The sequence below is a fragment of the Puma concolor genome, chromosome B4 (assembly GCF_028749965.1).
Source record: "Puma concolor isolate L17-30 chromosome B4, mPumCon1.1.hap2, whole genome shotgun sequence".
Taxonomy (NCBI): Eukaryota; Metazoa; Chordata; class Mammalia; order Carnivora; family Felidae; genus Puma; species Puma concolor.
The window spans coordinates 58584589-58827390 of record NC_141673.1 but is presented as its reverse complement, the minus strand read 5'-3'; the positions used below and the strand labels follow the sequence as shown (position 1 = coordinate 58827390).

The following is a 242802-nucleotide window of genomic DNA, read 5'->3' as shown; positions in this document are numbered from 1 at the left end:
TCAAGATAGAGTTCTTTTCCTCAAGAGTCATTTGAAGTTGCAACCTCCCCCATTCTGTCTGTTCTAGGCAAATCAATTTAGTTATTGATTAGATGTATTTGGATCATTTACTGACCAATTCCCTCCGAGAAGCATTGTAGTCTTACGGTGATAGAATTCGACCATTAAATATTTACTATGTCACAAGAACTCCAGTAGGCAAAAAGAATAATAATCAAATAATTATAGTACCATGTATGTGCTATAGAGATAGGTTCAATGTACTATGGAGGCGCCAGAAGGAGCAATTAGCTCTTAGAGGTGAGGGAGATTGAGTAAACTACAGAGAAGTTATATGCTGTGTGCCTTAAACATATACAGTGATGCGTAGCAATTATCTCTCAATAAAACTTGGGGGGAGGGAATTTCCACACCTTTAAACACCTACATCATAGATCAGGCACTATGTGCAATGCTAGTAATATAATGGTAAGCAACAGATACGACTTGAAAAGTTACTGCACTGCAGATGGTGATTGGGGGCATGGCTTCTAGGAAAGAAGAGTCCAGAAGGGCTAATAGTGGCGGAATTTCTTCAGCACATCTAGAGGTACAGGTTACTCTGGTCCACAAACAAACCTACATAGCAGAAATAATAAACTTTTATTAAGCACTTGCTATGTGACAGCCAGTGTAAGTGTTTTTACAAAATTATTTAAATCTCAAGGCTCTGAGATAATCATTACAGATCTATAATCCTGTATTCAAAATCTATTGGGCCAGACATGTTTCAGAATTCAGAAAATTTCAAGTTTTAAAAGGGTAAAATGATACATATGCTATATATTACACAACACCCCTAGGAGTAGGATCCCAGAATCAATATTTTTGGAGTAAAAATGTATAGTCTCAGTACACTTTTTAAAAAAATCATAGATAACCTCCCCTGTGTTCAGGTCAGACTTAGTCACCATATGAGTTATCAAAAAAAAAAAAAAAAGGATTATGGGTTTTTTTTGGATTTTGGTATCATGGGTAACCATTTTTCCCACTTCTGCAATGAAAAAACTAAAGCAAGAGAAGTCAAGAAACTTGCCCAAAGTCACGCCACTAATAAAAGGAAGAGACAGAATTTTGACCAAGGTCATCTAGTTTTTAAAAAAATCTATCTTCCTAACTCTACCCACCATTCCTGCCAGGTAAATCCCTACTGTGGGGACACAGGCCCTTCCCTGGAGAGCCACTGGTCAGGACCTTTGGAGGACCAGGGATTCTGAGAAATCTCAAAATTTCTCTTCCCAAACAGACAAATCCCCAAAAGGTGAGTAAATCTAGCACTCAAGCCCCATTCCCACCTTCAGACTTCCCACTGAGGACACAGAAGACCTGGCTGGAACACTTCCCCTCCTTTGCCTTAACCTTCATACTGGCTAATCTGGATCCCAGCTGGGTAAAACCTAACGGGATAGGGGTGGGAAGGAATAACAAAGGATTCTGCATTATGAACCTCAGGGAGGGAGAAAAGGGGCATGGGGCTTTGAGAAGGACCAGGCAAAGGAAAATATAACTCTCAATTATCCCCACGACAGTGACAGGAAGTGTCATGCCAATGACCCCTCTTGTTTGAGAGTCAGTCACCCTTTAACACTCAGCCTAAAAACCTCTCATCTCTCCCTTTTCCTCCAGGCTTCCCAGCAAGGCTATTGATCTGAAGAGGAATTTCATCTCTAACCTTTGTCCCCAGGCCTGGCAGCTTACTTGGGTAACCCACTGCCTCCCAACATTGGCCCGGGGACATTTCTTTCCCCAAACAAACCAACCTCCCCTCACATCCCCCACTCTGTACTTTCACTGACTATGTGTTCGAGGCTCCTGCCAAGTTCTACCTGTAACTGGCTTCATCTCCCAAGTCAGATGTTTGGCTGCTGTATCCCCTGCAACAAGGAGTCATGCCAGCTGGACACACTCTCCTTCCAGGGCCCCCGGTGGCCAGGTTGGAGTTGAGACCACAGCTGTTGAGACCCTGAGCCCCAGTTTTACAGCTCTGCCTCAGCTGTATCACTCAAAGAGGCCCTCCCCCAGCAATGATCTCCTCATTGCTCCTGGCCTTCCTCCTCCTGGGTCTGGCTCCAGCGGCCATTCCCAGAGCTGACAGTCAGTGTCTGGCATGTGGAGGACCTGCCTTGGACTTGGATCGCCAGCGGGAGCTGCTACTTGACCTGGCCAAGAGAAGCATCTTGGACAAGCTACGCCTCAGCCAGCGCCCAACACTGAGCCGGCCTGTGTCCAGAGCTGCTCTGAAGACTGTGCTACAGCACCTCCATGGGCCCCCCCAGGGGACACTTCTGGAGGCTGACAGGGAACAGGAATATGAGATCATCAGCTTTGCCGACACAGGTGGGTTCCTATGCTATAGATCTTCCCCAAACCACCTGACCTCTCTGGGAAAGGAAACGTCTCCTCCCAGCCTAACCCCTGTCCCCCTCCCCCAAACCATCCTACTCTTGCTTCCCATGGCCTATAATCTCCTAATCCCAGGCTGTCACCCCTCCCCACCCTACCTCCTGCTCTCTCTTATTTATTTTTTTTTTAATTTTTTTTCAACGTTTTTATTTATTTTTGGGACAGAGAGAGACGGAGCATGAACGGGGGAGGGGCAGAGAGAGAGGGAGACACAGAATCGGAAACAGGCTCCAGGCTCTGAGCCATCCGCCCAGAGCCCGACGCGGGGCTCGAACTCACGGACCGCGAGATCGTGACCTGGCTGAAGTCGGACGCTTAACCGACTACGCCACCCAGGCGCCCCTGCTCTCTCTTATTTAGACTTCACCAATGGGCAGCTGGGAAGTGGGTCGAATTCACTTCTTTGGGGACCGCCTGTCTGCATGTCCTCTGGCTCCCACAAACTTCCACAGGCTGTGGTGTGAGCTAATCTACTTCCTCGGCCTGGCCCCTGAGGCTGGGATCTGGGGAGTCTGTCCTTTCTCTGTTCTCCTCATCCCCCAGATGCCTCATTTTAGTAAAAAGGGAAACAGTAGAACACTGGGACTACAGTACCCCTCCAACCTACCCCTGTTCTCTCGTCTTAATACCTTGGGTCCTCACATCAGAACAGGGTCAAAATGGGATTCAGAAAGGTGGGTAAAAGATAGAGGAGAAAAGAGGGTTACCCCCAGAGAGGGAAGAGGAGTTGGAGAATTTAGTGCGTAGAGAGAAGGTCGAGAAATTGGAGACAGGACCCTAGAAACAGAACACAAAGTGATGTCTTTGGCCTCTGAGCCTCTTGCAAGCTCTTTCTGAGGTCTGGAAGATCCTGCCCACTCCTGGCCCCTTTCCCCTGGTCAGCACCTACTCCCCTGTCCCTTCAAGACCCAGTGCTCCCACCCTCAAAAACCCACCCTGACCTGAAGGTGATGGGCTCCCTCTCCCGTGGTTCCCATACCCTCACCCTGAACCTGAACTCTGTGTGGAATTGCCTGTTTCCAGGTTTTCTGTGAAGTCTGTCTTCCCATAAATGTCAATCCCTTGAGATCAAGAACTGTCATTTATTCTTCGCGTTATCACCAGAAGGTAGCATATAGTAGAAATAACACTTGTATGATGTTTACTTGATTCTAAGCCTTTTACACACGCTGACTCCTTAAGATCCGCACAACAACCCAGTGAGGCAAGTACTACTGTTATCCTCATTTTAAAGATACTGAAACTGAAGCACAAAGATGTTGAGTAATTGGGGCACCTGGCTGGCTCAGTCCGTAGAACATGCGACTCTTGATCTCAGGGTCATGAGTTTGAGCCCCACGTTGAGTGTAGAGCTTACTTAAAAAAAAAAAAAAAAAAAAAAGAGGTTGAGTAACTTCTCAAGGTCCTATGACTGGTAAGTGGTGGAGCCAGACAGCCTAGCTCTGGAACCCATGACCTTGACCACCACACTACTCTGCCTCTCATGAACACAGTAGATGACCAATAAACATTGGTTGCGTTAAACAACCAAACCATGCTATAAGTCAGCTTGACCACAGTGTAGAATCATCAGTGATGCATAAGACCCTATTCTAATTCAAAAGGGGATTTCTGCCTGTGATTAAGAACACAAACTGGAGCCAGATAAACCTGGGTTCAAATCCCTGCTCTGCTGCTTATTACTCTGTGACCTCGGTTGTTAATAGTTTTCTCACGTATAAAATGGGGATAATGAGAGGATAGTTGAGAGAATTAAATGAAGTAACACAGGTAATGTTCTTAGAAGGTTAAGGTGGGAAAGAGCAAGAAATCGAAAACTCAGCTCCTGTGCATGAGGGGTTTAGTTGCTGCTGGGAATAAATTAATTAGAAAGTAAGGCAGAATGAAATAATGCTAGAGGAGGGCACAGAGCTTGCTGGGGCAGGGGTTATTCATTGGGTCCTAGCGAGAGAGGAAAGGCTTTCAAAAGAAGATTGCAAATGGACTGGCATTGTAGAATAAGTTTGACTTCAATGGGTAGAGAATGGTAAACACAGTAAATGGAGAGTAAAAGTCTGAAGGAGTAAACTGCATTTGGAGTTGAAAAGTAGCTCGGAGTGGATGAGCACAAGGGTAGACAGATAACAACGAACCATGGCTCCCTTGAACACCAAGATCCTGTTTGGTGTTTTGTTTTGTTTTGTTTGTTTGTTTGTTTGTTTGTTTGTTTTACCTCTGTATCCCTGACACCAGTTCCTGGCAACATTGTGATAATAATGTCAGCTACCAGGTATTTAGTGTGCCTGCCTCATCTCATTTAAAGTAGACTTTATTATTTCCATCTTCTGAAAGCAGAACTGACACTCAAAGAAGATCATTTACATGGCCAAGGTCATACAGTTGCAAGGGGCAGAATTCAAACACTGTTCTCTCTGACTTCAAAGTCTATATACTTTCCACATATTTGCTAATCAATGAATGAGTACAACATTCAGGCCCAAGGGGGCCTGATCTGAGATGACATTTGGAAGTGAGAATAACTGATACCTGGGTTCTACCTTTTTCATTTCAATATGTTAGCTTGAAGTTTTTATTCCAATTTAAGCTATCATCTACACTACAGTATGAAAGCAAGATCTGAGTGTTGCTCTTGGTGGAGATAGGAAGAGAGAGCTTGGGGCTCTGGAGAAACTGGAGTAGGGGCGTTCAGTGATGTCCTGGAACTGCCTCCTACTGGCTCGTGAGAACAAATTACAAACATCTCCCAACTCCGCATCTAGGGTTGTCATGTTAATAGTTTGAAATCAGTCGTGGTGGGAGAATTTATACCACAGAAATTGGCAAACATTACAAATCAGGGTTTAGTTGCCTCCGGAATCCAGTTGTTAAACATTTACCAGCACACCACTGCCTGTGACCTAAAATACAGGTTATCTGCCTGCCACACACCTAACATGCAATGCTGACACAGGGACAGGATAACCATAATAGATACTCCTCTTCAATATGGGAGACAGGGGAGTGGGGGACACAGAACAGTCACTGATCCATGAACGTTCTGATATCCAGCCAGGCACATATCTCGGTCTACCCCAAATCCAGAATTCTCTTGGTTAGGACTGGGTCTTGCTCCTTGCTAAGAATTTCCTCTCCTCTTAAGGAGAGCCCATCAGTGCTCTCCTTGGCTTCTAGATCTACTGTCTCAGCCCTTGGCTCCACCCTCTGAGATGTCTTTCCTTTTACATAGGAAATGACCTGTGTCTGCAGCTGAGAAGTTTTCTCAGCCTGCTTTCTGCCCAAAGAAGTAGGGGGCCCAGAGACATCTTTCCATTTTGAATCATCTCTGTCCCTTTTAGTCCAAACTGGTGCTGCTTTCACTACTAAAATTATCTGTAAAACCCTGTGAGTCTTCTAAATAATGAATTGTAGTCTACTCGATTAGACAAAAGACACTCAGCTTTATCAAGACAGACACCTCTTTAGGTTACAAGGCGGGATATTGTGGGTCAACACTCAAGATCCTTCGAAGCCCTTTTGTCTAGTTGAGAGGATCTACAGAACATCATCTTAAATTTTAGATTTTAACAAGGGTGTTAGATCTTAACAAAGGCTCTTACAGCTGACCCTTTTTTAAATGTTTTGATCTTCACTCAGAGACCATGTTTTGCTGGCAATGCCCTGGATTTGATTTTTACCCTGAGACCATTTCTTACTTTGAGAACCTTTTGCCAGACAGAGAGGTGAGGAATGGAAAAATATCTTATTGTTCAATCTAGCAAGTCCTGTTGGAAATATTTTCTCTAAATTCTGCTTGAAAATTGAACAGTTCCTTTTTTAGTTCATGTCACTCCTGAAATGCCTTCTCATAGGCAGCTAAAATAAGCCAATTGGCACTTCCAGCATTCTGCCTGGAAATATCTTTAGCTAAATTCACAACTTTGTTAGATACCATTTCTAGCTTCCAAGTTACCACAGATGATAGCCAATACATAACACAGGTTCCCCTTTCTCCAGCTTCCAGTGGCAATTTCCTTACTGTTCTTCCTACCTTTGCTAACAGTCTCCTCACCATCCTCCCAACGTCTCCCTGCCACCCGGTCCCAAAGCCAACGCTACATATTTTGGGTCTTTGTCATGGAGCACCCTACTTCTGTAACAAATTTCTGTTTCAGTTATCTCTTAATACAACTAATCAGCCCAAACATAGAGGCTTAAACCAAAAAAGTCAACATTGCTGATGATCGTGTGGTTTGACTGGGCTTATCTGGACAGCTCTTCATCTCCATTTGAGGAGTAGGTAAGGTCACTGAAGCAACTGCATTCAGTCAGGAGCTCGGATGGGACAGGAACATCTAAGATGGTGTCTGATCCTCAAAGTCTCTCATTATTCAGTAGTCTAGCCCAAGTTTCTTTAAAGCCTGGTGGCTGGCCTCCAAAAGGGCAAAACATCATTGTGTAAGCACTTACCAAATTTCTGCTTGAACTGTGTGCTTGCCTATGTCTCACTGGCCAAATCAGGTCACACAGCCATGCCCAGACTTAATGTGGAAAGGAACTGCACCAAGCCATGAATTTTGGGAAGTGTTGTTCATTGGGGGCCAACTGTAATAGCCTACCATAGCCCCTACTTGTTATGTGTCTGCCTGCTTTAACTAGGGTAAATTAAGAGATTTTAATGGGAGGGTGCTTAGTGACATAGCAAGATTAGTTGAGCCCCTCAGACTCTTCATCTAGGATTTGGGAATTGGGGCACACTAGAAGATCATGTCTCTTAGCTAAGAGGAGCTGAGTAAAAGATTCTGTAGACTCGGGAGCTGGGGCCACCATTTTAGGACCTGAGGAAACTGACAAAGGAGAAGTAGATCCACAGGGAGAGAGGAATGGAGTAGTCTTACTTAGAGAGATGGAGATGAGAGATGTCATGTTGGCTTTGAGAGCTGTCGAGAACAACCTTATTCCTGACTTTCCAATTCACACGAAGCCTAGTTGAACTTTATTTTCATTTAACAATCATGTTTTGAGTGCCTATTATGTACTAGACACTACAGAGAATGGTGAACCGTACAGGCACAATCTCCACCTTCATGGAGTTTACATTCTAGATGGTGGGGCAGGGAGGAGGAGAGAAGAGGAGGAGAAGTACATAGTAAACATATGAACAAAAAACAAAAATGACTACAGAGAGTGGTAGTAGCTATAAAGACAGTTAAGCAGGACGATGTATTAGAGAAATGGTCATATTGTTGAAGGCTGCTTTAGATATGTTAGTCAGAAAAGCCTCTCTGAGAAGGAGACATTTGAGTTAAATGCCAAAAAGAAGCCAGTCCTTCAGAGATCTTGGAAAGACATTCCAGACAGAGGAAACAGCACGTGCTGAGACCATGAGGTGAATCCATGTTTGGTGAGTTCATGGAACAGAAAAGAGACAGTATAGGTAGAATATAGTCGTTAAATGGCAGAGTGCCTAATCGTACAAGTTTTTTTGTGCTAAGAGGTTTAGTTTATTCAAATAGCAATGGGAAGCCTTTGAAGGGTCCTTAAGCTAAGGAGATCATCCCATTTATGTAATAAAATGCACGCTGGCTGATATATGGAGAATGATTTGGGGGACAAGAGTGGACCATCTGGGAAGCTATTGCCATAATTCAAGAGAAAAATGATGGTGGGTTGAACTAATATGTAGTAGAGGAGATGGGGATGAGTGCAATTATATTATGAATTGGAGGTGGAGCTGTCAGATATTGCAGATAGTTTTAAAGTAGGGGATGAGGGCAATCAAGGTTTTGCCTCAAGCAATGCATGTATAGGGAATAAGATTGGAGAAGGAATAGGTTTGGGTTGGGGTGGGATAAATCTAGAGTTTATCTTTGAACATGAAGAGTTTAAGATATCATTGGATATCCAAATAGAATATCAGATCAGCAGCTGGATATACAAACCTGAGGATCAGGGAGAGGTCAGGGCCAGGGATATATATTTGGGAGTCATCAGCATACAGATGGAATAGAAAGCCATGGGAATTGATGAGATCATTCTGGGAAAGAATATAGATAGAGAAGAGAGCTCAGGACCTTCAACACTGAGAGGTCAGGGAGAGGAAGAGGAGCTGTCAGTAAGAGACCAAGATAGAGTGGCCAGAGTCGCAAAAACCAAGAGAAGGAAATATTTCAAGAGGGAGGGAATGATTAAGTGTGTCAAACACTGCTTAAAGGTCAAATAAGATGAATATAAAGAGATGAAACCATTGGATTTGGCAGTGTAGAAAGTGTTGGTGATCCTGACAAGAGCAGTTTCAGTGGAGTGGAGGGAATAGAAACCCAATTAAGGTGTTCCAGGAGGTCAGGTAAGGGATGAAGAGAGAAAATTGGACAAGAGTAATAGCGATAGGAAGAAATACATAGAATCATTGTGGTGAGGGACTGGATATGGTTTCTAGAGGTGATAAGGAGGGTAGTGGTGCCACCAATTCTAAGACAGAAAGAGGGGTATATAGGAAGGAAAAGAGTGATTTCCATTTGGGAAAATTTTTATTTTAATGTGCTGGCAGGACATTCATGTGGCAAAATTAAGCGGTTAGAAGTGTAAACCTGAAGGTTGTTGATTCCCAAATCTTTTTTTTTTTTTGAGAGAGAGCTCTAGAGAGAGAAAGTGGGGAGGGGGAGAGAGAGAGGGAGACAGAGGATCCAAAGCAGGCTCCACACTGACAGCAGAGAGCCCGATGCGGGGCTCAAACCCATGAACCATTAGATCATGACCTGAGCCAAGTTGGACACTCAATCGACTGAGCCATCCAGGCACCCCGTTGATTCCCAAGTCCATATTTCTAGTCCAGAGGTGCAAAATGGTCTAGACTAGACGTCCAGATATGAGACTCACCAGCATAAAAATTGTGTTGGCTGACCATGAATGTGGGTAAGAACTCTCTTCAGTGTAGAGTAAAAGGAAGTGAAGGTCAAAGACAAACTATGGAGAACTCTTGCATTGAACAGATGGTCAGAGAAAAAAAAAGCCAGCAAAGAAAATCAAGGAAGACTCATAAGAGTTGTGTCATAGAAGCCAAGAGAGAAAAGATTTTCAATAAAGAAGGGGTGGTCAACAATGCCAAGTGCTGCAGGGAGTTCAAGCATGCTGAGAGTAAAGAGGTAGCACTGACACTCAGAAGACCATAGTGACTAGGGGTTCTTGTGTCCGCAGGCTTTTCCAACATCAACCAGACTCGTCTTGACTTCCACTTCTCCTCTGATAGAACTGCTAGTGCCATGGAGATCCAGCAGGCCAGCGTCATGTTCTTTGTACAGCTCCCTCCCGATACCATCACCTTACCTTTGAAGCTGAGGATCCTTGTGCCAGGCTCACATGACACCAACCTCACCTGGGCCACTCAGCAACTGCTGGAGGTGGATGCCAGTGGCTGGCACCAGCTCTTCTTGGGGCCTGAAGCTCAGGCTGCCTTCAGCCAAGGGCACTTGACCCTGGAGCTGGTACCTGAAGGCCAAGGAGCCCAGAGCTCGGTCATACTGGGTGGGGCTGCCCACAGACCTTTTGTGGCAGCCAAGGTGAAAGTTGGGGGCAAGCACCGGCTTCACCGGCGAGGCATCAACTGCCAGGGTGGGTCAAGGATGTGCTGCCGACGAGAGTTCTTTGTGGACTTCCGTGAGATTGGCTGGCACGACTGGATCATCCAGCCTGAGGGCTATGCAATGAACTTCTGCACAGGGCAGTGCCCACTGCATGTGGCAGGCATGCCTGGCATTGCTGCCTCCTTTCACACTGCGGTGCTCAATCTTCTCAAGGCCAACACAGCGGCAGGCACCGCTGGAGGGGGTTCATGCTGTGTGCCCACGGCCCGGCGCCCCCTATCTCTGCTCTACTATGACAGGGACAGCAACATTGTCAAGACTGACATACCTGACATGGTGGTAGAGGCCTGTGGGTGCAGTTAGTCCGTGTGTGGTATGGACAGCCCAAGGTGGGGTAGGCAAGCATGCCCTCCCGGAAGTACCCTTCCTTGAGAGGAAGAGATGGCCCCATTACTGTCTCTGTCCAGAAGGAGGGCTCCCTCTTCCTGAGCAACTGATGGAAATTATGCCAACTGTGACTTGAGGAGATCTTCATCCAAAGAGAGTCACTGTACATCTTCATGACCACCAGTCTCTCTCCTCAAGCTTAGTCTATCCAGCAAGCCCCACAGGCTCAACTGCCACCCCAGGGACTCTGATCCACCTGCAGCCATTGGCAGTGACATCTAGTTCCTAGGCAGAGATATCCGTAGCCTACCCTTAATCCATCCCATAATCCACAATACTTCCCCCTCTTCCCGCTTGATGGCTGTCACTCCAGGATGAGCTGACCAAGCCCCTTCCCCGATTTTCTGGATTACCAGAGAGCCCCTTCCTTGGATTCACTGGGGATTAGATCACTGTTTTCCAAAGTGAGGTTTACTCTTCTCTGTATCTTGAGCCCCTTTCTTATTTGCCTTGCTGGGCTGCTAAGGCTCTCTTGGCACATCCTTATCCATTCTTTTCCCTGTTCTATGACCTTAGGGGCTGACTCACCTGAGCTCCTTTGGCCTCTGGCTTCCTGCTGAATTTGACTAAGGGGAGACACAAGCAGGAGATCAAAGGATAGGAGGTGATAGAGGCCAGGGTATTTCTTACTCCTGTTCCCTCTTTCTAGTTGCCATGGATCTGTGTGACTGTGGCTGCGGCCTGTCCCTACAACTCCTGTCTGGCTCGCCACTGGCCCCAGCTCTGCCTAGGTTCTGATATCACTGCTTCTGCACTAGGGGCTTGCTAGTCCCGGGGAGTTTCAACATCCCTCCTTGGTTCCCTTAACCCTGCCTCTGTAAATAAGTTCTTTATTAAGTCTCCTTCGTGATACAAACGCAGACAGCTTAATAGTTCTTTTGTCTCCTGCTGAGACCCTGGCTGACACCAAGGATGACACAGAGTTTGCCTGCCTTGTGCACTTCTACTCTCTCTCACACACAGGCTCCTCAGGGCTGAGCTGTTGTGTCTATCCCATACTTCATGCCTCTTCCTTCCCCAGGCTGCCTTGTCTTCTTTCTTAGGCCCCCTCCTCCCCCCCTCCCAGAACCACCTTTGCTGGTCTCAGTGCCGATAAAGACTTAGGTTTTACCTGCTCTTCTCCTCTCTCTATCCTCACTCCGAGAGATGAGACAGATCACTGCTCACTCAGCAACCAGGCTGACAACCTGTGAGCCCTTCTGTGGTGGGAGGCAGAGGCACGGCTCAGAGCTGGCTGCCCTCCCTCACTGAACCCAAGGGCTCCATCCAGGAGACGTGCTTGGAAGCTGAACTGGCCAAGGGCCACTCGCATGGGACAGGGAGAGTAAAAGGAAGGCACGGAATGAGGACAGGGAGGTATTTGCTCTGAGACGGGGTCCTCTCTAGACCTTTGCCCTTCTTTCCTCATCATCCCCTCCCTTTGGCTGGACAGCCCTGAACCATGGGGTCGATATTGTCTGCAGCCCAAGGCCGAGTTTGCGCAAAACCCATGTGTCCTTTGGGTAATGTGATGTCTGTGTTTGCTCAGCTTATAACCCCCTCCTCCCAGGGTCTGAGGTCCCTGGAATAGGAAGCCTAGAAGAGACAGCCTGAAAGGGACGTCCTTAGGGCCCTGCAAATCTGAGCCTTGGGGCTTCCTGAGCAACCCATGGAAGCTCTGCCACCTTTGCCTTGAGGAGATCTTCATCTAAGGACAACATCTAAGGAAGTCTTCTGTGCCTCTTTCCCCCCCTTCCACAGTGTGTCCCCTCCCTACAAGCCACTGTGATCTAACCTCTCTCCCTCCAACTACACCTTCAGTCTCCAGGGGCAAGACAAAGGTGAGATGAAGCAAGGCACTCACTTGGGGGGGCAAAATTGTAAGGGGATGTCAAGAAATTCATCAATTAAGATAAATAATATCTTAATGGAATATTTTTAAAACACCAAAATGAATGCCCCCAAACCCATGATGAACAACATAACAAATTTTAAAATAAACACGGCATCAGTATTACTCTCTTTCTTTTTGGCTCTGCCTTTTGGGAAAAGGGAAAAGGGTGGGTCTGTTTTCTTCCGAACCTTTTCTTCCGGAGCCTCTTGGCCCCTAACTCCAGACTGAGTTGGGTTTTTCTCATGTGGGCAAGATAATCACTCCGGCTTCTACTTCCTTACCCACCCCCAAGCCTGTCCCTCCCCAGCACCCAACCAGGTTGGTGGTAGGGCGGGCCTGTGAGGCAGATGGCTGGGGTATTTATAACCTGGGAGCACTTCTTGGGGAAAGTGACTAAGATGCTAAGAGCATATTTATAGCTGGGTTCTGACGTAAGTGTCAGTGGGGAGGTAGGGCCAGGCCAGGCACAGCAGCAAGAGGATAGGAAGAGCTGAAAATTGGGGGCACCTGATAGAGAGGGTCGGGGAGAAATAGGGTCGGCTGCCACTTTGTTCTGCTTCCCTTGACTCTGTCTCCTGGCACCCACAGGTAAGCCCTCTGAGACACCAAGCGTAGGCTGAATCTTCTTTGCAGTTCCATGTTCCAGACCCTAGGAGCAGAGGGCTGTCACTCTCATCATCCTCAACCAACAGAGAAGTTGCTGAGAGCCGGGGAGAGAACTGGACAGAGGGGTTTGAATATGTTTTGACCCGGGGAGACACGTAGGGAGGAGAGGAGAGCCTCAGAGTCTCATCTCACTGTCCCCTCTCCCCCTTCCCACCACACAGTGCCCCGGGTTTCTAGGAAGAGCCTGGCACCCGTCGCCAAGCTCCATTGCCACGTGTCAATATGACGAGGTCTAAAACCAAAGGTAGCGGCGACGTGGGGCCTGACGACAGCTTCTGCTCTCTGGCAGTGGAGAGAGGGGAGAGCACCGGACCAGCCTCTCTGTCTGCTGTAGGAGAGACAGAGTCCCCAGAATGAGAGGTTGGGAAGCGTCTGCATCTCCCCACTTCTGAGAACAGCCCATTCCCTGGGAAGTTGGTCAACGCTAAGCCAGCTGCGGTCCAGTGGCGCCACACTGCCACATGGTGGACACCGGCGGTACTGAGGCCCAGCCCCCAAAGCACCACTTTTCTTCCCCTGGTGCCAGGTCTAATAGTCCCTTGACAGCCCCCACTGGCTAAAGAGAGGGGAGATTAATCAAATGGAGTAGGGGCACATTTCCCAATCACACTTCTTGCTTTCTAGCTTCTTGAAAAAACCAGGGACACGGAGAGAAAGGCTAGCATGAAGTCAACCCTAAGTTGAAGGTGGAGGGGCCATGGCCCTTCCACTCAGTGAGGAAGCATGGTAAGGAGGGCTGGGATTGGAACTGAGGTTGCTGCAATCATCTTGCTTTGCTCTTAAAAGTCCTTAAAGCTCCCACTTCCTGTCCCCGCTCACAGAGGCCTGGCACCACTTCCAGGATGTCCTAAATTTAGGCAACTCTCACAGTCCCCTTAAAGAGAACCAGCAGCTGGGTATGGGCCCTCCCAAGTCCCATGCCCTTCTGCCAGCCTTGATGGACTCTGCCCTGCTCTAAGATTGCATCACCACCACCCGTACCTCTCTGGTTCCTCAGACATCGTAGCGACATGCCCTCCCCCCCAACCCCCCTCCGTGCTCCAGCCCTCCTCCACGTTGTGCTCCAGTCCAACTGGACTCTGGGCGGCCAGCACAGGCAGGGTCAGGAGGTGACTTCCGTGCCCCGTGGCACTGCCACCTTGGCCTGGGCAGGAGGACTCCGCTCCTCTCCCACCCACAACCTCTCCTTGCTGTCCCAACCCCGTTGCTAGAAATAGAGACCAGAGTTCTCCTTCTGGCCCAGAGATCCTGGAGAAATGACCATCAGAACTCACAGCTGTCTGATGAAAACTGTTGCAGCAGAGGTGGCCGGGCAAGCTAGAAAGACTAGAGGTATGGGGAAAATCGCCCTCCCCACCTAGCTCGTATGGAGTCCCTCCCCTGAGCCCCAGACCTTGGGGACTGAGCATGTGAAATCATTCTCTTTCTTGCATCATGCGTGTCCACATTGCCCCCCCACCCCCCTACCCCACCTCAAACTCAGTGACCAGGGCCAGATGGTGAAACCTGAGCTGGGGCGGGGTGGGGGGGACCTCCACCCCCTCCCCTGCAAGGACCTGATGGGCAGCACAGCTGGCCAATCCTGGGGCTCAGAGGGTAGGTCTGCTGGCTGACCACTAGGTGAGGGAACCCCAGGTTGCGGCTCTAAAGAGGCCCCAGTCAGTAACCAGCCATGAGCTGTGAGGGTCAAACCTGCAGACTACGCTAAACTCAGCTACCCATAGGACCATCCACCTACTGCCTTCCTGAGTCCCAGGAAAGAGAAGACAGGTGGCTCTACCCTTGGCCAAGGGTAGGTGTGGCACCGCTGTCTGCCTCTGCTGTGCCCTCATTGGCCTCCACGCAATCAGATCAACAGAAGGAGCAACTGCCATCCAAGGCTCCTGACCCAACCCAGGGCCATTCACCAGGAGCATGGGGCTCCCTGATGGCCAGCGCCAGCTGGTGCTGCTGTGGGCACTGGTGTGGGCACAGGGGGCAGGGTCTGTCTGTCCCTCCTGCGGAGGTCCCACACTGGAGCCCCAAGCAGAACGTGCTCTGGTCCTGGAGCTAGCCAAGCAGCAGATCTTGGAGGGGCTGCACCTGACCAGTCGTCCCAGAATAACTCACCCTCCACCCCAGGCAGCGCTGACCAGAGCCCTCCGGAGACTGCAGCCAGGAAGTGTGGCTCCAGTGAATGGGGAGGAGGTCATCAGCTTTGCTACCATCACAGGTGGGTGAGGGAGAGAGTGAGGCAGAGAGCAGACCGGGAGAGGGAGGCGGACGGGGAGACTGATGGAAAAGGCAGACGGCGCAGGGTGTGGGAGGAGAAGTTGGGGCGGGGACTGGCTGCGGAGGACGGGGGACCCAAGGCAGCCCCAGTTTCTTCTAAGGGTGGGTGCTAGGGAGCGCCGTGGGTAGGGCTTGCGGGGGTCTCCGAGGAGAGCTTTAGCTCTGCTCACATTCCTCCGTCCCTTCTCCATCTCCCTGGCAGAGCCTTCCACTTCCGCCTGCAGCTCCGTGCTCACCTTCCACCTGTCCACAGCTCAGTCCCGGCACCTGTACCACGCCCGCCTCTGGCTGCATGTGCTCCCCACCTTTCCCGGCACTCTTTCCTTGAGGACCTTCAGGTGGAACCCAGGCAGGAGGCGCCGAGAGTCGCGCACCCTCCTGGCGGAGCACCAGATGACAACCCCAGGCTGGCACGCCCTGACTCTGCCCTCTAGTGGCTTGAGGGGTGAGGCGTCCGCTGTCCTGAAACTCCAGCTGGACTGCAGACTCCCAGGAGGCAACGCCACGGCTGCCCCACAGTGGCTCGTGGACACGGCGGGAGATGAGCGGCCCTTCCTGGAGCTTAAGATCTGGCCCAAGGGGCCTGGAGCAGGCCGCACCAGGAGGAGGACCCCTACCTGTGAGCCCGAGACCCCCTTATGTTGCAGGCGAGACCATTATGTAGACTTCCGGGAACTGGGATGGCGGGACTGGATCCTGCAGCCGGAGGGGTACCAGCTCAATTACTGCAGTGGACAGTGCCCCCCTCACCTGGCAGGCAGCCCGGGCATTGCTGCCTCCTTCCATTCTGCTGTCTTCAGCCTCCTCAAGGCCAACAACCCTTGGCCCTTGGGTACTTCCTGCTGTGTTCCTACTGCCCGAAGGCCCCTCTCTCTCCTCTACCTCGACCGTGACGGCAATGTGGTCAAGACAGATGTGCCAGATATGGTGGTGGAGGCCTGCGGCTGCAGCTAGCAAGAGGACCTGGGGATTTGGAGTAAAGAGATCAGTTGGGGGTTCCCAGGCAAAGGGCATCTGTGGCTGGAGACATTAGATTCCTGATCCACAGCCCCACCCAATGGGTGGGGTGGCAGTATGACTGGGTTGACCCCTAGGGGACCTGAATGGGCATGTACTCGTCCAGACTCTTGCCTATTCCAGGTTGATGTGTGGGGAGATGGGGAAGGTGTGTCCTCTAAAGGAATCTACCCAGAAAGCATGATTGCTTACTCTAACCCCTATGAAAAGATGGCAGAGGTGAGGGAGGGACAGAGGGAGGGAAGGAGAAGGCAGAGAAAAATTACTTCGTCTTTCTCAAGAAGAGAAAGTCCTCAAGTGAGGGGAGGAAGAAGCAGACCAAGATCCCAGCAGGCTTGGGACAGGGGAAACAGGCTGGCCAAGGGTAGGAACTTTGGAAGAGCTCTAAGGGAGCGTCAAGAAAGAGATAGGCAAGGGGCTAAGAGGAGGTGTGTGGGAGAGCCCCAGAACTGGGAGTCAGGAGAGAGGGGTGCTGAGCCCAAGAAGTTCCCTGTTTTTTTTTTTTCCCAGCGGGGGACAGGACGCACTGGGGAGACAAATGTTTATACTTTCCTAATAAAAATGAGGGGAAAACCCAACAAGTATGAGTCATAAAGAAGGGCTGGGGTGATAGTCTAAAGGGATAGGTTTTCAAGGTAAGGTCTAGGGACCCCTGAAAGGTCCCTTGAGACCCTTTCAGGGGTGTTCACAAGGTCAAAACTACTTTTATAATAACACTAAGATGTTATTTGCCTTTTTTATTTTCATTTTCTTAAAAGTATACGGTGGAGTTTTCCAGAGGCTATGTGGCATGTGATTACATCATCTTTCTGACATCATTGTTAATGGGATGTGTGCTTGTGTACTCTTGTGTTACAAACTTTTTTTTTCAGTTTAATTTCTAATATAGTACATTGATATGAACCACACAAACAAAAATTCAATAAATGTTAAGAGTGTAATGGGGGGTGCCTGGCTCTCAGTGGGTACAGCATGTGACTCTTAATCTCTGGGTCATGAGTTCAAGCCCCACATTGGGCATGGAACCTAATTAAAAAAAAAAAAAGAGTGTATCGAGGTCTTGAAATCAAAATGTTTGAGAATCACTGATCTAGAGACCTGGGTGAAGAGGAAAAAGCAGTGTGCTCTAAAAAAGCTTCCCTGAAAGAAAAGGCAGATGGCTGGGACAGGAGCATATGTAGGGTGACCAATGATTTTACCTTCTTCTCCAGTGACCATTGGTGTTGCCTGACCCTCTGTGTATAACTGATGTCTGGGCCAAATTCATATGGGGGAGGGAGGGTCAGACAGGACTCATGCTATGCTCCCCCACAGTTCCTACCTATATTTGTAGGGCCTCAGTCCTCTCCCTAGTTTTACCTTTTCCCCTTGACCCTCAGTCTGAACAGTTAACCTACTAAGTCTCCAGGCCCCAGGAGGTGGTTCTTGGAAGCAGAGCTAGGATGTGGGAGGTCTGTCTGAGGGGTGACAGGAAAGGAAGAGACTCCTTTTCCTCACCATGTTCTCTTCCCTTTCTCATAAAGAAAGGTCATAGAGACTAAAATAGCTGCCCCTTCCCCTGCATCCAGTCACCATGGCAACACAATCCAAAGGGACGGGGCACTCCCCTATCAGACACTACCGTTCTGTACAAGCAGCCTCTTCTAGTGTGCCTTTGCATTTCTTAGGGCTCGTACAATCCCCTCCCTGGGCTCCTAACACGGCTTTGCTGGGGGGACTTGTTAAGCCTCCTACTTCTTCAGCTCCCCCAGTCTACTCCGCTTCCAGACTCTGAGAGAGTGTCATGTGCCAGAAAAGCCAGCAGAGGGCGCAGACAGCCTGGAAGCGCAGGAAGCCGGCAGCACGGAGGTGCGGAGGTGCCCGCAGTCTCCAAAACTTCGAGACGAGGGAGAGCGGGGGTTCTCAGAGGAACAGTGCTTCCATCCCAGGGTTCCTCAGTAGCCTTGTGAACCGCATACTCTGCGCCCAGATCCTCAGCCACTGCTTCTCTTTTTTATGCTCTATAGACCCCTCACTAACAAGCCAACTCTGTTTCAGTGCCATTTGCACCAAACCCCAAATCTGTCCCAACCCCTTCATATGTTCCATTGAAAGAGTGAGGCGGGCAGATTAACTACAGGATGGCATAATGCTCAGTTTAGCACCAAAGTCGACGACACTACCTCCAATATTATCTTTCTCGCATGGACTCTTTCGTCGCTTCTGCCCCCACCCCCCCTCCCGCCACTCCCTAATACATTTCTTAGTTTTTTCAGGCTCTGGTTGGGGGCCTCTTCGTGGGCTGCCGTTCCAAGGATCCATGCCGGGATTTATTGCCCACCACCAGCAGCGTGTTCAGCGGGGGGGGGGGGGGGGGGGGGGTAGGCAGTATAGGGTCCCTCAAGGGAGGGGGAGGATCCTGGGGGTCCTGGGGGTGCAATAAGCCCGGCACCCCCTCTCTTGCTTTTAGCTACCCCGCCTCATCTTCCAGAACTGCAAGAGGGAGGGAAGTAGAAGGGAGGTGAGAGGCGAGCGGGAAGAGCGGCGGCGCGCCAGCTGCTTGAGCGAGAAAAAGTTTTTGCAAAAGGGAAAAAAAAAGTTTGCGCTTCTCGCGGGTGGTCCCGGCTCGCGGCCCGGCGGGCTGGGCCGGCGGGAGGGCTGGCGGCCAGGTTAGGGGGGGTGGGGGTGGCACTGAGGCTGCGCTGCCGTGGCCCTGTCCGCCCCCCCTCCCCACCGCACACCCCCCAGCCCAGACTCTAGCCCTGGACCGCGCATCCCGAGCCCAGCGCCCAGAAGGAGGTGAGAAGGGGGGCAGGCGGGGGACCACCTGGGAGCAGTGGGGGAGGGGGCCCGAGGGGATGCCCTGCTTGCGAGGGACTCTGCCCAGCGAAGAGGGAAACCTGGGGGACAGAGGCAAAAAGGGGGTGGGAGAGCCTGGGGTGAGGAATAGAAAGTTTGAAGAATTTTTTCATTTGTATCTCCTTTCTCTGTATCTTTTTTTTCTTCTGACAGTCTCTGTGTCTCTGTCTCAGGCAACCGTGGATCTCTTTGTCTGTCTCCGCCTCTCCCATATATTAGAAACATCTCACTTTCATGAGGTTGGGATGAAGAGGCTGGAGGGACGGCTAGCTGGAGGTCTGCGTGGTAGACAGGCAGCTCCAGGTGTGTCCTGAGCGCCGGCAGGAGGACGTCAGTGTTTCTGAAAGGAGGGAACAGCTAAGGAGAGAGCCCTAGGTGGGGTGGGGATGGGTGTGTGTAAGGCGACAAAACCAATGGGGGACGGCTAGGCTTGAACCCTGACCTGTCTTGTGACAGATGTGCTTGCTGGTGCATGTGTTCTGAGGAAAAGGAGTGTCTTCTCGACTAGGAAGGGGGCTGGAGGGGCCAGTGTCCAGTTTAGGCCCTAGAAAGACTCCTCAAGGAATTCGGACTCCCGAGTCCCAAGGGCTGTGGACGGGGTGCTAAGGAGGAGCTGAGGAGACCTTGTCTTGACCCTCTGACCTCAGGACCACCAGGACGGCTGGGGCCAGCCGCAGGGAGACCCCTACTGGGACTGGGCGGGACCACTGGCCACTGCCTGCCTATGTTTCCCGTTGGACACCCCCCCCCCCTCCCGAACGGGAGCCGGGGGCCGAGGCCCCTCCTCTGGCTCAGACCACCCTGCCTGCCCTTGCTCCCCGCTCTGAAGCCTCTTTCAGGCCCGGTGACCCCGAAACAATCCGCCCTGGGCAGCTAGCTTTGGGGATAGGATTAGGGAAAGGGGATCCCATAGTGACTGGGGAGTTAAGGTTTTGGGGGCTGGCGACCTGGGGTCTTCATAAAACAGGTCTTTACCGTCTAGTGGAAGGAGAAGGCGGGGCAATTTCCCGGGGGAGTTGTAAAGGGCCGGAATTAAGGTGGTTTTCCCTATGGGGGCGGGGCCCAGAGACCCCCCCCCCCATTAGCTCCCCGGCTTCCCCAGCCAGGCGGTACAGACCCGCCCTTGACGTCACTCAGGGGTTCCCGGGGGTCTGGAGGGGTTAACCCTTGGGAAGCCAGATGTGATAATCAGGAACCCAAGGTGTCCTGAACCCTCCCTTTCCCCAGACACACCTTATTTTATTTACCCAGTCACTTTCTGTCCCTATAGTTTGTGGATTCTTCTTTCTTTTCCACCCACTGGGACACCCACTCTCCAGCAGTGCCCCCCACCCTGGGCGCCACCACCAGCCTTCTGGATGCACTAGGGGGAGGAGGGAAGAATGTGTCCCGCCTCTCAACTCCCCCCGCCCTCCCTCCACCGCGGCTCGCTCGACTGGGCTCCCGGGGCGGGCGGGGGAAGCCGAGCTGTCTGCAGCCAGAGCCTGCGGCGGCGACTTGGGTGGGCCGAGGAGGCACGGGGGCGGGGAAGGCGGGACCGGGAGGAGGGGGGCGGGGCCTACTCCTGGGAGTTGGGGAGCGGGGGTGCGAGGGGGACTCTGAAAAATAGGGAGACACAGAAGATGATTCAGGGCTCCAGCAGGGGAACCCTAGAGCTCCCTGCCCCATCCTGCGCTTTCATCCACACCCCAGAAAAACTTGACTGAAGCTGGAAAAGTTGGCGAAATTTTCCTGTCACTAGTGTGAAGGGGAGACGTGGGTGGGCTGCGGCATGCGTGGGCGAAGAGGGATGTTGCCCCATTTACATCGCGACTCCCCTGCGGCTGGGCAGTGGCACTGAAAGGTGACTGAGTAGGCACGTTTGGGGGAGTCTCTTTAGTGTTTGGGGGTCGTTTGCAAGCCCCCGCCTCCTTCCCCTGGGTGAGTCATAGAGGAAGGAGGCGGGAGAAGTGTCCCCCCATCCAGCTGCCAGCCAGCTGTGCCCCCCCCCCCCCCCACACACACACATAGTGCCAAGGTCGAGTTGGGAGGTCTTGGATGCGGGATCCAGCTCTCCGCAGGGAAAGGAGGAGTTAGGAAGCATACAACCCAGGCTGTGGAGCTTGGGCTGGGTCCTGGGGTCCGGGTTCCGCTCCCCATCTTACCCCGCCCTCACCCTAAATCCCAGCATCCCGGGATCACCCACCGCGCCGGCCGGCCCGCTCCCGGTCGTTCTCCACCCTACCCCGCCCCACCCCACCCTCAGTCCCGGGAGACCAGAAAACCCGGGGTGGAACAAAAACTGGAGTTTGAGGAGAAGAGCGGACAGCAGCACCCTCTCCTCCCTCACAACTCTTCTCTAATGGATGGTGACTTTGTTTTTTCATTCTTCCAAAGCCTTCTCTTACAGTCCCTTTCCTGTTTCCCCCAAATAGACCAAAAGAATTAGATGGGTGCCCAGATTCAAACCACCCCAGAATAACACCAGTTTCCACTCTTTGTACTCAACAGACCCGGGAGGCTTCCCTCAGAAACCTTATCCCCTTCTATACACAGTTTCTGCCTTGGAGAGAAAAAGGCAGATCTTCCTTGCTCCCTCCGGGCCCCAATCAGCTGCTCAGTCTGGGCTGTGGAGAGAGCTCCCTCTGCTGGATACTGGAGAAATTGTGGACGGGTTGTCCCCGGGCTGGAACAAATGAAGGAAAGGAAAAGGGGCTTCCAGCGCTTGAAGTTAGATGCTCAGCATGAGTTCCCCCATCCCACCCCTCAAAGCTGGCCCATTGTCACAGCAAGAAGAAATAGAGGCCCCATGGTATAAAATCGCTTGAGGCTCATATAGGCTCAATGAGTCCATGACATTCCCCCACCACCCCAAACACACACTCGCACTCGCATAGACCACCCAGGCAAAGATCCCACTCAGTTCCCACAAAGATCCCCAAGAGTGCCTCTGCCTCTTTGGGACTTCTTTTCTTACCCTCACCCTGTCTGTGTGATGCTCGATTCAATTTGATTTCCTGTGGCAGTTGTCTTAGAGGGACTCTGCCTGGGGTTCTATACCTGACTTAGTTATCTGACCTTCCCTGTTTCCTTCCCGCCTTTATAACTTGCAGGTCTCCCTTCCCCTCCTGCAGTGTCCCCACACTCGTCTCTGAGACACCATGTTCAACTCGATGACCCCACCGCCAGTCAGTAGCTATGGCGAGCCCTGCTGTCTCCGGCCCCTCCCCAGTCAGGCCCCCAGCATGGGGACAGAAGGTCAGTGCAAATACCAATCTCTGGGTCTTGAGGACTGGCAGCTCTCTCAGTCAGCCTCAGGGGTCCCTCTTCCATTTCCTACCCCATGCCAGTTTCCAATCCATAAGAAGATTTGAGGCTTCCTGTCGTAGAGGCTTGGAATATGAGCTCAGGCTTCTTCCTGGGGTTTCAACGTGAGGCCTTACGTGTCCCCCATTCCTATTACTCATTCTGGCCGTCTCTCTTTTCTAGGACTGCCCGGTCTGCCCTTCTGCCATCAGGCCAACCTCATGTCTGGCCCCCACAGTTATGGGCCAGCCAGGGAGACCAACAGCTGCACTGAGGGTGAGGCCTCAAGCAATATCTCTTCCCTTTCTGCCCCTCTGGGACTTGTCCCAAATAAAAGAGTGGGTGGGGGGTGGGCAGGGGCTCTAACTTGGAAGAGGAAATGCTTGGAGATCGGAGCAAGGGGTCAGAGCATGATCAAGAAGTCACAGATGGCATCAGTAGGGCAAAGCAGAGTCAAGTGTCATTTTTTGTTTGAATCAGGACCCATGGGTTGGGTGTATGGAGACACACGCCCCATTTACTATAGCTGTCTTCCCTGTTTCCTGCCCCAGCCACACTCTTTCCTCCTCCCCGAAGTGCAGTCAAGTTGACCAAGAAGCGGGCACTCTCCATCTCACCTCTGTCCGACGCCAGCCTGGACCTGCAGACAGTTATCCGCACCTCCCCCAGCTCCCTTGTGGCCTTCATCAACTCACGCTGTGCATCTCCCGGGGGCTCCTATGGTCACCTCTCCATCAGCACCATGAGGTGCAGATAGCCTTGGGCTAAGAGGCCCCCCTAAAGACCCTACCAAACCCTACTAAAAGCCTCAAGCCCTCCAAAGCGCTTCCCTGGAACTGCCTCAGCCACTTCCCATACCATCTTTCCAAAACACTCCAAATAGCCCAAGAACTCCTGCAACTTTCTGAGCTGACAGTCCTAAGTAACTCCGTCTCCTCCTCCTCCTCCTCCTCAGCCCATCTCTGGGATTCCCACCCCAGATGAATCACCAAAAAGGGACCTCGCCTTCCTTCGGGGTCCAGCCCTGTGGTCCCCATGACCCCACCCAGGGTGGGATGATGCCGCATCCTCAGTCCCGGGGACCCCTCCCAACTTGCCAGGTGAGAGTCCTCATGTCGCCACTCAGTTTCCCTCAGCTCAGAGCGGGTGGTGGTGGACTTTATGGGGCAAGGTGAAGGAAGGACAGGGGATATAAAAGTTTTCAGCAGCAGAGAAATAAAGGGGTATTGTTGCCGGGGTTCACATGTTGGGGCTGAATCCTACTCTTCCAAATGAGATCCCCCACCTTTTGCCCATCCCAGTGCAGTCTGAGGAGGAAGTCTCTTCTAAACCCAGGGGTTCCAGCTGCTTGGGTGGGGGCACTCAGGGCAGGAAGACCTGGCTGGGCTCCCTCTTCCTTCTGCCCACTTCTACCTTCATCACCCTCACCTCTTCCCTTGGGGAAGCTGAAGTCTGAGCTGGACCTGATGGTTAGCAAGTGCCCAGAGGAGCCCTTGGAGGGTGATATGTCCAGCCCCAACTCCACAGGCACACAGGTAAGAGGGGCTTACTTTGCCTCTGAAGCCTGAGCTAAACAAAAGCCGTCACCCGAGTGACCCTAAGTGACCCTAGGATCATATCTTCTGCCCTAGGATCCCCTGCTGGGGATGCTGGATGGGCGGGAGGACCTGGAGAGAGAGGAAAAGCCTGAGCCTGAATCCGTGTATGAGACTGACTGCCGCTGGGATGGCTGCAGCCAGGAATTTGATTCCCAGGAGCAGCTGGTGCACGTGAGCCCCAGGGGGTAACAGGAATGCTGGCTGGATCTTGTAGGACATTCTGGTGGGACCTTGTGGAATCAGGCTAAGGGCAGGAGGTCAGGATCCTGAGGTCAGAGGTTGAGTGCCTGGTGCAGCAGGCAGAAATTCAGGAGCTATAGCTTTGTTTTAGAAACTCTGGAAGAACTGAGAGGCGGGCTCTGATGTTCTCTCTGCCCCTTCCCCCTGGGAAGTGAAGACTTGGGGGAATATGGTGGGATGGGGAGGTCAAGGGAAGGTCTGTTTTGCATCTTGATGGCATAAGGGAACCTCAGAGAGCCTCTGTGTCTCCTCCTTCAGCACATCAACAGTGAGCACATCCATGGGGAGCGGAAAGAGTTCGTGTGCCACTGGGGGGGCTGCTCCAGGGAGCTGAGGCCCTTCAAAGCCCAGTATATGCTGGTGGTCCACATGCGCAGACACACGGGCGAGAAGCCACACAAATGCACGGTGAGGCACCCACTTTCCAAGCTCAGGGTCCCTCCCTAAACTGGGGCTCCCCACCAAGGCAGAGCTCATAGGACTCTCATGGATCCTAGGCACTTTTGCCTTCATTGGCCACTTCCTCCATAAACAAGTATTTAAAAACTGTATATTATGACTGTGTTAGTATAAAAACAAACATATTGATATTGCATATTAGGACATTCCCTGGACCTAAAAGTTATTCTTCCCTTGCTTTTAAAAGAAATTAGAGGGGCTCCTGGGGGGCTCAGTTGGTTAAACGTCCGACTGCGGCTCAGATCTAGCGGTCCGTGAGTCCGAGCCCTCCATCGGGCTCTGTGCTGACAGCTCGGAGTCTGGAGCCTGCTTCAGATCCTGTGTCTCCCTATCTCTCTGCCCCTCTCTAACTTGTGCCCTTTCTCTCTCTCTCAAAAATAAATAAACCTTAAAAAAATTTTTTTTTAATTAAAAGAAATCAGAGGCGCCTGGGTGGCTTAGCTGGTTGAGCATCCAACTCTTGATTTCAGCTCAGATCATGGTCTCATGGTTGTGGGATCGAACCCCACTGGGCATGGAGCCTGCTTGAGTCTCTCTCTCTCTCTCTCTCTCTCTCTCTCTCTTTCTCTCTCTCTCGTCTCTACCCCTTCCCCCCAAGTGTGCATACTCTCTTTCTTTCTCGAATAAAGAAATAAAAATAAAAGAGGTTAAAACATTTTTGTGGGCCCCTGAAAGTACTCTGGGCCCTCAGCACTGTGCCTACCACTCTACCTAACGGAGAAGGGAGAAGCTCTGTGTCAAGGACGTAATACACTCCCCGAATAACCCCATCCTAAGGCAGTCTCAGATCCTTGTACAGGGAGATCTGCTCCGGCTTGACCAGGAGATGCTCATGGCCTCATCTCCGTGTCCCTGCAGCCAGGGTGTCCCTAGCTTCTTGTTTCTCCAGCTCTTGCCTGCCCTTGTCCCTGAATTTTGGGAACTGCTCTCCCATCTTGAGTTATATTCTCTAATGCACATCCCTTTTGAGGTTTACAGTTCTTCTAATCTCCATGTCCTTCTGTCTGAGAGCTATCTTTTGACCCCAACATCCCCTAGTTTGAGGGGTGCCGGAAGTCATACTCACGCCTTGAAAATCTGAAGACACACCTGCGATCACACACGGGTGAGAAGCCATACATGTGTGAGCACGAGGGCTGCAGTAAAGCCTTCAGCAATGCCAGTGATCGAGCCAAGCACCAGAATCGGACCCACTCCAATGAGGTGAATGCCCCACCTAAAAGACCCTCCCCACTTGAGAAGCCAGCTACTGGGGAGATTCCCCCGTAAGAAATCCCTTAGCCCAGCACCCGTTCCACAGAGGTGAGTCCCCACCCCACCCCTGCCCCCTACAACTTAATTCACCTGGATAAGGCCTTTCTGAAACCAAGAATTTCCACTTACCATCCCCACCCCCCTACCTCTAACCAGCCAAAGGGCCAACCTAAATAGACCCGTTCTAACTGGAGGAGACACCTGGTCCCTTCAACTCCTGACTTTATGAGGCCTCACGGATCTGGGCTGTCAGTTTTCCTAATCTTCCCCTTGACCCTCTTGTTTCTCACTCCAAGGGTCCCGCTCTCCTTAGTTCCTCGGGCGTTGTGCATTTCTCCCTGATCCCCTCGTCCCTACTCGATGCCACCTCTGCTTCCCGTTCCTTCTGCACTCTCCCGCTTTGATTTCTTTGCCTGCTGTCTTCACTGTCCACTCAACAGAAGCCGTATGTGTGTAAGCTCCCCGGCTGCACCAAACGCTACACAGATCCCAGCTCACTTCGGAAACATGTCAAGACAGTGCACGGTCCTGATGCCCATGTGACCAAGCGGCACCGAGGAGACGGCCCCCTGCCCAGGGCATCATCCCTTTCCACAGTGGAGCCCAAGAGGGAGCGGGATGGAGGCCCCATCAGGGAAGAGAGCAGACTGACCGTGCCGGAGGGCACCGTGGTGAGCCGGCCTGGGTGACCCCTGCCTCCACGCCCCACCTGCCCGGCCCACGTTCTTCTAGTCCCTTCCAACTCTTCCATGTCTTCTGTAAATCACTCTTCTGTGCACAGTCCTCTAGTCTCTTGTGCCAGTGGTGCTCCTTGGGCTACCCCAAATTGAGAGATTTTAGTGTAATTAATTAATCGGTTTAACAAACTCTTATATGGGGCTTGGTATATTACTCTAATTTATGTATGGTTTACATGCATGATTCACATGTAATATGTTTATAATTTCATATACGCACAACAACTTCATGACAAAGGGGCTTATTTTCCACATTTTCAGATGATGAAACTCAGGCATAGACAAATTGTCCAAGGTCACAGAACTAAGTGCGAATTTGAACCCAGGCAGTCTGTGCTCCAGTCTAGGCTCTTCTTAGGGAACTGGGGGGAAGTGGAGAGGGGCCACCCTCAGACCTCATTTTCCCCACAGAAGCCACAGCCCAGCCCTGGAGCCCAGTCGTCCTGCAGCAGCGACCACTCCCCAGCAGGCAGTGCAGCTAATACAGATAGTGGTGTGGAAATGACTGGAAATGCGGGGGGTAGCACTGAGGACCTGTCCAGCTTGGATGAGGGGCCTTGCATTGCTGGCACCGGTCTGTCCACTCTCCGCCGCCTTGAGAACCTCAGACTGGACCAGCTACATCAGCTTCGACCAGTAGGACCCCGGGGCCTCAAACTGCCCAGCCTGACCCATACTGGTGAGACCTGGGTGTGGGAATAGTTGCTGGGCTGAGGTCTGGACCTCCTCTGAAGTCAGGAGGACTTCACCCTTCAGGGCTGCCCTATATACCTTTGTACAATTAGGAAAAGTTCCCCTTTCCTCAAGACGCTTCCTTCCATCTATCAGGTAATTGCGATATACAAAGTCTATAATGTGAATGCCTAGGTCCCCTAGGGCTGTGCAGTGTGCAACCTATACAACTGTTCATGGTGGTTCTGAATCCCTGGTGACCCAGATGTAGAAAGGGCATGGGAGGAGACAGAACTGATTGGTCAGCATTAAGGAGCCTGTCGCTGGGATTCCGGGACAAGGCTGTCCCCATGAGGGAGGCAGGGTGAGATGCAGACGGCTCCCTGACCATCCCGTCTTTTCTCCTTATCACTTGTAGGCACCCCTGTGTCCCGCCGTCTGGGGCCCCCACTTTCTCTTGACCGCCGCAGCAGCAGCTCCAGCAGTGTCAGTTCAGCTTATACTGTCAGCCGCCGTTCCTCCTTGGCCTCCCCTTTCCCCCCTGGCTCCCCACCAGAGAATGGGGCATCTTCTTTGCCCGGCCTCACGCCTGCCCAGCACTACCTGCTCCGGGCAAGATATGCTTCAGCCAGGGGAGGTGGTACCCCACCCACGGCAGCAGCCAGCCTGGATCAGATGGGGAATCTTCCCGCACCTTCCTGGAGAAGCCGAGCTGAGTATCCAGGATACAACCCCAATGTAGGGGTCACCCGGAGGGCCAGTGACCCAGCCCGGGCTGTTGACCGTCCTGCCCCAGCCAGAGTCCAGCGGTTCAAGAGCTTGGGTTGTGTCCACACACCCCCCACGGTGGCAGGGGGAGGACGGAACTTTGATCCCCAACTCCCAACCACTGTCTACTCACCACAGCCCCCCAGCATCACTGAGAATGTTGCCATGGACACCAGAGGGCTACGGGAGGAGCCAGAAGGTGGGACCTCCATGATAGGCAGTGGTCTAACCCCCTATATGGACTTCCCACCTACTGATACTTTGGGATATGGGGGACCTGAGGGGGCAGTGGCTGAGCCTTATGGAGCTAGGGGTCCAGGCTCCCTGCCTCTTGGGCCTGGTCCACCCACCAACTATGGGCCAAACCCCTGTCCCCAGCAGGTCTCCTATCCTGAACCCACCCCTGAACCATGGAGTGAGTTCCCTTCCCACTCTGGGCTGTACCCAAGCCCCAAGGCTCCAGCTGGAGTCTACAGCCAGTGTCCTCGTCTTGAACATTATGGACAAGTGCAGGTCAAGCCAGAACAGGGGTGTCCAGTGGGTTCTGATTCCACAGGACTGGCACCCTGCCTCAATGCCCACCCCAGTGAGGGGCCTCCTCGCCCACAGCCTCTGTTCTCCCACTACCCCCAGCCTCCCCCTCCCCAGTATCCCCAGTCAGGTGCCTATACCCAGCCACCCTCTGATTATCTTTCTTCAGAACCCAGGTCTGGCCTGGATTTTGATTCCCCCACTCACTCCACAGGACAACTCAAGGCTCAGCTTGTGTGTAATTATGTTCAGTCTCAACAGGAACTGCTATGGGAGGGTGGGGGCAGGGGAGATCTCCCAGTCCAGGAACCTCTCTACCAGAGTCCCAAGTTTCTGGGGGGTTCCCAGGTTAGCGCAAGTCCTGCCAAGGCCCCATTGGCCACATATGGACCTGGCTTTGCACCTAACTTGCCCAGTCACAAGTCAGGTTCCTATCCCACCCCTCCACCGTGCCATGAAAATTTTGCAGTGGGGGCAAACAAGGCTTCCCATAGGGCAGCAGCACCACCCCGACTTCTGCCCCCACTGACTACTTGCTATGGGACCCTCAAGGCAGGGGGCACGAACCCCAGCTGTGGTCATCCCGAGGTGGGCAGGCTGGGAGGGGGTCCTGCCTTGTACGCTCCTCCTGAAGGGCAGGTGTGCAACCCTCTGGACTCTCTTGACCTTGACAACACTCAGCTGGACTTTGTGGCTATTCTGGATGAGGCCCAGGGGCTGAGTCCTCCTCCTTCACATGACCAAGGGGACAGCTCTGAACATACCCCACCTCCCTCTGGGCCCGCCAACATGGCTGTGGGCAACATGAGTATCTTACTGGGATCCCTGCCTGGGGAGACACAATTCCTCAACTCTAGTGCCTAAAGAGTGGGGAATCCCAGTAATCACAGATCCATTTCCTAAAGGGTTTCCATCCCCACAGAGAAGTAGGGAGGAGGAGCCATAGCCCCTGGGATGCCCCAGGGATGGGGGGTATGGGTGGGGGCTGTACATCTTCTGTATGTGTTTGGGGGAGGAATTTGATAATGACACTGTTTCTGGATAATAAAGGAACTGCATCAGAAAGAGCCCTGCTTTACAAGTTACTCTCTTAGGGGAGGGGTGATGACAGGGAAAGAAGAGAAGCAGGGCTTAATCCACCCACTTCCCTCTTTAGAGAGGCTCCCTCGCCCCATCCCAAATCCCTCAGGTCAGACTCACAAAGACACTCATATGGGAGACACAGGGTTTAATGGGATGTCCTCAAAACAGAACACCCACTATCCCCACCCCCACCAAAGGGCACCCAACAGAGATCAGGAGGAACACCTTTTCTCTTCTTCCTTGCACCAGTCAACGGAAAAGCCTGGTGAAATCAGTGAGCATGAGCTGGACTAGCTGCCCAGGGTAGAGAGCATGGGCTGCTGGGTCAGATGTCTCCTGCTCTGGGCGAAACAGGGTTGGCCCAAACACGATTCCCAGGTTGTGCGGGGTCATGCGGTTCTTATCTGAGTGTGCTATCACCCTGTGGGCAAAGGTGAAGAGAAGGGGCTATAAGGCAGCAGCTTCATCACTTCAAATAAATCTAACCCTTCAATGGTGTGAGCAGGAAAGAGTTCGCCTTGGGACCTCTCTCTGTGGTGGCTGAAGGAAACCAAGTGGGGAGCCTCAAGGGCAAAGGAGACAGGACCAGTAGAGAAAGCTTCAGGACACAACTTGAAGATACAACCTAGGAACCGTTTGCCTCTTCCCAGCTTCAGAGACTGCCTCTACAGTCCTCTTTGCTCACAGATTGGGAGACTCTAATTCAAATGGCTATCCTCTTTCAGAAGTCACCACCCAGGCCCAGGTCAGCCACATAAGCCATGACCACTGTCCCAACAGGAGACAAAGAGGCAGAGGGAAGGGAGAGGTTAAATCTCCCTCATTTCTCTCAAAGCATCCCTGGGCTTCTCTTGATCCCCACTCGACGTTGCCTGTTTCCTCCATCTGCCCACTAAACAGGTGAGGAAGGGAGGTGTTTCCTACCTTTACTGCATCTGAACAGGGTCCCTGCTGCTTGCCCCACTCCACCCTCCCTCAGCATGCACAAAGACATTCGGTTTTCCTGACCTGCATAAATGCTCCAGGAGGTACCGCAGGGTGTCACGGTTCGGCGTGGGCATTGAGCCTATTAATTCTCGTATTTGAGAGAGGCGCTGTTCTGATTCAGAGAGTGCTAGAGAGAAAGAATGAAGGGAAGGGCATAGGGGTGGGGCCAAGGAAGATCCTTAGGCAGGGGGGTAAACTCGCTACTCTTTCCCATGCCCATGGAAGACACGATTAATCTACCACTGCTTTCTTTTTTACTGAGCCCAGCTGCAACTTTAATTTTTTTCAAGATTTTATTTTTAAGAAATCTCTACACCTAACATGAGGCTCGAGCTCACAACCTGAGATCAAGAGTCGCAAGCTCTACTGACGACTGAGCCAGCCAGACAGCCCCCTCAACTGCAGCTTTAGCATTCTTTTTAACTTAGCCCTCTAACCATTCACAAAAAAACAACTGGAGTTGGCACGGGAATTGAAAGCTATCGGGGCACCTGGGTGGCTCAGTCGGTTAAGCGTCTGACTTCAACTCAGGTTATGATCTCACAGTTCACGAGTTCAAGCCCCACTTCGGGCTCTGTGCTGGCAGCTCAGAGCCTGGAGCCTGCTTCAGTTTCTGTGTCTCCCTCTCCTTCTGCCCCTCCCCCACTCATACTCTCTCTCAAAAATAAATAAAACATTAAAAAAATTTTTAAGTTATTTTCCATCTTTGTACTCAGGATGAAATAGAAGAATGTAAGGGAATCTCTATTTTTTACCTTTCATGCCCCACCCTCGTACCAAGGGTATTACCCAAAGCTCTCATCCCTTACCAAGGGCAGCACGAAAATGTGGCAGCAGCTGTGGGGGCACCAGAGGCTGGGGTAGCTCCCTGAGAAAAAGCTTCAGTGCTCCAGTGACCACGTGAATATCATCCCATTCGGCACTGTCCAAATCTAATCGGCCCTCTGGGAGGAGAAGGATGTGCAGAAGGGCTCAGGGCTTATGAAGGTCCAGAGAGAGCCAAAGACAGAGAGGTCAGGAGTTTGGGAGAAGATCCAGGTAAGGAAGACCACAGGAATACTTAGGAGGTTCACAGAGGGTCAAGGCAGCAGAGGTGGGCTTGGGGACAACCCTCCCAGGAGCAAGACATGGGGAGATCCACAGGGAGCAGGGAAGATGTCGGATGTTTTAAGGGTCTAAGGAGCCTCCCACGTAAGTACCTTGTCCTGGCTGTTCTGGGAACACATACCTCCCATCGGAGGTGACCGCCCGCTCTGCAACATGGATGAGACGAGATCAAGAGCTAAGTCATGCAGTTCTAGCCAGATCTCCCTGCTCTGTCAGCTCCCTCATTCAGAACTGCCTGTGGTTCCGAGGCATGAAATTCTTAGTACCACCACTCGCCCGTAAGTCTTCTCACCTCTGTCCACCAGGAAGCGAAGTTTCTGGACCACCGCCAAGTTCCCACTCACTCGGTAAATGCCATCTACATCTAGACCTAGGAGATGAGGCAGGGAGCAGATAAGGATTCCTGCTCTAAGTTGTATGTGGTGAGGACTGGTGAGAGACCCAAGGGTGGAGAGAAATAATGCAGGAGGGAGACTAAGGTGGGGGAGGTGGGGAATTCCAGGCCTTGGCCTGTTGGAAGGGGTGGATTGTGCGGTCTCTGGAAAGTGACCTCTCTTATCCACAGCAGCAATGCAGAGCCGCACAAAGCTGGGCACGGTGTCCCCTTCCCGCTGGCACAGTGATTCCAACTGGCAGCCGAACACCTGGTCTGGAGAAGCAAAGAGGCGAGTTGGGAAGCAGTGGCAGCATCGCCCACGGAAGCTCTTCTCAGCACAGGTTTTCACCCTAAAGTTGGGCTGGCCCTCCTGGCTGCCTTTTCTAGGCCTGTACTCTAGGAGGTACACTCCTTCCCCCCAAAAAATAACAGGTGTAGGGGACAGTAGTGGTCTCTGAAGACCACTGACCTAGTTCTGGGAAGCTCTGCTCACTGAAATTTTCTCATCCCCAAAGTGGGCGGATGCCCAGATCAGGACTATAAAAGTGCCTGCAAATATATTACAGCAAGTACGAAGGAGAAGGGTGATGGCCGGCTCAGCCCACCTCACCTCGGAGCAGACCACGCTCCTGCAGGCTTTGCAAGGACGGTCTCTTTGCGATAAGGCGCTTTAGTTTGTTCCGCACGCGGTTCTGTTCGTTTCCTTCAGGACACCGACCTGCAGGAGGCAGGTGGAATCAGGGCGTGAGAGCCGACGCCCGGACGGAGCCCGGAGACGCGTTCCCGGGCCCCGCCCACCCTAGGACCTCCCGGGCCGCTCACGAGAGCTCCCGCGGCCGCCGATCCGCAGCAGTGGCCTGGACACCGGCTCCGACTCCTCTTCGTCTTCCTCTCCGCCGCTCAGCTCCTCCAGCTCTGCGGGTCCCGAACCTGACAGACGCAGCTCCAGGGGGTTCTCTCGATCCTACACACCGAACGGCGGGGGGGGGGGGGGGGGGGGGGCGAGTAGGAGGTTGGGAAAGAGAAGAGTGAAATCTGCACCCTCAGCTCGACGCAGGGAGACCTTAACCGGCTGCCGGGGTTCCGCGTTCCCCCCACCACACTCCAGGGCACTACACCGAGACCACCCAGCCTCCTACCAGCCTAGAATCCTACTGTTTCTTCCCCACTCCCTGTGCCCCGGGCTCCGTCCCGCCACCTCCCATCCAGCTCACCAGGCGTTCGATGACCGCCCGCAGCGCGCGGTGCCAGGCTCGCAACTCGGTCTCGTGGTCTGACTGCAGCAGGAACTCGTGGCCGGGGACCGTGCGGATCTGAGCCGCCAGCGGAGAAAGGGCTTCAGCCAGAGGGAAGGGGCATAAAAAGCAGGGAGGCCGAGCAGGACACCCGCGCGGGAAACTGGGAGCGCATTTTCGGGTCGCGTGGAGCTTTGGGGACGTGCGGAGGGGCACTCACGTGCAGGACGTTGCGGCGGCTGGACAGGTGGCGGCCGTGGGCCAGGGCTGCCCCGCGCAGGTCCACGCTGCTTTCGGGTCGGCTACCCGCTGGTCCCTGGCAATTGGGAGAAACTGAGGCCAACGGCGCTGTTCCCCTCATTGCCTCCCTCCCACCCCGGGGACTGCGAGGACGTGGGAGGCTGTGCTCTTTCCTTTACTTCCCCCTCCCCACCTCCTCCCCACAGTTCGCGGGAGTAGAAGTGCCCAAACGCCTCCTGCACGCCCCCTCCTCCCCTCCCTCACACTCACCCAGATTGAGGAGGGCGCGGCGGGCGGCGGCTCCCGGTAGAACACCAAGCTGTTACCCGCTAACACCACCCAAGATGAGCTCCAGTTCTTCCTACAGGGGAGGGGGGCGGCAGTGGTAGTAGTGCAAAAGTCATTTAGAATCACGTGGGGAGGGCGCTCTCCCCGCACTCCGCTCCACAATACAGAATCTAGACGCCCAAGCCCCAGCTGTATTCCCGGTTCTCGTCACCTGAGCTTGCGCCCCCCCTGGGCGATCTTGGTCACGTTGAGCAGACCCGACTTTTCCACCTCCTGAGAAGTGGAGCGAGGGGTGTCAATAAGGCACCCAGCGCCCCTCCCCCCCCCCCCCAGCGGCCACAGCGTTCCCAAGGAGGTGTCCCAGGAGTGAGGTCCTTTACGGTTGGGGGATGGGGGAGACTGGGTAAGAGAGGATACCCAGCCAACACGCAGAAAGAGGAAGATGTATCTAGAGGAGCAGGAATTGGGGGGTAGGGCAGTGAGGATCTTGGCCTGCACAAGGAAATGGGACACTTACATGCGGGTCGTCCAAGACCTGCGGCAGAGGTCGAGTGGGCTGCAAGGCTGCTGGCTGGTCTGAGGGGTGGAGCTGGGAGGTGTGCTGGCAGTGGGAGAGTGAACCCTGGGGGAGGGGATTGGAGGAACAAGTGGAGGAAACTTGAACTTCGGAGTTCCTGGCTATAGGGGGAAGAAGCCTGCGGATGTGGGTGAGAGGCTGGGGGTGTGATGGGTAAGGAAGAAGAATGTCTTGCATAAAAGAGAGTAGTAAAAAGATGACTTTTCCTGCATGCGATCAGGAAGGGGGGAGGTCTCACCTGGGGGCCAAGCAGTTCTGGGTTCCCTGTTTCAGATTCTGAGCCCTTTGTCTGAGGTTGCAGGACACCGTTGCCCCTATTCCGGGTCTGCGTCCCCTCCATGGAGCCAAGGTTCTGGTGTTGGGGGATGGGGGGAGTAAAGCTACGACCAGATGCCATCTCAACCCGGTCTCAACACCCTTCTTACAATTTTCTTATGGGGCCCAAGAGAGAAAACACACTACTTTGGGGTTCAGTAGGGAAAAGAAGGAGATTGAGGGGACAAAGGAACAAGCTGGAGGGAAAGTCTCACCATCTCTCGCACGCGAGTGCGGCGCGGGGGCTTCCAGGACTTGGAGCCAGTCAGCGAATTTATGTAGAAGCAGCGCCCAGAGTTAGGGTCCAAGTGCTGCTCCCAGGCGTCCAGTCTCTGCAGCGGGGGGCACGCAGGGCTTGGGGGAGGAGACTTGGGACAGCGGCGAAGGTCCACTAGGTTGCAGTACACAGGGTGCTCTGACATGAGGGGCTGGGGTCTTGCCTGTCAGCAAAGGGGGAAGAAAAAGGTAGTTATTCTGCCTGTGCTCGTCCCCAATCTTCTCTCCACCTAACCATCTCCTCCTCTCTCCCCCACTGTTTTCTTACCCCCAGCTCCTGGCTGGGGTGACCCAAGTACTGGGGAAGAAACCCCAGTCCCCAGCTGGTTGGTTTTTTTTTTTTTTTTTTTACTCCCTCCCTTAGTCTTTGCTTTTCTCCTCACTTCCTGTTGCCAACTTCCCTCCTCCCCTACCCCGCCCCTACCCCAGGGCCTCAGGAAAGGGGAACCGGCTTTTTCTGGGGGGGGGGGGGGGAGGAGGGTTGAGGGGAGTGCCCCACCCTCACATCCTCCGGATTGATGGGGGAGAGAGGGAGAGGTGTCAGAGACCCCTGCTAGGGGAGTATGAGAGAGGGGGCCATTTTTCATCCACTAGCAAGTAAGAGAGAGGGGAGGAGCTGAGTCTCCGGGAAGAGCAAGGGAGTTACAGCTCTAAATGGGACTTGTTGGTGACCTGAGCTGGCAAGATGGGACACAGGAAAAATGCTGCCCTGGGCCAGGAATCTGGAGGAAGAGAGAACAACATAGCTTGTTGGCTTTCTAACTGTCCCTCTATCACATGCCAGGTTCCGTGTATCCTCAGGATCTTTGCTACTTGCTATCCCTCAGCTAGAACTCCTTCTCATTTCCTAGTTTGGTTCATGGCAGTCTCTTCCTCCTCATTCAGATTCAGCTACATGTCATTTCCTCAGAGATGCCTTCCCAGATCCCCTCCATCACTCCCTACCATATTTATGCTTCTTGGTGGCACTTATCAATACCAACCGTTATTGGTTTATGTGTTTGTCACCTCCATGGAAATCCCTTGAGGGCAAAGATTCTGTCTGCCTTGTTTGCCATTGTGCCTAGAACAAGGCCCAGCAGTAAATAACTGCTGACTGCACTCAGAAGAGCTGTGACTCACCGGGTTAGCATCGGCCTCTGTCAGCAAGTTTTCCTGAGAGAGGGATCTTCCACTTGCTCCTTCCTGAAAGGGCTTCAGAAGGGTAGGCCTCAAATTGGTAACACTGACACTTCTACACATTTTGGGGGGCAGAGGAGGAGGCTGCTTAGAGGTGGCCTGGGCTCTGCCTGGGGGTTCCTGAGACAGGTGCAGCTCCTCCAGGGAGCCAGGAAACAACTTTGGCCCTAGAAACAGAGAAATGGGAAGAGTGGGGGGGGGGCAGGTGATCAGAGAGGTGATATTGGCTGCATCAGTCATCCCAGGGGTTCACGGGGAAGACAAGAGTGGGGGAGGCTGTGAAAAAGTACATGAGACCTAGAAAGCTTGAGACTAGGAGGAGGGGCAATGGGGGCCACCGTGATGGGAATGAAAAGTAGGCTGACCAGAGGTAAATAGGAGAAGGGGGTCAGCTTTGAGGGAGGGAGATCCTTCCAGTAATTCCTAGAAGCTGGCGAGGTAGGAAAGTGAAAGAGGTACTTACCAGGAATCCAGAGGGATTGGCTGGAGGTGATGGTGGTTGGTCTCTGGGAAGAGATAGATTCCTCTGCCATGTAGGCAGCTGGGACAAAGATGGGTCGGGAAGTAGAGGGTGCTCCCAGGCGCCTTGCCAACCACCAGTCTGAGTTGGTCTTTCGAAGCAGTAGGAACCTGTCCCCCTCAGCCAGGGACACTTGTCGGCCATCTGCCCCAGTGTAAGTGAAGGCATAGAGGGCGCAGAGCTGGGATCCCTGAGAAGGGTTTCGGGATCCCAGCCCGAGGCTCCCCCAGGTACTTGGCCACCACCGGCCTGACAGCATTGTGGTCAGTACTGTCACCTGTAGGAAAAAGAGCTGTTGGAGATCCAGAAAAGGACACAACTGGCTGCTTCCAAGCAGAGGGACATGGTTCCAAGAACAGTGTTGGGGGAAAGGTAAGGTCAGGGAGCTCAGAATGAGAGCAGAGAGTAAAGCAGAGAGCCTGGGTGGGTGTCAGTGACAGGTTTGGGGGGCTGAGAACACCTGGGGGATGTGACTGGTGAGGAACTATATAAGTAAGGTGAGAGAGGATGTGGTCAGCAGAGCTATGAGGCCAGCAAGGCAGGAAATCAGAGGAGAGGGGCTAGCTTTGTGATTTTCCTCCAAGTACCTTCTGAGGCCCATCAGCAAATCCACAGGCAGCAGGAGCTGGTCCTGGGTGGTGGTGGCAGGACTTTTGAGCTGGACCCAAGAAGATGAGAAAGAATCAGGTCTGAGACAGAACACAGGCAAAGAGACAGGAATGAACGACAAAGATAAAAAAAGTTTGTGACCTTTATGAAATTTACACAGGCACCAATGTTTCCGTTACCAATAGCCTCAGACCTAAAGCGGCGTGCTTCCTGTGCAGACTCTGAGACAGAGAGACAGAGAAACAGAGCCAGAGCAATAACAATACGACGAAAGTAGAGAGGAAGAGAAAGTGGCTGGGAGAAACACAGAGGGGTTCCAAGTTAGAGGAAAAGGTGCAAATACCACCATCCTCTCAATCCAGGATGTGTTTTGGGAGCTGAGAGGCCTGAAACAACCCTCTGTAGGAAAGCCCTTTGGGCAGAGTCCTTCTTCAGTGTGTGGGTTCATTCACTCATGCTGTGACTAAGGATTGGCTGAGCACCTCCTGTGTGAAAGGAACAGTGTCAGGCACTGGAGATAAGAGAGAGGAAGACAGGCACAGCCCTGGCCCTCTTGGAGCTTACAGACAGATCTTAACTAATGACAATAAATTTGCTACAGTTGAATCAAGGCCTGTGGACAAGGTCACAGGGTGCTACGATAGCATTTGGGGGGAGGGAGGAAGGGGGCACTGCTGTCGGCTTTTCCTCGGTGGAAGGTGGGAGTGGACTTCTGTCAGTTGCCAGAGCTTTAAAACACATGCTGAGGCTTTCTCCTTACCTAACCACTCTTATTTTCCCGTTCTTTCAGTTTCCCCACTGCACAATGTGAGGCTGTTTGGCTTTGGAGAGGTAGGTAGGGAGTGCACCTCCCCCTTGGTGACATCAGAGAGCCAACTCTCCTCCCCTGACACGCGATCTGAGGGCTGGTTCCCAGGACTGGGATTGGGCCTCAGTGATATCTTCCTCCTTAGTTCGCTCCACTTTCAAAATGCGGAGAACCCTACCCCTCAACTATTCCTTCCCACCTCCAAAATAGTGATCAACTTCATCCCATTTATTCATCATTCATTCATCCGGTGTTTTCTAAGTGTTCCAGTCTCATCCTCTTCTATCTTTTCTTCCATCTTTCCTGCACTTTATCCTCTCCCTCTTTATTGACTCTTTCCCCTTAGCTTTTAAACATATTCAAGTCTCAGCCATCTTTAGATGGCCTCCTTCAGATGGAGGTTTAGATGAATCTCTCTTTACTGTACTCTTCAGTTACCACCCTCTTTACAAACTTTTTTTTTAAATTATTTCATTTTTTTTTATTTTTGAGAGAAAGAGAGAGAAAGTTCAAGTGGAGGAAGGGCAGAGAGAGAGAGGGAGAGAGAATCCCAAGTAGGTTCCACATTGTCAGTGTGGAGCCTGATATGGGCTTGAACCCACGAACTGTGAGATCATGACCAGAGCCAAAGTCGGACGCTTAACCGACTGAGCCATCCAGGCGCCTTGACAGTCAAATTTCTTGGAAGAATTACCTACATATGGGGTCACCATTTCTCTCCTCTCACTCCCTCACCTCTGCAAGGTTCTTCCTCACTAGGGTCCCCCCTGACTTTACAGGGACGCTGCGGTCCTTATGTTGCTTGACATCTTAGTAGCAGCCAACACAATCGACTATTTTCTCCTACAAACACTTCTGGTGTCCTTACCTTCTTAGCAGTTCCTTCTCTGTTGCATAAGGAAGGACTTTTGTTGTTCCTTAAACCCCAGAGTTCTGCCTAAGATCTTATGTCCTTTGCACTCTCTACACAATCTATGTGGTCTTATTCTCTCCCCAGCTTCAATGACCTCCATGTGCCGGTGAGCACCCTATCTCCAGTCCGGATCTTTCTGTGGAACTCCAGTTTAATCCATGGTCCACTGAAAAACTCCATTTGGATATTTCACAATGCTCAAAGTAGTACAAACATAGTATGTTCTTTTTTTTTTTTAATTTTTTTTAATGTTTATTTGTTTTTGAGACAGAGAGAGACAGAGCATGAATGGGGGAGGGCAGAGAGAGAGGGAGACACAGAATCGGAAGCAGGCTCCGGGCTCTGAGCCATCAGCCCAGAGCCCGACGTGGGGCTTGAACTCAGGGACCGCGAGATCGTGACCTCGAACTCACGGACTGCGAGATCGTGACCTGAGCTGAAGTCGGACGCTTAACCGACTGAGACACGCAGGCGCCCCCAAACATAGTATGTTCTAAATTGAACTTGTCAGCTCCCCTCCCCACCCCCACCCCCACCCCCACCCCGGCCCCGGCCAAACCTGTTTCTCCTCCAGCACCACTATTCAGTTAAATTTAAGTTCAATAAATATTGGATGCTTACTGCCACCCGTGCTAGGCAGGAACTGTGTGCTAGGCATTGTCATTTAAGATGACCAATATGGCTCCTGCCTTCTCATAACAAAATACAGTATGATAATCACTATGATAAGAAAAATACTATCAGCTGTGGCAGCACATACAGGTTGTACCCAATTGATCCATGCCAGAAACCTGGCAGCCAACCTTCATTTCTCTCTTTTCTCACTACTCATATTTAACTGATTACTAAATCTTTTCAATCTACCTACTTCCTTTAACCTCTACAACTATCATCCTCTTTCGCCTGGATAATAGAACCTCCTAACGGTCTCTTTGCATATAGTCCTGCCCACCTCCAGTCCATTCCTGGTCCAGCAGCCAGAGTGACCTTTCTAAAGCACAAAAATGCCCTGCTACTCCCGACTTAACCTTTTGAAGGCTTCTCATTGTCCTCAGAGTAAGGTCCAGATGTTACAGTATGGTTTACAGAGACTTTCTCCCTTGAGCCCAACCTTTTCATGCTCCCTACCACAAACTCTAAACTCTCGCCATACACTAATTCCTCACATTCCTGAAGTGCACTGAGGTCTCTGGTCCTGTGCATATATTTTTTTTTCCCTCTGCCTGAAACACTTCCTCTCCAATCCCACCAATCTTTACTGGCTAACTTTTACTTATCATTCTGATCTCAGCTGAAAGGTCACTTGCACAAGAAGCCCTCTCTCAACCACTTAGAATTGGGTAGAGGCCCTAACTAGGAGCTCCCACAGCAAGTTTTACATGCCCCCTTATGATTTTCATGAAACTTTAATTTTTTTTTAAGTTCACTTATTTATTTATGTAAGTAATCGCTGCACTCAATGTGGGGCTTGAACCCATGACCCTGAGATCAACAGTTGCCTGCTCTTGCAACTGAGTCAGCCAGGCGCCCTGACTTTCATGAAACTTTAAAGATACTTTTCTGACTTCCGAGGAAGTCTGTGAGCTCTGCTAAGGCAGAAGCCTGTATCTGTTTTATTGATAATTGTATCTTCAATGCCTTGTATAGTGCCTGGCATAAAGTAACTTCTCTGTGCCTCGGTTTTCCCATCTGTAAAACAAGAATGAGAGAACCGAGCTCATTGTTTGTATTTTGTTAAGTAACCACTTTCTTATAGCTCACATTTTATGGGAAAGAAATTTGGACAGGGCTCAGCTGGGCAGCTATTCTATCCCATGTGGCATTAGCTAAGGTCATTTAGTGATATTCAGCAGGCAGGTGGATTGGTCTGGAGAGCTTCTCTTGCATATCTTACACCTTGATGGGGATGACGGGAAAGCTGGAACTGTCAGCCAGAGTGTCAACATGAAACTTCTTCAGCATGGCGAGGTGGTGAGACTTCTTATGTGGCTGCTCTGAGCTACCAGAGCGTTCCAAGAAGCCTGAGGAGAAGCTGCAGGGCCTAGCTTCAAAATGTCTAGAACCTCCGTAGGAGTTTTAAGAATTTATATATATATATATATATATATATATATATATATATATATATATGCACATAAAGTTGTTAGAACAGTGCCTAACTCACAAGTGCCATTAGGTATTAATTATTCTTTTTTTAAGTTTATTTAAGTAATCTCTACACCCAAGGTGGGGCTGGACCTCATGACCTCGAGATCAACAGTCACATGCTCTTCGATTGAGCCAGCCAGGCACCCCAGGTAGTAATAATTCTTAAAGGGATGGAGAAACAAGTAAGAAGTATCCCTTTCTCAATTACTGATATGCACTTCCTCCTAAAGCATATACTTATTGCCAAACTCTTAGCCTTCTTACTTCCCTTCAATCTGACCTTTTCCCTACATATGCTCCCTCACCTTCAGTGAAACTGTCTACCTGTAAATTAGCTGCAGACCGGTAGTAAATCACTGTTTAATAGTCACGTTCTCTTTTGTTAATAGGATATCTACATTCATTTCCATTGGGTCACTAAAGTAAGTTCATCCTCTCATCTGGATAACTCCGTTTCTTGCGAACCCAAATCGAGAGTCGGCCTTTGCTGGTGGCCGCTGTCACGACGCCACTTCAGCAAGACTAGAAGCGGCCTTGGCTTCCGTCACCGCCTTCCGGCTGCCGTAGAGGAGCAAAGCACATTGGACTCCACTCGTAAACTACCCCTCCCGCTCTCGCACCAAAAAAGTGCCACTCTAGCACAGCCTCTGCGGCCTCCCCATCTCTCTGATATTGTTTTCCTGTTTCCTGGTGTGGCATGATGGGAGAAGTAGTTTACTTTCTGTGAGCGGCGTGCAGGGAATGCCTCGGTTCAGAACTTCATTTCCCGGCGTGCGTCGCGGTGGACGCTCAACCCGCAGGCCGGAGGCCGGTTCCGGTTGCATCAGCGTGGGATTCACGGCGAAATGAGACTGTTCGTGAGCGAGGGCGCCCCGGGGAGCTTACCCGTGCTGGCCGCCGCGGGCAGGGCCCAGGGCAGAGAGGAGCTGCTTATCAGCACCGTAGGCCCCGAAGGTAGTCGGACTGGCTGGTGCTGGTGGGCGGTGGATGAGGGGGGCGGAACCGAAACACACCCAACACCCATCCAGCAGTTGTCTTCCCCAAACCTCCACCCCCCACCACGCACTCCCGTCAACCTCCTCCCCCATTATCCTCGGTCAGCCCACTCCTCTTCTCAGCCCACTCCTCTTCTCCCAGTCACGTCTTTCGTTAGTCGCTTCCCTCGATTACTTTCAGTATACCCCTTTCCTCACCTCTACTCTCCCCCCTTCATCTCCCTGTACCCAGCGTCACTCAAGTGAACCTCTACCCCATTCCAACTTTCTCCCGCACCTATCAGACATCTCCCATCCCCCACATCCTCTCTAGTTATTCATCACAACCCCCCAGGCACCCCTTTGTCATTTTTAGGAGACCTTGCTCTCCTCTCCTAAAATACGCAGACGACAAACACATGGACTCCTTCGGTTTACCTCTTCCCAGCCATCTGTTTGGGCGACTCTTAATAGCGGTTCTCTTGTTAGTTTTCCCAGTTCTCTTAATTTTGTTCTCCCACTCTTCTCTTAGATCATTCTCAGTTACTGTCCGTTGTTCCAGTGTTTGGCTGCAGCACTGTCTCAATACCACCACCCCTCTGCAATGCCCATCTGTTGCCTCCAGCTGGCGGTCCCAGCTGAACACCTGCTAGTCTGTCCAGCTCATTCAGGACCCACCCCCTTTCAGTGGTCCTATCCAGAAAACTTTCCAGTGTCTTTTCCCCCCTTTTCCCTGAACAATGCGAAGTTGTCCATCTAAGTTGACGGAGTTTTTTTTTTTTTTTCTTTTCCTTGTTTTTTTCACTCATTTTTCTCTTCTGCATCAGAGTGTGTGGTCCCGTTCCTGACCCGGCCTAAGGTCCCTGTTTTACAACTGGATAGTGGCAACTACCTCTTCTCCACTAGTGCAATCTGCCGGTCAGTATCGGTCCTTAAGGCAGGAAGGTGGCTGAATAAAGTCAGGGCTTACTGTCCCCTGTGTGACTTTATTTGCCACCACTGTTTCACTATGGGGTGAGAAATGGGCTGGACAGATGGGCCTTTCTAGTTCTACCTTCTGTCGCTCTCTCTGAGCAGATACTTCTTTTTGTTATCTGGCTGGGAGCAAGATGACCTCACCAACCAGTGGCTGGAGTGGGAAGCTACGGAACTGCAGGTGGGACTGAGATATGGGGGGTGGCAGGCAGGCCCTTGCTCTGCATAGCCATCCTGACCTGCGTCTCCCACATTTTAGCCAGCCTTGTCTGCTGCCCTGTACTATTTAGTGGTCCAAGGCAAGAAGGGGGAGGATGTTCTTGGCCCAGTCCGGAGAGCCCTGACACACATTGACCACAGCTTGAGTCGTCGGAGCTGTCCTTTCCTGGCTGGGGTGAGTTGGGCTTTGAGACAGGGATCAGGGAAAGCTGTATGATAAAAGAATTAAGAAGGAAGGCTATATCCAGAGTGCAAAACCCAGCACTGCCCCTTGTTAGCAGTGTAACCTTGAAAAATCACCAGACTTTCTAATCCTCAGTTTTTCCTCATCTTTGAAATGGGGTAATGTTAGTAGCCACCTCATTGGATTATTGTGAGGATTAAGTGAAGTAACTTAAAGTGCTTAACAGAGTGCTTGATGCGTAGTCACAAAGTGCTTAGGGAATGTTAGACGTTATTGTATACATTGGGAAGAAACTGAGTATTTTACCTGTGGACCTTTTTCTTTTCTCGACAAAGGAGACGGAATCTCTAGCTGACATTGTTTTGTGGGGAACGCTATACCCATTACTTCAAGACCCAGCCTACCTCCCTGGTGAGAACTGTGCATATCACTTCACGCCCAGCCCCAACCCAGGAGGTTGGTGTAGGGAGTACAGAATGGGCAATAAAATATTGAGGATCCGCTTTGAGGCATAGCTTGACGGGGCAGCCATAGCAGAAAGATGGCTGAGGGAACTGGGGAAGATAACTGGAGAAACTTCCTGAAGAGAGGGAGGAGGTCCACTCTTGCCTCTCCATTCCGGGTCTTGCTGATTGATTCCCTTTTTTTCTCCCTTCTCCACAGAAGAGTTGGGTGCCCTGCACAGCTGGTTCCAGACACTGAGTTCTCAGGAGCCATGTCAGAGAGCTGCAGAGACTGTGCTGAAGCAGCAGGGTGTCCTGGCCCTCCGGCCCTACCTCCAAAAGCAGCCCCTCCCTAGCTCCTTTGAGGGGAGGGCTGTCAGCAATGAGCCTGAGGTTTGGAACAGAGCAGCGGGGTCCCCACAGAGCTTCAGTACTTGGGGGTGGAGGTGGCTTGGAGAGGGACTTTGAGCGTGGCCATTATTAACTCTTTCCTTTGTTGGAGAGCAAGGAAGGAGTTTCTTTAGTCTTTGGGCCCCCTCACCTGGTGAGGGATTGTATCCACTCTTTACAGGAGGAAGAACTGGCTACTCTGTCTGAGGAGGAGATTGCCATGGCTGTAACTGCTTGGGAGAAGGGCCTGGGAAGCTTACCCCCACTTCGGCCACAGCAGAATCCTGTGTGAGTAGGCACAGATGAGTGGGGCTTGGTTTCTTTCTTACTTTTTTTTTTTTTTTTTTATGTTTATTTTGGAGAGAGAGGGAGAGACAGAGCATGAGTGGGAGAGGGGTAGAGAGAGAGGGAGACACAGAATCTGAAGCAGGCTCCAGGCTCCAAGCTGTCAGCACAGAGCCCGATGCGGAGCTTGAACTCACGGACCACAAGATCGTGACCTGAGCTGAAGTCGGATGCTTAACCGGCAGAGCCACCTAGGCACCCCGAGTGGGGCTTGGTTTCTTAAAGGGAGATTACTGATAGAGCCAATATCTATTTGCCAGGTCCCCTTTGCTGGCCTCTTTAATGTTCATCTTTTCCTTTGGCACTTTGTACCTCTCGCTGCACTGATCCAGTTACCAGTTACATAAGAGAATGTAACCAGTCACCAGTTACATAATAGAATGCAACCCCCCTGAGGGTAGAGCCCCAGACATACTCACCTTTATGTTTGCTACAGTAGTAAGCACACTCATAATGAGAGAGAAGTCACACTGACACAATGAGGAGCAGCATACAGTGTGTTTATAGTGCTTAGGGGCTTGGGATACAAGGATGACTGGGCGGCAGGTGGTTGTCTTGAAGGAAGGCTTCCCCGAAGGAGTTGATTTCTAAGTGGGATTTCAGAGACAATTATGGTATGCAGTTACAGGGAGCAAAGTCAATGACTGCAAGAGAAATCAGGGTTTTTTTTTTTTTTTTTTTTTAAGGAAATGAGCTATAAAACTTTCTGGCAAGTAGTTGCAACATCTAACTGGATGTGTATATCAGCTGGGAAGAAAGGGTGAGGTTAACCAGAGGAATCATTTGAGTCTTTGTTAATAGTGGAAACCATGGGAATCCAAGGGGCGCCTGGCTGGCTCAGTCAGAGCGTTCAGTGCTCAGTAGAGTGTTCAACTCTTGATCTCGGGGTCGTGAGTTCAAGCCCCATGTTGGACATGGAGCCTACTTAAAAAAAAAAAAAAAAAAAAAAGGAAAGAAACCGTGGGAATCCTGAGTTCTCAGGATGCCCAAAATTGAAGGACATGGTAAAAGTGGGAGCCAAGGAGTATAGGTTGAGAATGGTTGGAAAGGTGAAAGGAGCCCTGGTGAGGGGTCAGTGCCAAGGAGGAGGGGTGGGTACCGAATGTGTGCAGCTGAGCTATCAGGTGATGAAGCATAGAGAGGAGTGGATTGAATGACTTCAGACAGCAGATTACGTGCCATGACTAAGCATGCACCTGAAATAGTGTAGGGGGAGGGTGGCTATGAAGGCAGTAGCTGATGCCTGCTGATTTGAGTAGGGCCGCAAGGAAATAACTGACATGAGTTAGGGACGGGAGAGTAGGGGGTATGGGAGAACTTGGGAAGACATGAAGATGGGGTGGCAGGCTGTGAGCATTTCAGACAGTGACTGGAGGTAATGCTTCCATGACACCTGGGTAGGAGAGGACAGGACAGTGCTGAGAAGGGATGCTTGGGTAGCGTCGAAGTCTGGGGGGTGTAGTGGTTGACAGAGCCAGAGAAAGTTTTGTCGATACCCCGGAAGTTGGAGCCTGAGAATGAGCGGCTGGAAAAGAAGCAGTTATGATAGTAAAGGCGGACAGAGGTCAGTGAGGAATGCAGCTCCTTAAGAGCAGTACCTGGGCTTGCTCACTGTGGCAGGGCCCTACACTTGCAACTGTAGGGGGTCTTGTGGCTTTTGGGGGAATTCATGATGCTGTGGGTTCGTGTGGGGAAGACTTCAGATGTACCTGAGTCTGTGACAATAGAACAGATCCGTGTGGGTGTTCTGTGCCCTGTAGGTCCCTCTTGACCCTTGCTTCTCCCCCATGAACTGTTCTTTTCCTCCTTCCCTACTAGGTTGCCTGTGGCTGGGGAAAGGAATGTGCTCATCACCAGTGCCCTCCCTTACGTCAACAATGTCCCCCACCTTGGAAACATCATTGGTTGCGTGCTCAGTGCTGATGTCTTTGCCAGGTGGAGCCAGCTGCAGGGGAAGGGACCTCCTAAGGGAGCAGTGGCCCCAAGCGAATAGAATGCCTCAAGAGTAGAGAGGATCCTGGGGACATGGGAGGGTCTGGGATGGGGCCCCTGTAATCCCCATATCCTCTTCCAGGTACTCCCGCCTCCGCCAGTGGAACACCCTCTATCTGTGTGGGACAGATGAGTACGGTACAGCGACAGAGACCAAGGCTATGGAGGAGGGCCTGACCCCCCAGGAGATCTGTGACAAGTACCACGCCATCCATGCCAATATCTATCGCTGGTTTAATATCTCATTTGATATTTTTGGTCGTACCACCACTCCACAGCAGACCAAGTAGGTTTCCTCTAATCAGGCAGAAATAGAAGGTGGATACTGGGGCTGGGGGCAATGAAAATACCCTGGAGACTGAAGGAACCGGAAGTGCTGTTTAGGCATCCCTCTCGAACTTAGGATCTGAATATTGCCCTGAAATGTATCCCAAGCCTGGGGATTCAGTGGTTGAAGAGGCCTGACCAGGGGCTGAAGAAGCAGCCAAGGATGGGAAGAAATAGGACTTAGGCTTAAAGGAAGTTTCTGCCTTGCCTCTGCCGCCTCTCTGCTCTTCCCTGGCTGCTGTTGAGTTTTAGGACCTTCCCTTCCACTCCTCTGTTGGTTTATAGCAAATATACTCATTCTTCCTCTGCCTGACACGCATCCTTACAAAAACTGTATAGTAGACGGGTCGGTAGCTTAATAGTGTTCAGCAGTTTAGCAGTTAGACTGATTAATTTTCACTTCAGGACATATTGAAAAAGAGTATAGTCCTATCCTTTTAGAGATTTTTGTTAGCAAAGAGCACAAAACTGTTAAGTTTATATTTGACAAACATAAGTTCTGAAGTGTTGAGGGAAGGGACTGTGTGGGGAGTAAGGGATATATGAGGGGTCTGGGCTCATCCGGTAAAACTCCCTGAAATTGACTAGATGGCCTTGGCCTTGAGGGGCCTTCTGCCTGATTTCTTCGGCACTGGGACTGATTTGGGGCCTGGGTGCAGTGACAGGAGGGAGGGGTGCACCAGTTCCTCTGACTTCCTCTGATCCGGCCCTCCCCTGTCCCTGATTCACTTTGCCAGAATCACTCAGGACATCTTCCAGCGGTTGTTGACCCGAGGTTTTGTGTTCCAAGATACTGTGGAGCAGCTGCGGTGTGAGCACTGTGCCCGCTTCCTGGCTGACCGCTTTGTGGAAGGTGTGTGTCCCTTCTGTGGCTACGAAGAGGCCCGAGGTGACCAGTGTGACAAGTGTGGCAAGCTCATCAATGCCATTGAGCTCAAGGTGAGAGGAGGGTCTCATGGAAGCCCAGAAAGGGAGACAGTCTTTGTTATTCAGGGACTCCCAGGCTTGTCCCATTCAGGATTTTTATTTTAGCATTCAGGACCTTTCGTCGGTGTCTCTTTATGCCCCAACTCATTGTTTGGTTCATTGGACGTTTACTGAGCATTTACTACATGCTGAGCATTGTGCTAGGGAAGGGACAGGATGAGTGTATGCTTCCCTACCTTTGTTCCTGCTTCAGATCACCTGATCTGCATGTGTTTAGTTCTTTCTCTCTTCTGTAAACACGTGTTCTTTTCTCCACGTTTACTCATGTGTTAGTTTATTCATTTATTTATACAACCCCTGTGTTTTGAGCTCTTGTGATAGGGTGGTCGCTGGGAACTGCTGGGGATGTAGCACTGAGTAAGACAGATCTTTGTGTAGTGCAGGGAGGAGACCAGCCCTAAGGACAAGAATGTATGTCCACGATAAACTGCCAGGAGGATGTGACAGTGGCCTCTGGGTAAAGATTTTAGCCAGGTGATCGGGGAAGACCTCTCAGAGGAGGTAACCCTCCTGAACTGAGAGTTTAACCGAAGAATGAGAAGGAGCAAGCTGGGCGATGAGGGATTGAGAGTGTTCCAGGCAAAACGAGCAGGAAATGCAAAGGCACAAGGCAGCAAGCAGCTGAAAAGGCAGAATGGAGAAGGCCAGTGTAGCTGTAGCACAGTGACGGGGATTAAGGGGGGGGTCAGAGAGGTCAGTGGTGACCAGATTACCAGGGCCTGGTAAGCCATGTGGGAGCTAAATGGTAGGCTGCTCCGTGGAAAATGGATGGGAGAGAAGCAAGAGAGAAAGTGGGGAGGCCGGTTTGGAGGCCAGAATGGTAACTCAGAAATGGGATGCTGGTAGGTTGGTTTAGGTTAGTAACAGCAGAAATGGGGAGAAGAAAAGGATTCGAGATAGGTTTTGGAGGTAGACCGTACTGGATAGATGAATTCTGGGTGAGGGGAAGTCAAGGAAACGATGACTTGGAAGTTTTGGCTTGAGCAGCTTGGGTAGACAGTAGTGCCATCTACAAACGTGGGCAGGCTTGGTTGAAGGGCAGGAGTTCCGATGGAGGGCAGTGAGACTGTTGGGTTTGTTCAGTTTGTGGTGCCTGTTAGACACCAATGTAGAAGTGGTAGGTAGGCGGCTGCAGATAGGCGTGTAGAGCTCAGGACAGAGGTCCTGAGAGACTTCTAATGGCTCACCTTTAGAAGCCCAGATCGGGACGCCTAGCTGGCTCAGTTGGTAGAGCATGCAAAGTCTCAGGGTCACGAGTTCAGGCCCCACGTTGGGCGTGGAGTGTACTCAGACAAGAAAAGAGTCGAAAGCTCAGTTCTAACCTCACTAGGAAGCTTTCATTGATTAGCCCCACCTGACTGTTTAGTCCTCTAATCATCACTCACCAGTGTTTGCATGGTTAGTTTGTGCCACGAAAGTATTTCTTGACATTTTGCTTTGGAAAGGTCCGCACTCCCTAACTTGATTGTAACTTCCTCAGGGAGAGGAACTGTGTATCTGTGCCCCTTCTTTCCCTCGCAAGCTGCATACAGTGCAGTGCTCTCTACCTAGCCTGTGCTCAGAGAATGCTTTTTCCTTATTTATTTATTTATTAAAGATTTTATTGATTGGTTGATTTTTAATTTTTTTTTAATCTTTATTTATTTTTGAGAGAGAGACAGAGTGTGAGCAGGGGAGGGGCAGACACAGACTCTGAAGCAGGCTCCAGGCCCCGAGCTGTCAGCACAGAGCCCGACACGGGTCTCAAACTCACGAACCGTGAGATCACGACCTGAGCCAAAGTCGGACGCTCAACCGACTGAGCCACCCAGGCACCCCTAGATTTTATTTTTAAGTAATCGCTACACCCACCGTGGGGCTTGAATTCACAACCTTGAGATCAAGAGTTGTGTGCTCTGCTGACCGAGCCAGGCAGTCGCCCCTGTTTTTTCCTGTTCTTTGGAGTGATAGGACAGAGTCGTGAAACTCTCAGTAACCAATGTTATGCTGTGTAGACTTGAGTCTTCAATTTCTCAGAAGGCCAAGTAAGCATGGAGCTAAGTGAGATGGCAGACTGGGGAGCTCATCCCTTTGTGCCTCACGCCTTGCCTGCACAGCTCCCCCTGGCCTGTGGTCCGGATCCTGATTATCCCACCTTGCGTCACGCCTTCCCTTCAATTTCCCTTCACAGAAGCCTCAGTGTAAAGTCTGCCGGTCGTGCCCTGTGGTGAAATCCTCTCAGCACCTGTTCCTGGACCTGCCTAAGGTAAGTGGGCCTTTCCCTCAAGCTATGGATCTCCCATCCATATTTCAGTTTTGTCAGTTTTCCCAATAATATCTTTTACAGCATAATTTTTTCTTTAGTATGGAATCTAGTTCAGGATCATGTATTCCATTTAGTTTTTCTCTCTCTTTGGTTTCCTTTTATCTGAAACAGTTCCTCAGCCTTTGTCTTTTATGACATTAACAGTTTTTAAGACTGCAGTCTCTGATCACCTCCCTACCCCAAGTAGACTGTTCCTCATTTTGGATTTGGCTATTTTGCCAGGATGAAATAAATTCAGGTTCTGCGTCCTCAGTTCTAATACTATACAAATGATATCGTGTCCTTTCCGGAGGCACCTGATAGCCATCTCCCCCTCATTGGTGATGTTGATTTTGTCTGGTCAAGGTGTTATTCAGTGTCTCCATTGTACAATTAACATTTCCCCCTTGCAGCTTATAAGCAGTCTGTGGGAGTATACACAAAATCGTTCCATTCTGCCTTCCTGCCAGCAAAGTGTGTGCCTATTTCCCCATAGCCTCACCAATAGACTGTGTCGTCAGGCTTCAGAAGCTATGGTATTTATGTGGGTAAATCACATAAACCATCCCTTCCAACAGATTTATCTGTTTTTCTGCTTACAAAAGTGAAATAAGCTTATTTCTAAAATTTCAGGTAGAAATACGGTACAAAACCAGATGTGTTCTCCATAATTCCATCTGAGAATAAAGCACTGATACATATTTTCCTTCAAAATTTTGTCTGAGCTTCTGTGTGTTGTTACTTATTTTTATTATGATAGGATTGTATATTGTTGTTTTGCAGTTTGCTTCATTTAATATATCTCAGAGATCTTTACACGTCAGTACATGCGGATCTAACTCCCTCTTTAATGGCCTTGCAAGTATTTCATTGTATTGATGTATCATATTTCCATAACTCTACTGAACTGTGGGAGTTAGTTTCAATTTTTTTGCTATGATGAACAGTGTACTTCTTTATATACGTATCCATACGCTTATGTGTATTTCTATTGAAATAATTCCTAGCAGTGGAATTGCTGTGTCACAGTCACGAGTCTTTTTAATTGTATATTGCCAGACTACTCCAGAGAGGTCGTACCTGTTTATCTTCATGCGAACCATGTATGAGAGTGTCCTAAATCAGCCCTCTGACTTTCTCTGCCATCTCAGCTGGAAAAACGACTGGAGGAATGGTTGGGGAAGACATTGCCTGGCAGTGACTGGACACCCAATGCCCGGTTCATCATTCGTTCTTGGCTTCGAGATGGCCTCAAGCCCCGCTGCATAACCCGAGACCTCAAATGGGGAACCCCTGTACCCTTAGAAGGTTTTGAGGACAAGGTAAAAACCCTATGCTTTGTTCATATGTCATATTATTCTGCCTTGGGGTTGAGACCCTGGACTAGCAGAATAGACTGTTGATTATGTCTTGCTTCAGTCAGAGACTGGGTTAGTGAAGTTTTCCAGTGTTTGTTCATCCTATTGTATCTCTCTCCTCCTGGCCCTTCAGGTATTCTATGTCTGGTTTGATGCCACTATTGGCTATGTGTCCATCACAGCCAATTATACAGACCAGTGGGAGAGATGGTGGAAGAACCCAGAACAAGTGAGCAGCTCTTGGTTAGCCTGTCTATGGGGAGGGTGTGTGCATATGTGTGTTGAGGTGGTTAGAATTGGGTACCTGGTCTTTCTTGGGCCTCTGAAGACGGTCTCAGGAGCTTTGTCTCCCAACTGTATTTTGTAGGTGAACCTTTATCAGTTCATGGCCAAAGACAATGTTCCCTTCCACGGCTTAGTCTTTCCTTGTTCGGCCTTAGGAGCTGAGGACAACTATACCTTGGTCAACCACCTCATTGCTACAGGTACCCTGGAAAACTGAAGATGGGGATGTTGCTAGGGAATGAGGGCTGAGGCAGTATTTGGAAGAAGATCTTGGAGAGGTTCTAGATCTTGAGTTAGGAGTTGAGATGAAATAGGAATAATTAGAACATGAGAACTCAACCCAGAAGAAAGCAGAAGTCTGAAGCTAAAATTTTGTAATGGGTAGAAGCGAAGGGGAAAAAGTAGAATGGAGAGGAAGAGATCTCCAAGTCCTGTGCAGGCCAGCTACTCAAGGAGAAGTGTTACTAGTCATTCACAATTGAGGTTGAGGGAGAGGAGAGAAGAGTTAGTGGGTCAGAGAGGGAAAGGTGCGATTTGAACAGATGGTTCTCATTCTCCTCTGTCCAGAGTACCTGAATTACGAGGATGGGAAATTCTCCAAGAGCCGAGGTGTAGGAGTGTTTGGTGACATGGCCCAGGACACAGGGATCCCTGCTGACATCTGGCGCTTCTATCTGCTATACATTCGGCCTGAGGGCCAGGACAGTGCCTTCTCATGGACAGACATGTTGCTCAAGAATAATTCTGAACTGCTTAACAACCTGGGCAATTTCATCAACAGGTGGGACTCAGTGTCGGGGGGGGGGCGGTCAGAGTCAGCAGATGAGCTGGGGGTGGGGTGGGGCGCTGGCTAGCTCTGCTGCACTCGGTAGGAGACATTGGAAATGTGTTTTCTCCCATCAAAAAAGCATACTTACAGACCATTGGAAAAATTTGGCTAAAGAAGGGGGTTATCTTAGGGTAGGGGTAGGAGATGTTTGCCATACTTTTTGGGGTTTTTCTTACTTTAGGCTCACATTCCATGATTGGTCTCTGTCTCAGCTATTCCGCAATCTAAAGAAGTATACTCTGTGGCTACCCATCCTTTCAGATTTGGTTGTTAACTGCACTTCACAGATAGTCTCTACTAGAGTATTGGATAGCAAGTAACAGATTTCAACTTGGTTATTCTGAGTATTGATTTCTTAGAAATAAAATGAGGTTGCTTGACTTTATCAGGTTCTTATACTTAGGGGAGAGAGAGAACAAGAAAATTTTTTTTTTTTTGAGGGGGGCGAGGGGCAGAAGGAGAGAGAGAATCTTAAGCAGGTTCCACAGTGAGCTCAGAGCCCCAAGCGGGGCTTAGTCTCCAAACTGTGAGATCATGGTCCGAGCCGAAATCAAGAGATGGACGCCTAACCTACTGAGCCACCCAGATGCCCCAAGGAATGAATTTTTAAGCTTTGCCTTGAGGGCTGCCAGGAGGTGTCAATTCTGAGAGAATGGAGAATTATGAAAATCAGGTCAAATTTCTATAAGGACATTGGGCAGTAATTCCTTTTCTCTTCCTTCTCCTTCCTTACTCCCATGAAGAGCTGGAATGTTTGTGTCTAAGTTTTTTGGGGGCTGTGTCCCCGAGATGGTGCTTACTCCTGATGATCGGCGCCTGCTGGCCCATGTCACTCTGGAGCTCCAGCACTATCACCAGCTGCTAGAGAAGGTTCGGTAAGTAACCTGCACCTCTGCCTCATCTCAGTAATCTGCTGGCATGTTGAGAGCCCCATACTGGCCCCTCTGGGACTTTCCACTTCAGTTTGCCTCCTCCCTTCCCAGGATCCGGGAGGCCTTACGCAGTATCCTCACCATCTCTCGCCATGGCAACCAGTACATTCAGGTGAATGAGCCTTGGAAGCGGATTAAAGGCAGCGAGGCTGACAAGTAAGTTTGTGGAATAACGTGGGGGGTAGGCTGGGTCCTTCTGGAAATTCTGACTAATATCTCTCCCCCAGGCAGCGGGCAGGGACAGTGACAGGCTTGGCGGTGAATATAGCTGCCTTGCTGTCCGTCATGCTCCAGCCTTACATGCCCACGGTTAGTGCCACCATCCAGGCCCAGCTGCAGCTTCCAGCTCCAGCTTGCAGCATCCTCCTCACAAACTTCCTATGTACCTTACCAGCAGGACACCAGATTGGCACGGTAGGTCCCTCAGGGCTGGAGAAGCCAGCCTCTTAAAACCCCTACCTTTGCTGTGCAGCCTTTGGGGAGGGGTCAGAGAACTTTAGACATAGGCCTCTTACAGCTGTTCTCTGAACCCCCTCCCCACTCCTCCCCACTCTGCACTCAGGCTTGTTTCTGATATAAAGTATCAGCTCATGAGCTCCATGTTATCTGTAGCCCACATATCATCATTGTTCTTCGTGCCAGAACCCAGTACCTGGCATGTAAAACTAATTGGTATACAGCCCACGTAGAGTAGATGTTTGAAGAAACACCATGGTCACCTGGTCTCCATAATGCTAACAGGAGGGATAAAGTAAGTTCATCCGTACACCCTTGTGTCAATCTGGCATCCTTAAAGAGTTTAAATAGTCTTGGACTTTATTAATATTTTGGGCTTTCCTAGTGAATGGCAGTGCTTTTTCTGGATTCTTTATTGAAATCAGCAGGCATATGCTCATTTGTTTCTTCTGTAACATTTAGAGCTCCTGAGTATCAGTGACGGATTAGAGAGGCCCTCTCTGTAATCTGGTAGCGTTTATACGTAATCAGTGAATGATTATGTACCTCTCTTCACAGGTCAGTCCCTTATTCCAAAAATTGGAAAATGACCAGATTGAAAGTTTGAGGCAGCGCTTTGGCGGGGGCCAGGTGAGAAAGCTAAAGACTGTGCTGTCACCCAGCAAGAGCCACGGTGTCCTCTCCTTGTCCCCGAGTAGTCCTCACTCATTACTCTTTCCACCTTTTGACCCTGCTGCTTCCTTACTTATAGTTTTTCTTTCCTGTCTTAGCTGGAAGAGTCCTTGGAGTTAAAGGTAATCCCATTCCTCTGAGATGTTCTGTAAAGCTTGAGGTCGAGGGGTATTTATTGAGCAGGCGATAACTTTGTTGTTGTTCTCTAGGCAAAAGCACCTCCCAAGCCAGCAGTTGTAGAGGCTATGGCAACAGCTGGACCACAGCAGATACAAGTGCTGACAGATGAAGTGACCAAACAGGTACGCAGCCTAAACCCTGTGGGAGACTGGACAAGCTGAATCCTAAATAGGTTCCTTCTGGTCTCACTGTTGTTCTTTCCCCACCTGCTCTCCTTTTAGGGCAACATTGTGCGAGAACTAAAAGCACAAAAAGCAGACAAGAACCAGGTTGCCGCAGAGGTGGCTAAACTCTTGGATCTGAAGAAACAGTTGGCTCTAGCTGAGGGGAAACCCCTCGAAACCCCTAAAGGCAAGAAGAAAAAGTGAAAGTGAGAGCATGGCTCATAGGAAGTCACTTTAATGGATATGGACAGTAATAAATAAATGTACAATCTCTATATACATGCTGAGACCCTTTCCTGTTGTCTACCCCAAGCTTTCCCCCTACTGAATAGATGGGGTCGAGGGTCACATCATTTGGCACTGATGAGAAGATGGTCAGCAGCCACTTCCACGAAAGGTAGGTAATAGCCTGAGGGGGGAAGTGATGGTTCCAACCGTTCACGTTTTGTGCAGGTTAACCATTCGGTCAATCAGAGCTCGGCGAGTCGCCTCCACTTCCCTGGTCAGGCGCTCGATTTCCTGCTTGAGCCGTTCATTCTCTTCAGCTAGCTGTGCCACTTTTCTCTCATTCTCTTGTTCTTTCTCCTTCATGCGTTGCTTTCCAGCTCCAGCTAGGGACTGGCCACTCTGTTTCCGCTTCCTGGGTCTTTCTTGGTCTTCCTCTTCTTCCTCCTGAGCCAGGGAGCTCTGAATGGAATCAGGAGAGCAAGGGCTCTGGGAGGTGTTCGTGACCTCTGCTGGTCCTGGCTCCTCAGTTAGCCAAGCCAGAGACGCAGGGTCAAGAGTGGTAAAAGTTTTTGATTCTTCCTTCAAGGGAATGAGGAAAAGTAGAATAGATATTAGTTAAGAAGGGAAGGGCAAGACCCTCCCACCACCCTCCAGCTTCAGGCCTAGCATTCTCACCTCGTTTCCAGGGGGTGAAACATAGGTAGCCCCATTTTCATCTGAGGACAGCACCTCCTGCAGGTCCTCATACCAGGCTTCCAGCTCCCAGCTGGACAGTGTCCCGAAGGAAAAAGGCAATGACTCGGCTGCCATCTCTGCAGTTTGATCAGGCTCTGGAAAAGTACATACTCAGGATGTGGAGGTCAGGGGTAGGAGTGGAATAAGCTCCACAAAGCAGTTAAACAGTCTATACCCCAGGATGGCAAACTGGCCTGCTACCTGTTTGCAGATAAAGATTTATTGGAACATAACTACATCCATTTATTTACATATTGCTTACGGCTACTTTCATGTTACGACAGTGGAGACCTCGACATTCAAAATATTTACTGTTTGGCCCTTTAAAAAGTTTTCCAATTGGTCTATACTAACGTTCCTTCCTTGCTTTTGCCCAGCATATGAAGAAGCAAGGGTCTGGAATATACATTCTTAGGCGATCCTAGTAAAAGTCGTCCGCCTCCCTGGGGGAACTTGTTGGTAGTTTCCAGGGGCAATTATCAGACCATCTGTGTTCCTTTCTCCTCCTGTGTGAGGAGTCCTTTGGGTGAGTCTAACCTTGATGGGAACTGAGGTTTGGTAAGACAAACCAATTATCTTTGTTGGGACTGACTGCTCACTCAGCCAGCTTTCAATTAGGACATGCTCTAAGAATAGTGATTTGGTCACCTAGTTAGGGGAAGGCCAGGAGGATGGATTTAGCCTGTCAGCAAAAGTTTGCTCAGATTCAAACCCTCCTCTCCTGTCTTCTTTAGGTGCTTTCATAACTTGTTAGGACTCCCAGTACAGTGACCCTAAGCAGCACCTCTTAGGAATTGGTTTTGGGAAAGGTTGGTTAAGTTTACCTGCTCTCAGGTATGGTGATGTATGAAGATACACTTCCTTCTGGAACACTGTAGGGATCAAAGACAGATGTTAGTCATTTTTTGGAAGGGAGACAGGTAGCTTCTTTTGTCTCCAGCCTCCTATTGGTGTTTCCTCATTTCCTGTCTTACAGGGTACAGTCAATGGTCCCTGCAGCCATTTCCAAGGGCAGAAGACAGCCTTTATTTTTAGTTGCTGACATTAGTAGTCCTGATTACATAATAGATAAGTCACGGCCAACTCTACTTTCTCTAAATTCAAACCTGCCAGGGTAAGGAACAAATCAAGTGGTATTCTCCTAATTCCATTCCCACACTGACATCCTCCAAATGCACATTTCCAGTCTGGACCTCTAATGAGATCTCCAACTGTGCTATTTAACTGCTTATCTGAATCTCCTTTTGGATGTCTAAAAGGCATCTCAGACTTTTATATGTCCAAAGACAAATCCCTGCTCACCTTTCCCTTCCATGGTCTTCCCCATCTCAGTAAATGGCATCTCTACTTGCTTAAACCAAAAACCTCAGAATCGTCCTTGATTCCTTTCTCACACCCCACAATTCAAACCACCAGCAAAAATTTTTAGCTCATTCTTCAAAATCCCGGAATCTAAATATTTCTCACCAATTCCATTGTTTCCAATCCAGACCAAGTTACTGTCATCTCTGTTGGATTACTGCAGGTCTCCCAGTTTCTATCCTTGCTACCCCTCCCCAAGTCTGTTCACTATAGGCAGCCAGAGTGAGCCCTTTAAAACTTAAACCAGGTGCTGTCATCCTGCTCAAAACCCTCCAATGACTTCCAATTTCATGAATATGAAAGGTGAAGGTCTTTAAAATGGCTAAAAAGGCCCCCATACCATCTGTTCCTTCCCTGCCCTGGATTTCTCATTGGCCACTCTCCCTCTTGCTCACTCTAGTCCAGCCAAACTGGCTTCCTGTCCCACAAAGAGACTGCATGCTCCCACCTTAGGACCTCTGTTCTTGCTGTTCTTCTGGAAAGCTCTTCCTTCCACATATTTGCCTGGCTTACTGCCTTGCCTCTTTTTAGATCTTACATTTAGAAGTCACTTCAGTGAGAGAATCCCTAACCACCCAATGTAAAACTAACCCCCCCACCCTGAGCATTCTCTACTTTTCCATGCTTTAGTTTTCTCCATGGCACTTAACATATGTTTGTGGTATGCCTTTTCCCACTGAAATATCAGCTCTGTGAGAGCAGAGATTTTTTTTTTCTTGTTCACGGATATATCTGGGCCCCAAAATGCACGGCATGTAGCAGGTATGTGTTAAATATTTGTTAGGAATGAATGGATAAATTCTTTCCAGTCTCTCACAGGGAAGGGAGGAGGAAGCCCAGAGGCAGAGCAGTAGCTGCCTGTCCCTGGGGACTGGAGGTGCAATATCACCCAGAGTGTTTCTCTTCAGGGCTGTCCTCCCTGGGGAACCCTCCTTGCCTTCCAGTGTGTGGGCTGCAGCTTTCATCAGCAGTGGAGCCCCAGGCCAGAGGGCTGCAGAGCCAAACGGGGCTGGCCTGATGCAATGGTTACACAGAGATTAGTATGGAGACAGGACAGAGGGAAAGAGGCAGGGACCAATCTCAGGGGAAAGATAGTATACTGGAGAGGTCCCAAATGGCTTCCCACACTTAAGAGGTCCAGGATGCTCTCTTGTGCGGGAGGCCCAGAGACTTCTGGGGGAATGTGAAAACCTATCTCCAATCCCTGTTGTCCACCGGTACCCCTCCTCCCAAAAGCCTTGAGTCAGTTTCCTTAAGGTTCAATTTTCTGTTAGGGCGCGGAATGGCTATCCTGTGGAGGATCCAGGAGCGCCGGCTACCGACGTGGCCACTCTGGCCCTGAGACGCTGGGGCTGAGAAGGATTGGGGGTGGGGTAGGGGTAGTGCCGCTGACCGTAAGGCGGTGGCAGAGGCGTGAGCCATGGTCACCCAGGCGTCTTAGCGTGGGGGAGTGTCCTGCTGCCTCGCCTCTCACCGTACAGGCCTAAAGAGGCCGGGGGTCAGCAACATAAAATAAATCTCCCGAGGGCATCCAGACCCCTTCGACCAGGAGCACAGAGCAGGACCCACGCTCCGGGCAGGGGTAGGGTGACGCTATCATCCGAAGGAAGAGAGGTCTGCAAGCACCACTCCGAATAAAGGATTCTCCCCATCCCTCCCTCGGACTGTCACTAATTTCATCGAGGAGGGGGTGGGGCCACATCCTAAAAACAAATGCCTGACTCGGAGGGGACAACTGGTGTTCCCGAATTTCGGAAGGTAAAGGGTAGATAAGGGATCAGTACTCGCCTCTCTCCTCAGGTTCCGGCTCTGATTTTGGCTTTGCTGCTGCCACCCGCTCATCTTCAACATGATATGCTCTAAGCCTTAGACTCAAGCCTCTGACCTCGGTAGCTGGGAGCGCCGATCTTTTAATAAGGCCTTGCCCTCCTCTCAGGGGCGGATCCAGAAGCTTACCAATCAGGGCGCGGCACGCCGGCGTCGACCCCGCCTCATCCCTTACATCCGCCACTCAGAAGCTCCCGCGGCCCCGCCCCCATGGCTCCCTCCGGCTTGGGGGTAGACGTTGTGTTGGACCCGGAAGTGGCTTTGGGTCACGAGGCTTCGCGGAGGAGGTGAGTGAGTCATGCGCGCGCGCGGAGGGGAGAGCTGGAGGGGGAGGGGAGGAAAGGGGGGCGGGGATGATGCAATGTTTGGCAACCGGTGTCTTCGCGCGCACGCGCAGGGGACTACAAGGGTGGTGGGAGGTGCAGGGTAGGGGGGTGGTGTAGGGGAGAAGAGAGGGCGGGGCGCCAGGGCCCGGCTCCCAACGGCCCCAACGGCTATCAACCGTGGCTGCCCCCAGGCTGCCTGAGAAGCCTCACTGCAGCTTGTCTCCCTCAAGAGCTTTGATTCCGCCCACCTGGCATTAGCCCCCGTTTCACCTTCTCCATAAGAGACTCCCATTTTGCTTGGTCCCCTCCCAGTTAATGGACACAAGGCCTTTTAAACCAACCGCTTTTGAAAGTTTGCATCCAGCCTACAGGACTGCCTAACGTCTTCTTAAAAAGGTCTTCTCTTTTAGCCCCCAACTCCCCCAGAAGAGGCCGAGGAACTTGAATACTTTTGCTTGTCATTTTCAGCTCCTTTCAGAACAGCACCCTTAACTTTTATCTTTGTAGTTTCTGATGGGCCCCCAGCATGCCAGGATTCGTGTCCTTTGACCAGTCGAGCCGATTCTGTTTTCCCCACTTATCATTCCCCCACGGTGCCCTGGCGCTCTTCACGAAAGCTCAAGACCCGCCCTTTTCACTGTACCAGATGCCCAAGTCCTGTGACTCCCTGGTGTGAGGAGCCTTGCACTAGCCTCCTGCCGCGGAGGTGCCTTGGGCTGCGTTAGAGCCTTTCGCGTAGGACATTGCATGCACTTGAGCGCACAACTGCTTTCGACTGGGTTGTCAGCAGCCCAGATTCTAGCCTCAGCTGCTCCTCACTTGCCCAGGGATCCCAGGCCAGTCACCTAAGTGTGTGCCTCAACCGTTCTTATTTGTAAATAAAAGATAATGAGTTGTGAAGGTAAAATGAGAGAACCATGAACTTGGAGGCAGCCTGAACAAAAGTGAAAAGCACCATTTAAAATGCGAAGTATTTTTCTTGTGCCATTAGGTAGAAAAAAGATGCCATGTGGCGTCCGGTTACATATACTGTCATACCCTCGTGGGGGCAGCCAGGGTTCAGTAGAATCTGTCACAAGGTCGGTTGTGGCTGGAAGACAGGTATCGGTGGTGGTGTGACAGTGACAGGTCCTTGGCCAGGCCTGCGCTGCGTTGCTCCAGACCTCCATTTCCCCTTCTGTAAATGGGAGTGGGGGGTGGTTTAGACCAGATGGTCTCTCCTGGCCCAAAGACATGACCAGGTTGTCAGTGACAGGCAAAGGTCATGTGACTTGACAGGCTCGAGGTCGTGTTGTGACATGTTGACCTGGGGAGGCGGGTCAAGTCCCAGCACACTACCCGGGAAGCCTTTGGGGCGGGGCAGGGCAAGTCGCGACTTTCATCTTTTGGGGCTGGCCCCTCCCGGACCTGGCATTCCTGGCTCCCCCAACAGATTGTGGCTTTAGAAGGGGCCCCTCCCGGGGAGGGCTGGGATTGGCCACCAGTGGCCTGGGAAGAGGCTCAGATCCTTCCGCGGAGGGCGGGGGGGCCGCGTGGGGTGTTTGTTCTCTTGGGGATTAATGGGGGGTTGTGGGGGAGGGGTAGGCGCGCTCCCGCATGCGCACTGCGGCCCCTCCTGTTGGCTCGTCGTTGTCCGCTGGGCGGGGGCCCGGCCCCGCCCCTCTCCCGTCCGGGCAGCGGCGGCGGCGGCGGCTGCGGCGGTGGCGGCGGCAGCGACGGCGGCGGCGGCACCAGCCTGCGCGGTGCCTTCTGGGAACGGAATCCCCAGGGCTGCCCCTGGCCCCCATGGCGCATGCGCGGGAGGCCGCTCGGTGATCCGCGGCGGCGGCGGCGGCGCTTCCTGCTAGGACCGGCCGGGGCCGTACCGGAGGCTCGGGCTCCACCGACCCTCCTCCCACTCCCTCCCACTCACCCTCTGGGCCGCGACTGCGCAGGGCGGGGCCGGCCGAACCATGGGCCGCGGTGAGTGCAGGGCCCGGCCCCCCCATCCCGCCCCTCCCCCTCCCCTCCCCTCCAGTCCCTACCCTCTGCCCCCTCCGCGTCCTCTCGGCCCCTTTCCTTGGCCTCATCCCCACTTCCCTACCCTCACCTGCCCCCGCCGTTTCTCCCTCTCACTGCTTGACTTTTTGCCTTCTTCACCTCCCTCCCCTCAGTGCTTCGCCCACCCTCCGCCCGCCCTCTCCCCAAGTTCCTTCCTACTTCGTGCGCCTTCCCCTCCTCCCCAAGCTGAGGGAAGCAGGCTGGGTGACAGGGCGCCTTGTTATGAGAGGGAAAGTTTAGAAGCCGCCAGTGTGGGGTGGGAGCGATGGTGAGTTTGGAGAGGATACTTGCAAGGGTTTTTTTTTGGGGGGGGGCGTCCCCACATATCAGAAGAGAATCCTTCTTAGAGCCAATTTGAAGCCAGTGGGGTAGGAGGTGCTGAAGCCCCTTGCCTTAGGCTTGGGGGGAAATCAGGAGCTTTTCAGTATCTTGGGAGAAGACAGAGCTACGGATCCAACCTTTCTTCAGAAGACCCAAATGAACTAGATCAGTGATTGTCTAATGAAACAGGCATGGAGGGGATCTGTTGGTACCACCCCAGCGGGCAGTTGGGCAATTGCCTGATGACCTGTGGGGCAATCTGCACTTTTTATGTGATCTTCCTGGGGAGTAGGGAACAGCAGGGGGCCAGACTCTCTGGGAAACTTCCTAGTGGCCTGGCATGGGAATTTGCCCATATTCCAGGATGAAGTCTTCTGTCTCTGATGGGACAAAGGGGGCTTGCCCTTTATGTCTAGGAATTGGGTTCTGATTTCTTGGTCCCTGGTAGTGGAGGCTTTGATCCTCTGGTTCCTCAGTCCTGTAAACGGAAAGGATGGTTGTGGACTCAGCCAAGAGAACCCTGAGATATGTGTGGGCACCTACCTCATGTGGTTAAGGATCTTTCCCTTGAGAGTATCCTGAGCTTTGGTGCTCTTCTGAGTTGGGCAGATTCCCGACAGTCCTTTCTCTCTCCTGTGTTGCAGGTGTGGGCTAAGCCGGAGGCCCCGGCTTTAGACTGGACCCCACAATGTTTGCAGAGATGTTCAGGTAGCCATGGTGGGATGGCAGAGAGTTCTTCTTCATTTTCTCTCTCAGCTCTCTGAGGGTTTCTCCATACTCCTGAGTTCTCGGGTCTCCCCAGAATCTTTGCCTTCCTGGAGTACTCCCTCAGGTACCCAGCACAGTTTAATCCTCCTAATGCCCACATGGATGTCTGTTATCAGGCACGTGGGAGCTGATTACACACAATGAATGGGGGCAATGAGAGCAGTGGAGCAGACAGAGCTGGGGGCCCTGTGGCCACATCTGTCCCCATCGGCTGGCAGCGCTGTGTTCGAGAGGGTGCTGTGCTCTATATCAGGTATGGCTCCTCAGAGTTCCCACAGTTCTGTCCTCAGGCTGTTCAGTGCCTGACTTTTCTTTCCCACCCCTCCTCTCAAAGCTCGCATCTCTGGTACCTACCCTATTGCTCTCTGTTCTTCTTTCCTCAGCCTTTTTGCTGTCTGTATCTGGCCCTTTAAATCTGTTTCTTTCTCTTTCCACATCCCTTATCCTCTGTCCTTCCCAGGAAGGTCTTTGATTCAAGAACTGTCCTTTTAGGCACGTTTCCTGATATGGTGTCAACTAACTTTATATCTCTGACCCTGTCGTCTGCCAGCCCAAGTGGCACAGAGCTGTCTTCCTTGGAGCAAACCCGGAGCTACCTCCTCAGCGATGGGACCTGCAAGTGCGGTCTGGAGTGTCCACTCAATGTCCCCAAGGTCAGAGTGGTGAGGGGTGCCAGAGAATACAGGGATAAGCCAAGTGACCTACTGCAAATGACTGATCATGGTAGCTCTTCTCACAGATCTCACCCTCTCAGAGTCCCTGTCCGTGACTCCTGCCTTACAGGTTTTCAACTTTGACCCTTTGGCCCCGGTGACCCCGGGTGGGGCTGGGGTGGGGCCCGCATCAGAGGAGGACATGACCAAGCTGTGCAACCACCGGCGGAAAGCCGTTGCCATGGCAACTCTGTACCGAAGCATGGAGACCACCTGCTCACACTCTTCTCCTGGTGAGTTTTCTCCACTTTCCCGACAACTGAGGAAAACTTAAGGGCCTGGAGGAGGGATGGTGGGAGGAGCTCTATGAGGGGGGGCAAGGAGAAGGGTGGCGCGGGGAGCTGCTTGTTGAGAGGAAGGTACAGGGAGGTTGGGGATCTATGGGAGATGGGATGGAGAAGATGAAAGAAAGTTGTTGGAAGGGGAGCCACAGGCTGACCCTTCATTTCTCATTCATTGCAGGAGAGGGAGCGAGCCCCCAAATGTTCCACACTGTGTCCCCAGGGCCCCCCGCTGCCCGTCCTCCCTGTCGAGTCCCTCCTACAACTCCACTTAATGGGGGTCCTGGCTCCCTTCCCCCAGAACCACCCTCCGTTCCACAGGCCTTCCCTCCTCTAGCAGGCCCTGGGGGGCTCTTCCCACCACCAAGGCTTCCTGACCCAGTCCCTTCTGGAGGCAGCAGCAGCCCCTGTTTCCTTCCAAGGGGCAATGCCCCCTCTCCAGCCCCACCGCCTCCACCTGCTATCAGCCTCAATGCTCCCTCCTACAACTGGGGAGCTGCCCTCCGATCCAGCCTGGTGCCCCCTGACCTGGGCTCATCTCCAGCCCCCCATGCCTCCTCCTCACCACCTTCAGACCCTTCTCTTTTCCACTGTAGTGATGCCTTAACGCCCCCTCCTCTGCCCCCAAGCAATAATCTCCCTGGTCCCCCTGGCCCCCCTGGTCCTGCCACTCAGCCACCAGTGTCTTCAGCCACTATGCACCTGCCCCTGGTCTTGGGACCCCTGGGAGGGGCCCCCACGGTGGAGGGGCCCGGGGCACCCCCCTTCCTTGCTAGCAGCCTACTCTCTGCAGCGGCCAAGGCACAGCATCCCCCGCTCCCCCCTCCCAGCACTTTACAGGGCCGAAGGCCCCGTGCCCAGACACCCTCAGCTTCCCACTCCTCATCACCCCGTCCCTCTCAGCGTCGTCCCCGCAGACCCCCAACGGTATTGCGATTGCTAGAAGGGGGAGGCCCTCAAGCCCCTAGACGGAGCCGTCCTCGGGCCCCTGCTCCTGCCCCTCAACCCTTTCCTCTCCCTGAGCCATCCCAACCTATTCTCCCTTCTGTGCTGTCCCTGCTGGGACTCCCCACCCCTGGCCCTTCCCATTCTGATGGAAGCTTTAACCTTTTGGGGTCAGATGCACACCTTCCTCCTCCCCCAACCCTCTCCTCAGGGAGCCCTCCCCAGCCCAGGCACCCTATCCCACCCTCCCTGCCTGGGACCACCAGTGGCAGCCTCAGCAGTGTGCCAGGTACGTGAGTGTGGTAGAGCCTTCCTCTTCTCTGGTGGATAAAGGCAGCCAAGGTATTTAGGGGAGCTTAGAGAGGTCTTGGGTGGTTTTCTGGGTCGGAGGCATGAGGGTTGGGTTCTTTGGACACTGGGAGAAAGAAACACTCCTGTCTTGAGCTGAATTTTTCTTTTCCTTTGCAGGTGCCCCTGCCCCACCAGCTGCCTCCAAAGCCCCCCTAGTCCCCAGCCCTGTGCTTCAAAGCCCATCTGAAGGGCTTGGGATGGGGGCGGGCCCAGCCTGTCCTCTGCCTCCCCTGGCTGGTGGGGAGGCTTTCCCTTTCCCTAGTCCTGAGCAGGGCCTGGCGCTGAGTGGAGCCGGCTTCCCAGGGATGCTAGGGGCCTTGCCTCTCCCTCTGAGTCTGGGGCAACCTCCACCTTCTCCATTGCTCAGCCACAGTTTATTTGGCGTGCTGGCTGGGGGAGGGGGACAACCTCCCCCTGAGCCCTTGCTACCCCCACCCGGGGGACCTGGCCCTCCCCTAGCCCCAGGCGAACCTGAAGGGCCTTCGCTTCTGGTGGCTTCCCTGCTTCCACCACCCCCCTCAGACCTTCTTCCACCCCCTTCTGCACCTCCTAGCAACCTCCTTGCCTCTTTCCTGCCCCTCTTGGCCCTGGGCCCCACAGCTGGGGATGGGGAGGGATCTGCAGAAGGAGCTGGGGGTCCAAGTGGGGAGACATTTTCAGGTTTGGGAGACCTGCCCCCCCTACTATTCCCCCCACTTTCAGCCCCCCCTACCCTCATAGCTTTAAATTCTGCGCTGCTGGCTGCCAGCCTGGATCCCCCCTCGGGGACACCCCCCCAGGTGAGGATAGGGGAGGAGTGGATGGGACAGAACAAGAGGTAGAATCAGAGATGGGAGCTGGGAATCAAAGGCTTTTAGTTTCATGCCTGAGCTCTTCCTCAGGGCCTTTGGGGAGGGCTTAGTTCTTGGCTGGGGGTAGGATGGCTGCAAGAACTGGGTCTGTATTTAATAAGCGTGGCCTACTTCACGTGAGACTTCAGTGAGATCGTATACGTGAAAGTACTGTACGTTTGTTAAATACTTTACGCATATGGTGTTGTCATTCTTCTTTTTAGCCCTGTGTCCTGAGTGCCCCCCAACCTGGACCACCTACCTCCAGTGTCACCACGGCAACTACTGACCCGGGGGCCTCCTCTCTGGGCAAGGCCCCCTCCAACTCAGGGAGACCCCCCCAACTCCTTAGCCCTCTGCTGAGTGCCAGCCTGCTGGGTGAGCCTGAGGGAAAACTCTGGTGTGAAAGAGAAGAAAGGAACCAGTAAAAATTGGGAGTAGAGGCTGGATGAGTTGGGGAAGAGTTTTTGACCCTGGGGTTAAGCCTAAGATTAATAGGGTCTGTTCAGCCTAACTGGTTTGCCAAGGGAGACTCCTGACCTAACTCCTCAACAGGTGATCTGTCTTCGCTGACCAGCAGCCCTGGAACCCTCCCCAGCCTGTTGCAGCCTCCTGGCCCTCTTCTCTCTGGCCAGTTGGGGCTGCAGCTCCTCCCTGGGGGGGGAGCTCCTCCACCCCTCTCAGAGGCTTCTAGTCCCCTAGCCTGCCTGCTACAGAGTCTCCAGGTGAGCCTGTGGGCATGTGTGTATCAGGGACAGAATTTTTTCCCAAACTGGATGTACGACTTTCTGAGTTACAGTAGCAGAGTAACCATATCTGGGACTAAGATTTTATTTTTTCGCCTGCAGATTCCTCCAGAGCAGCCAGAAGCCCCTTGTCTGCCCCCTCAGAGCCCCACCTCAGCCCTGGAACCGGAGCCTGCCCGGCCTCCCCTCAGTGCCTTAGCCCCACCCCACGGTTCTCCCGACCCCCCAGTCCCTGAGCTGCTCGCTGGGAGGGGGTCAGGGAAACGGGGCCGGAGGGGAGGAGGGGGACTTAGGGGCATTAATGGTGAGGCCAGGCCAGGCCGGGGCCGAAAGCCTGGTAGCCGGCGGGAGCCTGGCCGACTGGCCCTCAAGTGGGGGGCACGTGGTGGCTTCAATGGACAAATGGAACGGTCCCCAAGAAGGACCCATCACTGGCAGCATAATGGGGAGCTGGCTGAAGGGGGTGTTGAACCCAAGGATCCATCCCCTCCTGGACCCCATTCTGAGGACCTTAAGGTGAGTGCAGGGTGATGGAGGTCTGGGCTGAAGGGCTCTGAGGAAAGACTGGGAACTTGGTTCCTTTTCCTAACTTTTCCTACACATACAGTCCGTGTTTTCCCAGGTGCCCCCAGGGGTAGTCAGAAAGTCTCGTCGTGGCCGGAGGAGAAAATACAAGTGAGTGCTGGGCCTGCCACAGTCCTGGCCTTCTCCCACTTCTTGATGGGTTTATAGAAATGTCTAGAGTGGCTTGGCTTTCAATAAGGCTCATGTTTAAATATGAACAGGATATTATGCCTTTATTATCCAAAAGTAGAAAGCTTCCCACCCAAACTCTGAGCTTCACCTGGTGCTTGGGGAGGTATTCCTGATCATCTGTGCCCTTATTGCAGCCCTGCTCGGAACAGCAATAGCTCCCGCCAGGACGTTACCTTGGACCCCAGCCCCACAACCCGCGTAAGTGTGTGTCAGGGTTGCGGGGTGGGGGGAATGGGGGGAGGTTGTAAGGGACGAGGCAAGAGAAGAGGATTAGAGGGCATGGGGAGAAAATAAAAGACTTCCCAATACCTAGCTGTTTGATCACTTCTTTCAACTTCCCCTCTTGTATAGGCGGCTGTCCCTCTGCCTCCCCGGGCCCGCCCTGGCCGTCCTGCCAAAAACAAGAGGAGGAAACTGGCCCCTTAGCAGCCATACCTGGAGCTGGATCTGACCCTGACTGGGGAGAGCTGAGTGCTGAGCCTTGGGAGCCCCTGCCAGCCACCTGCACCTGTGGACAGTGGGTGGGGGCACTACTCCCCACTCAGAGCACAAATGCAACCCCTTCCCCTACAATCCCATCCTGAGCCATTGCAGGGGGTAGGGAAGCTCACCCCCTCCCCCCCAAAGCCATGTCACTGAAAAGGCCTGGGGGGGGGTGGTATATGGCCCTCTCCCCACCAGGCTAAGGGGAACACCCCCTTCCCCAGGTCTTTTATTTGTTTAAGTTATTTTTGCACAAATGACTCTTTTATATTTAATTCGACTTCATTGCCTCCCTTCTTGAAGCCAGCAGGCTCAGTTTACAAACCTGTGAGCTACTGTTGGCTGCTGCCCTCCTTCCCAGTGAAAGGTACAAAGCAATAAGCATCATGCATTCCCCCCTCACCCCTCCAACACCCCTCTGCGTCTGGCTCAGGTTGCTCAAAGCACAGATCCCCTCTTACCCCTGTCCCCAGGTTTGAAACACATAGCCTCATTTCAAGGTGTAGCCAGCTTCCCTCTACTTTCCTCTGGGATATAAAAGGGGGTAAGGGGGCACAGAGAGCCCTCTGGGCCTCTCCTCCCACACACACTACACTGCCCCTTCTCCCCCCATCGAAACGCTCAGAGACGTTGTGATGATGCGACTGAGGATTATGCACCGTGGTCCAACCGGAGCGGCCAGCACGACCCGCTGTCCAGGGGCTGCCTCCTGCCTTTTCTTTTGTAAAGACAAGACCCTTGGGAGTTTTAATTCTGTTTTGTACTTGCCCTGTGGGGCCTCCACTGCTTTTCTATGGGAGACACTCTTAATTTAACAGATGAGAATATTTTGAAACTCTGGCTCTGACTCTGTACTCATTTTTTCCTTAATTTAAGAACACGTTACAATTTAAATTCTCTACTAGTGGAGAGTGGCTTAAACTGCCTGTTACACTGTGAAGGTCTGTCTCAGTGCCGCCTCTTCCCCAGGAAACACAGCAGGGGTCACGCAGAGTACAACGGCATTTAATGGTCAGAAACAGTTGTACAGTATTACAACCAGCCACAGGAGCTGTGCTGGAGGACCGGGCCCAATCCTTCCCCACCCCAGGCAAAGCAGTACTGGACAGGAGCTGGCATGTGGCTGGGCCCGTGTCCCCGAGGCCTGAGGGGAGACCACAGTGTCATGTCCCTCCCCCCCCACTACCAGTCTGTATTCATCAGAGGAGGGGTGTAAACCCCACATGCAAGAAGAACCCCTTGCCCCCAGTGTCAAATGGGATGGGGATGTGAGAGTTATAATGAAGGAGAAACCCTATATAAGCTGTTAACAGAGTTCAAAGGGGTAGGGATTACCCCTGTTCCGCATCTTTTAAAGGTGCTCACTTTCCCAGTTTCTTCATCCGTTCATCAATGTTGGCAAAATTCCCCTCAACCGTGGACAGGTTTTCACGCATGGTGGTCTGCACCTAGAAAATAACGAGACGTTTTACTCTTTGTCAGGTCCAGGTGCTCACCTGGATGAGGACCTGGAGAAGTTCTCTTAGAGAAGACAAAAGAGACATGAAAGCCTAGCTGACGGGCCCTGGAGCAGGGAGGTTAGAGCAGCAGTTTTTAAATACCGCTGGAGTCCGATGGACCCAGCTTAGGATCTGCCACGCAGGCAGGACTCAGGCAGTACCATTCTTTGATCTGTTTCACGTGATGAGGGACATGTAAGATTTTGTTGAAGTGAGGGTTTTTATGGACTCAAAACTTAAGGAAACTGCCGTGTACAGGAAGGACATACTGTACTTGATATATTTTTTCATTTATCTTGACGGTCCTATCGTGTTGGGCTTCTCAGCTTTAACTCTGCCCTCAGCACTGAAAACAGTGCCTTCCAAAGAAACTGAGGACTATGTGCTGGGCACTGGTAAGAATGAAGAACGTGAGGCTCTGCCCAGTGTCAGAGAAGAGGTGGCAGAACTAGGCTGGAGCCTGGCTGTTGACTTCAAAGTCCATGTTCCTCCCGGTGTGCCGTGTTCTGGATACAGGAGCATTTGGATGAGGACGGGGTAGGTGTTACAGGAAAAACTGAAGTTCACTGGACTCCTAACAATTCACCCGTTGGTGTTTCACCTAATCCGCACAACCCTGAGGTAGGTATAGTTTTCCCGATGGTGAGATGGAAGATCCCAGGTGAAGCAGTTGTCAAAGGTCCCATGACCACTGAAACACAGTAGACAGAGCAAACCCCTGCCACAATAACGTGCTACGATATGGGCCAAGGCAGAACCCACTAGTCTGTGCTAGCGAAGGGAGGCTACAGACTAATAGAGGGGCACACACCTGGGTCAAGAGGGTGGTGTTGTCCTTGAGGGAACTAGCAATCATCTGCTGTGTGGTGTCCAAGTGTGTTAGCAGCTGACCAAACTGCATGGCTGCAAGAGAAGGTAAGAAAGAGACGGGTGAGGTTAGAATCCAAGACAAGAGGGAAGGAAACAAAGACTGCCCACTTTCCACTTCTTAGTTCCCCTGGCCGCCGGCCTCCCACCTTGCTCATGCAGCTGCTTGATGGTGACAAGTCTCTGCACCAGCTCTGGAAGGGTGGAGGCGATGGGGCTCCAGCGCTGTATGGTTTCATATAGCTGATGCACCTGGGGGTGGGGGGGGGACATGACAGGGCCCAGAGGGGGTGGCTGAGTGAAGTACACACGGGTCATTTCAGTAGGGTGGGACAGGACTGAAACACTGCCCTGACTTTCTCAGCTGATCAGAGCTTATGAAGACAGCACCTGGGATTCAATGCTCCCACGCTCTGGCAGGACCACCAGAAGGACTCCGAGAACACGAGGGAACAGGAAAGGGTATAAAAATGAGGGAAAGGGCTCTTCCTGACCTTGCTTTGTGTATCTGCATCCTCTACAGAAGCTTTATGCTTGGCAATCTCATTCACCTTTCCCAGGACACTCTGAAAACACAGACTTAAGGTTGACAGGGCACCCAGGGCTTCCAAAGTCCAAGATACCTGTAATCCAGTTTGCCCTCCACTTAGTACCTGTAGCCGAGCCTCCACTTGGTCCAAAACTGCAAGGTCCAGGGCGTTCACCTTTGCTTGCAACAGCTCTACAGTCTCCTGGGGGTGGGGGTTGGGACAAACTTCACGAGAGAGAAAGGATCAGACTAGAAGAGCCCACCCCCTATTCCACTGAAGGGAATTAAGTATAGAGCTACACACCCAAACACAGTTCTCCAAGCAAACCCGATCCCAGTATCACCTCTGTAATCCTAACACTGGTTCCTTTTACACTCACCATAAGAGAGGCTCCCTGTAGACCTGCTGAAAGGGGATTCTAGTTGGGAAAAGGAGGAAAGAAATCAGTGGTTCTTGTATCTCCACATGATTATTACCTTCTCCCATCCTTTCTGGTTCTAGCTGGCAACCCACTGGCTGGTCCGATAACTGAAGCCCTTCCCACTCTTTCCAGGGTTCTGTGGAATGCTGTGGACATTAGGAAGAAGGGTGCGGGATCCAAGGGTCAGACTAAGTAGAGGAGAGCACCTGACCTGAGCATCCTGGTCACAGCGGACGGTCGCTTCCAGCTCTGTCAGGCGCTTCTCAAGTTCTGCAACCTAGAGAGGAGAAAGGAGGTGCGATTCGCCACCCGCCTCCCTGCTGCTGCAGCGGGCGCTAAGATCCTGCTCTTCTCTGCTTGTCCACTTGCCATTCCCCTCTCTCCTCCTCTCTACTCTGCCCAGGGACTCCTTTCTCTGGAACACATCCCTAGTCACAATCTTAAAATCTTAACTGAAAGCAGATGGGTGAGGGAAACCTGGAACAAGACATCAAGAGGAATCAGAAGCATTCCCGGCACCCTCTCCTCAGATCTGATCCCTTGGAGGGAGGCAGGAAAGTCTTTAGGGCCACCTCACCCTGGCCCCCCAACCACCTTACGCCCATACTTACTTTGGCAGCTTGAGAGAATTTGTCCTGTTCGGGCCGAGAATGTAGTTCGTAAGTGACAAGGCTACTATCTGCAGGGGTCCCACTGGTGGTCTTTCCCCCTGAACCAGCTCCTTTGCTGTTTTTTGTTGCTTCCAGCTGCAGCAGTAGGCGCCTGGGCCAGGAGACCAAGTAATAAGATCAAGTCTTGAAGCATGTGGGCCAGCCCCGTCACTGTCATTTCTGCCTCATGTTCAGCATTAAGGAAAAACTGAGCTACCTCTCCCCTTAGTATCCTGGCCAGCACCTGGCTGAGTCCCCCTGTGCCCCAATCAGCAATGATTTCCCAACCACGTAGGGCACCCACTTAGCCAGAGCTCCATCGGGGTCAGTGAGGTTGATCGCCGCATCTGGTCCCAGCAGCTTCTCTAGGTGGGAAGCAACGAGCTGCTGCTTCAGGGCTGCTAGCTGTTTAGCCAGTACCACGGGGGTCAGCTTCTCTTCAGTGGCCGCCTCCTTCACCGTTGTCTGGTGTGAAGTAGACAATGAGGGGTGGCAAGTGTGAATCAAGACCAAAAAAAAGAGGATCAAGACCCTTAAAAATCGCTGTGGCTAGGGGCACCTGGGTGGCTCAGTCGGTTAAGCGTCCGATTGTTGATTTCGGCTCAGGTGGTGATCTCACAGTTTCATGAGTTTGAGCCCCACATCAGGCTCTGTGCTGACCTTGGAAGCATGCTTGGGATTCTCCCTCTCTCTCTGTCCCTCCCCCATTCATTCTCTCTCCCTCTCTCTCTCTCAAAATAAATAAACTTAAAAAAACAGCAGTGGCTGGAAGTCACTGGATGGTTCTCACCCATCTGTGGCATTGAATGTAGATTTATGTATATTCCTAAATCTAGGAACCTCAGCTCCCTTAGCCAGTTGCTTAGGGAATGTTTCTCCTCCTGCTGTGAGGTCCTCCTCTGTGACATAAGTCAGAGCAGAGAGGGGAGAAGAGAGTTTAGTTACCTTGATTTTCTCAACTTCAGTTGTCAGCTCTTGGACCTCATGCAGTAGTCGCTGGTACTTTTGCTGTGGGGTCTCCTTCACTCCCAGACCCTCTCCAAGCTAGAGAGCAAGCACAGACAGGGAAGTTACACCTCTTAATACAGGGAGCTTCAAGAATTTATCCAAGGGGTGCCTGGGTGGCTCAGTCGGTTGAGCGTCCGACTTCAGCTCAGGTCATGATCTCGCGGCCCGTGGGTTCAAGCCCCGCATTGGGCTCTGTGCTGGCAGCTCAGAGCCTGGAGCCTGCTTCAGATTCTGTCTCTCTCTCTCTCTCTGACCCTCCCCAGCTCATGCTGTCTCTCTCTATCTCTCAAAAATAAATAAATATTAAAATTAAAAAAGAAAAAAAAAAAAGAGAAAAGAATTTATCCAAACCCTGGGCCCAAGTTATAAGGGTATCCTATCCACCTCAGAATTCACAACAGCCTAGTACAGAAAAACTGGAGGTAGCTAGAGGCCTGGAGACTCTCCAGAGCAAACAGCAGGGGGACTAAGCATCCCGACTGTATCCTGCTGGGTTCCTCAGGACCCCTAATGAGAGAAAAACTCAGAAGCCTGACTGTATCCTTTGGTTTCTCTCCTAAACAGGATCACTGTACCATCCCCACCAACACACACACAACAAACCATCTCATATTCTCCAGATTCATATCCTGTTCTCTTGGTTTTTCCAATACGATCTGAGAAATCTGCCAAGAAAAGAAGATAGAATTGAGGGCCTGATCTAGGCCCAAGGCAGTCATGGGCTCAAGTGACTTTGACTGTCAGGGCTACCATGAGAGATCTCCATGAACGACCCTTTCCCCAAAGCAAAAGTCACCACCGCCTGAGGATAGGCCTCCCCCCAACCAATTTCCAGCCTGGTCTCACCAAGTCCCTTTGTCCCCACTCTCTTGTCTTTGAACTTGTCATAGGCAGCATTGGGATTGACAATGATGTGCTCCACACTTGTGCTCGTCAGCTCCTCCTGCAGGAATAGGTAGTTTAGGCCAAGGGCAGATTCATTCTCCCCCCAGACTTCCCTGACCCCACAAAATCCCCAAACCATTAGAGGAGACTGGGCCCTACTTTCCCAAGGGAAGAGAAGGGCAGTTCCACTCCAAGCTGCTGAGCTAGGCTCAGCCTAGGAAACGGAAGCTTCCCGGTAAATTTAGTCTCAGTTGTATAAATATTAACACCCTGATTCAAGTGGGAACAGAGGTAGCATAACCTCCCCACCCACTCTGTACATAAGCCTCCCATCCCCCGACCCCATCCAACTGGGCCCTCCCGCTTATCTGGCACACACCATGCACTCAGGGCAAGAAACCAACCTGACCTCTTTTAACCTCCCCCTCCCGAAAGTAAATTTCCTTGCTGCTGAGGAAGGCCATTTCAAGCTAACCTTCCATCCTCCTGGGGGTTGGGGAGAGGAAGGATGGCAGACAAGCAAGCTGCTAACTCCCAGGGTGAATACGCTGCTGAAGGGAAGACACCAACTCTTAGACACAAGAGGAAGGTTGGCAGAGGGCCTGACCAGCAGCCCTGTTTCCAGGCTGCCATGAGGGTGGGGAGTTCAGGGCACACAGAAAACAGGCAAGAGAGTAATGTATTCTCTAAGGGACATCTTAGAAGCGATAAGCGTATGTGCCATCTGCTTGCCACGAGGACCTGTGGGTAAGGGCCACGCCTAGGTCCTGACATGGAGGTGGCCCAGCATCTTTTCGAAGAGAAGCTGCAGCACCTAACTGTTCTCCCTGAGTCCTTGGCCGTGTCTCAAGCACTAGCTCTTCCATAAATAGGGCGCGTGGTGAAGAGAAGGATAAAGACAATTTACCCTAGGGACCGAAGCAGAGAGGTTCCCTCCTTACTAGTTATCGACTGGCTGTTCAGATTCCAGTAACTACACCAAGCCGGGGCACTCCAAACTACCCAACCCCGTCACTTGTCAGCAGTCCGACAGCTCTCTCTACATTACTGAAGGAGCAGGGAGGAGACCAGAAGTTCTTTTGTGCTGAGGATGCCATCTCCATCTTCTACAGGAGGCAAAGTGAGTCTTTCCTTTCACTACAACAATGGTTCTCACCCCTGCCTGCACAGTTGCATCACTTAGAAAATGTAAAAACAAATCAAAAGACAATTAAAATTTAAAAAAAGAGGCTTGGGCTCGCCTCTGTAGATTCTGATTTAATTGTTCTGGGGTAGGGTTGGGATAGCAGGCCTGTTGAAAAGCTACCCAGATGATTCTAATGTGCAGCCGGGACTGGACAGAGTCTCTGCCTGTGTGTGGGTATTGGGGGTGGGGTGGAGGATGATGATGGAGAGACATCATGAAGAGCAGCAGCATCTCCGGTCTGCTACTGGAGAAGGAATCAGTGTGAGTGGCAGCTTTAAAAATAAGGGAAAGGATGGAGTAAGGAGAAAACATCAACTTTGATCTTTACCTCTTCTTCAGGGAAGTGCTGAGCAGAGGGGCAAGAGCTAAAGATTAAGGGAAAACAAAAGGGTTCGATGTCCCATAATGCAAGGGTAAAGAGACAACTGGGCTCCAAATTATCAGCTCTTTAACCTTCTCTGAAATGTTCGGCTAGAACACCCACAGGCCAAATAACTGAGTAGTCTCTGGCCTCTCTTGTCTGAGAAGGACTCCTGATCAGGAGTGGCAACAACCTTCTCTTAAGTTCATAATCAAGAGTATGCCACTCCTCCCTGTGAGTGCTCCAGTCAAGGCCAATGAAGTAGAAATCCATTAAAAAAAAAAAAAAAAAAATCCTCCTAAAAAGAGAAATGGGAAGCACAGACTATAGACCAAGGAATGAAATTAATCATAGATACCATTTGTTAAGCCCTTATTTTGGGCCAGGCACTATGTTGATGAGAACCTACTTTCTTACATGCTTCCTAAATCGGGAAGGAGACGAGCAGAAAAGGATCAACACACAGACCGTGAGTCTCAGAGGTCCTGGACGGTGACAAGAAGGAACAGTGCTTTCATGTCACTATTCCCACTTAGGACCATGTCCTGGATCAGGAGAGGAGCTGCCCGACGCGGGCATCGTCTCAGAGCCTCTCCAAGGATGTGGCCCCAGAGACTCAGGTGGCCGACACTGTTCAGTCCTCCAGTGGCACCCACTCCACCAGTGTCTCAGAGATCTGGGGGCATGGGCTAGGGGCAGTATCATTACAGTGACTTGGAAGATGGGAAAAGGCTGTCAGCTGGGGAGGGGCTGGATAGAGGGATTAAAGATTTAGCAGAGACAAAAGGACAGAGGAACAACTGCCCATCACAGCACACCCCATTAAAAAGCAGATGAAAGGTCAGGCTTCTTACCAGCTCCTTGTGGTTTCCCCAGAGGTGAGAAAATCAAAAGAGTTAAAAGGAAAGGGAGTGGGGAAATGGGGGTGAGGGAGGGAAAAAAAAGACAAAATTGTTATTAGCAAATTGTCACATGCACTATATGATAGCTTCAAACACACTGCACCATAGGGCCCAGGGGAGCCTAGCAAAATTTGGGGGCCAAGAAGTTTCAGCTGGAGTCACCACATACCCCAAGAGAAAGAAGAGCCTGGGACCCTTTCCTCTCTGGTGGGGAGACTGTCATGAAGCTTTGCCATTGGCAGCAATTTAAGATCATCTGGGAACTAGTGAGATGTTGCAAGCTAGTGGCATGGAACAGGAAAGTGGGGGGAGACAAGGCTGAGGTGGACAAGGCAGAATGCGAAGCAGAGGCTATGGAGATTCTGAGGACATGTAGCTGATTGAGGGCTCACAATTCTCAAGGTGGGAGCTCATGGTTCAAGTCTCGCTGTCTCTTGGTTTCTCTAGTCTTGAAGAATTAGACATTTGGATGGCAGAATTGGTGACAATGAGGGTGCCCATGTGGATGATTTGATATGACTTTAGGTTAGGCAGAACAAAATATGTCAGGAGATGGTGAGTTTCAGGAAATATGAAGTCCCTAATTGCAGCTCCGTTCTCATTCTCTGCTGTCAGAGTAGAGACAGGGCAAGTCCTGGTCCCTTGGATAGTCCAGTGTGTTTGTATCCATCTTGATTAGTTGGTAACTCGCCCTGCAGCACTGAGGGAACCAGAGCAACTGGGCCACGATGTGCTAGCACAAAAAGTGTAGAGGACACCAAGATTCACGGGCTACCAGCACATGTGCAGAAAATGTTTCTTCAACCCTCTGTTCTCAAGGTTCACAGAAGTTAGCGGGTGGACAAGAGGGAAAGGTGAGAATATTTTAAAGAGGCCTTCCTTGAGTCCAGCCACATAGATAAAGTTCTCGCTTCTAAGCAAGATTGGTGAAGAAGTGCCAGGAGGGGAAATCTAGCTGTATGCCCTGCCTCTCCAGGAGCTCTACTGATGGGCACACAGAATGGTGGAGGATTGAAGATGGCTGTGTATATGAAAATGCATGCTGGGACAAAGACAAGTGCTTCCTGCCCCAGAGATTTCAGCTAGGTACACCTGAGCCTCAACCTCTCCGTCCTGTCTGATGCCAGGGTCCAGCTAATCCAAGACTCCTGTTTCAGCTCAGGGTCGAGGCGGATCCAGGCCCTGTGGTCTACACTGGGATGTCTCTGCGCAGAGTGAGCAGAAGCACTCACAGGTGCACGCATGCAAACATACGAGGGGAGGCACACACACACACTACCTTTCTCTTACTTGCCCCACCAAGCTAAAACCAGCTTGGGAGAAACTCAAAGAAGGAGAGAACATTGAGCCGTAAACTCAAGTTCAAATCATGAGGAACAAGCAGAATGGGGGAGGACAGAAAATCAAAGAAAAGGAAAAGTGGTATATTAGTTTGTAAACAGTATATACCATCTCCAGGGCTGTCCCACAGGTGCATTGTGGGATGATGAGTTTTTCCTCATCATCATTCTTATAACCTAGAGTAGTGACAGTCACCATGGAAACAGTACACCCAGCCACCTCGATTGGAAAATTCGAAGTGCCCTGAACTCAGGTACCAGCTTACCTGGTACATGACTTCCAGTCCCTCTCACTAATGGACCCCCTGACTCCCCAGGACTGTTTGGCTTAATGGCTGTGCCTCAGAGGGCAAGACCTGAGGTTCTAGATCAGACAGGGAAAGAGGCCACTGCTGCTCTCTGAGCTCTATGCCAACACTGCAACCAGGAGAACTTCAGAACCACGATGACAAGGAAGTTGGAGAGTGCTGTAGAATAAAACTGTCCAGGATGGATCAACACAATGCTGACCATTCATCCATGGTCAGGAGGGGTACAGAAACAGAGACTCATGAAAGCACAAATAACCCAAGCTATTACTTTAAAATTGCACGTAACACTCCTTTTCCATCCCATTTACCTCTGTCTAAAGGCTTAGCACAGGAACATTAAAACGAGTTTTTCCAAGGGGTAATCTACATACAGCTAGGAAGTGAGGACTGTGATTGTCCTCCTTGTTCTTCACCCTTGTCCAGAATGGCTAACAGTCCTTTTCTCCTAACTTCATTTCACTCTGAGGAGAAAAAAGCCAACCCCCTTCTAACTCCAGCCTCTAAAATGCCTCATATCCAAAAGCATTCCTAGCCTCCATGTTTCTATTCCATCCTCCACTGGACAGTTTTATTTTGCAGACCCCATAAGGGAAAGAGACAATGATTCATGGACCATAGTTGTACTTCTAAACCTGGATTAATGATTTTTAAACACAAGGCCAGCAGGCCCCTTAGTGACTCCGCTAGGGACTCAATAGAATGTAAAACGATTAGCTACACCAATAGCACAGTGACAGCGCATTGCATGCAAGATGGCAGATGAAAAAAAAAACATGCAGAGAAGAAGCATCGAATGGTCTTACTTGTGCAAACTAGTGTCCAGGCAAGGTGGTGAGGAGGGAGGATGGGGGAAGCATTAGGAAAAACTCAGGTAAGTTCAAGAGTGCCAACAGTCAATGAACACAATCAAGCAAACTCTATGATATCTCAAACCATAAGGAAGACAACGTACTGTTTCTCATCTCGGGCCGGGGAAGGGTTCCGCAGTATCTGCCCTTTGAAGAACAGCCTCTGCCAGGGCCCCATTGAACTATGGCTAGGTCACGTCTCCCCTTTCACATGGCATTAGAGATGGATAAGGCATAAAGGGAGAAACTATACCCTGTTTCTAGGGAGGTTTTCTAAGTTTACTTTCCTTGCTCCAGCAGTTCAAAAGCCATGAGCAGAATGCCTTACCGACCCAAAGCAGGCTGTGGGCCCAGCAGGGAGGGAATTCCAGTTGGGAATTAACTTTCCTTATAAGACATTTTTAAAGAAGTCTCCAAACAGCCCCGCACCCAGATCGACCTAGGAGTGTCTGAGATACAGAGATGAGATTCTCCCAGATTGAAGAGGAAAGGGCTAGCCTGTGCATCTGCCTGGCCCATTCATTTTAGAATATTTTACTTCCTGCTAAAATTGTTTTAAAGGGATAACAGGAAAATCAGGATCATCTTTAGCAAAACTTAAACCTTTTACACTACTTTCCTCCCTCATCCTCCCCACTATGAGAACTGTAATACCTTTACGTTTAGGTTAAACTAGCAATTACAATCTTTAAGGGATGTTAGAGGACATTATCTCCTCCAGCACCTCATTTTTTTTTTTTTTCCACAGTGGGAAAATCGGAGGAAGGAGGTTAAAAGATAGTGAGGGTCAACACTTTGGTTATTTCTTTAAATAAAAATCTGGAGATCCCCCAAAAGGTTCCATAAGGATTTGGTCATATTGGTTGTCTTCAGGGAAGGGAACGGAGTGGTGGCAGGCAGGGCTAGGAAGACCCTTTAGCTCTATGTGCCTATATTGTCTATTTTAAAAACTGATAAAATTAAAGTTGAAAATAATCTGGAGACTAAGGCAGAACATTCCGTTGCTGGGAGTTAGGAAGGTGACTGAAAACCTCGTGGTTCAGCCACAATACTGGTGATGTGCACTGTCATCTGTGCTAGGTCTTGGGAAGGCAGGTGAAAAAGCTATAGGCTGCTAGTGACAATCCAGACCTCACCAACACGAGGTTTCTGGACTAAGTACAACTCACATCTCTTCAAGTTGCACATTTACATCAATATTAAGAGCAGGAACAGAACCATTACTCAGCTGACTTCCCGAAAGCTGTCCTCCTAAGGCCCACAGGGACACCCAGAGGCCAGAGAAATTAGCTGACATCAGTAAACATCTCAGCTCCCTGCCCCCACCTGGGCTCCTGAAGCAGCTGAAGGTCTCCCCACCTCACCCACTCCTGCCTAGTGATGAAGAGTCATTTAGTTGAGCCTTAGGTGACACAGGCAACTCGACTCTTCCTGCATGTACCATCCAGCTCCCATCACTCCTATTCTGTCATCCTAGGCAGTATGCTGCAGGACATGAACACTTTGGGTATCCTCTCCCTATCAGCCACCCCACTTACTACTGAAATAAGCTTTTCAACGGGGAGAAACAGCCAATCACGGCTGCACATTCAGGGGCGTCCACGCTTGTCATCTTATTAAGAAATATTCCAGTACTTTCAAAAGGAAAACTACAATGTATGTTTTGGTTTGGAAAGGGGATTGCTGTGATACTGCCAGTCTGTATGCTAGTCAGTGACAAATGGACAAACTTCCATTGATCATCTCACCATGAAGGCTTGATACTTTATAGGCAGAGGCCTAGGCCAAAGTTGAACCGTCTCTGAAACAGGGCAGAGGACTGAAGTCCTCAGCTTATACACGCCTGCTCTGTGAGGTCAAAGGCAGCTTCCTAATAAGATACATCTGGAGTGACAGGTGCACACCCAGGTCTTTCAGCAATGACAACATCTGCATTATCTCCAGATACTCAAGCTTGGGGGACAGACTGACATGCCAGAAAGTACAGAAGCCACAAGGAACACACCACTGAGAGGAGACAGGGAAGGTGTTCCCACAAAGTAGGAACCACTTCCACACAGGGGAAACCAAGTAAGGAATAAGAGAGTACGCCAAGCCATACATTATAAGCCAGCAGCCAGCATTCTCCAGGATTAACCAGCCCCACAGACAGAGCCACAGGACTTACAGACACACATACTGAGCCTGCTTTATCATCCATGTGACCTCAGCCCAGTTCTCTTTGGAATAGAACCTAAAACACATCTTGTAAGACATGCTTTACTAGTAGACCTTTGTTCTCCTTGGCCCTTAACATACAAGTTTTTACTGTGTTGGTTTCCATTCACTTAATTTTGTTTACTACATGTTTCCTATATGTATCCTAACTCCCTCACTCGTCTGGGGGATCCTTGAGGGTAGGGACATTTATTCCTCTGCATTGCACAAAAACCGACACAGAATGAACACATTCAATAAACAATGCTAAGTGGTTCCCCTCATGGTTAAAATGTGTCCACAGCTAATTCCTTCCTCAGAGTTCATCTTAGATCTGAAAGTGCTAAGACACTCTCCTTTGCTGATATGAAATATTTATGTTCTTTCTCAATTTTTTTTTTCTCTGACCATATTCCTTATCTTTCTACAATCTCCACATCATTTTCTCACTCCTTGCTCAAAGGATACTGGGTATTCATATAAAAGTGTATTCCTCTACACTTCAAAATCTAGCTCTTCGTAGGATACACTAATGGACATGTATTGAGTGAAATATTTTATGAAATCAAAGGCCTAGTTCCTAACCTCAAGTAGTCTGTAAGTGCTCAGACTCCATGATTCATTACCATGGATTAGCATCCAGAGGTCTACCTAAATCACTAGCCCCAAACTAAACTGTTTTGAGAGATATTTCGACTTTGTTTAAAAAACCCAAGGATCAGGACTTGTTGGCTATAATTCCACTGACTTCAATCTCCTTCCTGGCATGATTCATTGCAACCTACATACCTCCCAGGCTGGGTTGGCATACCCGCTTATTGTTGTGGCTCACCAGAAAAGGGAAAGGGTCTGCCTAGGGGAGAGAGGTTAGGGTCCAGAGGAGTCCTGAAGCAGCACATGGTCTTACCGCATCAAACTCCGCTTGATCATCCTCAGGTAGGTCGCTGGTTTCATAAACATCTGGTTCGTTCCTGGCCTGCAGACAGAAGCAGTGACCACCCTACCTCATTACCCAGCATCCACCAATATCCCTAAACCACTCCATTTGAATAAGCTAACAGGGAAGGCAGGCTGTGAGGCCAAGATTCTGTTCCTTCTCTTCCACCTGCCCAGGGAACTGTATGTCAGTTCCCAGTCTTGAAGGCATTGGGATGACAGCAGGGACAACTGGGACCTCATGGTAGATGGCGAGTGCAAGTGATGACAAAGATGTTATCCTGAATCAGAATGGGGGCGGGCCCTTGGCAATCATTATATCAGAAGTAGGAGAGGGCTATCTTCAAATTAGGCCACAGCCTATACACCACTACCCTAGCACACTGGCACAAAGGTTTAGAGTGACTCAGGACCTTAGTACTCAAAAGTACTGTAACCCAACCCCCACCCTTGAGAATGCAGGCAGGGCAACACAAAAGGAGGGTACAGGCCGGCATATGTGGGGGTGGGCCACGGGGGTGGTCGGGTTTCTTGGAGGGCAGAATTTTCTATCTGGCACAAGAAGGGTTCTGCCAGGTTAACCTCTTCTTTGGCGGGTTGTAGGCCATCACCAAGTGGCCTGGTATGTCTGTTTGGAGTGGGGACGGGGGGGGGGGGGGGATAATGGGGAGATTTGGGGAGACACGGGTGGTGCTGACACGGCTGGAAGAAACACTAGGGCACAAGCGATAAGCGCCCAGAGACGATGTCTGGGCGGAGAAACCGGCGACTGCCGGAAAAGGGGCCTGGTAAGCCATTCCGCGGCAGGGCCAAGTCGGGTCAGAAGACTCCGGAGGGTGCTGCGGACCGTCGGGGAGCCAGGGGCTGGAACCCTGGGGCGGAGGAGGGGCTGCAGGCGGGAGGGGTCACGGGTTAGTGTCTGTTGGGGGTCCTTAGTAGGTCGGGGGTGCGGTCCTGGGAGCCGGGGCTGGCCCTGTACTCACAATGCCGGGAAGATCGGCGTACTTAGGGTCCGCCATGGCGGCGGCGAGGCGGGGTTGGGGGACCGGGGCCTCGGCGGAGCCGGGGCCGGTGTTCGGGTAGGGGAGAGGCTGGGTCCGGGTCCCGGGCTAAGGCGGCGGCAAAGGGAGCGGCGGAGGAGGTGGAGAGCAGGAAGTCTCGCGACAGGAATCGCACAGGAGAGAGAAGGGCAAGGCAAGAGTCGCGAGAACAACCCGCTACCACACCCCTGGAGAAGCCGGGATTGGCGAAAATGCGGCCAGGGAATGAAGTAATGGCGAGGGACGCAGCCTGGGATTATGGGACATGTAGTCTTGGCCGATAGGGGCTTGGACGGAGAACGACAATAACGCGCCTTGGGAGTTATTTCACACAACTTCTTTTCTTTCATTTTTACATCAGGTCTATGATAAATGTTTTATAATTCCTGTTTTTCAGAAGAATTCGTTTGGGCTTCCAGAAATTAAATGACTAGATAAAAATCACACATCCTGTCATGCTGTGGCACAGAAAGGGCTTCAAAAACAATAATAGCAGGTAAAATTTAGTAAAGGCTTAGTCATGTTAGGAATGAAAATAATCTTCTCAAGTTAGAGATATCAGAAAAAATACAGGACGCCTAGGCAAATTTGAACTTCAGATAAATAATAGTTTTTGTAGTATAAGTATGCCCCACATCATTTTTGGGATATACTAACACACACACACACACACACACACACACACACACACACACACACACACACTCACACACACACTAATAGTTTTTAATCTGAAATTCAAATTTAACTGGGCATCCTGTTTTGTTTTTCAAATCTGGCAATCCCATCTCAAGTTCATAAATAGGTAAGTGGTAGCTGTATGTCTGAACACACTCTGCACTTTTTTTTAAAATGGTTTTTTTTTTTTTTTTTTGAGAGAAAGACACACACACACACACACACACACACACACACACACACACACACAATCTGAACCAGGATCCAGGCTCCCAGCTCAAAGCTGTCAGCATAGAGCCCAAGGCGGGGTGCCAACTTGGGAACTGGGAGATCGTGACCTGAGCCGGAGTCCAAAGCTCAACCTATTGAGGCACCCTCTGTGGGTGAGAGGCGCCCCATGAACACCCTCTGTGCTCTTAACTGCTTCACTAATAGTTTTCAGACTTCTGAATTTTCACAGTTCAGTAAAATTAAAATTAATTCTGCCATTACTGCACTAGAAAAAGAAAACACTGTTTACTATAACCATCATTTCTTAGTAGAAAAGTAGGAAGGACATACTCTCAGAATGAAAGGCCATCCTTTGAAACTTAATAAATCTAGCTTTATGTAAAACTTACTGCATCATGTGTGGATGGTTTTTTTGGGGGAGGGAGGGGCATATACCCAGTACATTTTTGTCCCTGACCCTCCATAGACAAGCTTTTTTTTTTTTTTTTTTAAGATAAGCATTTTTTGCAACTCCACTAAGGCTGCCACCCTGGAGTCCCTGGGGACCTGAGTTTGGGATGTTTTCCAGAAGGCTTCCTGAGCTTTCAGGATGCTGCAACACTTAGAAATAGTGCCAGACCAAGTGACTGGAGAGATGCTGATGTTCCTGAGTTTGGAACTCATTGTCATTCTATGCATACTCTCCTGGCTTTTTCCCCAAACCTCTACCCCTCTTCCATCCATCTATCCGGTTTCTTATGCTGGACCCTTTTTCTTTAGTTTCCTTAAGATTCAAGGTGGGTTAGAGGTATAGGCCCAACAAGGGGAAGCCCTCAGCTGAGTTCTGTGCAGTTAGTTCTTGTCTGGCCAGGCCACCATTCTCTCACTTTTGCCTCATAATGTCCAAGTGACCTTAGACAATTGCTAGGCAAAACTTCCATCCCCTCCTCCCTTCTCCCATCACCCCACTCCTCCCCTTGGCCTAGAGCCTCAACTCCTGCAGTCCAACTCTCTGTTGGCTAGCAAGGCCTGTGACGTGAAGAAAAATCAATTTGGCCAGCTTCTAGGTGGTTCTGCCCAGGGGCTGCAGCAGGAGTCTGACCTGAGGGGAGGAAGGACAAAGAATCTCTAAGGCTTTTTTTTTGTTTTGTTTTCTTTTTTCATTTTGCTAGGGAAGGGGGAGAAACAGAACAAGGCCTGAGAAAGGGGCTGGGGTGTTGGGACTCTGACCAATGGTAACTTGGACAGGAAACACATAGGTGCCAAAACCTGCCTGAAACCTAAAGGCGAAGGTCTGCCCTATAGGTTCTCAAAGCCCTTGTGGCCTTCCCCACCCTCATCATTACCCCTCCTTCATTGTTTTCTGACTCCCTTTCTCTTGCAAAAGCTTCTCCTGCCCACCTTATGCCCAGCCCCAGCCTAGGAGGCAAAAATGAGAATTTTATCTGCTTTTGAATTCTAATAGCCCAGAACCAGAGTTTGTTTTCCTTCCCACCGGGGACCTGGTGTGTATAGTGGGGAACGAGTGCACCTTTGGAGGTAGAAGGGGTTGGGACTAGCCTCTCCCCTGACACTCCTGTCTGAAAAATGAGACCTGGACACCCTCCTCCACAGGGGTATAGGCAGCTGCCCTTGAAAGTTGAGTGGGTTGGGAATCTTGTGTGAGGGGGTTGGGGATGGAGAATGAGAAGAAGGCTCTCAATATGGAGAGAGGACAGTGACAGGGGCGGGGCGGGGGTGGGGGAGGAGGATGTCCCGGAATAAAAAGGGTGCAAGCGCCGTTGACTCTCTTCCCTACCCAGGCGACAAGCCCACCTCAGCCCCCTTACCCCTTCCAGAGGGGTGGAGTCCGAGGGAGGGACAGGCAGGCCAGGGAGGTGGGGAGCTGGGATGCAGCGAGTGACTTGGGTGGGGAAGGGGTGAGGGCGAGGTTACCTAGGAGCTTCGGGGGTGGGGGAGGAGGCGAGAGGAGAGAACCGGCTCCCCTTCGGGTAGACGCCGAACGGGAGGCCCCCCGCGAAGGAAGCCCCGCCCGCCGCCGCCCCGCCCAGGCCCGCAGCGCGGCGCTGCAGCGCGAGGGGCGGAGAGGCAGAGAGCCGAGAGAGGAGGACCAGACGCCCAGGTCGCCTGCATCCCTGTGCCGCAGGAGCGAGCAAGCGCGCCCCGGCCCTGCTCCCCAGCCTTCGCCCGGGCGCCCCACCTGCTTCCTCGGTCCCAGAGACCGAGCACCTGTCCTCCGCCTCGGCTTCAGCTGAGCCCCCCTCCTCCGGAGCGCGCACAGCCCTGCTGCCCGAGAAGTGCCCCAGCCTGTCGCCGGCGACCACCATGGCGGAGACCAACAACGAATGCAGCATCAAGGTGCTCTGCCGATTTCGGCCCCTGAACCAGGCCGAGATTCTGCGGGGAGACAAGTTCATCCCAATTTTCCAAGGGGACGACAGCGTCGTTATTGGGGTGAGTGTCGCCCCGGGAGGGAATTTGGGAAGATTCTACCCCGCCCCCGCCGAGTCTTAGCCCCTGGCTGTCACTGCACCCCCTCCCCGCCGCTCAGCCTCCATCCTCCGCCGCAGCCCCTCCTCTCCCCTGCATCAGGATGACTGGGTGTGGCCTGGCCAGGCTGGTGGCCAAGTCTCCGCAGAGTGGGAGGGGGCTACTTCCTCGCAGTCGGGGGACCCAACTCCCCTTTGCTGCTCGCTGCAGCGTCCGCACCCCTCAGAGCCGGTCCCATGTTTTTCTGATGTTTTCCCTCTCCCCTAGAGAAAGCGCATCTTCCCTTTGTTATTGGCTCGGATCTCTACCCCCACCTCCCAGGAAGGGAGGGGGTAGACCAGTGGATGGGCTAGATGACAGGTGGGCAGTCCAGGGCTTCTGCGGGTGGAGGTATAAAATGAGAGTGGGCTCTAGGACCAAGCCCTCCGTCAGCCCCTGAAGTAGTTGCAGCCTAGACTGGGGCGGAGGGCACAGATCTGATGAAGGGTTTTCTGAGGAATACATTGATGCCACACCCAGTCGGGGAAGGGGGCTCTGGGGTCCTAAGGAAATGTCTGCCTTTCCCTCCCAGGTACAGTAGGAAGAGGATTTCAGACACCCCAATCCCCCCTAACAAATAAAAATAACCAAATCCTGAGGTCTTGATAGGTACTTGCTTATTCATCCTTTCTCTTGATGATCCAGTAAAAAAAGTAGCAAGTCGCTTCTACCTCATCATGACAGCCCTATCCGTGGAGGAGATCTTGTTAAGGAGGACTGATGTTTCCTGTGGGTTTGTTACTTGACGTGTATTATTTAATCCTCAAAACAACACTCTGAAGTAGGTATTAATGTTTCCATTTTACAGATGAGGAAATTGAGGCCCAAAGAAGTTGAATGACTTTCTCAAGGTCACACTGTTAACTCATGGATCTGAACCTTAATCTGTAACTCCAAAGCTCATAGATTTTCCTATCACACTGCCTCTGCAGATTTCTCTTCTGGACCTTTATCTGTGATGGCCTAAAGGGAATTCCTAGGGAATTCTTCACCCAACCCTCCTTTCCGAGGTTGGTAGGGATGTCAGGCTATGGGGTGAAAGGATCTGGGTGTCGAGTCCTGTAAGGCTTTGAGGGGTGCTGGGCCAGGAAATTGCAGCCAATTGGAGAAGGGAGGGGCACATATGAGGACTGCTGTCAAGGTCAGGAGCACTGTTTATATATCTTTGGTCCACAGTGCTTGGCACAAGGCATGCTTATTAAAGGAATTAAGGAAACATGGGGAGGGAGCATGAGCCTTTTGAATCAGTGAGAATGGGACTTTGAATAAACATGTTTTAAGAAGAGCCTGCTTGTATGTCCCGTCCCCAAGGACCCCAGTCTGTCACCATGCTGAGCTGTCACCAACTGAACTCAAATGGGTGCCTCTGCCTTGTGTGTGTGCTTACATATGTGTGTGTTCACCACATACAGAGGGCTCTTGTCTTTCTTTGCCTCAAGGGCCTTAGGCTTTACAGTCTGGTCTGTCTGGCCAGGCTAACATGATCAGCCTGGGGGCTCCTCTCCAAGTAGTCTGGACAGCAAGCATTAGCTGTGAGAGTTAGAGCTTGATGGTCCCCTGAGGTATGAAGGCTGAGAAACAGGAGGGAGGTGGTCATGGGAGAGCCCATCCACAAAAGGCTTCTACTGTGAAGCCTAGTTTCCTTGCTTTATTTTTTTCAGGTAAGTCTGAAAAACTCCTTTAGGCTCTCAGGCCATCCTGGTGTGGCGGGCATGGGGCATGGGGTGATGTTGGGAGAAGGAGTGGTGGTATTGATCTGTCCAATTTGCTAAACAGGAAAGACACGGTAGAAGGTGGAGAAGGGGGAGAGATGAAGAGAGGCCCAGGGCCCCCTGCCAATTCAGATTCTATCTTAGTTCCACAGCTGGTCCTTCCCTGTCTGTTTTGCCTGATATTTGCAGGGCTGCACCTTTGTCTCACTGTGTATATTCCGTTGCCCAAGCCCTTCCTGTCAATCTCTCTGGCCGAGATAGATGCTGCTGGGGGGCCATTTTGTCTCAGGCAGCGTCCTTGGAGCTTGCCTTTCCAAGCTGACTGTTCCTTGCTCATTTGGGAGGAGGAGGGCTATAGGAGAAGGGATTCTGAGGCGACCCTTGAGTCCCACCAAGGGGAGGAAATCCCCTACCCACTTTCCTCTTTCCTCCTCGGTCTCCCTTTGGGGCCCAGCATCTGAGGAATTAATGGAGGAAGCTGCTTCAGGAAGGTGAGGGAAGAGTGAAGGGGAGACAATAATCTCTTCAAACCCAGTCCCTGCTCCTTTCTCTAATGGCTCTCCTCTCTGCCTCTGCGGCACTGCGGCTAGCTCTGGGCTTCAGAGTCCCTGGTGTTTGTGGGCTTTTTCTGCTTGGCAAATAAGCTAGAAAGATAGCTCTTTCAGCCCTATCCCTCCCCCATTCCCCTGACTTCTCCTAGCAATCTGGGGGATGGGACTTAGCCAAAGTTAATGGCCTGAGTCATAGTAGAAGGGTGTCTGGGTCACTGTCTGTGTGCTGTGTACCTTGTTTTGCTCTCTGTGTCACTCAGAACCCAGTGTGACTTTTTCACTGGACCCATTTAAGTGTTTCTCTGCTTTGGTCTTGGTGGGCAAAGTGTCCTGGTGCCTGCTGTCTGGGCTGTTGTTGCCTCTATACCAGACACGGGAGGGATGACAGTAAGAGAAGACAATGCACTCTCCCTCCCTCCCCCTGTTGCTCTCTCCCTCATTCATTCAAGTGTCCACAATATTTCCTCCCTCTGGTCTCCTAATGGGTTAGTAGGCAGGCAAAATCCAGAACTGTCAAGTACTTCATTTAGAAAAGCAGGCAAAAATCCAGGACCATCAAGTACCTTATTTGGAAAGGCTAGGTTGGGACCTGATGGGTTATTGGATAAGAGTCAGTATTGTTTGGGGTGGCCTAGGATTCCTTTGATATCTGAAGAGGGGGAGCAGGTCTCCCTTTAGCTTTGGGGGAGTCTCATAAAGGAAAATAGAGAGGAGAGGTAATGTTCACCATGGCCAGTGTCTCTCCAGCATTACCATGGCAACAATCCCCAGGGGTGTCACCATGGAAATCAGGCCTGGTGCTCAGAAGTTCAGCCTTTACCAAGTGCTTTACTGAGGGTTGAAAAGGTTGGTCATCTTGGGACCCCTGATCTTAGGCCCTCCCATTAACTTTAGTCAGCTCACATAATGGAAAACTACTGAAAGGTGCCAGGAGACACAAATGGAGTAGGCAACAACAAGGAGGTGTGGGGTGGGGAGAACAGAGCCCTGGGCTGAGGGACTCTGAAGGTGGGCTCTCTGGAGAAGGCTGTGAGGAGTGCTTAGATTGCTGTGGGTAGGGGAGTGGATCTCAGGGGCATTCCTCAAAGGTGGAGAGTCTCCCTGAGTGTTTCTAATGAAATAAATCTTCCAGTCTCTGATGCTGTCATAGTGAGGGAGGGTTCCTGAGAGAGGATGGGTGAGAGAATCACATATTTCTGAAGATGGGGTTGAGGTTGGAAAAAAGGAGTGATGAAACATCTAGAGTCTGGAAACATTTGGAGAAATGTCCAAATGGGGAGGGGGGTGTGTGGCATGTGGCGAAGGGGAAAGAAAAGCCATGATAAGGATCTGATGCAGTGCTCAGTGTTCAGGCACTTCAGTTTTTGAAATTTTGAGAAAGAGAGGGAGAGAGAGAGAGAGAGAGAGAGAGAGAGAGAGAGAGAGAGGAAGAGAACACAAGCCAAGGAAGGGCACAAGAGAGAGGGAGACACAGAATCCAAAGCAAGCTCCAGGCTCTGAGCTGTCCAGCACAGAGCCTGACTCTGGGCTCAAACTCAAACTCACCAACTGTGAGATCATGACCTGAGCCCAAGTTGGATGCTTAACCGACTGAGCCACCCAGGCGCCCCAAGTTTTTGGATCACTATGGCACTGGGGGTCTGGATTCAGATTGCTTGGGTTTGAGACCATGCCCTACCATTTCTCAGTTGTGTGACTGTAGGCAAGCTACCTTACTTCTCTGAAACTCAGTTCCCACATCTATAAAATGGAATAATAACAGTACATATCTTTTAGGATTGCTGTGAACATTAAATGAGGTAATGCATATTGCTTAGCACAGTGACAGACACATAATAAACTCCTGATAAGAGTTAGATGTTGTTATAATTTTATACATGTTGTCTCCCCACAAGCTAGCCTTTGACACATTGGGAAGTAGTTAACATTTCCGCTTCTTACTAGTTGTTTTATCCAAACATCCAGGTCTCTAGTATCTTTTTACACTCTTACTCCATCAATATCTGTATTTACTTGACAAATATTTATGAAGAACATCCTGTGGGCCAAGGACTGGGCTTGATGTTGGGGCTTTACAGCGAATCCCTGCCTTCAAGAAACTCTTGGTCTATGTGGTGATCCAGGCTGTGGAGTGGTCTGGGCAGAAGCCTGAGAGGGGGCATCAGAAATGGCTAAAAAAGAAAGGAAGGAAGGAAGGGAGGGAGGAAGGAAGGAAGGAAGGGAAGGAGGGAGGGAGGGAGGAAGGAAGGAAGGAAGAAAGAAATGGCTTTTGCTAACTATACTCACTCCCCCAGATTCTGATAAGAAACTTCCCACAACATACTATAGTCCGACTCAAAGTAATTTTGTGTCATGAAAAGACATAAATAATGGTGATGTTTCCCACGTGAGTAGTCTAGAGGCAAAATAAGTAGAAAACCACTGGTCTAGTTATTCGCGTAAAAATAGCTGACAAACAAATTCATCTTGAGTTTAATCAATAGAAAATTTAAAACAAATCAACAATTTAACAGAAATAAAAATCTTAAGGTAAAATAATGAACTAAACTTGGAATTTAAGGGTCTAGCCAAGAGTAAGGAAGAGATAGCAGGCCTTTCCAGAAACCCTGAAATTATAATCTGTGTCTATGGCTTTCCCTGCTTATGAGTTTCCTAAGTGGACCTATTTTTAGTTCTTGGATATCTTTTAGCCTCACAGTACGGAGAACACCACCCTTTTTACTCTCTGTGGTCTCTTCCTTCTTCTTGGCCTAGGCTAAGAAAAGGGGTTCTCAGGCAATAATTGCCTTCAGCACTTGGAGAGCGCCCTCCATTTTAATGCATGCATAGCCTCCTGTAGAATCCTTTAAGTGAGAGGATGAGACAAAGGGAAGGGAGAGAAAGAGTTGGTACCCATTTTCCCAGAAGGGAAGAAGGGAGGGGCAAAGTTGGCTCCAGAGTTCTACTTAACCCCCTTTGGCTGCATTCCTGGTTTCAAGAAGCATAGATAGCCATCACTGGTGGAGAAGAGGCAACAGTCATTGGCTTGAGATAGACGTGTTTGTCTCTGTTTCTCGGCTGCTGGATGGGAGAAACACTGAGTTAGAGTACAATTCAAGAATCAATTTTCAACGCAAAAAATTTTTTAATTTAATTTAAAAAGAAAGGTATTACTGAGGGGGACAAGTATCAATGCCACTTTAAATCTGTTTAACACTGTATGATTTTCTTATATGTAATAAGGATTTTATTCTTTGTAAGGAAGTGTAATGATGAACCATTTGGATAAAAAGGATGAAAAATTCACAAAAGTCCTATGAATAATCCATAAACTCACTCAAACCTTAAAAAAAAAGAATTAAGGTAGATCTTTCTCGAATAATATTAAACATAGTCTGATTGCAACACTAACATATTTTAATTGTTGACAAAATTAAAAACAAAGAGAAACACATGCAAGAAGCTCAAAATCACTCAAAATCCCACCACCCCAAGAAAAACACTGTTAACAATTTAATGTATTTATTTCCAGTGAGTTTTTGCTGCATATATGCATATATTAATTTTAATAAAAGTGTATCATAAACTATATATTCTTTTGCAACCTAGTTTTTTCGCTAATATAATACTATGGTTACTACTTTACTATCATTAAATACTTTGCATAATTTTATTTATTTTTTTAAATGTTTAATTTTTTGCATATGTCTTAACATGCACAAGTGATAAAATTCAAATGATATAAAGAAGTATACAATGGAAAGTAAGTCTCCTTCCCACCTCTGTCTTCTAGCCACCCTGTTCCCCTTTCAAGAGACAACCAGTTTGCCTTTGATTACCAGTTTCTTATGGATCCTTCTAAAAACATACTATACATTTATAAGCAAAAGCATATATACGTGCATATACTTTAAAAATTTTTTTTTATTTACGTAATCTCACACCCAATATGGGGCTCAAACTCACAACCCTGAGATCAAAAGTCACATGCTGTACTGACTGAGCCAGCCAGGTGCCCGTGCATGTACTTTTTCTTTTTTAACAAGAATGGAAGCATAGTATACCTACTGTTCTGTACCTTACTTTTTTTTTTTTTTCCCACTTAACAACGAGTCTAGGAGTCTTCCTTATCAGCACACAAAGATACATCTCATTCTTTTTAACAACTTTATAATTTGTTGTAGGGATATGCCATAATTTACTTAACCAGGTCCTTATTGGTAGACTTTTAGGGTTATCCTATTAAGTTGCTACTGCAAACAATTAAATGACCGTGTGTGTGTGTGTGTGTGTGTGTGTGTGTGTGTGTGTGTGTATACATATTGCATATATGCAGTATGTCTATATAGGATAAATTTTTGGAAGTTGAGGTCTTAAAGTATATATATGCACTTAAAAATTTAAGAACTGGTTCTAAATTGCCTCTTACAGAGTCGGCTCCAGCTTATATATGCCTTCTCCAGTGCAATGCATTGGCCACTTTGATAGGTTAAAGTGGTATTTCATAGTCTTAATATGCATTTATCTTAATAATGAGGTTGTGTATCAACTCATTTTTTTTTTTCAACGTTTATTTATTTTTGGGACAGAGAGAGACAGAGCATGAACGGGGGAGGGGCAGAGAGAGAGGGAGACACAGAATCGGAAACAGGCTCCAGGCTCTGAGCCATCAGCCCAGAGCCCGACGCGGGGCTCGAACTCACGGACCGTGAGATCGTGACCTGGCTGAAGTCGGACGCTTAACCGACTGCGCCACCCAGGCGCCCCTCAATTCATTTTTAAGAATCACTATAATAACATCATTTTATGATGTCGTATTTTATAAGAGGTATATAATTTACATTCAGTGAGTGCACAAATCTTATGCGGTTTGATGAATTTTATAACATATTTTGACACCCATGTAACCACTACCCAGATTGAAAACTAGAGTATTTCTATCACCCCTCAAAGCTCTCTCTAGCCCCCTCCTGTCAATATCACCCCCAGGCATCTGCTATTTTGACTTCTATCACTAGCTAAGTTTTGTCCTTTCTTGAACATCATACAAAGGGAATAATACAGTATGTGCTGTTTTGTTCTTTTACTAACACATTTTTGAAATTTATTGATGTTCTATTATGACATCATTTTAAATAGCAGCAAAGGATAAAAATATGCACATGCCATAATTTAATCAACCAAGTCCCCTAAAATGTTATTCCCCTTTAGTTGTTTTCAATTTCTTGTTATTATAAACAGTGTGATAATAAACATTCTTCTTAAAAAAACTTATTCTTTTCTTTTCATTTTTTTAACATTTTATTTATTTTTGAGAGAGAAAGAGAGAGAGAGAGCGAGCACGGGGGGAGGAGCAGAGAGAGAGGGAGACACAATCCAAAGCAGGTTCCAGGCTCTGAGCTGTCAGCACAGAGACCCATGCAGGGCTGAAACCCACGAACTGTGAGATCATGATGCCAGCCAAATTTGAACACTTAACCAACTGAGCCACCCCCAGGCACCCGATGATAATAAACATTCTTGTAGCTACATATTTGCTACAAATATTTTCATAGCATGAATTCTTAGAAGTAGAACATCTGAGTCAATGGATATGCATAATTCAAGGATTTTGATTATGTATTTCTGAATTGCCCCATAAAAATTGAATGGACATACTGTCTTACCAGAAAAGGATAAAGGTACCCATTGTGTGGAAATGATACTTCCTTGAACCCTCACCTACACTGGGTATTATAATTAAGTTTGTGTTTTTCAATTTGATAAGTGAGTAACGATGTTACTGTTTTAGTTTGAAAACAGTGAACATTTGGATTGCCTGGGTAGCTCAGTCAGTTAAGCCTCTGACTTTGGCTCAGGTCATGATCTCATGGTTTGCGAGTTTGAGCCTGGGGTTGGGCTGTGTGCTGACAGCTCAGAGCCTGGACCCTGCTTCAGATTCTGTGTCTCCCTCTCTCTCTGCCCCTCCCATAGTCATGCGCATGCTCTCTCTCTCTCTCTCTCTCCCAAAAATAAATAAACATTAAAAGAAGAAGAAGAAGGGGCGCCTGGGTGGCGCAGTCGGTTAAGCGTCCGACTTCAGCCAGGTCACGATCTCGCGGTCCGTGAGTTCGAGCCCCGCGTCGGGCTCTGGGCTGATGGCTCAGAGCCTGGAGCCTGTTTCCGATTCTGTGTCTCCCTCTCTCTCTGCACCTCCCCCGTTCATGCTCTGTCTCTCTCTGTCCCAAAAATAAATAAACGTTGAAAACAAAAAGAAGAAGAAGAAGAAAATATTGAACATTTGTATATATTTTTCTGTTGTTAGTACATAGCGCTTGTCCATTTTTTCTGTGGAGTTTTATCTTTTTGTTACTGATTTATGAGAGTTCTTTATGTAGTAAGAATATTAATATCTTTGTTTGAAAAACTTAAGATTTTCTTATTTAAAAATTATGTATCTTGGGGGCACCCAGGTGGCTCATGCGGTTAAGCTAACGTCTCTTGGGATTCTCTCTCTTCTCTCTTTCTGCCCCTCTCCCGCTCATGCTTTCTCTCTTTCTTTCTCAAAACAAAGAAAATAAACTTTTAAAAGTTATGTATTTTCATTTTAGAAAGCAATGTTTACAGGGACACCTGGATGACTCAGTCAGTTAAGCGGCCGACTTTGGCTCAAGTCATGATCTCAGTTTGTGAATTCAAGCCCCACGTCAGGCTCTGTGCTGACAGCTCAGAGCCTGGAGCCTGCTTTGGATTCTGTGTCTCCCTCTCTCTCTCTGCCCCTCCCCCATTCACGCTCTGTCCTCTCCCTCTCTGTCTCAAAAATAAACATTAAAAAATTTTTTTTTGTAAAAGAATGTAATGTTTGCACCCAAAGTGAGGCTCGAACTCACGACCCTGAGATCAAGAGTTGCATGCTCTCCCAACTGAGCTGGACAGGTGCCCTTCATTTTAGGAAGGAAGTGGAAACTCCTAAAATTCCACTGTCCAAGAATAACCACTATTAACATGCTTTTCTAAGCAAGGTATACATACATACATATACATTTTTTTTTTTTACAGAAAGGGAATCATCCTTTACATACTTTTCTTTTTGCTTTTAATACTGCATACTATTTAAAAAAATTTTTTAGTTAATGTTTTGGGTTTTTTTTTTTTAATGTATTTTTGAGACAGAGAGAGACAGAGTGTGAGGGGGGAAAGCCAGAGAGAGAGGGAGACACAGAATCCGAAGCAGGCTCCAGGCTCCGAGCTGACAGCACAGGGCCTGACGCGGGGCTCGAACTCACAAACCGTGAGATCATGACCCGAGCCGAAGTCGATACTTAACTGACTGAGCCACCCAGGCGCCCCTATACTGCATACTATTTTAAAAACTACTTTCGGGGCGCCTGGGTGGCGCAGTCGGTTAAGCGTCCGACTTCAGCCAGGTCACGATCTCGCGGTCCATGAGTTCGAGCCCCGCGTCAGGCTCTGGGCTGATGGCTCAGAGCCTGGAGCCTGTTTCCTATTCTGTGTCTCCCTCTCTCTCTGCCCCTCGCCCGTTCATGCTCTGTCTCTCTCTGTCCCAAAAATAAATAAACGTTGAAAAAAAAAATTAAAAAAAAAAAAAAACTACTTTCTTGGTTAACAGTACTTTGTGTAGTCTTGTCATTACACATTTTCTCTACCATCTTCTGTAATATTTTACAAAAATTTTTGTTAGTGTTTATTTTTGAGAGAGAGAGAGAGAAGAGAGAAGAGAGATAGACCATGAGCAGGGAAAGGGCAGAGAGAGAGAGAGAGAGAGAGAGAGAGAGAGAGAGAATCCCAAGCAAGCTCCAGGCTCCGAGCTGTCAGCACAGACTAACCAATGGACCAGGTGCCCTGTAATATTTTACATTTTTAGTTTAAAAGCAATATGTTGTCACTGTAAAACATTTAAATATCACAGAAAAAATGTTGAAAGCATAAGTTCCTGTTATTCTGCTCTCCAGTGATACCCACCATTAGCAGTTCTGTATATAGTCCCTCCATGTCTTTTTTCTAAGACAGTTGTGTCCATATGCTTTTTAAAAAGTATAATCAGGGGCGCCTGGGTGGCGCAGTCGGTTAAGCGTCCGACTTCAGCCAGGTCACGATCTCGCGGTCCGTGAGTTCGAGCCCCGCGTCAGGCTCTGGGCTGATGGCTCGGAGCCTGGAGCCTGTTTCCGATTCTGTGTCTCCTTCTCTCTCTGCCCCTCCCCCGTTCATGCTCTGTCTCTCTCTGTCCCAAAAATAAATAAAAAACGTTGATAAAAAGTATAATCACATTACACATACTGTTTTTATTTTTCACTTTATCGAGCTTGGACATGTCAATATATGTAAACCAACCTCAGTCATTTTAATGGGGGTGGAATATGGAGTTACCATAGCCAACATCTTGTTGATGGATGTTTGAATTGTTTCTAGTTTTACTTTAATACAAACTGCTGCACTGAACATCCTTCTACATAAATCTTTAAGTGCTTAAGTAAGTGTTGTAAGATGAGTTCCTAGCACTGGAATCACTGATACAGAGTACAAACAGTATGAACATTTAAATATTTAACAGAATTTGGGGCACCTGGGTGGCTCAGTGGATTAAGCATCTGACTCTTGAATTTGGCTTAGGTCATGATCTTGCTCTTTGGGGGTTTGAGCCTCACGTCAGGCTCTGTGCTGATGGGGCAGAGCCTGCCTGAGATCCTCTCTCTCCCTCTCTCTCTGCCCAAGATACAAAATGAAAAATAAAAGACTTGTCTCTCTCCATAGTAACCACGGCCAATATTTTTGTATAATTCCTTCTAGAAAACAATTCTACATATAGATGGAATAGTGTGAATATTCCCAGCACCACCATATCCAGCTCTGGCCAAGTTTTATGACTTTTCCTTAATTAGTTAAGACATGTCTCCCAAACTCTGGTGACCGTAGACCTAGAGTTCTACATTTCAGTTGGATAAAGATGGGCTCTGTAGTAAAACAATTTGACAACTAAGTCATAGTCTCTATCTTTTTTTTTTAATGCTTTATTTTTGAGAGAGAGACTGAGTGCAAGTGGGGGAGGGGCAGAATCTGAAGCAGGCTCAGGGCTCTGAGCTGTCAGCACAGAGTCCAACACAAGGCTCAAACCCACAAACAGTAAGATCATGACCTGAGCCGAAGTTGGACGCTTAACTGAGCCACCCAGGTGCCCCAGTCATAGTCTCTCTCTCTCTCTCTTTTTTTCCGATTTTTATTTATTTTTGAGACAGAGAGACAGAGAGCACACGTTGGGGAGGGGCAGAGAGAGGGAGACATAGAATCTGAAGCAGGCTCCAGGCTCTGAGCTGTCAGCACAGAACCCGACGTGGGGCTCGAACTCACGAACTGCGAGATCATGACCTGAGCCGATGTCGGACGCTTTACTGACTGAATCATGCAAGTGCCTCAGTCATAGTTTCTTTAAACTGAATGGCAGGGAAACATGACAGAAATTTGTCACTTGTGGTAGAGAACAAACATTGTCTCATTTAATATTACCAGAGATCTTTAGTATGATTGGATAGTGAATACATACTTGGTTTGGCTCCCCAGGTTTAAATATTTTGTATCTTTAGCATTCTTTTTCTTTTTTTTTTTTTTTTAGAAAAAGAGAGAGAGTGTGAGCATGAGTTGGGGAGAGGGTCAGAGGACGAGAGAATCTCAAGCAGGCTCATACTCTGTATAGAGGCCAATGTGGGGCTTGATCCCATGACCATGAGATCATGACCCAAAACAAAACCAAGAGTCAGACATTCAACTGACTGAGCCACCCAGGCACCCCTGTGTCTTTAGCATTCTTATCAGCACACATGATTTGTAACATATAAACTGAATTAAGTACTTGCAAGTCAGTGAATTGCTTCATAGTTTCTCTTTACTTAAAGTTGATTCCTTAAAAGGAGACCCATGTTTCTGATTTCATATATTTCTTTCACCGAGAGAGAGAGAGAGAGAGAGAGAGAGAGAGAGAGAGAGAGAGGGCTTGCATTAGTGTTTGCACAACAGCTCAGTAGCTGTGGTATATGTATATTTTATTTACACAATAAGAAACATACTATACATATGTCCCTAACTTTCCATGTTTCACTTAACGCATCTCAAAGATCCTTCCATATCAGGACATGTGGATCTATTGAGGAAGATATTTTTAAAGCTAGAGGTAGATTTTTAGTGTTAATGAACTGTTCTTCACTCTCCACAGCCTGTGGCCCTATTGTCTTTTCCCATTTGGTTTCCCAGGGAGGGGCCTGGAGTGGTAGAGTACTAAATCGTCACATGAAAACTAAGATCCCCTCACACGAACTCATGGTATGACACTTCTCAATGACACTCAGTAGCGCATGGGCACAACTCCTGGTGTCAGTACTAACTTTTGCTCCTCTTTCTCTAGTTTCCCTCATCCCCCCAAATCATCCATGGATATGGATGGTTGAAAGACAGGTGCCTTTGCAGGCTAATGAAAGGGGGCTGCAGTATTTCTTCTCCCTCACACCCTGCCTGCTGATGTCTGCCATGTTTTATTTCCTTTCTAGGGGAAGCCATATGTCTTTGACCGGGTGTTCCCTCCAAACACGACCCAGGAGCAAGTTTATCATGCATGCGCCATGCAGATTGTTAAAGGTAATGGATATATTTTTAGAACGTATGTTTTCAGGTTCCCATTCCCTACCCCACTTCTTTCCACCAGTGCTCTTTCTCTGCCATTTCTTCCAGATGTCCTTGCTGGCTACAATGGCACCATTTTTGCTTATGGACAGACATCCTCAGGGAAAACACATACCATGGAGGTGAGGGTTCTGACTTTCATGAGAGGTGAAGAGCGGGGAGTGATAATGAGAAGCCAAGGAATCTCAGTGTGGGGCAAGATCTTGGAATCAAGCTTGCTTGATCTGGCGGACGAAGTGAGGAGCATTACTGTTGTGGAAGTTTAGTGAAATCCCTCCAGCCTGCTGCGGTTTTCTATCCTTTCCACTATTCCAGTTTTTTTCCTTTTCATCTGGAAAAGCAGCTACAATAAGAGTTAAAAGGGCTACTCGGTTCTCTCCTTGTTCCACTAAAAAGGTAGACATGGCAGTGACTGCCTCCTACCTTAAGATGGTCTTCTTATCAGCTATTACCTTTGTGTTCATCTGCATTCTTGAGTTGTCTCATTCTTTCTGAGTCCCAACCTCATTCTGGAATACGCTTCCTCCCCCAGGGAAAGCTGCATGACCCTCAGCTGATGGGAATCATTCCTCGAATTGCCCGAGACATCTTTAACCACATTTACTCCATGGATGAAAACCTTGAGTTCCACATCAAGGTGATCACAGCATGACAGTTGGGCATCCTCAGATGGGGCCTGGGAGGGGAAGATGTAGCATGAACCCACTGAGAACCTGGGAACCCCAACTTATTTTCCTGCTCTAGTCACCTCAGCTCTTCTTCTCTGCTAAGATATTCTCTTCTGCCCTTTCGCTCCTACTACCACCGTTTGAGTGAGTCACATTCACTTGAGATTCTTGTATCGGATTTAAGATAGGCCCTCTTCACTTTCTCCCTAACTAGGTTTCTTACTTTGAGATTTACCTGGACAAAATTCGTGACCTTCTGGATGGTGAGTGGTGTTTAATCCCGTTGGGTGGGTGGGGGTGTGAGGAGGGCAAAGAAAAGAAAGGTCACATTGCTCTTGGGATTGCGTGCTGTTTGGCAAGAGATGCAGAGGGCACACACACTCATACCCATGTTCCTTGCCTCCACTAACCAGAATTTCCAAAAACAAAGGGTCAGAAGATGAGCTTAGACACGCAAGGTGAGCCTGCTCACCCAGAGCATAGTAACAGCCTGAGACCAGCTGGAACCCTGAGGCTAGAATCCTGGAGGAGGAGAAACTGAGTTTTCAGTGTATGCAGGGACGTTAAGCTTCATGGGGAAGTCTTTCTCCTCTTTTGCACATAGAAGAAACCACTGTGTCAGCAGACTACAGGGTGTGGGGTTGGGGATGGAAGTGCTAACCTTGCCTACCCCGCATTGTCTTGATTCAGTGACCAAGACAAATCTATCTGTGCATGAGGACAAGAATCGGGTGCCATTTGTCAAGGTGAGAGTGGGGACAGGGGCACCTGGGTGGGTGTATTGACAGTGGGCTTGTGGGAAGAAGATAGACCAGAGACCCAGAAGTTGGAGGGCGGATAGCTCGGAGGAGTGAGATGTGCTCAGGGACCAGGGAGAGTCCGAGGGCTTGGAAGACAGTCTTGAAAGGTCACGTGGGCAGTGTGCAGGTAATTTAATTTGCAGATCAACGTTCACAGGTCGCTGTCCATTTGCCCCCCCGCCCCCGCAGGGTTGTACTGAACGCTTTGTGTCCAGCCCAGAGGAGATTTTAGATGTGATTGATGAGGGGAAATCAAATCGTCACGTGGCTGTCACCAGTGAGTGGGGATATAAGGGGCTCTCGAGTCTGGGATTCTGCTGCTTGTCTGCGTCCTCTGGGGCTGAGGGACTGGAAGTAAGCGAGGGAAGACTGTGTCCTCTGCAAGAAGAGGCTGCCCTTGTGTGTGCAAGCCAGCTGCCTGGGAGACGCTGGGGCAGGGCTAGTCCTGACCGGCTCCCTCTCTCTCTGGGTGGGCCAGCGGTCAGTGGAAGCTGGGGGCTGAGGGCTTCGGCTCCACAGGCATTAGTACAGGGACTGCTCCTCCCTTGGTCCTGCAGACATGAACGAACACAGCTCTCGGAGCCACAGCATCTTCCTCATCAACATCAAGCAGGAGAACATGGAGACCGAGCAGAAGCTCAGTGGGAAGCTGTATCTAGTGGACCTGGCAGGGAGCGAGAAGGTTGGGGGCCTGGGGGTGGGGTGGGTAGGCAGGGAGGTCGGGGGGGAGCTTTTTTTTTCAATCAAAATAACTTTTTAGTTGAGATATAATGTGCATACCACAAAGTTTACCATTTTGAAGTATACAGTTCAGTGGGTTTTAGGATATTTGGAAGGTTGTGCACCCATCGCCATTAGTTCTAGACCATTTCCATCACCTGTTAGCCGCCACTCCTTATGCTCCCTTCCCCCAACCCCTAGCAACCACTAATCTACTTTTTTTTTCTGTGCATTTGCCTTTTCTGGACATTTCGTTTAATATGTGGGTAGCTTTTGGCAAGAGAGTTTAGGGTAACAGAGGAAGGGCCTTTTCTGTTCTCTTTCCCTGCCCTGCCCCGGCCCCTCTTGGACTGAATCTCCCTACATGGAGAAGAGGCCATGAGAGCCCTCTCCCTCTGCAGTGCTTATGACATACTCATCCCTTAATTTTCTGGTAGGTCAGCAAGACCGGAGCAGAGGGAGCCGTGTTGGACGAAGCAAAAAATATCAACAAGTCACTGTCGGCCCTCGGGAATGTCATCTCCGCGCTGGCTGAGGGCACAGTGAGTGTTCCTCAGGCCCCCTTGTTCTGGAGGCTGCACCCTGTCTTCCAGCTTCTCCTCCTGCTGCCGCTGCTATCTCATCACGCCCAGTTCATGGGGTGTGCGATCCTTAGTCAGCACCACTGTCCTTTCTGATTCCCTTGTTGAGTATTGTCCTGATTCATAATCTCCCCCCTTCCCCCAGAAAAGCTACGTTCCCTATCGTGACAGCAAAATGACACGGATCCTCCAGGACTCTCTGGGAGGAAACTGCCGGACAACTATGTTCATCTGCTGCTCACCGTCCAGCTACAACGATGCGGAGACCAAGTCCACCCTGATGTTTGGGCAGCGGTCAGTGGCAGAGTCCCTCGTCCCTATGCCAGCCCCTGCTGCACTCACCCCTCAGGGTCATGGAAGCCTTTGTGGAGGTCTCATCTCCTTGTTCTCCTCACCCAGGGCAAAGACCATTAAGAACACTGCCTCGGTGAATCTGGAGTTGACTGCTGAGCAGTGGAAGAAGAAATATGAGAAGGAGAAAGAGAAGACAAAAGCTCAGAAAGAGACGATCGCAAAGCTGGAGGCTGAGCTGAGCCGGTGGCGCAGCGGTTAGAGAGGGTTCCAGTGGGCACGAGAGACTGTGGGAGGAGGAGGCTTGGAGGACCAGAGGGGCCCTGTCTGGGGTGGTGCTTAAGGACAGGCGAACCTCCCAGGAGGGTTGTGTTTCTGGAGGCGTGCAGTAGAGTGGTCATGAGGGAAGGGGAGAGGGGGCTGACCACCCTTGTCCCACCCCCCAGCAAAGGTTGAAGGTGCACTTGGCAACAGAGTTGGAGATCTGCCCGGAGGTCTTGGCGTTGAGGAGCGAGGGAGGAAGGACTCCTGGATACAGCTCTGTCTCCTCCTGTCCCTCACCTCGTTCTGCCCCTTGGCCAGGAGAGAACGTGCCTGAGACAGAGCGCCTGGCTGGGGATGACGCAGCCCTGGGAGCGGAGCTCTGTGAGGAGACCCCTGTGAATGACAACTCGTCCATCGTGGTGCGCATCGCTCCTGAGGAGAGGCAGAAATACGAGGAGGAGATCCGCCGCCTCTATAAGCAGCTCGATGACAAGGTGAGGACATCCAAGGCACAGAGGGGAGGCCAGGGGGATGAAAAGTGAGGGATTAAGGAATTAGCTTCTACTGCCTTTTAAAAAATTTTTTTATTAATTTTTTTTAATGTTTACTTTTGAGAGAAAGGGTACGGAGTGTGAGTGGGGGAGGGGCAGAGAGAGAGGGAGACACAGAATCCGAAGCAGGCTCCAGGCTCTGAGCTGTCAGCACAGAGTCTGACACGGGGCTCGAACCCACGAACCATGAGATCATGGCCTGAGCCGAAGTCGGACGCTTAACTGATTGAGCGACCCAGGTGCCCCATATATATATATTTTTATTTTAAAAGGGACAAATGCTCACTCATTACTGCAAATGTGGAAGATAGCACTGACTAACATTTAGAATTGTTGAATTGCTGTATCATATATCTGAAACTAACATAACACTGTATGTTACCCATATTATTAAAAAAATTAGGGGTGCCTGGGTGGCTCAGTCAGTTGAGCATCCAACTTGGCTCAGGTCGTGATCTCACGGTTCGTGGGTTCGAGTATCGGGCTCTGTGCTGACAGCTCAGAGCCTGGAGTCTGCTTCGGATTCTGTGTCTCCCTCTCTCTCTGCCCCCACCCCTCTCTCTCTCTCTCTCAAAAATAATTAAACGTTAAAAAAATTTGGAAGATAAATAAAAATAAATAGAAGATTTAAGTCTCCCATCATCACACCATTCAGAAATAACACTACCAACATTTTGCTTTTCTTCATACATAGAGCATGCAGTTGAGATGCACTGTGTGTGTAACTTTGCATCTGATTTCCTCATTCCATATTCTATAAGGAGCAATTTCCTACTTTGTTAACAATTCTTCATAAAAGTATTTTTTCATTAAAAATCTTTTTCATAAAAGCATTTTAAAAGCATTTTAAAAGTCCATTTATCAAAACATATTTATTTATTTATTTATTTATTTATTTATTTATTTATTCAAAACCTATTTAACCACTTGCTTACTGCAAGGCCTCTAGTTTTCTTTGTTTTGGGTAGTTTGTTTTTGCTCTTATAAGTAACCCTGAAAGGTCTATCTTTGCCTCTGATGCATAAGACTTTGCTTTTGAATGATTTGATTAGAATGGAGGACCAAAGTGGGAGTTCTTGGTTAGAGGCCATGTCCTTTAATCTAAAGGCTTTTGCTGGGTATTGGCAGGGTTAGATCATCTTCTAGAAGAAAGGAATTTGAAAGTGAGGGTAGGAGTGAGGTGAGAGGCTGAGGGGAAAACCTTGTTTTAGGTTTTGGGGTTTCTAACTCAAAGCCTGACTGGTCTGGATTTTTGTCAGGATCCAACCTCTGGCCCCAACCCCATCCATCTAGACTGGAAGGGGCTGCCTTTCTTCACTCCCTCTTCCCCCCTTGCCTCCAACAGGATGATGAGATCAACCAGCAGAGCCAGCTCATAGAGAAGCTTAAGCAGCAGATGCTGGACCAGGAAGAGGTAATGGGAAGGAGGACAAGACATGAGAGGAGAGCGGTGTGTTCCCGAAGAAGGGCTTAGTCTTCTGCTTAGGATTTAGTCACCCCCCAAAACTATAGAAGTCTGGGGACTTAACTGGGGCTTTTTGTAAACCACGGATTTTGGAGTCTGGGTGCTTCTTCCTTCTGTTGTCCTGCTTCTAAGAAGCCTACACCCCCCTTCCTCCTGACTTTCACTTTGGCCCTTGCTCCTCTCCTAGAGCTGTGCGCTCCAGGCTTCAGGTGCCAGAGGGACCCTGTCTGGGGTAGTGCTCTGAGCTTCCCCAGACCAGGGGACCATAGCGGTGGTCCCTCACGTGCCTTACCTCTTTCTTGAAGCTGTTGGTGTCCACCCGAGGAGACAATGAAAAAGTCCAGCGGGAGCTGAGCCACCTGCAGTCAGAGAATGACGCTGCTAAGGATGAGGTGAAGGAAGTGCTACAGGCCCTGGAAGAGCTGGCCGTGAACTATGACCAGAAGTCCCAGGAAGTGGAGGAGAAGAGCCAGCAGAACCAGCTTCTGGTGGATGAGCTATCTCAGAAGGTGGTGAGTGGCTGACTGGGGTGCAAGAGCTCCCTGGCCTCCAGAACGTCCCCCACATCCAAAGGGACCCCTGCGTCACGTTTGTACCCTTGCACTGCTGTGTGGTGTGTTGCGGGAACCTTTCCCACCTGTCACCACACTGCCCTCCTGACTCCTGTCTCTTCCAAACCCTTTTGCAGGGCCCATGTTCCCTTTGTAGCAGCCCTCAGGGTCATGTATGAGGGGGAGGCCCCTGCCTGGGCTAGGCAGGGGGGTAGGAAGATGGCAGTGGGATGACCTAAGGGGCTGTCCCCAGGCCACCATGCTGTCCCTGGAGTCTGAGTTGCAGCGGCTACAGGAGGTCAGTGGACACCAGCGAAAACGCATTGCTGAGGTGCTGAATGGGCTGATGAAGGACCTGAGTGAGTTCAGTGTCATCGTGGGCAACGGGGAGATTAAGCTGGTGAGTGGAGACAGAGGCAGGAATCTTGTTCAGGTCATTCTTGTTCTGGGCACTGGCGGGAGATGCAGGGTGGACAGTCCAGGCCCTCAGGGATGCTGAGGAAGGTGGGCCAGAGATCTGGGAAACATGCCTTTAGCATGGGGTGCTTGGATGGCTCAGTTGGTTGAGCATCCGACTTCGGCTCAGGCCATGATCTCCTGGTTTGTGAGTTCAAACCCCACCTCGGCCTCTCTGCTATCAGCACAGAGTCTGCATCCGATCCTCTGTTCCTCTCTCTCTCTGCCCCTCCCCCGCTCATGCTCTTTTTCTTTCTCTCTCAAAAACTAAACAAAAATTAAAAAAAATAAACTAGATACAGGAAAACAAGTAGAATTTTGCACAGACTCAACTGTAAATACACCTTCTACAGGGTGCTGAATAAAGAAGGAATGGAGATGTGCCTATAGCAGGCTTTAGAGATGAGGCACAGATGTGAGAATGATATATGCAAATCTGTGGCAGTGAAAATGACCCATCTGGGCGATCAGGCAGAACAGTTTGACTGCAAAAGAAAATCATATTGTTTTATAAGATGGAAGAGGGCGACTGTGGGAACTGGATCTTTAAGTACAGGTAGAAGGATTTAATACGAAATGCCAGGTGATGGCAGGTAAAAGTTGTTTGGAAAATTCTTCTCCCACCCGAATCCCTGTGTGTGTGGGTGTACACGGGGATCGGCAGGGTAGAAGGGAATGGGCAAAAGCTTCCCTGCAGCAGAGAAGTACCTCTTCCTGCCTTCCCCCACCCCACAGCCGGTGGAGATCAGCGGAGCCATCGAGGAGGAATTCACGGTGGCCCGACTCTATATCAGCAAAATCAAATCAGAAGTCAAGTCTGTGGTCAAGCGCTGCCGGCAGCTAGAGAACCTGCAGGTCGAATGTCATCGCAAAATGGAAGTGACTGGGCGGGAACTCTCCTCCTGTCAGCTCCTCATCTCCCAGGTGAGCGCGGGGCATTGAAGGCCTTTGCGTGCAATGGGAAGGAGGGTGATTCTGTAGCTTGTGGGATAAAACTCCTAGCACCCACTTTCATGTCAAGGACCTAGGGTCAACCAAAGTCAAGGATAGAAGAGCCTGGGGTGGCAGGGAAGGGTCCAGGCCAGGGAAGTGAAGGGTCAGAGGAGTTGGCACCCTCTGAGCTGATGGGGTCTAAAGGAAGGGTCCAAAGAAATGGCCTCTGGCCCTGTGTCTTCAGGCAGGCGCAGCAGGAGGGGAGGGCCTGGGAGAGCTGCAGAGGTCTGTGCTGCCTGGAGTTGTGTCCTTGACTCCACCCTTCTTCTTCCTCTCACCAACCCTTCCCCCATTAGCACGAGGCGAAGATCCGCTCGCTTACAGAGTATATGCAGAGCGTGGAGCTAAAGAAGCGGCATCTGGAAGAGTCCTATGACTCCCTGAGTGACGAGCTGGCCAAGCTCCAGGCCCAGGGTGAGGCCTTCTTAAACCTCCAAACCACTTATCCTGGGATCTGAGATCCCAGAGGGGGCAGGGAGGAAAAGTGGCAGACATCAGAAGAAACCACCTGACAGCACACTCATCCAATGCATTAGACTGACATCACGGAGGCCAACTCGTACGCTACTTAGCATGCTTTTGCACAGAGCTTATTGTACACGAACCATAAACCCTCCGTTGATCTCTTTCCCTGCTGTGTCCAATTGGACTGTCCTAACCCAGAAGAACATCACGGAGGTCCATACTGGGTAGATGTCGCCTGCCCGACCTGGAGCTCTGGTCACAAAGTGGAAGTTCTTTCCGGAGGAGGTAGGTGTGAGGTAAGCTGTCTTTCCTTCTTTCCCTCAGAAACTGTGCATGAAGTGGCCCTGAAGGACAAGGAGCCAGACACACAGGACACAGATGAAGTGAAGGTGAGAGGGGAAGCTGTAGGGGACCACTGGGGCTTGGCAGGGCTGAGCCGGCCCGCTCCAAGCTGGTGTCAGGGAGTCCGGCTTTGAGTGTGGGGTGGGGTTGTTTGCAGAAGGCCCTGGAGGTGCAGATGGAGAGTCATCGGGAGGCCCATCACCGGCAGCTGGCCCGGCTCCGGGACGAGATCAATGAGAAGCAGAAGACTATCGATGAGCTCAAAGAGTAAGAGTCCCCCTGGGCAGCCCCGGCCTCCCCGGGTCCTTTTGCCTTGCTGTGCCCACACGCGTGCTCCCTCTTGGCCCAAGGTCTGCTTTGCTCATTTCCAAGCGCCCCTCCCCCAGCGATGCCACAGCTTTATCACCCAACCCCGGGAGACACGGGAGTGAGGACTAGTCCCTCTCCTTGAGCTCTTGTGATTGGATAGCTCAGGGTTCCTCACTCTGTCAGCGGCCTGCGTCTGCCTCTGATATCCAAAGGTAGACGCATCAGTCCCGACTTGGCCCGGCTGTACCGGAAGGAAAATGTTTGCAGCGCCGGTCTTCCCCTTCCCGGTCCCTGACATCGTTCTGTTCTCTCCGACACCTCCTTGCCCTGTGCAGCCTGAATCAGAAGCTCCAGTTAGAGCTAGAGAAGCTTCAGGCTGACTACGAGAAGCTGAAGAATGAAGAGCATGAGAAGAGCAGCAAACTCCAGGAGCTGACGTGAGTGATGGGTATCTGCCCGCAAACCCGCCGCCGGGCAGGCGCAGACTGCTACTCACTCACACCGGCAGAGGCAGGGCGCGATGCAGATGTGCACATGGCAACCTCAGAGTCATGTGATGGGGCGGGGAAGGGAAACAAAGAGAGACTTTCAGAAAGGACCTCTACTGACTGTTAGTTGCCACGGAAAGATGTTTGTGATGTTCTCTTAAGTGTGAAAGGCAGGTTACAAAACAGTATGAATGGTAGGATCCCATAAAGTTTTTGGGGGCTCTACACGCGTAGAAGTAAGAGTCTGGAGGGGGTGGGGCCCCCTGGGTGGCTCAGTGGGTTGCATGTCACGCTCTTGATTTTGGCTCGGGTCATGACCTCACGGTTTGGGAGTTCAAGCCCCGTGTCGGGCTCCATGCTGAGAGGGTGGAGCCTGCTTGGGATTCTGTCTCCTTCCCCACCCCCAGCTGGTGCTCTCTCCCTTTCAAAATAAATAAATAAACAAAAACAAAAAGAAAAAAAGAGGAAGAAGGAGAAGTAAGAGTTGGGAAAGATGGACACCAGAATGTTAATGGTGGTTTGATCTGTGAGTAGTAGAATTATGGGCTTTTTATGAAATTCATCTTTTTTTCTTTTCTAATTTCTACACAGTGAACAGGGTAATTTGCATAATAAATAATAATAAAGTATAGATCAAAGGAATGGAGAGGGAGGAGAAAGGGAGGAGGGACTGTCCTGAGGGACTCTTGTGTTTCCTTCTTCTCCCCAGATTTCTGTATGAGCGACATGAACAGTCCAAGCAGGACCTCAAGGGTCTGGAGGAGACAGTTGTGAGTGGTTTCTCTGTACCAAGTTAACAGGGTGAGGTGGGGACTTCATTTCTTCCCCCTGATTTCTTCATAACCCCATTCCTTATGCAGAGTCAGTCTGTGGCATAATCAGGACACATCTTTTCCTAAAGGATGAGTGATTCACCTGACTAGGCAGACTGAAGGTTCCAATAATTTTGAAGTGAAAAAGTTGACCTGGTAATTTGGCCATCCCCAATTTTTCACCATTCTTTCCAGGCCCGGGAACTCCAGACCCTCCACAACCTTCGCAAACTGTTCGTTCAAGACGTCACGACTCGAGTCAAGAAAGTGAGTGCCTTCCTAGGATTTTTCACAGCCCCCATATTTTCCTCCCGTCCTCAAGTTTCTCTAACCCCTCCGTCTTTAATCAGAGTGCAGAAATGGAGCCCGAGGACAGTGGGGGGATTCACTCCCAAAAGCAGAAGATTTCCTTTCTTGAGAACAACCTGGAACAGCTTACAAAGGTTCACAAACAGGTAAGCAAAGGGGGCAGGGGTGAAGAGAACTCTTGAGGCCAGGTGCCGAGGAGACCCAAGTCCTCTGAGGCCCCTTGGATTTAGGAAAACCTACTTGCATGTCTTCCTTACTTTTCCCTTTGACTTTTCCTCCGAATCCCTTCTTTATCCATATTTGGTCCCACTTTTCCCTTGTTCTTTGTTCCATGCCTGTTCTGCCCTCTCAAAGCTCCCTGCCTGCCTCTGCTCAAAGTGAAATTCCCCAGGCCTATGGATGTGGAGGGAGAGGTTGAAACTGATAGAGGTTTCAGAGGCATGGGGCTGTGGCGCCACATGAGGGATACTGGTCAGAGACAGGAAACGATGGGACAAGACAGAAGCCGGGGAAGTTGGGCTTTCTGTCATGGAGAGAACTCCATCTGCCTAGGCCTGGGGCAGGCATGCAGGGTAATTAAAGGATGTCCTCCAGATGGCCCAACCACCCCCTGATCGGGGCCGGTTGAAACTCCTGTGTATTAAGTTGCTGCCTCTCTGTCCCCCTCCTTGCTGCTGCGGTTCCTTAGGTGGATGACTGGGTTTCAAAGGTATGGGGTGGGGAGACAGAAGGGGCAGTCCAGAGGAGTCAGGACAGGAAATGTTTGGCGAGGACAGAGCAGGAGCACCCTCCCTAGTGCCAAATATCTGAGCCTTGAAGACAGTTGTGGCAGTGTATCAACTGGCTCTTCTGATTCATAAAATAAACCCTAATCTATCCTTCATTCCCTTCTTTCAATCCACCTTAACATTGGATTTAAACTCATGCTCTCAGGGCACCTGCCTGGGTGGCTCCGTCGGTTAAGCACCCGATTTCTGCTCAGGTCATGATCTCACAGTTCGTGAGTTCCAGCCCCGCATCGGGCTCTGTGCTGTCAGTGCAGAGCCTGCTTCAGATCCTCTGTCCCCCTCTCTCTCTCTCTGCCCCTCCCGACTTGCACTCTCTCTCTCAAAATTAATAAAAACAAAACAAAACTCATGTTCTCACTAAATCGGAGCTTAACTTTCTCAGTGCAATGCCCAGCATATTTAGCAAATATTTGGTACACCTTTTCTTTTTTTCACAAATATAATAAAAGGAAAAGTCCCAGAACTGTGGCCCAGTGATAATCTGCAGGTTTATGTATTTTATTTGGGCCTGCAGAGGGCTACACTATCATTTCCCCCCCTTTGTTTATTATAAAGCAGTATAACAATGTAACAACATTACAGAAAAGTTGAAAGTCAAGGGAAGAAACATTTGTAATCAGTTCCACCTTCCTATTTTCATTTCTCTGTGTTCACTTTCCTTCTCCGTCCAAATGGATGTCATGTTGCTTATTTTTTCCCCAGTGTTTTTGTTGTGGTAACACACACATAAAATTTACCGTCATAATTACTTTAGGGTCAGTGGTACTAAGTGCATTTGTATTCGTACTGTTGTGCAACGTCACCACTATCATCTCGCAAAACTGCACCTCTACACCTATTAACAACAGTAACTCCCCATTTCCCCTGCCTCCCAGGCCCTGGCCACCATCATCATTCTTCTTTCTGTCTCCATGATTTTGTCCCCTTTCAGTACCTCCCATAAGTGGAATCATACAGGATTTGTGCTTTGTGACTGGCTTGTTACCCTTAGCATAATGTCCTCCAGGCTTATCCACATTGTAGCATGTATCAGGACACAGGCTGTGTCCTTTTTCCTCATGGAAGCATCTGCCTCTGCTCTAAGTCCCAAAGATCAAAAACTACTCACCTGTAGAATGGAGGACTCCTCATAATGTCCTACTTCAGCAGAGACAAGACTAGAAAGGAAAATGAGAGAGATGCAGAAACTTCCTCAGCGAATAAATAGAATCTTAAATGGGCAGGACTGCAGCCCTATTATTAATTAAGCCAAACTATCCCCACAGCAAAGCATTGTTTATAATCTTGAAATTGTCCAGAGGGAAAGAGGCACAGAAGTGTTCCCAGCTCTGCCCTTTCTCCCGAGGTCCCCACTATACTCATTTACCTGGTATCTTCCAAGGCTGGCTCTGACAGTCTGTAGGGCCCCCAGTTATTGTATGAAACCCTATAAAAAGGTCAGGAAGTCTTTTCTGGCTGCCAAGTGGTTGCTACCACTCTCTAGCTTAATTTAAATGCGGGAGGGGCAGCCCAGGAACCCCTTGTATGTGAAGGTAATGAGCACAAATGTTTGTGAGACCTCAAACATTTTCTTTCCCTCCTATGGGGTGCTGTGCGTATGTGTGTGGGTCGGGGGTGAGGTGGGGCTCCCGTATTCCAGCTTCTGCTCCTGCTCTGCACCGCACCTAACCTGCACTCAATGCCATATCCACCTTCCAGACTGCTACCATGCTCTTGCTGGCCCGCCCCCCCCCCCCCCCCCCCGCATGCCTACAAAGCCATCTCTGGGAGAAGGGTGCCTCATCCCCATGGTTGCCCTGGGGCTGTTGGTCTGGCACAAGCTGTGAGATATTAGGGGGCGGATATTTAGGCCAGGAAAAGACGAGGACAGGGCATTGTCACAAGAGTTCTGGGCTACGGTGGAGTTGGCATGTTTCGCTGTTCAGAAAATGATGTAACTTTTTAATGCCTGACCACTGTTTGCTTAGGGAGAAGGAAAGAAGTGGCCAGAAGAGCAGTTAGGTAAAGGGAACGAGGACTTGAGGAAACTACACGGTCTCTGTCTTCTCTGACTTGATTTTTCTGTATTCTCTCTCCCTGCCCTGCACTCCCACACTCCACTGCCGGCTCTCTTGGGTCCCTGGCTTTGCCTCTGGCCCCTTCCCTTGGTCTTACCCCACAGCTGGTACGTGACAATGCAGATCTGCGTTGTGAGCTTCCTAAACTGGAAAAACGACTTAGGGCTACGGCTGAGAGAGTTAAGGCCCTGGAGGGTGCACTGAAGGAGGCCAAGGAGGGCGCCATGAAGGACAAGCGCCGGTACCAGCAAGAAGTGGACCGCATCAAGGAGGCCGTTCGGTATAAGAGCTCCGGCAAGCGGGGCCATTCTGCTCAGATTGGTGAGTGCAAGTGGGTGGCAGCCGACAGGGTGGGATTACCACTGGGGGAGATCAGCAGATTCCTAAGCATCGAGCAACTAGATTGTTGCTTTTTACCCTACCCCGACCCCGGGATCACCGCCCCCCCCATACCATCCCCCAAACGTGTAACAGTGAATGATCTTATAAACACCTCGGTTCAGCTGCAGCAAAATGACTTTAGGGACCAGGGCAGCTGCAGGGTGACGGCCTCCTCATGGTCATTTTCTTTTCTTTACCACAGCCAAACCTGTCCGGCCCGGCCACTACCCAGCATCTTCACCCACCAACCCCTATGGCACCCGGAGCCCTGAGTGCATCAGTTACACCAACAGCCTCTTCCAGAACTACCAGAATTTGTACCTGCAGGCTGCACCTAGCTCCACCTCCGACATGTAGTGAGTGGCCACTGGCGTGGGTTGCAGTCCCAACCCAAGGCTCTCGGCCCTCTATAAGGCATAAGATTGAGTCCGTTATTGGGTGACACTTCCTTCTTTTCCTAAGTAGCTCCATTTGTGACCCTTTTGCGATTTCACACCTATGGTTAGAAGGTGGGCCTTGCCTTCCCAGCCAGTGGCTATGCAGTTGTCCTCTGTTCTCTGGGGATGGGAGGCTCCATCACTGAGGGGATTACTGGTCCTCCAAGTAGTGGAGGACGGGTGCCAGAGGCTGCGTGTCTCTCCTCTGCTCCATCCAGCTTTGCAAACTCCTGTACCAGCAGTGGGGCCACGTCTTCCGGAGGTCCCTTGGCTTCCTACCAGAAGGCCAACATGGACAATGGTGAGTGAAAAAGATGGGTGACCAAGTGGCCTTTGGGATTCCCAGGGCAAGTTGAAAAGAATAAGAGAAGTAAGTGACCCTGTGCCTACAGCTGGAACACTGCCCATCACTTCAGGGTCTTGGATTCTTAGAGGCGGATTCCTCCCCTTGCCGTGCCTGTCCTCACCCTCCCCTGCCTTTCTGCTACTCTTCTTCAGGGGGCATCAGGGAGACCTTTCTCAAACAAAACAATCATGCAGCTTAGGGCAGTCGAGAATAGCGACCCAGGTGGCAGCTATATTCCAAAGAGTCTTACCTTTTTCTCTAAGGGGTTAGGATGCGGGAGGGTTTGGGGAAACTGCTTCTAACAGTCTCTTTTCTTCTCCTAATCCTGTGTTCTCAATGATGATCTCTTCAGGAAATGCCACAGATATCAATGACAACAGGTACACCAGTCCCCATTGCTCCTGGGTTCTCTAGGTGGGACCAGAAGAAATGGTTCAGTTTCGCTTGGGCCCTACTCGGAGGTTCCTTGGAGCCTTCGGGGAAAGGAGGAGGAACTGAGAACCGTTCTTGCCATCACCATGTTGTCCAGAAGATCTACTCATCCCCTGCCTCTTGGGGCAGAGAGCACGTCCCCCCCCCCCCACCATCCCATCGGCGGCTCCCCCCCCCCCCCCACTCCATTACGAGGGCCGGGGAAGTACCAGGGCCACCCGATGACATGGGTTTCTCTGCTTCCTCTGGGAACTCTGTGACCTTGCGCAAGTCAGCTCCATCTCTCTAGCTTTGATTTTCCTTGTATTCCTGTAAACCCTGAATAGTCCCTGCCTTTTGTTATCTCGTAGGGATGCCAGGAGAGCAAAGTGACAGGAATGTTTTCCTTTACATGGAGCTGACAGTGCTGGGTCTCTTCTTCCAGGAGTGACCTGCCATGCGGCTATGAGGCTGAGGACCAGGCCAAGCTGTTCCCTCTCCACCAAGAGACGGCAGCCAGCTAATCTCCCTCACGGGCTGCCGCATACCTGCCGCACTTTCAGGTAGCTCCAGGCTGCTTTCTCTGACCAGCCTCAGGGTGCCTCCTGTCTTGCCCTCAACCTCTTCGTTTCTCCTGCTTTTTTTATCGTCTCAAAACTTTTAATATGTAGTTGTCCCTCAGCTCCTGCCTTCCCTTCCTAGGGGCTACTTCGGTGCTGGCCCACGGGCTGTGGACACTGACCTCCCCATCTCCCTGAAGCTTTCCTTTTGGCTAGAGTAATGACCACAGTACTGCGTTGCTGCCACTAGGGGTTGCTGCCACATGTCAAAAAGAGTGAGCGGGGATGGTGCCCATCTAGAGTCCCGCCCAGGTCAGGGAATGAAGTAGATGTAAGGAGACTTGAGAGATCATCCCAACCCTCTCTCTGCCTCCACCCTGAAATAATTTTGGATGGATAGGTATTTTCGGAACTAAGACACCTCCAGTAAAGGAGATGTTTGCTTTATCCCTACACCTGTGTCCCATACACCTCGTATCTGTGTATGTTACCAGTAAGCTCCAGGAAATGCCCCAGGAAGGCTAACTTTTTGTCTCTATACTTCAGTGTCAGCACTCCCCTCCCACCTTGCTCAGTGGAGGTGGAAAATAGCCGTGTTCCCTCCCTGAGCCCCCTTCTTCTGCCTCCGCCCCCAAGTCCTCTTTTCCAGCAGCGATGGCACCTTCCTGGGTCTTGTGTGTCACCAGTCTTCTCACTTGCTCTAGGGCCCAGAACTGGACACTAGGAGTCTGTTTATTTCCCTCTTTGGAGAACCAGAAACGAGAGGATATGGTCAGTCTCTTACTGGGCTGCATCCAAGCCAAGCCCACTCCAGGGGCTTTCCGGGATAGTAAGCCGGACACAGTCAGGCAGAAAGACACGAGGGGCAGAGAAGTAGGAATGGGGAAGCAAGGTGAAGGTCTGGGGTAGAGGAGCAGGGGCTGGGAGAATAGTGTCTGGTTGTTGGTATTCAAGGAAGAAGACTATCAATCAAATTTGTACAAATGCCACTCTGTTTCCTGTTGAGCGGTTGGGCTACAAGGTGGTTCCTCATGACCTCTTTCTCTTTCTTCCCCAGTTTCTAAGAGGGACTGAGGCCTCTTCTCTCAGCATGCTGCAAACCTGTGGTCTCTGATACTAACAACTCCCTCCCCAGCCCTTGTTGTTTGACTGTACCGTTTGATGTCTACTCTTACTCTGTATCTCTTTGTACTCTGTATCTATATATCAAAAGCTGCTGCTATGTCTCTCCCTTCTGTCTTACTCTCTAAGTATCTAATGATGTATTTAGCAATTTCTAAGCATAGTATACCCTCCTCATTTGGGGTAATAGGGAGGAGGGTGAATGTTTCTTCTTTCAAACACGCGTCTCTCACACTGAGTGGTGTTAGTCACGGAGATGGTAAAAGGAAAAATGGGAGCTAGAGGGCTGTGATCCTTCTCTCTCTCTCTCTCTCTCTCTCTCTCTCTCACTCACACACACACACACGCACACATGCACACACGCACACACACGCACACAAAGCCTTAAGCAGAAGAATGTCTTAGCATCATAAGAAGATACAGAAATAGACTCTTCCTCCCTCCTCTTTCACATATAGCATAGGGGAGGGTAAAATGGAAGGACTGCTAAATTACATGTAGAATTTTATTCATATACCCCTCATCTGAACCGAGGGAGTCCGGGTGTGCAACTCTACCCTCCAAAGTGTACCTTGGGCCTCCCTCTTCCTGTCCCCTGACCCCCCTGTCCCAATGACCGAGGACATGGATTGTTCAAGGGACTATTTCCCTTTCTCCTCAAAACTCCTTTTGATATTCTCTGCCCCAGAACTCATGAACAGAACCTAGAGTTAACTTAAAATATTTTGGGAATTTGAGGAGGCAGACTCTTCACAACAGTCTATCAAATGGTTGCTCATCTGTCAGGTGATAGTTATAGGCAAGCATAGCCAATGATTGCTTCTTTGGGTTTGGGGGGGGGTGTGAACACACTGGGAAATTCCAAGTGTTTTTTGCCACGGTGAGGAGCTGGATTCTTTTCTCTGTCCCATATTGGGCTGCATGTTCTTCCCATCTCCACCTTTTGGTTTGGGACCTTCCAGTTCATTGACAAAATATCTATCTCAAGATGCTTTCCTTTCAGGCAAGAGCCTCACTTTACCCCATGATATGTCAAAAAATTTCTCTTGACACAAATCCTTTGATAATATGTCCCCATCTGGTACTAAGTGCACTTTAAAGAAAGGGGCAGAGCAGACTGGGGGGAGGATGGTTAGAGGGGAGTGCTCTTTCCCCAGCACCACCCCATGTAATTGATAGGACTGTTATTTTAGTGTCCTTCCACATGGTGCTAGGGTGGTTTATCTAGGTAACTGCAGGGATGGAGAGTGGAGGTCATAAGTCGCTCCAAATCAAGAAACAAAGCCTGATGTCCAAATACCCAGTCTTACGTAGGGTGGAAGAACAGGATCCCCCAGCAGGGCAACCATCACCTAGTTTCGAAGTCAGGAAAGAAAGCTTGGTGTGAGTACCAGCTGGCAAATATAGGTTGTATCGGCCTGTGACTCCTTCAGGGGAAAAGGTTCCTTCCTCTGTTACCTGTTGGGCCCCTTTTTAGCAATTAGGGAGACATGCAGGGAAAAATATACCAGAAGGGTGTAGAGTAAATCCAAAGCAGTGATATTCAAACATTTTTCAAAACAACTCTTTTATGGAACCCCGATATAAAAAAATCACTAAAAGTGAGGCAGATCTGGGCAGTTTCCATTTTCTTTATTTGGTGGAAAATGCTTCCTTGGTGGAGAAGCTCTTAAATAGTCTTAAGAGTTTAGAACCTGAGGGTTCTATAAAGTAGTTTGAAAACCACTGCTCTGAAGGAAAGGGGTTCCAATCTGCCTCCCCTGCCCCAAGCCCATAACCTAGAGCAAAGAGGGAAAGTCCCAATGGGAGAAGAAGGAAGCTACCTATGCCCCTGTAGACTTGAGCTAAGATTTGCCAACAGGGCACCTCAGAATCACTTGGGCTTTATTTAATCTTGCCACCAAATGATTCTTTTAAAACACTTAAGAAACTGTGAAGGTGTAGGGCAGATGAGGAGAGAGATGTAAGGGAAATATAATTCACTTACATAAATAAGAACACACACACAAGGCCTTCACCAGAAGCTTCACTCTACATCCCCCCACCCCTTCCCACCACCACAGCATCCCTTTCGGAGAGCTAGGGTCACCACAAAGGGGCACCTGGCCTGCCCACTCACATCTGCCAAAATGTTGCATGCCAGCGTGGAAGACAAACCAAACCGCACAAACCCCAGTGTGTATTTACTTGATGTACATAGATACCTTGAAAATAAAATAAATTCAATGATGACTCTGTGGTGTTGTAAATCTTTATCCCTCCCCGGTCTCACTCCCTTACTTGCTTGTAATGGCATTTGACAGTGTGGTGGATATCCTTCCAGATGTTTCTCTATAGATTTACACACATTTTTTTTTTCCCCACTTGACAACATTCTGGAGATCTCTTCGTGTCATCATGTGTAGATTTGCCTCATTAACATATAGATATAATTTTTCAAAAAATGTATTCTATAATTTATTCAACCATTCCGGTACTGGTGGACGCCTATCTAGGTTGTTTATAATTTTTAACAAAAAATGGTATCCCATTCTCTTCATTTTTTCCCACAGACCATCACCTCAGTCCCAGTATCAATTCTGTCCCTCTCCAGTGGTGCCTGGGTGGCTCAGTCTGTTGAGCATCTGAATTTGGCTCAGGTCATGATCTCACGGTTCATGGGTTCAAGCCCCACATTGGGCTTGCTGCTGTCAGTGTGCGGAGCCTGCTACAGATCGTCTGTTCCCTTCTCTCTCTGTCCCTCCCTGGCTCATTCTCTCTGTCTCTCTCTCAGTCATTCATTCATTCATAAGGTAAGCGCTACACCCAACATAGGGCTTGAACTCACAGCCCAGAGATCAAGAGGCACGTGCTCTACCGACTGAGCCACTCAGGTGTCCCCTACCTCCATTTTAGAGCTTACCCCTACATGTCCTCTCTGCTCATGCCTTGGAGCTTCTGAGATGAGTGGAGAAAACTGCAAGACCAAAACACCGGGGCAACTGAAAGCCTAGGAAGCAAACTGGCTCTTGGGTGTTGCTTACCACTTCTGTGTATCCCTACTCAGTTTCCTCCCCTGCCTCCCAGAGCAGGTGGTTAAAACTCCTCACCATCCTTTCTCACCTCCTCTCTTAGGCAAAAATTAAGGCAACTGAGCATGAAATTCTTCATCTCCTCTCCATACCTACACACATACCTATATCTGCACTAATCCTTTCCTTTCTTCCTTCTAACAAGTGGTGCCTGGGTGGCTCAGTCTGTTGAGCATCTAACAAGTGATAAATCTTCTCTGGACTAAAGCAAATCTCTTCTATATCCTTCATTCTTGAGATACTTACATAGACCCAATATATACAATACCCAAAAGTGATGCAGATGGGCGGTTTGCATCTTCTTTGTGATTTCTCCACTTCTTGTAAGGTCTCCCTGAAAAGTGTGTTTCTTTTATTTTTTTAACCTACTCTCTATGCCCAGCGCCCAATGTGGGGTCCAAACTCATAATGCTGAGATCAAGAGTCACATGCTCTATTGACTGAGCCAGCCAGGCGCCCCGAAAAGTGTTCTTTTACTGTGTTTCTCCATACATGACTCCCCATCTTGTTTTCTTACAGCCAGATTTCCTGACAAAGTCTCAAGCTTCCCCTCCCCACTTCTTTGCCTCCCATTCATTCCTCAGCTCACCTTGAACTGGCTCTTGTTCTGCTGACACAGCTTCTCAAAGGTCACTGGTTGCCAAATACAATGGGCACTTCTCCATCCTTGTCTGCTTCACCCCTCCATGACATGTGACACAACTCTTGACTCCTTCCTTTTGGAAACTCTACTCTCTGGTTTCTGTGACCCTGCTCTCCTGGCTCCTTTCATTTAGTCTTATTAGTCTTCTCCCACTGGCATCTTAAATGCTGATCTATACCACGCTTTCTCTCTTAAATGCTGGTCTATACCATGCTTTCTCTGGGAGATGTCCTCCACACCCACAGGTTCTCAATTACTCAATCTGTATCCCCAGCCCAGACTATTCTGCTGAGCCCTGGGCTCATATGTTCAATTGCCCTCAGGTACCTCAAACACACTCCAAACTGAACTTGTCACCAAACTGCCCCCTTTCAGGTCACCACCACCAGGTCAGCCTGGGATTCATTCTCAAGGTCTCCCTTTTCCTCAAGCCCCACATCCACTCAGAATTTTTCAAATTGACATCAAACTGTATCTTATTTTTTTTTAATTTTTTAAATGTTTTATTTATTTTTGAGACAGAGAGAGACAGAGCATCAGCAGGGGAGGGGCAGAGAGAGAGGGAGACACAGAATTGGAACCAGGCTCCAGGCTCTGAGCTGTCAGCACAGAGCCCGACACGGGGCTCGAACCCACAAACTGTGAGATCATGACCTGAGCCGAAGTCGGACACTTAACCAACTGAGCCATCCAGGCGCCCCAAACTGTATCTCTTTTAAAAATGTTTATTTATCTTGAAAGAGAGAGAGAGAGGCAGAGACAGTGGGAGAGAGTATCCCAAGCAGGCTCCATGCTGTCAGTGCTCTGAGCACCAAGCCTGAAGTGGGGCTCAATCCCCCAAACTGAGATCATGACCTGAGCAGAAATCAAGAGTCCCATGCTCAACTGACTGAGCCGCCCAGGCGCCCCTCAAACTATACCATACCTTTATTTATTTATTTTTAAGTTTATTTATTTTGAGAGAGAATGCATGAGTGGGGTAGGGACAGAGAGAAAGGGAGAGAGAATCCCAAGCAGTCTCCTCACTGTCGGTGCAGAGCCCGATGTGGGACACGAACCCACGAAGTGGGTTGTGAGATCATGACCCGAGACAAAGTCAGACGGCGTAACCAACTGAACCCCGCGCCCCTCAAACTATATGCCTTTACATGCCATTCCCTCGTTTCCATCCCAACAGCCACTGTTTTAGTTCGCCATCTTCTGTCTAGACTTTTAGAATACTCCTCCAGTCACCCTCCAGAATGATGCTTGAGTGGTCCTTGTAAAAGCACATTTAATCCATCGAAACCACTTAAGGAATCTCCTACTTCGTAAAGCAGCGCTTTGGGGAGGGAGGTTACTCCTAGAAACTGGGCAAAATCGGCAGGCGGCGACTTTGCAGCAACCGAGCCCCACCCACTCCATCCCTGGAGTGAATCAGGCCTGCCCAGGTCGCGTCCCCATCGCCTCGGAGGCAGGTCCGGGCCTGGCTGACAGCCGACCGCCCGCAGGGAACACGGCTTCCGAGCGCCCGCCCCCAGCGCCAGGTGAACCCACCCACCGCGCGGACGTTGGGGCCGGGCTGGCGCCAGGGGGCGGAGCCAGTCCCGCACCGCCCTGCTGCGCGCCTGCGGGGCAGCCTCCGGTCACGTGACGTCGGCCCAGGTGAGCACCGCTTCCGGGGTCGGGAGCCTGCTTCGCCGCCGCTTCGGGTTTTCCACTCAGTCGGGTGCACCCAACGGAGAGGGAGGCTATGGCGTCCTCCTCTGTCCCGCCGGCTACCGTATCGGCGGCGACAGCGGCCCCGGGCCCGGGTTTCGGCTTCGCCTCCAAAACCAAGAAGAAGCATTTCGTGCAGCAGAAGGTGAAGGTGTTCCGGGCGGCCGACCCGCTGGTGGGCGTGTTCCTGTGGGGCGTAGCCCACTCGGTGAGACCTGGCCTTAGCCCCCCGTGAGCCCCGTCCAAACCCAGCTGCTCGTGCTCCTCCGGGCGTCCCTGTTTCCACGCTCCCGCCTGCGGAGCCCCTCGCGCTGCCACTTTTCCCCGCGGCTGTCCTGGTCCCTGCCCACCAAACCTCAGGTGTTCCCCGGCGTATCTTGTTTTAGACGTTGTTGCTTGGTTGGTTGCTTTTTGAAATGTAGGCTTTTGGTTCCCCCTCCGCCCTACGTTCCACCACCCTAGTTCCGCCTTCTCCACCTGAAATCCAACTTTCTCCCTTCTTCCTGCCGGGTCCAGCCTCAGCCCCAGGCCACAGAGACTGGCCCGGACCCGGCATCAGCTGTAAGGACATTAGGGGGAGTGGTTTTTCAGGGTTGGTGGTAGAGAGGTCTCCGGTGAGAGTGTGCGTGTGGAAGGGGAGCAGGGAAGGTAGCTGGATGAGGGGGATCGTTCGCTTTCCTTTCCAGCTGCTGTCCTTGATTTTGGAACCTTGGCTTTGAGGGAAGTTCCAGGCTTTCCTGGACTTTCTGATCCTACTTGTCCTTTCCTTTCCCTTCCAGAGGTACAACATTTCAGAGAAGCTACCCACCCTCAGCCTCATTAGGACTTATGTATGGTATATTTCTTTGGTCTTAATTGCATCCCTGTTGCTGGCTGGAGTGATGGCGTTTGGTGTAATTGGGGGACATCTCTGACCAAACAGATGGCTGAGGAGCTCTGGTCCTGGGGACACTATGATGGCGAACTTTAGAAACAGGTAGAGGCTATGACCTGGGAATGAGGAGGAGGCCAAAGAGGCCAGTGAATCTCTTTTTCTTTACTCAGGTGCAGGATGCACAACTGTTGCCCCTTTTCCCTCAGATCTGGAGTGGGAGGGATGCGGTGACTTTGAATGTAACAGGCAATATTTTATGAATGCATTTCCTTGAATTGTTACACTCATGGCAGGAGGTGAAGAGAATACAGTTTTTGTCCCCTCCTTAATTTGGGGTTTAAAATGTCGTTGGGGGTCTGCCAGCTCCCTTTTGCATTTGTGGTTCTGTGGACTGCTCCCAACTCCTGGGTGGTAATATCTTTAATTAGAGAGTATCCAGGCTAAGGCACTTGGGATGGGCAAAGCAGATGGAGGTAGGGCTGCCTCTCATACGTACCTTCCAGGTGACCCATCCATCCCTTTGGGAAGCTTAACAAGGAGGATTTTCCTTTGCTAAGGATAGAGGGCGTTACATGAGACCTGCCTCAGCTTCCCCAGGTATATATACTTTAGCTCCAACACCCCACCCTCCAGCCAACACACATTTACTTCAAGTGTCTAGAATGGAGAATTCCTTGAACATATGTCTTAGTGATGATTCAGCCTGCTTAACAGCAGGTGGCGAGGAGGGGCATGAAGAACTGTAGCTGAATTTTAGGCTGGGAATCTCAAGTGGCTTTTTTCCCCCACCCTGGAGGAATATGTTCTGCCCTCCTTTTCTACTGAGAACGAGAGGAGCACGGTTTCACTGAAATCTGTGGGATTTAGGTTAGACTGCACTTCATAACCTGTGTTGAATGATCAAGTAAAGTTAGGCAAGGCATTCATTTATTCACTTAATAAACACTTCAGGACCCCTTGTGCCAAACATTATGCTAGCAAGGCACCCGAGAGATGCAGACAATTACAGCTGGTCCTTGCCCTTGAAGAGCTCATGATTTAGGTGGGGAATTTACATAAACTAGCCATTAGAGTCATATGATAAGTGCACTATTAAAGGTGGGTGAGCAGTACCATGGCAACGCTGGGGGGAAAACACATCTCCTTGGGATTTCTTAGTACAGGAACTCCCTTTCCACCCAAAATTAGCAGATGGTTGGCTCTGGGTGCCAGGGAGGGCATGTGTTGCTCGCCTCCTTTGGGCCGTGGGTTGGCTTGACTTTAGGAACAGATACCTTAATGAACTCTTATCTTCCGCCCACCTGCATTCCCCTTTAGAATCAGCTGCTCTTCTTTACCTTACACCCAGGCAGGTGGGGACCTACTAGAGAGACCTGGGTCAGGGTGGTCTGGAAGGACTGGTCCTGTTTGTAAGGAGATGCCTCCTGCAGGATGTGGACATCTCATTCTTGTTGCTGTTGACTCCCCGGAGTCCCATTAACGCTCTTGTGTACTTTAAGGAATGCCTTTTGTTTTGTTTTTAATGGAGCATGGAACTGTTTGTCTTGAGTCTGCTGAGGGTATTTTTTTTTTTTCTTTAGAACTTCTCACAGCTTTAAAAATAGTCCTGAGCTGCTTACAGGGTTTGCCTAATATAAAATGACTGCTGTGAGCATGAAGTTCCACGGGGGTGGAGTGTGAGGGGCTGTGTGTGGGGGTTGCTCACTGCAGTCCTTGCTGGGCAGCAGAAGAGGTCAACGCACTCTCTCACCTCTGGCAAGTAGTTGCATAACCAGTGTTTTTAAAGGAATGAGGTTTGAGTTGCCCTTTTGTGACTCTTGCCCAGACACAGTGTAGAAGTAGCTCTCCATACCCCTACTCACTGGCTCCCTATTCTTGTTTTGGCTTATCAGATCAATGAGCTCAGCCAGGTGCCTCCCCCAGTGATGCTGCTGCCAGATGACTTTAAGGCTAGCTCCAAGATCAAGGTCAACAATCACCTTTTCCACAGGTACGTGGAGATCCTTGCTCTTCTCACGTCAGCCTTCCCAGAAGAGAGTATTACGTAAGTTTAAGAGTTAAGATGCCATGAGTTGAAGGTTTTAGATGTGGAAGGCAACTTACAAATTCCATGTTCTAACCTCCTTCCCAGTGCCGAAATTCAGTATCGTGCAAAGAAACCATTGTAATGACTACCAGTGTAGAGAACGCTGGAATAGTTATACTAGTTTGCTTTTCATCTGAGCTGGTGATACCATAGAGTAAATATATTTGGATGCCCTTACCATTAGCCTTCTGATAGAGACTGCTTGAAAGAAATATCTGAGTCTCCTAAGTGCTCCCGGTATCAAAAGATGCCATTCAAAACTGTGGCACCTATTGCCAATTTTAGGATGTCTCGAACTTGCATGAGATTTGGGAAACACTACTGTTTGGCTGGGCATTAGATCCTGGTTTGTTTAAGCTGCTTACCAGCCATGTGTTTGAAGCAGGCCCCTCAACCACCCTGTGCTACAGACTCTCCTTCTATAAAATACCCCTTTAAATATAGGGAATAAAATAAAGGAAAAATATACCCCTTTAAAGGACTTCACAAGAGTTTTATGAGACTCAAATAAGGTAATGTGTATGAAGGTGCTCTCTAAACTGTCAAGCCCTGTATAAATGTAATATTGTTAACTTTGTTTTCTTACCTTGAAAACCCTTATTTCAGGGAAAATCTGCCTAGTCATTTCAAGTTCAAGGAGTATTGCCCCCAGGTCTTCAGGAACCTCCGTGATCGATTTGGCATTGATGACCAAGATTACTTGGTGAGATTACTCGGGTTTTCGGGTGAGGGGAGTCATTTCTCCCTAACAAATGGGGAACTCCTTGGGCCAGTCATGTTTGGAGATATGAGAGCCTTGACAAGTCTGATTCTTTACCTATTTGTGGTCACAGGCATCTCAAAAATCTGATGAAAGCCACTTACCCTTTCCTTGGGGGAAAATGTGGCCACATTAAAAATTTTGCTTTCACTATCATTCAGTCCATAGTAGGGTCATCAGATTAAGATACCCAGCTCAACCTTTTATGCAAGGGTTTTATCCACTTTCAGGCACATTCACTTGACCATTATCCTATGACTTGCATCTCCATGCAAAGAGGAAAAGAGCCTCTGGCCTATTTGTGTCCCCAGGTATCCCTTACCCGAAGTCCCCCAAGTGAAAGTGAAGGCAGTGATGGTCGCTTCCTTATCTCCTATGATCGAACTCTGGTCATCAAAGAAGTATCCAGTGAGGACATTGCTGACATGCATAGCAACCTCTCCAACTACCACCAGGTCAGGCCTCTTTCCAGCTTCATTCTTTCCCCTTCCTCTCTATTCATAGTTCGGCTGCTAGAGCACATTGGGAGACTTCCTATCCCTTCTCCTCCCTGCAACCTATTTTGCTTCCCAAGAAGCACTTGACATCATGTATTTGAAAACGAGGAATTTCAGAAAAAGCCTCTGAATACCTCGTTGTGTTCTTTTCTAAATAGGAGAAGTTAGACGTGTTCCTTCTCCTTTGGCATTTATAATCGAAAAGCACTGTGGATTGATGTGTAAAGGGCACACATACAGCAAAGTATAAACTGTAGACTAAGCCAGAATTAGGTGAAGTGTTAATGCCAAATATACTGTCAGGAATAAATGCGGTTTTGAAGAGAAAATCAGGATAAGCACACAATTGGGGATAAACTGGAGGAGAGAAGCCATGATCACATCCAGTCCTAAGTGGGATTAGGGAGGCTATTCTGTCTGATTAGATTAACTTGGAATGTGGAGTTTCTGGAATATTTTGGTGATAAAAACACTGAATATCTTCCTACTGAAGAAATATATCCCCAAAGTCAACGAGCAAGGAATAAATGAAAGACTCGAAAAATGTTTGGTTTATTCAAAAAACCAAATGACGAATGACGAAGGCTGGAGGAGGGATGGCAGCGGACACACAGAGGAAGACCTGTGAGAGACTCATGGGAATTCAGGCAGAGGTGCCTCCAGATTCCTGGTTAGGGATGACTGGGTGTCCACTCATTAACAGTTGGGAAGCAGAAAAAGAAACCGGTTTTGGGGAGAAGACAGCTTTGATTTAGATGTGTTGAATGCAGGGTTTCTACAGTTCTTCCAGATACAGATGTCCCGTAAGTGGTTGGGGAGTGGAGTTCAGGAAAGTAGAAGTGTAGATTTGAGAGTTACAGGTGAGTAGATGGTAATGAAAGCCGTAAATATGGATGAGGTTATTGATGGGGAAATGTGTGGAGAAGACCTGAAAAGAAGGCTGAGGATAGAACCTTGAGGAGCAAGTAGAGAGAGGAGCCCATGAAGGAGACTCTGAATCGCCGGATGCCCTGGTTTGTTCTGTGTGGGATTCGAGGAGAGACAGGAGGAGAATTGGAAGAGTGGCAGAGTGGGGCTCAGGGTGAAGAGAGTTCTGGCGAGAGACTGGTCAGTGGGATCCGGTGCCACCTACTTGAAATACAATGACTAGAATCCCTGTTGGATTTGGCAACTGAGGGATCTGAAGAAGGGAGGAGTAGAGAGATTTCAGAGGAAAACCGAGGGTATGATCTGATTTTACTGGCTTGAGGTGTAAACGAGAGGAAGTAGGTTGATTGCGGACTACTTTTCCGAGAAGGCTGGCTCTGAAGAGAAGTAGGCAGCAATACTGAGAGATGGTTAGCCCTGAAAGAGGGCACCATGCAAACATTTTTACTACAGGAATCTAGCCCACCAGGAAATGTTAATCTAGGTAAAATCACTTCATCGGTAAGCAGATGTCGTTTCTAATCCTGGTTCTGTGACCCCTTGTACTTAAAGAGGGTCTAAAATAAGGATCGTCTTACCTTCCTCATCTCAAAGAGTGATGAAGAGGAAATGAGAGAAGGCACTGTCAGATTAAGAGACATTCCACAGATGGACTACATCAGAGGAGACGAGGAGCCCCGAGCGGCGTGGATAACCGCAGGCCTCTGTAACAGTCCCCACCACTTTTGGCCTCGTAATCTCGCTACTTGAAGTTGTCTGCCCTACCCTGGAACGGTGGTATTTGAACTCCCGTCCCTGGGCTGTTTATGCATTTACTGCTCAGCTTCTCCCCATTCCTTCCTCCCTTCTACCCCAGTACATCGTGAAGTGCCACGGCAACACACTGCTGCCCCAGTTCCTGGGGATGTACCGAGTCAGCGTGGACAGCGAAGACAGCTACATGCTTGTGATGCGCAACATGTTTAGCCACCGTCTTCCCGTGCACAGGAAGTATGACCTCAAGGTAAGAAGAGGATAGCTAGGGCTGAGGGAGAGGCTCCTGATGGCCTGAGAATGGGGAAGGGCCTGGGAGGGCACTTCGATGGTTCGTTTCAAAGGAAAGAAGACTGTGGGGTTTGAGTACTTGTCTTAGGAGCTGGATCCTGACTATTCTTTTAGCCACTTCTGCTGACTTGATCTTTGGGTCTCTCCACAGGGCTCCCTAGTGTCCCGAGAAGCCAGCGATAAGGAAAAGGTGATACTAATATTAGATGATAGGGTGAGGGATGAGGGAGGGCAGATAAAGGGATCTCTTTAGGATAGAGGTAGGGATCGTCAGCTACTTATTCTTATCTTAAACCGCCAAAAAGAAGAGAGATGTAAACCTGTGCTGATCCAGGGATTAAATGTTTGGAATGCGCAGTGGAAAAAGGTGCTTTCTCACTGGCATAGGTTATTTCCTGTGGAAGGTTTGGGGATGGATGAAGATGACAAACTTTAAGAGTAAAATGCTTACCCTCTACCCCCCACTCTGGGTTCTTTGTATCAAGCAGCTATTTTTGCTTAAGAAGAAGAAAGAAAAGTCAGAATGAGGGGTCTTGACTGAAAGCCATAAGCAGAAGGTAATGGGATGTGATTTGGGGTACCGCTGCAGTGACTGAGTCTGGAGAAGCCACTAGAGCTGAGAACAGCCTCTGGGGCAGCATTGCAGTGTGGAGTCAGAGAGGGGCTGTAAGATCTCTCTCCCCTCAAAGCCACTGAGTTGGACGTAGAGCCCCAGGTAGAGCATGGTTCTCTGAGACCTTGGGGAGAGGGATATATTCCCAAGGTGTCCCTTTACTTATTTTCAGGTTAAAGAATTGCCCACCCTTAAGGATATGGATTTTCTCAACAAGAACCAGAAAGTTTATATTGGTGAAGAGGAGAAGAAAGTATTTCTAGAGAAGCTAAAGAGAGACGTGGAGGTGATGATTGGGGTGCTTTGGGAAGTAGCTGCTTCCTTTAGCTCCCCACAGGGCGGTTGTTTCTCCCATTCACCATCTGAGGGAACTGCTCCCCTTCCTTTTATTCTTTGGGTTCTCTGCATGTAGGGGAGTTGGGTTTGAGACATGAAAAACTCCTGGAGGTGACCCATGGATGGGGTGGCTAGAATCAGTTAAAAGGATGACCTCAGATACCAGGACATTTATGTACTAAAGGGCAATGATATACTCCCTCAATCTGCATCCTTCCTTCCACCAAGAGGGCCTCAGAAGCTCAGGAGTGGAGGTATAAGGGTGGTATGTGGGAGTGGGGAAGGAGATCTGAGGTATCTGACTTTTCAGTGGGGTCTCAGTTCCTAGTGCAGCTGAAGATCATGGACTACAGCCTTCTGCTGGGCATCCATGACATCATTCGGGGCTCGGACCCAGAGGAGGAGGGACCTGTGCGGGAGGAGGAGTCAGAGGGGGATGGGGACTGTAGCCTGACGGGACCACCTGCGCTCGTGGGCTCCTATGGCACCTCCCCTGAGGGTATTGGCGGCTACATCCATTCTCATCGGCCCCTGGGCCCTGGAGAGTTTGAGTCCTTCATTGATGTCTACGCCATCCGGAGTGCTGAGGGTGAGAAAGGTTCTGGGACTATTAAGGGTGTGGGGCGGGGGTGGGGGGGTGGAGGGCTTGGCCTTGTAGAACAGAGACCAGGGTGGTGGGTGGAAAGGCTGCTTAGCTTTTCAAAACAGATCTGATTGCTTCTTTGGGAGAGAGAATTGGGACAACACATGCTCTTCATTGCTGGTTTCTTTCCCCAGGGGCCCCCCAGAAGGAGGTGTATTTTATGGGCCTCATTGACATCCTGACACAATATGATGCCAAGAAGAAAGCAGCTCATGCGGCCAAAACCGTCAAACATGGGGTGAGGGTTCCCCAAAGCCTTCCTGTCTTGACTGTTTGGGAACAGGGAGCCTTTTGTGCTGGAGCAGTGGGGTGGCAAAAGGACAAAGGGTTGGGGATGGAAGTGGTGTGGAGTGGAACGGAGGGTAGGCAGTGGGGAGAGGTGTCAGGGTGGCCTGACACCGTGTTCCCTATCTCCTGTCACAGGCTGGGGCAGAGATCTCCACTGTGCATCCTGAGCAGTATGCTAAGAGATTCCTGGATTTTATTACCAACATCTTTGCCTAAGAGACTGCCTGACTCCATGCTGACTGCTGCTTTATGTTCAAGGTGGCAGGGTTGTGAGAGGCTTAGGGGAATTGTGGAATGTTGACCACTGTTTCTTCTCTTCCTCCTTTGTTAAATACTAGCTACAGGCTCCTTCCATTCAGATAACTCCATCTTGTTGAGTAGGCTCTTCCTGGCCTTCAGAAATACATTGTCCTATCTCCCCCTGTCTAGTTTTCTTCCTTCTCTCTTTCCCCCCCGCCCCAACAAGTCTGCTTGCTTCATGAGAGTGTTAATGTTGACTCACTCCCAAGTGCCTTGATCTTTGTACATGTCCTGTTGTTTCTATAACATACGAGGTGATGGGGGAAGGGGGTTCTCTGCCATCTTCAGGACCTGACTGGACAGATGGACCTGGCTCAAGAAGCTACTCCGGATGCACTTTGCTGCATGGGATAAACTAAGAGTGTCTGAATTTTGCTGATAACTTTATAGAACTCACTGTGGCATGCCTCCTTCCCAGGAGGCCCTGGGAAGGAGGACTTTCAAGATACTACAGTTGTGGGTGCTGGCATGCACATATGTGATGGGATGTGGCCCATCTTACACACACATGGGGTGGAGAGTGGCGAGCCGGCTGGCACCTCACAGAGGTGGGATCCAGGAGGACTCGTGATTATGTGGGGAACTGGAGGTCTTTGTCAAGAATTGACTGCTCTCCAACCTCTTCCCTCACCCCACTTCCGCCCCCCACCCCAGTACTTTGGGCACAAGAGCCCAGAGATGACCAAAGTGTTCAAGTCTGGGTGAAGATGTTTGTTGCTGCTCTTCACCAGGACCTCCCATGCCTCCTGGGGCTGGAACCCTTCAGTGGGGGTGTGGGCAGTTCTGGAGGCTGGGGCGATGGGCCAGGGTATAAGGTTCATTTCCAGTGCTAGATTTCCTTTCTTCATGTCTAGCCATCCCTGAGGTTTTATTCCCAGCAGGGGGGAATATCTGTACCCGGGTCAACCCGGGTCATTTCAAGAGGATGAAGGTCTCCAGTGTGGGGGCCTCCATTCTCATCGGCCCCTGGGCCCTGGAGAGTTTGAGTCCTTGGAGGTGTGCGCCTAACATATTTCCTTCCCAGCCCCTTCTCAAACCCTTTTTCCAGTTGGATTTGTCACTCTGTTCCTTTCTTTCTCATCCCATACCACTACTGTGTCTCCCAGGGGACAGATGGCCTTCTTTGTCATCTTCACTCTCCACCCCCAGAGAGGAGTCAGAGCCATAACTCAATCACCCGGCCTCCTCCAAAGAGTCGAAATGACATGTGATAGTCTCAGAATGTAGAGGACCCTGATGAACCAGATAGTGGCCTCCCCTCCCCCTAATGCCTCTGGGGCTAAGGCAGCCATTCTTGCTACCCTCCATCCCCCTTACGGCTTCTACGCTTTTTTTTTTTTTTTTTTTTTTTTTTTTTAACATAAAGATGGGCACCAGCGACTGGCCTGTGGGGATGCAAAGATTCTTTGCTCTGTATCTAGCTGGACTGATCTCACAAGAAGTCATGCAGTCATAAAAGAGACTTCCTTTCTCTCCTCCATCTTCTGCTCCAGAGGAAGTAACAAGAGGAGTCCACGGCTAAAGATCAGAGCCCCTATAATATCTCCCGTCAGGGGCCTGATGATCTCTCTCATTCCAACCGTCTACCTTTTTCCCCTGTTGAATGCAATAAAACTCTGTGACACCAGCAGCTGTTGCTCTTTAGAAATTGGTTTTCTGACCATGTGGCTGATGTATCATGAGCAGTATGGTCTTCATTTGTTGCTTCTGTTTTTCATCTTTTTTGTTTTATTAATTAATAAAAAAACATCTTGTGTATTTACTCCCATTGCTGTCATTGTATAGGAAGTAACTTATTGAAGCCATATTCCTTCACAGGCATGCCTCCCCTCCCCCACTTTCCTGAGGAACACTGTGCTTAGGGGTGTGGAGACCAGATGAAGAATTGATCTTTAAGGTGTTGGGCTCCTAACTAAGAATGTGGCTTTCTAGATAGATAGCTGTGAACTTAAAAGGCTGTGAGGGGTGTGCATGGGAATGAAAAACTTACTCTCCAGCTTTGTGGGAGTTCAGCTATGGGTTGGGGCAGGGAGAACAGATGATGTGACTGCCCCTCTTCCCCCAGGGTTCTGGGCTTGATCACACACCCATTCTTGTAAAGGTGAGTGAACCTCTCAAAGCATGCATGAAGGAGCTAAAAGAAGGCACTGGGTGTCCCCCAGGCTTCCTGGGAAAGATATCCTCTCTGCAGAGCAGGAAGAGGACAGCAGGGTCCTGGGAAAGAAAAAAAGTGACCAACCCTCCAGCCCAGAGGGGGAGTGAAGAAAGGGGTGGATAAACAGAGGTTGTTGCCAGTCTGGGAGATCCAGCACTGTTTGGCTGATGAGGTCTTTTGGCTGGTGGAAAAACCTGGCTTGATGTGGCCCCAGGGAAGTGAGTTGGACTGGGGGCGGAGATTGCTCTGATGTGGGAAGCAGAACAGAACAGAGCTGTTTTTTTCTTTGAGAGTTTTTAACTCTATTTAAACCATAGACTTGACATCCCCCCCCCCCCCCACCAGCAAGGCATTAAAAAAAAAATGTATTCACCTCCCATTCGGCACTGGCCTCAGTATCCCTGTTTGTGGAAACAAAAATCAGAGGCACTTACCAACACCCATCTGGGAGCAGGTTGTGGGGGTCACAGAAGGTAACAACCTAGGAAAAGGCAAGCGATGAGGGAAGGAATTGAAATAGTTTAGTCCTGGGGTTTGTTTATTTTTCAGAACCAGTGCTTTTCTTTTTACTATGACTCTTCTTCCCATCCCAAATTATTCCTCAAAGGCCCTTCTAGCATAAGGATCACAGAAAAATTGCCCCCTTGCCCACCTACCTAACCGACACTCCTCGCCTACCCATCCACCACCAGCTTGCTGAAGCCGCCACACAGCTGGCTGGAATAGCAAAGGCAGAGGGCCCCTCCCGGGAGGGGGAAGCGAGAAGGGTGGTGTCTCCAAGAGATTTAACCTCCTACCCTCGGTTCCACACGCCACCCCCTCCCTCCAAAGACTGGGACGGCGCCTCCATTTTTGTTTTGGGGCGGAAGGGCAGGGGCTCTTGCATGGAAGGGGGTCAGAGAAAACGGTGATTATCACCTGTACGGGAGAAGCGGGTGCTGTCCTCCCTCCTACTCTTTCTCTCGGTCTGCACCCCCTCTCCAAACTCCCCCCACCACCTTCTCGGGGTCTCCCCCCCCCTTGTTGCTAGGGCCCAGACCGTCATCCCAGCAACAGCCTCAGTCATGTGACCGGCAATGGCGGCGCTGACGAGAGGTAGGTGAGCCCGGCGCCCCCCACACCCACCGCGCGCCCCCCGGACCCCGCTCGCACCCCCCGCGCGCCTTCCCTGCCCCCCCGAGCCCCCTCCTCTGCCTCCTCACCCGCGCGCGGCTCCAGGGGCCCCCTCCACGCCTGGCCGATCCTCTTCCTATCACCCTCCAGCCTTGGCCTCCATTTGGGGGGTCTGGGGACTGCGATCGGGCCGACATGCACCCCCACCCATTGCTGGGGCTCTGGGGGCTCCGGCGAGAGGGGGACGTGGGGGCTGGTTCTGGGTCTTGCAGGAGGTCATGGGGGGAGGGGTGGGGCTGCCTCAGTTGATGCCCCCAGGGACCCTCGCCCCTCCCGGCTGCCCCTGTCTGGCCTCTGTCTGGAGGGAGGGACTGGCCCTGTGTCCGGCCTGGGTTGCCCCAGAGGAATCGGAGACCCAGCATAAGCTGTGGCCCCGCCTCCCTTTTCTGTGCCAGCAGGACTTGGAGCTAAGGACATCTAGGTCCTGGGTTCCCTCTGATGGTGAGGGGGCTGTTCCACCTTGGACAGACCGAAGGAGCTGAGGTTCTAGGATTTCAATTTCACTTTCTGAACCTGGAGGTGCAAATGGCTTTGAGGGGACTATGATGGAGGCACAAACAGAGCCGCTCCCCTTTGGATCAGTCTAGGAATTGAGGTCACACTAATGGCCCCTCTTTCTATTTGAGCTACATGTGGAGGTGTTGTAGGTACACCTCTGTAGCTGAACATGGTTAAGACTCAGGGGAAACAGCAGGCTTCTCCAGCTGAGCCCCTGCTGTTCCCCACCCCTCCCTAAATGCAGACTGGGTTGCTGACAGGCTTATGCTCTAGTGCTGGGTTTAAAAGGTGACAGTAAGAACTTTGTTATTGCAGGGGTTCTTGCCACTTTGTTTGCATTCCAAACGGACTTCTCCTCAAAGAAGTCTCCCTAGCGATAGGGGCTGAATTACTTGGGAATATGGGGCACGGTAAGGAGTTGGGAGCCTAGGAAATCTTCTTATCCATGTGATCTGAGGGAGGTGGCAGGAAAGTCCTCCATCTGTGTGGGCTTTCACCCTTCCTGACTTCTCTTATCTGTGCCCTAGGCTTTCTCCAGAGCCTCAGAGCTGGAGGAGAAAAGAGGAAAGTTAGCATTGTTGAAGTTCCATCTTTAGCAACTTGGGGAGAGGCTGGGGATGGGATTCTGCAGGAAAGAAGGAGAAGAAATGGAAGAGGAGTTTCTGATTTGTTTCTGGGCTGCTGGTGGAGTGACATTGGTCATCGTATCCCTTTACTGTCCCCCTTCCCCCTAGACCTGGTCAGCTGAGTGTGGAAAAAGAGGAATTTCTGCTGCTTTCATCGTCCATGGGCTTTCCAGGTATGTGCCTCCCTTGGGAACTTCAGCTTTCACCTGTAAATTGGTTTCCTCCATTCCATGTGCCAAGTAATCCCAGTAACTTATACCCAGGTTCCCAGTCTTCTGTTACATGGGCTGCTGGGTTGGGGCATGTGGGAAAGGGGTAGGGGGCTTCTCACTTTCCCTCCTTTTCCTTTCCACCTACCAGGTCACACAACCTACAAGTAGGGAGCAGGGACAGAGAGAGAGAGCCTGCATGCCAATTCTAAGCTCTTCAGGATCAAAGTGAGCAAAAAGGAGGGTCAAAAAGTCTCCCTCCCCTTTAAAGAGCCCAGTTTTCACCCAGAGGGAGGAGGGCTAGATGATTTCTGTGATCTTGGGAGGAGTGTAAAGAGAACCAAGACTGATGCTTGGCTCAGATGATGATAATAATAAAGTTATTAAAACTTGTTTTGCTCTTCAGTGGGTGCTGGGGGTTTGAAAGATAGGAGGAGACAGAAAATGAACTTGGGGGAGGAGTTGGGGTTGGCCTTTGAGACAGTAGAGGTAATATAGGGTTGGAAAGGAACCTGAAGTAGGAGGCACTGACTTTGTCAAATAGGGACCCCCCACCCTGAGTCCCTTTCACCCTGGGGGCAGTGTCGTTCGTCCTGTCCAGAATGGCAGCCTGTGGAGGCACCTGCAAGAACAAGGTGACTGTCTCTAAGCCTGTGTGGGACTTCCTGAGCAAGGAGACCCCAGCCCGGCTGGCCCGGCTTCGGGAGGAGCACCGTGTGTCCATCCTCATAGACGGCGAGACTTCTGACATCTATGTCCTCCAGCTTTCCCCGCAGGGCCCTCCCCCTGCTCCTCCTAATGGGCTCTACCTGGCCCGGAAGGCTCTCAAGGGGCTGCTGAAAGAGGCCGAGAAAGAGCTGAAGAAAGCTCAGAGGCAGGGAGAGCTTATGGGCTGCCTAGCTTTGGGGGGTGGTGGGGAACACCCTGAGCTGCACCGCCCAGGGCCTCCCCCTCCCCCTCTGCGAGCAGCCCCGCTCCTGCCCCCAGGGGCTCGGGGGCTTCCCCCGCCTCCTCCTCCCCTACCCCCTCCTCTTCCTCCCCGCCTTCGGGAGGAGACAGAAGAGCAGGAGAGCACCTGCCCCATCTGTCTGGGGGAGATTCAGAATGCCAAGACATTGGAGAAGTGCCGGCACTCATTCTGTGAGGGCTGCATCACCCGAGCCCTGCAGGTGAAAAAGGCCTGTCCCATGTGTGGCCGCTTCTATGGGCAGCTGGTGGGCAACCAGCCCCAGAATGGGCGGATGCTGGTCTCTAAGGACGCCACACTCCTGCTGCCAAGCTATGAGAAGTACGGCACCATCGTCATCCAGTACGTCTTCCCGCCCGGTGTCCAGGGGGTAAGAAGACCTATGGCCTGCCTTTGCCCTTTGGTTTAGCCCGAGCTCCTTTGGTGTGCCCCAAGCATGTTCTCTGGCCTAGGAAAACTGGGTGAGGGGGAGTGTGTTCGTTAGATGTGATGTAGTCTTGCCGTCTCCCAGCATGCCTTCCCACTCAGTGCCCTGGAGCTGGGAGGTGCCCCTTGAGGCCCAGCTTTTCCATTCCACGACTCCATGGCACACATGAAAATCAGGTATGGGAGAAAGGAATTGAATACCGTTTCCTTGATGACCTTGGACGTCATCAGCTATTCCTGGCAGAGGTGAATTCCGTGGAGATGGTGGCTCACGTGTAGGCAGGCACAGCCCGAAGGGATCTGACCCTCCTCACAGAGCAAGAGCGTTACTTTGTTCCAGATTGACAAGGGAGGAAAATCTTGATGACAGTGGAAAGTTAAAACAGGAGTGGTCAAGAGCCTATGGGTGTTTTCCTGCTTGACCAAGAGTGATTGCCGGTCCTGGTTGGCAGAGGGATGAGGAAGCTCTGAAGAGGAGTAATGGGAAAATGGAACAGGTTAGGCAGGCAAAGAAGCACTGGGAGTGTTCTCAGGTGGGAGAAGGGAAGGCTGCAAGATAGATTATTGTCAGTCTTCACGTTTCTGCTGAGCTGTCTGGTGAGTAAGGACCAGCTACTTTCCGTCACTTTTGGGAATCCGTTCATTGCCGAATTGAGACTTGAGGGATTGAGGCCGCAGAAAGAACCTCTTTAACAGTAAGGGTTTTGTCCAAAGACAGGCTTCTGCTGCCCAAACCTGTCAAGGAAGTCTCTCCTTCCTTGAAAGGCTGTCAGCCTGTGGCTGCCTTGCCAGCATTAGCTGGGGGTGGCCCCAGACAGACAGCTGGCCAGGATGACCCTCTGTTGGCATCATGGGCCTTCAGATGCCCAGCTGCTCATTGTCCACTTTGCTTCCCCTTCCTCCCAGGCTGAACACCCGAACCCAGGAGTTCGGTATCCTGGCACCACACGGGTGGCCTACCTCCCGGACTGCCCTGAGGGCAACAAGGTGCTGACCCTGTTCCGCAAGGCATTTGACCAGCGTCTCACCTTCACTATTGGCACGTCCATGACCACAGGGAGACCGAATGTCATCACCTGGAACGACATCCACCACAAGACCAGCTGCACAGGGGGACCCCAGCTGTGCGACCCTCCTTCGTTTTCTTTTCCTTGGCTCCTCCCCTTCTCTCCATTTCCAGTGAGGGAACCACATCGGGCCCCCTCTCTCTGGGAACCTCCCAACTGGAGAGGACCACCCCCAAACTATTCAACCATCTTTTCCGTCCCAGTTTCTCTACATTAAACCTGGTCCAATATGCCCAGCTTCACCTATGAAAATAAGCAGAAGTGGGCTAAGTTATCTCAGATTTGCATATCCTTAGGGGAGACGGGAAGGGGCTGGAATGGGGCACCCAGAATGAAGGTGAGCATGAGGCTAATACGAGTAAGCTAAAACAGCTAATCCTGACCTTCATTTCTCTTTGCTCCCAGGTTTGGGTACCCGGACCCCACGTACCTGACCCGGGTGCAAGAAGAGCTGAGAGCCAAGGGTATCACAGATGACTGAAGGATGTCCCCTTTGCCAGGCCCTTGCCTTTCTCCATAGGACCCAGCGGAAGCCTCTGTTCTCCTCTCTCCCTCTGCCCCCCACGCCACACAAATAGGGGACCAGTCTGACTGGGGAAGGAGTTCAGAGAGGGAGGGGGCAATCCCTTCCCCTGTCCCCCACAGGCCAAGTGCTTCAGTGCAGTGCGAGAGCCACTCCCTTCTGGCAGAAGGCTCTGCTCCCCTCCTCCCTGTGTACATACTCCCGATCTCCCTACCCCCTCCATTGCCCTTGGCTTTTTCTGGTATGTGCTGTGCTCCAGTGACTAAGCTGAGAAAGGACCTGGGTGGGGAGGGAGGGTCTCTTGAGCCCCCTGCCCCCACAAACTTCTCCACTGCTGAACTTAGGTGTGGGGGAGGGGGAATGGGGCTGGTGTGAGCCCCCAAGGAGCCGGCCTTGTGTGTTCTTCAGAAATAATCCCCCTTCTACCTTAACCTTGTCTTTTCTCTCCTGTGTCTCCGTCTCTGTCAGTCTGTCTCCCGCTCTTCTCTGCCCCCTATAAGGAGCCTCTTTACCCTGTTCTGGAATCGCCGCCAGACTGTAGCTTTTAATTTAATAAAAATAAAGTAAAATATGCAACTCTCCATGCCACACCCGTTCAGTTCTGTGGACCAGGGTGGGGGTGGGGTGGGGAGCGGAACCTGCTGAGAAGGGGAAGGCGGTGGTGGTCGGGGGAAATCCCTGTGTATCTCCCCAGTCTCTCTGTCTCCAGAGCGCTTGGGGAGAAGGTATTTAGTGGGCTTCTGCCACTTCCATGTCCGAATCGGGATTTAGAGGGGTTTGTTTGTTGTTGAACTTTGGTTGTAGAGAAAGGAACAACCCTACCCCTTTGAGAAGTTTGGCTGGGATGGGAGTAGGGGCGGAGCCGGGCAGGGGGCGGATTCGGCAGCAGCAACTCCCCGGACGCACGCAGGCCTTGAGCCCCCCAGCTTCCGTGCCCCCTCAGCCCTGAAACTTGGAGCAGGGTAGGGGTCCAGCATGAAGCCCCCGGACCGCCCCGCCCCTGGCCGCACTGACCGGATACTGGGGGTCATGGGGGGCATGCTGCGCGCATGCGCCCTACCCGGGCAGGCGGGGGTAAGAAAGTGGGACCACGGTGGGGTCGGGTATGTTTAGGCGGTTTCAGGAGGTCTGCACCCCACAAATGAATTTACCTGCAAACAGGAATTCTGCAGGGCAGAATTCTGCAGGAATCTAAGAGTTCCAAAAGAGGGCCATAGCCCTGGTCTGGGTGAACCGCTCCCTCCAACCCAGCCTCGGCGACCGTTTTACAACAATGTGGATTTGACAGGAGGAAGAAGGGAAAGCGGGAGGTCAAGTCTGGGCGTGGAGGGCGGTTTCCTTACTACCAATCTTACTACCTTACTACCACACAGCCCCCGAAGAGAAGCCCCCTAGGGCCAGGAGGGACCGAGCCACAGCCTGACTGTACCGAGGGGCATCAGAAAGGGGAGCGCGAACGTGAGGTTCCCGCCTGGGCTCCGCTGCCCGGTAAGAAGCTGGGGGTGGGTGGGCACAGTTTGCGGTCCTGCGCACAGTGGCGAATTCAAATAATGCTGCGCTTATTAGCATAAAGGTTCGCATCTAATCTGCATGAGACCCATTTAATTGCCAAGACCTCCAGGCTTCTCGCCCTCTAGTCCGCTGTGTCCCCCACATCAGCTGGTCCCGAGCCCCCGCAGGCGGAGTGTCCCCACGCCCCACCCCTGGCTCGTCGCCAGCCCAGGCTCCAGGACTTCGCCTTAATTGGTGATTAGCCTCAGCTGGAGTCCTGGGGCCTGGAGGAAAGAAGGGTCTGGCGAGAGGGCGGCACCTGGGCGGTGTTCCCCACAGAGCTCCCCATTCACTCATCCCCGAAGTTGGGGAGGGGGCTTGTCTACCCCTGCGCGGCTTGGGACAGTCCCAACACCCAGGACGTCTTCGCACAGATCCAGGCCCATCCGTCCGCTCCCTTCTCCACCGCAGAGGCTGAGGGGCGACCTGGGCAGACCCCGCCGCCCGGCTTAACCCCCACCCAGCGCACCGCAGTCGGGAGCCCGAGAGGCAGGAGGGAGGGGAACCCGAGGCGGGGGAGCCAAGGATGGAGTGGAGAGGCGGAGGCTGTGGGGACGTGGAGTGGGAACGTGGTGGTGCCTGGGGGAGGGGGATTGGGGCTGGAGCGCGGCACAGGCTGGGGCTGGAGCGGGGAACGGGAGGGAGAGGGCGGAGCTGGGCCGCAGAGGCCCCTCCCCGCGGCGGCACCGCGGCCGGGCCTGTTATTCGGCTCGCCGTTCGGCCCGGACCCGCGCAGCGCCAGTGACTCGGGGAGTCGGCCCCCGCCTTCTCCCTGCCCGGGCCTAGAACCATCCCAAACCCGAGAGGCCGGAGACAGAGCTGGAGAGGCTGCCGCATCCCGGCCCAGCCTCCCCCACCATCCCTCCCCTCCCCGCTGGACATCTGGACCCTGGGCCACGCACCGACTGGGTTCCGGAAACACTCCCCGCCCAGCTCGGCCGCCCGGCCTCGCGCCGCCCGCTCTGCAGAGCCCCCAGCCCTCCTCCAGACCAGACTTCCGCCTACCCCTGGACTCCCCCTCCCTGTTCCGTCCCTCCCCCCCTCCCCCAGCCTGGAGCGGGGTAGGAGGGAGGGGGGGTGCGCGCCCGGCGCCGTCCCCGCCCCGCCCCCCGTGATTCCCCCTGCATGGCCGGCCCGGGTGGGGGGTGCGGGGGGGCCCGGGCGCCATGCGGGGGGGGCACAAGGGGGGTCGCTGTGCCTGTCCCCATGTGATCCGAAAAGTGCTGGCAAAATGCGGCTGCTGCTTCGCCCGGGGGGGACGTGGTGAGTTCGAGGAGGTCGCAACGGCCCAGTGTTGAGTTGGGGCGGGGGGGCGGGCCGAGGGTTCAGGACTTCGGATTGCGCTGACCCTAGGGATTTAGAGGCTGGAGACCTGTACCTGTGTTTTCCAGGAAAGTGACTTAATAGATGATCTCCAAGATCCCGTCTGCCTCCAAATTTTTATCAGTTCAAGTTAAGGAAATTGGGGAAGGGGCAGGAGACTCTGCTCTCTGTTTTGTAGTCAACTGGGTATGAGAAAAACCCATCCACAATCCCCTTGGGCCTAGAACTGTATCTTCCTTAAATCCTTTTGCTGAGAATCTACTTCAGATCTGAAAAGGGCCAGAGGAATGGAGGAATGAGGATGGGGGTCTAGCAGGGGCTTTATGACAAAGCACAGCTCCTCTGTTCCTGGGCCCAGGGCATAAGATAGCCCTCACGAGCTCTCCTCACTTGCCCCCTCTATTGGGTTTGTGCATGTGTTGGGGAGATGGGCTGCAGAAGTCTTTTCTTTTTATAGTGATTACTGCAACTGGTGGAGGAGGAGTCTGGGGGTGGCTGATGGGCTTTTAGCTGCCCCCCCCCCCCCACCTTCTCAGGGAATGGTCTGTGCCCATTGGAAGGGGGCAGATTGTAGGAGAGCAGATGGCCACCCTCAGCTTCCAGTGTCTGCCCAGATGGCTGCCCCCCCATATCTATGCCATGCTCAGGATATGGGGGAATGGAGGTTTCCAGGCCTTGGGAGCCCAGGTGTTTACTGTCCTTCCTTCCAAGGGTGCCTAGGTGAAATTTTCTATCCCTGCCAACTCAAATGAGGATGGCAAGAGAGTGGGCCCTGGGGGAGAGGGGCTCAGCATCATGAAGAGGAGCCTCTGGGAGCTCCCTAGGGGCCCTGCATCTGGAGCTAGAGTAATATCTATGGCCCCTTTTCTCCCCCCACTCCCCATTAGAATCCTATTCCATTGCTGGCAGTGAGGGGAGTATCTCAGCTTCAGCTGCTTCGGGTCTGGCTGCCCTCTCTGGCCCCAGCTCTGGCCTCAGCTCTGGCCCCTGTTCCCCGGGCCCCCCAGGGCCAGTCAGTGGCCTGAGAAGATGGTTGGGTCATTCCAAACATTGTCTCAGTGTGGAAACTGAGGCAGACGGTGGCCAGGCTGGACCATATGAGGTGAGCAGGGAGCACCACAGAAGCATGTATGACATCCATGAAGGACACTGGGAGAGAGGGCAGGTTGGGGGCCACTGGTCATTGGGGAGAGGTAGCTACTGTCCATGACCTCTGACACTTGACCTCTGGTTCCCAGAACTGGATGCTGGAACCAGCTCTAGCCACTGGAGAGGAGCTGCCAGAACTGACCCTGCTGACCACATTGTTGGAGGGCCCTGGAGATAAGACACAGGTATGAAGAAATGGATCTGCACAGCTCCCCAAAAGGCATCCATTTGCTTACTCTAGGATGTTCTTTCCTTCCAGCCACCTGAGGAGGAGACCCTATCCCAGGCCCCTGAGAGTGAGGAGGAACAGAAGAAGAAGGCTCTGGAAAGGAGTATGTAAGTGTCCCCACACTCTCCCTCCCTTTTGCTCCCTCCCCCCGCCCCCCAGTTGTGCAACTTCCAGAGAACTGTCCCTCACATTTTAGATTTGATACTTGGAATTTCCTCTGAGGTTGGTTGTGGTAATGAAGGAGCTTCTAGTCCAGTAGGGAGGAAGTGGCTAAATCAACCATGTGCACTCCTGCTCTCTTCCCAGGTATGTCTTGAGTGAACTGGTAGAGACAGAGAAAATGTATGTGGACGACTTGGGGCAGATTGTGGAGGTAGGTCCCTTTTCTCTTCTCAGCTCTAGCCCAGCCCTTTCCCTCTGCCCAAGGCTAATTTTAGGGGATGCCTTGATACTCCTCTGTCCCACCTTCCCAGCACCCCCCTACATCCTAGACTTCTGGGGGGGAGGGGTTTTTCCTACCAGGGCTGGCCCCTGACGCTCACGCTCTCACCCCAACCTTCCTACAGGGTTACATGGCCACCATGGCCGCTCAGGGGGTCCCAGAGAGTCTTCGAGGCCGTGACAGGATTGTGTTTGGGAACATCCAGCAAATCTATGAGTGGCATCGAGAGTGAGTGATGGATTCCTGAGAGTGAGGGTGAAGGGCATAGATGTTTGGTAGTCTCTGTATCCCACCCATGGGCCCACTGCTGCCTGAGGAACGTTTGGAGTGGCTTAATGGCACAGCTAGGGTAGACAGCTCTAAGTTGAGTGGGGTGGGGGTATTTGACCAGCCTTTTCCCTGCCAACCCTTCCAGCTATTTCCTGCAGGAGCTGCAGCAGTGTTTGAAGGATCCTGATTGGCTGGCTCAGCTATTCATCAAACACGTGAGGCTTAAGAGGGTGGGGCCCTGGAGGGGAGGGGCTTGGGAGTGGGTCACAGATCTCTGGAGAGGGGCTTTCTCTCCGCACCCATCGGGCTCTCCTTAAACTTGACCCCTGTTAGGAGCGCAGGCTGCATATGTACGTGGTGTACTGCCAGAATAAGCCCAAGTCCGAGCACGTGGTGTCAGAGTTTGGGGACAGCTACTTTGAGGTCAGTGGCCGAGGCACCTTGGGGAAAGGGGAACAGAATCATCAGGCTTTCCAGGCTACATAACCACCCAGTCCCTGTCCCCAGGAGCTCCGGCAGCAGCTAGGGCACCGCCTGCAGCTCAATGACCTCCTCATCAAACCAGTGCAGAGGATCATGAAATACCAGCTGTTGCTCAAGGTCAGGACCACCTGTTCCCTGGGGGTACCTCTGGTTGGGACAGCCCTTTTCTCATTCATCTCTTCAGAGTTCCTAAGGCGCCCCCCATACTTCCTGGGCATCCTCACCTGTGCCTTCAAGGGGAGGATGTGAGAGTTTCTGAGGGTGTCCTCAAAACCTCCCTGAGCGTTTCTTTTCTACATCTTAGGATTTTCTCAAATATTACAGTAGAGCTGGGATGGATACTGAAGAGCTGGAGGTGAGGACTCCCAGATCTTCCTGGACACTTTTTTTTATCCTTCCAGGATCTTACTGTTTTAGTCTTCTGGGTTCTCCCAGCTCCTTGGGTGGTTTGAGCTGTCTCGCTTTTACGGGGAGGCTGGTTGAGAGGTGAAACATGGTCTGAAGAGGTCTCTTCCTTGACAATGACAATGCTTCTCTCTTCACCTGCGACCCAGCAAGCTGTGGAGGTCATGTGCTTTGTACCCAAGCGCTGCAATGACATGATGACCCTGGGGAGACTTCGGGGGTTTGAGGTATGGGGATAGAACAGGAAACTGGAGGCCCAATGCTCTTCTGCCCCAGTCTGAGTACTTGGGATGTCCTAATGGGGAATTGTCCTCCCCTGGGACTGACCCCATGGTTGGTTGGGAGCGTCAGGGGAAGGAGGGAGGAACAGAGAGTGCCCCTTTTCTCTTCTCACTTTTTCCTCAAAGCCACCGTCCTTTGGTTCTAGGGCAAACTGACTGCTCAGGGGAAGCTCTTGGGCCAGGACACATTCTGGGTCACAGAGCCTGAGGCTGGCGGTCTGCTCTCCTCCCGGGGTCGAGAGAGACGTGTCTTCCTCTTTGAGCAAATCATCATCTTCAGCGAGGCCCTGGGAGGAGGAGTACGAGGTGGAACGCAGGCTGGATATGTGTACAAAAGCAGCATCAAGGTGGGGAGGAGGCCACAAGGGAGGGGTCTGCCTGGGATAGGGTGAGACCTCTGAGAGAATGTCTGGTTCTTGGATTTGTTGGAAGGGGCAGGAACCGGAGAGGGCCTAAAGAATTTGGGGGCTGTCTCCTATTTGCCAATCCAGGTGAGCTGCCTGGGACTGGAGGGGAACCTCCAAGGTGACCCTTGCCGCTTTGCACTGACCTCCAGAGGGCCAGAGGGTGGGATCCAGCGCTATGTCCTACAGACTGCAGATCCTGCGGTCAGTCAGGCCTGGATCAAGCAAGTGGCTCAGATCCTGGAAAGCCAGCGGAACTTTCTCAATGGTGAAGCTCTCACCCTCCCTCCCCCACGTGTTCCTTCGGCCCTTTGACCTGCTGAATCCCTCCCTCACTGCCCAGTCTCCAATCCCTGCCCTCTGACCCCAGCTTCTCTTCATCTCCCCAGCAATTTATACTGGCTGACAGTTCATGGGAGGAGGGCAAAGTGGGAGGGTGGTCTGGGCAGAGCTCTTAGGGAAAAGGCCTGTCTCTGTTGTAACTCTCCTTCTGTTCCTCTCTTTGCCCCAGCATTGCAGTCACCCATTGAGTATCAGAGGAGGGAGAGTCAGACCAACAGCCTGGGGCGGCCAGGAGGGCTTAGGGTGGGGAGTCCTGGGAGAATCCGGCCTGGAGACCGGGCCCAGGTCAGCACACAAGCACCCATCAACGGCTCTCTCCCCTCCCTGCTGCTGTTGCCCAAAGGGGAGGTGGCCAGAGCCCCCCTGCCCCTGGACACACAGGTATGAGGAATGGAGCGCCCCTGCTATAGAATGGGGAGGGCTCCTCTTGTTCTGGGATCCCTAAATTCCCTTCCCCCCATATTTCCTTCTAACCACCACCTGCCTTTTGTCTGCCCCTTCCTACTGCCCTACTCCTACCTGTCCCTCCTCCAGTTCAACCCTGGGAGAGGCTGATGGTCTCGGATCATCTAAGATGCCTGGCAAGAGGAGGTGGCTTGGCTAGGGCATGCACTGAAAAGACAGGAGTGAGGGTGGATTCCGGAACTTTTTTTATCCTCTGACTTGAGTCTTTCCTCAGGCCCTCAGTGACTTCCCCCAAGCTCCTCGTGACTCTCCTCCAGCTCCACCAATCCCAAATACCCCTCCCTGCCAAGCCAGACTTGCCAAGCTGGATGAAGATGAGCTGTAACTGGTGAAGGCCTGGGGTGGTGCTGGCCCGGCCACCCTGTTTCCCGAGGAACTTCAGGGCAAACCTTCTGGCACCACCTCAGAATTCCTTCTTGATGTGTCTGGAGAGGGGGCAAGGCTGGGGGTGGTGTTGACTTGGATGAGGATACCTAGACTCAAAAGGACTTCTTTCTGTTTAAGGAATGTAGGTTCCTTCAGCTCCCACCCCTTCTGCATGCATCACAGGTGCCCCCCCAAAAGGAGGATGTGTGGGTGGGTGGGAGGGCTGGGGCAGGGGCCAGGTAAAAATGATTGGTTTTGATTTTGATTTTGTTTCTTTCGGTTTTCTGAAAATAAAGGTTTTGTGATATCACTAAGGCTGCTGTCTCGGCAGAGGGAAGGGGAGCTATGGGAGGGGTTGGTGGGGTGAAGTGAAATGGAGAAACCAGCTGGCGTGTGGACAGTCTGGTGAGAGGAGGACACAGGGTGTGAGAGAAAAGATGTCACTGTCTTTGTACCTGACCGACAGCTGCAGCATCTCACAGTCTAGACCTGGAACTTGGGACCACTGGAAAACCCTAGTTCCTAGATGTATATCCTGCCCTTTCCCCAGCCTTTTTCTCCCAACTCTCCATTCTAGACTCCTTGGGAAGTCCAGTGTGGTCTGACTTCCCACCATTCCCCCAACACCCAGATTCTAAAGCACTAAATGCCCGAGTACCTTTCCTTCTGAGGCCTCCAGGTTCTGCTGAGGGAGAATGGAAAGGTGGAGAGGAGGCTGGGGGCTGTGGCCCTTTTCAGCTTTGGATCTCCTTCTTTTTGCGGTCTGCGAGGTCATAAGGCATATCCATCGTGAGCAGGAAAGGATTCTTCTTCAGGCCACAGACCCAAGATGCACAGCCCACAGGGGCCTTCACCCTTCCCTACTTATGGGACAGCCCCTGGGACAGAGAAAGCCAAACACGCCGAGATCCATGTCCAGATGCCCTATCCTGGGTCCGTGGGCATCGGTGTGTCCACTGTGTCCATTTGTCCCCTGGGCTTGGTCACGTGTACTTGGGCTTCCTCAGCAGACAATAGGCTGCTGGGGTGGGAGGGTGAGGAGGAGCAGGAGCCTCCCTGTGGGCCTGAGGTCCCTTTGGCCGACAATGGGGGGAGGGACCTCTAAGGGGGGGGACAGGACGTACAACCCAGATAAGACTTCTGGGGAACAATAGGAGGAATTGAAGAGGGGAGACCCACCCTCCCTGTACCCCACCCCCAGGGCTTTGGGGTCAGGGACTGGGGACCAGAGGGTGATGGGGAGGGGTGCCAAGCATTCTTGTAAATGGAGGAGGGGATGGGGAAAATAGGATTCTGGAGCTCAGAACCTCTGTATCTCTTGAGGGACAACAGGGGTACATGAGGTGGGTGCATGTCCCTTTTGAACTTAATTTAACCACAAATATAAGTTTTTGAGGACCTACATTGTACATGTAGCTGCGGCCCAGCTCAGCAGTTAGTGACGCTTCTCTGCCCACAGAGCCTCTTACACTTTCTTGGGGGCAATCTGTGCCCCGTGAGGATTTGGGTCTGGGGTAGAGGTATGTGTGTGTTGTGTGTGGGGGGGGGGGGGGGGGAGGGGCGGCATCTTCACCTCTTGGGGAGGGGGGATGCAGAGGCTCTGGGAATGACAGGTCACAGCGGCCCAGCCAGCTGTCTCCTCCTAAAGGGCGGATGCGAAGGGAGCCGGGAGTGAGCAGGTGGGAATCAAAGGCTTACGAGTGGTAAAAAGTGGGTGTTGGGTGTTGAGAATGCGCTGTCTTTTGGCTTCTGTCTCTGGTCCCTACACCTTTCCACACCCCCTCCTCCGCCCCGCCCTGGCAGCCTCCGGAGCCCGCGACCCCGCCAAGGACGTCTGAGGAAACGCCTAACACAGAGACGCCCGCTCCCGAAGCCTTTGCTCTCTCCCGGCCGTTGAAGGTCCCCAAGAGAGGGCGCCCTCCGGGGCTGGATTGGACCCTGCTTCATGGAGGCGGGGCTCAGGGCTAGCGGGTGGAGGGCTATTTAAGACTAGGCGGGGTTGGAGGTGGCCAGGGGCAAAATGAGTGGGCTACCGGGCGCCGGGACCAGCCCAGGCCTGGGAGAGGCCTCCGACCTTAAGTTCCCTCTGGGCGCCAAGTTCAGGGAACCTCTCACCGAGGCTCGGTTCCAGCGGCTCTTCGGAGACGCAGAGCAGGCGCCGGAGCTACTCGCGGAGCCTCGCTCGTCCCGACTGTGCAGACGGTGGAGGCGGTTGGCCAGCGCTTGCTCCGGGCCGGGGGCGTGGCGCCTGCTGCGGGCGCGGCTGCCCCCGCTGCGTTGGCTGCCCCACTACCGCTGGCGGGCCTGGCTACTCGGGGATGCCGTGGCCGGGGTGACCGTGGGCATCGTGCACGTGCCCCAGGGTGAGCGGCCCTAACGCTAGCCTGTCAGCGGCCCAAGCTCGGGGGGAGGGGGGGGGGATGCAGGAGCTGGGCACCTGGGAGCGAGGGCTGGGTTAGGGTGGCCGAGGGTTCGGAGACAAGACCTCAGATCACGTTCTGGGTAAGGACCACGGAGCTGCATCATATCCCCACCCCCAGCCCCCTTCATTTGCGCAATCCTTCTAGAAGTCTTGGACACGTTCCGGGTCAGGGAACTGGAGAGAGGAACAACCCCTGCCCCCTACTCCCCGGAGGACTGGGCCGACACGGATCTGTGACCTTGTCCGCCCCACAACCTCCCACCTCCCACCGAGGCCTGTTAACCCCTAGGTTCCCTCATGTGGCATGATTCAGCGTCCCCATGTCAGCCTCTAAGAGTGTGGGCGCTAGTCACCTTTCCCCAACCCCACACACAGACCCTGAAGATCATCCCTTTCATTTCTCATTCAGGCATGGCTTTTGCCCTCCTGACCTCAGTGCCTCCAGTGTTCGGACTCTACACTTCTTTCTTCCCTGTCCTCATTTACACCTTGTTGGGGACTGGTAGACACCTGTCCACAGGTGAGTAACCCAGTGACTCCTCTCCTTCTCTGTAGGGTGAGAATGGATGGGGGTTTGAGACTTCGGCCCTTGGAAGCTCCTTAGCTCTTATTCCCCTCTTCCCCTCCCCTTCTTCCCTTCCGCCTCTGTCGCTACCCTGCCAGGAACCTCGGACCTAGGCAAAGCTTGCTGCGGGTGCCGAGTGGGTGCAGAGAGAAGGGAGTTTCCTCAGAACTTTTCTTCCCCCATGACATTTGGTTTAAATGAACATCTCCGGGACTTGGAAGAGGGAAGAAGAGATGCGCGGTCACCCAAAGGAGCGCGCAGTCCGCGGGCGGTCTGCGGGAGCGGGCAGTGATGCAGTTAGAGGGCAGTTTTTGCCCGCCGGTGCGCCCTTCTTTCCTCCCTCACCGCCGGTTCCAGGCTGCTGCACGGGCTCTCGGCCCCACCGTCTTCATCGGAGCAGCAGCCTTCCAGAAGAGCGGGGTCTGACTGCAGCATCCAGGCCCGAGGGCGCGAAACCCGGACGATCGCCGCGCCCCAGGCGACACAGCTGGTGATCTCTGCGTTTGTCCCCCGGCCCTAGGAACTTTCGCGGTACTCAGCCTCATGACAGGCTCGGCGGTGGAACGGCTGGTGCCCGAACCCCTCGGGGGGAACCTGAGCGGAATCGAAAGGGAACAGTTGGACGCTCAGCGGGTTGGGTCGGCTGCAGCCTTGGCCTTCGGTAGCGGGGCGCTGATGGTGAGGGAGGACCCTGTGGGATCCACACTGGGGCCGGGGGAACTGGGCCAGGAGAGAGGGAGGGACAAGTGTCATGCGCGGGTCTAGGCGGGAGAGGTGCGCGGAGCAACTGGCGCACTGCGCTCTGGCGAGTCCACTCCTCCTCCTGTAGTGATTGCGCATCTTCTCCCCTGCAGCTGGGCATGTTCGCGCTGCAGCTCGGCGTCCTGTCCACCTTTTTGTCGGAGCCGGTGGTCAAAGCGCTGACCAGCGGGGCCGCGCTGCACGTGCTCGTGTCCCAGCTGCCGAGCCTTTTGGGGTTGCCCCTCCCGCGCCAGATTGGCTGCTTCTCTCTCTTCAAGGTGGGGGTGGAGAACGGCCGAGAAGCGGCTTCTAGCGGTCCTGGGAAGAGGGAAACCGGGAAAGGAAGGACGGCGAGTGGAGGGATAGAGGGTGACGGGGGCGGAGGAAAGGAGATTAGAACCACGTGGCTGAATGAGGGGCGCTGCGGAGACGGAAGCCCTGATGGGAGCCGGGAGGCCTTGCCTTGGCCGGGTGGGTCCACTCTGAGGGCAGTCGACCCCGGCCCCGGGCCCTCGATCACCGCCCCTGCCCGCAGACGCTGGCCGCTGTGCTGACCGCGCTGCCCCGGAGCAGTCCGGCCGAACTGACCATCTCGGCACTCAGCCTGGCGCTGCTCGTGCCGGTCAAAGAATTGAACGTGAGATTCCGAGACAAGCTACCCACCCCGATCCCGGGGGAAATCGTTATGGTGAGGATGGCTCCCGAGTCGCGCGGTCCCCTGAACCACACAGACCTTGCCGGTCGGGTAGGAGCTGGCCGCTGCCGCCCCCTCGTGGAAGGCAGCGAGCTTACAGAAAGAGGTCCTGTGCACACGCGTACTTTTCCAGGCCTCTTCCCAGAACACTGTGACCCTGCAGAATCCCCCACCCACACGGTCCCACTTCTCTGGCAGAGCCTCTTCTAGACCTCTTAGAATGCTTTCTTCCTGCTTACAGCGTTGCCTTGAGGTGTCGCTCGCCACAGCACCTCCACTGCTCTCCCCCTACCCGGTCCTTCACTGTAATTCAGTTACTCTCCCTTCCCACGCCCACCTGCATTTCTCTCTCTCTCTCCCCCTCCGCCGACTAAATAAGTGTTCCACATCTCCACCCATACGCGGGAGATCCCTAGATCTATCCCAGCTGTCCTACTTAGAATGGCTGGGTGTACTTCCTGATATCTACCATCCCTCATGGGAGCGGAGCGCCTCTTACTTCCTCCGGTCCATCTCTTACCGCAGCCTCAGGTATACCTCATTCCTGTCCCATTCCCACTCTCCTTCACTCTCAATTGGCTGTCATCCCAAACATATCCCAACTCCCCCAGTTGCTGGGCCCCTGCAAACACCTAATGCTGCCTTTTAATCCTCTCTCATGTGAAGCTTCCCGCCCCCCCACCCCGGCCTCTTCCAGGAAGCTCATCTTCTGCCATGCCTCTAATTTGCTCTTTCCCAGGTGCTTCTGGCCTCTGTGCTGTGCTTCACCTCTTCCCTGGACACAAGATACAACGTCCAGATTGTGGGGCTGCTGCCTGGGGGGTAAGAGAGAATCAAGACACCAGCCTGCTATTCTCAGACTGCTCCCACCCACACCTCCTTCTTGGCCTGTCCCGCCCTATTTTCTCTTTCTTCCCCATACCCTTCTTATACACAACCCACCCTCACCATGGATCCCTCTCTCTCCAGATTTCCCCAACCCCATCTTCCCGACCTGGCTGAGCTGCCCAGGATTCTGGCTGACTCACTGCCCATCGCACTGGTTACTTTTGCTGTGTCCGCCTCCCTGGCCTCCATCTATGCAGACAAGTATAGCTACACTATTGACTCCAACCAGGTGTGACTTTGACTGAAGACCCCAATTGCATTCAGGAGACAACTCTCTAATCTGATGTCTTCCCTCACCCCCCCCCCCCCCCCCGCCCCATGCCTTTGTCTCTCTCTCCTCTTCATCTGACTGCATCCCTCCAGGAGCTCTTGGCACATGGTATCTCCAACCTCATCTCCTCCCTCTTCTCCTGCTTTCCCAACTCTGCCACTTTGGCTACCACCAGCCTACTAGTGGATGCTGGTGGGAACACACAGGTAAGAGCTTGTCCTTGGGTGAGAAAGGGGGTGGGTATTAGGTTGGGGTGGTGGTGGAGAAACAGGTGGAAGACTGGTAGATACATACCTGCGGGGCAGCTGTACAGAGGAGAATGGTGAGGGAGAGTGAATGGGGGGGGGTGGTTTCTAGGTAGGAGATATAGAAGGTAACAAGGCTCCATTAAGACCTTGGCAGACTCTAAGCACTGAAGAAGTTTACAGTGCCCATATGTAGTTCACAATAAAAACAATACTAAACTGTCATATAAATTTGAAAGACGAAATTCTGACCCCTGCCCCATGAGGACATTTTCTTTTAAAAAGAAATATCACATATGACAGTCTCCCCCTAATATTTCTGCTTTCCTACTTTGCTGGTGCCCCAAGAAGGTGGTTCCCTCCTTTTAGTGTAATGCAACAGTGGCTTTTAAGGTGAACACGGGCTACAAAAATAGGGAAGTTGAACTACGTCTAGGTAGAGACCGGTGAATGACAGGCATTTAATTGGGAGAGGGGAAAGGTGGATGTGAGAGGCAGAATACCAAGAAGGGAGTTGAAGACTGAGGGACGGCTTCATGGAAAGGGGATTTGGGAGGAGGGAGACTTCCAAGGAAGCCGAGGCAGAGTGGGGCAGGCAGACCAGCTCTCACACAGGGGTGAGTGAGGTTCCCTTCCTTCTCTGCATCCATCCCTCCTTCTTTCTAGCTGGCAGGTCTCTTCTCCTGCATAGTTGTCCTGTCAGTGCTGCTGTGGCTGGGGCCCTTCTTCTACTATCTGCCCAAGGTGAGGAACAGCGGAGGCATGGGGGTGACTGGGGGGGTGGTGGCTACATTCTAGGACATTGGGGCAGTTAGCTTGCCTCTTCTGCCCCCAAGGCTGTCCTGGCTTGCATCAACATCTCCAGCATGCGCCAGATGTTCTTCCAGATGCAGGAACTTCCACAACTATGGCGCATCAGCCGCATGGACTTTGTGAGAGTGGCAGCATTACCCCCAGATTGCCCCCTCCTACTTCCCAGCATCCCCAGGCTCTGCCCTGGATTGGAGCTAATTGTTCTGGTCCTAAATGCTGCAGCTCCCCCCCCCTCCAATCCCCCCCAACATGCATACCTCCTAATCCCATTACTCAGAGACATGGTGGAGAGTGGGGTTTGAACCCCTTCAGACCCGAATATTTGTAAATCCCCAGCTGGTGCAAGGTCTGGGGTGATTACATTTGGTGTATTTCCCTTGTTGGGTCAATTCTGTCCCTTCTGTCATTCTTTCTACCTTCTCCTGGGCTATCCCTCCCTCTCATTTGTCCAGGCAGTCACTGCCCCTGGACCTCCTTCCCTAGCAGCCATGGCCTGGCATTTCTCCGGGGCATATCACTCCCATCCATGTCCTGCAGGCTGTATGGATGGTCACGTGGGTGGCCGTAGTGATCCTGAGTGTGGACTTGGGCCTGGCCGTGGGCGTGGTCTTCTCCATGATGACTGTGGTCTGCCGCACCCAGAGGTGGGAGTAGAGATGAGAGGAGTTGGGAAGAGGGGTGGGGAGAGGACAGGTGCTTGGGGTGACTCTCCAGCCAGGCCAAGCTGGGAATCTGACCCCAGCTTCCTGCCCAGGGTGCAGTGCCTGGCACTTGGACTTGCTGAGGGGACGGAGCTCTACAGGCCACTCGAAGAGAGCCACAAGGTGGGTGAGCCACAGACAGAGAGGGAAGGGAAGATTAGGCCCAGATGTTTTTCTGACCCTCTGACATCTTAGCTCCTCAAGGTCCCGGGGCTCTGCATCCTGAGATACCCAACACCACTCTACTTTGGGACCCGCGGGCAGTTCCGCCGCATCCTGGAGTGGCACCTGGGGCTTGGAGAAGGACGCAAGGTGAGAGGCTTGGTCAAAGGGGTGTGTGGCTTCTCTGGGAGTGGGAGGCAGGTGCGGCTTCTCAAGGGGATCATTGTGCTTAAGGGGCGCACACTCATGCTTGTGTCTTGTGGTGACTGCCCTTCTCTACCCACAGGAGACTCCCAAGCTTGATGGCCCACCTGATGCAGGTGAGATGGGGTGACAAGGAGGGAGATTTGGGTATGACCCGTGGAGGCATCTGGGTACGCTTGCCTTCTTCCATCCTAGTTGCTGAGCCTGTCAGAGTGGTGGTCCTAGACTGCAGTGGTATCACCTTTGCAGATGCTGCTGGAGCCAGAGAGGTGGTACAGGTGAGGGACGGGGTAGGTTGAGGAGAAAGTCCCTTTATCCCATGCCTACCCTCTGATGTGGGATTTAACCCCCTTGCCCCGCTTCTGCAGCTAGCCAGGCGATGCCGAGATGCTGGGATCCACCTTCTCCTGGCTCAGTGTAATGGTGAGAGGTGTGGAAGACCTGGGGACGGGAGTGGGGGGGTGGGAATAGCTGGATGCTTGAGGGAGGGAAAAGGACGCAGTGTGGATTTAAGATCTAAGAGCCTGACCTGCCTCTCTACACAGCCTCAGTGCTGGGGACACTGACCCAGGCAGGACTCTTGGACAGAGTGACCCCAGAGCAGCTGTTTGTGAGTGTCCAGGACGCAGCTGCTCATGCCCTGGAGAGACTGGTGAGGGGGCAGTAGGAACGGGAGATCCAGGAGGCGCTGGGGTGGAGCAAGTGACATGTGAGTCAGTGGCTGAAGATCTAGGCAGAGGGTTTGGGGAAGGGGGCCTAGAAGGAAGCTGGAGGAAGAAAGTGGGGGGATGAAATGATTAGCCAATTTCAGGCTAAGCCAGGGAGACTGGGTCCAGCTCCGCATGAAGAACTGAGAAGCTAGGGTTTCAAAGTGGGGTGGTGTGCCCCCCAGAAGACTGCCAAATGCCGAGAGAGGGAGGAGGGTACCTAATCTACTCCTGACAGGTCCCCTCTCCTTTCCAGGAGCCTACAGGTCCAAAGACATGCACAGTGTAGGTCTGACCCGGTCATTTGGAGTGTGGAGGGCCCCGACAATATGTGCGCGAGGAGTCTCCTCACTTCATGTAACTAATAAAACAAAGCTGAGAGCCACTGGGGTTCATGAAGTGAGTCTGGGTGTCCACACGCCGGCCCTCGGTGCCCCTTTCTCCATGCCCGCGGCATTGCAGAGACACAACTAAAAATGGCTTTCACTTGTGTGTTCACCGGCCCCCACCCCAGCTCCGGAGTCACTGGTTCTCTCCACAGGGGTGGGGCTGGAACCGGTGCACAGAGTCCTGGATCCAGAGATGGGGGAGGGGGCACAGCCCTGGGAATACACGTTGGGGGGCTTCCCCATCCCCTCAGTCCCAAGGAGATGAGAGTATTTCCATTTTAGGTTCTTAGAGTCCCCATGGGCTTTTTGGCACTTGGAAAGTGACCCCCCCCCACTTCCTGCCCCATGAGAAGAGGGTTGGGGGGAGGACTTGGCACTGGCCGTGGGTCGAGTTATGGCTCCATCGCATCGCTGGGCACTCGCAGAAAGGAGGAGCGTCACCAGGACAAGCCCCTATTTGGGATCGGATTCTGAAGGGGATCAGGGACAGTCAGTGGAGTAGTCACTGGGTGGTGGGTGGGGTTTGCTAGAAATTCCTGGCAGGGACAAGGAGGCAGGCCCAGCCTGAGAGTTGGAAGGCCCGAGTGGCCATCATTCTGCGGTCATGCACTGCAGCCGGTGTTTGAAGAAGAGTAGGCGGTGTTTGGCCACCTGACTTTCATCCAGCGATCCTGGGTAGCGGTACCGGGCATAAGTCTCTGCCCCCACATCCCTTGAGGTCCAAGGCAGTTTCAACTTAGATGCATGATCCACAACGACGTCTGAGCAGGAGCCCACCCGCAGGGAACCAAGCCCGTCCAGGAAGAATTCTGGCAGTGGAGGGAAGGGGAGTACACAGTGAAGCGTCTGAAGGGCGCAGAGGGCCGAGCCTTAAAGGGAGAACTGAGAGTTGGGGTACACAGGCTGCACCTGTAAAGACTCCTTTTGTGAGGGCCTTGGGCTAGTCAATTCATTTGGGTCCTAGTTTTACTCTTATGTAAAATGAAGTCAACATCCTTACTTTGTGTTTTGAGAGCATACCCCCATCCTCCCCAACACACACCTAAATAAATGCTCAATAAATGCTGAACAGGCCGCTCCAGGAGTGTGGTCTGAACCAGGGGAAGCGGCTGGGACTGGACTCAAGGTCTGACAGCGGTGGGGGAAGTTAAAGGCCGGCCGACCCAGTAGCTGTACTGGGCTTGGAGGTTTAAAGGGTGTGCGGGCCAGGAGGGAGGGAGCCCTGTCTCTTGCCCAGGGCGCAAGGCTTGGTAAATTTTCGCAGAACTCTCCAGGGGCCCCGGGTGCCAGCTGTGGGCTCCACTGGGGTGGACGTAGGAGTGCCCGCTGCCTTTGGAGCCTCGCCCAGAGCCCCGCGGGGGTCTCTGCCCCGGGTCGGGAGGGGACGCCACTCACCCAGATGCGCCACGCGGCTGAGCCGCGGATCGAAGCCGACCTCGCGCACCTTGTCGGTGCGCGCCAGGAAGAAGTTGACCACGCCGTCGGTGACCACGCAGCCCGGAAAGCCGACGAGCTCGTGGTGGAAGCCGCGCCTTTGCCGGAGGCAGTTCCCGCGGCCTGGCGCGCCAGGCTCCACGCTCAGCAGCTGCCGGTAGGTGGTGGCGAAGCCGGAGATCTCACGCACCGCGCCCCCGACCTGCGGGGAGTGGGAGGTTGGCTCCAGGCGGGACGGGGACTGCCGGCAGTTAGATCCGCGCTGCCCCGCGTCCTCTCCCGCTCCATCCCCGCAGGACCCAGATTGTCCCCCAGGCTCCCTTCGTCGTCCTCTGTCCGTCCCAGGGCCGGCGGCTCTCGGCCGGGTCTCCCCGCCGCTGCTTTAGCTTGCTGGAGTCCCTCCTTCTCCCACCCCACGTTCCGCGGGCTCTCCCTTACCAGGTCCAGAGACGTCCGCTCCAGCACGTCCACAAGCCTCTCCAGCCGCGTCCTCGCCGTGAAGACAAAGTCGTCGTCCACCCACAAGACGTACTTGGTGGTTACTTGGGATACGGCCAGGTTCCGGCCTGCGAACCAGCCCTGGGGGCAGGGTACATACAGTTAGTGAGGCTATAGAGATAGGACACAACCCCTCTGCCACCTTTCCTCCTCTCTCCCGACGCATCTCTAAACTTTCCGGGACCTACCAGTGGCTCAGAGCTAGGCAAGAAATGCAGTTTCCCAACTGCCAGGGGTAATAAGTCCGTGTTTTGAGGGAGGGTGTTAGAACGCATTTAATTTATGCGTGCATTCATTCATTCATTCATTCATCCATCATCCATTTATTGAGCGCTCCCTAGGTGCTAAGCACATTCTAAGGATGCAGCGCGAATAAGGCGCGATTCCTCCTCCCACGGAGCTTATTATGTTCCAGGAATCGCCGTGATTCACAGGCACCAGTAATTCTGAGGCAGGTAGTCCTGGAATCACTACTCCGGTGACTTCAGACCCACCGCGCGCCTCTGTCTCTCGGCGCCCTCTGGCGCGCGGTTCAGCCTTGCTGACTGCGCACCTTGCCAAAAGGCATGAGATAGTGCTCGATGTGGGGGCCACTAATGCTCTCTGGCTTGTCGCTGTCGTCGGCGATGACCACGGTGACCGTTGGGTAGAAGCGGCGGATGCTGGCGATGAGCGCCCGAAGCCGATTGTAACGAAGGAAGGTCTTAGTGGCGATGGTGACCAGGGCGCTGATATTGTACTGGGCTGGGAGTGAGGGACAGGGTTAGGTGCAGAGAAGGAGAGTGGAAGTGAGGAGCTGGAAAACATCTCCCACATCCTCCCTCTCCCAGCTTCTCCCCACCAGGCCTGGATTTAGGTCCTTGAACGCACCAGCCTCACCTCCCTGGGGTAGAGACCCAGGTGGGTACAGCCGAGGGTTGGGTGGGTGTCTTATGCGGATGGTAAAGGCGGCCTCGTGTCCCTCCGTGGAGAACCGGACTGGGAAGAAAGGACACCAGACGTGGTCCTTAAAGTTGGGACAACATTCCCTTTTCAGCAAATCACTATTTAAGTGCCTACTCTGTGTACCACTTTCCTGAGCCCTGGTGGACAAGAATGCAAGGTGTTTACCTCCATGGCACTAACACTCTAATGGGTGGGAGAAAGAAAATTAAAGATTTAATTTTTTAAAAATGATTTAATTAAAAGCTAACCTTTATTGAGCATTTACTATGTGCAGGTACTTTTTAAGTTTACCTTAAATATATGAACCCACTTAACCTTGACAAGCCCCATAAGATAGATTCCTGCTACAGAAAAAGGCATAGAGAAATTAAGCAACTGGTCTACATTTACACAACTCTTAAGCAACAAAGCTGAGATAGGAACCTAGTCATTCTGGTTCTAGGCTAAGTAAATAAAATTCGGATACTGGCAAGCATTGAATGGAAAATAAAGCAAGTAATGTGATAGTGAAGAGGAGACATTTGAGCTGAGATCCAAGTGACAAGAAGGAGCCAGCCATGCAAAAATCTGGGGGAAGAGCATTCTAGGCAGAGGGAACAGCAAATGCAAAGGCCCCAAAGAGGGAGCAGATTTGGTGTAGCAAGTCTTGGAGAGAAGGAGGTGGGCTGTGTTGTGCCTCTTTTGCTGGAGGAGACACGGGAGCTCTTGGACATGAAGTCCCTTGCCCTCCAGTAAGTGGTGGTTTGGGAATAGAGCTTGAGCCTTCTGGCTCCTGGGGCAAATCACTTCCTGGGGCCCCCATGGTTGGCCTGAAAAGGGGACACACCCGAGGCTCGGGTTTCCCTTTGGCCTGCTCTGGCCCCAGATGAACAAAGGCCCCTTCTCTCCCTCTCTGGCCCTGCTGGCCTAGCTGAAATGCCCATTGTGTGACTGGGCAGCTCTGGCCACTGCCCGAGTGTCTCCCACACCCTCTGCCATTTGCCCGATTCAGCCTTTCTGGGCTCTCTGTTGACCCAGCTTGCCCCTGCCTCCGCCCAGACCTCACACCTGTGTCTGCTGTGTTTGCCTGGTAACTTCGGCTGCTATAAGTAACCAGTTGTAGCTGCCGGTTGAGTTGGTCCAGCCCTGGGCTGGCGAGGGTGAGATCAGGCTGCCCCTCTCCAGTGAGAGTCACTCCCGTCACTTCCCCGGCCACGTCCCAGGTGCCCAAAGAGGCAGTCAGGTTCACCTGGGAGAGGGGGTTGGAGAGGACAGGGTTAGGCCTCAGACCTGCCTCTTGCCTCCCTGCTTCCTCCATCTTTCTGTTGGCAGCCCTGTCTCCCTCCAGCATCCCATTTCCCGCCCCCTCCCCCGCCCCAAGTTTATTTATTTATTTTGAGAGAGAGAGAGAGACAGGCAGAGAGAGAGGCAGAGAGAGATTCCCAAGCAGGCTCCATGCTGTCAGTGCAGAGTTCCACACAGGGCTCTCAATTCCAGCAACTGTGAGATCATGGCCTGAGCTGACACTAAGTGCCGGTTGCCGGGCACCTGGGTAGCTTGTTGGTTGGGTGTCGGACTTCAGCTCGGGTCACGATCTCACGGTTTGTGAGTTCGAGCACCATGTTGGGCTCTGTGCTGATAGCCTAGAACCTGGAACCTGCTTCTGATTCTCTCTCCCTCTCTCTCTGCCCCTCCCTGCTCTCACTCTGCCTCTCTCTCTCTCAAAAATAAATAAATATTAAAAAAAAAGAAAGAGTCGGTTGCAGGGTGCCTGGGTGGCTTAGTTGGTTGGGCGCCTGACTTTGGCTCAGGTCATGATCTCATGGTTCGTGACTTCGAGCCCCTCATCGGGCTCCGTGCTGATAGCTTAGAACCTGGAACCTCTTTTGGACTCTGTGTCTCCCTCTCTCTCTGCCCCTCCCCCATTCAAGCTCTGTCTCAGTCTCTCTCAAAAATAAATAAACATTAAAAAAAAAAAAGTCAGTTGCTTAACCTACTAAGCCACCCAGGCGCCCCCCCCCCCTCCATCCTTAGTGCCCACCCGGCCTCCCCAGCCTCTTACCTGGTAAAGCTCCTGACCAGAAGCTGCCTGCAGGCTCAGCCCTGGGAGGAAGGAGAGGGAATCAGAATCCCAGACAGCCTTGAATTCTTCCTCACTTTCTCTTCTCTCTTTCACCACACACAGCACAGACCTTCTCACCCATCCCTCTTTGTTGAGGCCACAGCAGGGCACATTTTGGGACGCAGCCTAGGGTAACTGAGTTTTCACTCCTTTCCATCAAAGTGATAGCTCTTTATGGCCCGCCCCACCTATCCACCTAATCTTTGGTCGGCAAAGAATAGATTCTTTGTCCCAAACCTCTCCAGTTACAGTCAGCTGCAGTTCCTGACGACCCTACAGTTCCTTTGGTCCTCACCTCCTGCCTCAGGAACCCCCTTCTGCTCTCAAATCCTGCCTTCATCAGAAGCTCCCCCCGCCTCTTATTCCAATCTTCCTTAGCTCTTCCTCACCCAGCCTTGAGCTCCACCACCCCCACAGTGGCTTAGGTCACCCCCCAGACCCCCCCACCTGGCACCAAGATGCTCCGGAGGGGCTGGACCTCCACACCCTGCAGGGGGTATTGAAGAGGGGAGTTGGCAGGGGCTATGAGCAGCTGGTCAGCAGCAGACTGGCTCCTGGCAGTGGAGGACAGAGAAGGAATCAAGGGCAGAGGGGCTCTCCTTCCTGTCACACCCTCCCTCCAAGCCTCCCAAGGCTCACCCTCCGCAGAGACATGCCCTCTTTTTCAGCTGGTACCTTGAAAGGAAGGCCTGGAACTCCTGCTCCCTGGAGGCAGAGGCAGCCCTCAGCTCTTCAGGGTCAAAGGCCTTCGTGAGGTCAATGGCTCGGAGCTGCCTTTGGAAGGGGAAATGAAAGCTCCCTCCACTGGCCTCACAACTACAGTTGTTCCCAGACAGCCGCCTGGAGGGGGGATGAAGGGTCATCAGAGCCCCGCCATACAGCTCCATACATCCCGCTAAATATTAACATGGCGCCCCACACCTTGGCCCTTCGACCTTGCCCATCCAATGTCTGTCGCCTTAAACACTGCTCTTCAAACAGCCCCCAGGAGAGGAGACCCACAATGGGACGACCCATCCCCTAAATCTGGGTTTTACAGAGGTGTAGAAGAGGGCCAGTTGCTAGCATTTCAGAGTTGCCTCCCCACCATTCAGGACCCCACCTGGACTCTCCTTTCTGGTGTCCTGGAACCATCAGGACATCAGAAAGTCTTTCAGGCCCTCCCCTGCCTGCACACCCTCCCCTCCCCATCACCATGACAAGGTTCAGGAAGGAGAGATTTTGTTTCCCCAGCCCAAGATTCACAAGCAGCCCCCCCACCCCCCTCCCTCAACCAGTCAGGAGAACTGAGGCATCAGAGCTCAGCAGTGCAGGAAACAAAAGCTCCCCAGCCCGCTCCCCCCGCCCCCCCCCCCCCCCCCCCCCTAGTGAGCGCCGCCCTGCCGCCACCACTCCTGGCACTCACCCGACCACTTGCTCCTTTATCCTGACCGGGATGTGTGCATAGCGGGGCTCAGGCGAGAGGTCTGGCAGCTCTGGTCTGGAGGGGCCCTGCAGGGGCGTCCACAGCGCAAGAGGTGCCCGGAGGCCCGGAGCGTCCCGGGTGCTCACGTACAGGAGCCCCAGAGAGGCGCAGGCGAGCAGCAGGACCAGCACGCAGAGGGCCCGGCGGCCCAGCCGCATCCTGGTGGGCGGGAGGGGTGGGAGGGTGAGAAAGGTGCGGAGGGGAGGCGCGGGCTGGGACCCCGGAGCCCCGCGGTTCTGGAGGCTCCGGTCAGCTTCCCGGGAAGCTCTCCACATCTCGGCGCGCTAGGATTTGCACAGCGAATCGTTGCCCCCGGCCCTCCTCCCTTCGCTCCCGCGGCCTCGGGTCTCCCGGCCTCCTTTCTTCTCGCCCTCTCCCGCATCTCGGTTTCCTCTCACGCCCGAGGCCTGGCATCTTGATGCAAGAGACCTTTGCATGCGGCGGTTTCCTCGCGGCCGCGTATAAGTAGGAGTGCACTGCTTTCTTCGAGCAGCGGACATCCCCTGGCCCGCCGCCCCCTGGCCCGCGCGTCCCCCACCCCTCGGTCCGAGCATCACCTGGCCCCCAGTGGGCTGCACAGGACGGCTCCACACCTTGCTTGTCATGAAAAATGCAGAATCACGCCCGCGCCGTTGGATGCCCCCGGCGGAGGTGACCGCGCGAGTGGCCCCGGGGAGCTCGTGCGGGGGAACGGGGGGGACCGGCGAGCGCGCCGCCTCCCGCCTCCAGCTCGGGCCCCTCATCCCGCTCGAGCACTGACCTGTCTAACGCTCTAAGGCCGCCGCAAGATTTCGCTCCGGGCTGCGCCAGGCTCTCAGCCCCGGCCTGGGGGTCTTCATGGGGCCGGAGGCGGCCTGATCCGGGAACCCGGCGTGAGCCTGGGTCGGGGGGATCCTCCTGCCTCTCGGGCTCGCCCAACCCCTCCCGCCTTCGGAAGCTCAGGGCTTTGTAGACCTCGGCGCTGGGTGGGTGGTTCTGGGCGTTTCCTGTGGGGGTGGAGAGCAGAGTTGAGAAACCGCTGCGCCCCAGCTCCGGAAACAAAGCTGGGGGTCTGCGGCACCCTGAACCCCTTGCCGGGCGGGGAGGGCTCAGGCCGCCGCACGGTTGTCCAGATCGCGGCGCGGAGCGGCTCTGCTCCCGGCTCGTTGCGGCGGAGGCTCCGGCTGCGCGCGGTGAAAGCGAGCGCCCGGGCGCCTTCTGGTGGGCGCCGAGGACATTGCGTGGGCGCCGCGAGAAGGTCCTTCTCCCGACCCTCCCAGCCCTGCGCTGGCAAGCCTGGCATCTCAACAGCTTGCCCCAGTCCCATTCTATTCCCTATACCCACGGAGCCTCGGTCTCATCCAGACTGTAGGCTACGATACTGGCTATGGGAGGAGATGGAACCGGCGCCCTACAGTCCCATTTCAAAGGAAGGTTTGGGTAGTGAGGGTGAGATAAAAGAAACCAGACTAGACCCCAGACAAAGAAGATTTTGCCTGGCTGACAAAGACAGGTTCACACCCTCCCTCCCATCCTCGCCTCCCCCGTCCCAAATCCTCTAACACTCAAGAAGTAATTCAGTGCCTTTTCCCCTTGAATGCTTCTTGTTGCAGACGTGCAGAGGGAAGTGGTTAGGTTGCCTGTAGGGTTTTTTTTTTTTTTTTAAGATGAAATTTATTGTCAAATTGGCTTCCGTACAACACCCAGTGCTCATCCCAACAGGTGCCCTCCTCAATGCCCATCACCCACTTTCCCCTCCCTCCGCCCCCATCAACCCTCAGTTTGTTCTCAGTATTTAAGAGTCTCTTATGGTTTGCCTCCTTCCCTCTCTGTAACTTTTTCCCCTCCTTCCCCACCTCCCTGGTCTTCTGTTAAGTTTTTTATGATCCACATATGAGTGAAAACATATGATATCTGTCTTTCTCTGACTGACTTATTTCACTTAGCATAATACCTTCCAGTTCTATTTACGTTGCTGCAAATGACAGGATTTTATTCTTTCTCATTGCCAAGTAGTATTCCATTGTATATGTAAACCACATCTTCTTTATCCGTTTGTCAGTTCATGGACATTTAGGCTCTTTCCATAATTTGGCTATTGTTGAAAGTGCTGTTATAAACATTGGGGTACAAGTGCCCTGTGCATCAGCACTCCTGTATCCTTTGGGTAAATTCCTAGCAGTGCTATTGCTGGGTCATAGGGTAGATCTATTTTTAATTTTTTGAGGAAACTCCACACTGTTTTCCAGAGTGGCTGCACCAGTTTGCATTCCCACCAACAGTGCAAGAGGGTTCCCGTTTCTCCACATCCTCTCCAGCATCTATAGTCTCCTGATTTGTTCATTTTAGCCACTCTGACAGGTGTGAGGTGGTATCTCAGTGTGGTTTTAATTTTTTTTTAATTAAAACAATTTTTTTTTGAGAGAGAAACAGAGTTCGAGTGGGGGAGGGACAGAGATAAAGGGAGACACAGAATCTGAAGCAGGCTTCAGGCTCTGAGCTGTTAGCACAGAGCCCCGCACCAGGCTGGAACTCACCAACCTCCAGATCATGACCTGAGCCAAGTCAGATGCTGGAACTCACCAACCTGGAGTGGAAGTCAGATGCTTAACAGACTGAGCCACCCAGGCACCCCAAGGTTGGCTGTAATTCTGTATGCAAGCATTAGACCCATAGACTCCCTTCCCTACTTCCGGATTCATGACCCTACCTATGGTTCCATGGTTCTAATAAAAGATGTGTCAAGGTCAAGTAGGAAAAAAAAAAGATATAATAAATATGGAGCATAATGAAAATGTCAGTGGGAAGGGAGGATAGACTGTTGAATGAATTGTATTCAAAGAAATGACTAATCAGATGGGGGGAGTGGGATTCTCACCCTCTTTATACCAAAATAAATTCCAGATCTATCAAATATTTTAATATTAAAAATGAAACCAGAAAAGTAGTAAAGGAAATCATAGAGTTTTTGTGTTTTGTTTTTTATAAACTTAGAGTCCAGGAAGAGATCTCTAAGCAAGATATAAAAGGAATAGTAATAAACTTGCATATATAAAAACCTCAAGTGCAGGAATTCTTATAAACAAACTTAAGAGATAAATGACAAACTGAAAAAAACCTTTCCAACACGTGAGACAGATAAAAGACTATTTTCCTCAAGAGCTCTAAAACATCAGTAAGAAACAATGATCAACTACTCCCAAATGGGCAAAAATTATGATTAGGCAATTGACAGAAAAAGTGATAAGGGCTTTTATTTTTTTTTATTATTATTTTTTTTTTTAATTTTTTTTCCAACGTTTTTATTTATTTTTGGGACAGAGAGAGACAGAGCATGAACGGGGGAGGGGCAGAGAGAGAGGGAGACACAGAATCGGAAACAGGCTCCAGGCTCTGAGCCATCAGCCCAGAGCCCGACGCGGGGCTCGAACTCACGGACCGCGAGATCGTGACCTGGCTGAAGCCGGACGCTTAACCGACTGCGCCACCCAGGCGCCCCGATAAGGGCTTTTAAATATTTGAAAGTATACTGGACCTTATTCATAATAAATGAAATGCAAATTAGAACAACAGTGAAATTGTTAAAACAAAATTATTGCAATATTATTGACTGAGCAGGGGAGGGGCAGAGAGATGGAGAGAGAATCCCAAGTAGGCTTTTCACTGTCAATGTAGAGCCTGATGTGGGGCTCGAACTCATGAACCGTGAGAACATGACCAGATCAGAAACCAAGAGCCAGATGCCTAACAGACTGAGCCACCCAGGCGCCCCAAGAATTTCTAATAGAACTTCATACTGGTTTTGTATCTCAGCATTTCCATTTTCAATGTTGATATTTAGCCTCAGCGGAATACTGATTTTATCCCTCTTTCTCTCTTCATGCGTGCACACACACACACACACACACACACACACACACACTTTTTGTTGAACCATTTGAGTTAGCTGTAGACGTTTTGACTTTCTACTCCTAAATACTTAAGTATCTATCTCCTAAAACAAAGAGTAGTCTTCTAAATAAATGATATGAGTATCAAACACAAGATATTTATCATTGATACAAACCATTTCTAATATACAGCCCGTATCAACATTTCTCTAGTTGTCTCAATGATGTCCTTTATGACTTTTAAAAGAATTCCAATCAGGTTGAGATCCAACATAGAGGAGAAGTAGGGAGACCCGCAGTTCCCTCGTCCCTCAAACACAGCAGTGTTGAGGCCAAAGGACTTTGAATTCCAAGAGTCTGGGCCTCAGAGTGACAAAGATGTCTCCAGGGACCCCCGGGGACAACCTGGAGGGCCATAGGTGGGTGATTGTGAACTGGAAGAGATAAAACAGGCCGTGTAGGCACGGAAGGGAGGGATCCCCTTATGTGGAGAGACAAAGGGAAGAGAAATAGAGGCTGGGGAAACATCTGGACAAAAGAAAAACCACGGACTGAGACAGAGAAAGATCCAATCTCTAACTGTGGGGCTTCCTCCAGACTGGGGCTGGCTGCCTAGTTCATGCACCTGGGGAGGAGGGGACCCAGTCCTGGGCTCAGTAACTAGTTCAGAGGTGCAGTCCGCCCTGGGAGAAAGCGATCCCTTCTCTCAAGTGCTATGGGAAGAAGGTATATAACCGTTCAAACAACAAAGACTGCCTGTGCCTGCCAGACAGAGACCATATTATCAGTGGGGTGGAGCGTCACTCCCCTCAGTACCCGGTAGCACGGAGCAGGACCCTTCAAGACGTCGGGTTTAAATCCCAGCCAAGTGCCAGGGAGGCGTGGGAGTCGGCAGAGCAGGACAAACCACCTCGTTCGCGCCCGTGGCCTTGCAAGGATGGCCTGAACAGAGTGGTTTGGGACACCCAGTCCATGGAGGAGAGAGCGGGGGTCATTACTTTTCTCCCCACCACCACCAAGGCAGGACTTCAGGGATCAGTCAGTGGGGCCCACAGTGGAGGAGGGACCCTCCTACACCAAACCACTCCCCTCCTCACCGGATAACTGCGTGTCTACAGGAGAGGGATTGTTGCTGACAACCAGATGGAGCCCTCCTCCAGATCAGCGCTGTCACCGGTTCCAAGTCACCTAGAGGTTTTGCATTTCCTGATTTAATTCTTGGACAATTCTTATTATCTATCGATTGATCTATTTTTTTTCCCCCTTCTTCCTTTTCTCCTTATTTCTTCCCTCCTCTAGTCTGGTTATTCTGGTTGTTGGTTTCTTTAAGCAGACATATTTAATCTATTCTCTTCATACCTATTCTATATCTCCTTTTTTATTTCCCCTTCTTTCTCTCTGGATTAAGCCCATAGAGTTTCTCCGCCTGGTCAGTTTTCTTTTCTTTTACTCCTACCCCTGTCCTTTCTCTCTTTGTATGGGATGGCCTCTTCCATCAACAATGCCACCACCCCATTGTTTTGCTGTAGCTGGTGTTTTTGTTTTTTCTTTTTGTTTGTATGTTTTCTTTTCCAGGGCTACTTCAGCAAAAAAATCAAAGCACACCTGGTGGAGGGTCCAAAACATCAGTACAAGTAGGGAGATAAAGCAACCAGAGTCACATCAACAGAGAGCAAGTAACATACTCCAAAAAACACCTCCTGAAGGGCCAGGCCCTGAACAGTGTATGACACCTCTTTAATATAGTAGTGCTCACAGGTGCAGGGCACATAACAAGTTTTTAAAACTCATAAGGTACAGAAAACTAGCCAAAATGATGGAACGGAAGAATCCTCCTCAAAAGAAATTCCAGGAAGAAATGACAGCTAAAGAATTGATCAAAACAGATATAAACAATATAACTGAACACGAATTTAGAATAACAGTCATAAGATTAATTTCTGGGGCTTGAAAAAAAGCATAGAAAACAGCAGAGATCTATTGTTGCAGAAATCAAAATAAAAAATAGTCATGATGAATTAAAAAATGTTATAAATGAGGTGCAAAATAAACTAGAGGTGGTGACAGTGAGGATTGAAGAAGAGGCAGAGGGGAGAATAAGTGAGATAGAAGATAAAATTATGGAAAAAGATGAAGCTGAAAAGAAGAGAGATAAAAAATTTCTGGACCACAAGGGGAGAATTAGAGAACTAAGTGATTCAATGAAACAGAATAATATCCATATCATAGGAGTTCCAGAAGAAGAGAGAGAGAAAGGAGTGGAAGGTGTACTTGAACAAATCATAGCTGAGAAGTTCCTCAATCTGGGGAAAGAAACAGACATTGAAATCCAGGAGGCACAGAGAACTCCCTTCAGATGTAACTTGAATCTATCTTCTGCACAACATGGCATAGTGAAACTGGTAAAATACAAAGATAAAGAGAGAATTCTGAAAACAGCTTGGGACAAATGGGCCTTAACCTACAAGGGTAGACACATAAGGGTAGTAGCAGACTTATCTATCAAAACTTGGCAGGCCAGAAAGGAGTGGTAGGAAATTTTCAATGTGCTGAAATTTTCAATGTGAAAAATATGCAGCCAAGAGCCCTTTATACAGAAAGCCTGTCATTCAGAATAGGAGAGATAAAGGTTTTCCCAAACAAAAACTGAAGGAATTCATCACCACTAAACCAGCCTTACAAGAGATCCTAAGAAGGACTCTGAGTGGAATGTTGCAAAGGCCACAAAGGACCAGAGACATCACTACAAGCATGAAACCTACAGATAATACAATGACTCTAAATCCATATCTTTCAATAATAACACTGAATATAAATGGACTAAATGTTCCAATCAAAAGACATAGGGTATCAGAATGGATAAAAAAACAAGACCCATCTATTTGCTGTCTATAAGAGACCCATTTTAGATCTGATCACACCTTCAGATTGAAAGTGAGGGGATGGAGAACCATCTATCATGCTACTGGAAGTCAAAAGAAAGCTGGAGGAGCCATACTTATATCAGAGAAACTAGATTTTAAGCTAAAGGCTGTAACAAGAGTTGAGTAAGGGCATTATAATTATGGTATCTATACATCAAGAAGAGTTAACAATTATAAATATTTATGCACTGAATTCAGAAGAACCCAAATATATAAAACAATTAATCACAAACATAAGCAATCTTATTGGTAAGAATGTGGTAATTGCAGGAGACTTTAATACTCCACTTACAACAATGGACAGATCATCTAGACAGGAAATCAATAAAGAAACAATGGCCCTGAATGATACACTGGACCAGAATGACTTGACAGATATATTCAGAACTTTTCATCCTAAAGCAGCAGAATACACATTCTTCTTGAGTGCACATGGAACATTCTCCAAGATAGATCACATACTGGATCACAAAACATCCCTCAATAAATATAAAATAATTGAGATCATACCATGCATATTTTCAGATCACAATTCTATGAAACTTGAAATCAACCACAGGAAAAAGTCTGGAAAACCTCCAAATGCATGGAGGTTAAAGAACATCCTACTAAAGAATGAATGAGTCAACCAGGCAATTAAAGAGAAATTTAAAAATATATGGAAGCAAATGAAAATGAAAACACAACAGTCCAAACCCTTTGGGATGCAACAAAGTCAGTCCTAAGAGGAAAATACATTGCAATCCAGGCCTACCTCAAGAAAGAAGAAAAATCCTAAATACAAAATCTAATAGCACACCTAAAGGAACTAGAAGCAGAACAAAAAAGAAACCCCAAGACCAGCAGAAGAAGAGAAATAATAAAGATCCGAGCAGAAATAAACAATATAGAATAAAAAAAAAAAAAAAAACACCAGTACAGCAGATCAATAAACTAAGAGCTAGTTTTTTGAAAAAATAACAAAATTGATAATCCCCTAGCTAGACTTCTCAAAAAGAAAAGAGAGAGGACCCAAATTGATAAAATCACAAATGAAAATGGATTTATCACAACTAATCCCTCAGAAATGCAAGCAATTATCAGAGAATACTATGAAAAATTATATGCCAACAAACTGGACAACCTGGAAGAAATGGACACATTCCTAGACACCCACACACTACCAAAACTCAAATGGGAAGAAATAGAAAATTTGAACAGACCCATAACTAGTGAAGAAATTGAATCAGTTATCAAAAATCTCCCAGCAAATAAGAGTCCTGGGCCAGATGGCTTCCCTAGGGAATTCTACCAGACATTTAAAGCAGAGTTAATACCCATCCTTCTCAAGCTGTTCCAAAAAAATAGAAATGGAAGGAAAACTTCCGGAATCATTCTATGAAGCCAGCATTACCTCAATTCCCAAAACAGACAAAGACCCCACAAAAAAGGATAATTACAGGCCAATATCCCTGATGAATATGGATACAAAAATTCTCAACAAGATACTAGCAAATCAAATTCAAAAGCATATAAAAAGAATTACTCACCATGATCAAGTGGGATTTATTCCTGGGCTGCAGGTCTGGTTCAATATTTGCAAATCAATCAATGTGGTGCATCACATTAATAATATAAAGGGTAAGAACCATATAATCCTGTCAATAGATGCAGAAAAAGCATTTGACAAAATACATCACCCTTTATTAATAAAAACCCTCAAGAAAGTGGGATAGAAGGATAGAAGGAACATACCTAAACATCAAAAAAGCCATATATGAAAAGCCCACAGCTAATATCATCCTCAATGGAGAAAAACTGAGAGCTTTCCTCCTGAGATCAGGAACACGATATGGACATCCACTCTCATCACTGTTGTTTAACATAGTATTGGAAGTCCTAGCATCAGCAATCAGACAACAAAATGGAATAAAAGATATTAAAATTGGCAAAGAAGAAGTCAAACTTTCACTTTTCGCAGATGACATGATACTCTACATGGAAAACCCCAAAGACTCCACCAAAAGGCTGCTAGAACTGATACATGAATTCAGCAAAGTGTCAGGATACAAAATCAATATACAGAAATTGGTTGCATTTCTATACACCAATAATGAAACAACAGAAAGGGAAATCAAGAAATTTATCCCATTTACAATTGCACCAAGAACCGTAAAATACCTAGGAATAAACCTAACCAAAGATATAAAAGATCTGTGTGCTGAAAACTATAGAAAACTTATGAAGGAAATTGAAAAAGACACAAAGAAATGGAAAAACATTCCATGCTCATGGATTAGAAGAATAAATATTGTTAAAAATGTCAATAATACCCAAAGGAATATACACATTCAATGCAATCCCAATCAAAATTGCACTGGCATTCTTCTCAAAGCTAGAACAAACAACCCTAAAATTCGTAGGGAACCCCAAGACTCTGAATAGCCAAAGTAATATTGAAAAAGAAAACCAAAGCAGGAGGCATCACAATCCCAGACTTTAGCCTCTACTACAAAGTTGTAATCATCAAGATAGTATGGTATCGGTACAAAAACAGACGCACAGACCAATGGAATAGAATAGAGAACCCAGAATTGGACCCACAAATGTATAGCCAACTAATCTTTAACAAAGCAGGAAAGAGTATCCAATGGAAAAAAGACAGTCTCTTTAGCAAATGGTGCTAGGAGAACTGGACAGCAATATGCAGAAGAAGGAAACTAGACTACTTTCTTACACCATACACAAAAAAACCCCCAAAATGGATGAAAGACCTAAGTGTGAGACAGGAAACCATCGACACCCTGGAGGAGAAAGCAGGTAACAACTTCTTTGACCTCAGCGCAGCAATTTCTTGCTCGACACATCTCCAAAGACAAGGGAATAAAAGCAAAAATCAACTATTGGGACCTCGTCAAGATAAAAAGCTTCTGCACTGCAAAGGAAACAATCAACAAAGCTAAAAGGCAACTGACAGAATGGGAAAAGATATTTGCAAATGACTTATTAGATAAAGGGTTAGTATCCAAAATCTATAAAGAACTTACCAAACTTAACACCCAAAAAACAAATAATCCAGTGAAGAAATGGGAAAAAGACATGAATAGACAATTTTCCAAAGAAGACATCCAGATGGCCAACAGACATATGAAAAAATGCTCAACATCACTCATCATCAGGGAAATAAAAATCAAAACCACACTGAGATACCACCTCACACCTGTCAGAATGACTAAAATTAACAACTCAGTTAACAGCAGATGCTGGCAAGGATGTGGAGAAAAGGGAACCCTCTTGCACTGTTAGTGGGAATGCAAACTGGTACAGCCACTCTGGAAAACAGTGTGGAGGTTCCTCAAAACATTAAAAATATAACTACCCTACAACCCAACAATAGCACTAGTAGGAATTTATCCAAAGGACACAGGAGTGCTGATTCAGAGGGGCACATGTACCCCAATGTTTATAACAGCATTTTCAACAATAGCCAAATTATGGAAAGAGCCTAAATGTCCATCAACTGATGAATGGGTAAAGAAGATGTGGTTTATATATACAATGGAATACTACTTGGCAATGAGAAAGAATGAAATCTGGCCATTTGCAGCAACATGGATGGAAATGGAAGGTATTATGCTGAGTGAAATAAGTCAGTCAGAGAAAGACAGATATCATATGTTTTCACTCATATGTGGATCTTGGGAAACTTAACAGAAGACCATGGGGGAAGGGGAGGGGGAAATAGTTACAAACAGAGAGGGAGGGAGGCAAACCATAAGAGACTCTTAAATACAGAGAACAATCTGAGGGTTGATGGAGGGGTGTGGGAAAGAGGAGAAAATGGGTGATGCCCAAGGAGGGCACTTGTTGGGATGAGCACTGGGTGTTGTGTGTAAGCGATGAACCATGAGAATCTACCCCAAAAACCAAGAACACAATTTACACACTGAGATGTTAGCCAATTTGACAATAAATTATATTAAAATAATAAATAAAACATAAAGGAGGAATTTGGACTTAATCTAATAAGTTTGAGCCTAACAAAAAAGAGTAACAGAGTTTAAGTTTATTCTACTCCACAAAATATAAGTCCAACATACCCATAAGGGAGCATGGCTAGTCTTTTAGATCTGCATGTCTCTCTGTGTGACTTGGCTGAATTTTCCTAATCTCCATTCTAATCAGTAATGTCTCCAATCTCACATGTGAATTGTGGTTTCTGGCATAAAATCAGTTACTGACTCACAGTCCTGTGCTATTACACAGCCTCAGCACTGATAACTTGTGATCCATTTATGAATGTCAAGATAAATAAAGATCTTCAGATTATTTATATCTGTATATTATATCAGCAGACTTATACTTAGCGAATTACTATATGTCTAATCCCTTTCCAATTTGGTTTTATGTCTTTTAGCCTAATTGGTTGCCAAACTGAATACACAACTCTCACATTGATGATGCAAGAAGAGTGGAAATGTGTTGTTCCAATAAGGAACGTGACTTGGTTTAGATGTTGGCATGCCCATCAACAAGTGTGATAATATAAGTCCTTAAGAACCCAGTCAATAAATTCTGGAACTATAATATTTTATAGTAAAAGTCTTTGGATTTTTTTTTTAGCACTTCCTTCTTTTTGGCAAGCGACCAAGTCCCAACCTTCATTGGAACTTCTGGAATTGTTGAGATTGTTGAGATATACCAAATCTTTGAAAACAGAGTTTAAATAAAATTTATAATTGAACAAAAAATAAAATAAAATAATTTCAATCAAGAAGTGCTTGTTACATTTATTTTTCATGTCTCTTTAGTTTCCTCATCTTTGAGGATATTAAATATATTTATTTAAATATTTTGGGGGGTCTCTATGACTTCCATTTACTCTAGAGTGAATTCTATTGTTTAATGAGTTTGTTGCCTATCTGTCATTGTGTTAATTTTTGTGATGAGCTTTGAAGTTTTAGTTTGCTAGTTTGTCTTTCTTGAGAGTTTCTTTCTCATGTATGTATCTTGGTTAGGATTCATTGTAGATGAGACACTACTCTAAGGGGTTCTTGCTGGGTGTAATGTGGCATACAATATGGGTTTGGGGGTTGGTTTTTATATGAGTAATAGTGCCTTCCGTAGGCTTTTGGAAACATGTGGGGGCGTTTTTGGTGGTCACAACGACTGGCAAAGCTACTGGCAATTGGACAGGTGTCAGTTAAGATAAATGTTCTACAGTGAATAGAACAAGCCTATGTAACAAAGACCTGACCTTCCCTAGATGCTAGTAGAAACTCAGTTGAAAACACTGCTTTAGGCAGAACTTTTAGGAACACCTCCTGCCTCCAGAATCACACAGCTCTTTGGGTATCAGCAAAACTGAGGTCACAACCGCAACAAACTTCCGAAAACAGGAAGCTACTTGGCCTCTACTACAATTCATATCCCGCAAAGCAGACACCCGCCATTTGGGGTCATCCCTCCCCTCCCAATTTAAGGCCTATCACTTCAGGTTTCCTAGGCATGCTTTTGGCTGATAAAGGAACACTAGTTGCAAGGAATTCAGAGAAATGTAGTTTTTAGCACCCCAGCTTCTGCTACAGGACCAGATAACAGTAGTTAAGGGTTGTATTGGATGCCAAATATGTTAGTCCATGTTGGAGTTGTAGGCTTCCCACTCTCCTTGCTGCGTGTCTCCACAGTGAGTGGTTTTGTGACTGTCTCCCCTCTCCAGAGCCAGATTTTACATTGAACACACAGGGATCTGATCCACAGGTGATGTTGTTGATCCTATCTCCAGCCAGCTGCAGGTGTGGTCTAATTCAGATGGTAGTCTAGAGAGCTGGCTAGCCTAGTCTTTTTGCAGTCACTCCAGGAAAGCAGCTCTTAATGGGTAGAGCCCAGCCACCACACTTCATACAACCACCTGTCATACAGCAGAATATCCAGTGAATTCTCCAAAGAGCTGGCTCCTGAGCTGCTATTTCTTTCTCCTGGGGTTTCAGCCCCCAGCCCTCATACTTCCATTTCCAGTTCAAAGACATGCTTATTTTGGTTTTGGCTTTGATTTTTTATCGTGGGTTTTCTCTTTAATGCATATTTGGAAGATATTATCTATAATTTTATCTGGAAGGAAGGGAGAATTTTCTCTTGAATTCACTCAGTCCTATCATGGGAAGTGACCCTATAAAATTTGTCTACTTATAAACTTCCTCCTTCTTTTCTATACTCCTTTGTTTGCTGGACTAGCTTATGGCTTTTGCCATAGCTTGTTTGTCTCAAACTGCAATTCTCTGCTATTCCTGAGTAAATCCATTTTCACTGGTAAAATAACTGTTTTATTTTTAAGCTCAACATCACTTGATGATCAGAAGTGGGATCCAGAGAAGACCCCCAACAGCTCCAAGGCTGGTAAGGAAGTAGGTGCCAGTACCAACAAAGCTAATTGAGCTCTCTGCTTTCTCGCCTGCCCTGGAGTTTGAGGGTGAGTCTCCTGTGGGTCTCAAGCTCTGCTCTTTCTGTGTTTTGATCTCTACAAGCTTTATTCAGGGTCTGTTTAAGCTTTGTCTTTTCTAAGAGTGTCCTTTTGGCACCAGGATCGGAACAGCGCTATTAAGAAATTTTTCTTTTTGCTCTACAGATAACCCTCTAGTAAATTAGATATCCTAGTCACCGAAATGCTTTGAGGGTCCCTTTTGGGACCCCAGCTGGTTTTACATTTAAAAACTGGTATTTTGGGACACCTGGCTGGCTCAGTCAGTAGAGCATGTGACTCTTGATTTGGGGTCATGAGTTCTAACTCCATGTTAGGTGTAGAGATTACTTAAAAAAAAAAAAAAAAACTAAACTAAATAAAACAACTGGTGTTCTCTCATGTACATTTCTTTTTTTTTTTTTTTTCAACGTTTATTTATTTTTGGGACAGAGAGAGACAGAGCATGAACGGGGGAGGGGCAGAGAGAGAGGGAGACACAGAATCGGAAACAGGCTCCAGGCTCCGAGCCATCAGCCCAGAGCCTGACGCGGGGCTCGAACTCACGGACCGCGAGATCGTGACCTGGCTGAAGCCGGACGCTTAACCGACTGCGCCACCCAGGCGCCCCTCTCATGTACATTTCTAACTAAATGGACCAACTGAACTAATAGTAAGTTAGGAACACCAATGGCCATTATGTGGAAATTTCTATCTCCCTAAACTCTAGAATTGTTGAAACTGAACAGGACGCCTGTTTTGACTGGTATTTTGAAGCTTCCGAAAGTTATCAGGAACCCAAAATTGCCTCTCTGCAAAATACAATTTCTAGATTAACCAAGGCAAACAAACACAAAGAAAGACAAAAAGGCTTCTGAGGTCTTTGTTTCCCCTCCTTCCTTTTCTTTATCTCTAAACACACAGCAGCCATCACGTGCTTAGGCTGCACCTCTAGGTGCTGAGCACCCACCTTCCCTTCTGCACCACCTTCGCCTCTAGACACTCGGTTTCCCCATTCTAATTCTGTCACCGAACTTCCCCTTTTCCCTGAACCTCTCTCCCTTCTTGTTCCTCTGAACTTATCAGAAACTGTCCCTTTGGGTTTTTTTTAGAGAGAAAGAGAAAGAGAGAGAGCATGTGCAAGCACAAATTGGGGAGGGGCAGAGGGAGAAAGAGAATCTCAAGCAGGCTCCATGCTGAGCAATTTCACAACTTGGGGCTCAATTTCACAAGCATGAGATCATGACCTGAGCTGAAATCAAGAATCAGATGCTTAACTGACTGAGCCATCCAGGTGCCCAGGCACTCCAGAATCTGTTCCTATTTTTATTAATGTTTATTTTTTTATTGAAAGAGAGAGAAAGAGGAGAGAACTCGAGTGGTAGAGGGGGAGACAGAGAAGGAGAGAGAGAGAATCCCAAGCAGGTTCTGCAGAGCCCTATGCATGGCTCCATCTCACAAACTTTGAGATCATGACTTGAGCTGAAATCAAAAGTCTGATGCTCAACCAACTGAGCCACTCAGGTGCCCTGAACCTGTTCCTTTAAAATTAAGTATCGTGAGGGTCCAAATAAGCCCCCAATTTCTTATGTTCCCTGGACTAAAGCTGAATTATGAGTCACAATTAAGGACTTTCCTAAAGTGAATGAGGACCCCCATAGGTTTGCTTGAGAATTCAACATAGTTATTCAAATTTACCAACCTGGTTTCTCAGATTTCTATCAGTTAGTCCATGCGCTTGTTGGTGAGCGCCAGGCCAAACTTGCCCAATGGGAACTTCCTGAATAAGATTTAGAAAAACAAGCCTCTAGAGTTTTTTTTTACAAAGATGGTGAAGGAGGAGGACCGGGATTTTCCTTGTCCCTCAAACAGCTGTGTTTAGGTCAGATCACTTGGAACACCCAGGAAATCAATCCTGTGGAGTGGCAGGATCTCCACAGTTGGAGAGGACACCTTGGCAGGATTGAGGTGTGTGTATCTGATTTGGGGAGATAAAATGACATAGCCATGGAGGGGAGGGAACCCCTTCTGTGGAGAGACAAAAGGGAGAGAAAGAAAGAGGGGTTGTGAAAGTGTGGCATTGAGTTATCACAAGAGGAAAACCTTTCTGGACCACAGACTGGGGAAGAAGAAGTACAGAGAGAGTGCCAGTTTCTATTTTGCAAACAGCCTTTGGAGCTGAAACTCAGAGGTTTCAGAAGTGTGTGACTTTCTGGGAGTGGAGCGTGGGGCGCACTCCTGGGGAGGAGGAAGCGACCCCAGAGTACATAGCAAGGTGTTGCAATCTCCAGGGTGTACTGGTAGAGAACAGTCCACTTCCTGGAGTACTGTGGGAAGAGAGTATATGCCTCCCCAAGGACAAAAGACCCTGCAGGTGCCAGCCGAAGGCTTTTCATCAGCATGGTGAAGAGGCTCTACCCCAGAACAGGGGAGAGGAGCCGCACCATGCTGGGTCCTTTAAGACATCTGGTTTTGAAACCCAGCTGGCCAAGAAGGCTCAGAACTGTGGAGCAGGGCAAGCTGACTGCCTTTGCTTCTCTGTGAGAGCTGTCTGAACAGCATGGGTTGAGATACCCGGTCTGGGGAGGAGAGATTGGGATGATGCCATTTCCCCCCAAACATCAACAGGGTGGGACTTCAGAGAATAGCACTGTGGCCCCCAGTGGAGGTGGGACCCGATTACACCAAACCCCACCCCTCCATGCATGGCAACTGCTTATTGCCTGGAGTGAGACTGACTGACCCCAGGCAGCTGGCCTCTCCTCCAGACCAGCACAGCCACCAGCCCCAGGCACCCACGGACAAAATTTCTTTTCTTTTTTTTTTTCCTTTTCTCTCTCTTTCTTCTCTCCCTTTTCTTTTTTTTTTCTTTTTCTTTTGGAATCAGGCTCATAGTTTCTGATTTGTTTTTTGTTATTTCTTATTATATATATATATTATACATATGTATATATATATTATATTTATCAAGCTTTTTTATTCTATTCTTTTTCCATCTTTTCTCTTTTCTTCTGCTCTTTTTCCTCTTTGTTTTACCTTTCTCTTTCCTTGGAATCAGATTTACAGTTTTTTTATCCTCTGTTTGGTTTTCTATTCTCCCTTTTCCTTTTTCTCTTTTTATGGGATTGGCAACCCCCTTTTTTCCCCAGGGTTACTTCAACAAACAAATCAATGTTTTTTATTTATTTTTTTAGAGAGAGAGAGGGAGAGAAATAGAGCAGAGAAGGGGAAGAGAAAGAGGGAGACACAGAATTCAAAGCAGGTTCCAGGCTCTGAGCTGTCACCACAGAGCCTGACGTGGAGCTTGAACCCACGAACTGTGAGATCATGACCTGAACTGAAGTTGGACGCTTAAACAACTGAGCCACCCAGGAGCCCCTCAACAAACAAATCAAAGCTCACCTAGTTAAAGGTCCAAACAATCTACCACTGCAAGCAAGGAGGGGCTCTTCAGAGGACTGACCAGTGGGATAGAGAAGCCAAAACACAACAAAGTGCATGCAACACACCCAGAAACACTTCCTGAAGTACCAAGCCCTGGACAGTGCATGGCCCCTTTTTAATATAGCATTACTATCAGGTGCAGGATATATAACAACCTTTTAAAATACACAAAAGACAGAAACTGAGCCCAAATGACAAGATGGAGGAATTCTCCCCAAAAGAAAGGCCAAGAAGAGATCACAGCCAGAGAATTGCTCAAAACAGACATAAGCAACATATCTGAACAAGAATTTAGAACAACAGTCATAAGACCAATAGCTGGGCTTGAAAAAACCATAGAAGACACCAGAGAAACCCTTGATGCAGACATCAAAGATCTAAGAACAGGGGCGCCTGGGTGGCGCAGTCGGTTAAGCGTCCGACTTCAGCCAGGTCACGATCTCGCGGTCCGGGAGTTTGGGCCCCGCGTCAGGCTCTGGGCTGATGGCTCAGAGCCTGGATCCTGTTTCCGATTCTGTGTCTCCCTCTCTCTCTGCCCCTCCCCCGTTCATGCTCTGTCTCTCTCTGTCCCAAAAATAAATAAACGTTGAAAAAAAAAATTAAAAAAAAAAAAAAAAAAAAAGATCTAAGAACTAGTCAGGATGAATTTAAAAATGCTATAACTGAGATGCAAGATAAACTAGATACTGTGACAGCAAGGATTGAAGAAGCAGCGGAGAGAATAGGTGAAATAGAAGCTAAAGTTATGGAAAATAATGAAGCTGAAAAAAAGAGGGAAAGGAAATTACTAGATCACAATGGGAGAATTAGAGATTTAAGTGATTCCATGAAGTGAAACAATATACATATCATAGGAGTTCCAGAAGAAGAGTGAGAAAAAGGGACAGAAGGTTTATTTGAACAAATTATAGCTGAGAACTTGCCTAATCTGGGAAAGGAAACAGACATCCAAGTCCAAGAGGCACAGAGAACTCTCTTCAAAATCAACAAAACAGGTCAGCACCATGACATGTCAGAGTGAAACTTGCAAAATACAAAAAACAAAGAGAGGATTCTGAAAGCGGCTGGGGACAAATGGGACTTAAGCTACAAGGGTGGGCACAAAGGGTATTAACAGACCTGCCCACTGAAACTTGGCAAGCCAGAAGGGAGGGGCAAGAAATATTCAATGTGCTGAATAGAAAATATATGCAGCCAAGAATCCTTTATCCAGCGAGGCTGTCATTCAGAATAGAAGGAGTGATAAAGACCTACCCAGACAAACAAAAACGAAAGGAGTTCATGACTATTAAACCAGCTCTGCAAGAAATTCTAAGGGGTACTCTCAGAGTGCAAAGCATCAAAGACTACAAGGATCAAGGAATATCATCAGAAACATGAAATCTTCAGATAACACAGTGGCACAAAATTCATATCTTTCAAAAATCATTCTGAATGTAAATGGACTAAATGCCACAATCAAAAGACAGAGGGTATCAGAATAGATAACAAAACAAGATCCATCTATATGCTGCCTACAGAAGACTCATTTTAGATCTGGGAACACCTGTAGATTGAAATTGAAGGGATGGAAAACCATCTAGCATGCTGAGGGATGTCAAAAGAAAGCTGGAGTAGCCATACTTATATCAGACAAACTAGATTTCAAAACAAAAACTGTATCAAGAGATGAAGAAGGAAATTATATAATATTTAAGGGTTCTATCCATCAAGAATAGCTAGAAATTGTAAATATTTATGCCCCTAATGTGAGTGCACCCAAATATATAAAACAGTTAATCACAAAAATAAGCAAACTCATTGATAATAATACCATTATTGTAGGAGACTTTAATACTCCACTTACAACAATGGACAGATCATCTAAGCAGAAAATCAACAAGGAAACAATGGCTCTGAATGACACACTGGACCAGATGGACTTAACATATATTCAGAACATTTCATTCTAAAGTAGCAGAATACACATTCTTCTCAAATGCACATGGAACAGTCTCCAGGATAGATCACATACTGGGTCACAAATGAGCCCTCAACAAGTACAAAAAGATCAAGATCATACCGTGCACATTTTCAGATCACAATGCTATGAAACTTGAAATCAACCACAAGAAAAAATTTGGAAAGCCCTCAAATCCATGGTGGTTAAAGAACATCTTACTAAAGAATGAATGGGTTAACTAGGAAATTATAGAATAAATTAAAAAATACATGGAAACAAATGAAAATGAAAACATGATGGTCCAAACTCCTTGGGATACAGCAGAGGCAGTCCTAAGAGGAAAATATATTGCAACTCAGGCCTATCTCAAGAAGCAAGAAAGGTCCCAAATACACAACCTAACCCTACACCTAAAGGAGCTAGAAAAGGAGCAGCAAATAAAGTTCAAAGCCAGAAGAAGAAGGGAAATAATAAAGATTAAAGCAGAAATAAATGGGGCGCCTGGGTGGCTCAGTCGGCTAAGCGTCTGACTTCGGCTCAGGTCATGATCTCACGGTCCGTGAGTTCGAGCCCCGCGTCGGGCTCCAGGCTGACAGCTCGGAGCCTGGAGCCTGCTTCAAATTCCATGTCTCCCTCTCTCTCTGCTCCTCCCCTGCTCACGCTCGGTCTCTCTCTCCTAAAAAAAAAAAAAAAAAAAAAAAAAAAAGCAGAAATAAATGGTAGAATAAAAAAAAACAAAACAGTAAGACAGATCAATGAAACTAAGAGCTGGTTTTTTGAAAGAATAAACAAAATTGATAAACCCCTAGCCAGACTTCTCAAAGAGAAGGGCGAGAGGACACAAATATATAAAATCATGAATGAAAGGGGAGAGATCACAACCAACACCACAGAAATACAGTTAAATAAGAGAATACTATGAAAAATTATATGCCAACAAATTGGACAATCTAGAAGAAGTGGACAAATTCCTAGACACTTAAACAGTAAGAAATAGAAAATTTGAACAGGCCCATAACCAGCAAAGAAATTGAATTGGTTATCAAAAATCTCCCAGAAAGTAAGAGTCCTGCACCAGATGGCTTCCCCCAGGAATTCTACCAGACATTTGAAGGAGTTAATACCTATTCTCTTCAAACTGTTCAAAAAATACAGATGGAAGGAAAGCTTCCAAACTCATTCTATAAAGCAGCATTACCCTGATTCCAAAACCAGATGAAGACCCCACTAAAAAGGATAATTACAGGCCAATATCCCTGATGAACCTGGATGAAAAAATTCTTAACAAGATACTAGCAAGTTGAATTCAATGGTACATTAAAAGAATTATTTACCAGGATCAAGTGGGATTTATTCCTGGGCTACAGAGCTGGTTCAGTATTCACAAATCAGCCAACATGATACACCACGTTAATAAAAGAAAGGACAAGAACCATATAATCCTGTAAATAGATGCAGAAAAAACATTTGACAAAATACAGTATCCTTTATTGATAAAAAAAAAAAAACACCTCAAGAAGGTAGGGATAGAAGGGATAAGCCTCAAGATCATAAAGGCCATATATTAAAGACCCACAGCTAATATCATCCTCAAAGGGGAAAAACTCAGAGCTTTCTCCCTAAGGTCAGGAACACTACAGGGTTGTCCATTCTCACTATTGTTGTTCAACATAGTGTTGGAATTCCTAGCCTCAGCAATCAGACAACAAAATGAAATAAAAGGCATCCAAATTGGCAAGGAAGAAGTCAAACTTTCACTCTTCACAGATGACATGATACTTTACATGGAAAACCTGAAAGACTCCACCAAAAAACTGCTAGAGCTGATACATGAATTCAACAGTCACAGGACATAAAATCAATGTACAGAAATCTGTTGCATTTCTATACACGAATAGTGAAGCAGAAGAAAGAAACATCAAGGAATTGATCCCATTTACAATTGCACCAAAACCCATAAAATACTTAGGAATAAGCCTAGCTCAAAAGGTAAAAGATCTATATGCTGAAAACTATAGAAAACTTATGAAAGAAATTGAAGAAGACACAAAGAAATGGAAAAACATTCCGTGCTTGTGGATTGGAAGAACAAATATTGTTAAAATGTTGATACTACCCAAAGCAATCTACATATTCAATGCAATCCCTATCAAAATAACACCAGCAATCCTAAAATTTATGGAACCAGAAAAGACCCTAAGTAGCCAAAGTAATGTTGAAAAAGAAAACCAGAGCTGGAGGCATCAGCATTCTGGACTTTAAGCTGTATTACAAAACTACAATAATCAAGACAGTATAGTATTGGCACAAAAACAGGTAGATCAGTGGAATAGAATAGAGGACCCAGAAATGGACCCACAAATATATGGCTAACTAATCTTTGACAAAGCAGGAAAGAGTGTTCAGTGGAAAAAAGACAGTCTCTTCAGCAAATGGTGCTGGGAGAACTGGACAGTGATATGCAGAAGAATAAAACTGGACCACTTTCTTACACCATACACAAAAATAAATTTAAAAAATGGCTGAAAGACCTAAATGTGAGACAGGAAACCATCAAAATCCTACAGGAGAAAACAGGCAGCAACCACTTGGACCTCAGCTGCAGCAACTTTTTACTTACATGTCTCCAGAGGCAAGGGAAATAAAAGCAAAAATGAACTATTGGGACCTCATCAAGGGAAAAAGCTTCTGCACAGTGAAGGAAACAATCAACAAACTAAACAATCAACAAAACTAAAGGCAACCAATGGAAGATATTTGCAAATGACTTATTGGATAAAGGGTTAGTATCCAAAATCTATAAAGAACTTATCAAACTCAATATCCAAAAAACAAATAATCCAGTGAAAAAATGGGCAGAAGACATGAACAGACACTTTTCCAAAGAAGACATCCAGATGGCTAACAGACACATGAAAAGATGCTCAACATCACTCACCACCAGGAAATTCAAATCAAAACCACAATGAGATACCACCTCATACCTGTCAGAATGACTAAAATGAACAACTCAGGAAACAGCAGATGTTGGTGAGGATGCAGATAAAGGGGAACCCTTTTGCACTGCTGGTGGGAATGCAAACTGGTACAGACACTCTGGAAAACAGTATAGAGGTTCCTCAAAAAACTAAAAATAGAACTACCCTGCAACCCAGCAATTGCACTACTAGGTATTTATCCAAAGAATAAAGGAATGCTGATTCGAAGGGACACAGCACTATAAACAACAAACTATGGAAACAGCCCAATATATATTATATTATATATATTATATATTATTATATATTAATATTATATTACATTACTATATATAATAATATTATATTAATATATTAATATACTCAATATATTAATATATTACATTAATTATATTGATTAATATATTAATCAATATTATATTATATATTAATTAATATAATTAATATTATATATTATATATTAATAATAATTAATATATAATGGAATACTACTCGGTGTTGAAAAAGAATGAAGTCTTGTCATTTGCAACAACATGGATGGAACTGGAGTGTATTATGCTAAGCAAAATAAGTCAATCAGAGAAAGACAGATATCATATGAGTGAAATCATATGTGGAATTTGAGAAACAACAAATGAACATAAGGGAAGGGAAGGAAAAATAAGATAAAAACAGAAAAGGAGGCAAACCATAAAAGACTCTTAAATACAGAGAACAAACTGAGGGCTGCTGTAGGGGAGGTGGGTGGGGAGATGGCTTAAATGGGTGATGGGCATTAAGGAGGGCATTTTTGGGATGAGCACTGGGTGTTATATGTAAGAAATGAATCACTGTTCTACTCTGAAGCCAAGACTACACTGTATGTTAACTAACTTGAATTTAAATAAAAAAAGAAAAGAAAAGAAAAACAAGCCTCTAACTTTGGGCAAAAACTAGAACACTAGCTGAAAATTTCCACCGAGCAATTGTGATAGTTTTTCCTAAGGCCATTTATTGGAACAAAATTCAAGCTTGCACACAAAAATCTGATGAGCCTGTTTATGACTATTATAATCAACTACAGATTGTTTTCAACAAAAATTCTGGTCTTCCTTTAGATGTTGAATCCACTCTGGTAGCCTTTAACTCCATGTTTATTAGTGGGCTGAGCTAAGAGCTTTCTCTTTTAGCTAAAAGAATCAGGATGGAATGGGGAAATATGTCCACTCCAGATTTATCTAATTTGGCAAACCAGGTCACTCATATCCTAGATGAGACACCTAAAAGAAACACTGCTTAAAATTCTTAATTTTCAATTCTGGTAAATGGGAGCCCCTAAACAAAATGAAAACCTCATGGTCTCTGCTATCATCGCAGAGAGCCAGCACATTGGGGAAAAAGATTGTCACAAACTTAAGCACTCCAGGCACCTTTAGCCCTCTAGCCAGTTTTTCCAATGTCCTCCTAATTCTTCATGATGGGGCTCTGAGAAACTACTGGGGCTTTTCCCAATCCTCCTTTTAATGGGTGTGGAGAAGCTACTCTCCAGGTTGGGAATGAATCTCTCTCTGTACTGACATTGGAGCTGTACTCTCAGTGCTCAACCCCATTGCTAAGCAGCCCCTGCCTTGGAGTACCAAATTTGGTTCAAACAGTGGGGATCTCTAATAAACCACAGCAGGTTACTGTCTCTAAACCTTTTCCCTTTTCTTTAGGGAGCTCCTTGTGGGAGACACCCACTATTTCTTCTTAGTTCCTCCACCTTTACTTATTTATTGAGCCAAGATTTAATAGAAAAATATGCAAGGATATCTTTCTTTAGAATTTGACAGTTGTAATTAAAATTTCCAATTAGGTGAATTAGGTGACCCTTTGACATCTGCTCTGTCTGTCAATACTATAGCGGAGTCTGGGGACACTGATCATTTGTCCCTATTGTCTCAGCTACCATGCTCTTTATGGGCAAACCTTCAACTGATATGGGCAAAATCCACAGTACACATCCTATCAAGATTCAAAGAGATCCCTCAAAACCTCTCCCCAGAATAAATCAATAGCCTATACACTGAAAAACTCTTCAAGCCATCAAGCCTGTAATAGAAGATTATAAGATTATAAAATAGAAGAATATAAGATTATAAGATTATAAGACCCTCTTTATCTGCTGCTCTAGTCCCTGTAATACCCCCATTTTACCTGTGACAAAACCCAGGAGCTGATGATGAAGGTTGGTCCAGGACCTCTGAGCAATAAATAACATTGTTATCCCTTGGCACCCTGTTATTCCTGACGCCCATACAGTAACCCCATACATACATTCTCACTGGAAGCAAACTTTTTTTGAAATTTCTGTATGCAGTGTAATTTTTAGTATTCCGGTGATAAGAAAAGCTGGTATGTCTTTGCTTTCACTTGGAAAGAACAGTAATACACCTGCACGGTAATGCCCCAGGATTACACAGAGAATGCTTGCTTTTCACAAAGGCTGATTTGTATGATACAAACTTTTTTGCAGGCTGTATTTCGTTACAATATGTAGATTATTTGCTTCTCTGTTGCCCTCCTCCAACCTCCTCACAGGAGACAACATCAACCTATTAAAAGTTTTTGGCCTCGGGGCACCTCGGTGGCTGGCTCAGTCGGTTAAGCAACCAACTCTGGGTTTCAGCTCAGGTCATGATCTTGCGGTTTCTGGGATTGAGCCCATGTTAAGCTCCTTACTGATAGTGCAGAGCCTACTTGAGATTCTCTCTGTCCTTCTCTCTCTGTCCATTCTCTCATTTCAAATGCTCATTCTCTCTTTCAAAATAAGTAAAAATAAGCTTATTTAAAAAAAAAAACCCTCTGTCCTTAAAGGGACATAAAGTCTCCAAAGAAAAATTTCAGTTTCCTCAAACTCAGGTTCAATACTTAGGGCATCTAATCTTGAAACAAAAACTACATTTGGATCTAGGTAGGCCTTATGACATCCTGAACTTCCCCAAACCTAAAACTAAGCACCAATTATGAAGTTTCCTTGACTGGCTACTGTAGAAATTGGATTCCAAATTTCTCTCTTATGGCTTGACCTCTGTATGCTTTTCTAAAAAAAGACAAACCTGACCTTATTATTTGGAAAGACTGCAATGACATAGGTTTTGACTTTAATAAAAACCTAACAAAGTCCCCTGCCCTCAGACATCCTAATTATTAATTTCCCTTTTTCTTCCTTGTATGTGAAAGAGAAAGGGATGCCCGTGGAGTATTCACCCCCGAACACGGGACCATCAGAACCCCATAGGGTATTTATTATAGTCAACGACTAGGCCTGTGGTTCAGGGACAACCCACTGGCCTCAGAGCCATTCCTGCTACGGTCCTTTCAGTTAAGGGCACTGAGGAAATAATATTGCAGGGTCCCCTTTAACCATCCTTGTGCCCCATGCCTTAGAGGTCCTCCTGAATTCTCCTTCCACTTAGCACTTCGCAGTCATTTCACCGCCTATGACATTCTCCTGCCAATGGCTCCTCGTAGAACCCTTTCTCGGTGCAATAACCTTAACCCTGCTGTTCTCCTCTCCTTCACTGGTGATGCCTACAGATCACCTTTTGACTCCCTGTGGACAATCTACAGGAAACTCTAACCACAGCAGATTTTTCATGGTTTACCAATGGTTCTTGTTTAAAGGATTAAAATGGTAAATATCATGCTGGATATGCTATTGCAACTCCTTTTGAATTCACTGCGGTAGCACCTTTATCTTCACCTACTTTGGCTCAGTAGGCTGAATTATACGCCCTGACTTGGGTTTGTACCTTACCCAGGGGTAGAACTGCAAACATTTATACCCATAGTTAGCATGTCTTTGGGGTAGCTCATGACTTCGGAATGTTACAGAAACAGTAAGGCTTCCTTATCTCCAATGGGGATAAAATTAAGGATGGCTGCTATGTCCAACATTTATTAGATGCCTTTGTAGCGGCTCTGCCTATTAGTAAGTTTCCTGGGCATCCCAGTTTCAAATCCCTGAAGACCAAAAGAAACCACCTTGCTGATATTTCTACCAAAAATGCTGTTCTCAAGGAAGCCAATAGCCAAACCTCTGTCATAGTCGAAAGTGATGTTCTCCCAAATGATAACTTTGAAAAATTGACCAGAGGGGCGCCTGGGTGGCTCAGTCGGTTAAGCGGCCGACTTCAGCCAGGTCACGATCTCGCGGTCCGTGGGTTCGAGCCCCGCGTCGGGCTCTGGGCTGATGGCTCAGAGCCTGGAGCCTGTTTCCGATTCTGTGTCTCCCTCTCTCTCTGCCCCTCCCCCGTTCATGCTCTGTCTCTCTCTGTCCCAAAAATAAATAAACGTTGAAAAAAAAATTAAAAAAAAAAAAAAAGAAAAATTGACCAGAGATGCCCAACAATTGGCCCCAGAAAAGGAAAAACAATATTGAGAATCTAATAATTGTTAGTTCAATAAAAAGAGAAAACTCTCGTTTGGATCAAATAACAGTCTGACCCCACCAGAATTCTAAAATTTCCACTACTTACCACTGCACATATATTAAACCATTGGTTTGCTGACAAAATGATGGCATTCACGGACCAATATTGGTTGAGAAATATTAATAAGGCCATAAAATATGCCTACCTCACTAGTCCCATCTGTCTAAAGTATAATCTAAGGGAACTTGGTTACTCTGCTTCCAGATACTTTGAATCACCCAATCGATCATTTGAGGTTTTGCAAGTGGCTTTCATACAGTTTCCCCGCATCTCATGGATACATATGTATTTTAGTTATAGTTTGTGTGTTTTCTCACTGGACCGAAGCTTTCCATTTTAGACAGGCCACTCCTCCTTTTGTAGCTAAAATTCTGTTCGAAAATATGATCTCTAACTGGGGAACCCCTCACAAATTTCATAATGGTTGGGGAATCCATTCTACTGCTCAGGTGCTTTGATAAATCTGTGCTGTTTGGCTAGTTTTACAACATTTTCATTATGCATACTGTCTTCAGTCCCCATGGTTAGTCAAACACACTTAACTACACCATTAAGACTGAACTAGCAAAATTTGTTGAGACCCTCCAAATACCTTGGCAAAAGCATTGCCATTGGTTCTTCTATAGCTCAGATCTAACCCCTTTGGAATTTATAGACCCTCATCCTTTGATATGGTCACAGGATGTCCAATGCACTTGACCTCTGCCTCCTTTGACCCCCAGTTGATAAGAAGAGATATACTTCAATATCATGAAGGCTTAATTGGTTCTGTTTAAAATAATTATGCTTTGGTAGAGCAATATTTTCACAGTGCACTCCCAGGAGACAAAGACCTTAAGTATCACACCTTGCAACCTGGAGATTTCGTCATTGGAAAAGATACTTCCAAAAGACTCTTTTCAATCTCACTGGAAAGGCCCTTATCAGGTACTGCTAACCAAATCCTGTCCCACCAAACTCTAGGGAATAGACTCTTTGATTCGCATAATACATCTGAAGAAAGCACCAAACCCTGACTGGACCCGCATACCAGCTGGTGACCTGAAAGTAAAGATTTCCTGGAATTGAAGCAGACTGCATCTGATGACACAGCTTTCTCAAGACATCTGGACCAGGCCAGTTAGAAGGTTCAGGATTCACAGAAGTCTCCTTTTCTCACCTGGACTATTAGTTGATCCTTGATTCTTACTCAATTCTTGGTTTCTGAATTTACAACTTTACAGACTATATTATTTGATAACACATATGGTTCCAAATGATTCTTTTGAGATAATCGTACTGTTCAAAACATCTTTGAAGTTTGCTGTTTGGCAAAAAGTTCATCAGTTATTGCTTCATGTTTATTCCTGCACTGTACCTCTCCAAATGCACTTGGTTAATTCTTTCAGTGTGCTTTCATAACATTCACTATTCTGTTTTCCTGTCCACTTTCAACAGGGAGTTTCAGGAGACATGCATGACTCCAGGTTTGCCTCTGTAGGGAGAACTTTTCTCTCCAAAGTCAGAATAAGTGCCAATAAATGTTTTCAGTTGGCTACTTTCGGTCCTCGGGTCCTGGTTTAGAACCATCAGACAATTTGCAATTGTATTACTTTTGATTCTGTACTTGTTGCCTGTAAAAACTTTGTAAACAGTGTACCCAAGAAGGAGATGATTTCCAGTGCTTGTGATCTTGGTAAATGTGGACTACAGATGGGAAGTGCCTGAGAGTTCTCTCTCCTACCCCTGCTTGTTACTTGAATGTGACCTCACCTCAGTAGGTTTCAAATCCGTACAATTTCCCTCCACTGTGGGACATGACACCTAGGAAAGGTCCTTCCTGGCATTGAGGGACAAAAGGCCACTAAATTAAGAAAACCTGAGTCTTTATCACCAATGTTTTCAGACAAAGATCTTGATCAAAAGGGGGAAATGTGAAAATTAATCAAGGGAAACTTTCTTAAAGTGGAGTTGGGAGGCCAGAAGGGGGAGCTCTCATGCCATACCTCTCAATCTCAAGAACCTCCATTACAGACCCTCAACAGAGGTCAACAGGAAAGAATCATCAATTACAGGACCCAACAGGAAAAGATGTGAGGTGCAACTCTTGCAAGAAATTGCCTACCCCAGCAACTCAGCCAATGAGAAACAAACATCACCCTAAACTCTCCCTTTTCTCTAATGGATTTTTGTTAAAAACAACTTCTCCCAACTTCCTTCTTCTTCTCCAAAAAATGACATTACTCTCCTTTGTTTCTTGGACTAGCATACAGTTTTTACCATAGCTTTCTTGTTCTGAATTGCAATTCTCTGCTATTTCCTGAATAAGCCTTTTTTTTTTTTTTTGGCTGGTAAATGAGTGTTTTATTTTTAAGTTCAACACCCCTTTATCAGATACACGATTTGCAAATATTTTCACCCATTCCATAGGCTGCCTTTCATCTTGTTGATGGTTTCTTTTGCTCTGCAGAAACTTTTTAGCTTGATATAGTCCCACTTGTTTATTTTTACTTATGTTGCCATTGCTTTTGGAGTCAGGTCCAAAAATTCAACACCAAAACTGATGTCAGGGACCTTATTGCCTGTTTTCTTCTAAAAGTTTTATGATTTCAGGTTTTACATTCAAGTTTTTAATCCAATTTGAGTTAATTTTTATGTATGGTGTAAGATAGTGATCTAGTTTCATTCTTTTGCATGTAACTGTCCAGTCTTCCCAACACCATTTATTGAAGAGACTGTCCTATCTCCATTGTGTATTCTTGGCTTCTTTGTCATAAATTAATTGGCTGTATACATGTGGATTTATTTCTGGGCTCTATATTCTGTTTCATTGATGTATCGGTGTATTTATGCCAATACCATACCATTTTGATTACTATAGCTTTGTAATATAGTTTGGGAGCAAAGAGCCTGATACCTCTGGCTTTGTTCTTTTTTCTCAAGATTACTTTGGCTATTTGGGGTCTTTTGTGGTTCCATACACATTTTAGAATTATTTCCACTCTAATCTTTATTTTCTTTCCTTCCACTTTTTTGTGCAGCTTAATTTGATGTTCTTTATTCAACTTTTTTTTTTTAATTTTTTTTTTTCAACGTTTTTTATTTATTTTTGGGACAGAGAGAGACAGAGCATGAACGGGGGAGGGGCAGAGAGAGAGGGAGACACAGAATCGGAAACAGGCTCCAGGCTCTTAGCCATCAGCCCAGAGCCCGACACGGGGCTCGAACTCACGAATCGCGAGATTGTGACCTGGCTGAAGTCGGCCGCTTAACCGACTGCGCCACCCAGGCGCCCCTATTCAACTTTTTAAATTGAGATATAATTGACATATAACATCATATTAGTTTTAGGCATAAAACATAATGGCTCAATATTTGTATATATTATGAAGTGATCACCACAATAAGTCTAGTTATAACACTTATCACAACACGTAGTTTCAAATTTTTTCTTGTGATGGGAATTTTAAGGTCTAGTCTCAGCAGCAGCTTTCAAGTATATAATACAATATTATTAACTATATGTACTCTGCTATACATTATATCCCCAGGGCTTTCTTGCTTATTTTATTTATTTATTTATTTATTTATTTATTTATTTATTTATCTATCTATCTTATTTATTTTATAACTGGATTCAACTTCTTGAAATAATGCTTAGCTCATTCATTTTTGGCTTTTCCTTTTATATAATATAGCTCTTATAAATTTCTCACCGAGTACTACTTTAGGGATTCTAAGTTGTTTATGGTTATTTTATTATTATTATTTTATTTTATTTTATTTTATTTTAGAGAAAGAGAGAACACAAGTGAGGGAGAGGGGCAGAGGGAGAGAGGGAATCTTAAGCAAGCTCTACGCTCAGCCCAGAGCCCAACATGGGGCTGGATCCTACTATGCTAGGATCATGATTTTGCTGAGCCGAAATCAAGAGTCAGATGCTTAACCGACTGAGCCACCCAAGCTCCCCTTTTTGTGGTTATTTTAAATTTTTTATATAATTTCAAAATGGATAATACTTCCCCATGATTAAAAAAAGTATAAAAAGGTGCACAATGAAACTTCACCCTCCTGAACTTATCTCCCACGTGTTCAGTTCCCATTTCCACAGGTAACCTCACTCTTAGTTTTTCATGTGTCCTTCCAGCCTTTATTTGTGGTTTATAAGACTAGAGAATCTTTTTCCCTGTTCTCTTTATTCACATGGAAATATAGGATATTAAAAACACTCTGTTCCACGGGTTATTGTTATTCCCCTTAATAAAGAGGAATTATATTCCCCTTAGAGACTTTTCAAAGGCAGTACATATAGGGCTTTCTCCTTTGTTTTTTAAAATAATTTTTAATGTTTATTTATGAGAGAGAGACACAGAGAGAGAGAGAGAGAGAGAACATGAATGGAGAATGACAGAGAGGAAGACACACACATGCACACAGAATCTGAAGCAGGCTCCAGGCTCCAAGCTATCCGCACAAAGCACGACGTTGGACTCAACTCACTAACTTCAAGATCATGACCTGAGCCAAAGTAGGATGCTTAACCAACTGAGCCACCCAGCGCCCCGTCCTTTGTTTTTATGGTTGCATATTATTTCATTTAGGAACATTCCATCGTTTTTTTCCACCATCACTGTTCTGATTAAAATTATTTCCCCCCCATCATTTGTTCTTACAAAAGATAATTATGTTGTACATGTGTACATGTGTAAATATATCTATGTGAGTATAATTGCTGGATAAACAGTGTATTTACTTAAAGATTGTTTTAAAAAATATTTTGTTGCGGGATGCCTGGGTGGCTCAGTCAGTTGAGCATCCCACTTTGGCTCAGGTCATGATCTCACGGTTCAGGAGTTCGAACCCCACATCCGGCTCTGTGGTGACATCTCAGAGCCTGGAGCCTGCTTCAGATTCTGTGTCTCCCTCTCTCTCTGCCCCTTCCCCACTCATGTTCTGTGTCTCTCTCTCTCAAAAAAACTAAACATTAAACAAATTAAAAAATAAATGAATAAAATATTTTATTGGGGCTCCTGGCTGACTTTGTTGGAAGAGTGTGTGATTCTTGATCTTGGGGTCATGAATTCGAGCCCCACGCTGGGTGAAAAGATTACTAAAAAAAAAAAAAAAAAAAAAAAAAAACAAAACCACAAAACTTAAAAAATAAATAAAATATATTTTATTATGGAAATTTCAAAACATATGTAAAGTTAGAAATATTATAATGACTCCTTATGTATCTCCTAGCTTCAACAATTATGGCCAGACCAATCTCCTGTATCCCTTGCTCATCTCCCTGAACTACCACTCGCCACTCATACATTATGGTGAGGCAAATTCCAGACATCATGTTCCTTCATCTATATATGAAATATATTTCCACATTTATCTAAAGATAAATACCTGTTTAAATAGGTACCCACATACTGGGGCACCTGGGTGGCTCAATGGGTTAAGTGTCCGACACTTGATTTTGGCTCAGGTTTTGATCTCTCAGTTTCGTCGGTTCCAGCCCTGCATCGGGCTCTGCACACGGACCATGTGGAGCCTGCTTAGGATTCTCCCTGTCTCCCTCTCTCTGCCCTTACCCTGCTTGTGCTCTCTCTTTCTCAAAATAAATAAATAAACTGAAAAAAACATAACCACATACCATATCACACTAAAAAAATAATTCTTTAATACTATGAAATACTCAGTATTTTCACATTTTCCTGATTATCTCATATTTTTTAATGAGAAAGTTATGGTTGGCTTGTTTGAATTGCAATCCAAATATAAAATCCATATACTCCATTATATTGTTATGACTTTTTAAACCTCCTTTAATCAATGGATAGTTCCACCATAATTTGGTGTTTCTTTACAGTTTATTTGTTGAAGAAACTAGATGGTTGCCCCATTGTTTTCCATAGTCTGCCTTTGCTGATTGCATCCTCACGGTGTCTTTTTTTTTTTTTTTTTTTTAAGACCTCGAGTTTCCAACCTTTATTTGTTTTTGAGGGAGAAAGAGTTGGGTAGGGGAAGAGATGGAGACACAGAATCTGAAGCAGGTTCCAGGCTCTGAGCTGTCAGCACAGAGCCTGACAGGGGCTCAATCTCATTAACCCCAAGATCATGACCTGAGCCGAATTTGGATGCTTAACCGACTGAGCCACCCAGGTGCACACTCTGGTATCTTTTCATGTGTCCCTCAATCCCTCTGTGTTTCCTATAAATTGGTAGTTAGATCTTGACCAGATTTGGATTTTTTTCTTTTCATTGATCCCACAGATTTTGATATAACAATACTTTCATTATTGTTCATTTATGTTTTCTAATTACATTATGATTTTTATTTTGAACCATGAAGTTCACAAACGAACAACAAGAGAGAACATTGGAGGTTACACAGGATATTTATAGGGCCAGGCCTGAAAGTGGTATACATCACTTCACTCATGGTTGGACAAAACCCAGTCATAGATTTGCTGTGCACCTAATCACAGCCAAGACTAGGAAGTGTAGTTCAGCTGTATGTTCAGAATGAAAATGGAATGAGTTTGTTGAACACATGATATGGCCTCTACTGGAGTCTACCTTTTTAGTCACTAAATATTCATTCTATTTTTACTCACACAGGTGTAACACACTCACTGCTAAGTGAGAAAACTCAGATTCTCATCTAGTCCTTGCATTAAGTTCAAACCAAAATCTCAGAGTTATTTGACGTCTTCTCCCTTGGTGCAGATGTGGCTCCTCTCTGCCTCCCCCCGCCCCATGCCACAAGTCATGGTAGAGCAGGTGCGGAATAGCTGCAATAAACACTGGCACTCAGAAAAAGAAAGAATGGAGACCAACTGCAGGCAGTGGCTCTTAGAGTGATACTGATATCCTGAAGGGCAGACATAGTGAAGTTTCCTTCTCTTCACTGGAGAGTTTTTCTGATTAGGGTCTAGTTCTGCTAATTGAATTAACATTGTTGTCTATTTTCTCCAGACCCGTGGATCCACCTTTGGAGTGGGTGGTGGCTGACTTTTCCTTATTTTCCATGATCACAACTCAAGTGGGCTTTGGAAAATCTTCCCTCCTTGATACTGTACAAATTTTATTTTTTACTTTTAAAATTTTTATTTATTTATTTTAATTTTTTAATGTTTATTTATTTTTGAGAGAGAGAGAGCACAAGTGGGAGAGGGGCAGAGAAAGAGGGAGACAGCTCCAGGCTCTGAGCTGTCGGCACAGAGCCCAATATGGGATTTGAATCACGAAACCATGAGATCATGACCTGAGCTAAGTCAGATACTTAACCGACTGAGCCACCCAGGCGCCCCTAAATTTTATTTATTTTGAGAGAGAGAGAGAGAGCATGTATGTGTGCACAAGCGGAGGAGGGGCAGAGAGAGAGGGAAAGAGAGAATCCCAAGTAGGCTCTGCACTGTCAGTGCAGAGCCTGACGCAGGGCTTGATCCCATGAACCTTGAGATCATGACCTGAGACAAAACTAAGAGTCAGAAGCTCAATGGACTGAGCCACCCAGTCACCCCAATACTGTACAAATTTTAAAGCCCACTTCCTATATGCAGAAATTTGGAAGCCTTATGGTGATTTTGCATTTCATCTGTTAGAGACAGTTTGTGGTTTCTTTGAAATGCGATACTTCAAAAATTTAAAGGAAATTTTTGGGAGTGATGGATCTGTTCATTCCCTTGATTATGGTGATGGCTTTATACATATGTTAAAACTCAAATGGTAAACATTAAATATGTTTAGTCTGTTGTCAGTTAATTATGCCTAAAAAAGATTGTAAAAACACATTCACGTGCACACATATGCACTCATACAAAACAAAACAAACAAACAAAGCCTAGCTTCTGGCCTATATACTTTGAGTCATTTCCATTTTACTTCTAGGAACCATATTCAGAGTTCTTTCTTAGGAATAGTTCTTAAGGATGCTTTATTTATTTTTTTTTGCTTTCCCATTCCTACGCTGCTTTTTCTTAATTTAAGAGAAGACACATTCTTATTTTATTTTATTTTTTTAACGTTTATTTTATTTTTGAGACAGAGAGAGACAGAGCATGAACAGGGGAGGGTCAGAGAGAGGGAGACACAGAATCTGAAACAGGCTCCAGGCTCTGAGCTGTCAGCACAGAGCCCGACGCAGGGCTCGAACTCACGGACCATGAGATCATGACCTGAGCCGAAGTCGGCCGCTTAACCGACTGAGCCACCCAGGCGCCCCGAGAGGACACATTCTTAATCTGTTATATGCCACAAGGCTAGATATTAGTGACGCTTTTTGGTCAGGGCCTTCTCAATTCTATTTCTCACTATTTTGAGTCATAAGGCAATAGAGTCTTCCAGTACTTCAAGACCCGATGTTTCTGGACATAGGATTACCTTTTACATTTGCTTGCACAAATACAAGGCCAATTCCCTCCTGAGCTCTTCTCTTTCTTGTAATACAGCCAAAATTTCCAGGGCATGCTGGCCATTTGATTCTTTCCAACCCCTTCCCTTAGAGCTTAATAACATTTAGTGTGCTCTCCAAATTATTACAGGTACATTTTACCAAGTATTTTGCCACTGTATAACATGATATTCTGGATAGTTTTGGCCTCTGAGCTCCCCTTTAGCCTTTTAGAACATCTTCTTTGATGTCAAGTAGGAATGCTTTAACTAAATTTCTCAAACTTCCTGACCATCTGGTTTCTGGTTAGTTTCTGACAGTGGTAGAGGAGGATACACTGGTGACAGAGGGTAGCAATGGGATCCTGGGTCCTGTTCAGGCAGCGTAGTTTCAACAGAAGCAGCCACAGCAGCAAAGCAATGATGGACTCTGAGTGATACCATTTCCCCTTGTGCTCTGCTGGCCTAGTGTTAGTGACTTCCTGCATTTGTTAATAATCATTGAGTAATCTTATCTTCCTCTTTTTGCTACTCCGCTCCTTGTGACGCTTTTAAAAATGATTATCTGTATTAAATTCTTTCTATTTGAAATTCCCAGAATTGTTGCTGCTTTCTTAACAGAACAACGTGTAATGTCTTGTTTACTAACACCAATAGATTGCCATCCTTTGAGCCTCTGGTATAATTTTCTCCTTGCGTGCCATTAGATTGCTATGTCAGTGCCATGTATTTTGGTTTTTGTTTCAGCAACACTCCACTTCAACTATCATACTCCTGATATAAAAGTCAGACAAAGACACTATAAGAAAAGGAAATTATTCCTTATAAACTTGAAACAAAAATCCTCAACAACACACTAGCAAGCAGCATTCAGCAGCATATTATAAACCATGGCCAAGTAGGATTTATTCCAGGAATGTAAGGATGATTCAACATATGAAAATTGATTAATATACCACATCAACAAAGGAAAGAGAAAAACACATGATCATCTCAATTGATATAGAAAAAGAATTTGACAAAATTCAACACCCTTTCATGATAAAAACACTCAATAAAATAGGAATACAAGGGCAACTACCTCCATATAATATAAGTCATATATGGAAAACCACACCATACCTAATGGTGAAAGACTGAAAACTTTTCCTTTAAGATCAGGAAGAAGACAAAGATGCCTGCTTTCATCACTTCTATTCGACACAATGCTGGAAGTATTAGCCAGAGCAATTAGGTAAGAAAAAGAAGTAAGAGGCATAAAGATTGGAAAGGAAGAAGTAAAAAGATCTCTGTTTGCAGATGATATGATCTTATATGTAGAAAATCCTAAAGACTAAAACAAAAACAAAAACAAAAACAAAAAACCCAACAACAACAACAACAACAACAACAAAAGAAAATCCTAAAGACTCTACAAAAAAAGCTGTTAGATCTAATAAATGAATTCATCTTAGTAGGATACAAGGTCAACACACAAAAATCAGTTGCATTTCTATACATGAACAATGAACAATCTGAAAGGGAAATTGCAAAAACAATTTCATTTATAGTAGCATCAAAATGAATAAAAGATAAAATACTTGGCAATTAACTTAACCAAGGAAGTGAAAGACTTGTACAATGAAATGTACAGAACATTGCTAAAATAAACTAAAGGAGACATAAATAGATGAAAACACATCCCATGTTCATGGATTTGAAAACTTAATATTGTCCAAATGTCAATATTACCCAAAGTGATCTACAGAGTCAATAGAATCCCTATCAAAATCCCAATGACATTTTTTTGCAGAAATAGAAAAACTCATCCTAAAAGTCATGTGGAATCTCAAGGATCACCTTTCTCTGCAACAGCCAAAAAAATCTTGAAAATGAAGCCCCAAACTGGAGGTCTGATTTGAAGGCTTACTGTGAAGTAACAGTAATCAAAATAGTGTGGTATTAGCATTAAGACCAGCATATAGACCAATTCAATAGAATAGAAAGCCCAAAAATAAACCCTTGCATATATGGTCATATATGATTTTTGACAAGAATGTCAAGACTATTCAATAAGGAATTGTTGTCTTTTCAACAAATGGTGCTGGGAAAACTGGATATCCACATACAAAGGGATGAAGCTAGACTCTTATCTAACACCATATACAAAAATTAACTCAAAATGAATCAAGGATCTAAATGTAAGTCCTAAAACAATAAAACTTTTAGAAGGAAACATAGGATGAAATCTTCATAACATTGGATTTTGCAATTATTTCTTGGATATGACACTAAAGTTACAGTAACAAAGAAAAGAAGACAAATTGAACTTCATGAAAATTTTTTAAAAATTATACATCAAAAGACACTATTCACAGAGTAAAAAGACAACCCACAGAATGGGAAAAAATATTTGCAAATCATGTATCTGATAGGGGTTAATACCCAGAATATATAGAGAACTCCTAAAACCTGACAACAAAAAATTAAACAACCCAATCCAAAAATGGGCAAATGACTGGAACAGACATCTCTCCAAAGAAGATACACAAATGGCAATAAGCACATGAAGAGGTGCTCAACATTACTGATCATTAGGGAAATGCAAATCCAAACTAAACTGAAATGCCATTGTATACCCATTAGGTTGGTTACTATTAAAAAAAGGGGTAGGGGGGCGGCTGGCTGGCGCGGTTAGTAGAGCATGTGACCCTTGATCTCAGGGTTGTGAGTTCAAGCCCCACATTAGGCCTGGATCCTACTTAAAAAAAAAAAAAAAAGCCCTTAAAAAAACCCAGAAAGCACTAAGTGTTGGTGAGAAATTGGAACCCTTGTGCACTACTTGTGGGAATGTAAAATGCTACAGCTGCTGTGGAAAACAGTTCCAGAAAAAAATAAAAATAGAATCACCATAAGACCCATCAATTCTAATTCTGGGTTTATACCCCATAGAATTGAAAACAGGGTCTCAAAGAGATATTTGTACACTCATGTTTATGGCAGCATTATTCACAAAAGTTGAAATGTGGAAGCAATCCAAGTATCCATGGGTGGATAAATGGATAAGCAAAGTGTGGCATATACATATAATAGAATATTATTTAGCCTTATAAAGGAAGGAAATTCTGCAATATACTATAACATGGATGAGACTTGAGGACATAATGATAATGAAATAAGCCAGTCACAAAAAGATAAATACTATATGAGTCCACTTATATGAGGTACTAAGGATAATCAAATCATAAAAGACAGAAAGTTTAATAGTGGTTTCCAGGGGCTGGGGGAGGGGACAATAGGGAATTATTGCTTAAAGGTACAGGTATCCCCCACTTATTGAAAGTTAAATGACAAAAAGCAAAAACAGTTTTCAGTGTTCATTTTGCAGCAAAGTGTTACAGAGGCAGCACACAAACCAGCAGCAAGAGTGGCCCCACCAAGCTCCTTCCCCGGAAACTACACTCGGCATCTCAGCATCAAGCCATCATAGCTTTGAACTGTGTCTGTGAGCATCTGTGCTTCATCTCAATTTATTTTGTGCATCTGTTAGCAAAATGTGTCCTAAGGTATCAGAAAAGCCCAAGAGAGTTCATCAGAGTGTTACATTTAGCATAGAACTGGATGTAATTAAGAGTTTTGAGGGGTGGATGCCTGGCTGACTCAGGCAATAAAGCATGCAGCTCTTGATCTCAGGATGGTGAGTTCAAGCCCCATGTTGGGCATGGAGTCTACCTAAAATACATACATACATAAATACATACATAAATAAATAAATAAAATAAAGATCCCTTTTTTTAAAAAAAAAAAGTGGGGAGGTGCCTGACTGGCTCAGTTAGTATAATGTACAACTCTTGATCTTGGGGTTGTGAGTCTGAGCCCCATATTGGATGTAGAGATTACTTAAAAATAAAATCTTAAGGGTCACCTGGGTGGCTCAACTGATTTGATTTCAGCTCAGGTCATGATCTCATGGCTTGTGGGTTCAAGCCCTGAGTCCCTGCTTGGGACAAGCCCCAGAGCCTGCTTGGGATTCTCTCTCTCTTCATCTCTCTCTGCCCCTCCCTTGCTTGTGTGCTCTCTCTCCCTCTCTCAAAATAAATCGATAAACTTCAAAAATTGTTGAGACTGACAGAGTGCGAGTGCGGGAGAGTCAGAGAGAGGAAGACACAGAATCCGAAGCAGGCTCCAGGCTCTGAGATGTCAGCACAGAGCCTGACTCGGCACTCAAACTCATGAATCACGAGATCATGACCTGAGCTGAAGTCGGAGGTTTAACTGACTGAGTCACCCAGGTGCCCCTAAAAATATTTTAAAGAAGAGTTCTGAGGGGCACCTGCGTGGCTCAGTTGGTTAAGCATTCGACTCTTGATTTCAGCTCAGGTCATGATCTCAGTTTGTGGGAATGAGCACCATGTCGGGCCTCTGCACTGACAGCCAGAGCCTACTTGGGATTCCGTCTCTCCCTCTCTCTGCCCCTCCCCTGCTTGTGCTCTCTCTTTCTCTCAAAATAAATAAACTTTAGGGGCGCCTGGGTGGCGCAGTCGGTTAAGCGTCCGACTTCAGCCAGGTCACGATCTCGCGGTCCGTGAGTTCGAGCCCCGCGTCAGGCTCTGGGCTGATGGCTCAGAGCCTGGAGCCTGTTTCCGATTCTGTGTCTCCCTCTCTCTCTGCCCCTCCCCCGTTCATGCTCTGTCTCTCTCTGTCCCAAAAATAAATAAACGTTGAAAAAAAAAAATAAACTTAAAAAAAAGAGTTTTTATTGTGTTAACAATGTATTGTGCATGTATTGAACTCGTTTGTTTCCACCATTCATACTACGTACACACAGAGAGAAAGAATCTTGAAAGGTGCCAAAGTTATTATTGATTTTGTTAGTAGCAAAGGTCTCTTTTAGTTGGCATCCAGTAATGGATAAAATGAAATCTATTGCTTAAGTGGATTGATGAGTGTACAAAGTGTGGTGTTCGGTTATCTTGTACTTAAGGGGAAATAAGTCAGTCTTTTTAATAAGCTGAAACAGAAAGCACTGATGATGGTGATGAAAGTGCTCTGAAAGTGGAATTTAAAGGTCATGATAGTTGATTTGATTGGTTTTTGAGGCAAGGGCAACTTCATAGCTTAAAGGTTACTGAAGAGGGTGCTTTAGCTGATACTGAAGCCACCGAAAAGTTCCCAGAGGAACTGAAGAAAATAATTACAGAAGGCGGTTATTTGTATAAGCAAGTGTTTAACTGAGACAAATGCAATGTATAGGAAAAATTTGCTGAGTAAGACTTTTTTTAATATTTATTTTGGGGAGAGAGAGGGGGAGTGGGGGAGGGGCAGAGAGAGAGGGAGACACAGAATCTGAAGCAGACCGCAGACTCTGAGCTGTCAGCACAGAACCCGACTCAGGATTTGAACTCACGAAATGCGAGATCATGACCCGAGCTGAGGTCGGGTGCCCAACTGACTGAGCCACCCAGGCACCCCAAGACATTTACTTCAATAGAAGAAAAGCAGGCTAAGGGACACAGACATCAAAGAACAGGTTTGCCCTAAATGCCTATAATTAATAACACTTATGATGCTGTCCTTAGGCTTCTACTAGTGTACCGTTCAGAAAATCCTAGGGCACTAAAAGGCACTGACACTTTCTGTTGTGTTTCCTTCACATCGAAACAGTTGTAAAAAACAAGTGATTTTTTTCTGAGTATATGAGTGGATACATTAGTCCTTTTGTTGAAATATACTGTAGAAAAAACAGCCTTGATAACTGGTGTCTTCTGATTGTTGGTAGTTGTGCTGCTCATCCACCTGGCATTCCTGAGTATGGTGGTAGCATTTGTGTTCTTATCACTGAATATGACATCACTGCTGCAACTGTGTGACCAAGCCCTGACACCACAATTAAGGCTTACTATAATATAATGCAAAGGGTGATGCATTTTACTGTAAATGCCATTGACAGAGAAGGCAACTCCAAAGCATCTTTATGAGAGATCTGGAGACTACAGTGTAAAGTTGGCAATTGCCAACCTCGGAGATGCTCTGGATAGGCCAATAGTCTCAATGAGAAATGGCATTTGGAGGAAACTGTGCACCAAAGCAGTAAATGATTTCAAAGGCTTCAACCCAACAATAAATATGGCAAGAGTGACTTTGGCTAAGGAGGCGGAGTTTGTGAAAGAAAGTTAATGAAGGTGATGTTGAAGAATTTTTGGCATCCCATGACCAAGAGCTGACAGGTGAAAAGCTGATGCAATTGCAAGAGGAAAGGATATCAATCCAAACTGAATACAATAGCAAATGGCCTGGAAATGAAGTCATCCAGGAACAGGAAGTGAAGTCATCCAGGAACAGAAAGTGAAGTGCTTCCGTGAGATTTGCACTATGATTGACAGCGCTGCAATAATTGCAGCAAAATATGTCTTTAATTTTGAAAGGACATGTAGGTTTAGGGCAGGTTTGTAGGTTTATGGCAGGTTGAGTGCCTACAAATAAATATATGATACAAAAATGTGTGAGGCTAAGCGGTTAAGCATACAGTCATATTTCAAACCTTCCATTATCAGCCACATCTATCACAGCATGTGACAAACCTTGACCTTTGACATTGAGGCAGATAGACATAGAAGGTGTAGACGTTAATAAGGTGCCTGCCCCAATGGATTCAGACAATGATGAGATATTCATAGATGAATCTCTTTCTCTCTCTCCTACACCCGAGGCTCCTGTACCTTCTGCCACCCTAACCTCCAATGAATGACTTAGCCATGATCACCCCTTCTCAGTTTCCATTGTGCTTGCCATCTTCCTAAGTGAACCTACACTGTACATACATTATTTCTACTTTATACAGGCTGTGTATTTATCATACCATTCCTGCTTTTGCTATATTTTTGTGTTATTTTCGGTTGTATGTGTTATTTGGTATGATTTGGTTGGTCATTTTGGGGGGCTGGGAACATTCAGAAAATTTTCCATATAAATTAATGGTAATTGCTTCTTCACTTTACACTGCTTTGGCTTATGAAAAGTTTATAGGAACACTCTACTTTCAGATAGCAGGGAAACCTGTATACAGTTTCAGGGGTTTTTTTTTTAATGTTTATTTATTTTTGAGAGAGACAGAGCACAAGCAGGGGAGGAGCAGAGAGGGAGACACAGAATCTGAAGCAGGCTCCAGGCTCTGAGCTGTTAGCACAGAACCCAACATGGAGCTTGAACTCATGAACTGCAAGATCATGACTTGAGCCGAAGTCGGATGCTTAACCAACTGAGCTACCCAGGCACCCCTAGAGTTTCAGTTTTATAAGATGAGAAGGGTTTATGCGATGGAAGGTGGGGATGGCTGCACAACAATGTGAATGTATTTAATGCCATCAAATGGTAAAGATGGTAAATTTCGCGTTATGTGTATTTTAACACAATAAAAAAAAGAAGAAAGTCAACTGCTTGCCTTCACACCAGGCAATGAACAAGTGATATTTAAAATTAAAAACACAGTGCCATTATATTACCAGTCCCCAAAGTGAAATACTTAGGTATAAGTGGAACAAAATGTGTATAATATCCTAAAGAGGAAAATTATAAAACTCTGATGAAAGAAATCATTGAAAAGGAGATAAATGGAGAGATAGTCCATGTTCATGGACAAGAAAGCTCGATATTGTCAAGATGTCAGTTCTTCCTAATGTGATCTATAGATTCAATACAATCCCACTCCAAATATGAGCAATTATTATTTTGTGGATATTGACAAACTGATACTAAAATTTATACGTAGAAGCAAAAGACCAGAACAGCTAGCACAATATTGGAGTAGAAGAACATAGAGGATTAACACTACTTGACTTCATGATTTTTTGTAAAATGACAGTAATCAAAACACAGTTATAGGGGCACCTGGGTGGCTCAGCCAAAGTCCAACTTTGGCTCAGGTCATCATCTCACGGCTCGTGAGTCTGAGCCCCACATTGGGCTCTGCTGACAGCTAGAGCCTGGAGCCTGTTTTGGATTCTGTGTCTCCCTCTTTCTCTGCCCCTCCCCCACTCACACACTCTGTCTCTCTCCAAAATAAACATTAAAAAAAAATGGTTGTATTGGAGAAAGAATAAATAAATAGGTCAATGGAACAGAATAGAAAGCCCAGAAATAGACCTAAATAAATATGCTAAACTGATCTTTGACAAGGAGCAAAGGTAATACAATGGAGAAAATTTAGTCTTTTCAACAAATGGTACCGAAACAACTGGACATCCATATGCAAAAAAAAAAAAAAAAAGAACCTGGACATAGATCTTCTGTCCTTCATAAATTTTAACTCAAAATGGATCACAAACCTAGATGTAAAGTGTAAAACGATAGACTCCTAAACAATAACAGAGGAGAAAATCCAGGTGACCTTGGGTATAGCAATAACTTTTTAGATACAACACCATCAATGAAAGATAATTATAAGCTAGAATTCATTTAAAATTACAAACTTATGCTCTTTGGGGTGCCTGGGTGGCCCAGGTCATGATCTCATGGTTCACAAGTTAGAGCCGCACATCGGGCTCTCTGCTGTCAGTGAAGAGTCTGCTTCAGATCCTCTGTCTCTCTCTGCCCCTCCCCAGCTTGCACTCTCCCCTCTCTCAAAAATTAATAAACATTAAAAAATTTTTAATAAAAAATTATGCTCTTTGAAAGACAATGTCAAGAGAATAAGAAGTCAGCCATAGACTGGGAGAAAAATTTGCAGAAGACCTATCTGATAAAGGGAGGTTATCCAAAATATACAAAGAACCCTTAAATTCAACCATAAGAAACAAACAACCCGATTAAAAATTGGGAAAAGGACATGATCAGACACTCACCAAAGAAGATACATGGGTGGCAAATAAGCATATGAAAAAATACTCCCCGTCAGAGGTCATTACAGAATTGCAAATTAAAACAGCAGTCAGATATCACTACAAACCTATTACAATAGCCCAAATCCAGAGCACTATCAACTCCATATGCCAGCGTGGAACAACGGGCATTCTCATCCATTGCTGGTTGGGGTGCAAAGTTGTATAGCCACTTTGGAAGGCAGTTTGGTGGATCCTTACAAAGTTAAACATCTTCTTACCATACAATCCAGCATTTGCCCTCCTTGCTATTTATAAAAATGAATTGAAAATTTTTGTGTGCACAAAACCAGCACACAGATGTTTATAGCAGCTTTGTTCATAACTTCCAGGACCTGGAAGTCACCAAGGTGTCCTTCAGTAGGTGAACAGATAAATAAACCGTGGTACATCCAGGCATGGAATATTATTGAGGAGTAAGAAGAAGGAACTATCAAGTCATGAGAAGACCTGGAGAAAGCGTAAGTGCATATGACTGATCTGAAAAGGCTACAAACTGTATGATTCCAACCATACGACATTGTGGAAAAGGCATACTGTGGAAACAATAAAAAGATCAATATTTACCAGGAGTTAAGAAGGAAGAAGGGATGAATAAAATGATCACAGAGGACTTTTGTGGCAGTGAATCTATTCTGCGTAAGACTATTAATGGCAAATTTATGTCATCATACATTTGTCAAAACTCAGAATTCACAACACAAAGAGTGAATACTAATGTAACTTTTTAGATACAACACCATCAATGAAAGAAATAATTATAAGCTAGAATTCATTAAATGAAGTTCTGTGAACTTTGATAACGATGTGTCAGAATAGGTTCATTGATTATAACAAGTGTTCCACTCAGTGTGGAATGTTGATAGTAGGAGAGGCTGTTCATGTGTGAGAACAGGTGTTATATGGGAACTCTCTGTACTTCATGCTCAATTTTTTGGTGAACCTAAAACTGCTCTGAAAAATAAAGTCTATTTTAAAAAAATAAAATGTTCTTCAGAATTGCAGCTCCAGTATCACTGTGATATATAGAAGGGTTTATGTATCGCTTCTCGGCCTTTTGGCTAAGGTCAAGTGTAGATGGGTTGATGTGAAGCTTGGAAGACATAGTTTGATAATCAGCACATTCTCTTTAAAAGCATCCAGAGTGTGGGTTACCTGGCGTATGCATTTTCAAAACTCATTGACCTACAACATATAAGGCCTGTGCGTGTAAATTTTACCACAGTAAAAATAAAATTAGACGAAAAGCAGTCAGAGAGACAGATTATCTTCAAAGGAGCAGCAGTTAGACTGAAAACTGACTTCTCAATGGCAATAAAAGCCAGAACACCCTATAGATGTTATCTTCAGATGAAAGAAAATAACTTCACTGGGAATGTTACGGCTAGTGAAAATTTATTTCAATAATAAGGGCAAAATATAAATATTTTCAAAACAAACAAACAAACAAACAAAAACCCAGGAGGTTTGCAATCAGCAGGCTGTCATTAAGGAAAATCCTAAAAGATGTACTTCAGGCAAAAGGACAAGAATTCTAGATGGAAAGTCTGAGATGTAAGAAGGAATGAAATGGAGAATAGGTAAAAATCTTGCATGATTGGGGCGCCTGGGTGGCTTAGTGGGTTGAGTGTCTGACTTTGGCTCAGGTCATGATCTCACAGTTCATGAGTTCGAGCCCCGAGTCGGGCTTTGTGCTGACAGTATCCAGCTCTGTATCTCCCTCTCTCTTTCTGCCCCTCCCCTGTCATGCTCTCTCTCTCTTAAAAACCAAATAAACAGTAAAAATTTTTTAAAAAAATCTTGCATGATCATTGGCAGTAAAAAACATACTAATGTCTTCTGGGAGTTTAATAACTATTAAGATAGAATGAGGGGTGCCTAGGTAGCTCAGTCAGTTAAGCATCTGACTCTTGATTTCAGCTCAGGTCATGAACTCACGGTTGGTGAGTTCGAGTCTTGCATCGGGCTCTGTGCTGACAGCAGGGAGCCTGCTTGGGATTATCTCTTCCTCTTTCTCTACCCCTCCCCTGCTCACAGCATGGAGCCTGCTTGGGATTATCTCTTCCTCTCTTTCTACCTCTCCCCTGCTCACACATACCCTCTCTCTCTCAAAATAAAGAAACAAACATTAAAAAAAAAAACATAGAACAAAAACACACCAAAATAATAACGTACACATTGGGAGGTCAATGATTAAAATTAAATTGTTCTAGATCTGCTGTTTTTCTTTAGTGTTACTCAATTTCACTGTGATATGTCTGTGTGTAGACTGGTTTTCATTTATTCTGCTTGAAATTCATTTGGCATCTTGAATCTGTAGGTTTGTATCTTTCATTAGTTCTTGAAAACACTTGACCTTTATCTTCATTTCATTCTCTTTTACTCCTTTTTAAACTTTTATCTATGTATCTGTCTATGTCTGTCTGTCTGTCTATCTATCTATCTATCTATCTCCCACAACCCTGGGGTCATGACCTGAGTCGAAATCAAGAGTGGGATGCTCAAGCAACTGAGCCACACAGGCACCCCTCTTTTACTCCGTCTCCAACTCCGATTCGTTATGTGTCTCACTTTACTCTCTGTATGTCTTATTTTCTCTTTCATATTCCTTTCCTTGTTCCTCTGTATTTCATTCTGGATAAATTGTTACAATGTATTTTCTAGTTCATTAATTCTATCTTCAGCCAAATCTAAACTGCTTTTTAAGTGTTCTAAAAGAAAATTTAAATGAAAAATTTTAAATTCAATCAAAAGTAAACTATAATGAATCTCCAGGTATTTATCATCTTGCTTCAACTATTATAAAATATAGGTTCCATGTGTACCCCCACAATTTCTTCCAGACTACCACAATGCTCTCTCACTCAAAAATAAATAAAACACATTAAAATATAGAAAAAGAAACTCTATTTAAATGTTATATCATTTTTATAGTTTCCTGTTTTCTAATGTATTTTCAATTTTCTCTTTTATTTCTTTAAGTATAGTAAGCATAATTATTTTATAATCTGTGTCAGATGATTATAATCTCTGAAGTCTTTAGGGCATTTTTTTCATTGTCTTTTACCATACGGTATGGATGAGTTGGTACGCCTAATGCTGTTCTGATTTTTGATCCTTGTATACAACTTGTTCTTTCTCTCTGGAAGCTTTTAGGATTATTTCTCCGTGTCCAATGTTCTGAAATTCTATATTGGTATGTCTTGGTGTGGGCCTGGCTTATCTTGCTGGGCAGTGTGCCCTTACAATTTAGAGACTCAGTTGTTCATTTCAGGGGAATACTTTTGAATAATTGCTTTAATTGTTTCTTGCTTTCTGATTCTTTGTTCTCTTTCTACAACTGTCATGATTCTTGGGGTGCCTGGGTGGCTCAGTCGGTTAAGCATCCCACTTTGGCTCAGGTCATTATCTCACAGTTTGTGGCTTCGAGCCCCACATCGGGCTCTGTGCTGACAGTACGGAGCGTGGAGCCTGCTGCAGATTCCATGTCTCCCTCTCTCTCTCTGCCCCTCCCCTGCTCTCACTCTGTCTCTCTCTCTCTCTCTCAAAAAATAAATAAACATTAAAAAATTAAATTAACAGAACTCTCATGATTCAGATATTCAACCTTCTGGACTGGTCTTCTAATTTTTGTTAAGGATTATTCTCCTTAAGTAGAGCAAATTTGATGGGAATGCAAGTTGGTGCAGCCACTCTGGAAAACAGCATGGAGGTTCCTCAAAAAACTAAAAATAGAACTACCCTACGACTCAGCAATTGCACTACTAGGCATTTATCCATGGGATATAGGTGTGCTGTTTCGAAGGGACGCATGCACCCCCATGTTTATAGCAGCACTATCAACAATAGCCAAAGTATGGAAAGAGCCCAAATGTCCATCGATGGATGAATGGATAAAGAAAATGTGGTATATATATATATACAATGGAGTATTACTCAGCAATCAAAAAGAATGAAATCTTACCATTTGCAACACATGGATGGAACTGGAGGGTATTATGCTAAGTGAAATTAGTCAGTCAGAAAGACAAAAATCATATGACTTCACTCATATGAGGACTTTAAGAGACAAAACAGATGAACATAAGGGAAGGGAAACAAAAATAATATAAAAACAGGGAGGGGGACAAAACAGAAGAGACTCTTAAATATGGAGAACAAACAGAGGGTTACTGGAAGGGTTGTGGGAGGGGGGATGGGCTAAATGGGTAAGAGGCATTAAGGAATCTACTTCTGAAATCATTGTTGCACTATATGCTAACTAATTTGGATGCAAATTTTAAAAAATAAAAAATAAAATTAAAAAAAAAGTAGAGCAAATTTGATTTTCAATTTTATCCTCCAGTCTTTCTACTGAATTTTTATTTTTGCTATCATGGTTTTGATTTCCAAGAGCTCCTTTTGATTATCTTATTAGTAGTTACTTTCTAAATAGCTTCCTGTTGTTATTTTATGGATGCAATATAGTATCTCTCTGAGAATATTAAGGATGGAATTTTGATTTAAAACTTTTTCTCCTTTGCAATTTGTTTCTTCTAAATTGCTTTCCTTTCTTCTTATTTTGGTTTCTTTCCTGCATGTTACAGGATTTCCTTAAAGGTCTAATGATGTTTGGCTGCCTGCTTATAGTTTACAGTGAAGATATTAAAAAGCTGATTGGAAAGACTGTGGGAAAGTTAGGACGTGTAGGCCAAAGGCTTAACTGTAGGATTCTTTCGTCTATTTCATTAAGAGAACCTTGATGAGAGTATCTTTGGGATTTCTTTTTTGGACTGGTCAGACTCCCCACAGGAGTTTTATTTAACTTTGTTTAGAAATCAATTTCTCAGGTTGCTAAGCCAGTTACCATTCCTCCACTTATTTTCTACCTTCTGAAATGTTGCTGCCGTTGTCTCCTTTCCCTTTCTCTTACCCAAGTCTTTTTTTTTTTTAAGCTTATTTATTTATTTTTGAGAAAGAGAGAGAAAGCAGCAGGGAGAGAGAGAAAGAATGAGAGAGGGAATACCAAGCAGGCTCAGCACTGTCAGCACAGAGCCAGATTTGGGGCTGGAACTCACCAACCATGAGATTATGACCTGAGTCGGATGCTTAAGGACTGAGCCCCCCAGGCGCCCCTCAACCCCTATTCTTTAACCAGAGGCCTTCACAATTTTTTAGGCTAATTTTATTGGAGGACAACTGTAGGATCATGTAGAAAGGTTTTGACACAGATTACAAGATTGCCCTGAAATTTTATGTATACATGAAAAGAGGAATGTTTTTATATAATAATTGTGCTTTTTAAATTTATTTATTGTTTAATTTACATCCAAGTTAGTTAGCATATAGTGCAACAATGATTTCAGGAGTAGATTCCTTAATGCCCCTTGCCCATTTAGCCCATCCCCCCACATACAATCCCTCCAGCAACCTTCTGTTTGTTCTCTATATTTAAGAGTCTCTTCTGTTTTGTCCCCCTCCTTGTTTTTATATTCTTTTTGCTTCCCTTCCCTTATGTTCATCTGTTTTGTACCTTAAATTCCTCACATGAGTGAAGTCATATGATATTTGTTTTTCTCCGACTGACTGATTTTGCTTAGCATGATATCCTCTAGTTCCATCTACATAGTTGCAAATGGTTAAGATTTCATTCTTTTTGATTGCCAAGTAATACTCCATTATATATCTAATATATATAAATATATACGTACCAGATCTTCTTTATCCATTCATCCATTGATGGACATTAGGGCTCTTTCCATACTTTGGCTATTATCGATAGCGCTGCTATAAATATTGGGGTTCATGTGCCCATTTGAAATAGCACACCTGTATCCCTTGGATAAACACCTAGTAGTGCAATTGCTGGGTCGTAGGGTAGTTCTATTTTTAATTTTTTGAGGAACCTCCATACTGTTTTCCAGAGTGGCTGCATGAGTTGGCATTCCCACCAGCAGTGCAAAAGAGATACTCTTTCTCCGCATCCTTGCCAATATCTGTTGCCTGAGTTGTTAACGTTAGCCATTCTGCAGGTGTGAGGTATTATCTCAATATGGCTTTTCCCTAATGATGAGTGATGTTGAGCATTTTTTCATGTGTCTGTTCACCATCTGGATGTCTTCTTTGGAGAAGTGTCTATTCATGTCTTTTGCCCCTTTCCTCACTTAGTTTTTGGGGTGTTGTGTTTGATAAATTCTTTATAGATTTTGGATAGTAACCTTTTATCTGATATGTCATGTGCAAACATCTTCTCCCATTTCATCGGTTGCTTTTTAGTTTTGCTGATTGTTTCTTTCGCTGTGCAGAAGCTTTTTGTTTTGATGAGGTCCCAATAGTTCATTTTTGCTTTTGTTTCCCTTGCCTCCGGAGACATGTTGAGTAAGAAGTTGCTGTGGCTGAGGCCAAATAGGTTTTTGCCTGCTTTCTCCTCTAAGATTTTGATAGCTTCCTGTCTTACATTTAGGTCTTTCATCCATTTTGAGTTGATTTTTGTGTATGGTGTAAGAAAGTGGTCCAAGTTCATTCTTCTGCACGTCGCTGTCCAGTTTTCCCAGCACCATTTGCTGAAGAGATTGTCTATATTCCATTGGCTACTCTTTCTTACATTATCAAAGATTAGTTGGCCATACGTTTGTTGGGTCCATTTCTGGGTTCTCTATTATGTTCCATTGATCTTAACGTCTGTTTTTGTGCCAAATAATAATTATTTTGCAACAAGTATTAAGTAACTTTCAGGCGTATTGCATGCACCACCCACCGGTCTCAATCCTCCACCTGGCGGGAGCAGTCTACAATGCAAGAAACCACTTAAAAAAAAAAAAAGAAAAAGAGATGCGCGTGACCCCTGGAAGAAGACAGAAAGATTGCTTCAAAGGGCCCGGGCGTTAGACCTCATCTCTCTGGAACTGGGGGTGGGGGTGGGTGGGGGTGGGAGGAGGTCTGAGCTCCTCGATGATTGGTTGGCATCTCTGACCAATCAGGAGCAGTGAGTGGTTTTGCTTATCATCGTGATCCACCTCCCGGAGGGTTTTGGAGCCACGTTTACAAATGGGAATTGGGTAGGTAAGAGGGACAGAACATTCAACCAATGAGACCTTTCGGCGTTCGTGGGCGGGGTGAGGCCGCTGCCAGGTTTAGGGCGGAAGGAGCTGCCCCGAGTAAGAAGGTGAACGAAAGATGGCGGCGGAAACGCTGCTGTCCAGCCTGTTGGGGCTGCTACTTCTGGGGCTCCTGTTACCCGCAACTCTGGCTGGCGGTGTCGGAAGCCTGAATCTAGAGGAACTGAGTGAGATGCGTTATGGGATCGAGATCCTGCCGTTGCCTGTCATGGGAGGGCAGGTGTGGAGGCGTGGAAGGGCGAGGATCTGGGGCAAGGGGAAGGGGGGAAAGATAGAGGAAGAAGGGCCGCTGTGGAGTCTGCATAGGGCGCCTAAGAAGAATCGGGAGGAGTAGGTAGGGGTTTTACGATGACTCTTAAGGACCGTAGACGGAGACCCATTCCCCTGGGGCTAGGGACTGGGAGGGGTGGGGCTTCCCGCTGTCAGCTTCGGTTCCAGATAGAAGCACCCAGACTCCTCCCGGGAGAGAAGTGCGAGTGCTCGTTCCCCTCACCCGCCAAACACAGCTGGAAGACTTGTGGCTCATTCTGACTTGACTGGGCTCTTCCCCAGGATCCGAAGAGGGATCTCGTTGTTCTCTCTGATCCCAGCCTCTCTTTGCCTCCCTGCCCCCCGAACCTCCGTCTTTCCCAGAGCCAAGCTTCGGACGTGGTGATTGTCTCCTCTAAGTACAAACAGCGCTATGAATGTCGCCTGCCAGCTGGAGCTATTCACTTCCAGCGTGAAAGGGAGGAGGAGGCACCTGCTTACCGAGGGCCTGGGATCCCTGAGCTGTTGAGCCCAATGAAAGATGCTCCTTGCTTGCTGAAGGTGAAAGGGGCTGGGAAGAATGGAATGAGGGCTTGGGAACTAGCTATCTATCTGGGAACCGGAGTGCCCATGAATGGGGAGGGACGAGAGGACCTATGGGGGTTAAAAAGGCCATTGGACAAGTAGACATATTGTACAGAAGCAAAGAATCCTGCAACCACTGATGACACTTTGCTGAGTGTAGAGGAGGGTTAGGACAGAAGACCTCAGAATGATGGTTAAGCCAAGATTGAGGTGCCTAAAGAGGGTCACTGTAGGGTAGGAGGGACATTCTCCTAGAGAAGCCTTCCTGGTAAAGTCACCCCCTGCCCCCGTCACTTTCTGCCGGTGTCCTATTTTATTTTCATCATGGCATTTTTCATGATCTGAAATCATCTTATTAACTGAATCATCAGCTTATTTATTTATTTTTTTTAGTCTGAGTCCCAGCACTGGAATATGAGTCCATGAGGTCAGAGAATTTATCTTGTTCACAGTTGTATCCCCGGTGGCTAGAACAGCACAAGAAATGTTGTAGAAGTTCAATTAATATTGGAATATTCAAATTTTCCCAGTCCGAGTGCTTCAAGGATACCATGATTTCTTATCTTTATAAAAGGCGAAGAAGGATTTTTTTAAAAAATCTTTAAAAAGGGAGGCGTGGAAAGAGCACAGGTGAAAAACATACTTTAGAGGCATTTCTCCCAGTCACAGAAGGAAAGCAGCCCTTCCTCGTCACTGAGAATCTGGAGAATTGAGTATGGAAGCAGAGGGGATGAGAAGTAGATGAGAGGTTATGTGTCTTGGAGCTAGGAGAGATTCAGGTTCCAAGCAGAGACATCTGCACGCTATCCCCTTGATTGTTCTTTTTTTTTTTTTAATTGTCAGACCAAGGACTGGTGGACATATGAATTCTGTTACGGACGCCACATCCAGCAGTACCACATGGAAGGTGACTCATGCCTACATTTTCCCTAAGCCCTCAGCAACACTTCATAGAAGGTGACCTGCCTCCCCAGTCCCCTTCCCTCTTAGTCCTCTTAGAAGGGAGTAACGGTGCTTCACTGTGGTTTCTCTTGTAGATTCAGAGATCAAAGGTGAAGTCCTCTATCTCGGCTACTACCAATCGGCCTTCGACTGGGATGATGAGACAGCCAAGGTGGCAGGAGTTTGGGGTTGGGAGAGAAAGGGGTCCTGGCTGTAGACTCAGAGCCCTAACGAGAAGGGGAGGGTCAGGATTAGCTGACATGTTGCTTGGGGCTCCGTGGCCATTAGGACAAAGTGCCATTTTTTCTCTTTGCTGTCTTTCTTCTGCCCCCGCCCTCCCTCTTGATGTCCTCCCCAGGCCTCCAAGCAGCATCGTCTGAAACGCTACCACAGCCAGACCTATGGCAACGGGTCCAAATGCGACCTTAATGGGAGGCCACGGGAGGCCGAGGTTCGGGTGAGTCTTAAGAGAGGGAAGTTGACACTCCTTTAGTGACAATTCAGACTCTAAGGGAAGAGGGAAGGGTTGCATGTTATACTCAGGAAGGTCTCTTTCAGACCCAAGACTCTTAAGTTTAAGACTCATATTTCCAGCTGGTAGCTGGATGCCACTGCCTGGATAGTCCCGGGCACTTGAAGTCAACATTTCCCAAACCCTTCCCTCTGAACCACTAGCCACACTTATTCTTTTTCCCATGTTTCTTCTTCTGAGCGTTATTACTGACTTTTCCTTCTCCTTTACTTCGTCTTCCGTTCTTCATTTAATGACTCGTCAGTAAGGCTGTGCAGGTGTAAGCATTGGGCCCTGCTCTGGGGCTACAGTGCTGGGCAGACACACAGCCCCTGCCCTCAGGGGATGTACAGTCTAGACAGGAAGACATGTTAAAGAAGAATCACAGAAATGGGTCTGTGACTACAAACTGAGGAGTGGTGTGAAGGAAAGGAATTTAGTTCTCTCAGAGTAAATGACAAAGCCTATTCATCCTATTTCTAGATTTCTCTGACCACTGGCTTCTTTCCTATGCTTGGTGCCTTCATCTCTCGCCTGCATCATTGCCAACAGCCTCTTATCAGGTGCTCCCGATCTAGTGCTCCCTAACTGAATTCAGGCAAGCAGGCAGATATATGGTGGGAAAGGTTCTTTGGGTGCTAACGTGTATTCGCAAACGTAAACACCTATAGAGATAAGAATCACACACCCGATGACACAAGAAGGGTCTTTCTGTAATACAGACTTGCACATGCAGTTGTATGCTGGTAAATGTTGAGTATTCTGATGGCCAGGAGAGAGTGGGGAGCCTTGATCTATAATGTTTACCAGTATCTGTGGTATAAGTAGTCTTACCGTGGCCAAATTCATGCTGTCACTGTGATGTCAACCATCTGGCAACATTCCTGAAAATTTTCCAGTTGGCTCTTGTGAACTGGTGTGAGCTGACTCCAACACACCCCTACGGCAAGTGTCACTTCTCTGTCCCGTCCTGGAAAACCTTCCGTGATTCTGCCTTGCACAAAGGCTAAGATCCAAATACTTCAGCACAGACTGAGGTGCCTGGAAGGTGATGGGAAGCCCTCGGGTTTGGGACATATTTTGAAAGTGGACCCAAGAAGATTTATTGATGGATTGGGCATGGGGTGGAGTCAAGTATGATTCTGGGGTTTTTGGCTTGAGCAAATGCAACAGTGCAACTGTCATTTACTAGAATGGGAAGGGTTGGGTTTGGAGGGGAACCCAGGTTGATGGAGGTCACAATGACTCTAGACATCCAGTGGCGATGTCCAGCTGGTAGTTGGTTCTGTGATTCTGGAGTTCAGGGATGAGGTCTGGGCCGGAGATATAAATACTCGTTGTGTATCTGCCCCACTGGCCTTCTTTCTGTTCTTTGAATCAGTGGGTCTCATTGTTGCCTCTGCTGAAAGCTGTCTTCCTCCAGATCTTTGAGCGGTAGGCTCCACCCTGTCATTCAAGTTATATATCCCTGTGACACCTCCTCAGGTTAGCCCTGATGTTGGCACACAGAACACATGCAGCCTTCTGCCACCATCCTGGTAAACACCTACAGAGTTTTATATTCTTCAAAGCATGTATCATTTCCTGAAATTATCTTATTTGTTGGAATTTAACGTCCCTGTCTGTCTACCCCAACTAGAATAAGCTCCAGGAAGGCAGGGACAATGTCTGTCTTCTTTTCTTTCTTCTTCTTTATCTTTTCTTTCTTCTTCTTATTTTTGTTTGTTTGTCTTATTTCCTGCTGTATTCTTGGTGCCTGGAACAGTGCCTGGCACCAAGTAGGTGCCCAGAAGTTATTTGTTGAATGACTGGAATGAATAATAAGCCGGTTCAAATGTCATCGATTTTATGTGAACTTTCTTGGCTAAGCCAGAAGGTGAGTTAGGTTTCTTCAGCGTTTCACATCCACATATCCATGTCCACATATATCCGTGGCTTAGTCTGTTTGGGCTGCTAGAACAAGATACCACAGGCTGAATGGCCTATAAACAGAAATTTTTTTCTTAACAATTCTGGAGTGTGGAAGTTAGAGATCAGAGTGCTAGTGTGGCCCAGGTCATAGACTTCTTGTTTATTCTCACATGGTGGAAGGGGCTAGGGAGCTCTGGGGAGCCTCTTTTATAAGAACTTTAATCCCATTCATGAAGGTTCTACCCTTATGACCTAAGCACCTCCTAAAGGTCCCACTTCCTAATATCATCACATTGGGCATAGGATTTCAACATAAGACCTTTTGAGGGGCACAAACATTCAGACCGTAGCAACCCACAAGCATCTACACACATACGTAATTGATTATAAGCACTTACTTTATTATATTCTAATTATTTTTGTTATTTGCAGCTTCAGTAGGCCAAGAACTGAGGGCAAAGACTGCACTTTCCTCTTATCTATTGAACATATGCCCTGCACCAAGCCCTGTCATAGAAACTGGGGATGAAGTGGTGACTGAGAGACCTAGTCCTGCTCTCAGGAGACAGACATTAAATAAACAGCCACAGCAAGCAGGATAAAGTCTGACAGCTGAACTACATATCATGGGGGTGATAAGGGGGATGCACAATGAAAGAACTAGCCAAGTCTAGCTGAAGGGGCGGCTTCCTGGAGAATGTGACCTTTGAACTGACAGTTGAAGGATGAGGAGCTAGTCCAGCAGCTGTAGAGGAGGGGTAGAGGGAAGAGGGCATTCCAAGTGGAAGGTCTGCTAAGTGCCATAGGCCTGGAGACAAGGGGCAGTTGATAGCTTTTCGCAGTGACTAGAGAGAATTGTGGGAAGGGAGTGTGGGAGGTGAGGCTGGGCAGCAATTAGGGGTCAGCATGCAGGTCATGAAGCTCTGTAGCTATGTTGAGTTTGGACAATCTGAGAAATAAGGGGGAAGCTAATGAGATATCTTAAGGAGGATGATGACATATTCAGTTTTGGTTTTGAAAGCTCACTCTGGCTGGAATGTAGCAAATGATTGGGAGGCCAGTTAGGAAGTGGTTGCAGTGATCCAGGTGAGAAAAGAAGGTGGCCCAGGGATGAAGAAATGTGAATTTGGAGGGAGATTTAGGGAACAGAATCAATAGAGTAAGACTCATAGGTTTCTGGGTTGAGCATGGATAGATGGTGGTTCCTAAGTTAGGTAGAGTAGAAAGAAGAATAGGTTTGGTGAAGGAAAATGATGATTCTGGTTTTGAGTATGATGATTTTGGTGGCTGCAGGCGTCCAAGTAGAGATTTCTGAGGAGGCTGTTAGATCTGTGGGTTTGGAACTCAGGAGAGAGGTCCGAATTGAACCCAGAAGGCTGGGAGTCATCAACATATTGGCTACAGTTGGAGTCTTGGTCTGGGTAAAATCCCCCCAAAGAAACAGTATATAGTGGAAAAGGTGGAACAGAACATTGAGGAAGCCATCATTGAAAGCATGGGCGGAAGGGGGCTTTGCCAAGAAGGGGCCAGAAAGGAGACTACAGTGACACATCTCAAAGAGGGGCTGGCCCAGGGCATCAGTAGCATTTGAACCTTCAGGGAAGAGGAGGATTAAAAACTGCTTGTGGGCGGTCATGGGAATTATTATTTTAATAAAAGCAAAGCATTCACAAGGAAATAAGAACTCCGGCAGTAGTCATGGGAACCAGATGAAAATTTCTAAGTCCTCTACTCCCAGTCTCCCCTCACCAGTCCTTTGGTTGGGCTTAATGACAGAGGTCACTGGTGAACTTTGCTACAGCAGTTTCTGTGGGGTGCTGAAGAGGAGATGAAGAAGTGGAAACCTTGGAAGAAGTCTCGATATGCAGGGGAGGGAAAAGGTGAGCACTAGTTGGAGGGGTTATAGGGTTGGAGAGGGTGTTCTTTCGCGTTTTAAATTGGGAGCATGTGTAAATGCTTTTGGGTGGACCTGATAGAAAGGAGAGATTGAGTTATAGCAGAAAGAAGGGGAAGAGAATGGGGCAGAGCTGGGATACAGAACACAGGAGAACAGTTACCCTGAGGAGAGGAGATCTAGGGTTGTAACTGGGAATGAAAGGGTGGTGTATTTGGTGGGGAGTCTGGAGGTGGTAGTGGCAGAAAGTTGAGGGCATTCCTGTCTGGCTGTTTCTCATTTTTTATTTTTATATTTTTTTGAAGTTTATTTATTTTGAAAGAAAGAGAGAGCACACGTGGGTGGAGGAGGGGCAGAGAGAGGGAAAGAGAAAATCCCTAGCAGGTTCCTCACTGTCAGCTCAGAGCCTGACATGGGGCTCGAACTCACAAATCGTGAGATCATGACCTGAACCGAAATCAAGAGCCCAAAGCTCAACTGACTGAGCCACTCAGGCGCCCCTCATTTTTTAGTCCTTACATCCTGATAGACCACCCAAGTTTGTTGCCTTCATGATTAAGTAAACCACGTTCCCCCTGCCTCCCCCCCACCCACCACCTTCCTGCCTCCAGGGCAAGCATAGTGAAGTCCTACCTTCCCAATGCCTCCTGGGTAGGAGCCGTGTGCATGGTGTTTGGTAAAAGTGCGGTTTTTCCATGGGGTTTGGGAATGGTTAGCCATCTGGAATTAAGCAAATTTGGATCCCTATCTCAATTCTTATACTAAGTGAGATTTCACAGAGATCTCAGATTTTTTACTTTCTAATTTCTAATTGTGAAACATCTTGGACTTACAAAAATAATGTCATAGAGACCCATAAATCCACTGCCAAGTGAAACAGATGTTAACATTTTGCCATATTTGCATCAGAAAGGAATAAAATGCTAATGAAAGATGTAGTTAAAACCCACCTTCTCGTTTCTTCTCTCTCCCTCCTCTCCAGAAACAACCACAACCATCTTCATGCTTGCTTTGTACTTTTATTAGTCATACATGTATCGTAGACACCATATATGTTTTGTGTTTTAAAATTATACATTAGTGGTATCAACTTGCTTTTTTGCTAATCACTGTTTGCCATTCTGTGGCATGACATGGAGATCTAGGTCAATGATTTTAATGGCTGTGTGTTTCATTGTTTACTTACTATTCCTCTGTTGAGGAAAAGTTGGATTTCAACTCTAATGCTTTTATACACAGTGCTACAATGTAGGTCTCATTGTGAATGTGCAAGAGTTTCTTTGAGGGAAGTACCCAAAAGCATATTTTATTGGCGGATTTGGTGCATTGCTCACTTTTTCTATTCTTTTCTAATGTTTGTTTATTTATTTTGAGAAAGACAGAGAGATTAAGTGGGGGAGGGGCAGAGGGGGAGAGAGAGAATGAATCCCAAGCAGGCTCTCCACTGTCAGTCACATGGAGCCTGATGCAGGGCTTGATCCCATGAACGATGAGATCATGACCTGAGCCAAAATCAAAAGTCGGACACTTAATCAACTGAGCCACCCAGGTGGCTCTCAATGTCTTTTTCTTTTTTAAGTTCATTTATTTTGAGAGAGAGAGGGAGGGGGGAGAGGCGGGGGGGGGGGGGGGACAAAGGAACTGAAGCAGGCTCTGTGCTAACAGCAGAGAGCCCAATGTGGTGCTCAATCTCACAACTGTTGAGTTTGTAACCTGAGCTGAGATCAAGAGTCAGACACTTGGGGCACCTGGGTGGCTTAGTTGGTTAAGTGTCTGACTTTGGCTCAGGTCATGCATGAGCTTACAGTTCGTGGGTTCAAGCCCCACATTGGGCTCTGTGCTGAGAACCAAGGGCCTGGAGCCTGCTTCAGATTCTGTGTCTCCCTCTCTCTTTGCCCCTCCCCCTCTCCCTCTCTCTCTCTGAAATATAAATAAACATTAAAAATTTTTTTAAAAAGTCAGAGCTTAACTGACTGAGCCACCCAGTTGCCCCACCCTCTCCAGTACTTATTATTACTATTTTTTATAATAACGATCCTAATGGATATGCAGTGGTATCTCATTGTGGTTTTGATTTTCATTTTCCTAATGACTGATGATGTTGAACATCTTTTCATGTGCGTATTGTCTATATGTATATGTTCTTTGGAGAAATGTCTATTTAAATCCTTTGCCCATTTTTTAATTGGGTTGTTTTTTATCATTGAGTTGTGGTAGTTTTCTATATATCCTGGATATTAATCACTTATCAGATACATGATTTGCAAATATATATGTATATGTGCGTGTGTATGTACATATATGATTTTCTCCCATTCTGTGGGTTGTTTTTTACTCTCTCTTTTTTTATTTAAAAAAAAAAATTTTTTTTTAACGTTTATTTGTTTTTGAGACAGAGAGAGACAGAGCATGAACGGGGGAGGGGCAGAGAGAGAAGGAGACACAGAATCGGAAGCAGGTTCCAGGCTCCGACCCAGCAGCCCAGAGCCTGACGCAGGGCTCGAACTCACGGAGTGCCAGATCGTGACCCGAGCTGAAGTCGGACGCCTAACCGACTGAGCCACCCAGGCGCCCCTCTCTCTTTTTTTAAAGTAGACTCCATGCCTAACATGGCGCTTGAACTCATGACCCTGAGATCAAGAATCACATGCTCTACCTACTGAACCAGTCAGGTGCCCCTGCTTTTTCACTCTCTTAGTAGTGTTTTTTGATGCATAGAAGTTTTTAATTCTGATGAAGTCTAAGTAACCTATTTTTTCTTTTATTGCCTGTGCTTTTGGCCTCATACGTAAGAAATCATTTCCTATTCCAAAGTCATGATGATTTTTACTTCTGTTTTCTTCTAAGAGTTTTATAGTTTTGAGTTTATTTTTGTATACAAAGTAAGGTAAGGATCCACCTTCATTTGTTTGCATGTAAATATCCAGTTTTTCTAGCACCATTTGTTGACATTACTATCCTTGTCTCTTTGAATGGTCTTAATACCCTTGTTGAAAATCAAATGAGCAAATATGCTAGGGTGATTTCTCAGCTCTATTCTATGCCACTGGCCTGTATGTCTGTCCTTATGCCAGTACCACACTGTTTCGATTACTGTGGTTTTGTAGTAAGTTTTGAAATTAGGCAGTGTTGAGTCCTCCAACTTTGTTCTTTTTTTTTTTTTTTTTTGAGATTGTTCTGGCTATATGAGATCCCTTATGATTCCATATGAATTTTAAGATGGGTTTTTCTCTGACTATAAAAACAACCATTGAGATTTTGATAGGGAATGCATTGAATATGAGATACTTTGTATAGTATTGCCATCTTACTATTAAGTTTTCTAGTCCATGAACATAGGCTATCTTTCTGTTTATTTGTGTCTTCTATAATTTCTGTAATATTTTGTAATTTTGTAGTTTTCCATGTGTAAGTCTTTCACCTCCTTTGAGAAATTTATCCTAAATAGTTTATTTTTTGATGCTATTGTAAGTGAAAAAATTTTTAAATTGCCTTTTTAGAGGCACCTGGGTGGTTTAGTTGGTTAAGGGTCAGACTCTTGATTTTGGCTCAGGTCATGATCTTACAGTTGTGAGATTGAGTTCCACATCAGGCTCTATGCTCATGGAGCCTTCTTAGGATTCTGTATCTCCCTCTCTCTCTCCCCCTCCCCCATGCATATGTGCTCTCTCTCTGTCTTAAAACAAATAAATAAACACTTAAGAAATTGCCTTTTTGTCTTGTTTATTGCAAATATACAGAAATACAACTGATATTTGCATGTTGATTTTATGTCCTGAAACCTTGCTGAATTTATTTATTATCTGTAATAGGGTTTGTGTGTGTGTTGGGGGGGGGGGTTCTTTTGGATTTTCTGTGTGTAATATCATGTCACTTGTGAACGGAGATGATTTTACTTCTTTCTTTCCAATTTGGATGCCCTTTATTTCTTTTTCTTGCCTAATTTGCTCTGGTTATAACTTCTGGTACTATGTTAAATAGAAGCGACATAAAGTGGGCATCCTTATCTTGGTTCCTATTACTCATGGAAAATTTTTCAGTCTTTCACCATTAAGTAATGCTATTAGCTCTGGGGTTTTCATATGTGGCCTTTATCATGTTGACATTCTCTTCTATTCCTAGTTTTTCAAGTGATTTTATCAGGAAAGGGTGTTGACTTTCAAATTCTTTGTTCACAGTTGAGATGATCATGTGGCTTTTTCCTTCATTCTGTTAATGTGGTGTATTGTAGTGTGCAGATTGATTTTTGTCCATTGAACCATCTTAGCATTCCTGGAATAAATCCCACAGGAATCATGATGCATAATGCTTTCAGTATGCTGCTGAATTTGGTTTGCTAGTATTTTGTGGAGAAAATTTGCATTTGTGTTCACAAGGGATCTTGGTCTGTGGTTTTGTAATATCTTTGTCTGGGTTTGGTATCAGAGTAATGCTGGCCTCACAGAATGAGTTAGGAAGGCATTCTTCATATATTCCAGATTTAATTCCTTAATCTCCTATACTCTAGCTATAGCTTGTCTTCTTCTTTTGTTCATAGTATCTCAAATGTACTTTTAACTTAAAAATTTTTAAATTCCAATATGATTAAAAATTTCAGTGTTTTTCTATAGTTTGTATATTTTATGTCTTTTATTAAATCCTTTTCATTTATATTTTTCAAATTATAGAAGTTTTCTTCTCATATGTTAGACTTTAATTCCATAAACAATTTAATGTGTCATGTGTAAGCTTAGAACCTAAATATAGCTATTTTTCATCTGGATAACTGGCTGTCCCAGCACCATTTATTGAGCAGGCCATATTTTCTCCCTGATTTATAGTGCCACATCAGGCATTTATCAAGTTGCCATACATATGTGCATTTTCTTCTTGGCTTCTTTTTTGTTTCAATAGTCTGTCTATTCCTGTGCCAACTCCACATTGTTTTACATACTATAGCTTTTTAGTAAGTCTTGGTATCTGATAGTATGCATTTTTCTTTGTTCTTCAAAACTGTCTGAGCTATTATTGGACAAGTTCTGTGAAAAAAGTCTTTTGGGGATTTTAATGGGGAATTACATTGAATTTTATATTAATTTGGAGAGAATTGATATTTTATGATATTGACTTTTCATTCACAATGAACATAATATTTACTTCTATTTACTTACTGCCTTGTACCAAACTAAGATTTTAATTTTCTCTGTGAAAGCTCTTAAAGATCTCATTTGAGGTTAGTCCTAGATACCTTGTAGCTTTTTGTTTGTGACTTGTGCATGTGGGCAAATGTTTCAAGCCTACAGGTACCTTATAGTTTTTGATGCTATTGTAAATGACATCCTTTAAAAGTTACATTATAATAGCTTGCAGGTTCTCATGGATTTTCTATGTGAATAATAATGTCATCTGCAAATAGACACACTCTGATTTCTTCCTTTCTAATCCTTATATATGCCATTTTTCTTATACCTGCAGTGCAATTCAAGGGGTGAGGTAGGCATCTTTGGCTTGATTTTAAAGAGAGTACTACTGAGGTTACACTATTAACATCGTGTTTTCCTGCAGGGTTTTTGTAGACACCTTTTACCAGCTGAATGAAGATCTATTTTATTCCTAGTTTGTGTAATATTTTCATCATAGGTAGGTGTGAATTTTAACCCATATTTTTTATGTATCTATTGAGATGGTCATATGGTTTTTCATCTTTATTTGAATTCAACTAATTCATTTTCTAAATTTTTTTACCCTTGCATTTCTGGAATAATCCATGGTCATAAAGTTTCCTTTTTGCCTTTTTTTTTTTTTTAAAGATTTTATTTTATTATTATTTTTTAAGTAGGCTTTGTGCCCAGTGCAAAGCACAGTGTGGGACTTGAACTCATGATCCTGGGATCAAGACCTGAGCTGAGATCAAGAATCAGATGCTCTTCCTACTGAGCCAGCCAGGCACCCCTTGAAATATTCTTAATACAGTGATATATTTAGCTTCCTAATATTTTAATTGATTTTACAGCTATTTTCATAAGTGAGTTGGTCTATAATTTTCTTGTATTTTTTTTTTTAAGTTTTTAAATGCTAATTTATTTTTGAGAGAGAGAGACAGACAGAGAGCGAGCAGGGGAGGGCAGAGAGAGAAGAAGACACAGAATCCAAAGCAAGTTCCAGGCTCTGAGCTGTCAGCACAGATCCCGACATGGGGCTCGAACTCACGAACCACAAGATCATGACCTGAGCTGAAGTCAGTCACTTAACTGACTGAGCCACCCAGGTGCCCCGAGATTTTTTTTTTTTTTTTTTTTTTAAGTTAACTCTACCTTCAAGGTGGGGCTCGAACTCACCACTCCAAAAGACACATGCTCTACTGACTAAGCCAGCCAGGCTCCCTGACTCAGAGATTTTTTTTTTTTTAAATGCACATACAAACATTTATCTTTGAGCCCTTGCCAAATACATATATAAATAATTTCCTTTTCCTTCCTCCCTTCCTCCCTCCTTTCCTTCCTTTGTTTTTCTGTTTGTTTACCTATCTTTTTACTGAGGTATATTTGACATATAACATTATATTAGTTTCAGGTGCACAATATGTTTCAATATTTGTATATATTGTGAAATGATCACCACAATGAGTCTAGTTAGCCTCTGTCAACATATAGTTAAAATTGTTTTCCCTTGTGATGAGAACTTGTAGAATCTACACTCTTGGCAACTTCCAAATGTGTAATATATTATCAACTATAATCACCATGCTGTAGATCCTCATTACTTACTTATTTTATAACTGCAAGTTTGTATATTTTGGCCCCCTTCCCCCATTTTGCCTATCCCCCTCTTGTTCTTTTTTTTATAGTTGCTATCATTCTTTTAAATTAAAAAAAATTTTTTTTAGTGTTTACCTATTTTTGAGACAGAGACAAAGCATGAGCAGGGGAGGGGCAGAGAGAGAGGGAGACACAGAATCCAAAGCAGGCTCCAAGCTCTGAACTGTCAGCACAGAGACCGACGTGGGGCTTGAACTCATGAACCATGAGATCATGACCTGAGCCAAAGTCAGATGCTTAACTGACTGAGCCACCCAGGCACCCTGCTATTATTCTTTTATACACTGTACTATCATTTGGCTAAATAGTACCTTGTTGATGGACATTTAGGTTGTTTTAACTCTTATTAACACAAAAGTACTGCAGTGAATAATGTAGGTTATTCACAGAGAATATGTAGGTTCAATTCCTAGAAGTAGATTGGTGGAATTCTTATATGTACTGCCAAGTTACCCTGCTTAGGTAAATTACTCTCCCTCCAGCAATGTATGAGAATGCCTGTTCCCCTGCAGCCATGCCAATGCAATGTATTTTTAAATTTTCAGATTTGGGCCAATCATCAGACAGGCCTCAGATAAACAGTGATTTCTTTTTTTTAAATTTTTTTTTCAACGTTTATTTATTTTTGGGACAGAGAGAGACAGAGCATGAACGGGGGAGGGGCAGAGAGAGAGGGAGACACAGAATGTGAAACAGGCTCCAGGCTCTGAGCCATCAGCCCAGAGCCTGATGCGGGGCTCGAACTCACGGACCGCGAGATCGTGACCTGGCTGAAGTCGGACGCTTAACCGACTGCGCCACCCAGGCGCCCCAACAGTGATTTCTTAGTATGGTTTTAACTTGCATTTATCTTGGGAAAAGGTATGTAATCTTAATCATATTTAAGAGGCATTTCTCTCTTTCAGCCTTTACTCTTTTCTTTCAACCATCCAAATTCTTTGCTTATTTCCCTAATCGATTGTTGATCTTTTTCTTCTAAACTGATAAGAACTCTTTGTATAAGAGAGAGATTATCCCTTTGTCCATAATAGGAACCGTGGGATGCTTCATGGACTCTCCTTTCCTACTCACGCATGGGTAAAGCTGTCCATTTAACTCCATGTGGGTTGCATCCCTCAAGTTTTGATATGCAGCATTTCCATTGTCATTGTTATTTGTGCTCTGCTTGAGAACTTATTTTAGATTTACGCTTATTATATTTCTAAACAAATGTCTTTTATTTTTGTTTTTATTTTTTTAAGTTTATTTATTTAGAGAGCAAGTGGGGGAGGGGCAGCGAGAGAGAGAGAGAGGGAGAGAGAGAGGGAGAAAATCCCAAGCAGGCTCCGCGCTGCCAGCTCAACGCAGCCCGAGATGTGTGGTTCAATCCCAAACCGTGAGATCATGACCTGAACCATAATCAAGAGTCAGTTGCTCTGGGTGCCTGGGTGGCTCAGTCTATTGAGCGTGGGATTTCAGCTCAGGTCACGATCTTACTGGTTCGCGAGTTCGAGCCCCTGCATCTGGATCTGTGCTGACAGCTCAGAGCCTGGAGCCTGCTTCCGATTCTGTATCTTCCTCTCTGTCCCTCTCCCCCTCACACTCTGTCTCTCTCAAAAAATAAATAAACATTGAGAGAGAGAAAAAAAAAAGAGTCAGTTGCTCAACATACTGAGCCACGCAGGTGCCCCTATTTTTGTTTTCATATATGACTATTGATTTCTAATTTTAGGCCATCGTGTCAGTGATTTGTTGTATCAAGACTTTCTCTGTGGCGAACTTTAAAAAATGGTGTGGGTGCGCTTGATAGCGTGTGTTTTCTCGATTTAGTTCAAGACTCTAACTGTATTGGTCAAGTTACCTACTAATGTTTTTTGGCCAGGTGGCCAGTTGTTATTGAAAGGGGTGCATTAAAATTTTCTCTGTAATGGTGGATTTGGCAATTTTGTTAATTTCCCCTTCATCTATTTTGAGGCTGTGTCAGAGAAATGTAAATTTAGAGTTGTGATATCTTCATGGTAAGTTATTCCTCTTATATTCTCTTGTACCTTAGTGTTGTGGCCCTCTTTTTTCTAATCACATAAAAAAATATTGTGAAATATGCCACAATACATAAAATGGTATAAAACATGCGTGTATTGTGTAAGGAATAATATAATAAAGGAAATACCTATCTAATCGCCTTGGGTTATGGAAGGATGCAGATAGTACCTTAAAAACGCCTCCGTGCCCCCACACGGTGCATCCCTCTCTCTCCCTTCACCACAGAGCTAACAGCCGTCCTAACCTCATAAGGAGAATTCCTTTGCTTTTCTCTAGGTTTTGCCATCTGTGCAGGCACCTCATTTAATTTAGGCTTTTTTTTCCTGAACTTTATACAAATGGTGTCATATTGTATGAAAGCATGCAGAGTGCATGCAAGGAAATCTGGGATCTGTTTCTTTTGCCTAGTACTGCGTGTGTGAGATTCATCTCTGTCCATGGCGGTACCTCTAGGGCACTTCCATGCCTGTCTAGTATTCCTTCGTATCATTATCCCCTGTTCATCCACCTTACTTTTCGTGGACATCTGGGTTGTTTCCAGTTTTCTGCTATTCCCAAAAACTGCTGCTATATGCAAAATTCTTTTAAGTACCTCCTGATACAATGTGCGAGAATTTCTTGATGGAGAAATTTGCCTGGGTGTACAATTGCTGGGTCGTAGGATATGGTAGTAAGCTCCTGTTCTACCTTATTTGGCACTGCAGAATATTTTCCAAAGTTTTTGTTCCCATTCATATCCTTATTGCAAAAATATTCCCAACATTCCATATCCTGGCCAATATATGTTACCAGACTTTCAATTTTTATTGACTTATTGGATGTATGACGGTATCTCATTATCAATTTAATTTGCATTTCACTGATTCCTAAGAACTGATCATTTTTTCCAAGTATTTATTTACTAATATGAAACTGATTTAAACTAATATACTTAATTGATATCCTAATATTAAGCCAAACTTTCATTTGAAATTAAACCATTTATTGATTTTCTAATGTTAAACCAGTTTTGCATTCCTGAAATGAATGACTTTGGTCATATGTATTATCCTTGACTATCCTTTTTAGGTCTTGCTGGATTCAGTTTGCTGGTTTTTAAAGGACTTATATATATATCTCTTGAGAAATATTGACCTGTAGTTTTTCCTTCTAGTACTGTCATTATCATGTTTTGGTAACAAGGTTATGCTCCCCTCAAAAAATGAGTTCAAAATGTTCTCACTTTTTCTATACACTGAAGAATGTTTAAGATTACAATTTTTTACTCCTTGAGTGTTTGCAAGAATTCACCTGTAAAATCATGTTTGTCTATGTTTTTGTTGTGGGAAGAGTTTCAACTTGATTTTCCTTGGTAGTTTTTGGAATATTCAAAGTTTTCTATTGCTAGTTGGGTCAGTTTTAGTAAGTTGTATTTTTTAGGAATTTGTCTATTTCATCTGATTTTTCAGATTTATTGTCATGAAGTTGTTCATGATACCCTTCTATTATTTTTTAATCTCTGTAGCATCTGTGAGTAGGTTTTTCTGTTCATTCCTGAGGGGATTTTGGCCTCTTTTGTTATTGGTCAGTCTCACCAGAGTTTGGTCAGTTGTAATCCTCTTTTCAGAGAACCAACTATTTTGGCTCTTTTGAATTTATGTATTGTATTTGTTTTCTATTTTATTAATTTCACTCTTTATTTTCCTTCCTTATGCTTTTTAAAAAATTTTTAATTTTTAAAATTTTTATGTATTTATGAGTGCGTGAGCATGAGTGGGGGAGGGGCAGTGAGAGAGGGAGACACAGAATCCCAAGCAGACTCCACGCTGTCAGTGCAGAGCCCCACGTGGGGCTCAAACTGACAAACTGTGAGATCATGACCTGAGCTGAAATCAAGAGTTGGATGCTTAACTGACTGAGCCACTCAGGCACCCCTCTTTTGTTTCTTAATGTTTATTTTCAGGAGAGAGAGAGAGGGAGAGAATTAGTGGGGGAAGGGCAGAGTGGGAGAGGGGCAGAGAGAGAGAGGGGAACAGAGGATTCAAAGCAGGCAGAGAGCCTGGCGAGGGGCTCAAACTCATGAACCGTGAGATCATGACCTGTGCTGAAGTCGGAAGCTTAACTGACTGAGCCATCCAGGCGCCCCCTTCCTTCTGCTTTCTTGAGTTTATTTTACCGTTCTATTTTCAACTTCTTGAAATGAATGCTTAATTCCTTCATTTTCAGCTCTTCCTTTTTTTTTTTTTTTTTTAATAAATGTTTCTTATAAATTTCCCTCCAAGTACTGCTTTAGGTATTTCTCACAACAACTTTTTGTGGCCATTATAAATTTCTTCATCTAAATTTCAAATGGATCATGTTTTCTCATGATTCACAACCCAGAAGATATAGAAAGGTGCACAATGAAAATTCTCGCTCCCCAACTGCTCTCCCACCTGCTCAGTTCCCATTGTGGCTTCCCACCCGTACAGGTCACCTTGTTCTGAGTGCTTCATGTGTGTTTCCAGCCTTTCTCTGGGGTTCACAAGCAGTTAGGACTAGAGAAGCTTATTGCTTTTTCTCTCTTTTTTACACACAATATTTAGTATATTAAACACACGTCCTGCACCTTGTTTTTCTATATCTTGACAATAATTCTTAAAGATCTTTCAATGGCCATCCATCTAGAGCTTTATTCTTTGTGTTTACATCTGCGCAATATTCCATTGTATGAATGTTGCATCATTTTGTCATCATAAATGGACTGAGTAAATAGTTTCCCTCCACATTTTTTGTTACTACAAAAGCTTATTATGTTATACATAGTTTGTGTGTAAATATATCTTAAAAGTATAATTGCTGGGTACAGGTTATATATATTTAAGATTCTCTTTGCAAAACTTTTATTGCGGACGGCTAAAAACACAGAACATCAGAGATAATTGTACAATGACCCCCTGGGATGATCTAGTTTCAACAAATATGGCCAGTCTCACTTCATCTATTTTCCTGCCCACCTCCCTCTACTAGTACCTCTGTTCCCAAACTACTTGGAAATAAATTGTAGATATCACTTCACCAATAAATATTTCTGTAGGTGTCCCTAAAAGGTTAAACTCTTTGAAAGACATAACTCCATACCCTATCACACTAAAGAATTACCAGTAATTCCTTATTATTATGAAATATTCAGTATCTTCAAGTTTCTCTGGTTATCTTCTATATCTCATAATTACATAGATTATTTGATGGTTGTACTATGTGAGTCCTTTAAGTTTGTTGAGACTTCTTGAATGTTCCAGTGTATGTCTGTTTCTCTGAATGTTTCTTTGTGCCTGAAAATGTGTACCTATTATTAGCTACAGTGTTTTCTGTATGTCTGTCTTTCAGTTCATGATTGTTAACCATGCTGTTCAAATTTTTTGTATCCTTACTGATTTGTCTTCTGATGTAATTATGCACTTGTAGACTGATCTGTTATTCCTTACTCTGCTTTCAGTGTATTCATTATTATTCTATCACTTGTTGCATTATGTACCTTGGGGGTATGTATTAATTTATTCAACAAATGTTTATTGAGAGCTTCTACATGCCAGGCACTGGAGTAGTTGTTACAGATATTTCAGTGAGCAAAACAGATAAAAATTCCTGCTTTAGTTGGGAGAGACAGATAATAAGAAAGATAAAGAATTACATACAATTTTTTTTTTTTTAACTTTAGAGAGAGAGCATGAGTGGGAAAGAGGGTCAGAGGGAGAGAGAGAATCTTAAGCAGGCTCCACACTCAACACAGAGCCCAGGGTGAGGTTCGATCCTATGACCCTGTGACCTGAGCGGAAATCAAAAGTCGGATGCTCAACCAACTGAGCCACCCAGGCACCCCAAGAATGACATACTATTTAAATTATCTTCTTCATAAATTGAGCTTTTTTAAAATATGAAACATAATTTATTGTCAAATTGGTTTCCATACAACACCCAGTGTTCATCCCAAGAGGTGCCCTCCTCAATGCCCATCACCCACTTTCCCCACCCCCCAGTCCCCATCAACCCTCAGTTTGTTCTCAGTATTTAAGAGTCTCTTATGGTTTGCCTCCCTCCCTTTCTGTATCTTTTTCTCCCCTTCCCCTTGCCCATGGTCTTCTGTTAAGTTTCTCAAGATCCACATATGAGTGAAAACATATGGTATCTGTCCTTCTCTGACTGACTTATTTCACTTAGCATAATACCCTCCAGTTCCATCCACATTGCTGCAAATGGCCAGATTTCATTCTTTCTCATTGCCATGTAGTATTCCATTGTGTGTATAAACCACAATTTCTTTATCCATTCGTCAGTTGATGGACATTTAGGCTCTTTCCATCATTTGGCTATTGTTGAGAGTGCTGCTCTAAACATTGGGGTACAAGTGCCCCTATGCATCAGCACTCCTGTATCCCTTGGGTAAATTCCTAGCAGTGCTATTGCTGGGTCATAGGGTAGATCTATTTTTAATAAATTGAACTTTTAGCATTATGAATTGACCTTTTTGGTCTTAAATTGTTTTACTTAACATCTTTTATGTGGTAATATAACTGTAACAACTTTCATTGAGTTGTTTACTATATATATTCCTAAGTAGCTCCACACCTTGTGCAATGTGGGGCTTGAACTCATGATGCTGAGATCAAGAGTTGGACACTTAAGCGACCTGAGCCAGCCAGACTCCCCTGTATTTTTTTCATCCTTTTACTTTTATCCTTTCTATATTCTTATGTTTTAAATTTGTTTTATAAACAACATATAATTAGTTGTGTTTTTAGGAATTTTAACCATTTATTTTATGTACGTATAAATATTTGGATTTATGTCTAACATTTAATTTTCTGCTTTATTTTGTTCCATCTGTTCTGCTTCTTTTTCTCTCCTTTCTTTTGCTTCATTTTGTCTTTTAAAAAAATTTTTTTTTAATATTTGTTTATTTTTGATAGAGACAGAGTGTGAGTGGGGGAGGGGCAGAGAGAGAGGGTGACACAGAATCCGAAGCAGGCTCCAGGCTCCGAGCTGTCAGCACAGAGCCCAACCCCAGGCTCAAACTCGCAAACCATGAGATTGTAACCTGAGCCGAAGTCAGGAGTTAACCAACTGAACCACCCTGGCGCCCCCGTTTCATTTGGTCTTAAACATGCCGCCTTTTCTTTCATCTGAAGTTATGTACTTACTTTCTTTTATTTTTTTCAGTAACGGTTTATCAAGATCGAATTCACATCCCATGCAGTTGAGTGTGCAGTTCGGGGGTTTGTGGTATACTCATGGAGGTGTGCCACCAGCACCACCATTCCTTTTAGAACCTCTTCACCACCCTAAAATACAGCCCCTATTCTTTGGCAGTTACTCTCCACTCCAGCGTTTCCTCAACCCCACCCTCCACTCTAGACAACGTCTCATCTTTCTGTCTCTACAGATTCGCCTGTTCTAGACATTTCCTGTGACTGGGATCCTCTAACGTGTGACCTTTGTGTCTGGCTTCTTTCACTCACTGTGTTTTCTAGGACCATCCATGTGTAGCATGTACCGGTACTTCCTTACACTTTATTCCCAAGTACTGTTGCACACGCTGTTCATCCATTCATCACTTGAGGGACGTTTGGGTTATTTTCACCTTTTAGCTATTACGAACAATGCTGCTTTTAACCTTTGGGATCAAGGTTTTGTGTGGACGTAGGTTTCGTTTCTCTTGGTATATACCAAGGAAGGAGTAGAATTGCTGGGTCATATGGTAATTCTATGTTTAACTTTTGAAGGAACTGCCAGACTTTTCTCAAAGCAGTAGAACCATCTTATAGTCCCACTAGTAGTATTTGAGGGTTTCTCCACATTCTCATCGACATTTGTTTTTGTCTTTTAAACTATAGCCTTCCTAGTGAGTCTGAAGTGGCATTTCATTGTGGTTTTGGTTTGCATTTCCCTGATGGCTAATGACGTGGCACATCTTTTCGAGTGCTTTATTGGCGATTTGTGTATCTTCTTTGGAGAAATGTCTATTCAGATACTTTGCCTATTTTTTAATTGCATTATTTGTCTTTTAATTATTGAGTTACAAGGTTTCTTTATATATCCAGGATACAAATCTATTGTCAAGGGGCTCCTGGGTGCTCAGTCGGTTAAGCATCCAACTTTGGCTCAGGTCATGATCTCATGGTTCCTGAGCTCAAGTCCCTCTTTGGGCTCTGCGCTGACAGTGCGGAGCCTGTGTGGGATTCTCTCTCTCTCTCCCTCTCTCTCCGTCCCTCGTGGGTTTCTCTGTCTCCCTCTCTCTGCTCCTCACTTACTTGTGCCCTCTCTCTCTTCCAAAACAGACAAACAAAACCCACAAATCCTTTATCAGATACATGATTTGAAAATGTTTTCTCCCATTCTCATGTTGTCATTTCACATTCTTGATGGTGTCCTTTGCAGCACAAAAGCTTTTAATTTTGATGAATTCCAGTTTATCTGTTTTTTGTTACTTGTGCCTTTGATGTCATATCAAATAAACCATTAGCTCGTCTAAGGCCATGAAGACTTATAACTGTATTTTCTCCTAAAACTTTCATAGTTTTACATTTAGGTATTTGATCCATTTTGAGTTATCATTGTTTGTATATAGTATGAGATAGGGCTTCAACTTCATTTCCAGTTGACCCAGCACCATTCGTTGAAAAGATGATTCCCATCAATGAATTACCTTGGTAACCTTTCAAAAAAATCAATGATGATAAAAGTGAAGGTTAATTTCTGGACTCTAAATTAAAAAAAAAATTTTTTTAATGTTTATTTATTTTTGAGAGAGAGAGAGAGGGAGAGAGACAGCGCTTCAGTGGGGAAAGGGCAGAGAGAGAGGGAGACACAGAATCCGAAACAGGCTCCAGGCTTTGAGCTGTCAGCACAAAGCCCGATGTGGGGCTCGAACTCACAAACTGGGAGATTATGACCTGAGCTGAAGTTGGGCGCTTAACTGACTCAGCCACCAGGCGCCCCTGGACTCTAAATTCTATCTCACTGTGCTATGTATCTATCTTTGTGTCAGTATCACACTGTCATCATTGTAGTTTTGTAGTACGTTTTTTTTTTTTTTTTTTAATTTTTTTTTTTCAACGTTTATTTATTTTTGGGACAGAGAGAGACAGAGCATGAACGGGGAAGGGGCAGAGAGAGAGGGAGACACAGAATCAGAAACAGGCTCCAGGCTCTGAGCCATCAGCCCAGAGCCTGACGCGGGGCTCGAACTCACGGACCGCGAGATCATGACCTGGCTGAAGTCGGACGCTTAACCGACTGCGCCACCCAGGCGCCCCTATAGTACGTTTTAAAATCAGCGTGAGTTCTCCAACTTTGTTCTTTTTCAAGATTATTTTGGCTATTTGGAGTCCCTTGAAATTTCATATGAATTTTAGGATCAGTTAATTTCTGCAAATAAGCCAGCTGGAATTTTGATGGGGACTGCATTGAATGTGAAGATCAGTTTGGGGAGGATTGCCATCTTAATGTTAACATTCAATATTAAGTTTTTTAATCTATGAGCTTGTATATCTTTCCATTTTATTTCAGTCTTTAACTTTTAACTTCTTTAAGAAATGTGTTATAGCCGGGGTGCTTGGGTGACTCAGTCAGTTAAGGTTCTGACTCTTGATTTTGGCTCAGGTCATGATCTCACGGAGCCACACCGGGCTCCACGCTGACAGTGCAGAGCCTGCTTGGGATTCTCTCTCTCTCTCTCTCTCTCTCTCTCTCTCTCTCTCTCTCAACTCTCTGCCCCTCCCCTGCTTCCCTGCTTGTGTTTGCATGCACTCACTCTCCCTCTCTCTCAAAATAGATAAACTTAACAAAATACATTAAAAAAATGTTTTCGTTTTCAGAGTACAAGTTTTGCACTTCTTTTGCGACATTTCTTTCTTTTCTTTATTTCTTTTTTTAATAATTTTTTAATGAATTTTTAAATGTTTTTATTTATTTTTGAGAGAGAGAGAGAGACACAGAGTGCAAGCGGGGGAGGGGCAGAGAGAAAGGGAGACATGGAATCCGAAGCAGGCTGCAGGCTCCAAGCTGTCAGTGCAGAGCCCGACATGGGGCTCGAACTCATGAACTGTGAGATCATGACCTGAGCCAAAGTCAGACACTTAACCGACTGAGCCACCCAGGTGCCCCATTTATTTCTTTCTTTAAAAGTTTATTTATTTTTGAGAGAGAGAGAGAGAGTGGGGTAGGGGCAGAGAGAGAGAATCCCAAGCAGCCTGCACGCTCTCAGCTCAGTCTCACGAACCCCATGATATCATGACCTTAGCCAAAATCAAGAATTGGACGCCTGGGGCACCTGCGTGGCTCATTTGGTTAAGCATCCGACTCTTGATTTCAGTCCAGGTCATGGTCTCACGGTTGGTGGGATCAAGCCTCACGTGGGGCTCTGCGCTGACAGTGTGGAACCTGCCTGGGATTAAGACTCGGATACTTAACTGATGGAGCCACCCAGGTGCCCTGCTGCTACATTTATTCCTAATTATTGTTTTGACGCTATTGCAAATGGGATTATTTTCTTTTTGTTACTTTATTTCATTTTTGAATTGTTCATTGCAGTATATAGAAATACAGTTGATTCCTATATCCTGCAACCTTATGGAGCTTGTAAGTTAGTTCTAGTAGTTTAGTAGATTCTTTAGGATTTTCTGTCTCTAAGACCATCTGTAAATAGAGATAGTCATACGTTTTTCTTTCCAACATAGATGCCTTTTATTTCATTTTCTTGCCTTATTTCCCTGGTCAAAACTTCCAACCCAGTGTTGAGTGAAAGTGGCACAAGCAAACAACCTTGTCTTATTCCTGGTCTTAGGGAGAATCCGTTCAGCTTTTTACCATTAAGTGTAATGTTAGGTGTGGATTTTTAATAGATGCCTTTTATCAGGTTGATGATATTCTCTTCTATTTCAAGTTTGTTGAATGTTTTAATCATGAAGAGGAGTCACATTTTTGTCAAATGCTTTTTCTGTATCCATTGAGATGATCGTGTGGTTTTTGTCCCTTATTCTGTTAGTGGGATATATTAATTACATTAATTGATTTTTGTGTGTGCTAGCCCAACCTTGCACTCCTGGGATAAATCCACTTGGTCTGGTGTATAACCCTTTTTATATGTTGCTAAATTTGGCTAACTAGTATTTTGTTGAGGACTTGGGGTCTATATTCATAAGAGATATTGGCTTATAGTTTCCTTTCCTTATGATATATTTGTCTAGATTTGGTATCAGGGTAATAACACTGGCTTTGTAGTATGCATTGGGGAATATTCCCTCCTTTTCTTTTCTTTTCTTTTCTTTTCTTTTTTTTCCTGGAAAATTTTGAACAAGATTGGTATTTATTGTTTTTTAAATATTTGGTAGAACTCACCAGTAGACCCATCTGGCCCAGGCTTTTCTATGTGAGTAGTTTCTAGATAACTAATTCAGTCTCTTTACTTGTTATAAGTCTATTCATAATGTCTATTCCTTCTTGAGCCAGTTTTGGTAGTGGTGACTTTCTAGAAATTTGTCCATTTCATCTAAGTTATCTGATTTGCTGCCATGTAGGTGTTCATAGTATTTCTTTATAATCCTTTTTTATTTCTGTAAGGTTAATAGTAACATCCCCTCTTTCATTCCTGATTATACTAATTTGAGTCTTCTTTTCTTGGTAAGTCTAGAGGAAGTTTTGTCCCTTATTGATCTTTTCAAAACAGCTTTTAGTTTCATTGATTTTTCTTTATTGTTTTTCTATTCTCTATTTCACTTACTTTTGTTCTAATCTGTATTAACTTGCCTCTGCTTGCTTTGGGTTTAGTTTGCTTTTTTTTTTTTTTGCGCCATTCACAGTGGAGAGAAATGTAAACAACCCTAAGGATGCAGTGGTAAATCACAAGGGCGTAAAATAAACTGTAGTAAACATTGTACTACTGTAGTAATTTTGTAGCCACCTCCTGTTGCTATTGTGATGAGCTCAAGTGTTGTATCTGCTTAAAAGTCCATGATGCGAATCTTCTCTAGTCTCTGCGGAATCTTCTCTCGTCTCTGCGTGAGCAATTTGTCTCCGGTAAATTGCATATCACAGTAAAAAGTGATCTCTTGTGGCTCTCACTATTAGTGGTTAAGTTTTTGGGGAGTCAGAAGTCATATGCAGATTTTTGACTGCATGAGGGTCAGTGTCCCTAACCCCTGCATTGTTCAAGGGTCAAATGTGTGTGTATATATACACATATACACACACACATATACACATATATGCCCACACATATATATATATACACACAGCATATATACAATTGCATAGATAGATAGATAGATAGATAGATAGATAGATAGATATAGATATATATACTGTATTTATATAAAGGAAGAACGTGAAACAAAAATTGTCTGGTTACCTACAGTGAAGCTGCCTGAATTCGGTTCCTATTTTTGACCACTTACTAGTGGTCAACCTGACCAAGTCCCTTATCTGCATCAAACCTAAGTTTCTCAAGCCACAAAGTTGAGATACTAATCCCTCCCTCACTAGGTTGGTGTGATAATTCAACGAACTAATGTATGTAAAATGTCATATCCCAATGTATGCACAGTACCAGACACACAGTAAATGCTTAACAAAAGGCAGCTGCTCTGAGAACTAAAGCTAATTATTAGTGGTAATTATTATTTGTTTACCCTCTCTGTCCTGGCAGTTCCTCTGTGACGAGGGTGCTGGTATTTCTGGGGACTACATTGATCGAGTGGATGAGCCCCTGTCCTGCTCTTATGTGCTGACCATTCGGACTCCTCGGCTCTGCCCCCACCCTCTCCTCCGGCCCCCACCCAGTGCTGCTCCCCAGGCCATCCTGTGTCACCCTGCTCTGCAGCCTGAGGAGTACATGGCCTACATTCAGAGGCAAGCTGGTGAGTAATTAGAAGAGCAGGGAGAGGAAGGAGAGACGTGGGGACAGATAAGCAGAAGATACGGTATTGAGAGCCCAGAGGCATGTGGCCTTGTCCTGCCTACACACTGTTTTTCAGTAGACTCAAAGCAGTATGGAGACAAAGTCATAGAGGAACTGCACGACCTAGAGCCACAAATGTGGAGCGAGGCCAAGTCGGGAGCAGTGCCACCAAGGAGAGCAGGTAGGACCTTGGAGCCCCTGTTCCATGAAACTTCTCTCCATTTCTTCCCTTTCCCCAGTCTTACCATCCTATACTGACTGTTGGGGGTCAGGGGCGGGGGAAGTACTATGGGCCCTGATTCCTTAGTAATAGCAGAGGGGAGTGTACCCCATTCTATTTGCTCCCTTCTGTTTCTCCCCTCCTTTCAGATTCCTCCCTGTTCTCTGTATCCCAGGTGCACGTCCAACCAAGGATGACGGTAAGGAATCAGATTTCTGGAAGATGCTTCGTGAGCCAGAGGACCAGGCCGCTGGTGGGGAGGAGGCTCAGGCTGAGGTGAGAGCCAGCTTCCCAACCATTTCTCCAATAAGGCTGACCCTGGGTGAGCTGAGGTCATTATGAGATGACGTACCCCTTTCTAGGGAGGCCAGGCTAAACCCAGAACCACTGCCTTCAGCGTGTGGTAGGCATAAACAAGCGTGTGTACTTGACTCTACCCTTGTCTCCACATCAGGAGCAGGAACCAAATCTTGAGGCAGCAGACCCAGCTCCGGGCCCTCCTCATGGTGAGCGAGCCCTCCGTGTGTCCTTGACTGCTTGAATGTATTTGGGGGTGGGCATGGGGTGGAACTAACCACTGGGGGATGGGGGGAGGCTGGGCTGCCAGGCCAGCAGTGAATTCATTTTTACAGGAGGTGATACTATTTCCCGGCAACAATTCTATTCTGGGGAGATAACAGAACACAGTGGTTCCACCACTTGCTGACTTTGTAATCCTGGGTGGTTTCACTTAACCTCAGTTTCCTCGTCTATTACCAGCGGGTAATAACCCCTACCTTATAGGGTTGAGGTGAGGTTAAATGAGAACGAGTCTGTAGCTCACGGCAGAATGCCTGGAACAGAGTGGACAATAAATGGTTTGTATTTGTGGAAAGGGGAGAACAGTATCTGGGGAAGTGGAGCCTGTGGCCCGAGAGTCTCTTCTGTGGTCCTAAAAACTGGAGTGATTGCCAGCAGGGCCGCGGCCATGCATGTGTGACTTTGCTTGTTAGTATCCTCCTCTCCCCACTGTGGGTCCACCGTAGGCCAGTGCTCTCGGGGTGGGGGGGTGGCTATGTCGTCCCCCATCTCACTACAGACAAGTAGTCCTGGAGGCAGGGACCATGTCCTTCCTTGGTCCCCTCCTCTCCTCGCCTTAGGAAATCAAAATAGAATTTAGGACACAACTGGTCCATTCCTGCCCTTTCATCTCAGATTTTCAGAACAACGTGCAGGTCAAAGTCATCCGGAGTCCTGCGGACTTGATTCGATTGATAGAGGAGCTGAAAGGTGGAACAAAAAAGGTATAGGCCCGGCTCAAGGGAGGGGAAGAGCCTGCCCCCCTTCTGGGAGCACTTAGGGAACCGCCTCTGACCTGGGCCTGAAGGCAGCCCAGCGGGTTGTGGACTCCCTTTGTTTTCTCCCCCTGAGTGCCCCTTACCACACTCCAGCCACCGTGGGTCTGCCGCCCTTGTGTCTCTGCGGAAACCCCAACCATCCACCTCTTTCTCCTGATTCCCGTCCACCCAGGGGAAGCCAAATGGAGGCCAAGAGCAGCCTGCAGATGATGCCACAGACGTCCCTCAAAAGGAAGCAGAGGTGAAGGCGAAGAGTGACGCAGATCATCAGAACGAGGTAGAAGAAGAGGAGGAGGAGGAGGAGGATGAAGACGAAGATGAGGATGAACAGCAGTTACTGGGAGAGTTTGAGAAGGAACTGGAAGGGATACTGCTCCCGTCAGACCGAGACAGGCTCCGCTCAGAGGTGAAGGCTGGCATGGAGCGGGAACTGGAGAACATCATCCGGGAGGTGAGCACAGTTCTCACCCTGACGCTTCCACAGCTGGCTGCTCCCGTGGGGAGGGACGGGCCGAGGGGCTGCAGGGGAGCAAAGGTCAGCATCCACACAGCGCAGGGCCTGGGACGGGGCACCCTCAGCTGGCAGTTGTTTACTTAATAAAAGGAGGGGGACAATAGGAAAGGCGGAGCAGAGAGAGGCATGAGACTTAGCTATTACTCTCCAGTAGAGCACGGACCACTGACCTTCACTCCCCAGACCCTTGACTCTCCACTCCTGCTTGGGCATTCCAGACAGAGAAGGAGCTGGACCCAGACGGGTTGAAGAAGGAATCCGAGCGTGATCGGGCAATGCTGGCCCTGACATCCACTCTCAACAAACTCATCAAAAGGCTGGAGGAAAAACAGAGTCCAGAGCTGGTGAAGAAGCACAGGAAAAGGAGGGTTGTCCCCAAAAAGCCTCCCCCCTCCCCCCAACCAGCAGGTAAGAGCTGTCAGACAGGGAGGGGCAGTCAAGCCCATTGTCTTTGTCCCTCGGCCCAGGCCCACGCACCCTGGAGGGCATCCTGCTCTTTCCCTTCTGAGAGTGCTTACTCTCTTCCCTCTTTCTGGAACGCTGTTCTCACTGCCTCCATCCCTTTGCCTGGCCACCTTCTGTTCATCCTCTTGGGCAGCAGCTTTAAGAGCATGTCTGTCTTGTTTTCTGGTTTGCTCCTGTGCACCCACTGCCTGGCACTTTCCTGGCACATGGTGGGTGGTCTGTAGATATTCATGGAATGACTGTGAATGAGCCTGTGTGCTGAAGTCCACACACCTGTGAAGGATGCAGCCTGTCAACAGTTAGGACTTCGCACCGCGAGAGGCCCCAGCTGGTTGGGTGTGGATAGGGCAAGCCCAGCTATTCGTAAGCCAATTGCCTGGACAGACTTGAAGTTATTCCGTCTTCCTGTACCCCCTTATGTCCATTCCACAGGGTCCTGTGAGATCAGACATTCCAAACAGAAGGTTCTGTTCTCAACCTTCCATCCCACTATCTCTATAAACACTGGAATGTCTTTCGAGTACCAGCATGTGGAGTACCAAACCAGTTTCTGAACCTGCTTCTTAAAACAAAACTTCTTTGTTGGCCCAGGTGGCTTGATTTTTGCTTCAGGAAACACGGCCATTTTTCCTGTAGGAGATAGGCAGAATTATTGGTTCGGGAGGGAAGAGGGAGGCTATAGCCAGGGGAGGGAGCTTTATAGGCTTGAGGGCGAGGGCACTAATTTATTCTGAACCCTGGTTCATGTATGTGTTTGAGGTGGAAAACTGCCGAAACCCGTTGGTGGCTTAGGGAGAGGTGACCACCACAGCCCCTAACCTGGAGTCACGGCTCTGCTTTGTGTCTCCCTGTGTGTCTCCCCCTCTAAGAGGAGGATCCTGAGCACAGAGTCCGGGTCCGGGTCACCAAGCTCCGACATGGAGGCCCCAATCAGGATCTGACTGTCCTCGAGATGAAACGGGAAAACCCACAGCTGAAACAAATCGAGGGGCTGGTGAAAGAGCTGCTGGAGAGGGAGGGGCTCACGGCGGAAGGTGGGCCCTGGGGCTGGCTGGCCCAAGAGCTGTTGGCAGGGCCTGCTGCCCGAGGTGGAGGGGCTGGGTCCGGTGGAAACCTGGCTGGGCGCCTGGGGGGCAGAGGCCCTGCACCGAGGCTCCCACCCTTCCTTGCCTCTCACTGCCCACGTGGCTCCTTTCCAGGGAAAATTGAAATCAAAATCGTGCGACCCGGCGCGGAAGGGACAGAGGAGGACGCACGCTGGCTGACTGACGAGGACACAAGAAACCTCAAGGAGATTTTCTTCAATATCTTGGTGAGAGGCCGCCCGCCCCCAGTCCCGGATCTCCAAGCCTTGGCCCTGCTCTAGCGCGCCGTGGAGCTGAGAGCGCGGCTCCGGCCACGCTGGCTAGCCCCAGCCTCGCCGCCACCTTCTGTCCTTCTGTGATTCGAGGCTGGCGGTTCTGGCGGCCGGGAGGGTTTGTCCTCGGCCGGAGCCGCTCGCGAAGCGCAGGCGCTGGGTCCCTGCCTTCCCCGGAGCCGCCCGTGTCCTTGGATCGTACGGAGCCCAGGGCGCCCTTGGCTCCCCAGCAGCGACCTCACTCAAGGCACACCCTCCGCGCAGGTGCAGGGAGCAGAGGAGGCGCAGAAAGAGCGGCAACGGCAGAAGGAGCTGGAGAGCAATTACCGCCGCGTGTGGGGCTCTCGCGGCGGGGAGGGCACGGGAGACCTGGACGAGTTTGATTTCTGAGACCACCGCTGCCGTCTGCTGGCCAGGGAGTCCCGGGCCTGCCTAGACTGGCCCTGCCTTCTCCCCCACCAGCCACCCGGGCCCTGAAGGCTAAAGGCAGAGCTGAGGTTCGGACCCTGGCATCCAGCCGATCCTGCCCCCGGACCCCCGGGGGGGGGGGGGGGGCGTGGCAGGAGCACACGGCTGCTGCTCAGACCTGCCCAAGACCAACTGGGCCTGCCGGGTTTGCTCTCCCAGGCTCCTCCCCACAACCCCTTCCTTTCTCCAGCCCGCCCTGGTACCAGCCCCTTAACTTGTTGGTTCCTTTCCCCTCCCTACCTGGAGAGTTGGTGAGATCTCTTGCGTGGAGGAGGGCAGGGAGAGCAAGAAGAGTGGGGCAGTTCAGCAGGCCCCCCACCCCCTGCCCGAACTGCTCCTCAGGGTCACCCCCTTCCCTTGGATTGGCTTGGGATTTCCCACTCCTCTCCCCTCCCACACTGTTCCCTATAATCCATACTTCTGAGTTGAGGTGCTTCCCCCTCTGTCTCTGAGGAAATGGGAGAGAGTTGCCCACCACCTCTGACACAATCCCACTGAAAAGGGTGGGGTACAGAACCACCCACCATGTTCTTGAACAATCAGGTTTCCAAATAAAGAACTGGACCATCCGTCAATCTTTTTTTTTTTTTTTTTCCGTCTTCTTCTTCTCAGGGGGAGGTGGGGTGGGAGCTCTAGTAGGCATGAGGCTGACTGTTCTCAGGGTGGAGTGCACTCTCTCTGAAACCATTCTGTGCTCCGCACGCCCTAGGTGGCCTCAGTGGGCACTGGGGCACGCGGGAAGAGGCCAGGACAGAGAAACAAAGCCCACTGGCCTGCCAAGGACTGCAACACTTTTCCTCACCGATTTCTGTTCCTTCTCTTCTCCCCCTGTATACCCCAAAGCCAAGTGCACACCGCGGAGTTCCCCCACCAGGGGAATCCTCCTGCTGAACTCTCTCCCAGCAGCGTGCTGCAGCTTGTGTTTGCCACCCACACCCCGTGCCCACCTGGCCGTACCGCTTCATTTCTCCCAGTAAAGACTCTACCCTTCACCACGCCCAAAGAGGGCATTGCTGCCCACACATGCCAGCTTCCTACTATGCCAAGGGCAGGTGGGTCTGGGTAGGTCTCTCCATCTCTTCCTTGTTGCCAAGTACAGATGTTGGGCCCCTCACTGCCCCCCCCCCCCGCCCTTCTTTACATCTCTGAGATATATAGTCTTTCTGCCAAAGACTGCACTCACAAGGTAAGATAGAGGGCACTGAACTCCCAGGTCTCCAGAAGTGCAAACTAAGAGATTCGATTGTTGAAGGAAGTTGTCTGAGACCAACCCTCTTCTTCCTGAATGTGGACTGGTGCTTATTTTGCATGTTATGCTTAAATTGTTTTATATGGAAATGTAAGGGCACCTGGGTGGCTCAGTTGGTTAAGCATCCCACTTCAGCTCAGGTCACGATCTCTTGTGAGTTTGAGCCCTGCAGCAGGCTCTGTGTTGACAGCTCAGAGCCTGGGCCTGCTATGGATTTTGTGTCTCCCTCTCTCTCTCTGCCCCTCCCCTGCTCACATGCTGTCTCTCCCTGTCTCTGAAAAATAAACATTAAAAAGAAAAAATCTTTTGGGGCACCTGGGTGGCTCAGTCGGTTAAGCGGCCGACTTCGGCTCAGGTCATGATCTCGCGGTCCGTGAGTTCAAGCCCCGTGTCGGGCTCTGTGCTGACAGCTTAGAGCCTGGAGCCTGTTTCAGATTCTGTGTCGCCCTCTTTCTCTGACCCTCCCCCATTCATGCTCTGTCTCTCTCTGTCTCAAAAATAAATAAATGTTAAAAAAAAATAAAAATAAAAAAGAAATGTAAGCAGGTGGACTTGTGAAATCCTGCTTCCCCAGATCCATTTGTATCTGTTATGGGGAGGAATGCTTTACTGTGCAAGACCTGAGACCCTGCCTCAAGTGCATCTGTAATCAGAATTCTGGGTTCCAATCCTCACTCCTTTATTTACTGTCAGTGGGGCCGTTGAACGAGCTACTTTAGTTTTTGTTTATTTGTTTGTTTTGGTTACTTAACTTTTCAAGTGCTGCTTCCTCCCGGGTAAGTTCTGGATGATTGCACTGGCCTCCGATGGTGGTTTTGAGTATTGAATGAAATCTAGTGTGTGTGTCATGCTCTTAGCACAGCACCTGGCCCACAGGAAGTGCTCAATAACTTCAACCAGCTCCTGAGTTCTGAAGAGACTAGATGGTTCTTGGAGGCAAGAGCCTTAGAAGGAATCCCAAAAGCTGATCTGAAGCTCCATTGGAAATCTTTCAGAATAGGGGAGCGGGCAGACACCGGGGCAGGAAAGTTCTCTTTGATTTGATAGGGATGGACTCAACATCATCAGAAAGCTGAGTTCTGGAAACATCGCTAGATTCAATCATCTTGTACCTTCAACAG

At 48.0% G+C, this 242802-nt stretch overlaps 16 protein-coding genes across 46 annotated transcripts; 11 read left to right on the top strand and 5 right to left on the bottom strand.

The window, feature by feature from the left end:
* The first annotated feature begins 1816 nt into the window (after nt 1-1816).
* INHBC (inhibin subunit beta C) lies at nt 1817-12441 on the top strand. The gene is made up of 2 exons (XM_025927028.2): nt 1817-2376; nt 9616-12441. Exons 1-2 carry the CDS (start codon nt 2064-2066, stop codon nt 10362-10364), a joined length of 1062 nt encoding a protein of 353 aa, XP_025782813.1. The 5' UTR covers nt 1817-2063; the 3' UTR covers nt 10365-12441.
* Nucleotides 12442-14101: 1660 nt separating this feature from the next.
* Nucleotides 14102-17216, top strand: INHBE (inhibin subunit beta E). The gene is made up of 2 exons (XM_025927022.2): nt 14102-15199; nt 15461-17216. Exons 1-2 carry the CDS (start codon nt 14902-14904, stop codon nt 16210-16212), a joined length of 1050 nt encoding a protein of 349 aa, XP_025782807.1. The 5' UTR covers nt 14102-14901; the 3' UTR covers nt 16213-17216.
* A 1442-nt stretch (nt 17217-18658) lies between these two features.
* Nucleotides 18659-29724, top strand: GLI1 (GLI family zinc finger 1). Of its 7 annotated transcripts, none has more exons than XM_086712981.1 (13): nt 18659-19053; nt 19333-19416; nt 22227-22350; nt 22582-22674; nt 22950-23145; nt 23354-23498; nt 23844-23933; nt 24030-24167; nt 24495-24644; nt 25734-25898; nt 26390-26620; nt 27098-27365; nt 27777-29724. In XM_086712981.1, the coding sequence occupies exons 3-13, from the start codon at nt 22254-22256 to the stop codon at nt 29519-29521; spliced, it is 3318 nt and encodes a 1105-aa protein (XP_086569107.1). In that variant the 5' UTR covers nt 18659-19053; nt 19333-19416; nt 22227-22253; the 3' UTR covers nt 29522-29724. The 7 variants fall into 7 exon arrangements, with proteins under 7 accessions (XP_086569107.1, XP_086569105.1, XP_086569109.1 ...); XM_086712979.1 differs by having other exon boundaries at nt 19287-19416; XM_086712983.1 differs by having other exon boundaries at nt 19287-19416; nt 22206-22350.
* A 146-nt stretch (nt 29725-29870) lies between these two features.
* ARHGAP9 (Rho GTPase activating protein 9) lies at nt 29871-41873 on the bottom strand. Of its 9 annotated transcripts, none has more exons than XM_086712992.1 (19): nt 41624-41857; nt 37428-37529; nt 36784-37117; nt 36264-36487; nt 35081-35305; nt 34789-34902; nt 34491-34595; nt 34185-34246; nt 33956-34046; nt 33666-33761; nt 33425-33523; nt 33033-33174; nt 32821-32928; nt 32385-32483; nt 32127-32204; nt 31927-31980; nt 31537-31671; nt 30749-30854; nt 29871-30161 (listed from the first exon to the last, which is right to left on the bottom strand). In XM_086712992.1, the coding sequence occupies exons 3-19, from the start codon at nt 37097-37099 to the stop codon at nt 29990-29992; spliced, it is 2226 nt and encodes a 741-aa protein (XP_086569118.1). In that variant the 5' UTR covers nt 37100-37117; nt 37428-37529; nt 41624-41857; the 3' UTR covers nt 29871-29989. The 9 variants fall into 9 exon arrangements, 7 of the variants coding, with proteins under 7 accessions (XP_086569118.1, XP_086569120.1, XP_086569121.1 ...); XM_086712994.1 differs by having other exon boundaries at nt 41643-41857; XM_086712995.1 differs by lacking the exon at nt 32385-32483 and having other exon boundaries at nt 41624-41860.
* A 218-nt stretch (nt 41874-42091) lies between these two features.
* Nucleotides 42092-55593, top strand: MARS1 (methionyl-tRNA synthetase 1). 2 transcript variants are annotated; one of them, XM_086712991.1, is made up of 22 exons: nt 42092-42272; nt 43120-43210; nt 43370-43448; nt 43527-43661; nt 44006-44081; nt 44334-44506; nt 44685-44791; nt 46667-46783; nt 46923-47126; nt 47905-48106; nt 50325-50399; nt 51590-51760; nt 51930-52025; nt 52164-52281; nt 52649-52862; nt 53654-53785; nt 53894-53998; nt 54070-54256; nt 54857-54928; nt 55069-55092; nt 55180-55272; nt 55372-55593. In XM_086712991.1, exons 1-22 carry the CDS (start codon nt 42164-42166, stop codon nt 55516-55518), a joined length of 2727 nt encoding a protein of 908 aa, XP_086569117.1. In that variant the 5' UTR covers nt 42092-42163; the 3' UTR covers nt 55519-55593. The 2 variants fall into 2 exon arrangements, with proteins under 2 accessions (XP_086569117.1, XP_025782129.1); XM_025926344.2 differs by lacking the exon at nt 55069-55092 and having other exon boundaries at nt 42093-42272.
* On the bottom strand, nt 55534-56352 carry DDIT3 (DNA damage inducible transcript 3). The gene is made up of 2 exons (XM_086713000.1): nt 56218-56352; nt 55534-56121 (listed from the first exon to the last, which is right to left on the bottom strand). Exons 1-2 carry the CDS (start codon nt 56350-56352, stop codon nt 55753-55755), a joined length of 504 nt encoding a protein of 167 aa, XP_086569126.1. The 3' UTR covers nt 55534-55752.
* Nucleotides 56219-61495, bottom strand: LOC112863246 (DDIT3 upstream open reading frame protein). Of its 2 annotated transcripts, none has more exons than XM_025926345.2 (3): nt 59428-60342; nt 57102-57149; nt 56219-56372 (listed from the first exon to the last, which is right to left on the bottom strand). In XM_025926345.2, the coding sequence occupies exons 1-2, from the start codon at nt 59488-59490 to the stop codon at nt 57108-57110; spliced, it is 105 nt and encodes a 34-aa protein (XP_025782130.2). In that variant the 5' UTR covers nt 59491-60342; the 3' UTR covers nt 56219-56372; nt 57102-57107. The 2 variants fall into 2 exon arrangements, with proteins under 2 accessions (XP_025782130.2, XP_086569127.1); XM_086713001.1 differs by having other exon boundaries at nt 56343-56478; nt 59428-61495.
* MBD6 (methyl-CpG binding domain protein 6) lies at nt 59687-68866 on the top strand. Of its 5 annotated transcripts, XR_015253527.1 has the most exons (14): nt 61611-61754; nt 62798-62861; nt 63038-63174; nt 63472-63574; nt 63705-63867; nt 64097-65149; nt 65329-65990; nt 66266-66419; nt 66597-66766; nt 66890-67303; nt 67395-67462; nt 67678-67741; nt 67895-68064; nt 68652-68866. XR_015253527.1 is itself a non-coding variant. In XM_086712988.1 (13 exons), the coding sequence occupies exons 3-13, from the start codon at nt 63062-63064 to the stop codon at nt 67967-67969; spliced, it is 3039 nt and encodes a 1012-aa protein (XP_086569114.1). In that variant the 5' UTR covers nt 59687-59753; nt 62798-62861; nt 63038-63061; the 3' UTR covers nt 67970-68866. The 5 variants fall into 5 exon arrangements, 4 of the variants coding, with proteins under 4 accessions (XP_086569114.1, XP_086569116.1, XP_086569112.1 ...); XM_086712988.1 differs by lacking the exon at nt 61611-61754 and adding an exon at nt 59687-59753 and having other exon boundaries at nt 67895-68866; XM_086712990.1 differs by having other exon boundaries at nt 67410-67462; nt 67895-68866.
* A 144-nt stretch (nt 68867-69010) lies between these two features.
* On the bottom strand, nt 69011-83160 carry DCTN2 (dynactin subunit 2). The gene is made up of 14 exons (XM_086712999.1): nt 82950-83160; nt 81938-82006; nt 73848-73944; nt 73605-73666; nt 72939-73037; nt 72298-72458; nt 71955-72105; nt 71555-71620; nt 71302-71340; nt 71046-71123; nt 70887-70958; nt 70542-70644; nt 70337-70428; nt 69011-69474 (listed from the first exon to the last, which is right to left on the bottom strand). Exons 1-14 carry the CDS (start codon nt 82983-82985, stop codon nt 69388-69390), a joined length of 1212 nt encoding a protein of 403 aa, XP_086569125.1. The 5' UTR covers nt 82986-83160; the 3' UTR covers nt 69011-69387.
* Nucleotides 83161-85974: 2814 nt separating this feature from the next.
* KIF5A (kinesin family member 5A) lies at nt 85975-117732 on the top strand. Of its 2 annotated transcripts, XM_086712976.1 has the most exons (29): nt 85975-86348; nt 99201-99288; nt 99382-99455; nt 99866-99970; nt 100216-100264; nt 100692-100747; nt 100991-101078; nt 101359-101483; nt 101959-102063; nt 102248-102396; nt 102502-102650; nt 102976-103151; nt 104554-104622; nt 104979-105185; nt 105478-105624; nt 106416-106604; nt 106970-107087; nt 107463-107527; nt 107638-107747; nt 108125-108226; nt 108987-109047; nt 109285-109356; nt 109440-109544; nt 110087-110107; nt 112348-112564; nt 112827-112980; nt 113280-113362; nt 113760-113787; nt 114264-117732. In XM_086712976.1, exons 1-29 carry the CDS (start codon nt 86220-86222, stop codon nt 114340-114342), a joined length of 3120 nt encoding a protein of 1039 aa, XP_086569102.1. In that variant the 5' UTR covers nt 85975-86219; the 3' UTR covers nt 114343-117732. The 2 variants fall into 2 exon arrangements, with proteins under 2 accessions (XP_086569102.1, XP_086569104.1); XM_086712978.1 differs by lacking the exon at nt 110087-110107 and having other exon boundaries at nt 85976-86348.
* A 3099-nt stretch (nt 117733-120831) lies between these two features.
* Nucleotides 120832-134334, top strand: PIP4K2C (phosphatidylinositol-5-phosphate 4-kinase type 2 gamma). The gene is made up of 12 exons (XM_025926631.2): nt 120832-121120; nt 123679-123776; nt 124479-124575; nt 124944-125087; nt 126913-127059; nt 127252-127290; nt 127886-127999; nt 128371-128638; nt 128827-128930; nt 129116-132530; nt 133841-133905; nt 134093-134334. The coding sequence occupies exons 1-10, from the start codon at nt 120947-120949 to the stop codon at nt 129194-129196; spliced, it is 1266 nt and encodes a 421-aa protein (XP_025782416.1). The 5' UTR covers nt 120832-120946; the 3' UTR covers nt 129197-132530; nt 133841-133905; nt 134093-134334.
* Nucleotides 133842-137505, top strand: DTX3 (deltex E3 ubiquitin ligase 3). 2 transcript variants are annotated; one of them, XM_086712975.1, is made up of 5 exons: nt 133842-133905; nt 134093-134169; nt 134524-135278; nt 136241-136458; nt 136807-137505. In XM_086712975.1, coding segments are annotated over exons 2-5 (1050 nt in total). In that variant the 5' UTR covers nt 133842-133905; nt 134093-134168; the 3' UTR covers nt 136883-137505. The 2 variants fall into 2 exon arrangements, with proteins under 2 accessions (XP_086569101.1, XP_025782752.1); XM_025926967.2 differs by having other exon boundaries at nt 133843-133905; nt 134543-135278.
* A 292-nt stretch (nt 137506-137797) lies between these two features.
* Nucleotides 137798-144948, top strand: ARHGEF25 (Rho guanine nucleotide exchange factor 25). 3 transcript variants are annotated; one of them, XM_086712973.1, is made up of 16 exons: nt 137798-137998; nt 138298-138412; nt 140686-140900; nt 141037-141132; nt 141207-141283; nt 141483-141549; nt 141743-141846; nt 142034-142103; nt 142222-142311; nt 142396-142488; nt 142676-142726; nt 142926-143003; nt 143204-143404; nt 143549-143729; nt 143973-144088; nt 144483-144948. In XM_086712973.1, exons 1-16 carry the CDS (start codon nt 137900-137902, stop codon nt 144591-144593), a joined length of 1764 nt encoding a protein of 587 aa, XP_086569099.1. In that variant the 5' UTR covers nt 137798-137899; the 3' UTR covers nt 144594-144948. The 3 variants fall into 3 exon arrangements, with proteins under 3 accessions (XP_086569099.1, XP_086569098.1, XP_086569100.1); XM_086712972.1 differs by having other exon boundaries at nt 137803-137998; nt 143973-144184; XM_086712974.1 differs by lacking the exons at nt 137798-137998; nt 138298-138412 and adding an exon at nt 139613-139738 and having other exon boundaries at nt 143973-144184.
* Nucleotides 144949-145936: 988 nt separating this feature from the next.
* SLC26A10P (Solute carrier family 26 member 10) lies at nt 145937-153432 on the top strand. 3 transcript variants are annotated; one of them, XM_086712967.1, is made up of 20 exons: nt 145937-145977; nt 146094-146154; nt 146438-146997; nt 147466-147576; nt 148142-148299; nt 148476-148640; nt 148898-149050; nt 149796-149878; nt 150026-150173; nt 150308-150421; nt 151127-151204; nt 151297-151392; nt 151811-151917; nt 152028-152097; nt 152170-152286; nt 152423-152456; nt 152536-152618; nt 152709-152763; nt 152886-153049; nt 153304-153432. In XM_086712967.1, exons 3-19 carry the CDS (start codon nt 146655-146657, stop codon nt 153005-153007), a joined length of 2037 nt encoding a protein of 678 aa, XP_086569093.1. In that variant the 5' UTR covers nt 145937-145977; nt 146094-146154; nt 146438-146654; the 3' UTR covers nt 153008-153049; nt 153304-153432. The 3 variants fall into 3 exon arrangements, with proteins under 3 accessions (XP_086569093.1, XP_086569094.1, XP_086569092.1); XM_086712966.1 differs by having other exon boundaries at nt 145938-145977; nt 152886-152992; XM_086712968.1 differs by lacking the exon at nt 148476-148640 and having other exon boundaries at nt 152886-152992.
* Nucleotides 153433-153524: 92 nt separating this feature from the next.
* B4GALNT1 (beta-1,4-N-acetyl-galactosaminyltransferase 1) lies at nt 153525-161081 on the bottom strand. 2 transcript variants are annotated; one of them, XM_086712971.1, is made up of 12 exons: nt 160954-161081; nt 160640-160865; nt 159820-160038; nt 159090-159254; nt 158862-158968; nt 158355-158395; nt 157361-157541; nt 156239-156346; nt 155922-156112; nt 155309-155449; nt 154832-155072; nt 153525-154245 (listed from the first exon to the last, which is right to left on the bottom strand). In XM_086712971.1, exons 3-12 carry the CDS (start codon nt 160035-160037, stop codon nt 154028-154030), a joined length of 1611 nt encoding a protein of 536 aa, XP_086569097.1. In that variant the 5' UTR covers nt 160038; nt 160640-160865; nt 160954-161081; the 3' UTR covers nt 153525-154027. The 2 variants fall into 2 exon arrangements, with proteins under 2 accessions (XP_086569097.1, XP_086569095.1); XM_086712969.1 differs by lacking the exons at nt 160640-160865; nt 160954-161081 and adding an exon at nt 160437-160455.
* A 49189-nt stretch (nt 161082-210270) lies between these two features.
* Nucleotides 210271-241001, top strand: OS9 (OS9 endoplasmic reticulum lectin). Of its 4 annotated transcripts, none has more exons than XM_025926777.2 (15): nt 210271-210465; nt 210879-211055; nt 211923-211986; nt 212117-212193; nt 212380-212478; nt 235820-236030; nt 236151-236252; nt 236467-236567; nt 236746-236797; nt 237486-237574; nt 237801-238079; nt 238361-238550; nt 239477-239641; nt 239807-239919; nt 240229-241001. In XM_025926777.2, the coding sequence occupies exons 1-15, from the start codon at nt 210304-210306 to the stop codon at nt 240352-240354; spliced, it is 2007 nt and encodes a 668-aa protein (XP_025782562.1). In that variant the 5' UTR covers nt 210271-210303; the 3' UTR covers nt 240355-241001. The 4 variants fall into 4 exon arrangements, with proteins under 4 accessions (XP_025782562.1, XP_025782560.1, XP_025782567.1 ...); XM_025926775.2 differs by having other exon boundaries at nt 236148-236252; XM_025926782.2 differs by lacking the exon at nt 239477-239641.
* Nucleotides 241002-242802: the final 1801 nt, after the last annotated feature.

What these genes read in the sequence shown, in the direction of transcription:
- INHBC (XM_025927028.2), top strand. Translation starts at nt 2,064, where the DNA reads ATGATCTCCTCATTGCTCCTGGCCTTCCTCCTCCTGGGTCTGGCTCCA. An exon ending in CATCAGCTTTGCCGACACAG is followed by an intron (nt 2,377 to 9,615) that starts GTGGGTTCCTAT and finishes TTGTGTCCGCAG; the next exon opens with GCTTTTCCAACATCAACCAG.
- INHBE (XM_025927022.2), top strand. Translation starts at nt 14,902, where the DNA reads ATGGGGCTCCCTGATGGCCAGCGCCAGCTGGTGCTGCTGTGGGCACTG. An exon ending in CAGCTTTGCTACCATCACAG is followed by an intron (nt 15,200 to 15,460) that starts GTGGGTGAGGGA and finishes TCTCCCTGGCAG; the next exon opens with AGCCTTCCACTTCCGCCTGC.
- GLI1 (XM_086712982.1), top strand. Translation starts at nt 22,254, where the DNA reads ATGTTCAACTCGATGACCCCACCGCCAGTCAGTAGCTATGGCGAGCCC. An exon ending in AGAAGCCACACAAATGCACG is followed by an intron (nt 24,645 to 25,733) that starts GTGAGGCACCCA and finishes AACATCCCCTAG; the next exon opens with TTTGAGGGGTGCCGGAAGTC. An exon ending in GCCCAGCCTGACCCATACTG is followed by an intron (nt 27,366 to 27,776) that starts GTGAGACCTGGG and finishes TATCACTTGTAG; the next exon opens with GCACCCCTGTGTCCCGCCGT.
- ARHGAP9 (XM_086712992.1), bottom strand. Translation starts at nt 37,099, where the DNA reads ATGCTGTCAGGCCGGTGGTGGCCAAGTACCTGGGGGAGCCTCGGGCTG. An exon ending in CAGAGGCCGATGCTAACCCG is followed by an intron (nt 35,306 to 36,263) that starts GTGAGTCACAGC and finishes CTTTGCTGACAG; the next exon opens with GCAAGACCCCAGCCCCTCAT. An exon ending in AGGTCTTGGACGACCCGCAT is followed by an intron (nt 34,247 to 34,490) that starts GTAAGTGTCCCA and finishes TCCACTTCTCAG; the next exon opens with GAGGTGGAAAAGTCGGGTCT.
- MARS1 (XM_086712991.1), top strand. Translation starts at nt 42,164, where the DNA reads ATGAGACTGTTCGTGAGCGAGGGCGCCCCGGGGAGCTTACCCGTGCTG. An exon ending in TCAATGCCATTGAGCTCAAG is followed by an intron (nt 48,107 to 50,324) that starts GTGAGAGGAGGG and finishes TTCCCTTCACAG; the next exon opens with AAGCCTCAGTGTAAAGTCTG. An exon ending in AAAGGCAGCGAGGCTGACAA is followed by an intron (nt 53,999 to 54,069) that starts GTAAGTTTGTGG and finishes TCTCTCCCCCAG; the next exon opens with GCAGCGGGCAGGGACAGTGA.
- DDIT3 (XM_086713000.1), bottom strand. Translation starts at nt 56,352, where the DNA reads ATGGCAGCCGAGTCATTGCCTTTTTCCTTCGGGACACTGTCCAGCTGG. An exon ending in TTTCACCCCCTGGAAACGAG is followed by an intron (nt 56,122 to 56,217) that starts GTGAGAATGCTA and finishes ATTCCCTTGAAG; the next exon opens with GAAGAATCAAAAACTTTTAC.
- LOC112863246 (XM_086713001.1), bottom strand. Translation starts at nt 59,490, where the DNA reads ATGTTGAAGATGAGCGGGTGGCAGCAGCAAAGCCAAAATCAGAGCCGG. An exon ending in GCCGGAACCTGAGGAGAGAG is followed by an intron (nt 57,150 to 59,427) that starts GCGAGTACTGAT and finishes TGATCCCTACAG; the next exon opens with TGTTCCAGAAGGAAGTGTAT.
- MBD6 (XM_086712988.1), top strand. Translation starts at nt 63,062, where the DNA reads ATGAATGGGGGCAATGAGAGCAGTGGAGCAGACAGAGCTGGGGGCCCT. An exon ending in GTCCACTCAATGTCCCCAAG is followed by an intron (nt 63,575 to 63,704) that starts GTCAGAGTGGTG and finishes CCTGCCTTACAG; the next exon opens with GTTTTCAACTTTGACCCTTT. An exon ending in GGCCGGAGGAGAAAATACAA is followed by an intron (nt 67,463 to 67,677) that starts GTGAGTGCTGGG and finishes CCCTTATTGCAG; the next exon opens with CCCTGCTCGGAACAGCAATA.
- DCTN2 (XM_086712999.1), bottom strand. Translation starts at nt 82,985, where the DNA reads ATGGCGGACCCTAAGTACGCCGATCTTCCCGGCATT. An exon ending in AGTGGGGACAAAGGGACTTG is followed by an intron (nt 73,667 to 73,847) that starts GTGAGACCAGGC and finishes TTTTCTTGGCAG; the next exon opens with ATTTCTCAGATCGTATTGGA. An exon ending in AAGTGGAGGCTCGGCTACAG is followed by an intron (nt 70,959 to 71,045) that starts GTACTAAGTGGA and finishes CTGTGTTTTCAG; the next exon opens with AGTGTCCTGGGAAAGGTGAA.
- KIF5A (XM_086712976.1), top strand. Translation starts at nt 86,220, where the DNA reads ATGGCGGAGACCAACAACGAATGCAGCATCAAGGTGCTCTGCCGATTT. An exon ending in GCAACGGGGAGATTAAGCTG is followed by an intron (nt 105,625 to 106,415) that starts GTGAGTGGAGAC and finishes CCCACCCCACAG; the next exon opens with CCGGTGGAGATCAGCGGAGC. An exon ending in TCACGACTCGAGTCAAGAAA is followed by an intron (nt 109,357 to 109,439) that starts GTGAGTGCCTTC and finishes GTCTTTAATCAG; the next exon opens with AGTGCAGAAATGGAGCCCGA.
- PIP4K2C (XM_025926631.2), top strand. Translation starts at nt 120,947, where the DNA reads ATGGCGTCCTCCTCTGTCCCGCCGGCTACCGTATCGGCGGCGACAGCG. An exon ending in TGTGGGGCGTAGCCCACTCG is followed by an intron (nt 121,121 to 123,678) that starts GTGAGACCTGGC and finishes TTGGCTTATCAG; the next exon opens with ATCAATGAGCTCAGCCAGGT. An exon ending in AAGCCAGCGATAAGGAAAAG is followed by an intron (nt 127,291 to 127,885) that starts GTGATACTAATA and finishes ACTTATTTTCAG; the next exon opens with GTTAAAGAATTGCCCACCCT.
- DTX3 (XM_025926967.2), top strand. Translation starts at nt 134,141, where the DNA reads ATGCCAATTCTAAGCTCTTCAGGATCAAA. An exon ending in TCCCGCCCGGTGTCCAGGGG is followed by an intron (nt 135,279 to 136,240) that starts GTAAGAAGACCT and finishes CCTTCCTCCCAG; the next exon opens with GCTGAACACCCGAACCCAGG. An exon ending in TGCACAGGGGGACCCCAGCT is followed by an intron (nt 136,459 to 136,806) that starts GTGCGACCCTCC and finishes CTTTGCTCCCAG; the next exon opens with GTTTGGGTACCCGGACCCCA.
- ARHGEF25 (XM_086712972.1), top strand. Translation starts at nt 137,900, where the DNA reads ATGAAGCCCCCGGACCGCCCCGCCCCTGGCCGCACTGACCGGATACTG. An exon ending in GCCCTGGAGATAAGACACAG is followed by an intron (nt 141,133 to 141,206) that starts GTATGAAGAAAT and finishes CTTTCCTTCCAG; the next exon opens with CCACCTGAGGAGGAGACCCT. An exon ending in ATCTATGAGTGGCATCGAGA is followed by an intron (nt 141,847 to 142,033) that starts GTGAGTGATGGA and finishes CAACCCTTCCAG; the next exon opens with CTATTTCCTGCAGGAGCTGC.
- SLC26A10P (XM_086712966.1), top strand. Translation starts at nt 146,655, where the DNA reads ATGAGTGGGCTACCGGGCGCCGGGACCAGCCCAGGCCTGGGAGAGGCC. An exon ending in GTGGGGCTGCTGCCTGGGGG is followed by an intron (nt 149,879 to 150,025) that starts GTAAGAGAGAAT and finishes CTCTCTCTCCAG; the next exon opens with ATTTCCCCAACCCCATCTTC. An exon ending in GCATCAGCCGCATGGACTTT is followed by an intron (nt 151,393 to 151,810) that starts GTGAGAGTGGCA and finishes CATGTCCTGCAG; the next exon opens with GCTGTATGGATGGTCACGTG.
- B4GALNT1 (XM_086712971.1), bottom strand. Translation starts at nt 160,037, where the DNA reads ATGCGGCTGGGCCGCCGGGCCCTCTGCGTGCTGGTCCTGCTGCTCGCC. An exon ending in CTGGTCAGGAGCTTTACCAG is followed by an intron (nt 157,542 to 158,354) that starts GTAAGAGGCTGG and finishes CCCCTCTCCCAG; the next exon opens with GTGAACCTGACTGCCTCTTT. An exon ending in CAGCCGCGTGGCGCATCTGG is followed by an intron (nt 154,246 to 154,831) that starts GTGAGTGGCGTC and finishes CTCCACTGCCAG; the next exon opens with AATTCTTCCTGGACGGGCTT.
- OS9 (XM_025926775.2), top strand. Translation starts at nt 210,304, where the DNA reads ATGGCGGCGGAAACGCTGCTGTCCAGCCTGTTGGGGCTGCTACTTCTG. An exon ending in TGCCTGTCATGGGAGGGCAG is followed by an intron (nt 210,466 to 210,878) that starts GTGTGGAGGCGT and finishes CGTCTTTCCCAG; the next exon opens with AGCCAAGCTTCGGACGTGGT. An exon ending in CCAGCAGTACCACATGGAAG is followed by an intron (nt 211,987 to 212,116) that starts GTGACTCATGCC and finishes TTTCTCTTGTAG; the next exon opens with ATTCAGAGATCAAAGGTGAA.